The sequence below is a fragment of the Meleagris gallopavo genome, chromosome 1 (genome assembly GCF_905368555.1).
Source record: "Meleagris gallopavo chromosome 1, MGAL_WU_HG_1.1, whole genome shotgun sequence".
NCBI lineage: Eukaryota > Metazoa > Chordata > Aves > Galliformes > Phasianidae > Meleagris > Meleagris gallopavo.
The window spans coordinates 124,226,349-124,514,706 of record NC_139404.1 but is presented as its reverse complement, the minus strand read 5'-3'; the positions used below and the strand labels follow the sequence as shown (position 1 = coordinate 124,514,706).

The 288,358-nt window shown below is 35.6% G+C and overlaps 2 protein-coding genes and 1 long non-coding RNA gene across 6 annotated transcripts; 1 reads left to right on the top strand and 2 right to left on the bottom strand.

The window, feature by feature from the left end:
• Positions 1 to 89,157: 89,157 nt before the first annotated feature.
• Positions 89,158 to 152,973, bottom strand: PUDP (pseudouridine 5'-phosphatase). Of its 2 annotated transcripts, XM_085212739.1 has the most exons (5): positions 152,672 to 152,973; positions 145,425 to 145,524; positions 127,238 to 127,456; positions 118,709 to 118,938; positions 89,158 to 91,142 (listed from the first exon to the last, which is right to left on the bottom strand). In XM_085212739.1, exons 1-5 carry the CDS (start codon positions 152,927 to 152,929, stop codon positions 90,966 to 90,968), a joined length of 984 nt encoding a protein of 327 aa, XP_085068865.1. In that variant the 5' UTR covers positions 152,930 to 152,973; the 3' UTR covers positions 89,158 to 90,965. The 2 variants fall into 2 exon arrangements, with proteins under 2 accessions (XP_085068865.1, XP_085068872.1); XM_085212746.1 differs by lacking the exon at positions 145,425 to 145,524 and having other exon boundaries at positions 152,672 to 152,897.
• Positions 152,974 to 153,005: 32 nt separating this feature from the next.
• STS (steroid sulfatase) lies at positions 153,006 to 264,066 on the top strand. 3 transcript variants are annotated; one of them, XM_085212728.1, is made up of 10 exons: positions 153,006 to 153,711; positions 173,327 to 173,479; positions 174,603 to 174,724; positions 177,032 to 177,154; positions 183,284 to 183,707; positions 190,365 to 190,501; positions 216,877 to 217,014; positions 226,692 to 226,851; positions 229,510 to 229,631; positions 260,013 to 264,066. In XM_085212728.1, the coding sequence occupies exons 1-10, from the start codon at positions 153,617 to 153,619 to the stop codon at positions 260,393 to 260,395; spliced, it is 1,857 nt and encodes a 618-aa protein (XP_085068854.1). In that variant the 5' UTR covers positions 153,006 to 153,616; the 3' UTR covers positions 260,396 to 264,066. The 3 variants fall into 3 exon arrangements, with proteins under 3 accessions (XP_085068854.1, XP_085068836.1, XP_085068846.1); XM_085212710.1 differs by lacking the exons at positions 153,006 to 153,711; positions 173,327 to 173,479 and adding exons at positions 176,433 to 176,490; positions 176,566 to 176,918 and having other exon boundaries at positions 174,596 to 174,724; XM_085212720.1 differs by lacking the exons at positions 153,006 to 153,711; positions 173,327 to 173,479 and adding an exon at positions 176,770 to 176,918 and having other exon boundaries at positions 174,597 to 174,724.
• Positions 166,154 to 172,068, bottom strand: LOC146545607 (uncharacterized). The gene is made up of 3 exons (XR_014880315.1): positions 171,934 to 172,068; positions 171,240 to 171,269; positions 166,154 to 167,928 (listed from the first exon to the last, which is right to left on the bottom strand). It is a non-coding gene; the product is annotated as an uncharacterized LOC146545607 (long non-coding RNA).
• Positions 264,067 to 288,358: the final 24,292 nt, after the last annotated feature.

Genomic DNA, 288,358 nt, shown 5'->3' with positions numbered 1-288,358 from the left:
TGAAAATACAAATTTTATAAGTTCAATTCCCTTTCATGATTGTGTTGAATAATTGTAATCCAATTGAATGGAAACATAGGCTGATAAAGTTTCAAACAGTGAGGTAGTATTTCCCGTGTAATTTTGACTATTCATAAATGCATCAGAAAAATGAACTTCAAATGGATTTTCTTGCCATAATTCAGAGAATAAAAATATGAGGGCTGCTCATGTTATGATGGCCCATAATGTCAGAGGCAGTAAGGACTGAAACTTCCCACCAATATTCAGTTATATGCTGTTGATGTGAGATAAATGGCACCAGAGGGGCAGTCTGACAAAATGACATGACATGGAAGTGCGCATGAAACAAATGTGTGAAATTAAAGTTTTCCATGTGGAAAAATTGGCACCCATTGACATTCATCAATGCTTGCTGAGGTCAGTGATGTGATGGGTGGTGAATTTTAGCTGTGAGCCATTGGGTCACTTCTGCTGGTACAGATTTTTATGAGTGCAGCATGCAGAGTCTTCCTCATTGCTGGAGAAAATGCATAGCTAATGGTGGTGACTATGCTGGAAAGTAATGATTTGTATCAAAGAATTTGTTTCATCAAATAGTGTTATTATATTTTTTGTATTTATTTTAATTTCCATGGAAATAAAGAGGAGACATTACTTTTGGAGTATATGTACAAGTATATGCTAGTCCTCTGTATGTTAATTTGAAAATATTAATGCAGAAGGATCCTTGTCTGCCTTTACTCCACATTTGACTTGGCATTTGCCTCATTTTTTTTCTGGAATATATTCTTAACGTACTTCATTTCCAGCATACCACCCTGCAAGGATATCGCATGCACACAGTATAACAGATGTCCTTAAAGATGCATGATCATTCCAGACCCTTTTCATTAAAATTTTAATAACATATCCTTGTAAACCTTAAATTATCCTTGTATGACGATCATGTAACTAGAGGAGCATATATTGTTATACATTACCCAATTATCAACGTCTATAACCCATTAGACTTAAAAGTGTCTATACATTCACCCCATTAAAATTAGGTTTTACAAAAAGATCAATATATGAATTTTCAAAAAAGCATCAGGAAACATAACGCTAGAGCAACAACAATTCTTTTTTTTTTTTTTTTTTTTTTTTTTTTTTTTTTGTATGTTCTAAGGGTTTTTATAGCAGATTATATAAACTCTGGTAGTAAATTAAAATCAAGATATTTTCCTGTGCATAGTTTTCTCTTGCAATCCAAATCTGATATGTGTCTCTACTACAGATGTCCTTGAGTTGAAAGGGATATTAAAGGTCACCTAATTCCTGCCCACTTGATGGGTTGTTTAGCAAAAGATTGGGTTCCTGGAGCCCCGTCCAGACTGGCCTTGGGCAATCTCTAGGATGGGACATCTACAGTTTCTCTGGGCAACTTGTTTCAGTGCATCACAATTCTCTGAGTAAGGAATTTTATCATAATATTTAAACTAATTCCCCCTTCTTTCAACATAAAACTATTCCCAATTCTCCTATGAAGACAATCTGAGAAAATGGGCCCTATTCCTTTTGAAGAAAAGAAGGCTCTGGCTCATTGTGGCCTTCCCATACTTAAGGCCGCTTATTATCAGCAGGGAGTCAGATTTTTCTTAATGATAGGACAAGGGAGAACAGTTTTAAGCTAACAGAGGGGAGATAAAGATTAGACGTTATAAGGAAATTTTTCACTGAGAAGGTGATGAGGCAGTGAAACAGAGTGTCCAGAGAAGCTGTGGATTTGTGTGGCGTTTGATACTGTTTCCCACAACATCCTTATAACAAAACTGAGGAAGTGTGGGATAGACCAGTAGACAGTGAGGTGGGTTGAGAACTGCCTAACTGGCAGAGCGCAGAGGGTCGTCGTTGGTGGTGCAGAGTCCAGTTGGAGACCTGTAACTAGCAGTGTTCCTCAGGGGTTGGTGCTGGGTCCGGTCTTGTTCAACATCTTCATCAATGATCTTAATGAGGGAATAGTGGCCACCCTCAGCAAGTTTGCCAATGATACGAAGTTGGGAGGATTGGCTGACATGCCTGAAGGCTGTGCTGCCATTCAGCGAGACCTGGACAGACTGGAGAGCTGGGCAGTAAAAAAGCAGATGAAGTTTAATAAAAGCACGTGTAGAGTCTTGCATCTGGGAAGGAATAATTGCATGCACCGGTACAGGTTGGAGGATGAGCTGCTGGAGAGGAGCTCTGCAGAGAGGGACCTGAGTGTCCTGGTGGACGACAGGTTGGCCATGAGCCAGCAGTGTGCCCTCGTGGCCAAAAAGGCCAACGGCATTCTGGGGTGCATTAAAAAGAGTGTGGCCTGTAGGTCGAGGGAGGTGATCCTCCCCCTCTACTCTGCCCTGGTAAGGCCTCATCTGGAGTACTGTGTCCAGTTCTGGGCTCCCCAGTACAAAAAAGACAGGGATCTCTTGGAAAGAGTCCAGCGGAGGGCCACAAGGATGGTGAAGGGCCTGGAGCATCTCCCCTATGAAGAAAGGCTAAGTGAACTGGGTCTGTTTAGCCTTGAGAAAAGAAGACTGAGAGGGGACCTGATCCAGGTCTATAAATATCTAAGGTGTGGGGGGCAGGGTGGTGAGGCCAGACTCTTTTCAGCAGTGTGTGGAGACAGGACAAGGGGAAATGGCCAGAAACTGCAGCATAGGAGGTTCCGCACGAATGTGCGTAAGAACTTCTTTACAGTGAGGGTGATGGAGCACTGGAACAGGCTGCCCAGGGAGGTATTCAAGACCCGCCTGGACACCTACTTGTGTGACCTTGTGTAGGGAATCTGCTTTGGCAGGAGGGTTGGACTCGATGATCTCTGGAGGTCCCTTCCAACCCCTACAATTCTGTGATTCTGTGATTCCATCCCTAGAGGTATTCAAGGTCAAGTTGGATGGGGCCCTGGGCAGCCTGATCAAGAGCCTGATTTAGTAGTCAGCAACTCTGCCGATGGCAGGGGATTGGAACTACGTTATCATTAAGTCCTTTCTAACCCAAGCTATTCTATGATTCTGTGATTCTATGATTCTATGACTGTCAGTTCATGTAAAATATTAGTCCCCATCTTATTTATATATATCTCTTTTGACATTGGAAGTTTGATGAGGTTTTCCTGGAGCCTTCTGTTCTCCAAGCTGAACAAGGCAAGGTCCTTCAGCCTTCTTCACAGGAGAAGTGTTCCAGCTCTCTGGTTCTACTCCAACAGCTCCACATCTTTTTTGTGCCAGGGGACCTCTATCTGCATGCAATACTCCAGGTGTGGCCTCACAAGAGTAGAGTAGAGAGTGAGGCAATCACTTCCCTTTCCCAGCTGGTCATTCCTCTTCTGATACAGTCCAGGATAGAGCTGGTCTTCCACACAGCAAATGCATACTACTGGCTCATGTCCAGCTTTTCATCTACAAGAACCCCCAAAACCAGCTCCACAGGTATGCTCTCAAGGAGTCCCAGTCCGTACACATACCTGGAATTACACTGATCCAAGAGCAACACCTTGCTTTATTTAATGTCGGCACTCAGTCGAATTAGAGAGCTCTCTCAGTTTTTTGTAGCATCAGAATAGTTCTCTATTGTGTTAAACATACATCTTATATGCCATCCACAAGAAGTTCCTGTTTCTTTAACAGTTCCTCTAATCAGTTAATTGGCCCTAACTTCTCCCAGACAACAGTGATAAACAACGAAAAGTTTCTCAATTGTGACAAGATTAACAACGCAAACAGAAGAACCTCCTGTTTATCCTTAGACTCCCTTTGCTCTTTGTCTTACATTCCAGTCCCCAAGGCTTCACAGTGGTAGATTCTATCAAGGAGTCTGATAAACTCTTTGGAGACTCGCTTGTAGTTACTTCCTCCACCACAATTTAACCTCATTAGATTTGTGTGGGCCCACTTTTCAAGCTTGTTCAGGTCCCTTTAGATGGCTTTCCTTCCTTCTATTGCACCAAATGTACCACTTAGCTTGGTGCTGTCTGCAGATTTTGTAAGGGAGAAATCAACCCCACTGTCTAGGTAATAGATAGAAATATTAATGAGAATCAGTCCTACTATGGATGCCTGGAGGATGCCACTCATTGCTAGCTATGTCTCTGACTGTGTCTAGCTAGCCAATTCTTTATCCAGTCAATAATTCATCTTTCAAATCTATATCTCTCCAGTTTAGAGATACAGATGTAAGAATGTGGTGTTGGACTATATCAAAGCCTCTAATAATTCCAGATAGCCAATGTCAGTAGATCTTCCTCTGTCCACTGATGCCATCACTCCGCTGTAGAAGGCCGCCAGATTGGTCAGGTACCATCTGCTCTTAGTCAATCTGCTTGTATCTCCTTGTTAGCAGAAAAGAAGCATCAACTATTGATTGAAACTAAAACCATTTCTGCTTATACAACTTTAACTATTAAGAAGAGATTTAGGGAAATACCAAGGTACTACTTAATGAAGTGAGCTACTGAATGAGATAGAAGTTTAAATGTACAAAGCCTTTTCTACTTCAACTCCCCCCCCACCAAAAATAAATAAAAAAAATAAAAAAAATCATGAACCAGTGCCCCAAAAATTACAAACAGAAGAACCTGAGGGAAGCGAACACAGCAAGTAGTAGAAAGACTAGTCTAATCTTGGCAATGGGTCAATGAAATTTTTGTTGCTGTCTCAGCTGGAAGAAATCCACTTAACATAATCTCATAATTTCTGAGACATCCTGTCCATTTCAGTTATGTTTTTCCTTCTTCCCTAAAAGTCTATGGAACATACATGCTCAGTTTTTTTGGTGCTATTAAATCTCTTTATGAAACATACCTCTTTTTTTTCTCTTCTTTTTTTTTTTTTTTTTTTTTTTTCCTACTAAGAACATGAGAATTACTTCAGCACCATCCACACCATCCACTTGGAGGAACAACTATTGTGGGAACACTTTTTCAGAAATAGCCAGGGATTTGGAAAACTGAGACAGAAGAAGTCCCAGGATCTCGAGCAAAGCTGTACTAACCTAGTGAAGTGGATTTATAGCTGTGATCACCAGGCTATGAAATACCATAAGTAACAGTCTTTCTCCTGAAGCAGATTGATTCATAAGCGAGAAAAGTAATCTATTCTTGTGATTATGAAACTTCAGGGTATACCACAGAGCATGCTTTGGTGAGTAAAACTAAATGTCCAGAGAACTGCTGGACTAAGAGGCCTGGCCTGGATCTAGTATTTGGGTAGTAAGCACGCTTCATGACTACAAATATTCTAAAAAAAAACAATAGATTTTAGAATACACAAATTTGGACAATTGTTGAAATCTCTGCTTAGAGACAGAGTGTAAGGAGAAGACAGCAGTAGGTGGTGAGTGTCAAGTCATGAACTAATTGAAATTTGAAGACCTGACAGTCTGCACCAAAAAAAGTGATGACAAAGCTGGCCAATGTCTTTGTAAGACACTATCTCTGAAAAATTGGAAGATTGGAAGACATCACACATGACTAAAACAAGTTAAATGTTCTAGCTTCAAACGAAGCCTGAAAGGTCAGTCTGGGCAACTTCTGGATAGCTAGTCTTAATTTGTTCCTTAAGAAAATCATGGAGTGATGTCCTGATTTCAGCTGAGAAAAAGTTAGTAGAACACTGATGTTTTCATTGTTGAGCGGTGGGTGAACACCTGGGGCAAGAACATTTGCCATTACAGTGCAGCAGAAGGGGGCAGGGTGGAGCCAGGAGACCTAGAGCAACGACCTATTTAATTGAGGTGACCAGTTGATAATTTCAAGGCTAAGGATGCCTTTCAGATGACCCATAGATACTGGAGGAATGGAGCAGTTCTGAGGAAAAGGCTCTGGAATGGAGGGGAATATCTGTCATGTGCCCTGGAAGATCCCGTACTATATGAACAAGGCATAGCCAATAGAGTAAAGGAATGAATTCTATCTAGAGGTCACAGAAAAATATAACTGGAAAATAGATAGAAAGGCTGTAATTTTCATTACTGAACTGACTTCAAAACATACACTAATGCAACTGCACAATATTTGATACAGAAATGTATTAAATAATTTAATTTGTGCTAAAATCATTACAACTATTACAAATGTCAAATAAATTATGGATGAATAAAGATGTATAGGTGGAAAAAAAATCTGCAAACTTGGGACTCTGATTATCATACTCTTAACTGAGAATTACAGTTTTGAGCACCTGTCACATAGTAGATCACTTGGAAAAAGTACTAAAAATTCCATGCCCAGATTCTTTAGGACTGAGAATATTAGATACTGAAAAATTAAGAATAATTTTTGCTGCTGTGAATATTAAAACACAAAATTCATAAAGTTACTGAGAATTATAGAAATATAATTTATCAGCAAGCTGCAACAATGAAAGAGTCCTTAAGATGTCATCTAGCGTACTCTCCCAAAGAAAAGCGGATTAGTTAAATTTAGAGCATTCCTGACAAATATTTCTCTAAACTTTTCTTAAAATTCTTCTCTTCCATAAGACTCTTTAACTGATTAAGCTGACGCAATATTAAGTTGCTCACTTTTAGTTTAACCTAGGTAATCTTGGCTTCAGTTTAAGACTGCCACTTCAAATCTCAAATCCCACAAGTTGATTTTGAGCTATCAGTGTAGTAAAACTTTTTTTAAAAAATTTCATGCTTTTAGGAAGCATCAGAGAAGACAAAGTGGCAGGCAACACTTCTGTATTCATAACATGTAAAAGTAGAGCTATGACCTTATTTAGAAAGTAATGTATAATTTCTGTTACCTACACTAATTAAACTCAAACCACATTGGAGGAATGCAAAAATGATCATGGTAATCGAAAAAACATGTTTATGAAAAAGGTTAAAGGACTTGACTATAAACTTGTTTATATGACAAGTCATTTAAATTCATTAAGCTAAACATTTAGGGCTTTAGAAAATTGAGAAAAAATAAATAAATTGAAAGACAATACTGTTACAAGGCAAAGAGATACATTAATTACAAATATATTTCCAGGCAGAAAAATGCCTGCAATCATCAAGTAAATTTTCAGATAAGGTTATAAACAAGTTTGTGGGGACAATAAATGTAATTAATCTATTCAAAACTCTAGAACTGTTTTGACCCTAGAATTAAAAACTTGGAATATGCATCTCTTGATATCAAACTTGAATGCATTCCCAAGTAAATTTGAAAGGTAACATTTTTGCCTTAACGATTGTAGAAGTTTCATCACAATCATTTTATGCCACTTTCTTGTTTAAAGGATCTCAAAAACTGCAACAGAAAGCAGAAAAGGGAGACCACACATTCATTTCTGATGTGCCAGTACTCATGCATTAGTGCTCGAAAGTTTCTCCATTTCCTTTCAGTACATTCTGCACATAACTAATCAAATCTCAGTGTGGAGACATGTCAAAAAAAGCCTTCTTTTTCATTGCTATTTAAAAATAACAATAATTAATTTATTATTATTATTTTTATTGTCTCACCAAAAAAAAAAAAAAAAAAAATCATACTAGCAGGATATTAGGATTTATCTAGTAGTATCACATTTTCCAAAGCATTAATGCATATTAATTACTAAAATTCTGTCCTTATACTGACAGAATCTTAAAAAGAGAAAAAGATAAATAACACAACTTTCAAGGTGCCTATAAGAATTATCCAGTCAGTGTATATATACAAGTCAGTGTATATATAACTGTTATATAAGAATATACACTTAATGTAAGAGACACTTATTTCAAAGTAGTAGATAACTCTCACCATGGGTGGCTTGAGGATAGATTACCAGGCATTGTGGAAAATTAATTTTAATCATTAATCTTTCCAACAAGCATGCAACATTTGTGTTTTCTATTCACAGTAAGCAAGCAAAGGTTACATGACTTTGAAGAAAACAAATTCAGAATAGTATAGGAATTAGAACTGGAATTATTAGAATTAGAATTGGAATTAAAATTTAACATTACAATTAGAATAGTTAAATTAAAAGGGATATACAAAAATCATTGAGTTTAAATGCTGAGCCACTTCAGGGTTAAACAATGGTCAAAGCATATTACTGAGGGGATTATCCAAATGCCTCTTGAACATCAACAGGCGTAGGACATCAACAGTGCCTATAGGAAGCCTGTTCCAGAGTCTAACTTTGTTGCTTTGCTGCCTTCCTCTGGCTGCAGTCAGGTATCTTAATATCCTTTTTGTATTTTGGAGTTCTGAACTGCACGCAATGCTCCAGGTGTGGCTAAATACAATGGGATAATTACCTCTTCTCATTGGCTGGCTGATTTGTGTTTAATTCACCCCAGAATACTGCTGTCTTGGCTGGCAGGGCACACTGTTGACTTGTGTTGAGTCTACTGTCAACCAGCACCTTCAGATTCTTCTGCGCAAGGCTGCTCTCCAGCCACTCATCTCCCAGTCTGTACTTTTTCCAGCATTACTTCATCTCAGGCACAGACTCTGACATTTGTCCTTGAAAATTTGAAAGGGATTTCTAAAGGTCACTTGGTTCATCCCTCCCTGCTCAAGCAGGACACATAGAGCAGATGGTCCAGGGCCAGGTCTAGATGCCTTTTGAAGATCTCCAAGATGGGAGACTTCACAGCCCCTCTCAGCCACCTATTCTATTGCTTAGTCACTTTCACAGTAAAAAAATGTTTCTTGACGCTTATACACAAGCTTTTGTGCCTCAGTCTTTGCTCATTACCTCCCATCTTGGCACTGGACATCACTGAAGATAGCCTGACTCCATCCTCCTTGCACCTTCCCTTCAAATGCTTAGTTTGGTGTCTGTTAAGACTCCTAGGTTCTATTCTGCAGAGCGGTTTTCCAGCTAGATAGTCCCAACGTATTTATGCCTGGTGTTGTTCCTTCACAGGCGACATCATGCTAGCCAGTGTCAAATCACACTGAGCTTTGACTTTTCTTGTTTTCTTCCTACCTACAAATATAAACTGTAGCTCTGTAGTTTCCTTTTGAAGCCAAACGTTACTTCCAGAGATTATATCTTATCTGGTTATCTTATTCTGACCAAGTTCCAGTCGTCTGTCCCACTTGCTTGATTTGCAACGAAATGCTTGTCCTATGCTTTCAAAAGTTAGTTCTTAAAATGTAACTGCCTCTAATGCAGTTACAAAAGCAAATTGCTGGGGGACAGCTAACTAGCTCCTTGAATAGGTTAAAATTTTCTCTCTTAAAATTCAAGGTGGCAACTTTGCTGACTTTTTTTTCCATACTCCAAAATCTTTTGAACTTAACTATTTAATGATCGCTGTGTCCAAGACAGACACCTACCATTACATCAGCAGTAAGGCTTTCCCTTTACAGCATTAAGGGCTGTAAATTCTAACCTCTCCCTTATGTACAATCAATATCTACACATTTCCTGCTTTGTCAATCTCTCCTGAATAGCTGATAATCCTCTGTCCCAGCACACCAGCCATGGAATTCATCAAGTTTCACTAACACCAGTGATATAGCCCTGAGTAAGAACTGAAGCTTGCAGTTCATCTTGTTTGTTAATCATACTGTGAATGTTGGTATACAAGCTCTTCTAATGCGCTCTTGAATAAGCAGTGCTCCCTGGAGTGCTCAAATTAGCCTTGCCACCCTCAAACAGTGCTGTACCACCCCTAATAATATATTCTGCCCCTGTTGATCCTAGTTTGAAGCTCTCTCGATCAGTGTTTTCAAGTTTTATGTATGTGACAGAATTTATCTAAGGCAAATAAGTTTAATAGTACCTCTTTTAAATCTCATTTTAAGAGGTATAAAAACCATCAAAAACAAGTCAGATCTCAAAAGCGTGACCTGGGCTTATAGAATTATGACAGTTCTTCTCTCATGAAATCTTACAGGTGTTTCAAGATATGATATGGTGCCAGATGTTAAAACTTATCCTAAATTCTCTGGAGTGAAAAAAGCAATTACACTTTATCCTTCATCTCTCTTGTTCCAGAATCTAATTATCAGTTTACAAAAATGTTTGTGGTGTAAATATTACAGGAACTACTTTTGGAAAGAGTTTTGATTGCAAAAAAAGTTGTGAGTTTGGTTTGTTTTTGTTCTTGTTGTTTTTTTTTTCCAGAAATGTAAGATTTCTTTGATACATACAAATATAGGCATAGATGGTAGAAGGAGTAGAAAACAAAACTACTATTTTACTTATGTTTCTGACTTATTAGCCCCAGAGTTTGCTAGAGTTTTAATGTTCTTCTATTACAAATCTCCCCAAAGCTTTTATTTCACAATTATGTCTGTACCTAACTTCTTTGAATAAATTCTTCCCATTAGCAGGTACCATTGAACAGATTAAATTCTCGCATATTCAGGTTTGAATTAGATTTCTTCAAAACATGGTTATTCTCCCAAAAGTGTAGTACAATCTGCAGGCCAGAAGATAGAATATAATGCATCTTCAGAAGCAATGTGGCTTCTGATTAGCGTTTAAAAAGTGACCTATTTGCATCATGTCTTCTGAGAGGTTAGGAGCTTATGAGTTACAAAATGGAACTTGAGAAAACATAAAACTTAAGAAAATATTATTCTCTTCATAACAAATTAGTATCTTAGAACTATATTTTGTTTCTTCGAGATGTACATTTCTTTCACAGTGTAGATATGAGTTTACAATCACAATTTTATGTGTCAAATGTGTCCAGAGTAACTAGCACTAAAAAATCAATAATACTACATACACATGAAAAATTATTTTCAGTAATAAGAAGTGAAATAATAAGTGACAGATATGAAGGAGAAAAAACAAGTAAACAAAAAAACACAAATGATTTTCCTACTGGTTTCAACATAGCATAATTGATTTTGAATGCACAAACCAGAGCTTTTTATCGACTTTTCATTCTACAAAACACCTATCTGGAAAGTAGCATGCAGAGCACAGTCATTATTGAAGAATATTTTTACTTTTTTAATTCTTATTATAATATCATAATAATTAATATAAATATATAAATATATTATATTAATTATATTATTATAATATTATATTATTATATATTATATTAATTATTATTATATATAATAATATTATATATTATTGTTTCTCTGTCCTTCTGTATATGTTTTCTAACAAACTGTGAGATGCAAATCCATTTTCAAACAGTTAATATAGATACGATGATTTTTTCATTTAAGGAGCAGTCAATTTAAAAAATTTCAGATAAATACACATTTGATGTGCCATTCACTTTGCTCTGAGAGCATTCCTAAGTTCATTTGAGAATAGGTTCCATTTATATGCAGTCTCATAAACTATTGCTAAATATTTAGTTTACAATATTCATTATCAAATTAAGTCTATTCCCATTTCTCACTACTTCTATTTCTACTTGTCTTAAGGATTCTAATTACGAATTTCACTAAATCTTGTCCACACACATCTACTCTAAGTTCCACTTTTCTTTCTTTGTTCATCTTTGCCTTTGGACTCCTTCTCCCCCTGCCAGAGTTTCACATTGGTCTTATTAGTATTTGCTTGATAATAATTTCCTATTAACTACAGTTCATACAGTACATTGCACTATTAGTAAGTTGTATATCTTCTCAGCACTTTTAATTTTCCTTTCACATTTTTTCTACATGACTGCAGATGTAAATTTTTGGTACCACTTGACTATCATATATTAAAATCTACTAAGTACTGGTTAGTTAATTGCAGTGTGTCTCAGGTAACATATCAATCACTGTAACTTTCATGTGGGCTCATTACCACCAATTAGTCCCTAGGGCTTTTTCTACTGCCTGCTAGTTACTGTTCTAGCGCTCTGAATTATGAATCCTATATACGGTCATCCAAACAAGGTTGATCTTGTTCCAGGCTAAACAAGATCAGCTAGCATCTCCACCTGAAGCAAGTGCTCCAGCCCCTAATCACCTTGGTGGCCCTTTGCTATGGAAACTAGTACAGAAAACTAGACATATCTATTTGACATACTGTCAGATAACTGTTTAGTAGAGAAGAATAATCACTCTCCTCAATATCCTTGATACATTTCAATAAAGCACTCCAGGATAATATTAGCCTTCATGTTTGAGAAGACACACTGTTGACTCACATTCATTTTGTAGTCCACTGAACATTCACACACTTTTTAGCATTGCTGCTCCCAAGTCCCCAGCCCAAACACTGCATCCCAAGTGCCAAACTTACCTTTGCTAAAGTTCAAAATTTTCCCCAAAGGTTGGATCATTCCTTCAGCATGATTAGTTACCTCTGAGTGGGAAGCCTGTCTTTAAATGTATCACTTTTGTTTCTCAATGCAGTGTCATCTGAAAACTTGATGAGAATCTGTGTATTTTGAGTCTCATTAGGTCCTTCATAAATATATTGTACAGGATAAGTTTCAAGACTCCCGAGGAACTCCACTCATAAATGACCTTCAAACTGAGTATGAACTGTGAACTCCACTTGGAATACATAAGTTGTTCATCTACCCAATAGTTCACCAATCCAGATTGAAAAATTCCAAACTAGACACAAAGGGACTATTGCAGATCATGGTATACGACTTAAAAACATCGATGCAGGAGATATTTATGGCTCTTCCCTTACACATAATCACCTTTGTTAAATTTTGAGGTTTTTATATCAAAGTGAATCTCAGCCTTCATATTCGTCACACTGTTAACTTGTGTATAAAAGTTTGCCTTTACAGGAAACCCAAAAACCCCCAAACCTGCCAGTTTGAAAGAAAGTCATTCTCATTCTCAACAGTTGTTACTAATGTTACTTTTCCCTTTCAAGACTGACTGCATAATCCACCTACTCATCTATCTGAAATTTCAATCAAACTTCAGAAAAAAAACATATAGACTCAAAAGTAACCTTAATGTAGTAAAAGTTCTTCATAATGTAAATTGTCTAAACCTAGAGATTAAAAACTGAATTTTAAGCAGTGGGCCAAATTAATCTTTAATGTAATTTCACTGATGTCAATATGCATAACATCATCTATTAATTTGACCTAATTCATTAGGAAGACTTTGGGCAGATTCTAAATGTTATTGAGTTTGCATTTTGTATAAAATACATTATGTATGATCATGAAGTTGAGAGATTATTTTGTGGCTGAAGTTATTTGGTAAAAAAAAAACCTGCACATTTAAAATTATTTAACTCATCATGACCTCATAACAGCAGAGTATTTAAACCTGCTTAAATATTTGACTCCAGTGAGGGCAGTGATTGTTTGGAATTTGTATAGTCACTTGATTTGAATCACATGCTGACAGAACAGTTAAGGCTGGAAGTGACCTCTTGGAGGTCATGTGGTCCAGATCCCTCTCCAAGTGGGGACAACAAAGCAAATTGCCAAGGACCATGTCCAGGCAGTTTTTGAAAATCTCCAAGAAAGGGGACTCCACAACCACTCCAAGCAAGACTCCACACCTTCTCTGGGCAAAATCTACCTTCACATTAACAAGAAAAGAAATAATGCTAATCTAAAAAGCTGAAATTCTTCAAAATGCAAAATGTATTCACTTCTCACAAATATATATTCTCTCCATGGATGCTGGCATGGTTTTAGTAACAAAAAAGTTTGAGCTAAATAGATACCAAATATGTTCTGTCATCTCTCCCTTGTTGAAGTGACGTGCACCGTCTTTTGGGATAGAAAAGAGGTGAATCTTCTAGATTTTCTGGAACCTAGAAAAATCATCAGCTCTGATTGCTACATCATGATGTTGACTAAGCTGAAGGTTCAAACATTCAGAGTCAGATCAGAGAAGACAACAATCCTTCTACTGCAACACAATAATGTCAAGCTGGAAAACAGTGGAGCACGTTGCCCATCTCCTACCACCCCCATAGTATATTCTGAATTTGGTGCCTTCTGATTTCCATCTATTTGGGCCGATGAAAGACAGACTATGTGGAAAATATTTTTCTAGCAACAATGTTGTCACAACATCTGTGAAACAGTGGGCCACCTCTGCTGGCATACATTTTTACAAGTGTGGCTTGCATACTCATATTCATTGGAGAAAATGTAAAGCCAATGGTAGTGACTATGTTGAAAATGTGTGTTTTGTATCTGACAATTTGTTCTATCAAATAGTGTTATTGCGCTCTTTTTATATATTTTAGTTTATATGGAAATAAATAGGGGGCATTACTTACCAAGTAATGGTACCGTTAGTCAAAAAAATGCACTGTTATTCTAAAAAATAAATAGGTATTCTTCATGAATCAGTTCTAAGAAGTGTCTTGTCCCTAGTGTACATCTTTACAAAAGCTTTATGCCAATGTAAATGTCACTGAAATACAAAGGTTGGCAGAGTCTGTATTTGCTGTTATTTTTCTTCTTCTTTCTTTCTCTTTTTTTTTTTTTTTTTTATTTTCTTTGCCATAATGAGCTTTTCTGCTAATTTAAAAAATGAGGAAGTCATGCCACATTACATGTTCCATCTCTTATGTTAACAAAATTAAAATTTGAGCCCATAAATTGTACCCAGTTGATACTGTCATGCATGCCACAGGAAAGAAAATGAGAAAATACATACTTTTCTTCTTGACTTGTTTTCTTCCTATAGGGAAATATATTGAAAATATGTGTTTGTTTAAGATCATATATTCTCATTAGAATAGGTAATTTTAACTAAAATACGCCAGTTATTTTAGTAATGATAGTCTAGGTTTGTAAGTACAAGATCTGATATTGGCCAGATTGAACAAGATTAATCCGTAAAACAGTCTGCTAAGCTCAAGATATAGACCTCGTTTTAAAAATATATTAGTCACATGATATTGTGAAAAGCCTATTCATGAGAACACATGCAGAAAATTTAACTTGTGGTAGCACATCTATTAAAGAAGCAGTGGGAAATGACAATTGCTTGAGACTTGAATTCTAAAAGCATGATTGTATGCTTCCTGCTATGGTGACCAAAGACTTGTGAAGTGAGCCGAAAGCATGCTGCAGTCCTTGAACTGAATTAACTCAATCAGTGTGGGAACACCATTTGCTGTAGGCAAAGATTGCCTGTGTTCAGAAGAGACAAGATGCTATATTCAGTGCTTCAGTATTTTGACATAATTAGACAGAAAAATAGATGAGGATAGGGACAGGAGGTTTTTATCTATAAAACTGGAACATAATACAAGATATGCTTACTAAATCAAGAAAGTATTGAAGTAAAATGCTTTTCTCCCCCTTAGCCATCAAGGTAATATGAAGCAAAACCTTTACAAAGGTCATGGTACGTTCTCTGTGACTGGGAATTTTGGTAAGGTCTACGTTAAAATAGGAAACAACATTTTGGCATGTGGTCTGGGTGCAAGTGTGAGCATTACAATCATTTTCCTATTATTCATGTTACTCTTTAAGATGTTTTCAAGGTCATAAAATAACACATTTATGACATGAATGATTGTTAAAAATGGGACTGAGAATTACACTGAATCTGACATTTGTGTAAATATAGAAAAGTGTGTCAGAATTCCACAGTAATGCCAGCAGCAGAAAAAATAGCCATAAATTCAAATGGAAACATTACTGTTAATTTTCAAACACTTTCAAATATTTTCTATTCAATAGAGATATGTAGATTTTCAGTGCTTTAGCAGTTATTAGACAGTCTGTGAGGTGACAAATCAGAAATGACATAATGTTGTCACTGAGAAGCAAGAAATTAGTGGAATATCAGAAAAGAAAGCAGTCTGATATCAAAGGCCTCAGGCAGGATGGAACTGAAATTGAATGCCCTTCTGTGACTCCACCCTAAAAATACGAAGAGATTTTGCTTTAAACTGATGTATTGGTTTCCCAGAAGGAGCAGCGGGTTTTGAAAACAGGACTAGGAACTAGTCTGGACTTGGAGTTCTGACAGTTTATATGTAAGAAAAATTCAAGAACCTGAATCATTATCCTGGCCTGCAGATAACAATGATGTGATGAGTTTACATATCTGTTGCAAGATTCAGTGTTGGTTTTCTATATACATATGCTATTCTTTTACTGCTACTGATTTTAACATAAGACTGAGATAGTCCATCAGAGAGAAAATCTGGGTTAGTATTCAAATATATTTTTTCTTCTTGGAAGAGTTAGTTATTTAGAGTCATGAAACAACAACTCTTATCAGGAACTACAAAATATCATTTTATAAAAAGATCAAGTAATATACTCTGAAGTAGCAACAAAATTAGACAACCTTTCAGGCCATTCAGAAAGTGCCCATTTCAAGACAGTTGAAAGAATAATAAGTATTTCATGAAGAAAATCAGTATGTATTTTCTGCTTTCCATTTGACTAGTGTGGAGATACTTCCCTCTCCAGAGTAACAGAGATAAAAGCATTACATATTGAATCTGCTAGTTCCTTAAAATCGTTTTCATTCTAGTGAAATGAGCTTGTCTAGTCCTACAACCATTGTGAATTTCAGAGTGAATGTGAAAATGTAGGAATTAAGACGTGAAAGGTTTTGGTGACTTAATATTATATCTCTGAAAATCTGATGAAAATACCTACTATTCTATTTATTATTGTTGTTGTTATAAATTTATCGGAAGTAGGAATAATTCATTTGCAAGATTTGAAAGTAACTCCAATCTTTCAACTTCAAAATTCTGTTTATCATCAAGGAAATTAAAAACTGTCATTGAAACATCTTAGCATTATGATTTGCAGTGTGAACCTTATGATATGGGAGGCGATGTGTTGTAATTCTCATCTTCATTAAACTCAGTATATACAGCTGGGACACTAACTGGTGTCTACTGTGAACACAGAACTGCTTGTCTTGTAAATGCTAGCTACTCTGCTTTAAGTTCAGTCTCTGATCTGACTCTGGATGTTTGAGCATTAAGCTTAGTCAGTATCATGCTATAGCAGTCAGAAATGATGGTTTTTCTGAGTTCCAGGAAATCCAGAATGTTCATTCCTTTTCTGTCCCAAAAGATGGTGCACATCACTTTACTCGCTTAGGGCTGCATCTTTAATTTTTTTCTTCAGTGGAGAATTCACATGTCACCACTCTAAGGACTGCTGTTTTGACCCGAGCTCGCAGGGCTGACCTCATGTTTGGTCTCTGGTAAGAATACAAGCCAGGAAAATATCCCCTTCGGCTTCACATTGGTTCAATATGTTCTGACAAATTGGGATGTGGTTTTCTTTCTGTTCCTGTGTGATCATTCATGGGATCCACCTTGCACAAACTCTGCAATATTCTAACATTGCCACTGTCTTTTCCAAAACTCTGAAGTTGAATTTTATCTCTCCATGTAGTTCCCTGCTTGTAATCATTTGATTTGCACAGATGAGCTGACCAAGACGCTCTTTACTTCATGGTATAACAGCTGTGCATGGCCACCCAGAACATGGCTTATCTTTCATGTTGATGTTGCCACTGCTGAAACATACCACCCACCATTTCACTATGCTCATGTCCATTGTTCTGGATTGGTTTACATAAACATTCAGAAAATGCCAACGAATGTCAGTTGGTTACATTTTTTTTACATGGAAGAATTCAATGACACATCTTTGCTTCATCTGTACTTCTGTATCAAATGCCATTTCTGTCAGACTGCCCCTCTGCTGCCATATTGGCAACTAAATGTAACCGAAAATTGGTGGGAAGGTTCCACATCTACTTCCATATCAACATCCACCTCTGACATCATGGGTCAACATAACAAAATGGGAGGCACTACTTTTAGAGTAATCCTTGTATATCTTGAGTCTATAACAAAACAAACTAAAAAAAATCACTATGAGACTCAAAGTCCAAAAACATCTTCAGTATGGAAACTGCTGGTTGCATTTAACCTGACAAGGGATGACTTTTAGAATAACTGTGATGTAATTTTTCTTCTTCTACTTTAAAATGTGTGAATAAAGAAAGCAAATCAATTCATTTCAAACATTTAGTTCTCAATACATACTATTAATATACAACACCATATGCATGAGATTAAATATTATCCCTGAAGCTAAAATTGGCAGCAGTTATGAGTACTTCTGTGCATAATATTCCAGAAAGACACATTTGGCATTGTTTTGAAAGTAGCTTCCCCCCAGAATTGACAGAACAAGCATTATAAAACAATAAACCTGGGTGATATTTATCAGAATCTATATTTCCAATATACTGTATATTTCATTCATTACGTGTTGTACAACATTTTTGAAATCAATTTATACATAATATTGGTTGTTACAGAATTTATTGCATCAGAACACTGCAAAGGACTCTTCAAAAAATCTAATAGTAGTAAAAGAGATTTTATATATTCTATTTTCTTAAATCTCATGTCATATTTTAAAAGTTGAGGATGGCATAGTCAGGAAGTGAAAATAAGATGCTTGTAGTAAATGCTAATAAGAAAAATTTTAAAATGATAAGCTAAGCTCTACAGAGCCCCAGAGCTCCATGACAACTCTCTGATATTACCGAAGTACACTTTGAGAGTTAGTTATTTTAACAGAAGTGGTTAGAAAAGGAAGATTTGTGCCAAAGAATTTAAAAACATTTTTGTATGCCTACATAATGATAAAAAATGTTGCAAATCTGAAAGACAGTTTTGTGTCCACTATCTGGAAAAGATCAGAATTGGAAATGGATCTCCAATGAAATGTTAAACTCATGTATCCAGACCCAGGACTGACCAGAAAATGAACTATTACAATTTCTAAAGTTGGTTCTAAGTCCTTCTCAGGTAAAAACATGTTGACACACATATACATAAGAAATGCTTTATGAAAGTTCCTAAATTAAAAAAACACTTCAATTTTCTATTGAGGATTTCAGACCACAGTAATGTGCCTTAGATATGCCTCTAATAGCAGGTTAAATTGTCTAAAATGAATACTTATGCATCATCTTAAGCTTTTACAGAAATCTTTAACCCTGTTTATATAAAGCTTCTAGTTCCTTGCAATTCTATTAACAAAAAAAAATTATTATTATGTTAGATCTTGATATATTCTCACTCTTAATGTACTGTAGCACGCTTTATTTCACATACCATGATCAAACTGACCTTTTGCATTAGTCTCTAACACTGTCTAATGGCGTTAACAGTGTTCCATTTGCTGGCGTCTGACATCAGAATCACTCTGGAAATCTGATACTATACAATTTCAGACGTATGCCAGACTGGATACTCATTCTTAAATAAAATTTAAAATGTAAACAAATTTTAACATTATATACAAAAAAAGCTCTTAAAAGTCAAGGTAGTTAAAATACTTTAAAATTGTAAGGAAATGCATGTGGAGAAATACAACTGAATGAGTTTCGACTGTCTACTTCTAAGTGAAGCTTTGAGATTTAATATAGCCTCTTGTCAAATAAGTAATTAATGCTTATCTAACACAATCAGTTTGTGATTATTTAACAATAAAATAACTAAACAGAGCTAAATTCAGAAACGTTGTCTGAGGTTCAGCACTGAAACTTTAAATTCTTTCCAAATGTTAAATTTCAAGCCAAAATTTAACTACTTACATTATGGTAGAAATTTGAGTTTCAAAGCGAAACACAGACCTGTGTACACTAGTTTGTAAAAAAGTCAAACACAATAAAATTCTGTGAAGTCATCTTAACTGAAGGATGTTGCTGTCACAAAATGCTAAGAGCTTAAGTCTCATTCTGATGATGAAATATAGATCTTGTGTTATACTTGGATAAACAAGTGAAAATCAGAATGCTCTTGCTTTTCAGAAAATTTCCTGGACTTTAGTGTTCAGACTTTTTTCAGAAAATTAGGAAAATAAAGATTGTAAAAACTCAAACCACTGTGTTTTGGGGGAAAGTTATTAATAGACTTTTTCTGATTGCATCAAGAACTTATCACAACTGCCTGCAGAAGAAATCCAGTCTTCCACAGGATCTCCTTTTTTTCTGAAGTGCATCAGCTATGAAGCAAAGACGAATGAATTGCAACATTAATATTTTCTACATGCTCTATAAATAAATAAATAAATATTAAAAAATGAGGTAATAGCATAAAAGGAGATCACAGGTGTTCTTTCCTCCTCCTTCACTTTTATTAGTGAAGCATTTAAGCATGTCCCTAGCTTTAGTATGTGAACAGTCCCATCAGAGTTAATAATGCTATTGACATGTTTAAAATTAAGCATTTACACAAGTGCTTTGCAGACTTAAAGACTTTAAGAGAAATGTTTTACCAAAAATGAACCTATCTTGGTCTTAAGTGGCACAGAAATAATTTTCCAAGACATCTGTCAGAAGCCAACCTAAGTTGTCACCTTAAAAAAATGCTAATGGCAGGCAGAGTAGTCAGAGGTCATAATGGAAGTCTATTACTATAACCACAGAATGCATTTTTTCTCATTCTCTACAAAACGACTGACAACAAAATTTTTTTTCTCAAGAAAAAGTGCTGAAGAGGAGAGAACATACAGTTTACCTGGTAAAATGGTAGAGAAAAATTGTTGCTTTGTGTAGAACGAGATCCAAAATGCTGTGGTTCAAAAACCAGCCACATAGCAAGAGGGATTCCTGCCTAGTCTGCACCTCACTGACACATTTATAGATTCCTCAGAATCAACATCTATGATAAGAGCTTATTTCTAGGGTAGTTTATTCTATCATTATGGTATTGTTTGTTGGAGCAAATGGAGTAGATATGTGTTAGGAGATTACAGATGATACATGTGTTTCTTATCTGAGTGAACAATAATCTCAATTAAGTGTGGGGGTCTAATGATACTAAAGCCTAATAAGCAAAGATGATGAGAACTGTCAAATTCATAATAGAACAGAAAATTTTCTTCTACTGCGACACATAAAAGATGGTTTTAATTTTGATGTAATCTCAATGCCTACACATTGTACACATCCTTTATAAAATTCCCTTAGATAAAGTAATATTTTTGCAACATAATTATCATCTGAGCAGTATAATATACTTTTACATGAATAAATAAGCATATTATTTTTAAACCAAATATTAAGAAATCCAGTGAAAGACTTCTACCATTGTTTTCACTGTTCCAATATACTGAATGTTCAAGATGGTCTCCTCAAAGAATGACAGACCTATAAACTGTATGTACTTATTCTATAGCACCACTCTAAGTATAAAACCCTTTGGGAAAACAAACAAACAAACAAAAAAGACCCCACAGATTAACTTTGAAGATTTGAACAGCCATTGGATTAGTTAGCTATAATACTATGGAAATGTTGGTCATCACATCTTTAATGGATGATAAATGACATAGTTCTTATGCACGCTGTTGCAGTTCATAGCCTGACCCAACAATATATTGGAAAATTATATAATTTAACACCTCTAGCATTCTGAATATAGAAGCTTAAAAAATTTAATCTGGACTGATTGAAAGTGACAAAAACAAAATTATACATGTGGAAATAAATAATTTGGATCTGACTTTTGTTGATCCAATCACAATATTGCCTAACTGGATTAAAAGAGGTGATATGAGTTACAGAGTCCAACTCATTTCTAAGTTTTTTTTCATGGGAGTTTGCCATATTGCAAATCATAATGCATAATCATTATTTTCTTATGCTTACACTAAACAATTTTAGGTTAAAAAATCCTTCTTTTATTATGTGGAGACATCTTATACAACATGGCTCCAACATCCCTTTCATGGATCTATTTATATATGGAATGGACTCCAGTTTCAATTTTATCATAGAACCTCTAAATCATGGGTTCCAATAAAATGTCTATGTCGGATAAATGATTGGCAGTTATTTAGTTTTTGTGTGTATATTTTATTGATGTTGTTGTTTGTTTTTAAACTGGAGGTATATAAACTTACCCTCTTCACAATATCTCTGAATTAGTGAAATTTCAAACTACAAGGAAAACTAGCAAAGATATTTAAATGAAGTAGATTCACTAAGACTTGAATAAGTCAGAAAAGTCCACTGAGATAACTCTTTGAAACAGCTCAGACACCATATGCTGATATTTGAGATACAATAATTCTGGAGTTGTAAGCTTTGAAAACTATAGTGAATAATTATTGTATTATATATAGTTTATTCAAAGACAAGATAACTTGAGAAAATGATGTTGCTTTTATCATGTTATCAAGAATATATTATGTGTTATTTAATTAGCACTTTACCACTGCAGCCAAGCAATTTTATGTAAGCTTAAATTACTTGGTGTTCCTTTCCAACTCAGTAGGAAAAAGAGAGGAACACGTGATGTTTCTTTTTTCCTTTCTACTACTTTTTGAACTTCAGAGACCAGTAACCAGGAACAACTACTGAAACATGAGCTTTCCTAAACAGCTTGAATAAAAATAATTTCAATTATTCTAAATCTCCAAACTGCCTAAAATTTAACACTCATAAACAATCAAGTATTCAAATTAGAAAAGAAGATATCATTCACATATCTAATTCATCTGCTTTACTTACTGGCATTCCACTATAGTTTTCTTCTTTCTCCTTCTGTTTCTTTATGTTTTTTATACAGGCATACAAAGAGAAAAATATATCCAAGTAACCAATTAGCATTAAGGCAACTAAAAGAAACAGAATATATTTAGGTACTAATTCAGTGGTAACATGTTGCTTCAGAATAATATAAAACTTCAATAACTCTAATAGCACTAGTTTAAAAGACGTTAATTAACCTTCAAACAACAATAAAATTGATAGAAAATAAAATAAGCCGTAACTATTTTGGCAATACATTATTATTCTACCTTTTACCTCTGCAATCTCTTTTGTTTCATCTTCACCTAAAATCATGTCTTAAAAAATTCAGATTACAATAAATGTAAAGTTAAAAAAAAAGTGAAATAAATATATTCTCTGTAGGAAAATATAATACTGTAAGGGAAAAAAAACATTACATTAAATTGATAATCATTCAGACATTGTATTTAATACATGTGAAGAGTAGATCAAGAGAGAAGAAAAAATCTAGTTAGCAATATTTTCTTTTACATGCATTTGAAATTTTGTGATGAGTTCTTTAAAGCTAAAATAGCGTCAGTTTACCAGGTCCCGAAAATGTGCCTGTTGCTATCCTTCAATGAGATGTAATAGTTATTCAAAAGATAGTGGATGAAAGTTATTTTTAAAGTATTTCTCCTTCATTTTAGTTTGAATTTCAACCTGTCCTTTACTCTGGAAATTAAAAGAAATGAAAGCACATTCTCTTAATTTTCATCAAAATATAGGTTCTTTGATCTATGCCTATATTTTATTGTTCTATGTTTTTATTTTTCAGTCCTCTTTAAAGGTGTTGAAATTGATGTTCTCCGCACAGTTGTAATGAGGAAGAATTCAAGCTACCATGAAATACTGAGATTTAAAATTTTCCTTTTGAGTAATACATACTGCCTGAAAATGAAAATACGTAAGTCATAAGTCATAGAATATCCCAAGTTGGAAGGGACCCACAAGGATCATTGGGTCCAACTCCTGACTCCACACAGGACCACCTCAAATTCAAACTCTGTGTCTGAGAGCATTGCCCAAGCACTTCATTTACCACATTTCCCATTTTCAAATATGGCCATGGATGTATAGATGTATATCCACATTTAGGGTGGCAGATTTTGTTTTCTGAGCACAAGCATAAAAGGTGGATTTATTTCAACAATTTGGTTTTTCTTGCAGTATAGTTTATCAGACAATTATAAGTGATATTTACAGTGATGGAAGTAGCCACAATATGTTTCTGAAGAAAATGTATAAAATACCTGTTTTCTTTCTGTAATCAGATTGATAATCCAGTTGTGAACAGGGAAAAAAAGATGTGATTAAAATACTTTGATTTTAGAAAGGGATAATTCAAAGAATATTTTTCATATGCTTTTTAACAATATATGGTCTGACTAAAACTATCATAAATCAGATGTTAAGCTTCTTGAATAGAACATACTCACCACTTTGCTAAGTGGACAAGTAATTAAAATGGACTTTCCAAAGAGACAAATCTATTTAATAATATTATAAATGACACTAATGATGGAGAATTGCACGTAATTACAAAACGAACACACTACAGAACTTGGTTGATAAATCAGAAGTATTTGAAGGCAACAATGTGATTCTATTAAGAAAAAAAAAAAGTTAAATTTCAAGATTTTGGATAAGCCTTGTTAGTTTCTAGTTATCGACAAGAAAAATCTCTGAGAGAAGATGTGAAAGAAACGAGCCCATAAAGTTTCAATATTAGATTAAAGAGTGGAGACATAATAGTTTTCCAGTACCTAAATAGCCTACACAGATAGAACAGTGAACTGTTTCTTCTATGTTTATGACTGGACATGAGGATTTTTTTGTTGTTATTGTTAGAAAATGTCAGAGCACATAAATTTGAAAAATATAATGTTTTCTAGACTGCTGCAGATGTTAATGAAAAACAAAATCCACAAAGCATCAAGATTTATAAAATTATAATTTTGGATTATATTAATGCCTGTCAAAATTGGCCAGTTTTTAACCTCGTACAAGCTGGTTTCAATTTCTTTTAATATTACTCAGTTTTAATTGATGGTGTTTTCAATGCTAAGGATGATGTTTTAGCAGATCAGCTAGAAGAGTTCTGTCTTTACATAAAGATTGGAATATTTCCTCCTCTCTGAAAATATAATCATGTATTCTTCTTTTTTTTTTTTTTTAATTGATGGTTTATATATTAGGGTTTTTTTTACTTGTTATTTTATTTGCTTCTGTTTGTGAAGGCCTACAGGCTCTCTATTTAAAAAAAAAAAGAAAGAAAGAAATCAGATAATGGAGACTGCTACAAATTTTTAGAAGCTACAGTTTGTTAATATTCAATGGTCAGACTAGCTTAGGTCTTGCGTTTATTCTGAGAAGAGAGAGCTCGTTTTCCCTGTACTTTCAGTACATTCCCTTTGTACCTTTTCTTTCTTCTTTGTATGCACACATTGTTTTTCCCTCTTCAGGAATAGCAGCAGAAAAGACAGCATGCTGGAGAAGGCTCCCCATTCCAGTTCTGTCCTCCCCAGTATAACAGACATGGAGCTACTGGAGAAAGTTCAGCAAAGATGACTAAAGGATTGCAGCATCTCAGATATAAAGAAAAGCTGAGAGGACTGGGAACATTAAGGCTGGAGAAGGGAAGAGAGATCTCGTCAGTGTCTATAAATATCCGAAGGGAGGATACAATGAGCTAATGGCTCTTAATGCTCTTTTCAGCAGTGCCCAGTGAAAGGACAAGAGACAATGGGCACAAACTAGAACACAGAAAATTCCCTCTGAATGTCAGGAAACAATTCATTACCATGCAGGTGACCAAACACTGTTAGAAGTTGTCCAGAGAGACTGTGGAGTTTCCCTCCTTAGAGATATTCAAAAGCCATCTGGATATGGTCCCAGGTGTGTGCCTCTATGTTGGCACACTTGAACTTGTTAGACCAGATGACCACCAGTGTTCTTCCAGCATCAACCATTCCGTGAGTCTGTGAAAAAGAGTAAGGCCCAGATGCAGAGAAGAGACTGGGTCCACAAGAAAAGCAAGGAGTCAAGGTCAATATGGCTTAGACAGGTAGATTCAGAGCAATAGATAGCAAGGCAGGGCAAAGGCTGGCCTCGCTAATGAAACTCCTCATTTGAGAGCAAGGGCTGGAGGATGCAGGGTCAGTTTTGGCCAAGACTGAACTCACAAAAGCATGGGTCTCTTTCCTGTCCCTCTACTGGGAGCACTGACAATCTTGTCCTTTAAGAGGAAGTGGGAAATAAGAGGCAAACATACTGCAAATATGACCCTAGTGGATTTCATCTGAATTCAAGTACAACTGTTTTTGTTGTTGTTTTTCTTGTTTCTGTCATCTGTTTAAAGAGAAACTTATATCTTCTTCAAAACCTGCCCTTTCAAGTACCTCAGTATATTCTCTTAGGTTGTAATTGTTTGTAGACATCATGTAAAAATGGAGGATGCATAGTATAGAAAAATAGTACAAATGTACAAACAAAAAGATCTTGAAGGTCTTAATATCTTGTTAAAAAATGTACTTTTATAACAATTCATATGTCTAACCTTATGCCTTGCTCCAATTTATAGGAGGTAGAGGATATATGTATACCGGCGTGAGATTAAAAAACAATGGTTCAAATGTTGGTCTGACCAGTTTATTACAAATCCTAATCAGGGAGACGGGGAAGGGGAGGATGGACACTATTATGTATTAGGGTGATGAGGAAGGGAAGGAGGGTGATAGAAAAGATAGGAAAGAAGCAAGAATTGCATAAGTCGGGGGTAGTCGCCACCAGGATCCAGCAGCAGTCCCATTGCACACCATTCCGAAGATCCGAGGCAAATGCACAGAGGGAGAGCAGCAGCAGCAGCGTGGCTGGCCTTGGGCAGCAAGCAGGGAGCAGGAAGAAGTAGCAGAGCCAGTCCGGGAGGAAGCAGCAGGACTCAGGTAGCAGACCCAGAAGAGTCTGTCAGCATGCAGGAATTTCGTAGTGAGGGATCTGATGTCGGACACGTTTGTTCTTCTTCTTCAGCATGCAGATCTCAGGTCATGAGGAATCTTGTCAGAAACTTTTCAGGGGAGAGTAGCAGCAGCATGGCCAGCCTTAGGCAGCAACAAAGTAGGTCCAGGAGGGAGAGGGGCAAGACATGAGGCTTCTTATGTCTGAAAACCCCCCTTCTTCTTCATGAAGAATCTGTTCCAGAAAACCTAACTTCAGGGTTGTCTGTTCCTCTTTTATCCTCCTTCTCTCCTGCCTATGTGACATCCCTGTGTCCTTGGGTAAGAGTCATGTGCAGCACCTACTGAGATGGCCATCTTCTACAAGATAAGCCCACACAAAAGACTGCTTCCCGGCCATTAATCTGTGGCTTTTCTCTCTCCCGTTGCCCCTGGCCTTGTCCATCTGTGTCCCTCAGACAAAGGATTTTGCAACCCTTGCCCAGATCTTGTTCATCAGTGCTCTCCAGACAAAAGATTTTTTACTCCTTGGCCAGGACCTGCAAGCTTTGAGGCAATGGTATAAAAGAATAATCTCTTACAACTTTATTTCTTCAAAGCTTAAAGAAAAATTTAAAGAAAATGTTTCCTGTATTCTTACTACTTATTTCTGAGGGAACAGAACAAGATGAGGTGAAAATACTCAGAGAGTATGAATCACAGTTCATTTGCAAGGACAAAACATTTATTGGACAATGAAATAATACAGATTCAATACTCATTTCCACAAACTGTAGTAGGAGACATATTTCCATTTATTTTCACTGAATTTTTTCAAGAGGCTGTTCCCACGTACACAACATGCCTTTCGACAGGTCTTTAAGCAAGTGCAGAGTCTTGCACCTGGGAATGAATAGTATCAGTACAGGTTGGGACATGACCTGCTGGAGAGGAGCTCGGCAGAGAAGGACCTGGAGGTCCTGGTGGACAACTGGTTGGCAATGAGCCAGCAGTGTGCCTTGGTGGCCAAGAAGGCCAATGGGATCCTGGGGTGCATTAAAAGGAGCGTGGCCAGCAGGTCAAGGAAGCTGATCCTCCCCCTCTACTCTGCTCTAGTCAGGCCTCACTTTCAGTACTGTATCCAGTTCTGGGCTCCCCAGTACAAGAAAGACAGGGGTCTCCTTCCTGGAGACAGTCCAGAGGAGGGCCACAAAGATGATAAGAGGCCTGGAGCATTTATCCTGAAGAAAGGCTGAGGGACCTGGGTCTGTTTAGCCTTGAGAAAAAAAGACTCAGAAAGGATCTTATTAATGTTTATAAATATCTTAAGTGTGAGAGTCAAAGAGATATGGCCAACCTCTTTTCAGCAGTCTCTGGGGACAGGAAAAGGGGAAACGGCCATAAACTTGAGCATAGGAAGTTCCACACCAATATGCAAAGGAACTTCTTCACAGTGAGGGTGATGGAGCACTGAAACAAGTTGCCCGGGGAGGTTGTGTATTCTCCTTCTCTGAAGATATTCAAGACCTGCCTGGATGCCTACCTGTGCAGCCTTGAGTTGATCTCAGTGACCTCTGGAGATCCTTTCCAATCCCTACAATTCTGTGACTCTGTGATTCATTTCAGATATTGTATTACACTGTTCATTTTCCTTTTCAGAGTATCTCTTTTTAAAATTAAATATATATATATGTTATATATCAAGCAACTTATTGACTTCAAAATGGCAAGTGGTTCAGAACTGAAGAAAAGTGGTGATATCAAAAGCATTGATAACATGAAGCAAACAGGAAAAACTAAAATATTTTACTGTGTTACGGAGTCTCCAAGGAATATGAGTTAACTGTCAAAATCAATACAAAATTGACAGATTTCAGTATTTCAAGAGTTTCTGTGCAGCTAGTACATGAATTTCAGCATTAACCTACATACAATTGTGTGGACTAAATGTATTGACTTGAAAATAACCTTTACTGAAACTAAAATTCTACTTATACCATCCTTGGTCTATTTCTAAATTCAGATAAGTGTCATTCCTTATAAAAAAAAAAATTATTCCCACCCCATTGGGGTGGAGTGAGTGAGTGGCTGTGTGGTGCTCAGATGTCTGATGGGGTTAAACCACAGTAAAAACAGAGATTAATATCTAGTCACATCTAAAGCAGTCAATGCATTCAGAAACTACAAGAAGATATGCCATTCATGCAATTACTCAAATACTTTCTGGAATGAGTGGCCATAAAACCACATTGCTAAAATATTTTGCAAATATTGGAGTGCTGATTTTGTTTGCTTGCTTGTTTTTTTGTTTGTTTGTTTGCTTGTTTTTTGGTTCGTTTTTTTCATAGCTTGGATGGAGCTATAATGTTCCTCTTTCCACCTCACCCCTATTTGGTGCACTTAAAAACTCCATGGTCACACAGCCATGCCCCTTCCCTTAAACAGTTCTCATATTACTGTAAGTTGACACTAAACGACTGAACTTCAACAGAGTCCTTCAGTACAACTATCAGCTGTATTGAGGTCTCTAACATTTGATCTCAGTATTTCAAAATAAGCATATCTTTTTCCAGCCATCATTTATTCTCTGCCAGATACATGGTAGCAGAGAAAATTTTAATGAAAGGCTTTTCCCATACTGACATGGGTTAAAGCTGGAGCCATATGGATCTAAACTCAGATGTTGTGACTAAGGATGGAGGTAACTGATCATAGACATTCAAAAATATCAGCTTCCTCCAGCTGTTCTGCCTCCTGTTCCCTGCATTATTGTTTGAATTACGATCATTTTTTCTTCTGCCAGCAATGTTGTATTTTTAAATTTTAATCACATTTTAGCAGTTTCTTACACACATTCATTCTGAATCACTATCTTAATTTTTTTTGTTTGTTTGTTTTGTTGTTTTATGTTTTTAAGGAATATTTAATAACTCCAGTTTCCAATGTTGATGTTTCTACTATTTCAAAGCTTTTGTTTAGAGATGTTTTTAGGTGCCTACAATTATTATAATGTTTAATGTCTCCTATTCTCTTTTTAAAATATGTTTTTAGAAATGTATAAAGAAAAACTTGATGCTCCTCAAGATGTACATTTTCTCTCAACATAAGGTTATGAATAAATCACTTAAAATGCATAACCATTGAACTGGTTGGAATTTGGGAAAACTCTTGGTTTTAATTATAGTTTTAAACTAAACATGATAGATTGCAGCTTCTGATACTGTCATGTGGACAACCATATTACTATTTTTGGCACCATATCCCATACAGTTTTAGCCTAGACTATTTAGTGCACTTTAAGGAAGTGTTCAGCTATGGACAGCATTTAGACTTGGCTCTGTGGGTCTGGAATATTATCCACAGAGTTTTATGTTTTCTCCCTTCTCAAGGAAGTTGCAGAGGGCTCCATCATGCCAGTGGACTTAGGCATAGTCCACTTAATTGATTGTATAGAGATCACTCATATATTTATGCAATGTCAGAGATAGAGAGATTTACCTGGAGATGGTTGTTTTGAACCATTTTCATTTCCTGGGGCCAAGAATCTACTGAGTGTCCAAAACAAGAAATATTTCAAAACCAATCTTATCATTATCAAAAAGTTAATAAAATATTCTTATCATTAAGATTACTGAAAAGTTTCAGGTCTTATTGCTTTCCAAATCCAAAGACAATAGACATTCATGAACATTTTAATTAGGCCCTGCAAATATTCTGGAAAGAGATATGAAAACATTATTGCAATCTGGGTACATCATTAATCCTTACTAAGATCAACAATGACAGCCTTATAGGATATTTATAGAAATTTAATAATAATTTAGAGGTGGTCCAGCAGGTAAAAGAGTCTGTCTTAACTCTCTTTAAAGTCTGTAAAAAATCATACATAAATCTTAGGATCATAGGACAATTCCCATTAGGCTGACCTCAAGTAGTTATGAAGTCCAACCTTCTTCTAAGAGTAAAGAAAGCTTAAGGTCAAATTAGGTTACTTAGGCAACTTAAATAAATTTTTTTGGACTTTTTTCTCATCTGTGTTCCTCTCCTTTTCTAGAAACATTTCAAAGTCTGTTGAAGCAAGAAATTAATTTTTCATTTGCTGATTTTATTCTATTGATTTTTTAAAAAAAGTACTTCAGAATAGAATAGAATAGAGTTGAATAAAATACAATAGAGTAGAACTGAATAGAATACAATAGAGTAGAACAGAATAACAATATTTTGTGTTGAGAGGGACCTACAAAGGCCATAAAGTCCAATTGTCAGAGGTTCATTCAAAATTCGAAATATATCATAAACAGCATTATCCAAATGTCTCTTAAACACTGACATGCATAGGACATCAATTATGTCTCTAGGAAGCCTGTTTCAGTGCCCATATTTGTTTCTTTGTTGCCATCCTCTAGATGAACACAAGATCTTGATGTCCTTTTTGCACTGTGTAGCCCAGAGCTGTGAACAATCCTCCAGTTGAGGCTGTACCAATGTTAAACCCCTATAGGGGGTTAATCATCCTTTTTGAACAGCTGGCTGTGATGTTTTCAATGCAACCCCAGAATAGTGTTTAGCCTGCTTGGCTGTCAAGGCACACTGCTTGATTCTACTGCCAACTAATACCATAAAGTCCCTCTCTGTAAGGCTGCTCTCCCAGTCTGTGTTTCTGTCTGGTGTTACTTGGCCCCAAGTGCAGAATCCAGGATTTGTTCCCATTAACTTTCATTCCATTCCCGATGGCCCAATGTTCTAATCAATCTAGATTCTTTTGAAAAGTCTCTCATTCCTCCAAATAGTCAACAGCTCTTCCCAGTTGAGTATCACCAGTAAATTTATTAAGGATGAATTTACCTCCTGCATCCAGATCATTGTAAAAATGATAACAGAATTGGCACCAATACTGAGCCCTGGGAGTACCACTAGTCTTTAGCCATTAGCTGGATATAGCCCTATTGACTGGAGCTTAGAGCTCAACCCTTTAGCCAGTTCTTCATGCAGTGTACTGTGGAATGCATTCACCTCACAGTTAGTCAATTTGTCCAGAAGGATTCTGGAGGGACAATATCAAAACCTTTCTAAAATTCAGAAAGATTACATCCTCCTTCTTCCTTTCATCCACTAAGCAAATGGTCTTAACGTAGAAGGATAACAAACTAGTAAGACAGGACTTTTCTTTAATGAACCCATGTTGGCTGGGCCTGATGACTGTATTATCCTTTAACAGTCTTTCTGCGATACACAGGATAATCTCTCATACATGTCAACTGCAGATCCATAACATTTCTTTGTAGCCTGATCTTCTTTAGAGTGATTATCTACTTTCTTTTTTTCCTTGAGATCCTAGAGGAGTTCCCTGTTCAGCCAAGCTGCTCTTCTCTCTTAGTTGACACAGTGGGTTTGCATGTTCCTGTGTTTTTAAAAGCTGATTCTTAGAAGGTAATACTTTAATTTGATACTACTTTTATTTTAACCTAAAGTAAAAGCAAAAATTGTATCTGTAATAGAAAAGCAAATACCACCTGCAAGGTACATTCTCATTCTCATTATGCTGCATTTTCTAAAACCACATTAATTTCACAGAATCATAGAATCATAGAATCTTTTGAATTGGAAGGGACCTTTAAAGGTCAACTAGTCTAAATCCTCTGTAATGAACAGGGACATCTACAGCTAGATCAGGTTGCTCAGAGCCCCATGCAGACTGACTCAAATGTCTTTAGGAATGGAGCATCCACCACCTCTCTGAGCAATCTGTTTCACTGCCTCACTACCATTATCATAAAAAAAACGTTTTCTTTATATCCAATCTAAATCTCCACTCTTTTTGTTTGAAATCATGTTGTCTTATCCTATCATCACAACAGACCCAGGTAAAGAGTCTGCCCCTTTGTTCTTACAGCCCCCCTTTAGGTACTGCAAGGCTGTTATCAAGTTTCCTTAGAGTCTTCTTTTTCCCATGCTGAACAGCCCCATTTCTCTCAGCCTGCCCTGGCAAGGTAGGTGTTCCATCCCTTGGATCATTTTTGTGACCCTTCTCTGAATGTGCTCCAACAGGTCCATATCTCTCCTGTACTCAGGACACCACATCTAGATGCAGTACTCCAGTTGAGGCCTCATCAGTGCAGAACAGAGGGGCAGGATCACTTCCCTTGACCTGCTGGCCATGCTTCTTTTGATGCAGCATAGGATATAGTTGGATTTCTGGCACATGTCCAGCTTGCCATCCACAAGTACTACCAGGTCCTTTTCAGCAGGACTGTATTTTACTTTTACATCCTCCCAGCTTGTATTGGTAGTGGGGGTTGCCACAACTCAGGTGCAAGATGTGGCTCTTGGATTTGTTGAACTCATTAGGTTAATGTGGACCCACTGCAACTTATTGACTTCAAAATGGCAAGTGGTTCAGAACTGAAGAAAAGTGGTGATATCAAAAGCATTGATAACATGAAGCAAACAGGAAAAACTAAAATATTTTACTGTGTTACGGAATCTCCAAGGAATATGAGTTGTGGATTCTCCTTCTCTGGAGATATTGAAGGCCTGGACGCCTACCTGTGCAGCCTGCTATAGGGAGCCTGCTTTGCAGGGAGGTTGATCTCAATGATCTCTGGGGATCCCTTCCAACCCCTACAATTCTGTGATTATGTGATTCTGTGACAAACACAGAGTAGCTGTGCAATCAGCTGTAGAGTATGTTAAATTCACTGTAAAATTTGCAATTGTGCAATTTATTCTCCCACTTTTCCATAGTCAAAGAAAAAAAGATCTGATGAATACCCCAAAATGCAAACTCTGAAAGCAATTGCTTAAACTGAAAGATATGCTTCATCATGTAGAAAATGCAAATAATTTGGGTATGACTAGAACTTTCAAGAGAAATTGCAGATATTTTCTTCGAAGAGGATAAGGCTAAAAGAAAAATACTGAAATAAAATTAATGAGATTAAGTTCCTGAAACAACAGTATTACTTAAAATACTGTTGAAATAATAATTCAGTTATAATCAACACAAGAAAATTGTCACATGCTTCTACAGTTTGGAGCAGATTGTGTCTCATTGAGTGGACTAGAAAATATATCACTTTGCTTTAAAAACTCAGCAGTAATTTCAGGATAGCTGTGTAAATACAGGCTCTTCCTTTTGTCTACTGAACCAAAAACATAGTTAAAAACAATCATACTTCAAGTAGTGCCTATGCATTTCTATCTCATTTACATTCATTAATTGGAGAGACCGAGTGAAAATAAGACAGTAAACCTCTTCTCTTTGGAGAAGGTGATGAAGAATTATTCCATCACAGATCAAAACAATATTCATCAGGAAACTATTTTTCTACCCTCTCTCCCCACAAACAGTGAAATACTGCATCCCTAGGATTACCAGTTCCCTCAAAACTTAAGTTTTATAATAACAGGTATCATCAATCTTAAAGCTAGCAAATGAATTTATGTGTAACATAAGAAACATTACTTATGGATTCTTTTTTTTATTATCATTTTTTAATACACTGAATTATATCACCAATACTGTACTATTTAGACTAATAATATCTTACCAGAAGTAATGATGGCAATGTCTCGGCAGTACTTCTAAATATTTTGAATGCCTATTCTCCATAGCTGAAATGCTGCGAATGTGAAGAAATACAGAGGAAAAACACATATACCTCTTTAATACAAATCAATACTGTTGACAGCTAATTTGGAATTTTTATTAGGTAGTTTCCCCACTAAAGTTCCAGACAGATGCCAGTTCACGTGGGAGAGAAAGAAATAGAAAAGGATTGCAATTGGATTCTCTAGCAAGTTAATTATATAAACTTTGTGAGCTGAAAGCCAAATTTGATGATATAAAACTATCCAGTATGAGCAGCAATTACTAGCTAGTTTCAAAAGTGTCAGTTGTGAAATCAAATTTGCAGCTCCATCTTCCTTCCTTTTTTTTTTTTTCTAATTTTTATTTCCTCCCCCTGATACTAGCACTTTATCTTCTACCTCTAATAAAGGGAACCCTCTTCAAACAAAGCTCAAATTATGACTAAGCCAAGCATTACTGTTTGTGGCAGTTGCTTATCACCAAAATTGGATCCAGAGCCGAAAACACAAAAGGGATGCTTTAAAAACAATGGTATTGCAGCAGAAGGAAATTGCTACATAATTGACTCATCTCTGAGGTCATTGTGAGCTTGTACAGAATGTAGTCCTGTGGTCTAGGCCCTGACAGGCCTGGGTATTGGATGTTGGTGCTGGGCCTAATTCTGCCCTGAGATGATCAAAATGTGTTACAGAATTGTTTTCTACCTTTAATTTCTGTCATGACCTTTTGCCTTACCAATTCTTTGTTAAGCAGGACATAGAGAGATTATTATTGCAGTAAAAGAAAAATATTCAGATAAAAGCAAGTGAGACAGTTGCTGGTTTACAAACTTAGGGTAACTAATAGTTAAGTAAGCAAACAAACAAATAAATAAATAAATTCTATGTGAGGTTAGTATTATCCTCATGTTCTCATATACCAAATTCAAGAGTACTTCTAATGAAAATGAAAGACATGTGATGTTTTCTGTTATTAACATCTCTAGTATGCTTTTAAGTTTATCTGCTTGAGCTTCAGCCACTAGTTTGCTAAAACTGCCTCAACGCTAACAGTAAACTTTTGTAAAATACAACAGAGAGGTTGTTTCAACTCCAAGATCATATGGTTTGCCTAATCATGAGAAATATCTGGTGCTGGCTATATTTGTAAATATGATAGTGTGTTAGACAGCATTCCATTCCTAACAAATTTGGCATGTAGTTCCTTTATATTTCTTTCCTGAAGAGTGACTGGGAATGTTCAGGTAAGAAGCAATCTACTGTAATGATAGTTCTTCATATTATACTTTAACACTGTTGAAAAATAGTGGCATCCTTCTCTAAGTTGATTAAAAATAGCTATTTCTAAGTTTTCATTCAGGTTGGAAAAGAGCACCTTTAGACTTTCTTTTTTTCAGCAAGGAGAAGTCTTATTGTCAGTCAACCTTATACTATATTTGTTAAATCCAAACGTAATCTCTTACTCAAAGGCTATTCCAGAAAGTCATATATCTTACAGTGACATGAAGAAAATCTTATCCACAGTGCTGAAAATTAATGTGAATCACAGAATCAGAGAATTATAGGGACTGGGAGGGACCGCTCCTCATCCCCATATTAAAGCCGGTTTCATACAATAAGTAACACAGAAGAGAGTCCAGGTATGTTTTGAAAATCTCCAGTGGAAGAGACTCCACAACCTCTTTGAGCAGCCTGTTCCAGTGCTCTGACACCCCCAAAGTAAAGAACTTTCTCCTCATGTTTGTACGGAACTTTCTATGTTCCAGTTTGTGCCAATTGCCTCTTGTTCTGTTGCTGAGTACTGCTAGAAAGACCCTGACCCCATCCACTTGACTCCTACTCATTAGAGATATATAAGCATTGAGAAGATCCCCCTTCAGTCTCTTCCACACTGAAATGCCCCAGGTCTTTCAGCCTTTCCATTTAGAGGAAATTCTCCAAGTCTCTAATTATCTTCATGGCCCTTCACTGAACTCTCTTTGGAAGCTCCCTGTCTTTCTTGAACCCAGAACCGGACACAGTACTCCAGATGTGGACTCACCAGGACAGAGCAAAAGGAGATGATCACCTCCTTTGACCTGCTGGCCATGGTCTTTTCAATGCACTCCATGATATCACTGGTCTTCTGGGCTACAAGAGCACACTGCTGACTCATGGGGAACCTGTTTTCTGCCAGAATTCGCAGGTCCTTCTCCATGGAGCTCCTCTCCAGCAGGTCATCCCCAACCCATACTGATGTGTGTGGTTATTCCTCCCCAGGTGCAGGATCTTGCACTTGCCTTTGTTGAACCTCATAATGTTCCTCTCCACTCAACTGTTTGGCCAGGTCTTGCTGAATGGCAGCACAGCTTTCTGGTGTATTAGCCACTCCTCCCAGCTTCATATCAACAAAATGGCTATTTCTACACCATTTTGCTGAAGACTTCTCTACAACCTTAAAATAGGAAGAAGGATTATGTGTGGAAAAAAGCAAGACATTTTAAGGGAAAAGAAAATAAAGACAGCATTTAAATTAAAGACTAAGCATAACAAAAATGTATTCACAGTCAAAATGTCATAAAAAAGAGATGTTAGTGATGTATTTTGAAGAAATTATTTTAATAAGTCAAAAGGGATAGAACTGAAAGATATTGAAAGGAATCTATTTACATAGCAATTTTACATTTTAATTTTATTTGATACACAGTTGATACAAAACTTTCATGAAGTACTACTTTTCAAAAGTTAAATAGAAGTTGAATATTTCTTACTGACTCAGAAGAATCTGTATGTGATACAGTGATGTACATAACGGTTCTCAATGGGAAGCAAAAAGGTATTTGGGGGAAAACTAGATCAGCTCTCAAAGAAGACTAACTTTGTTGACAAAGTACAGGCAAGAGAATTTTGCAGGGATTAATTTGTGCATGCTTGTTTATATAAATGTTTGAAAGGAACACATAATCTAAGAGTGGATATGCCCTACTAAATCCCTTATTAACTCTCCTAGGTAACAGCAACCTCAGTGTTTCACATGAGCGATACCTTTCAGACTCACGCAGAGAAATAAGCCCTCCTGCCTCCCATCATCTATCACAATCCATGTCCATCAGATGATAAATTGCTCACACCAGAAAGGCCTCCATTGTTGATTAAATATGTGATGCGCATATTTCAGCAGTTTGCAGTATTTAAAGGCTGAGCTTCTGTATGATTTCTGCTTTCTTTCTTCAATTTCTTTAGAAATAATGAACTTATTCTTTAAGTGATTTTTTTAGCTTCACTTTGAATCCTCAAATACTGTGCCAATTTCTCTAGCCAGTTACATTATAGTACTAAATTGAGGTTGCTGTCACGATGATGCAGAAGACAGAAATCTGGTAAAGAATAGGAAGATATCTTTCAAAAGTCAGAGGTTCCCATGATTTATGGCAGTCCAAGATATATGCTTACGGAAACTAACTGCTTTTAAAGGTGCCTTTAACTAACTGCTTTTTAGATGCCTTTTCGTTAACAAGACGAGGCTAAAAAGAATAAAGGTGAAACTGAGTTAAAAATGAATTATTTATTCATTTGCCACATTTTACTTTCAAATTTCTAAGTACAATTATCCATCATGTTCCAGAAAAAATAGTGGTAACTAAAAAAAGCAGATAATGGATAAGTACTATACAAGGCCAATTATAGTGAATACTAAAAATTACTTCACAAACTCATTCTCAGTCACTTCAGTTCTTTTGATTTATGTGTCATATGACTTTTTAATCTCTAGATTTTATCTAGTTTCTGAGACCTCACTAAGCAGCTTATATCTAAGGGAAAGCTGAAAATCAAATTGTCTTTCCTTTTGAACAATGCAGACTGTATCTTCCCCGAAGACATTTCTTATGGTAGTTCTTTGCAAAAGATACTGCTTGTGCTATGGATATCTGTAGTGTTCAACCAAAATAGTTGTGATATTGCCCAAAAAGTTTTTCATTAAAAGTAAACACAATCACTTTTGCTTTTTCCTCCAAAGATGATATCAACAACACATCAAAATTGTGGTATTTTTGTGAAATGAAGAGAGAAATAGATGAAGAAAAGATTTTTGGTAGAAAGGTTGAGTAATAGCTCTCAAAACCTGCTAGCACAAAATCACCAGAACCATATCAGGGTATCATCATGTACCAAGATGCCTTTCATTCACCCTCTCTCCTCTCAGCGGAGTGAGAGAAAGAATACGAAAAAAAGTAGAACTCATAGCTTGAGATAAAAATTAGACAGAAATAACAGTAATGACAATCACATATAATATTATATATCTATATATATATATGTATACAAAAAAAAAATGATGTAGAAATCAGCTGCTCACCATGCACTGACTGATGTCTAGCTATCCCCTGAGCAGTGGCTGTCCATCCCCTGCAGCCAACTCCTCTCAGTTTTGTAGTTTTTCACATTATATCGTACAATATGGAATATCTCTTTGGCCAGTTTAGGTTAGCTGTCCTGGTTCTGTCCCCTCCCAGCTCCTTGTGCTCCCAGCCCCCTTGCTGTCAGGACACTATGAGAAACCATAAAAATGAAAATGAAAAACTGAAAAATCCTCAGCTCTGTACAGCACTGCTCAGCAACAAGTAAAACACTGACGTGTTATCATTAGTTTTCTCCTAAAGCCAGAGTACAGCAACATTCTACATACTGTGATTTGTATGTCATCAACTCTATCTTTTCTTACATCTTTATAAGTCAGGTCAGTTCCAGACATACTAATTCATAATCTGAGTATGTGAAAAGACACTTACTTGTTCTATATAATCTGAAATCTGAACTCTCTTTCCAGTCAAATAGGAGTGTTCATTTTAGGACTCAATGCCTTTTTCTGTGAATACCTAAAACACATTTACACAAACTACCATTTTAGAATAATATGCCAACTGCCATTCAGTGCTAGCAGTGAAGGCACCCATGCACTTTCTCTTCTTAAAAGTATAATATAAGAAGGACAAATACTATAAGAAAGTCCTCACATTTAGCACTTTTCACTGCTTTAGATAGAAGAGCAAGGGGAGGGAAAGATTACACATCTTGGAGCTTACAACTCCTAATTTTGAAGTTATCTGTGATAAACAAGTTAGTTAAGAGTAGAGGTTCAACATAAAGGCATCGTTTCTTACATTTGTAAGCAATTCATCCATTGGATAGAGACATTTTCTTAATATTTTCAAAGAGGATTAGAATTTCCAGAAAATCTTCCATCTATCTGAATAATCATATACCAAGGAAAAGAACAAATGCGAGCCTCTGTGGTTTCAAATTTTGTCCCAAGTACATCTCAGAAGTTTTGTCTTCAAATTTAGCTTTATCTTTTGTTGCAATCATTCTTTGTTTTTATTGAAATACATAGATCATTTTGATAACATGAAATTTTTTACAGAATTCTGTAAAACTTATTGTGACTTATTTGTGAACTTATTGTGAACTTATTTATGAAAGGTTATATCGTATTTGTGTCCTGTCATTGAAAGATCAACACTTTAAAACAAACAGATGCTTCCGACACTAAACAACCAAAAAAACCCATAACAGTAAATAAAAGAATTTGTAGGAAAACATTTTCAGTTCAAGCTTTTTCTGGTTTTAACATAATAAATTGATGATTCTTTGAAATAAAGGAGTCTGAATGTATTGCTTCATATGCACAATATTATAAAATATGAGTCTCTTAGTATTTTTTGCATTCCTGATTAGTAGAATCTTCTGCTTTATACTTTTTCCCCAATATTGACTTATGAAGATATCTAAACTAGGTCAGGACAAGAGCATAGAGCTTGGCAGTCTTTAAATCTCTGATGAATTATTTCAGGGAGTACTAATTACAATTGCAGTAGAGAAAGAAGGAGCTGTTCATCACTGCTGAATCGTAAGTCAGCATTTGTATATAGGTTATTCTGACAGCTGTCTATCTGCATTCCAAAGCTTTCTCTTTTCATGTGCTAAAGCCTATCTGATGAGAAATCTCTTAATTTCTTCTCATATTAACTGTTAAATACATGTAGTCCTGTTTTTTTTCACGTAAGTAGTTTGAAAGGTACTCCATACTTATATCATAGCTGTATCCGTATCTAATTCATCAACATTAATGGAAACACAAAACCAGATATTCCTACAGACACCTAGAAATGCTTTACAGCTACAGCATCATTTACTGTATAATTGGTCTTGTTCCATTTTCTATTTCCTTTCTTTCTACATTCCCATTTTTATGTCTCTCACATATCTTGCTGATTCACATTAAAAGACAGAATTCTATATTTTATACACTATTTTGCTCCCATGAACAAAAATAATCCTTTAACTTTTTACATCTATCTGAAAAAGTGGTGTCAAAATTGAATAAGGCTAGTTAAAAAGACTCACAATCACTGAACATTTTACGTTAACAACATGAAAATTGTAATTCCAGAAAAGCTGCGAAGGAAAAGAAAACATGTTAATCTTTAGGCAGTATCATTCAATTACTAAGTGAGATTCATTAAACGGGGAAGTATCCTATAATCTTTAAATGATTAATGATTACACAAACACTGAAGTGTTACGTTAAATCTGAGATGATTTAAGCAATTTTTAATAAGAGGTAAGCCAAATTACTAGAAGGTAAATTGAATGATCTTGGGGAAAATAAATTACTTAATGGTCATTATATAAGGGGTTTCATTAATCTGTTCTTTTCAGAGTTGGCGTTTTTGTGGTTTTGTTGTTGTTGTTGTTGTTTTGTTGTTTTTTTTGTGTTTTTTTTTTTTTTGAATATACATACTACTTTCAAAATCTAATGTTAAATAATGGGTCATCATATCATCTGTATAGTATTATGAAAAGGAAACAGGAATTTAAAATTTATACTACTGTTACTTTTGTTAGCTACTAGACAGATATGAACAGTTTCTGTCATCTTATTGAAAGTCATTGGTCAATACAGATTCAAAGACAAACTTTGTGCATTTCTCCTATATATGTCCCAAGTTACCTGGCAAACATATAGAGTTCTTTATGAGAAGGAATGTCTGCAGAGTTTCGATTGCCATGGTTATTATGTTCTCAGTACAACATTCTCCTGGGAAACGGAAGAAGAGATCCTTGGCTGTTTCTGTCAAACTTCAATATAGGTTTATGGGATGCAACATAACATAATGCATAATACTGAAGAAAAAAATAAATACAAGGGGAAAGGGGAGTTAGGACACACGACAACAGAATGGAAAAGAAGTTTGAAGGTATACATACCTTAAGAGGTAGAAAAGTACTAAGAATAAAATTGAGATTTCAGAAGTTTCTAATTCTGTTTTAGATCTAATTTCAACAAATCCTTCGTTTGTAATCCCAACAGGAATAGAAGTTAACATATACTGAGTACTTAAAATACAGCATGGTGAGTGCCATGGAGAAAACAGTCAGTGGGGAACAAGCATTCTCTGTCTTTTCTTATCAAATACTCAGGAATACTGGGTTAAACCCGTTGATTTCAAGTTTAAAGCAAGAAAAAGTATAATCTCTTCAATATAAAATGAACAGTTACATTACATTTTCAGCACAGGATGTTGAAGGAGCAAAACTCATGGCAAAAAATACATAAGAACTATTACATAAAAAAGTACTTCTGATAGAATTCAAATTAAGAATTGGAGATGATTTGAATTCTCAGTCAGAAATATGATCACCAATATCCTTGTCCATAATATTACAAGATATTTGAAGAATTGGAAAAAAAAAAAAAAAAAAGGAGGGAAGGGAAGGGAAAAGGAAGAGGAAAAGGAAAAGGAAAAGGAAAAGGAAAAGGAAAAGGAAAAGGAAAAGGAAAAGGAAAAGGAAGAAAACAACAAATAATAGGACTTTATTTCAAGATCATCTATTCTGAAACAAACTAGGTTTCCATTGCCCGAAAAAATGAGCTTTCTGCTTATGTGTTAAGGATATATATAATTCAGAAAGTAGTTCTGCTCTAGATGTGTAATAGTGATGTAATTAAAATGGCTAGTGTGCTTGCAATACACATCATGTATTTACTTTGTTTTAATTTTATTATCAAACTATTTATTTGATGCAATTTCAGATGTTACTGAAGTCAACAGTTTCAGCTGGGCAAAATTTTCTGAAATATATATATATTTTAATTTATAACATTTCATCAAAACAATATCAATTATGAAAACCTTCTGTGGGCATGACCCTGAAATCAAGTGGCAAGAACTGATTTTCAACCATGTTTGTTAAAGCTAGTCTTGTGTAAAGCAAATTGTCTATGTTTGTACTACAAAGCACTTTGCCTTGAATTTCCCTTAGGCCCTTTGTGCTCTATCTGAGAAAATTATTTTTCGGTGAAAATGTGGGGCATGAGGCTCTGTGTGTTCTCTGAGATTTCAAAACTGCTGAGAGAGAGAAGGAGGATGGTTCAAAGGAGAAAAAAGCCAAGATTGGTGAAATTTTTTAGGTACAACCTTGTGAGATCTGTGCAAGGTCCATGAGGGCAATATCTGTCTCTGCATCTCTTCCTTTCTCCTCAGTCTCTGTCTGCCTGTGCTCAGACAACTCTGCAGCAGACCAGCTGGGTAAGTTGGGATCACACAGTTGGGCGGTGTTGGAAAAGGAAGTCCTTAGACGTATCACATCAAGATCTACCCCTAGATCTTGGATTGAATGGTACATTTCACTACAGGCTCCTGCTGTTGGTGCTTGCCCAAGCTATGTTGTAGGTATGCTTGGACCTTGCCAATTCCTCTGACTCATCCTTGACACCTTGTTACTATGGGCTTGTCCAGCAATGACTACAAAGTTTTTGAATCTATCTTTTTGCATGAGTATTATAGGAACACTCACTTGTTGCTAGGCCACTGCCGCATCTGCCTTACTGTCACACTCAGATCCCCATTCATTTTGCACTGCAGAACAGCCAGACCTTGCTACTCCTTGTCCATAGATCTTTAGAGTGAAGTCACAGGGGACTGCATCTAGCGAAAACTACTTAGAGCAAGCTAAACCAGAAACACAAAGCAAATTAACAACAGAGCTTTCTGAGTAATGAGTGTACATGTGCTCAAACTTACTGCTTGGGACCCTTTCCCTTATAGCAAACCCACTCAGTTTGTGACTGCTCTGATCCACAGAACAGAACCATTCAAAAGCAGATTCTCAGAAAGCAATGAACCAGGATTTCTCTTTAACATGTGATATGTAAACCTCTCCTCCACAATTGAAACAACCAAAGTAAATTATCTCTCAGAACGTTTCAAACAAAGGGCATATAAAAATTCAGTACAGAGAACTTCTGAGTTGCTGTTCATTCTGGTAATTAAACAGTTTCAAGATCCATTAAATGTTTTTCAGCTTTATGAATTTCTGGTTTCCTCTCCTGTTTTTCTTCCCTCTGGATCTGTAGACAATTTCATGAGTTTTGTATTAAAAATATATTACATTCGTAAGTTTGCTTCCCTTAATCACTTTACAATACAAAATTTTGTACTTTACAAAATATCCTTTACAATGCCGAGATTTTATACCACTGAATACCAAGCCAATATTCACTGAAGATAGCAGTAATGTACTCTGTAAACATCTTTTTACAGATTTTGCTGTTTTCCTGAGAGTGTAACCTTTCATGTAAAAATAAATTCTCACACCCTTTGGCTGTGGAAATAGCTTTCATTTCCTAGATCAATGGATTTCTGTCTTGTTCACGCTGCAGTCAAGATAGACACAACAGTATAACACCTGCAGAGGTGTGAGAGTCTTTCATCTGAATAGAATCATAACTACAAAATCAGTCTTTGACTCTTTAAATGCATATGGCTCAATTTTCTGTTTGTTAGAACTACAGACAGTGACCAAAATCACCATTTAGCTTCCAGTTATTTCTCTTCTAGCAGCAGTAAACCTCATACAGCTTACTTCCCAATGTACTTGCAGGGAACCACAGGTGACTGTGCTGTCCACAATCTCACCACCTCGATAAGCAACCCAGGGAACAGTTTTCTGCACAGCTTGTGCTGTAACTTCAGTAAGACCAATTTGGAAGGGAGACCGTAAGCTCCCTCCACCTCTGTGCTGTGCAGGTCTGTCGAGGGAATTACAGCCTTGCTAGGTACACAAAGTATTTTAACAAATAGGTTCCAGGTGGCCAGACCTGTATTTTTACACACAGCATCTGACACATACACAGGATATTATGCAAGCTCACTCACATACAACAAAATAATAAAATGCATTTTGTTGTTTTACATAGGTGAATGAAAGCCAGATCTAACTGAGCTGCATGCAAATGATTTTTGCCCTTCATTCTTTACTGTTCTTAACCCTAGACATAATTATAAGCGTTTTTACAGTGTCAAGGACTCGCTGACATCTCATGGAAAATATTGACAGACTCTCAATGCTGGGAAACAACCAGGCCCATTATGAATTATAATGACAGAAAAACCTCAAATATACTCTAGTGGAAACACCGATCAAAACAATCTTGCCTGTGTTTCACACTTAGGATAAAAATTATTTATATTGATTTTCCTATAAAAGAAGAAAGACTGTATTGAAAGACATGTGAGTATCTAATATTATTGGAAGATATTTTTTTAAGTATTTTACACTTTTAAGATTTTCAAAGTAAAAATACTTGCTACAAAACTAAGCATAATATTAAAACTGTAAGATCAGTTTCCGAAAAACACCGTGAAATAAAATAAACTTAAGTTTGTCTTTTGGATTCCAAGTGATGAAGACACACATCTGAAATGCAATGCAACACCTCCAAACTTAGTTTATGTTTATGCTGTATGAGTGCTTTGGTCCTATTTACTTCCGTTTTCCAGGACTTTTATCATCTTGTGGGTCTTAAATCCTTCAGACACCATAAATTAATCTAACTTTCCCCAACAAGGGACCCAGGCAAATGCGAGACAGTGATGCCACTGATGTTTGAAGAAAAGCATTTACTGCCATGTTGCTCTGCAGACTGAGTCAGTTATGCTGAAGACTGAGAGAGACATCTAAGAGGTTAGATGTGGTTAGGTATTTCCCATGCAAGGTGTACAAAATCTGAGCACAGTTTTATTCGGCTTGAGAAGTATGTAATCCCAAAGGATCACTGGACTGTGGACTGTCCTTAGCAAAGATGACAAGAGCGACTTTTTGGTCAGGGAAAGCATTTGTTTAACTATGAAATGTGCTATGTGATAATCAACTTTTTCACACTTTACATAGCAAAAACAGTACAAGCAAGGTAACAAAAGCATGAAGTAGTACTACAGCATTGGCTGCACAGGGAGATCTGCTCCATGAGGTGCCTGTGGGCTGCAGGGGGATGGCCTGCTCCTCCACAGGCCTCTCTTGGGCTGCAGGGAACTGCTGCTCCAGCCTGGAGCTGGATATGGCGAATCTTGATGCCTTCTGGAAAATTCCCAGTAAGAAGTGAATAAATTTTACACCACTTCTTTGCACTTTAATGTTCCCAATATTGAGATTGCTGAGATTGTTTTGGGCTTTTTTCTGTTACAATTTGTGAAAAGCAAAAGCAGGTATGCGCTTATCTCCAATGAAAATAACTATAAAATTATGGCTATTAAATGTTATGCATTCTATTCTGTATTCTACAGATGTTTGCAATTATTTCTGAGGTTAAATGTTACCATTTATGGTGTTTATTACTGAAAGATAGGATGCTTTCTTTCTCCTAATTTGAGGTCAAAATTCTTTGTAACACTGACAGACAGAAACAAATGTAAGACATAACCTGCAATTGCAGTAAGCATAAATCTCTTAGTCATTGAGTTCAAATATATATATATATGAATTTTAAATAACAAATTAATGAAAGTAAAAGACATTTAAAGTGGCTAGACAGAAGGATGCCACCTCTGGCTTAATCTACAGATATCATAAACCTGAAAGCACATAATTCCTTTTTTTTTTTTTCTATGAAGAAGAATAATTAATAAATTAGGACTTAACATAGAGTGAAGAGTACATTCTAATTTACTTGTTCTTGTAATACCCAGAACTCTAAAAGTGAGCCATCTTTTTAAGACTTAACTCCAGTAAACAGTGTTTTGCCATCTATGTAATTAATAAAATAAAATTCAGTACAGAATGAGTTAAAACAAACAAAAAAACAAACCTGTTCTCAGGAATGAGGAAAAGGAAAAGCAGAATGTAAGGAATGGACAAGAAGAAACTAATGGAGAAAGAGTTTAAAAATGACGTGAAAAAATTCACTGTTATGTCTCTTCCTATCCCACGTGGTACATTTCAGACAGTGGTTTTTGAGGTGAAGACACACAGGAGTTGACCTTGAAAATCTAAATAAAAGTTATATCGGTTTCCCCTTCGACCTAAGTCAAATAAAAACAGTTCCTAATTGCAGACAAGGTGAGGAATTATCTTGGCTACAGTATTTGCAGCAAGTCTATTATTTGGGAAGAGAGTGTATAATTTGTTCTGTTTCTAGTGCGTCTGGAAGAGTGCACAGAGGAACCATAGTCTATAACTACAGCCATTTTAGTAACAACATGGCTAATTAATAGCAATCCATGGACACTATATAAAATCTAACTTTTCTTTGAGGAGCCAGATGCTCTGTTCAGTAATCACTTAGAGCAAAAAGGATTTTACACTTTTATATCTCAATGTCTAAGTTCTTGATGATCAGCATTGTGTGACTTTAACATCTGTGCACTCCAAGTGGTTTCAAATGCTTTTTTAAAAATGATGTGGGCTTTCTCGGTGGTGGTGATTTTTTTTGTTTTGTTTTGTTTTGTTTTTAAATTGGAATTGTTGAAGCAGTTTAGCAGAAAGCTTATGTTGCTATTTTTACTTCCACTTTCGATTAAAATTAACCTCCTTGTTCATCCAAGCAAACCTACATCACTAGATTGATTATAAATGGATTGGTGACAGTAGCTGCCGTTTTACTGGCAATGATGAAGACCTAACTAGAAAGGCACAAAGGGCAGGATTTACAAAGTGGACTTGGATATGTAGTTGTCTTGCTAGCTGCCACTGACCATTACAAAATCAACTTATCTGCTACTTACAGTCTTAAATTCCTGTCTGTGTGTGAATAACTCTGAAGAGATTTTACATGTAGTTTACAGCTAAATTTGAAAGTGATTTATAAAACAGCTGTTCTTATCATTTCACTTATCTACATACTCTGATTCAGGAGACATGCTCAGAGCTTCTAGAAAAATAATGCCAAAAAACTACTTCTCAGCAATTTATTAGGGACTATATATAAGACATTCAAGATCAGATGAATTTCCTTTTATTTAATTTTTAAATTGCAGTATGAATTTGTTCTTTATTTTCTCACTCTCTCCTTCCTTCTAGGTAAAGGAGCACAGGCAGCAGGTTGTTTCTTCCCATCCTGTTCTGCTTTACAAGTGCTAAAAAACTTGTTTCAACCAGAATATAACAGTGACTCCATGGACAAATGAACAGTACAATCACCAATGCTCTAATTCCTCATTAACATCCTCATCGCTGCAGACAAGTTTAACAAGAGAGATTTTTCCTCACATTAATATACCTCAAAGACATATACAGAAGAACCTCATGCACTAAAGCATGCTCTGTACGGCTGAAATGAGGATTAAAATTAATAGACTATGAGAAACTAAATTTTATTTAGAAGAAATATCCGCTATGACTATCAAGTGTCCAAAGAAGAAATAATATTATGCAGACAGAAAGACTTCTTTCTCAGTAAGATGTCTAGTTACTGGAGTAATCAAACTTTGTTCGTGGTATCTCTTAGTAATTAGCTTAGATTGACTTCCTAGTGAGTCTTTTGCTGGAAGCTGTCTGCTTCCTCTATTAATCATAAAGCATGTAGTTCTTATATATTTGTCCTTATATCATCAAGGCTCTGAGAGTGCTACCAGAACCTAATGTCCCTGTCCAACGTCACCTGGTCACCTCCCCCTGCTCATGGGACCAGGAGCTTTTTCAGACCAGTCCTTGTCTGTTGGTCCCTGCCCCGTCTGTATGGCTGGCATGGTAGTCTTCAGCCCTGTCCCTGCCCCTGGCCTGCCTCCTGGAAGGACTCTGGCTCTACTCTGCAGGTGTCTCATCTCCTGGATGGACCCTTAGGCATTCACCTTCTTTTGCCTCAGGTTAGAGCCTTGTCCTGGCTCTGGCTCTGGTTTACTGCCTTGCCTGGGGCTGTCAAGGATGCCGTCACCTGCTCTGTGCAGGCCTTGGGTGGATGTCCCTTGAAGAGGGCGCAGCCTGCACTGGGGTCACCATCACCCAATTTATATAATCTGTGAGTTTAATTCAGGCTTTTGAATTTCATTAAGTACATGTGCATGATATTGTGGCACTGAGTAATCTCAGACTAAATTCCTGCTGGAACTATAGCTTCAACTGGTTCCTACGCAATATGTCCACCAAAGTTCTGTAGAAAGGGTAAAAGAAACAAAGTTAATTCAGGACTGGGGAAAAGAGTAAATGGAAGTAGGTGTTCAATCTCCAAATGCGGTTCATGGTAGCTTAAGGGAACAATTCACCTATATGGAGTGTGTCAACAAACCCTCACTTGGAGGAAAAATGAGACAGCAAACTTCTTAGTCTCAAGTTGACAGAGAAAATCTTGGTCTCTGAAGGTCTGCATATTTCTCAAACATATCTTTAATTGGCAGAAACTTACTGACTACAATCAGAGTATGTGAAGTGTCTGTTATAGTTCCTCACTTCTAGGTATCCAAGTGTGAAAACAAAAGTTGTAAAGATATCACTGATATAACCCTGAATTTCCTCTTCCTTTTTCAACGAGAAGAACATTTTGGCACTAAAATTGTGCAGTAAGTAATGTTGAGCTCCATTTTGAATGTGCAGTCATGTTCTGGGTTTCATGGATTATGACCCCTGTGCCAATATCAAGAATCACATTAAGGTTCCTCTTCTTTGGATAGCTGATCCTGAAGATTAACAGACAACTCTGAAAAGATCTTGCAACTCTCATATATGACATTACAAGAGTTCTCTTAGCATAATAAATTGGTTTGACCATTTCAGTATGTATTGATCAGCTCAGTATGTATTTCGTGAAAAGTGCAGCCTCTTCAATAAAGGCAGCAGAACTAAGTGTTGAACAAGCAGCTGTTTTCTCTATGAAATATTTAGTTGACCCTGAGTAACTGACTCAACAATCTCACAACCTCTGTAGCAATCTCATTCAAGTCACTGGAAGTGTCAAAAAACAGCAAGTTAGAAAAATATTACCTGTGGCATAAACTTCATACATAGTCGTGTACATGCCCAAACACCAAGTTTCCTACTACAATGCCTATAAACAGTGCCGCTTACTTCTGCTTAATGCCATGTTTCTACTGGCAGACATTTGCAATGTCAGTACTGTTTTCAAAGTCAATAAGCTGCTCAGAAATCATCAACTCAACGTGGAACTTTGACAGCCCTCCAAAGCAATTTTGCTGGAGTGGTCTAAATCAATAGCAGACATTGAATACATTTCAAGATAGAACCATCCTAAAGGTCTGACAAAAATATGAAAGTGTTACCCCAAAGTTGTTAAATAGTAAATACTTTATATACTGTCTTAGGAGGAAACAAAGTCATGTATTTGTAAACACAAGTTGAAATTCCTCCCTAACAGAAGCTAGATGTATAAAAGACCCATTCTCTTCCAGCAGTTTAATATTGTCTTGGCTAAAGCAGGTCCTTTTTTAATCACCTTCTGAAAAGTCTTGATTATGGTATGTACTTTGTGGCAGCAAGACACCTAGGAAATGGGCATGGCAAAGCCAAAATGCCTTTAAAGACCTGGAACAACATTATCTCCCTTAGATTTATTCTTTTCTTTAGATATGCAGTTCAGTGTATTTCTGAATTTTATCCGATGGCAAAGGAGATGTCCATATCCATTGAATTTTTTAACTTTTTATTTTTATACTTTTGATAAAATGTACACCAAAATGTGTTTCTGAAATACATTTGCTGGCTTTCACTTATCATAAATTACACTGCATTTGATAAATGGGATATTCGCTTAATCAAAATATTTTGGAAGTCTCTATCATTCTACTTGGTTTTACAGTTAAGGCATGTCAACAGATATTTCATTCCAAACTACTCTCCAACTATTCAAATATGAATATTTTTAATGTATATTCTGTTAAAACATACTAATGACCATTGCGACACTATTTTGATAAAGAGAATAGAGCAGTCATTTTTCTCATGTGTTTGTTTGAAACTCTCCTGTCAGTTTATAGGCAATGAAGAAAGCAATGAACCTTATTTTCTGACAGATCTGCAGCCTTAGGGGCTTTGCTTGTTTGAGAGAAAGATTTTTTCTTCATAAAAGAAAATATAATTCTTTTCTGCTCTCTGGGTTCCGGTTTCAACATACACATGAAGAATCTGGATGGAGCAGAAACTTACAAGTTGCTGATTTTTTTCATTTAAACCTTTCATTTCAATAGAGCACTACTTAAAAGAAATTCAGGAATTACTGGCCATTCAACAGATACTTCATACCAGGAATCTCTTTAGTAAGCAGAAAAATCACACAGAATCACAGAAACTTAGGGGTTTGAATGGACCTCTGGAGATCATCTAGCCCAAAGTATTGCTAAAGCATATTCCCTACCATAGATTGCACTGGAAATTGTTCACACAAGCTATGAATATCTCCAGAAAAGGTAACTGCACAACTTCTTTGGGCAGCCTGTTCCAGTGTTCTGTCAACCTCAAAGTAAAGAAGTTTTTCCTCGTGTTCAGGTGGAACTCCCGATTTCCAGCTTGTCCCCATTGCCCCTTGCTCTGTCACTGGGCATTGTTGCAAAGAACCTGGTCCCATCCACTTCACTTCCACCCAATAGATATTTATAAAAATTGATTTAGGAAAGTTTTAGGAAATGTTATACACTAGAAAAGTCATGGGATATGTAAGTTTTCTGAAAATATATGGAACAGAAAGAAGCGCTGTTCTCTAAGTCTTAAAATATTTTTAACTAACCAGATGTCCTCCATGAATCCTGGGTATTTAAAACTCCTCTGGGAATCTAGTTTTCTTCAACTGTGAAATAGTAAAATTACAAAATACAAAACTCTTCAGCTGCTATCTGATAACAACCTGATATTTTGTTTGTTGATTCTACACTTTGTATCCCATACTCAGTGTGTGATATGATAAAGAGAATTGTCATTTTAAAAATTATTTGTAATAATGAAAATAACAACTTGAGAAACACTTTGCCTCAAGAGTGAATGAAAATCTACTGTTTTAAAGAGACAGGCAATATCAAAAGACAGTGAATGAGGGACAAATTTGACACAAGGGAGCTTACAAACAGAAGGGAGACACAGTTTAGGTGTTGATTCTGTGTTAAACAGTACTCTCAGCTACTAAATTCTGACAGACAAAGTATCTAACTGTAACTCAATTTTGATCTTTAATTTGAACAAATTTAAATAGGTCAAGGTCTAAGTTCCAAAGTAGATCATTGCTGTTTATTTGGAGCTGGCAGAAAATGGTGTCAATAAATCTTGTATTTCAGTTGACTTAGCATGTTGCCTTCCTTTGTATCAAAAGGAAATGATTTTTTGGTGCTACTTGGCTTAAAAAGTACTTAGATATAAGGGTTGTTTCTGAGCATGTTTAGTTTTCCTTGTTTTGTTTTTGTCACCCCAAAAAAGTTTTGTTTTGTATTTGAGTGTCTCCATATGAATTTAGTCAGGCAGAAAGAACAAATCAGTGACTTTGAAACAGCAGCAGTCTCCTGAAAATGACAGGACCTGGGGACATATAACTCTCTAAAGATACACTGTCATCTTTAAAACTGTACAAAATTCTTCAATAACTGTTCACTGCAGTTATATACTTGATATGATAACTCTAAAGAATGATTGTTTTGAATTGAAGAATAGACTTGTTAAATAGAATGATAATGTCAGAAAATCATAAATTCCAGGCCAGAACACTTAAAATTGGATAGAAAATTATTTGGTATGTTTCCTGGTGCCAGGAAACATATTCATGTAGGATATTAAAGAAATTCTTAGAGGAAGGTTAATTCATAAAGTAGATTAGGAATTTAAAACAAAAGTCACAAAAAAATGTAGTGATGTTGTGAAAATGGTGTAAATTATTTTGATACTGGACCGCCACCAAATCTTCCAAACTCAGGCTGTTATACAGCATTCTGAGATTTTATCTTTTCAATACATTTGGAAAATTACTAGAAAATCACTAATTATCTTCGTGCTTTCACTTGCACATTGATTATACTCTTTAAAACAAAATAGCAAAAATGACAATTTTCTGTGTCAGGGTAACTAAGTCTTCATTACCATCTTTGGTAATTTTAACACTCAGCTGAGAGACTTAAATAAGTATGTACCCGGAGGATATACATTAAAGTGCAATCTCATGCATTTTTTACCCTGGAGGAGCTGTTTGGTTTGTGGGTCACTGATTCAGTGAGTCTGAGATGAAAGCAGGTGACCTGAACACAGACTCTTACTATAGATTCACACTGAGGTTGAAGGGGAGCTAGTTAACCTTTGTAACACAATTATATGCAGACTACTTCAAGAAAATTCTGCTTCCTGGAGTTGTCCCCATTCAACGCCTCTCCCATACCAGGGCATTCTTTTCCTGAAAAGCTAGTTTGTTCTCTAGCAATGGCTCAAAAATATATGTTTTTTTTCTTTCCTGCCAGAAAGTTGGCTAAAAAAGCCAATGAGAGGGAACAACTTCCCATTACTTCCAAGAATACTAGTTGACCGTTTATGGCTGAAGTAAACAGTGGAGCCTTCATGTTCTGGTCATGCTTTCCATAGCTCTCTGCTGTTTATAGGGACAAGAGCAGGGTTTTATTCACATGCATTTCCAAGACTTCTTTGGATTCTACTGAAGATCAAGTTAAAAGCATTTCTTTTTACCCCTTTTACGTTAAACTTCTTTCCACTTGGGACATTGACCTTTCTTCCTTTGTCCATTTATTTCCTCAGGTTTCTGAAAACTTGCTGGTGAAAATACGACTGTAAGCATTCCTATCATTTCCTTATGGTCTCACGTGATTTGTGAGAAAGGCTGTGGATGGTCTTGGGAGATATTCCTTTCTTAATAACTCTGCCTTAGGGGCAGAAAGGCAATAAATAAAATTCTGATCTATCTATAGCTATTTTAGGTTCCTAGAGCCTCTAAATCAAGGCATATAATGGTCTGGGCCATACTTTTTAAAGTCAAATGGAAATTGCCAATTACTCATTATGATCTTCTGTTCAGGGAAATGGCAGAAAAATGAGTAAAACAAAATCTGTGATATTGGCATCACCATACTAGGGATACTAATCTACCTCGTTCATAGTAAAGAAATCATGGTTGAGGTGGCATTTGGTAAGTCCTCATCTCACAACTCTCTGAAGAACCACTGGAGCTAAGAATCATAAGCAGAATCATCAGCTAATTACTGGTTGACAGTGTATATACTGAAAAAGGTCAAACTCTGCTGGTTATGAAGAACTCAAGGAATAATCTTGGATAACTAAAAAAATAAAAGACTAAAAATGGAATACTGAGATAGATTGTTTTTGAACTACAATTTTTATTTATGTGGAAGTGAAATGACTTCGATGAATAGAAGCATTCCTAGAAAATCTAACTAGGAAATCTAGTCTCATCCTCCCCACTCACCTAATTTAAAATAGACTTTTTTTTTTTACCAATTTTTTTTATTGTCTTCCTTTTAATTTTATCCTGTAAACAATTTTATATGAAATATAAAGTTTCAACGTAAGATATGCAAACAGTTCAGTATCCCTTGCAGTCCAGACAGTAATTGCTATAAGAAAGAAGAAAGTTTCAGAAACAAAGACAGAAATTTAGAATTTGTACTGAGTCTCCAATACCCTATAACAGAATCACAGAATCACAGAACTGTAGGGGCTGGAAGGTACCTCTTGAGATCATCTAGTCCAACCCTCCTGCCAAATCTGGCTCCCTAGACCAGGTTATACAGGGTTAGGGATAGGGTTACTGTATCTTAGTAGGGTAATAACTTGGTTGGAAAAGGAAAGGGAAATCAGCTTCTTATTTCTGGAGTAACATGGGATCTACATCATTAAAACTTAACAATGTGGACCTAAACTTTTGCTGTTGCTAGAAGAGCCCGAAGAAAATGCATCGTAAAATATTATTTTTAAAATTAGCTGATGACCAAAAAACAAAATCTGGAGTGAACCTGAATTGCCCTTTTTTTCTCTTTTGTTTTTATTTAGACTTCCTGATTCTTTTTGCCAAAAATGTAAATAATATCAACATAATCATAGTTTTTGTTTCATAGGGAGAAAAAAAGATCCATTACTTTCCTTTAAAAGATTGACTTTTTTTTTTTTTAAATCAGTTTTATTGAATGTTGATATATCTTTGGCTTGTTTTATGATAAGAAAGACTAAAGATGTAGACCTTACATTTGGACTAGAAAGCAATGAAAATATTTGTTAGTTTTTCATTTTCTTCAAGCAGTGATTTTGTTTTTTTATTTTAAGCTCCAAAAATATAGTGACTCGATGCTTTTCTCATGTAGTTTGCTAGTTAAATTCTGAAGGTCAGAGTAACCCACGCCTAGCTCAGTCAGTCTGGAAAACACTAGATGAAACATTACATGTGATTCAGAATGCTTTCTATCAGGAGTCAGTGCCAAGAGCAGAACAGTAGGTGTAGGTACTTACTGTGTTCAGGCTTCAGTAAGCTTCACTGTGATAATTAATTCATGAGACAAGAAAGTTATACATGATTAAGGTCATTTCATCACCAAACAAGTGAGAAGTCTCTTAGTCTCCTGTTGTTTGCGTGTAGGTTGTTATTTGTAAGCCCAGGTTCAGAGGGGTCCTAGAAACCAAAGTCTGTTTTGATGATTTATGCAATTTGTCTTCAAATGAAGCAACGAATATGATGGAAAGCTCCCTAGGGATTTTCTTCTGCCTGCAGGCGTAACTCCTGTCTTACCTGAATTTCATTTCAATTAACTCCTCATCAACTACGTGCTGAACTCAGTCAGGGTCCAGACCAGTCTGCAGTCTTCATAACTTGTGGCTAATAAACAAATTTGAGTAAAATCTAAACAGCATATCAGAGCCCTAGTCTTTCTTTCATATTTGGTTGCTAACCATTGATATCTTGATTCAGCATTACTTTGCATTTTTGCAGTTATTTATGCTCCAGTTCAGTGTCTGAAGAAAGGTACCTTCTCTATTTTGAACATTTTGCTTTTTTTGTTTTGTTTTTGTTTTTGTTTTTTGCCATGGCAGGGAATGGATATCTAGGCAATTGATTATGTTTTGATGGGTTATATTGTTTTACTTTCTGCCTTTCTTTAGGCTTGGTAGGTAACATCTGAAACAGTTTATCCCCAAGATATGTAAATCTTTTATTACCTGTATAGCCAGTAACTACATCTATATTTATTACTGTAAAAACATTTGACACAAGTGACTAATTTAAATGCAGTCATAAAGAAATGTTTATCCAGAACAAAGTACCTCTTGGAGTGTATTTGAAAGCTGCCTAGAGTAGGCCTGGCAAAAAGAACTTTTTAAAATATTACTTCTAACCATAAACTGATATTAAAATACATTTCATTTACTATCCCTTGAAAACCAGCCTCACCTGTACTGTCATAGGTTTGTTTGGTATGTCAAGAGATGTGATAGAAGACATTGCCTAGGTAGAAGCTTGCTGCCAAAATGTACAGCATCTTATTCAAGAACACGATGATGAGACATGTTTTTAAGTCTCATGATGAGACTTAAAAAAACAAACTGATATTATGTTTAGTAGGCTTTTCAGTGCACCTTGATGAACCAGACTTATTACAACTGTTTAATGGAATGGGAATCTAGAAAAGAGTTCATAGTAAAGGAAAGTGTAAAATTTCAGAAAAGAATTCAGAAGCCCTTGCATGTACCAGGGCTGATGATATCTCTAACAATGACATAGACAGTGGGATTGAATGTATCCTCAGCAAGTTTGCTGATGACACCAAGCTGAGTTGTGCAGTTGACACAATAGAAGAAATGGATATCATCTAGAGGGACATGGGCAGGCTTGAATGTGAGCACAAGAGTGCCTAATAAGGTTTAAGAAGGTAAAATGCAAGGTTTTGAACTTAAGTCAAGTCAGTTCCAGATATGAGTATAGACTGGAAGAAGAGCTGATTGGGAATAACCTTGCAGACAAGAACCTGGGGGAAAAAAAGCTGGGCATGAACCAGAAGTGTGAACCAGAAAGCCAGAAGTATCCTGAGCTTCATTGAGCCAACAGGGAGAGGGAGGTGATTGTCCTCTTCTTTTCTACCCTTGTGAGATTCCATCTGGAGAAGTATGTGTAGCTGTTGGAATCACAAAGATGATCAAGGGGCTGGAGCACCTCTCATCTGAGGATAGGTTGAGGGAGTTGGGCTTGTTTAGCTTGGAGAAGAGAAGGTTTTGGAGAGTTCTCATTGTGGCCTCCCAGTTCTTGAGGGGAGCTTACAAACAGAAGGGAGACCAACTTTTTCACAGTCTGATAGTGGCAGGACAAGGGGAATGGTTTTAAATTAAAAGAGGGGAGATATACGTTAGATGTTTTTACTCAGAGGATGGTGAGGCACTGTCATATGTTGCCCAGAGAAGTTGTGGATGCCCCATGCCTGAAGGTGTTCAAGGTCAGGTTGAATGGGATCCTGGGCAGCCTGATCTAGTGCTGGCAACCCTGCCCATGGCAGAAGATTTGGAACTAGATGATCTTTAAGCTCCCTTCTGATCTAAGTCATTATTTGTACTATGGTGATTCTCTGATCTCTCCATCCAGCAGCATGTATTAGTATGTAGTCTAAACTTTTTCTTTCAAAAAAAAAAAAAAAAAAATAATAATAATAATAATAACAATAAAATCCTTTCTCTTTACTCATTGTAGAAGTTATTATCAAGCTAGTAATGTAATAATGCTAAAAAATTTCAAGTGTGTTTGTTATTTCTGGAAAGGAGAACTTTCTCTTTCTTAAGTACTACGGAAGTATTCAAAAGAGTATGGACTGAGTTGGACTGAGTTCTTTATTGGCTTTTGTTTAATGTAGCAGTGAAGATGTAACAAAAGCTTAAGGCAAGCACTGAATGTTATGGATTGTCTTTGAGAATTCATACAGATGAGGTGATACCCCAGATGCCTGGAGAAGTTGCCCTGAGGAGGATCTTCAATGGTACACTATTAAATGATTATTTTCAAAGCAGTCCATAGCAATGTCATGCATTTCTATGAATGGAAGTGCATACATGGAAGGAAAGAAATAGTATGGCTTCAAGCTGTATCTTTTTGTTTGTTTGTTAAAATTATAGTGTTCTCATAAACAAGGGGGAACATGCATGAAATTAACTAAAAACAAGTATAGCATTAATAAAAGTGGCAGAACCTAACTACAGCAGTAGTAGACACAGAGTAAGAAGAAATTATATTTTAGCCTTCCATGATGAAAGGACCAGCACAGGACTCAGGCCTTTCGGAAAACAACATTAGAATGCAAAATTATCTCTTCGGTTTGCCATGATCATCAGTTGTATAGTTCCAACACTAGTGGTAAAACAAAATGGATGATAATACTAGGTAGCCAAGCAAGTGAGAGTGAGATTACACCAAGCGGTAGATAATGAGCACTAGTGGAAAAGGAAAGGCTTCTCCTGAATATAGTACACTGATTTTACAACAACATTTAGGAAAAATTTAGACTAGTTAGAAAGAATCAAAATGAGACCATCAAAATCACTTAAAAAATTATAAAATTCAGAGGTGAGGATGGGCTAAAGAAATTTTGTCTCTGATTAAATTAGACAAGACAGCAATTGAATCTTCCACTATAAAAGGTTACTATTAATAAGAGTGATCAATTTTTTTTTATGTCCCCCGACTGCAGTACATTAAGTATTGAGCTTAATTTCCAGCAAAGGATATCTTGGATAGATCAAAAAACACTCTTCTGACTACAAGGATCATTAAAAGTAAGAACAGTCTGTTTAATAGGCTGCAGAAGCAGTATAACTTCAAGTCTTAAAAGAAATCACACCAGCTCCTTTCAGAGAAAGCCTGGCTGTATTTGAATTGTCCCCAAAAAAGCTGATAAAGGATCTTTGTTTGCTTGTTTGTTTGTTTATTTGTTCATTCATTTTCCCACCATTCACTTCTTCATGTTTAGAAGGTTTGTACTTAGAAGATAAAATCACTTTTGTCTTTAAGGTTGCTTTTCCCGTGGTGATTTTTCAGGATCATATCCAGTTTATCCAGCAACGTGGGAGCTATTTGGTTTATATAAAATTCCCCCTATATTACTCATCTATTGACATTGCAGCATTAATAAAACCAGTGCATTAAACAAGATTTCTGCTACTGGTAATCAATAAAACATAGAAAGTTTCTAAATAAAAATAGTAAAATAAAAAATAAAAATAATAAAAAGAAATAAGTTTCAGAAACTGTGAGAGAAAATACTAGGGAAAACAATAATTGATAAGAGCTACATGTTTAGCTAAAAAGGATGAAATTATTAACTACAATTTTATAACATAAGAAGCATTAAAAGTAGTCTTAATATAAATATGATGTAGGAGTTAGTGAAAAGACTTTAGAAAAATAATTAAAATTCCTGTAAAAGCTGGAGAATAAAAGAAGTCAGTATTTGAAATACTACCTGAGGAGGAGTTATGATGTAGTCAGAACATCATGTAGCTGAAGGCTAGGAATAGAAGCTATAGACCATATCCAAGAAAGAAACAAATAAGCTTTAGAACAGCATGCAATTCTTAATTAAATCATGAGTCATACTGAAGCTAGGAGAGACACAGGAAGAAGACACAGAGTAAGAAGAAATTATATTTTAGTCTTCCATGATGAAAGGACCATAACAGTCCAGAATCAGCAGAGAGGGAAAAAAAAAAGTTTTTAAAAAAGCAGGGGAACAGCAGAAGACAGATGATTTTAAATGATCCATCAAAACTGGAGAGCAGAGCTTCATGGTCACAGAAAAAGACCATGCCATATCCACCTGCAAATCTTGGAAGTAGTTTATCAGTGTCTTACTTAGAGTGAAGTGAATGGGAAGTGAGCAATAAAATTTCACTATATCAGCTTTGTAACATAATAAGAAAACTCTGCTAATCTTGTTAGTACAGGAGAGATGTTATTATTTTGTCCCAGAAATATTGGTGGTGCCTCTTTTTAATTTCCTACCAGTCAAAAAAGGAAAGTGATTTGATTAGCTACTTTACTAATGCTTACAAAGTATTTTTCATTTAGTATTGTGCAATAAATATTCAGGTTGCAGCCAGGAAGTATAGTCAATGTAATGAAAGTAAAGGACAATGTTTAGGTGATATTACTTATTGAAACCCAGGGAAGTCAGTATTTTAAGAATTGCAACTTAAAAGTATGACAAGAAAATACCTTTTCAAACGTGAGAGAATCAGTGGAATACTGATCTTGCTGTATATATCCCTGCTCATTGCAAGGGAATTGGATTGATGACCTTTAGGGTTCCTTACAACTCAAATGACCATATGATTTTATGATTTATGAATATCAAAAGTCCAAGGAAGAATGTGAATGTGTCCCAAGGGTACATAAATTATAATATCTTCCACAAAGTATTCAGACATGAGAAAATAATTTAAAATACTCAGACTGAAAAAACTGAAGTCAGTAGCAATTATCACTTCTCTTCTTACAAAATGACTGTTAAAACCTCATATGGAATATTTTATTCAACTTTAATTTTCTTACATTAAAAATGACAGAGATCTTACAATTCCAGTATTGCAAATGAGTTTAATATTCTGAGATGTTATTTTATAAGAGCTTTCTGCACTAAGCACCCAGGAGAGCCATAGGGTACAATTCTGTGCGACTGAGAATTGACATAAAGGTTATGTAGGTAAAAAATACTTATTTTATTTATGTAAAGAATGGAAAATTATGTATTTGGAAAGAGAACAAATTTGAGAAAAATTCTTATGTTATGTGGAATGCAGTTGAGAACACAAGCATTTAGAGAAGAATGTGAAATATTGAGAAGACATGCATACAAACACACATACACGTATTTTGAGTTAAAGAAAATTCCAAACATAGGAATGTAGTTTGTAGGTATTATTACTGCTAAGATAATTCATAAGACTGCTTTAAATGTTCTACCCTTTCACATTGGCATAATTACAAGGAGATAGACAATCCTGAAATAAAAATAACTTTTGAATAAATAATTTCTTTAAAATCACAAATGGGAATTTGAAATAACAATTTTAAAAAGTTTTTTTCTTTTTTTTACTTTATTTTATCTTTTTTTTTGTACTCATTTTTTTCTCATTTCACAATAAAAACACATGAAAAACACATGAAAAAAAAGAACAAATGGGAAGTGAACTTATTTACTTAACAATATTTTGTTGAAATACACTCTCTGTGGTATTTCCTGCATAGACAGGTAGTTATTTTTAAGTTTCTATATTATCACACACCCCACTTTCCTTTGATCATTGTTACATTTTAAAAAACTGTAGTTAAGTTTTACCATCCATCATTATTTTATTATTTTGGAAAAGAAACTGTAGAAAGAGCTTAAAATTTCAGTTCAGGAGAAGAAAAAGAGTTAGGATAAACTTAATAAAGAAACAAGATCCTCGGAGGCAGCTTCTGCAATCTGCAGAAGAGACGGAAACTAAAAAAAAAATTATACAGCTACTTTTGGGTGCCCAATCTAAGAAAAATGCAGTATATTTCTATATAAGAAAGGTGTCCAGCATTCTCTAGGACATGGAATGCCTTCAGCTGAGCAGCAAAAAAATTCTAATTTCCTCTGAGTTAAAAAGGAAAAATCTGGAAAAAAAACCTTACACTTTTCCAATCACCTTTATAGAAAGTCTACAGTGGCATCTGCAGTGGAGCATAGTATTTCATCTACATAAACTGAGCTCACCTGAGTTTATCCTGATATCCAAAGAGCATCATTAAAGTACACCACAAATATCTGCATTTTTTATTTTATTTAACTTCAAATTCAGATGATTCTGTTTATTATACATAAAAGTCTTGTATTCTTTATACACTCTGCCTTGTACCAGGAATAGATTGCCACGTTTGTTTCCATTACAAGCTATTAACTGGAAATTTATAATAAGGAATCAGTCCCATTGTTGCTGTTTCATATAGGTGTGCCCTATGAATCTGAACTTTAATCTTTTCATATTCTTAATCTTTCAATTTTATCACTAATATTACTGAAATTCAATATGTAAATGAATAATTTTAGCCACAGGAGAAAAGATGAATCCAGCCAATTGTGGACTTGAAGCTTCAGGGAAAGAACAAGAAAGACTGCACTTCATGCACAGGGCTTCACATGTTCAAAGTGCTGTATGAGCATTCATTAGAGGAAAATGTCTCCTTTCATCCTCCCATGCTAATTACTGATAGAAGTAGCAAAACATTAGCAGTATTAGTGCATATACACTGCACAATATAGTACTCTGTCATGTATTAATTAGCAAGAGAGTGAGAGAGAAAACTTTTACTGAAAATTTTCCTACAGAGCAAAAGCAGCAGGAGAAGAGAAAATGTATCAAAGTTCTTGAAGGCAGCAAAATGTAAAGGCCAAATTAGATAAGTAAATCTGAAGAAAACTGCTAGCTGTTTTCTGATTTTGGTTTACTTTTTTTTTTTTTTAATTTTTTTAATTATTATCTTGTCATCATAGTGAAAGAGGAAGTATTTTCAATGACAAGTTTCCATTCAACCTTGTTCAACTTGCCTATATTCAAAGAAAAGAGCAAATGTCTGCTGTCTGAACTTCAAACAAATTATGTTAGTAAAATCTCTTCTGTTATAAACCTGCTCTTTCCCAAAGTGAGCTTGTAAATTGCATAGACTGACCAATATGTCTTTCTCAGATGCTGTGCAAAGTGAAGACACAGAACTCTAAAGCATTTATTAGAATTTCTCTTTTCCTTGAGAAAGTCCCTAACTGGAATTTTAACACAATTTTTCACTGCTTTGTTTTATTTCAGAACTCTGTGACAACATTTTCACTTGAACAAGTTTTTCCACTAATTTTCTTTATCAGTGACAAATGCAAAACTTTTATCATACTTTTAAGAATAGTATCAGTTCATTTATATGGACAAAATCTTATATTCTGTAAGTTTTATTTTTGCTTGCTTGTTTACTTGTGTTTTTCTTTTAAATTAATTAGCTTTGCATTCCACTGGTAAGTTATGAAGGAGGAAAACTGAACTGTATTCTGGTCCAAAGGAGGGGAAAAAGGACTGTTTTTGTCGTGATTGTGGCTTCTTTTCCTGTAGGCATATAAATCTGAAGTTAAATAGTTTTTATTTCCAAACTTTACCAGAAAATCTGTATATAAATACGCACTCTTCCCCTCCACCTAATAAAAAGCCTCCCCAAAGAAATAATGAATGATCAAAGAAAATCTTCTAAATAATACAAAACATTTTGTTTCAAAACAAGTGTATTCATTAAAGAAAAATACCAATTTTTGTACCTCAGTCTTATGTCTTTCAAATCCACATGTAGAAGCAGCAGCTAAATTCCTGAATAAAATGGATACTTTGTCCAATAAGATATGGCCTTCCTCCTACATTCTTTTCTGAAGTTTGAAATCTTTATGATAGGGGTTACTATTAAATATGTAACTCACATCTGGCTTCTGAAATTTTTACTCACATGAGGAAACATGGAATATTCTAGCAAAAGTCAGAACTGATTAAGAGAACAATGCAGAATGTGGAAAATCTTATTATTGCATATGATTAAAAAAAATCAAAGATTTAATAAAATAATGATGAAATGTTTGTATACACACAGATCAAAGGTATGCCTAACATTACCAACTAATTAAGTGAACTAATATACTACAGATATTATTTATGCATATTTGTGCTTACTGATTTGTCAGAAGGCTTTCTTTCTGCCAAATAAACTTGTCTCCTCTCCTCTCCTCTCCTCTCCTCTCCTCTCCTCTCCTCTCCTCTCCTCTCCTCTCCTCTCCTCTCCTCTCCTCTCCTCTCCTCTCCTCTCCTCTCCTCTCCTCTCCTCTCCTCTCCTCTCCTCTCCTCTCTTCCCTTTTTTACCTTCCCTTGACTTTCCTTCACTTTATTTCTTTCCAGAATAAGTCCATTACAAAAGGATTAACTATTGCCAACTGATATAGCACAGCTTTTCTGTAAATACTTCATAAATCTTTCTCTTATCAATATCTATACAAACTACTCAAATATGTGGTATATTTTGGACAACTGAGGAGGTAACACGCACAGTTTGTGAGTAAAGCCCCGATAGACATACATCAATTACATAAACAATTGATAAATGTAGTATCACTACTATATGTAGGTATCACTAATAAATAGCATTAATCAATATCTCTATGCATTTGAAATAACTGAATTTAGGACTCTATATTCTGTAATGAGTCACAAAACTATGGAGATAGCTTTGGTAGTTTTCTAGATGGGATTTTTTTTTTTCCTACTAATTAACAGTCTTTCCCAAGGGAACCCCAAATTCAGGTCTATTGTAGAAAAATATTGGATTATATAGCATAACAATATCGTGAATTTAAAATTTAATTTTCATCTCTCTATCTCACAGTAGCATGCACCTTTTTTTCTTCACTGACTAGAAAAAAAAATCCCAGTAGAGATACTTTTAGACTTGCAACTGACAAATATTGAATTTAATTATATCAGAATGCAGAAGAAAAATCTCAATACCAAGGAAAAGACCTCCCTCCAAAAAACCACCTCTCTATAGTAATCTTTTTTCCCACATTAATACTTGAAATTGTATCATTTTGAACAACTAATTATGCCAATTTCAACCACAACACTATTTTAAGAAGATTCAAGAGATACATTTAAGACCTCATGTTACCATTCATCTTACTGCCTGAAGTATTAAAAACTGAACATTTTTATCTTTTAAGATGGTTTTACTTTCATTGATTCCACACTGATTTTTTGGGGGGCTGCAACTCTTTTTCTCTACAGATTTATCACCAAAATGCTACAGTCAAAACCAAACAAACAAACAAACAAAACCTGGGTAAGCAAAAGAGTTGTCCAAAATCAAAATTACCCATAAGAAGTTGTCTGACAATATACTGTTTTGAAAATAATATCATGAAATTCCACTTAATTTTTATCATCAAGTTTTGAGATCTGACTTATATCATCCTGAGGATCCCAGCATCTGTAAGAAAGGCAGTGAAAAATATAAACAGCCATGGTAATCATTGGTGTATTTTCTATTACTAGAGATATTAGCTAGCAGTAACTTTGCTTCAGTTCTGCGCCACGCATGATGCCAAAGATTTTTTGGTGGCTTACACAATGTTAACTCTGGCAGTACAGTTCAGTTTGCATTTAAAATTCTTTTTTTCTAGTCAGAAAAGCCAAACTGAGAAAGTGAAGGCACTGCTCATCTCTCAGTAGCCTTCCATCAAAAATTACAAGAGGAATGCAATAGGGAAGGGGACTTTTCATCTAACAGACAGTGAATACACCACTGAAACTGGAACTCAGATTCTGTTCATCACGGGTTTTACAATCATCTTTTAAGCTGAGGGTCTGGAAGGTCCAATATCCAAAGGTTTAACTAAGAAGCTGTGGAAAACAGCCTGTGCAAGCTGGGATGAGGGGCATTCAAAAGAACAAGGAGGTCAAGATGATGATAAGAAAACATTTCATATCTTCATATCATATTTCTACATCTTGTCATAACGTGCACAGAGAGCTAAGACATAGCTCAAGATCCACTCTAGCTGTCCGTTTCAAGTAGAAATAGCAGCTTATTTACATTTTTAGAAAATATGTAAATAAAGATTTTTGAATGTCATCTAACCCATTCCCTGTCCCAAAGGCAGGATGGACTCAACAGGTGGATTTGATGTTAGCAATATGGGTCTGCAATCAGGCCAGCATCTCCGCGTCTGCTCTAACATGAAAAACTGACATGTAAAAAGGTCTAATCACAACGATGAAAATATCCTTCCTGTGTTTTCCTTCAGAAGGCCACTTCCTCAGTGTGTTGTTGAAACTTGACTTCATTGCAGCTCACTGCTAGTTTAACCTTTAGTAGTTGTAAGAGATTATTCTTTTTTGTTTCAAAGCTTGCTGGGGACACAGATGAACAAGTCCAAGCAAGTCCCAGGCAAGGGTTGAGAAATCCTTTGCCTGGAGAACACTGATGAACAAATCCTGGGCAAGGGTTGCAAAATCCTTTGTCTGAGGGACACAGATGGACAAGGCCAGGGGCAACGAGAGAGAGAGATAAGCTGCAGATTAATGGCCAGGAAGCAGTCTTTTGTGTAGGCTTATCTCGAGGAAGATGGCCATCTCAGTAGGTGCTGCACATGACTCTTACCCAAGCACACAGGAATGCTACGATGGCAGAAGAAGAAGGATAAAAAGGGGACCTACAATCATGAGGTTGAGGTTTTCTGGCAACAGATTCCTCATGAAGAAGAAGAGGTTTCTGACATGAGAAGCCTCATGACCTGTCTCTCTCCCTCCTGGAGTTGCTCTGCGCTCTACCAGTATGCTGAAGAAGAACAACTACAGAATTCCTGCATGCTGACAGACTCTCCTGGGCCTGCTACCTGAGTCCTGCTGCTTTCTCCTGGATTGGCTCTGCGACTTCTTCCTCCTACCTGCTTGCTGCCCAAGGCCGGCCACGCTGCTGCTGCTCCCTCCCCCTTCCCCCCCCCGCTTTTGCCTCTGGTCTTCGAAGCAGCGTGCAACGGGACTGCTGCTGAATCCTAGTGCTGACTATCCCTGCTTTACGCGATTCTTACTTCTTTCCTATCTCTTCTGTCACCCTCCTTCCCTTACCTTATCCTTCCCTTATGATACGAAGTTGGGAGGATTGGCTGACACGCCTGAAGGCTGTGCTGCCATTCAGCGAGACCTGGACAGGCTGGAGAGCTGGGCAGTAAGAAACCGGATGAGGTTCAACAAAAGCAAGTGTAGGGTCTTACACCTAGGGAGGAAGAATTGCATGCACCAATACAGGCTGGGGGATGAGCTGCTGGAGAGGAGCTCTGCAGAGAGGGACCTGGGCGTCCTGGTTGATGACAGGTTGGCCATGAGCCAGCAGTGTGCCCTCGTGGCCAAAAAGGCCAATGGCATTCTGGGGTGCATTAAGAAGAGCGTGTCCAGCAGGTCGAGGGAGGTGATCCTCCCCCTCTACTCTGCCCTGGTAAGGCCTCATCTGGAGTACTGTGTCCAGCTCTGGGCTCCCCAGTACAAAAAAGACAGGGATCTCTTGGAAAGAGTCCAGCGGAGGGCCACAAAGATGGTGAAGGGCCTGGAGCATCTCCCCTATGAAGAAAGGCTAAGTGAACTGGGTCTGTTTAGCCTTGAGAAAAGAAGACTGAGAGGGGACCTGATCCAGGCTTATAAATATCTGAGGTGTGGCGGCCATAGCGGTGAGGCCAGTCTCTTTTCAGTGGTACATGGAGACAGGACGAGGGGAAACGGACATAAGCTGCAGCATAGGAAGTTTCGCACGAATGTGCGTAAGAACTTCTTCACGGTGAGGGTGACGGAGCACTGGAACAGGCTGCCCAGGGAGGTTGTGGAGTCTCCTTCTCTGGAGATATTCAAGTCTCGCCTGGATGCCTACCTGTGCGACCTGTTGTAGGGAACCTGCTTTGGCAGGGGGGTTGGTCTCGATGATCTCTAGAGGTCCCTTCCAACCCCTACAATTCTGTGATTCTGTGATTCTGTGATTACCCATCTCCCTGATTAGGATTTATAATAAACTGCTTGGACCAACCTTTGAACTGTTGTTTCTTAATCTCGTGCTGGGTATATTAAAAGAACCTTCTCTCCCTCCTATAAATTGGAGTGAGACACTAGTAATTTAAGTCTGGATAAGACACAATCAAAACAAAAACTTATGAACATCCAGTGGTTAGGCTGCTTTCAAGTATGGCTGTGGTTTGTGTCAAATAACCCTCTCTCGAACTCTGTTCAGAAGATAACACAAGCCAGAGACATTTCCTAACAGGCAAACAGCAGTGGTAAGATGCATTTAATTGAACAAATATGAGCTGTATTTTGCCAGGACCAAAGAAGAGGGTGCAGTCAAGTCTTTTGATATTAGCACAGTTTTAGTCTTCGGGAAAAATGAGACACAAATCCAATTTTCCTTCAATTTTGTCATCCTTTGTGGTCTGAGATCAAGCAATTCTTTCGTCTCATATCACCAATACTTACCACTCCAGAAACAGGAGTACACACTTGTCCATCTGCAAACAGATGTTTCCAGCACTGCAGAATTCAGCAATCATGGATTTTGAGTATTCAGACCAGATACGTAGTAAGCCTAGAGCTGGCCCTGGAATTTTTTAAATTCTATCCCAATAACTTCTCTTATAATAGCTTAATACTATGCAGTAAGCATTCACAGATTTACATTGTCTTCATGGCATTTTTTTTTTTTAATGATGTTGCGTCCATATTCTAAATTCTTTAGTGCACTGTGAAATATGTACTATTAGTGACATTTCCACATTCACAGGATTTCACAACCAACGCAAGGCACCTTGGCTTCATGAACTGCATATTAAAAAGGCACATTATAGTCATGTTAAAGTGAATAAAACCATATACTCCCAAGGTTGACTGTACCAAGGAAATACAAGTATAGCAAGGCACTTATTTCTTTTTCATGAGAATATTATGAATTACAATAAAGAGATTGTGATTACATTCAGCTATGCAATAACAAAATTTTGAAACTATTACTATCCATTTATATTTTGTTCCAAGCCACTCTATCTCATGGTTGAAAAATTCCTCTAAATCTGCCAAGGGCCCTCCATACGCTTTGATTTTGACTTCTTCCAACTCAGTAATTATGAGCCATCTTGCCATCAATATATATATGTAACAGTCCTATGACATCTACAGCAACTGTTTACACGGAGAATTAATATTAGGAGGGTGACATATTTTTAGTCAAGTTTTACTACAGTTTTGCTGCTGAAAACGTCAGAGGAATGGTACCACTGTAAAATGATACAGCTACTCTGTGGAACAGCACGTAGAGGATTGCTGTGTTAAGTGGCCACTAAGAGCATAATTAACAATTTTACTTAGTACTACTGTTATAATCTGAGAGCCAAATAAGATTTGTTTTCCAAGATATTACTTCCAAAACCGTATATCAAAATGAAATATTCCTTGGTCATCTTCTAATGAACTGCCAACTGCTAGTTGCTTCTAGAAAGTGGAAATCAACATCCAGGAATGCTTAACAGAGAATAAAACCAAAACAAACAAACAAAAAACTCCATGAGAAATGAAGAAACAAAACAAACAAAAACAAACAAGGATCATCATAGCCTGAAATTTGTGACGATATTTTCTCTACATACCTAAGCTTACCTATACTTCCTACTGTATCAGAGTTACTTGTGAAAATTCTAAAGCACTGCCAAATAACTAGCTTGAATCTAATTCACTACTTTTCAGTGACTTCAAGACATTTGTCCTTACACAAAATCCTGTGAGATCAGATCATCATATTGGTTTCTCTTGGTCCAAATCTGACAATGCTACATCATTTTATACCACTGACATCTTCTGCACTAGATTTTGCAACCTGTAACTGCAAAATTTGGGTATGTATTAGCCCTGATGTTGAATAGGCAAATACATGTTCCGTATAATAAACTGTTGTCTGTCTATATATTGTCTTTCTTAGTAACTAGGCAGATTAGAAACTCAGGCATCTGCTCTATCAGATCAGCTTTAGAATTTGCTACAGTCCCTAGAGGATTTGGCATCTTATAAAATAATCAAGGATTTATGAGACATAAATACCATGTTATGGTTTTAACAAATGATTTTTTTCCCCACCAATGATTCTAGCTAGTCTGGGAACTAAAGAAAGCTGTTGTATAAAAAATAGATAATGTAATAGACTGCGTGAAAGGAGTTATAGCAGAGTTAGAAATGAGGGAAGAACTTTTCCATACATTGTCATAAATTTGTAAGTTATACCTTTGCTTAAATATTATGATTGTGTTTGTTTATTTGTTTTGAATATTGTTTGGATCTCAATGAATACTTGATAACTTTGTTAATTGCACAGAATTTCACGTTGCTCAGAATATCTAAGGAAAAAAAAAGCTTAAATTAATGTAATAAAAAATTGCATGGTTTATGGAAGTTACAGTCATTTATATCAGCTGAGAATTTAACACAAAAATGAGAGTGACTAATAGTTGTGAAGTAGTTCCTTTTGTAATCTGTGGAAAACACAAATGTGATATTTTAGAAGCAATATTTTAAGAAACAACTTATGCATACCTTACATGAATGGCATAAGACATGGAAGTCTGAAGTGCTGAATTTCCTTCCATACAAGTAAATTGTCTTATATTTTACTGATATCTTATATGCTTATCTGTTTTTTCTTTTCTTTTATTTACGTAAGGTGATTTCTCCTTTACATGGCTTGTTTATTCACCTTGATATTTTTAGGGTCTGAACATTTATTCTGGGAATATGCTTTGTTTGTCAGGATGAGTCATGCTCATCCCCTTTCATATAAGTACATAAGCAGAACAGAAATGTCCTTTACGTCTTCAGAGCAAGAAGACATTCTCTGGTCGCATGCAATTTCTTTTGTTTAATAGAGCTCTTATCTGAGGTGAACAAAAACCAGGACCACTTTTCAACACTTGTACAGGTGGGTTTGCTATTGTTTTGTTTTGTTAATTCCTATGGAGACTATCTTTATACATTCACATATCTTTTATGATTTGCAAACTAATGCAAAAGCTGTTGGGTTCCTTACTGCTTAGTAAAATATGCACTTATATATTCTTACATAATTTTCTTGATTCTCAAATCGAGATGTTAATGTTCTGTGCATGACCATACATTGTTTTGTAGCCAAAGTTGTATGTCTTCACCATGAAGTTTACTTTTCAAGATATTTCAAATATTGTATAATTTTTTGTATTATTATGCATCTGTTTTGTATGCAGGTATCATTTAATCTAGTTGTGTCTGTATTTCCCTCAAACTGAAATACATGTATGATTGCTGTCTTAACATAAATCCTTCTTGCACAAAGGACAGTGATACTTGCACTTACTTAAAACAGGTACATACATGCTGTGTATATATGCAGTGAACAGGAAAAAAGTATTTCCTAAATATACTGCCCTATGCCAACATGAAGTTTGACAAAGCCAAGTTCAAGGTCCTGCACCTGGATCAGGGTAACCACAAGCACAGATATAGGTTGGACGGAGAATGGTTTGAGAGCAGTCCTGCGGAAAAGGATTTGGGGGTATTGTTTGATGAATGACTTAACACGAGCTGGCAATGTGCACTTCCAGCCCAGAAGGCCAGCTGTATTGTGGGTTGCATCAAAAGAAGCATGACCAACGGGTCAAAGGAGATGATTCCACCCCTATACTCTGCTCTCATTAGACTCCACCTGGAGTACTGCACTCAGTTCTGGGACTCCCTACACAACAAGTTCATGGAATTGTTGGAGCAGGTCCAGACAAGAGCCACAAAGTTTATCAGAGGGCTGGAGCACCTTCCCTATGAGGAAGGCAGAGAGAGCTGGGAGTTCTTCAGTCTATACAAGAAAAGGTGCCTGGGGGACCTTCTAGCAACTATCCAGAACCCGAAGTGGGCCTAAAGGAAGGCTGGGGAGGGACTTTCTCTAAGGGCTGGTTGTGATGGGATGAGGTGAAATTGCATTAAACTGGAAAAGGGTAAACTTAGACTAGATATCAGGAAAAAATGCCTTACTATGAGGATGGTGAGACGCTGGAACAGGCTGCTCAGAGAGGTTGTGAATGCTCCCTCCTTGGAAGCATTCAAGACCAGGCTGGAATGGGGCTTTGAGCAACCTGGTTTAGTGGGAGGTGTCCCTGCCTATAGCAGGGAGTTGAAACTAGATGATGTTAAAAGTCCCTTCCAACTGAAATTCTTCTGTGATTCTATGATACTCAAAGAATTTCTTGTTTATGTGTAACTGTCTTGATTAGTATTTTTATTGTTTCTTTTATACATAGATCACTCCAAAATAATGCCTCCTATTTATTTCAGTGGAAATTACAACAGATACAAAGAGCACAATAACACTATTTGATAGAGAAAGTTCTCAGCTACAAAACAGTTGCTTTCAACATAGTCACCATTGTTATCTATGCATTTTTGCTAGCAATGAACGAGTGACTGCATGTCATACTCATAAAAATCTGCATGGCTATCCAGAACATGGAATGTCTTTCACATCATTGTCACTACTGTTGAAGCGCATCATCCACCACATCACTGTGCTCAGATTCACTGTTTGGTCTTCATTAACATTAGATACCATTTCTTTCTTCATGCAGCTGTTCAGAGACACATTTTTCTTCCATGTCAGACACCATTTTGTCCCTCTGCTGCCATCTGTTGCAAAACAACAAAATATTAGGGAATATTGGTGAGAAAGTTCAATATCTACTGGCATCTCACCAACATCTGCTTCTGATGTTGTGGGCCAGCATAATAAAATAGGATATATTATTTTCAGAGATTTTTTATTTCAGTCCTGGTCACAATATGTTAGTGCTTAACTCAATTTCTCCTCTTAAATTGGATTAAAATTTCTTCAATGAAAGAAATTAAGTTGATTCCTTAAAAACATCTCTGCAACAAAGTGGAAGAAACCAAGTTCAGGTTTATCCATCCTTTCTTGGATGGATATCCATACTCCAAACATTTTCTGAAGAAAGTGTGCAAAGATGGGGGGATGAGAATGGGAAAGAAAAACATGTCAGAGAAAATACATATACTTCTATTTACATTTTACTTTTTTTTAACTTTGTGGCCATTACACCAAAACTTAATTATTACTTATAATAATTAAAATAATAAAACTTAATAATTAGTTATAATTAATTATTTATATTTTGTGTAAATTACAATCTTCTAGTTTTTAGTCGTAGCGGTTAATCTGCCCTGTTGTTTGTGAAGTAGACTCACAAGGGCATCATCTTCAGCTAGTGTAAGTCACCACAGCCTCATAGTGGAGTTGCAAAATTTGAAAACAATTATATTTTTCAATGTTCACTGTCCTGAGTATATACTTAAATCATAGGCATACTCTGAAATATAGCAGCTTTCTTACCATCTCCTGCTTTTTCCATTGGTTCTGACTGAACATGAGATACTAAGCTCACATAAATAAGATAGGAAGGATCAGAGAGATAAGAAGGAATGCAAATGTGTAATGCATATGCATCAATTCAATGCACAAGAGTGATCAGATGAATACTTTATAAGTTTAATTTATAAGTGCGTCTTGACTGCACTACTTAAGTTCAAAGTTCACACACCCTGCATGCCATGTTCAACTTGGATCAACACTTCAGAAATTTTCTCTCATTCCTAGAAAAGAATGTACATCTCATGAACATTTTTGCAGTATAATATCATCCCAGATGATAAAGTATAAAAAGAAGAACCTTCTACATTCTTCAGGAGTGTGTTCACTCATTTCCTTCAATTCTTCTCCTCTTTGTTTAAAAAAATAAAACTTTTTGCCCACTTTATGTGGGCAATACTAACTGTATTAGTTATGAAATTACTGTTAATCTCTTGTTATAAATGTTGTCGCTGTCATGTACATCAAATAGTCAAGACAGAGCAACTCGGTTATGATTATAGCATCAGTAGATCTATTGCAATATACACCTGCATTGCCTTCTTGAATCATCATTCTCCGTACAGTAGGCAGAAGAAAGGAAATGAGTTAATTTCTCGTAGAAGTGACAATGAGACAGTTTGTATTGCAGAGGAACACCTCCAAATGTGTACCCAAAATGCAGTTCCCTTTGAAACTGTACGTTCTAATCTTAGAGAAATCTATGTTTCCTCATTCACAAGTTTCCCAATAAAAAACATTAAGTGGTGCCTGAAAACAAACAGGAACAAAATCTTAAGCAGGTATGATATTCTTAAGTTAATCATTTACACTAATTTTCAGGTCAAAAAAGAATTAACTGTATGTTGAAAAGGTCTCTCAGCTTCTCAAGCAATAGTTAGCTGATTCATAACCATTGCCTTTGTAAATACAGAAAATAAATAAAGTTAATAGTAGAAAATATCACGAACATCTTTCCTGAGTCTGTAGGTCTGCACATTTACCTTCCGCCTGCCTTTAGCTCCAGACAAATAGTGAAGGCAAGAAGGACCATGGAAACTAAAACTAAAGGCAAGTGTTGTATTTACAAAAGCATGTATCTGTCTCACTGATACATAGACATTCTATCGCCAACAACTGACAACTAAAAAGAATATATTATCCCAGATCTTTTCTAAATCAAATACATTCTTATAATTTGTTTTAGATTTACTTCTTTTTTTTCCTTCTCCAAGCTTGGATATATTGAAAAAGTAATTCAATTTTTCTTTCTAGTGAAATTATTTTCTATAGTATCATGCTTTAGTTAAGATTTTGTTGAAAATTCTGCAAGGAAATTTTTACCTAAAGAAAACTAAATATGGCAGTTTATCTTTTTTATATTATAGAAATAGTTTTGTAGTAGATTTTTTTTTTCCTTGAGGAAATTAAACAAAATTTGGCTGTATAATACCTTTTCTAAGGGGACATTGAAGAATTGAAGTCTTAGCGGACACAAGTTTATAACTCAAGCTCGTGTAGTTACAATTAAGCATATTTAATCATAGATCTAGTAGATCTCTTTTAGCTAAAACATCTAGATAATTATCCAAATAAAACCAACAAGAACACCTCCATAAAAAAAAAAAAAAAATGGAATAAGGATGCTAACTCTTATGAATCATTTAAGTAATATGGACTTATTAGGACAGCTCTACCAGCCGCTCTATCTTGTGAAAAAAGCATAAATCTTTTCTGGCTCTTTACTTATTTTTTAATGTAGGGTACAGAGAATGTTGGATATAAAGAAAATGCTCTTCACCAGAGGGTGATTGGGCACTGAAAAAGGCTGCCCAAGGAAATGCCCTAAGCTGCTGGAGCTAAAGAAGCATCTGGATAACGCTCTCAGACATATGGTATGACTCTTCAGTAATCCTGTGTAAAGCTGGGAATTGGACTCAATTATCCTTATAGATCCCTTCCAATTCAGGGTATTCTATGATTCTATGAATGAAAACGACCCAAGCACTGAGATCCTAAAGCTCAAAAAGCAAAGGCTTGGGTCCTCATAGCAGTACAGAGTGAGTCATGTGATTGTCCACATGCGGCTTTAGATCTTGGTTCTTTGTTTCAGACATGGGAACTGCCCTCAGTAAAGATCTTATAATGGTTCTGAGTTCATGAAAATTAAAAGTAAACTCAAATTCAGGAAAACAGTTGATAAATTACATAAAGCTTAGAAAGAGCAGTCATCACTCAACAAACATTTAAATATTGTTGCATATTAGAGTGTCCCTGACATCAATTCTGATATGATCATGTAATATTTTTTTAATTATATAGACATTAATAGTAATAGAAAGAGAAATAGAATAGAAAAATAATAGAAAAATACTAGACTTAAGATTTTTTAAAACAAATAAAGATAATTCTGCCTTGAATCCTTGTCCCCCACCACTACTTCAGTCATGTTTTTCTATTTTTATTAGTATCCAATTAAAAATAACTTCCAAAGGGTTAATATTTTCATGGAGCTTTTATGTCAGTGTTTGCATGAAATCACTATGGGGGTGACCTTTCCGTTTACCTTATAATTTCTTTTTTTGAACTGAAAAAAACGAGGGCTTATTTTTCTTGAGAAAAAAGAAGTTGATAGCTATATCATGTTTTCAGTATTCTTGCAATCACGCACACTTCTGTAATTTCTGTTTACAGGGACAAGAGTAAAAACAAAAACTATAAAAAGTCTTTGTATATTATATTCTGAAAAAATGCATTTTATATCTTACAGTTTTGTTTCTTAAGAGATTTAATGCTGAACATAATTTGGAATACTGATTTTTTTGTTTTTTCTAATGAAAATTTCACAATAGAGCCACATGTCTTTAATGCTCATAAGGATTGTCCAGGTAGACAGATATACTGTTCTTTAAAAAAAGAAAAAAAAAAAAAAAAAAAGCTGAATTGCTTTTGAGATTAATTGACATAACTGGTATTAAACACATGAAAGAATATGTCTGGCTGGTTTTGTTTTTTGTTGTTGTTGTTGCTGTTGTTGTTACCAACTTCACTTGGTAGACCTGGACATGACTTAAGATTATTTTCATATCAACATTTTAATGGGATGAAAGACAGGATTTTTTTTTTTCCAGCAAGGGCTATACAAACTCTTCTCTTAAACCCGCTTGCACAGATTATAAGGCAAAATAAAAGTGCTGTGATCTTCAGATCTTATCTCCTGCATGACATCAAATGAAATATTTCTCTGAATAAGTAATTTCATGGATTAAAGTTATATTTTAGGGAGGAAAGAAAATCTTTCTCGTTCTGATTTTGGTATTTCAGTAAATAGCTGATTCAAGACACTGATTGACAAATTGTACTAGCAGCAACGAGTTCACACGTGTCCATTTTATAATCCTTATTTTTCTAGCTTCAAGTTTAAGACTACAGTCTTATGAGAATTCTGGTAAACTGACCTTCAGCTTCCTTTCTCATAGCAGTGTCTGTGAAGCCTGCAAGTACTCCTGCTCCTACTTGACATTTCTCTGGGCACATGGACAAAGCTGGCTTCAGTCTTTCTGTTTGCAGTGCCTCTGCCTCTCATGCAAGGCAGCAGCGCATAAAGTTTTCCCCTCAAGCACCAGTGCCTTTCTGGATTCCTATCCCTGAGGAAACCAAATGGAGACCCAAAGTGTGACAAGTGCCTTCCAGCTTAGCGGCCAAGGATAATAAATATGAAAAAAATCTTGCATGAATATGAATATGTTGCTGAGTCCCAGATAAAAGATATTGGGTTGTGTGATAAAAACTTGTTGACATACCCACAAAGATGACCAGAGAGATGATGGTAGGTGGGGAACCTCAGGTCACACCCTTCCTATATATGCCCAGGCTCATCACAGAAGCCATCAGTCTGTCCAAGTTCCACCTCCTGCAGACCATGAGATAACAAGGGTCCAAATGCATGTGGAAACTCAAATTAAGGACTCAGAGGGAGGGACGGTCTGTTTAGCTGTTTGTATGGCTGCCTGAAGAGAATTTCAGCCCTGTTGCCTCAGTATGAGACTCATCTGATTAAATCAGTGCTGGAGTATGTTTCAGGGTGGTATGGAACATATTATGGGGTGTGAGGGAATTTTAGGATTGCACGAGTCTTTTATAAGTTGTATAGAGAAAGAAACAGATCTAGGTGATCTGGGGAGGAAGAAGTGTGTGAAAATAGAGAGGTAAGGTGTTAGAAAGATCTGTCATGTATAACCAGTTGTCTAATTGCTCTCTGACTATATCCTGCTCCTGATCAGCACAGATCATCCTTAGTGCTAAGTTCCACTTACTAATTATTTTCACAGTGTAGATGCGATACTTAGAGACCTGCATTAGTAGGCATAGTGATAGGTTGATGGTGGGCCTAGATGATCTTAGTCAAACCTTTATGATTTTATGATTTTATTTATTTATTTATTTTATTAATGTTTGTTTGTGTATGGGAGTCTGGGTGCCTGCAGCTGGGCTGGTACAACAGGCTAGCCAACAGCTGGAGGGATCTGAGTGTGTCACACTGCATGCCAGTCTTAAAGAGAGATCTTGGGTCTCTGGGATCCATGTGTCTCTGAGTCCAAAAGCCAGAGTGAGTGTAGGTACCCAGGTAAGTGAAGAGTAATTCAAATGAGGTGGCAGCCTTGAGGGCTAGTTTGTACAGGCATCAGCAACTGGGGAGACTGGGTTCCATAAGTAGCTACTGGGCAGAGCAAGTGTTTGAACCAGCTGCTAGACAATCCATGCAGCATGTGTATATTCTCACTAACAAACCTCTACCTTTCTCAGACAAGAATCTCGGGAACAAGGATGAGTCCATTGGTACTGTTCATAATTTGTGTGAGTGCTGTGATTGTGCTGTAGCAGACAATTTATGTACTCTGTGCATGTGTGCCTGTAGGAGACAAGCTCAGTTGCATTGATGGTTGGACCTGAGGGAATGGAGCTGCTGCCTGTCCCCGCTGAGATATTGCAGTTCTTATCAGATATGCCTAGTTCTCCACTGGAAGTTCTTCCCACAGACCCATGCAGTGTGATCCCTGTCATTTCCAGAGACATAGATTACCAGGAAAAAGTTCTCCATCCTGTGGGAATGGTCTGCGTTCACAAATGCTCTGCTGAGGGGCCTAGATAGTAGCCTTTTGAGATTTTTCTGTACCAGTATCCAGTCACCTTCATTCATCTGTTCCCATCTGCCCTTTCCCTCCTTTGGCAATTTGTGTACCACTTGAAAACTGTATCAGTAATTATTTTTTCCCTAAGACATTCATAACTGCATTAAGCAGATTAAATCCAAAACTTGATCCCTGAGAATTAGCATCCATAGCCACTTAAGAAGAAATTCTGCTTGTAATTACTCTGAGACATTATTTTAATAGACTTTACATAGAATGTACATTTTATACTTTTACATTATTTACCAGTATACTGTGCCTTAAAAAGTCAATGACAGAAATCAAAGAATATTACAGTACTTTAATAAATCAAGAGAAGATCTGTTTTGCAGAAACCTATGCTGATTTTCATTACTTAAATTTTAATCTTTTGAAAATTCAGTCTTCTATTGCATGTTTTGTTATTATTCCCAGACTGATTTTAAGATGATAGGCTCACAAATAAATTGTTTATTCTATTTATTGTTTTCTGAATATTTACATTACATTTGTCTTTCTCCCAGATGTTTCCTGAATGTCCTCCATGCTTCAATACAACATTGAGAGTGTAGAGAAATCCTCTGACCGCTTTTGTTGTGTCTTTGATATGGATTACATAGGCTTGCTGATAGTAAATCCGAGCAAGAGGAGGAAGCTTAACATCCTTCAAAATAACTTCTCTAATGGAAATTTTGTTATCATCAACTATGATGGGACTGTATTACCTGGCTGTTTTGCAAAAGAGAACAGAAATGGTGTAACAGGAAAAGTTTCAAATTTGTTACATGATTATTATTGTGAATTCATTATAATTTATTTTATTCTGTGTTCAAACACACACAAAAAAAGCCACAACCCTCACTGATTTGCTGCCCTGGAAGCTTAGAGTCCATGATGTTAAAAAGTGTGCTGTAATATCTTCACCATGATGGGCATGGATGGGAAGATTACCAGAAGGCCTCCTTAAAGTCCACTGTCACTGTAGCCCACTGCCAAGACTTAGCAGAGAAAGGCACTGAAATATAAGTTTCACCAAGTAGCTGAATGGCTGTAATTGCATGCAGCTCAGTTTATTATTTCTTGACTTTCATTGTGCACTGGAACAAAATCAAAAAAGGACATAATCAACTATTTAAACAAAATCCACGCAATGGACACTTTAACTTCTCCAGCCACCTCAAGACTATGTACAACTTGCACCTATCCACAGTGTAGAAAGATAGCTTGACTGCACTGATTCCAATTGCCTGACTGTACATAGGCGAAGTAATATTTTTATTATTCCAAGATGCCAACTTCTAATTCTGTTGATTAGAGAAAGCATACATAGTAATCCCAAGTGATTAAGCTCCATATTTGAAGTGATAAAAAAGGAATAGGGAAAAAGGGGAACAAACAGAATGGGGCAGCTTGGAATTTGTATATTTTATATATAAGAGCCATTTTTTTGTTTGGTAAATGCTCTTGAAATAAGCATTTTATCTGATTATACTACAGAATGCAAGTTTTGATCTGTATTAGATTTTAAACTAATCAGAAGTTTGTCTTTGTAAAATTTACAGCTATAATTAAAAGATGAAATAATTTTGAATGAGGATAAAATACAAGATTTGAGTAAATTTAATATTCTCTGCTCAGTGCTAATTAAATTATACTATATTTCTTAAATAAACTAATTCCAAATTGATTACTAAAAAGATTATATAATAATATTCAAGCAAACTTCGTCTCAGAAATTCAAATAACATTTTATCAGTACTTAAAATCCTTGTTTCCATTCAGATTTGTGAGTTTTTTAGTACACAGAATTATAATTTTTGGGGAGTCTTTTGTGATTAATTTCATCTGCACTGCTTAGGTCTGCTGATCATTTACATCTGTAATCAGTCATGCAATCAGACAACTCGAGGAGTTGAATAAGTCAACCAGTGGTTACTGAAAACTGCAAGTACAAATGGAAAAAAAAGAAAAGAAAAGAAGAATCTCTAATATTAGTGAAGAGTTTGTGGCTGTGCTTTGGACTTGTGAAACAAGTTCAATTCTGTAGCAGTGACAATTTCTACTTCAAGCATTTTGGATGCTCAGACAGTTCTGTTTTTCCAGTTCAAAGAGCTCTGAGCACTGAAGGTGGCTATTGATACCAGAAAGGATTCTGCAGCATCTGAATTGTTATCTGGCCACTATGCTGAAGGAGCAATCATGAATTATACACACATTTTGCCCATTGTTATTGTTACCTTTCCTTTCCCTTAGGAAAGCACAACTAATGTCAGTTGTTTTATGATGTAGAAGTTCTTCTAGGACATGATGTTCTAGTCATTTACCTTGACTGGACATGGTAAGTGGTCCACATATTAGTTTAATCTTCAACATCATAATTGATATGTGTTCCACTAAGGCCAGCTTGTGGTGAGAAAACTGAGGATGAGATTATTTGAAAAAAAGATCTAGATGAGTTTTCCCCAGAGACTCCTTAGTAAGCTGAAAAATGTTATCTTTTGAATAATAAATCTCTGTTTTCTATTTAATTAGCAGAATACATTTTTTCCCTTTTCATACTTGAAATGCCTTTTTTTTTTTTTTTTTTTTCCCTCTGGGTACATTTTACATCAGAATCTTATTTCAAAGGGAGGGTGTCTGTTTAATGCGTGAGCACAAATAAATATGGTTTCTTGGAATTCTTTGAATCTTAAATTTTGAAAAGATTGCTTAAAATTTTGTCAAATATTTATTTGAATATTTTAGTCAGTGAATAAAACTAATAGCAATATATATATATTTTTTGTTTTATATAAGTATAAACCTCAAATACTGGAAAATAATCAGCAAGAATAATTTTTTAAACATGATTATATCTTCTTATTTAGTTTTCTAGGCAAGTAGGATATTTATTCAACATTCACACCTTTGAAGAGAGAATTTATCTTAATATTTTTGATGTAAATCTAAGAGAACTGAAAACTACTGTAGCAGGAAAGATACCTTGGTTGTGGAACCCAGAAGCAAAGATGGCATTTAACCACAAGTATGAGAGTCACATATATATTGAAAACTTCTTATCTTCAAAGAAAAATCCATAAGAGCAATAGTGTTCCATCAAGTCAAAAGTATTGATCTAGTGTTAGGAACTGAGAAAAAAAAATATAAAATTTCTTTATTTAACATCTAGTACATGTTAAAAAGATATGTGTATGTGGCAGAGGGGAGGGAAGAATACAGTAGTGAAAGAGAGGAAGATGAGCTAAAAGGAAATTGCCTGTATATACTCTTTTGATATATGGCCCATTTAGTAGAGGATTTTATGATCTGCAATTACCTGTACATCTCATAAGAGATATTTTCCTTTCATTCTAGCCATCAGACTCAAACAACAAATGTGTATGTCACCCATTTAGTCTTATCACTACCACTGACCCAGGCAGGAAGATGGTATCATGAATTGTCATAAACCATTAAAGTCTGTAATACTCCTTTTATATTTTGTCTAAACTTGTACAATTATATAGTACATGTTACTTTATGTTATTTAAGTATTGATGAAATTTATGTAGCGTCATGACACAAAGTGGACTGGACATTTAACCATAGAATAAAATCACTGCTGGCAGTGTCAGTTTTCCAATATAAACCAACTCTCCTGGAGTCAGAGGCTTGTGAAGTCTCTTATTTTCACTTACTGGGGCTTGAAAACAGCATATCTCAAACAGTATATTTTAGTGGAGCATAGTGTGATTACTTTGTTCTGCAGCCACTTAGCTTTCATTAAAAATAAACAAATAAAAACCACTCATACTCACATAAAAAAAGACAACTTAATAAGAACCAATAAGGCTAACATTAGGGAATTAACTGCAGATGGGTTAATGAAAGGAAGGTTTCTATTTTATTTAACTAAGAATGCAGGCGGTTGTGAAAAAATATACAGACAAATTGGAACAAATAACATAGTCCAACATGAATGGTCCTAATCACCTTTGTGAGTGAATATCTCAGATGCTCAGAATATTAATCATTCACAGATACACTCTGTTTAGCATTTGGTGTGGTCATGATAGCACTTCAAAGCTGATAACATCAACCCCCCTATTATCTACAGAATAACTAGACTGTATACTGACACTGCCATAGAAGTATAGTGATGTAGGTAGCTGTAAAAGTTAATAAAAGTAAGATAAATATTAATGCAGTTATCTTGTCCCGAGAACAAAACTGTTCCATGATACATGTTATTTGTTAAACAATCAGACTCCATAGTCTACCTCTGGCTTTGTACCACTGGAAAATGGAATGCAAACCTCTCAGTGGGGTGTTTATTCTAAACATTCAGTCCGTCAAGTTGCCTCTCTGTTAATAGCAGAATTTATGGTGATAAGGTCTTATTTCCAATTCCTGGAGAAGGTTGGTAATTCAAGTAAATGTCATTCGAGAAACATCATGTATTTTCAAAGCCCAGGGAGTTTCAGCTTGGAAGAAGTACTACCAAATACATCTCTTTCTTCCTCTCTCTTATTTGATCTCTGGATCTGAGTTTTCTGTTTCTTTTTCTTCTTTTTTTTTTTTTTCCTTACATCTTTGTTCCCTATATAAATACAAAACAAAATTAAAGAAAACCTCAAGCAGTGTATTTTCTTTCTGTGGGATCTCAAGGATTCACAGGTGAGGCTGGAACGCCACTATCATTTACCTTCCATTTTGCAAGACTTCTTTCTGTAATAACTAGTATCAGCGCTGCTTTTTAATTGATGGCATAAGCAGGCATAGTTCCTCCCTCACCTCCACATTCCTCATGAGTAAGTACAGTCTTCACAGACTTTGAAATGTTCAGGTAACTAGGGTATCGTCAGCTAAAGGCTTTGTCACATAGTACTTAAAGGTATTTTGTATATGCTATATATACACAGGAGTTACGCAATCAAGCTCACTTTAATGGAGATGAGACACAGTTCTGCACCACTCTCCAGAAAGTTGTATTTAGCAACAGGTAAGGACTGGACATCAGGAAGCTCTTTACTTTGTGGATGGCTGACTCAAAGGTCTGTTTCAACCTAAACCATTCTGTGATTCTGTGAACATGTAGCTGTAGTGACCCAAAGAGGAGTTTCCTTGCATCTTAACTTCACACAAAAACAGATTCCCTCTCCGACAATATATTCCATATTCTGGATGAATTTAGCACAAATCCATTATTTTGAACTGTATTGGTGAAAAGCAGTTATCTTAGATTTTCAATTGATGAAGGCTGTTACTAGAAGAAGTAGGACAAGTGTCGGCATCTCTACTGATACTGCAGATGTATTATTCAGAGAAATTATTGCTTTCTTTCAGATGTTCATAATAGACAAAGGTAGTAATGAAGAGCTTTACGAGACTGGCATATTAATCTAAATATGCATATTAATATTAACCTGCAGTTTCTTATGATTTCAATTAATGGGGTCCTATCAAAGCTGGAGGGAACATAAGGACTTTGCTGTGCCATAAGTACTTTGCTGAAGAAAGCAAGTGCTGTTTGTCTTGCAGAGCTAGTAAATTTGGCTGTTCAGGTTTCTTCAGCAAGATTTCAGACAGCTATGAACATCACTAAAGATAAAGCACTCTTTGCTGAGTTTGCAAGAAGAATTAATTTTCTATCAGGTACAGCAATGGTTTTAAGTGCACAAATGACAGCTGTGCACCAGCAATTTTCAGGAAGATGTAAGAAGGGTCTTCGTAGAAGAGTTTTGCATGCCGTTGCTAATGCAGTTGAGTCTTCACTAGAAAATTGGAGTTGAAAAGATCTATGCCCCATACGCAGTTTCACTAACTATCTCTTCAAACATACTCACTCACTCAAAATATTGAAAATAATTTGACTAGATAGGCATGCAGTGCTTTTAGTAGATTCCAGACAAATAAATTCACTTTCAACTACAAATTTCAGTTAATGTATGCTCAAAAAATGCAGTTAAATCATTATTATGTAGAATATGAGATTATATGATTAATAAATTCCCTCAGAGTACAATTTGATTCAGAGAGGGGAAAAAAATCCACCAAATTTTGCTGTCTCATTTGCATTGAAAAATACAATCGCTTTCCTAATTTTTTGTTCTGATGAAGGTGAATGCCATGGGCTTTACAATGTTTCAGATGCAGCCATCAATAAGAACAATGTTGAGGGCCATAATCAATAAGTTTACAAGACTGCAGTCATAAGCCACCAGGAAATCCATTTTGATTTAATCAGCTTTCCTATTTTTCAAGTAAAAAAAGAGCATTTTTGGATCATATCCAAGCAACAAAGACAGTCATAAAATGTTTCAATATAGTATGCACAGTGATTATAGTTTTAAATTCAAGACAGTATTTTAGCAAAGGTTAACATTATGTTTCCCTCATCTGGTTTATCTAATTCCTTCCCCTTTTCTGTTATGGCAATGTTGGCAATGTTCTGTATGGCAATCCCCATCTCTGTGAATACTCTGTAGAAAGTTAAATGTTTAAAATATGCCTATGCGATAAAAGCACATTTTGCTGAAAATACTCTGCCACAGCAAAGAGACATTTCACAAGATACAACACTTCAACATTTTCTGAAAAGATGAAACATTTTTATTTTTATTTATTTTATTTTTCCACCGTAGCACTGTTTCTTAAGCATATTTACCATGGTCTAGTGTTTGAGATGTTGAGTGTTCAAACTGACTAACTGAGTCAGTTTGAGTATGGGAAGCTGTGGGCAGGCAACCACTGAGAATAAGATTTAGCTTTGTACAGACATGTCACAGAGATGCTTGTTTGTATTTCCAGCAATGCATAATTTTTTTGCAAATGAAGCTAAAATGCATTTCATATATTTTGCTTACCTTTAAAGATATTAGGCAATGCATATATCTTTGTTCTGAGTGTACAAAGATAGAATCTATGTATATGAAATACCAAAGATGTTTGTTATGGCAAACTTACTTTCATTAACATCTGGAAGAATTCTTCCCCTTTTTGTTATGGTCTCAGGCACTTCCTCCTGGAATCAAAAGAGGCTCAAAATGGTTGATCCATGTATATAGCCTTCTTTTTGCTTGTGTGCATTTCTACCATGCCTTTGGAAAAAGTATTTAGAAATAGAAATTTTCTCTGGAACTACCATACTTACGTACTTTCCAAAAGAAATTGCATCTATGTATGAGGAGCACAAGCTGAGTGTATTTTTCTATCAGTCATAGATCTACACTGTCTCCTACTAAACACTTCTTAAAATAATTTCACAGAATGTAGGAAGAATCTCTATTTTAAAGTCACATTGTCCATTCATCAGTTAAGTACATAGCAGCAACTAATTAAATTACTAGCAAGACATCAAGAAGATACTTTTTCAAATCTATAGGTTCTTAATTAAGCCTCTGTACTCCAACTTCTGCCTTTTTCTAAATGAGGAGAAGTTGGTGGCTGTATAGTGTTCCTGTTCTTTGTGAAATAATTTGTGAAATAAGAATTAAATGAAAACTTTTTTTAAAATTAACTACGATATTATAGAAGAATGACAGTTAAAAACTCTTCCAACATTCCTTTCCATGAGAAAATTGCTCTAGTTACAATAGGAATGTTGTTGACTTTGAAGAAATGATGATTTCATTCCGTCAATAAGGGATTAGAGATAAATGTGACAGAGAACAGTGGTATGAAGTAGTTTCCTTCAGATGTCTTCAGGATGATCATAAAACCATAGAATAATAGAATCATAGAAACATTGAATCACAGAATCATAAAATGACTTGGGTTGCAAGGACCCCAGGGATCACCAATTTCTAGCCACCCACAGGCAGGTTGCCAACTGCCAGATCAAGTACTAGATCAGATTGTCCAGGGCCCCATCCAACTTGAACTTAAGCACCCCCAGGGATGGGGCATTCACAGCCTCTCTGGGCAGCCTGTTCCAGCACCTCACCACTCACTCAGTGAAAAACTTCCCCCTGACATTCAATCTAAATTTCCCCTCCTTTAGTTTAAAACCATTCCTCCTTGTTCTATCACTATTTACCCTTGTAAAAAATGTATTTCCCTCATGTTTATAAACTCCCTTTAAAATATGATTAAATACTGTTCCATTTCATAGTTGTTTGACCTGTTCAAAATTTCAAAGTCAAAACTGAAACTATTTTTCACATTCTGTCAGCATCAGAACGAAGGCCTTTAATGATATATTTTTTTTTTTTTAATTTACTTGTGCTCTGATGCTCATCAAAGATTATTTATACATCTTCATTGTTTCTGGATTCAACTGTTCTGCTTTCTTTGTTCGAAGAAACACGTTATAGAAAGTTGCCTCTTATCTCCATAAAGCTCAGTGCTTCATTTAATAGTCTTTGATATGTTTTTACTTCTGTTAATTTTTAGATTTTCCCTCCACAATTAATGCTTTTGATTTTTTGCTAGGGACTAATGAAAGATTCTTGCTTCCTTTTCCTTCTCTTTGTTGGAGTTCTAGATGGTGTACAAAAGGACTTCCCTTTTTGTCTCTAGTTTCTTTCTTTTTTTTCCCCATGAAATAATGGCCTCTCTGCTTTTTTTTTTTTTTTTTTTTTTCTTTGACTCAGCAATGTTCACAGTGATCATCTTAGTATTCTGCTTCATGTTCCAGTTTCACACTGCAGATACTCTGAGGAAAAGACTGCAAAGAGAGAGGTAAGAATTGAAATGCTTTCTTTTTGTTAAGGCTTGTTTTAACCATGCGAGAATGAGATAACAGCTATCATTTTAATATGATGAGCCCATGGCTTGTAAGACTGAAGAACAGAAGAGACTAACAGCTTTTCTCAGAATACTTTGCTACACTCTGCCTTCTGAAGTCAATTTTTTATGGTACTAAATTACGTGGTTAAGACAAAGCCTGCAGCACAATCAGTGAGCTCTACTGCTGAGGCAGGGTCTTGAGTTCTCAGAACTTATGGCATATACTTCAGTTCAAATCCACTTTCTCCTTCTTTTCTTCACTTTAAAGATGATTAAACTCACAATTTGCGAAGCATCGCCAAAGAGAAGGTTAGCATGATCTATTGTTGATGATGAAGTTTCCCTTGGGACAGAATGTACTGCAAGTTACTTTTCCTCCATTCCAGTCTTACTATTTCTTCCCAGTAAATAGGCAAAAATCTGTTCTATTTTCTCAAATGCAAAACACTGGAAGTTCAGTGTAGCTACAGAGGGGAAAATTAAAAACAAGTAAATGATTTTTACTATTATTTTTTTTTTCATATGGCACTTAGAATTGCAGATTTTTTTTAAGTTTCTATATGAGCAACCAATACTTGAAGAAAATCTCAAGTTTCATTCTGTTAAAGATACAGGTACATTTTAACACAGTGGAAAATAATTCCTTCTTAATACAATGCTTCTTGCACATTTTTTTTTCCTTTTTTTTTTTTTTAATTTATCTAGTTTGGCTTTTACTGAAGACAATTTTTTGGAATATATGCAACATTAATTTGATGCTGGGTTGATATTACTGTGTTTTAACTACAGAATTATTTAGAAAGATATCTAATCCAAGTGAGGAATGAACATCTCAGCTTTTTCTAATGTTTATTTGCAGAACGCAAATGCCAACCTTCGCAGAAGTCAGATTGCATTCTGAAATTATTGCTGTTCCAATGGAATGAATATTTACCTAAATATATTCAGTGAAAGTCCTATTTAGGTATATCTTTGCAGTCTAGAAATCTATCAGGATAAATCCCAACAGAGTTCCAGTAGCATGCAAAACTTACTTCAGTTATGATGCAGAAAGGAATTTAAGTTCTAGTATATTTCATAGATCATGGACATTTGCATTTTTTTTTAAATGAAATATTTACTTTCTTGGTTAAACATAGCTCCATCTTGCTGTAGTTATCCAGTGGCAAAATCTTGATCATGAAGTTTTGCCTTTATTTCTTGGAGGGTGGACTTCTCAGGATATGGCTGTAGCACATGTTCAGTATTAAACAAAACAGAAATAAATGTATCCTTAAAATTAAGCTGGGGCCTATTCATTTAATAAAAAATAAATGCTTAATGAAAAAGAAATAAGCATGTAATAAGCATTTGTTGGAACTGAAGTCTGCTTGCTGAGTTAGAGGACAGGTTTTTTTTGGAAGGAGGGGGGAGGGGGGAGGAGTTAGTTTTTAACAGTTTTCTTCATACAAACACAGATGGAGCATTCAAATGTCCTGATTGCTCACATGTCCTCATGATCTGTAGCCAGGATCTGGTACAATTTTTTTTAGCTCAGTCAAAACAGGACTTCATCTGGAAAACAGCAGATGGAAGGAAGGGAAAGGATCCAACTTTTTAATCTTTTTTTTATTATTATTTTTTTTCCTGAACAGATGTTGTTGAGATGATTGAGCTATAGAGCCACAAATCCAACCAAAAATGGATAAAGAAATATATACAAACATATGCTGATATTTGGTATATGGGTCTTCAGGCAGACTACAGTCAGCTAAGGCTGCCATGAATATCTACCTATCATATGATGGCAATGACAATAGTTTTGCTATTGCTAGGCCTGAAAAAAATGAATTTCATGTACATTTTTTATTTTTCTTTTAGTCAGGAGAAAAGCTAATAACAACACAGATGCTTTAATAACAGTCAATGGATTCAGCAGAGGAGTGAGAACTTGGTCAACAGCAAGTAGTAAGATACATGGAATAGAATTTTACTAAAAGGAATGTGTTCAGACATGGCTCAGGTTCACTGAATTCAGTCTGGGGCAATAATCTTAATGAAAACTGCCAGATGGGATATTAAATGCACAACAGAGTAATAGCACAGGACAGGATTTTCTTTCCGTTTAAGAAGTGAAAATTTTTTCACTGAATTCTCAGTAAAAGATGATCTTATTAGAATAGTATTACAGGGTCTGTTGATATCACAGTGATCAAGATTAAATAATTCTGATTTTCTGATATCAATTATAAATCTTAACATCTTTAAAAAAATGCAGGATTTTGATGGCAGTTCATTTACAGAATCACAGAATCACAGAAACACCGAAGTTGGAAAAGACCTTCAAGATCCATCCAGTCCAACCATCCACCTATCAGCAATAGTACTCACTAAACCATGTCCCTCAACACAAAATCTAAACGTTCCTTGAACACCTCCAGGGTCGGTGACTCCACCATCTCCCTGGGCAGCCCATTCCAGTGCCTGACCACTCTTTCAGAAAAGTAGTATTTCCCAATATTCAGACTACATCTCCCCTGGTGCAGCTTGAAGCCATTCCCTCTAGTTCTATCACCAGTTACACGAGAGAAGAGGCTGATTCCCAGGCTGATTCCCAGCTCACTACAACCTCCCTTCAGGTAGTTAATAGAAGAAATAAGGTCCCTGAGCCTCCTCTTCTCCAGACTGAACAATCCCAGCTCCTTCAGCCGCTCCTCATAAGGCCTGTGCTCCAGAATCCTCAACAGCTTTGTTGCCCTTCTTTGAACCCGCTCCAGGGCCTCAATGTCTTTCAAAGTAAACTGTAAATGAAGTGCACTTCAGATTTCTTTTTTTTCTAAATCTCTACAGTTAAATTAAACAAATGCCAAACCATGAAAACTATTAGTGTGCTAATTGCAGCTTATTATTGCTTGTTCTATGTAGTAACTTCCCTGTTGGAATTCAATAATTACGAAAAAAGGGGATCCCAACAGGCACCTATTTTACACTTGAATGCTCAGTATTACTGCACAACATTAACACTTTGTGTTGCACAACAGAAGATAATGAAGGAATTATATAGCTATATTTCTATTATCTTGGCTGAGAAGCCCAGAAATTGAATTTATTTTGAAGAGAATGGTTTATTGTCACTGTGCAAATAACAATGGTCTTAAAGAAATTATGTAGTATGCAAAATAGCAACATCAAAACAATATTTGCCTTAAAAAAATGCTTCCAGATCCTTCCATGAAAAGCATTAAACTGCAAAATATTATACTATATGTTCTAAAGATCTTCTAGTTCCATTCAGATCATATTTTATTGGCTATATGGAATATAAATTTCTTAATTCTTCGAGGCATGAAAAGAATACAACAGCAGAAAACTGTATCAGTCTATGTAGAAGCTGTACGAGTAATTCTGTTTTAATTTAAATATATCTTGAAGGGGAAAAAAAACCAAAAGCATGAGGAAACTCAATTTCAATGCGAAGCTTTGGAGCATCTCTGATTCTTCGTTTTCACCAAAAAACTTTCTACCTAAAGCAGTAACTGAGGAAATGTCTTGAAAAAGAATTGTTAGTAAGAACAGATAAACAGATGATATTAACCAACCAACCAACGAAACCAAACCAAACACAAAGGAGTTCACATCACACTAGTTATTTTTACAGAAACAAGTATTTTACCAGAATTTTGGAGTATATTACGGAAAATCAATTAGATTTTTTTCTTTTTAAATGTTTAAATTTATAAATGTTATAAACCCACCCACTGTAGATTTCTTTAGACAAAGAAAATGCATTGCTTCCACCACAGTATATATGCACTTTGGATTCCATTAAAACTTGTCTGTATGTATAGCATTTTCTAAAGAGATCCTTACTCTTGTCCAAGATATCAGAAACAGATAGAATTAATAAGGATAGATGACAAAATGATCATTTTGTGGAAATTGTTTTCTATAAAATTAAATTTTAATATTTAAATCAAACAAAATGACAATTTCTACAATTTAAAAATGGATATTAAAAATGTCTCCAGAAAGCATGGCAAAAAAAATTAAGAAGAATAAGTTGAGATGGCCTAGAGAAAGCTACTTGTATATGTAGGAGCTAAAGCCATAATTTTATCAAGATTGAAACAAAAAGATAGGATGGATTCCTTTACACAAATGGAAGAGGAGGCTACATGGCAAATGGAAAACAGGAAGAATATAAGGAGGAAGATGAAAAGTGGTTTGGTTAAATAGAAGGATCGTGTAACCTTATATAGCTCTATAGTAGACACGACCCAAAGGTCAGTGACAGAATGAAGGTTGTAAGGGACCTCTGCAAGTCAAACCCCCATGAACAGAAAAAAATCCAAGCAAAAGAAAGAAAGAAAGAAACAGAACAAAACCACACAGAAAGTGTAACAAAAAAATAGAAAATAAAATTATGAGGATGCAAAGGGGAATATACAGGCAAGCAAAGGATGAGGAAATGGTAAACTGGATGTGTTTGTAGTGATAACTGTATCAAAAACAATGTAATGTGATAAAAGCCAATCCAGAACAGATTTCTAGTTAAAGGCTAAACAGTAAGCCATTCAAATGGAAACAGTACAAGAAGTTTCTAATGTAATTACAATAAATTGTCTAAAAAGCTTCATAATATTCCCAGAAAACATTATGATGTACAGAGAACAAAGCTGGATCACTTCAGAAGATTAAACACTGTTTTAACTTCACATATATCATGAGAGCAAATATGTAATATTTCAATCAATTTTCAATGGTTACACCACTGTGGAAGACACAGTGTTAACAGGATTTCTGTGCTCTAGATTTAAGAAAGAGAGACAAAGCAAAGCAATTATAAATTCTTAACAAGATTTCATTTCGGTTTCCTGAACTCCAGTCAAGCTTATGAACATAGACATTAGGCATTAATCATATGCTGGTAAACCAAAAAGCTCTGGTTTAAAGTCCTCCATGGAATTCAGCAGCAGAGTTGCTTCCTTTTTAAGATCAGGACTTAAATTTTCATCTGGAATCATAACCACTTGCATTCCTGCTGCCAGTGCTCCTTTGACTCCAAGTGGTGAATCTTCAAACACAAGACACTGAGAAACAAGGAAGTAAGGAAAAAGAAGCAAAAGAATAATGTTATTATAAACTTTTAATATTCTATTTATAAAGAAAGAATGATACTGAATAAAACAGATTTAAACAATCCCTAATTAGAACATGGCTAAACCTCCAAGTTTGAACATCTGCAAGGTAAGTAACCTTAAATTAATTAATTCCAAAAGCATCAACACACATATTCAAATCCCAACAATTGGTTATCCAGATGTCCCTAAGAAATTTCTTTTATAGCAATAGATTTAAGCAGAGGCTTAATGTAAAGTTAAGCATGTGCTTACATACTTTACAAGCAGGCAATTTAACTAAGACCAACTTTACAACTTTCACTTCCAGATGATGCATTTCTTAGTGTATATGAGAGGTGAAAAGACTAAAGTACTTAGGTCAATATTAGGATTCCGAGTGAGTGGAGAGTTTGGTAAAAATTATTTGTCAAAAGAGTACTGCTGAATTAATGGCCTCATGTTTTATTTCTTTCAAAACAATGGTAACAAGAAAATCAGCAATTATATTGGACTGCTACTTTCAGAGAATACAGTTTAGTCAGGTTAAAGTTACATATCTCAAAACAGTCAAAATCACTGAATAGTGAAATTACTGACAACATGAAATCAAGGTTGTAAAAAATAATTATTATTTGTGTGAAGTTTGAGTTTAACAGTACAATACTGAATAAGAAATACAGTATTTTTCAAAGAGAATGGCTATACTTTTTTTTTTTTTTAAATTGCATTCATTTTCTCTGTTTAGGCATTTAAACTAATCTGGATAACATATTGTAGCTTTTAATTACTGGATTAGAAATTGACTTTTCTGAAAAAAGCAAGCACTTAGTATCGAGTATTTTTAAAGTCCTAACATAAAGGTACTTCACACTATTCGGTTTAATTACTTTAGCAATTGTTAAATTGAAATACTGTAAATTAAACTAACCAAAATAAGAACGACGAAACATCCAACCTCTTTATACAGCATGCATTATCCATATATATATATACCAAACATAGAAAGTCTGGAAAAACTTGGAAGAAAACAACCAAAGGTACGTTCTCAGAGTTTCAAATTACACATATTATTGGAAAAAAAATATTTGTGTGCTTTAAAGTAACAACCATGAGCTCAGTCAAATACACAATAATTAATACTCATTAAAAATAAATATCAGTACCAAATGTACAATCTCACCTTCAGTAATGTTTGGTTTGCCTAAGTAAAATTTAGAAAGCTACTTCAGCATCTGATATAAAATTAGATTTTGATAGATGACACTTCTTCATACTTCCCACCACCACAATATTTTTACTGATCTCAAAGATATTAAGATATAGGAATAACTAAGTGCTGAAAAGTTTGTCCTCTCAATTTTTATGCACGTATCTGAATAACACTGGAGTTTTTGCAATTGGCCAGTGCACCATTTCATAGAACGTTTCATTTTTCCGTATTATATGGGTAGGGTACATTTTAGCAAAACACAAGTATATAAGACATGAAATACAGTACTGAAGAGTTGAACTAGTTGAATTAAATTGAAATATGTTTACATATTTCAGAGTGTGTAATAATGGCAGAGCGAACCCTATTTAAAAAAAAAAAGTCAGTAACCAGTAATACTGAAAATAACGGTTTTCTTTCATCAAAAGCTGAAAAAAAGAAAACAGTAAGCATGCAGTGTAAGTTTTGAGGTTAGTATCAGCTAAGGACCATAACAAAAGGCATGGAATAAGACAAATGACGTTTAGGCACCATTTAAAACACATGTAAAAGAATTTTACAAAGGCACACACAGTTCAACTGGATTGTGAAAAATTCATACAGAGTCAGCTTAATCATCTGGTTCTAACTTTTATATAATAAAACATTATGCTTCTGAAGTTCATTATAGCATGAAATAAAACATCTCTTCCTTACGTCATGCAGTCTTAAGTTTGAATTGTTGGTCATAAACAACCCAAAGTATGGACAATTCAAGTATCCAATATCTGAGACTTATGCTGACCAATGCTTTCTAACAATTCTGTAATTCAGACTGTATTTACTAGCTAAGTTATTAGTAGTGTTACTACTGCTAATATAAAAAATATTGCCACAAGTCATTTCAGTAATTCACTACTAATGCTGGGATAAAAGTACAGTGCTCTCCACAATCTCCAACCACTGAAACTATGGCTCCTTACCAATTTCTCTCTCATGCATTAAACTCTTCTTTATGGTATTTATCAATGTAGCCAATGCTTTCCTACGCTGAATGAGTTTTCTTATCCTTTTGTTCATAATATAATAGATCGTACCAAATAATACTTACTTGGTGAAAGTAATGAATAGATAAACTTAGTTTAACTTTTGTCTGAATTCAGATTTCATGCATTGGGAGAGAACACAAAACAGTATACCACATCTTTTTGCTTTTAGGTTTCTTGAAACAATGTTTGATCAAGAAAGATTGAGGATGTGCAGAGTTTATCTGTTCTGCTCTCAGAGTACCAAGTCATAACCTGTAAAAACTTTATTATGATCAAAGAAAACACTTTTGCAAGACATATTAAATAGATGCACTATGTAGGTGTATCCCATTTGTATGATATGCATCAGAGATCATATCATTTTATTCTATTTAACAGAGGGATTGAACCCTTTCTTTACACTTTTTTTTCCTTTTAAAATATTGACCCTTGCCCATAAATACGTCTTCAAGAACTTGGGGTCAGCCAAGGAAAAGCAAAATGTGTTTTCTACCTTGCATTTTATAAAACAAACTTTAGTAACTTTTGGTGAGCCAATAGAACTAAACCAATCTCTCCTGCGCTGATTTCATTTATACAGTCTCTAAATGCCTTCTTTTCTTATTCCAGTTTGAACAATATGATATTTTCAACTGTTGATCAGTATTTGTACTACACATATGCAAATCTGAAACAGCTGCAATTAGAGCTGAAGCATACTTCTGCCTACAGATTTTACTAAGAACAGATTAGTTTGTTACCCTAAGAACTCTGTGCATCCTGAAACAGTAAATGAAGCCCTGACAGGCTTTCCCTTTTGAAGACAAAACCTAAATGTTGCACAAAAACAGCATTATCAAAGCCTTTCAGAGACTTTTTCTAATCCAGCTCATACAAAGAAATGTACATCACTACTGTCTTAAAAGACTTAATTGACTTCCATGATGTAACTAAACTTAGTGTATGAGAAGAGATGATGATTATGGAAGGAAATATGCATAATAAACAACTTAACTAATTCCCTAGAACTAAAGTAAATTAAAACTCTTAATTACCAAAGAAATCATGCAAATGACCCATAATTATAGTGCTTTTAACATTTTGGGAAACAAATAAGTGTACAAGGTCTTCCTCCATTCTTTTTTCCTACTGACACTTATTGTCAACAGCACAGCAACATCTTTAATATATGATGAAAGGTTTACAGAGGTCACATACAAAATGGATTTATTAAGTTTGCTGCACAGAGATGTTATAAACTGCTCACTGTCCTGGCCCATCCACATACTAAATTTAGAGATATGAAAGCAGCCAAGTTCTTCCCTGTTTTGCATAAATATTGCAACATCAGCATCACTCCAACCAAGAGAGACAGATGAGATTTATACAGACTTCAGCTAAGATTCCTGCTCCTTTTCTGCATTATTTCTGTAACTTGTGTCACTGATAAATACTACTGCTGTAAGATTTCTCAAAAGGACACACTAATGTAGGATAATTTTAACTTTGGAATGAACTAGATGCTTAAAAAAGTAAAATAGTAAAGCACATTAATATATATTTCACTCTGTGGATCTAGCATAAAAGAAAAAATAATCACTTTACCAAATAAAGAAATAATATCACCACAACACATCATTACCTTATCTTCCTACATGAAATTTAAAAACAGAAGGAACAAGCTGCTAGTTAGACCTATGGTATCTACAGCAGACCCTCTCTACCCTGTATACCGTAAATGTCTGGATGGAACAATTATATAAATTACAGAGATAGCCGTATGTGTTAATACCAGAAAGGGATAACCAAAAAGTTTTGAAGGACAGGACATTAATATCAGTTTTTAAATAAAGAATTTTAAAAGCCTGTGTGTATGATATGCATGGGAAGTATTTATTGAACACATAACTTTGATCACATAGGACATTATTTTACCAACAGAACAACAGTTGAGACAAAAAATGGCATAACCTATGTACATAGAATCACAGAATCGTAGAGTGACCTACGATACGTAGGTTGAAAAGGATCACAATGATCACCCAGTTTCAACCCGCCTGCTATGTGCAGGGTTGCCAACCTCCAGACCAGGCTGCCCAGAGCCACATCCAGCCTGGCATTGAATGCCTCCAGAGATGGAAGGCAACTTGTTTGCAAAATAAACACTACCATTTATTGTTTCACAAAGAAAAAAATGAAAATAAATTTTTCAACTTCTTAAAAATTGGTAAATAGAGCACAAGATTATTTCGTATTCTGTTAAAAGAATCTTCTTTTTGCTGGTTCTGGTCTGATTTGAGCCTTCCAACTCACTGAAATCATTTGCAGACACTGGGACTTAGACATATTTTAGTACTTTGTCTTGGAGTCAAGGTTGTACAGGTTGTACAGGTATGAATTACAAACACTGCATTTCCTTTGAAGAAAAAATGAGAAGAGTAGGAACTGTGCGTTAATTTCTCCCCTTTCTTCCCTAAACATTTTCTTTTATTATTATTACGTTGTTTTCCTTATATGCAACACAGAAAACAGCTACTATGGAATTAATAACAAAACATTAGACTTCAGTTTTCATTTTATCTATTATCACTGTTTCACTTACACTGCCTTTTGTTCTGTGGTTAAGTTTTTCACTGGGTAAAATATACTTAAAAACCCTTCTATCCTACTGAGTTTTAGAACAAAATTAACATAACTTTGCCTTCTAAGGAACTACAGATGGAATGACTCTCCAACCATGTAGGAGAAAAAAAAAATCATATTTGGGGAAAAACTGTACTCTGACTAAAAATAAAAACACATTCGGTTTTTATGATCACATGAACACATGAAAGTTTTTAAAATTAAAGATGAATAATCTATTTTATTCTCTCTTCCTGCTAAATCAAAACAAAAAGGGAAAACAGTAGAGTTTTGAGGGATTAGATAGACTTTAAAAGGAGTAGTAAGACCTTTGTGAGGTTATCCCAATGTTCCTTCTTCAGCTTCTGAACAAGATCAGTCTCTTTCTGTGCTTAGTGAGAAGGAATAGTAGAAGATTATTTTATATCCTGTCTCCAAATGACCAGAAACATTTTTATCAGAATGTTATGTATTATGTTTGAATCTTCTTATGGATTATATATATGGCACTTCCATAAATTCACTGCTTATCATCACTGATTTTTATCCTTCATGAACAAACCAATAGGACAAAAGCATAATAAGCTATTTTTAAAATTTGGAAAACCTGGAAAATCTGGAAACATTAATTTATGTACACAAGCACAATGTAGTCTTCCATAAACATTTAAAGCCTAATTAAAATTCTATCATACCATTTTAAAAACAAATGCTCTATTGACCTCAGTAGGTATAAAATCATCTCCAAAACAGGTCTCCAAATGAAACTGACCAAGTACAACTAGCTCACACTGCTTTCAGAAGTTAGTTAATCTTTGCTAACTAAAGGGTGGTCAGGCCTTTCATTTCTACTGAATTCCTCTGAATTCCAAAAGTATTTTTACTTCCTTAATAATAACAATAACAATAATAACAATAATAATAAAACAAAAACTATCAAAAAACAAATAAACAAGCCTAGTTAATACCCTGTGGTTATATTAAAATCTAAATAGCATCTGAGAAATTATTAGTCTGAAAGATAATACTATTGTAACTGTTCTTTGTTTTGTCCAACAAAACAAATTTCAAACTGATTTTCAAAACAGTTCCACCTCTCCTGACCAAATGCTACTAATATGAGTGATCTAGGAATTTTCAAGAACTATAATATAATTTGGAATACAATGTCTACTCATCTACATTCCTTATTAAAAAACGAGAGGAAACACCGACAACTTCACTATTGTGTCACAGCAGAACTGGTAGGCTATTATTCAGGTAACTTGTGATTCCTTTTTTCTTACTCTTTGACATACAAAGAGTATATAGAAACAAGGGAAAAAATGTATTTCTCTGTAACTCATTTACCAGCAGACTTACTTAAACAATATTGAATAAATGCATTTTAAGCAGCAACAGTATTTGCAATTTTGGTCTATGACTTTGTTAACTCAGAACACTTAATAACAAAAACAACAATAAAAATAAATAATCTGATTAATGTTTCATAATTTTTGGACTTAATCTGTTTCTGGAAAACAGTGGGAATTCTCAGTAGAAACAATGAGTTACACTTCATTTTATTTAAAGGATATGTGCCAGGGATAAAAGATTAATATTAAATATACCACTTAAGAAAGTCACACAGCTTATAATTCTTCCCCCCCTCTACCCACCTCCTCTCCTCACCCTGAGATCATTCTATTAAGAAACTACTCAGAAGCAAGCCAAGGTGTTTTTAAATGATATAACAAGTGAACAAAAAAGCTGAAAAGTTATAATCAAATTAAGCATCAGCATATCAAGAATACCAACTACAAACCACCATTCTGTATGATTCATATCAAGAATTGTTCAGAATTTACATGTGCATTGGCTATTTAATTCAGATTTTTATTAACTCACCAGTATTATACTGCGCAAGTCAGTATAAGAATCAAGTTATTTACTAGAAAATTTACAAGTTAAAAAATAAAGTCATTAGCAGAACTTAAATACAACCAACATCACACCAAAGTGTTACAGCTGTACATTATTAGATTACTCTGCATATCCAGCAAAAATGCTAATCCACATTTAAGCACATACTAGCAGCTACTGTCTTACAAACCAGTTCATCGGAAGTTATCTTAAGGTGGGCCAGAAAGATTAAAACAGTTTGAATGGGGAAGAGGAAGAACAAGGATAAATTTCAAATTTCTTGCTTATTTTCAGAACTCAGTGAAGTGAAAGAAAGTGCCTGTGTGAGTAACAGTCAGATCCAGACACAGCGGCTCTGTGAAGCAAGGAGAAGGTGACATTTACATGCGGGGTTATTCTGATAATTCTGGATGGATGGAGCATTCTTTTTATAGAGGATTGTGTGTTTAGAGGACAGCACACTGAGAACTTTGTATGGTAACTTGTGTTACAGGCCACAAGAAATTCCCAGGCATTTCTGAAACAGTATCCAATTATCCCCACAGCAGAATTCTAACTCAATCAACTGTGGCTTGGATTAGCAATAGAAGAGTATTGTTCTTTTATGGAGGACACAAGGCAAATACTTAGTGTGCTCTCTACTGAAGCTATTCTATTCAAACTGCATAACATGCTTTTTTTTTTTTTTTTTTTTTTTTTGTAATGTCACTTATCTCTAGAAGAAGTAGACTGAAAAAGGAATTCTGTGCAATGACCTAGTTAATCCATGCTGCCTTCCCTTCCACACAGAAGCACATTTACTAAAACCGCTGACTTTCTTGACAGGTAACACAGAACACATACATATAGTTGCATCTTGAGTGTAAAGTCAGAATAATTTACACTTGAAGGGATCTCTGGATCTCTGGAGGCGATTTAGTCACAGCTCCTTCTCAAAGCATGTCCAGTTAACATAGGCTGCTCAGGAACATGACTGGTTGAGTTTTCAGTATCTCCACACTTTCAGGCAACTCATTCCTCTATTTCCCCCATCCTACAGTGAAAGTGGTTTTCAGTAGGAGCGAAGTAAAAGTCATAGAATAGGTATTTATTTATCTCAGAATGACCTTTGCTTTAAACTGTACACTACATATTGTCACTAGTCTAGAGTGACTTCATGAGATATATCTGTGTCACATTTTAATTCTTCATAGTCAGTTTTCTGAAAAAAAAAAAAAAAAAGTTTTCTTTCAAACTTCAAAGAGTTCAAGTTTATCTTTTAGAAAATATTTAAGTTTCACAGCATAAAGCTCATAGCATGAAGTCATAAACTAGGAACTTTAAGTAACCTAAACAAAACACTAAAAAAAAATTAATTATAATTATCTACACATTTCAACTTTGGGAAAGAAGTACTTATCTTTAAAATGGCTATTGTCTGTTCTGAATATATATGTATTTTATGACAAAGTTGGACAACAAAGCACAAAAGCAAAAAAAGTCGGAAAAAATACAGAATCTGAATTTGCTGAATTTCAGCAAGCACCTGACCTGAATCTTAAAATCTTGTTTTGGAAAATGGATTTTGTAAATTTCAAAGGAAAAAAAAATCCTTCATAATCTTCATATTTTGAAACATTTCTATAATGGTTTGACCCTGGGTCATTTGGGAGAACATTTGCTAAAACAGAATTACTTAAATGTTTTCTTTTGAACTTACTGCTCTTCAAATTACTGTTTCCACTAAAATATGAACTTGTAATAATATTAATTGTTTATCATAAAAATAGTTTGTTACCTCTGTTCAAAGGAAAGTATGTCCTTCAGTTAAATATATGTCTATCATAAACAATTAAATTCCATATACATATTTAAGACAAAATCAAAGGTGAAAAAATTAGAACATTGTTTCCTAATCAGAATTCTAACTTCTTACAGGAAGGTATTTTCAAAATGTATGCCAAAATAATGGTTTGTTGCCAATTATAGGTAGAGATGTTCCTTCTTTACCTTAATCTCCCACCCATCTGCCTATAAATTGACCTCTCATGAGCAAGGTCCTCAAAATATGCTTCAGTGCAAACCACTTGCTCATCCAACACAATAATGATTTTATATTAAAAATAAGAATTATTAGTTATTTAATGGATCAGCCATTCTGAAATATCTTGCATTTCCTGAAATTCATCAGTTTGAGTGAGCCTTTGGAAAAGACTTGAGAGTTGATTTCTTTCAATCCATTTGACTGTAACTGCTGAAACTGTTAGTCTAAAGCTGGTTGCTGTGTTATTACGCTTCCATGTTATCACAGAATCACAGAATTGCAGGGGTTGGAAGGGATGTCAAGAGATCATGGAGACCAACTCCTCTGCTAAAGCAGATACCCTACAACAGGTTGCAAAGGTAGGTATCCAGATAGATTTTGAATATCTTCATAGAAGGAGACTACACAAGCTCTCTGGGGAACCTATTTTAGTGATCCATCACCCTTACTGGAAAGAATTTGCTATGTTCAAGTTTAAGGCCATTATTCCTTGACGTATCACTACACACCACCAAGAAGAGCCTGGCCTCATCCAGTTGCCTCCCATCTCTCTGTAGATATTTATAAACTATTAACATTTATCAGATCTCCTCTCAGTCTTCTTTTCCCCAGACTGAACAGACCCAGGTTACTCAGCCTTGTTTCATATCAAAGATGCTCCAGTCCCTTAATCATCCTTATGTCCCTCTGCTGGACTCCTTCTAGGAGATCCCTGTCTTTCTTGAACTGAGGAGCCCAGAACTAGGCACCGTAGTCCAAATGTGGTTACACCAGGGTGGAGTAGAGGGGAAGATTCAGTTCCCTTGATCTGCTGGCCACGCTCTACTTAATGCACCCCAGGAGACCATTGGCCTTCTTGGCCACAAGGGCACACTGTTGGCTCATGTGGAACCAGTTGTCTACCAGGACAACCAGATCCTTCTCCGCAGAGGCCCTCTCTAGCAGGTCATACCCTAACCTGTACTGAAGCATGTAGTTATTCCTCCCTAGGTACAAGACTCTGCACTTGTTCTTGTTAAACTTTATCGAGTTTCTCTGTCTGTTATGGATAACAGATGTCCACATACTCTTTGAAATAATAAAAACAAAAACTTGCTTTTCTATCCAAGCTCCTGTGTTCAAGCTGATAAAAGTAGGACTGAAAAACCTTTGAAAATTATGTAGTTTCTTCTAAAGTAATGTCTCTTCTTCATTTACACGGAAAAAAAAACAGATACAAAGAGCATAATAATACAATTTGAGAGAGCAAATTCTCTGCTACAAATAGCTTTCAACATAGTCACCAGCAATGAACAAGAGTCTGTAGGCAGTGCTTGTAAAAATCCAGACCTGCAGAAATGACCCACTGTTACTGTTACTGCTGAAACACACCCCCCCCACTGCCTCACTGTGCTAACTACCACTGTTTAGTCTCAATAAACATTCAGCTAGTGTCGATGAATGTCAATTCATGCCATTTTTTCTGCATGGAAGAATTCGATGACACACCTTTGCTTCCTACGCGCTTCCACATCAGACACCATTTTGTCAGATTGCCCTTCTCTTCCCATCTGTCACAAAGCACAAAATGTAACAGAATATTGGTGGGACTGTTTAACCTTTATTGCCGTGATACCAACATCTGCCTCTGACATCCTGGACTAACGTAATAAAATAAGAAGCAAAACTTTACTTTTACTTTTTTAACTTTTTTAAAAAAGCTTTTTTTTATCAAACCTTCAAACAAAACCAGATGTGTTTAGCCACACCTTCAAGACCCGAAAACTCAGAACATACATCCCAGGACAATCTTTATGTATGGAAGAGAAATTTCCATTCTTGGTCTTCAGACATATTTACTCTCTGATTTTATACATTCAGTGCTGAATCTTACCTATGTCTCACTAGACATAGTTGAAACCAAGATGCAAAGTTTTGAAATATCATAGAGAGAAAATACTACCACTCGTCTTTCACTTCTTCACCTGACAGCTTGTCCTCTTTTTTTTTTTTTTTTTTTTTTGTAGTCACAGCACTTTTTACCTGGTCACCAGAACATATCTTTCAATAGATTGTATGGCAGTGATACTTTGTCACCTTGACATACCTGCTGAAGTCTAGTTTCCCCAGGGAATCTTATATACTGACTGGAAGCAGAAACTTCCAAGTTATCAGCAAAATGCTGCTCATACCACTCAGCTTCCTGTCAATTTAACCAGAAGAATTTGTGGCAATAACTGTGGCAGTGTCTATTTCAGAACTGATCATGTTGCTGTAATAAGAGGTGGCTTCTCTCAGTTCATGTGTAGTGATGGTTAGAACAATGTAAAATCACTGTTTGTAATATGCTATGGTAGTTTTGCTAACATATAAATAGGCATGATTTGTTTTTTAAAAGCAAAGCAGAGGTGGCGAAGGGGAAGAAAGTACTTAGCTTTCTTCCCCCAAAATTTTATAAGTACCTAACCCTAAACTCTCTTGCAGTTGCTTATTTGTATGTAGACTTCAAGCTTTAGTGGAGAAGGCAATTTAATTTTGATTTAACTGTGAAGAAATGCAAAGAGCTTATATTAGTATTACGGTGATTGAGAGAACTTTTCTTTCTCCTCATCATAAGTTCTCTAGTGGTCGCTTAGCAATATGTTTTTACTATGTCTTTTGCACATTTGTCACTCAAACCCTTAAATTTAGAAGTTTCATTACAGTGCCATCTGTCTCTACAACAGTGAGTATGGCTGTACATTTCTGAACAGGAAAGAAGTTGATTCCATCCTCTCAAAAATAAGTAATCATAATAGCTGTTGGACACCAAGCTGACCATGAATAAGTAATGTATTTTCATGGGAAGAAGGCTGCTTAAGGAGGAGTGCTGCTTAAGGATGTTCCTTCCCCTCAGCACTGGTGAGGGCACAGTTGTAGTCCTCTGTCCTATTCTGGGTTCCCAGTATGAGAGAGATAGATATGCTGGAGGAAGACTAACAAAAAGCTACAAAATGACTTAATGAGCTGTATCATTTCTCTCCTATTATCCATAACAGACAGAGAAATCTGATGAGGTTTAACAAGAGCAAGTGCAGAGTCTTGCATCAGGGAAGGAAAAAAAATGCATGCATCAGTACAGTTTAGGGTATGACCTGTTGGAGAGGACCTCTGCGGAGAAGGATCTGGGTGTCCTGATAGACAACTGGTTCCCCATGAGCCAACAGTGTGTCCTTGTGGCCAAGAAGGCCAATGGTCTCCTGGGGTGCATTAAGTAGAGCGTGGCCAGCAGATCAAGGGAGTTGATCTCCCCCCTACTCCACTCTGCTGTAACCACATTTGGACTACAGTGCCTAGTTCTGGGCTCCTCAGTTCAAAAATGACAGGGAACTTCCAGGGAAAGTACAGTGGCCAGCTACAAGGATGATTAGGTGCTTGGAACATCTCCCTTACAAGGAAAGGCTGAGAGAGCTAGACCTGTGGGAATCTTATTGATGTTTACAAATACCTAAAGGGCAGGAGTCAGGTGGGTGTTAATGCTGTGTGTTAATGTGGAGGAGGCACGTATATATGTGTATTGTATAAGTACACATATTTCCATTACTATTAAGAACACACAGTCAGTTTCAATGCTGTTTGGATGTGAGCCTATGGAACTGTGGCAGCCTTGCTTCTATCAGGGTGCAGAATTTAAAACAGTTACTATATGCACTTGCATAAGTAGCATATAGTTTAAAATGTGTATCTGTGTATATGACTACATACAGACATAAAACTGTATGAATTTATACAGCTAACATCAAATGCTGTCAAAATATCAATTGTAATTCAAGAAAGGAAGGGGAGAAAAGGCTTCTACGACAATACTTGGTCATGACTGAAACAAACCCTTAAGATGATATCCAGCAGGACATTATACAATACAGTTTATCAAGGTTTTCCCCAAACTAGGTTATTAGTTTTAAATTCCATGACATCTGATATTCTCAGTATTTGTAAGTTTCCACTGTAATTTATTTTTCAGTCTAATAGAAGCATACACAATTATACTTTGCTTGCTAAATAGTTTCTAATTAAAAAATGTATTCTTTGCTAAGTGTCCCACAGATTTAGCAAAATAAGGAGTAATTCATATTCCACACTGTCACTGTGTGTGACAGTGTTAACAGATATTAAAGTAACATGAATGAATTATGTATCAGATACAGTACAGTGTAACACTGATACTGATAGGCCAGTGCCTGCTGTTTTCTCCAAGTGCTTCCATCTCATTAACTGTTGCTGAATTTGAAAAAGGCATACAGGAATAATTAGACAGATTTTTGTTTTCATTCATGTCAGTCTCCTCCCATGTTCTGTTAAAAATTTGTTTCTGAACAACAATTTTTTAAATTTATTTTTTGTTGTAATCAAACATGACATCAGTAGCCCAGCTGTAAATACTTTTGCAATATTACATTCAAGGCATTTACTCAAAACAGTTCTAGTCATCTTTGTTGGTGCAGCTGCCATAATAAGGTAGATCTGTTTCATGTTTCATTCGTGCCTATGAACGAATGTGAGAAAAGACCAACACAAAGGTAGGTTTCAAAAAGTAGATATAAATTCTCTAATATACATAAGCTTATTGATACTGGCAGAAGCTTATATGTTAACAGATTTGGTACTTCATTGTCTGCACCATGAGAAATGGTGCACAAAAGCACCATAAATTCTTGCAAATTAAGGTGATTTTCATTTGTACAAAATGGAACTCATTAATAGAGGCATCTGCAAACAAAATGTGAGAACCATATTTACTGTCTATGTATTTATAAAGAAATAAAAAAGTAGTTGGTTTTTTTTTGTCAGGCAGCATATGTTTTTAATGTCTCCAACATTCAGACCTTCAACTGAGATTTATTAAACTGTCAAATGAAAGCAATTTTATAATGTATACAATTGTAGTTCATTTCAGATTCTCCATAAGCAATCAGTCTCTTTCCTTCTCTTTGAAGCAAGGAGGAAGAAATGTTAGATAAATTCTGAATGAAACAGAAACAAAGAAAGAAACATTCATGAACCTCTATATGCTGAGATATTCAAAGAGTGTAAACTTTGAAATCGAAAGACTTCCACGGTGACTGCCTCCAAAATTAATGAAAGAAAAAAAAGAAATGGTGTCAATAACTTTTATCAAACAAAACAAATAGAGGTATAGAAATTAAATGCATTTAAAATGAATACCTAAATACCACAATTCTTAGAGGAAGATGACCTTTGCCCATATTATGTAAAGACCCATACATTTAGACAATATTGATGGGTGGATAACAGGAAATAGGGCCTCAGCTCCACATTTACTTAATGTATTTAGCATAGGAGTGCTATGAAACTCCCCCACCGTAAACAAAAGATAAAAGAAGTTTCAGGTTTCTGTATGCTTTCCAAACCTTTAAGCATAGAAAAGAAGAAAGAACTCCAAGGAAATATAAATCATTGTGGAAGGTTATTTGACTCATAATTTAAATTAGTCAGATATTGCTATAAAATGCCATTACAATTTACTATTGAAATCCTCAAATATGCTAGAATTATATTTGAAAAGTTCATCAGTCATTAAAATTAGGGAAAAAAAAAGCAAACAAAAGGATGATTATGCACTTCAGAAAGTCCAGCAGAGAGCTGCCAAGATGGATTGGGAATGTAGCACTCGCCCTGTGAGAAAACGATGAGGGAGAGCTGGGCTTGCTCAGCTCAGAGGAAGAGAGGACCTAATGCAACTGCCCAATCTCTCTGAGGATATTGCCAAGAAGATGAAGATAGGCAATTTATCAGGGTGCATTGTATGGATATAGAAATCATATTCATTCTGTGAGGTCATAAATTGATCATAGGAAAGGTTGTGTCTAGATAAAATGAAAAAAAAAAAGGTCATAGCAAGGATTAAGCATTAGAAAACATTGTCCACCAAAAATGTATCAGCTTCAGCCTTGGAAGTTTTCAAGAACTGACTCTACAACCTGGAGTAACCTGGTCTGAATTCAGTATTGACTTAATAACAGAGGACTGGATTAGTTACTTTGTAAGGTTACTTCAAACTATAATGCTTCTGTAGAAGAGTTAATGTATTAAATATCCTTCAGCATTCCTTTGGTTTAGTTTTCAAACATTCAGAGCATTAAGAATTGTTTCTGGAGTATTATTAGTACAATGGTTTTTCACATCTACTGCATGCTAGAACAATTACTACCTACAGAAAGGCTTGTCTGCTGGGCCAAAGGGAAATGTTTCCTTTTTCGAACACTCAATTCCCTGGCATCTCTGCTATACAAAAGAAATTAATAAGTAATAGAACAACTGAAAGATTTTTCTAGAATAGTACTACTATAAACTCAGATGATTTAATTACAATATAAACTTTAGATATCTTTTAGTCTCTTAGTTTATGTCTTGACTATGAGGATATTCTTCTTGAGGCAAAGGGTGGGGAAGGTAGTGACACTAAGTCCCAGATTGGAACAAATGGAGCAAGAATTGATTCAAAAAGCTACAGTAGAAAATATGGGAGAAGACAGCACAAATCTTTCTACTATACCAAGGAAAGTAGAGTGGAAAAGTTCAAAAGACTGTGACAAATATTTAGAAAGGAGGAGGTTTATTGGAAGTCTGAAAAAGGACTGAAAGACCTATATGGACCAACCTGAAACAGTCTACTTCTATGCAGACTAAAGTAATATTAGGGAACAGACTAATATTGTTCAAGAATAGGGCCTAATCTGACAGAAGGAAGCAGCTGTAGACCCATTTGCCCTGATCCAAGCAGTACTGAGACTGTGCCCAGTAGGCACATACAAACACATATTCAAATACATAATGACTATTCACACAGATCAATAGCTATGCTCACTTCTTTCAGGACCCCAAACAACCACAAATAGCCTCATCTTATTCCCCTCTCTGATAACAGAGCATGAAGTTCTGATGCTAGTGTATTTTCATATACACAGCACAGATCCCTTCAATTGCTGGGCTCAGACAGTAGAAGCTGCTCCTGAATCCATGTCTCCTCAGTTGCCTGTTGCAGTGGTTTTACATAAATAGGTAGCTAAGCTCCAAAAATGTAGTCTTACTTCCTTGTCCTCTACAGAAAAGTGGGTGTCTGTGATGGGTCTGGGAGCTGGCTTGCAGGGTACAATTTAGGATTCTCCACCTTCCTTTGCTTCTCTGTACTCTTTTTCTGTGGTTCTTTAGATGACATTTAATCAGATAACTGAATGACTGCATCCTGTGGTATATCTTCCTTATGCTCCATCCAATTCTATCCAAATTTCTTTAATATATGCTGCTTGATCCCTAACATGCAAGATCAAGAATTCAAGTAGTTTTCCACAGGTCTTTATAACTCAGAGCTTTCATAACATACACTATACTACATATAGCTATCAACAGGAGAAAAAGAAATACCTAAATCAGACATTCTATTTTTCCTTTCTTTTCCATGCTGCTATTATTCCAATATTCAGTTTGATCCTAAAGCAATACAGCACAGCATGCCACAAGCATTATTATGTCTTTATACTGTAGAGTAACTGAAATCCTTTTATTAAAATACAGCATTCTGTGATGGATTTCTTCATCCTTGGAATGACATTGAGCCTGAAGCTCATACTAGTAATCACTTTATACAAAGCCAGATCACATACTCAACTGTAAGTTGAGAAGCTAAAGAATCAATTCACATACTTCTTAAAAATTGCATGAAAGTTGGTAAGACTGAATTGCTCTTGTAAAGAATTGATACATATGAAAATTTGAAAGAAACTATGCTGACTATGCTGAACAGATAGTTTTTTGTTGTTGGTTTTTTGTTTTTTTTTATTTTTATTTTTTTGGAATAGATTTTTGGAACATTTTATTCACCCTTCATTAATATTGTAACCTTAAAACAAAATCAACCCCTAAAAAACATCAAAGAAACAAGAAGATAGTTATTCCACTGAATATTAATCATCATCAGAAAATTTAAGGCTGTCATATACTAATGCTGCAGCTGTAAAGAAGAGCTGTGAATGACATAAAATTAGGATTTCAACAAAGAATCAGTAAAAGTCTTCCATTACCTTACTCAAAATCAACCAATATTTTTCAAGCATACTTGATCTTCAACTGATTGTTAGGATGATATGAAAAACAAAAACAAATAAAAGCAAGTGACAAGAGAAAAGGGTAGTAGTAAATAGTCCAAACGCCTTCGAATTACTAGCTAAGGAAAAGCAGAATAGAAATGAAACTCTGCCATCAGTATTTCTAAGAAAACCTTTCTGCTTTGAGAGACATGCCAAAGTACACATTTGCTGAATCTGAATCTTCTTTCTGATACACATCAGCTGAAGATGAATCTTCTTTCCACTATCTTCATGAGATTTTAAGTTTAGAAGTGTAACATCCTAAATGTTTGAAGAGATTTTGCTGTAATGTTAGCTCTGTCACATCATCTACTAATGCTCCTGAGAAAAAATGCTTTTACTATATCAGCATATACATCAATAACTTATCTACTGTTTCCTGACTCTTCATCTACACTCCCTAAAATTTTTGGGAAATAACATTAAGGACAAATGGGCTACTACACGCTATTAACTCTTCATAATTTACAATGAAGCTATATAGAATATAAATTACTTAATGTAGTAACAAATTTAAGTTTTCATTTTCACCTTCAAGGCCCTACATTATCTTACCAACAATTACTGTATGTCTTGCTTTTATTTCCTTGTACTCCCTAGGCACCTTCTATCCTTTCACTTAATTACGTTCTTTATCTCTTTCTCCTACTTTCAGTTGTGTGTCTTATATCAGGCTGACTTCTTTGACTTGTACAATCTCCATGCATATATTCTTCACGCTTTTTCCAGCAGTATCTTTACAAATACACTTTCAGGAATTATTGGTACATTCTTTTCTCCCTCTCCTTCACTGAGCTATTAACTGAAATGTGTCTTATATCATTTTCCCTCTTTGCTGGACTAGAGAATAAAGCTGAAAGCTAATGCAGAGCTGATTGATTCAGTTCTTAACTCTATAAAAAATGTTAACTAATGAAGCCTGAGGAAAACTGAGGGACAATACTTGTGGGTCCTCTAAAATAGGAACTTGGAAAAATCATTCACTATAAACATCCACAGCAATAAACAAATGCCAAACAAGTGATGTGTAGTGGGGAATGAGCAGCTTCTGCAAGGCTTGACTTCTTATAGTTTTACATGGTTACAAATATAACAGCATTCTGTTACTTATCAAGATTAGACTCCATGCCTATCATCGAATATACATGAATTTGATTTCTTTTTTTCCCCCTTCATAAGTTAATGTGTATTTAAGGATCATTATGATGTAGATGGTGAGGAGCCATGGTACACAAGTATCAGGAAACTTGGAGCATTCCAAGACTATTAATAGTATAGTAGAGTCATACATTATTCCTGAATCCTAGATCACCTGACTGTTGGACTCTCAGCTTTCCAAACACATGTTCCATAAAATATAACTCATGGAAATTATGAGATTGTAATTTATCTGGTTATTATTTAAAGTATAAAACTATCTTCTCAAGGAAATACTTAAAAAATCTGGAAGCACGTTTTGCTGAAGTTTAAGGAAAAAATACATCTTTGCAATGGAAATTTTCTTACTGAAAAACTAAAAATTTGCAATTCAAAGTGATCTTCAAAGAATAAGTCATAGCTAATTTTAAAGCTGCAGGTGCATTCTGTGTAATGTACACTATCATTTGACATCAAATAAAAGGTTCTGTTTGACCTTCACTTTGGAAAACTGCATTATTGAAAGTGGAACACAGTAAGATATGGCATGTACTATTATGATTTTTACCCCTGGTAATTTTTGTTTTTTAATGTGTAAGAGCTCTAAGGCTCAGGATAATAGGTTGAAGTCTCTAATTTTTCTGTTCTTTAGTCTAAAGGCGCAGGATCCAAATACTTTCTAGAGACAGCAACTGAACAGATTGCTACGACTGGACATCTGTTCAGGAGAGAAAGTACAATTTCCTAACAGAGGCAAATATTTTCTATAAAACAACATTTTCAGTAATGGATGAAATCACATCTACTCAGCTAGTTAGAAATACCTCAAGGCTCTGAAGCAACTTTACTATGAAGTGAAGGATATTAATGTTTCTAATATTACCAAATGCTACCATTTTAGAAAGTTACTGTAGATTCATTTTAAAATAATCCTACTACCCAGAGAATTATGGACAAGTATGCCTATGTATTTAATAAAGTCTACCATGACACAAAATTATGAGTCAGCTGGGATGAGAAATATTTGTAAGAAACTTATGCTGAGTAGTCAAATAGCAAATGAAGTAAAATGGTCAAGAAGTTTACGTAATACATATTATATGGAAAATAAATAAGTTACGTGCACATCTTGATACATAAAGTTTAATATTAGACATAACTGTAGACAACTCAATGAAACACCTTAGCTTGACAATAAAAACTGCACATTACTACAAAAGAAGAAAGTAAATAATATGGGTGGTAGTGTACAAGGTCTCTCATTTTATTATACTGGCCCATAAAATCAGAGGCAGATGGTGGTATTGCAGTAGAAACTGAACCTTTCTGTCAATATTCTTTTACATTTTGTTGCTGTTTGACAAATGGCATTAGAGGGGAAGTCTGGCTAAATGATGTCTGACATGGAAGTGCATATAAAGTGAAGGTGTGTAATTGAATTCTCCCATGTAGAAAAAATTGTACCCGTTGACATTCACTGACATTTGCTGAATGTTTAAGGAATTCAAACAGTGGATGTCAGCATGGTGGGTGATGCATTTCAGCAGTGGCAACAGCAATATGAAAGACAAGCCACATTCTGGATGGCCATGCAGATTTTTACATGCACGGCACGCAGGCTCTTGTTCATCACTGGCAAAAATGCATAGCTAATGATGGTGACTGTTGAAAATTAATGCTTTGTAGCTGAGAATCTGCTCTTTCAAATAATTTTATTGTGTGCCTTGTATCTATTGTAGTTTCCATGGAAATAAATAAGAGACATTATTTTCAGAGCAACCTACGTACATATATAATGCTCTTCTCTGGAGCATTCTATGTACTCTGGCACAGACACTACTCTGTGTTGAAAGTCTTTTGATAGGAAGAGTATGAAGAAATGCAATAAATGTATGGGAAAAAAAATTCACACACACAAAACACACAAAAAACCCAATCTATTTGGACGGTAAGAGTCTGAACAGACTAAAAAGTGTTTTACTTGAGGAGCGAGAAATAAGGATGGGTGTTTATAAGTTCTTAAAATACTGATCAACTTCACATCTTTGTAACTCATAATGTAAGAAAGCTGACTTCAAGAAAGTAAGAATGTGAGAAACTCAGAGAAGAAAATGCAAAAGCTTTACAGAATTTATTGTCTCTGGTTGACAGCAATATCAGGAGAATAAACTTAAATGTTTATTTTTTTTCTGTTTTTTTTCTGCTTAAAAACAGTTTTTTTTTTCCAATAACTTAGCATAGGAATAATAGAATGCAGTTAACCTTTTTCAGCTAAAAGGGAATTATTATGCCTATAGTATTAGCTGCCATCACAGATGTTATACTGTAAAATGGACACTGAATCTGAACATGGACAGCAATTCTTATGTTCAGCACTATTTTGACAAGAAATAACTATTCTTGATGGAATAAGAGGAAAGTATTTTCCACCATTACTTGGAATTCTTTTCTACTTCAAGACAAAACTACCTACTCTGACTGAAGGTAAACTTGGACTACTAACGTACTGGCTTTGAATCATGCTATTATTCAAAATAAAGACATGATGGAATGGAAGTGTTAAGCATGTATTTTAGATGATAAACCTGTCACTTCAGATATTCCGAATGTTACAAAAAATAAATCACAATAATAATAATCTATCACAATAATGATTAAAAAATCCCAAATATTCCTTTGTAGAGTATATTTTGAAATAATCTTTTAAGTGCACTTATTTGTTATATAGCAATCAGCCTTAGCAAGTACTTTGTCCTGTTTAAACTATAAATAACTTGCAAGTGTTAACTGATGATCCTGTACGAAGGTTTTCTGTAGACATGCCAAAAAACACAGACTTTGCCACAGAATAGAATATGCAGAATCCTGCCAAAAATATCATCTCTTTGAATTGCACCTTTATAAAGTAACTTAAAAAATAAAAGAAGCAGATAATTAAACCCTTCCCCTGCTTCAGTGCAATAAAACAACAAACACTTAAGACTTTAGTCTTTCAAAGGTTTCCAGAGATCTTCCCATGATAATAATTTTAAAAAGAGTAACCAAAAAATACTGCTAACAATGCAATTCCTTGTTTCAGTCTTCATTCTTTGTTCCAAAAAAGCATTGTTACAATACGCTCTGGGGTGATTACAAAGGTAACCTGGGACACAGAAAGGATTATTGTACTAGATCTTTTTGAAAGATAATTTCTTCATGCTTTCTGTAATGCAGAAGACATTAAAAAACATTTTTTGTGAAAATTCTTGTTAGCTGAAATTTAATTATTCAATGAATTGCTATTTTTTTTTTCCCTTTGGCATCTAAAAAAAATGCTCAGTCTTGAAAGAAAGAAAAGATAACTCAGTGAGGAAAAAAAAAATTTTTTTTAACTACTTACTATGCATACCTACTGTATGATGATATCCATAATTATTTCCCTAACACAATTAGTAATGCATCTTGAATGACCTGCTAATCTGAATATAATGCTTTAAGAATTTGGAGTTATACTAATCTCTTTATGCTTACACACTCAACTCACGTAGAAGCATAAAAGGCTGCAGAACATAATTTATTATTCTGCATCACATTTCATCAAGTCCCTTAGCAGCTGCTTGATACATTATCGAGACAAATGCAAGGAAAAAAAATATATTCCTACCACCCTGCCCCTGAGTAGGGTACCCCAAAGACTAAGAGCCAATTATAATCTCTGTTTCTTCTTCCAATCAGATACATTAAGTGAAAGTAAACCTTGACCAGGTTATTTTCTGTATGGAATTTCAATGACTTTTTTCATCTCCGTAAGACAAATACAGCCATAAATAAACATGCAGCGCAGTAACAAGGGCAATGTCTGGAACACTTAAGAGCTAAATTACTTTCAAGCCATGCAACATCTCATTTCTCTTCCACAAATACATAATAAAGACTGCCAGCATGGGGGAGGGTGTATTTGTATGAGTATATGCATATATGAGCACACATGCCTCAGGAGAAGAGGGAGGAAAAATAAAAATTAACCACATGAACTGAGAGCATGATAATTCAAAGAAAAAAAAACAACAAAAAGCCACCCCCACCCCCCAAAACAAACAAACAAAACCAAACAAACAAAACCACCCAACAACACAGACTACAACAAAAACCCTCACAATTCCAAAACAGTCTCTATTTTATATTCACAATACAATTAAATAAAAGGTCTATTATGAACTAAGGGAAAGGGTGCATGTGCATAGCAGATCTTTAAACGTCCTACATTGTAAGTTGTGGTCAGATATCTAGCATTCTTTATTTAACTACCATTACACCTACAAAGCTGGAAGCTGAAGTTCAGCACAATAGACTTTACCACATAGCTTGGAAGATGCAAATAAGGACTATATGCTTAGACTATTTAGAAGTTAAGGAAGATGCAGGATTCAGCCAATAGATTGTCCACTGCAAGAAAAAGTATATTCCATTACAGTGCTGAGATCTTTGTATTCCAAGTTGTAATACTACTAGAAGCTTAACTATGTGATTTATACTTAAACTGTCTTTCTTCTGACACTATAATTTGTAGACAAGATGAGCATTTTAGCTGAAAACTAAATTTCTGTTGATTAAAAAGCATCAGTTTTAGAATTAATTTCTACCACGCAATATTAGCACAGTTTAATCAAACAAACAAACAAAAAATCTGCATGAAGAATTGGGAGAGAAAAAAAGGTGTTTTTTTTTTTTTTTTTTTTTACAGGACATGCGCTAAGTTTATCTTAGACATCCTACAGAGATGTCATTGCTGCACCTCCCAGTATTGTGTTTCCTTTACCAGTCAATGAGGGATTTGGTAGTTGTCTCTGTGTAGACAATGAAATACATAGATAACAAGATAATAAGCCAATAACACAAAAAAATCTCTGTTTCTTTATTTCAAAGATTGAATTCCTTTAATACTCATTAAAAGTACTAGCTTGCCCTTTTAAAATAATTTTTGGGAGAAAGGAATTTGAATCAGATAAACTAGTTTCATGCCCACTCTAACTTGAAAGATAGAAAGAAAATCTTAACTTGCCTCTTAAAACAGTCTTTGAGACCCCCCAGTTTATTTCTGGAAACATGCAGTTATGATACTAAAATTCTCCTTGTGTGATACTATATGATCAGGCACGAACTAGTTACTACAGCATATTATTTAAAATGAATGGTGACTGTACATTGTAAATAGTGTACTAAAAAAGTTCTATATGCTTGGAGTCATAGTTTGTGAACATAGAAGAAAAAAGAGATGATTTCAGTAGATCTGCCTGAGAATGGGATGATGGCCAGTTTCTGGAAGATTACAGTAAATATAACAAATTACACACCTATCTAGAGCATACAAGAAATAATATAACAAGGAAGGAATAAGTTTTAATGGAGAATCTTTCATTAGTGATTTTATAGTAAGATTCAGTGAATCATGATGAAGTAGTTGCATATATATATAATTTCTATTAATAAAACAAACAAAAATATTAAAGATACACTCTTATTTTGCATTGTTGCATAATCATTAAAATTCAGAGAGCTATGCCAGCAACAATTCTAAATAATAAAATTAAAACTTGCTCAAATGTAGTCTGTAAATAAATCTTCAGACATAGTGCAAAGCAAGAACAATTAAAGCTTTATGCATTCAGAAAAAAAGTTGTGGTAAGAAACATTCTGGAGAAAACAACAGCTGGTATTTCCTATTGTAAGTAGGTCATTCTCTAGGGAAACACAAGAACTGGAAGACTGAATTGTCAATTTAAACAGTGATCTAGAGGCTATTTTTCCGATTTTTTTTTTTTTTTAAGGAAATAAAATTCAGTGTCCAAATTAAGGCAATCTTCTCCTCAGGTTAGCTTTAGAAGAGAAATGATGGTCCCAGATTTCTGCTACAAGTCTATGGAGTCAAGATTTCTTGATGGTTTAGGAGTGACCTGCGATGACTTTTCTGATTATGGTTTGCAAACAAATAACCAGAAGACATATTTAGATCATGAGAAATAGACACAAACTGTGACTACTGCTGGGCAATTTTGGATGCACAGAAAAAATAAAAAAATCTCATTTCTCAAGAAAGTATAGAGCAAGAAAGGGAGTCTCCTAATATGTTTGGGACATCATGTTGGCTAGAAGGCAGACAGGTGGAAACGTCCTGATCTCAAGTCAGCTGATACACTTTTTCAGATTTTATTTACTTTCTGCATGGAACAACCAAAATAATCTGAATATACAAATGCTGTGACATACTTCATTCATCTCCCACTCACTCTTCATAAGCTAACAGTAATACAGTAGCTGTCATACCTAACCTTAATCTGTCAAGGGAACAAACTCTGCTTCTGTTGCAAATCTGAGCATATACATAGCACATACACAGGAAGACTGGTTCCAAAATCTTATACAGAGAGGAGTGGATTCACAGCCCTGAGCCAGTCACTCAGTAGATCTGCCATATCCCAGGAACTGGTGTCCTCACTGCTACCAAGGAAGGGTCTTTTCGATTTCATAAGAAATTTGGCCACTATGCAGCAAGGATAATAGAGACAGTGAGAAACAGCAAAACACAGAACATTCTTTACTGCTTCCAATCTACTGACAGCTTTACCCAAATTCACCAATGACCAGTAGAGAGAAAAAAAAATCTGTCTTCCATCTAAAAAACTACCAGAGTCTAGAAAGAATATTAAACATTTTTCCCTCTTCACTCTGCAAGTGACTCCTGACACAAGATGTATTTGCTTCTCAACACATCTAGAACAATGGTAATATACTACAAATATCATTTACTTATGCCACTGACTGAAGTCTAATGCTTTGAAAGTCAGGTTTACTAAGACCATTATGGTCAGATGTTATTCCACTGGAAAAAGCAAGTATCTAGCAATATGCTAAAAATAATTGGTAAAAACTGAGATTCCAAGAAGACAGGCCAGCAGAACATGGGTATGTCAAAATGACTTACAGCAGACATATACAACATGTGGGACAGCTAGCAATGTGTCCCAAGCCCCGCCAACACGCCAACATATTAGTGGATCTTCCCCCACCAACCAGTCCAGCCAAACAACTGAAACACTGGTCCAAGCCAGCTCCTCTTCATTCAATGCATTCAAAAGGTTGGACACTTACATTATATAGATATTTGAAATAGATATTTGAAAGAGTGTTTTGGCTAAAGAAAAATTGGTACAAAAGGCCTAATTAAAAAAACTAGACTAAAGCAAAGGCTGAAGAGACAGCTATTTATGAATTTTTGAACTACAATGAAAAATATCTATATATTTTTCTTTTAATGCTTTTGTTACTTCTAAAATAAAATGGCTGATTTCTGAATTGCAAACACTCAGAAAAAAGTATGCGTCAATTTATTTACAAAATGGAAAAGAGGCAGACATGATGACTAAAATATATGATTTCAACAGCAGGGATTCTAATTTACAGCTCAGTGCATTGCCTAGAATGACTGTTCATGCCTTTGTAATTTCTCTATCTTATTTAGAGTACTCAATAAATTCAACTTCCAGATATACATAAAAAATAACAAAAATAATACTAATAAAATAACTCCTTATCTGAAAACCACAGTGACTGAAATACATATACTATATGCACACAGTAGGAATGATTCAATAGAGGAAAACAAAGAAGAAAGAAAAAAGGCATAAGAAATAAAACTTGGTTTTTGATATTCTTTTTTTTTACAGAAGTTCATAGTAATGCTGGTCACATTAAGTGATACACCAGCTTTCTAAATCCTCTGCTTTCTTGTGCAATATAGACTAATATTGCACCACAGTCACAATGTCCTGAATTTATCTTACTCTTTCATCATATCTTTTGTAAGATACAGCATCTCCAGAAATTTCACTTTGGGCTTCTCTTTTCTATGATATAAGAAGTCCACTGAGACTCTCAACTTCTAATGCCATTTAATCAGTCTGAAAAATTTTAATGAGCTCTGATGCAGAGAATATTCATAACTGTGAGATCAGTTAATTAATTTGAAATGGAATAAAATGCTAGGAAATACACTTTTAAATTAAGAGAGATTTAAATCATTTGGAATTTTTTTGATAGAACACACTGATTCTTCATGAGAGTTCTGACCCCTTATAGAAACAGAGGTTTTTTCCAGTATTAATGATTCTAATATTGTCTAGTCCAGCTGTTAACTATCCCTACCAGGCCCATTAAACCATGCCCCTCAGTGCCACATTTACCCTTTTCTTGAAAACCTCTAATGATTGTGACTTCATCACCTCCACAGGAAGCCTGTTCCAATGCATTATGATTCTTTCTGAGAAAATTTTTTTCCTAATAGCCAACCTGAACCTCCTCTGGCACAAATTAAGGCCATTACCTCTCTTCTCACCAGTTACATGGGAGAAGCGTCCTATCCCCACCTAACTACAACCTCCATTTAGGTAGTTGAAGAAAGTAATAAGGTCTGCCCTAAGCCACCTCTTCTCCAGACTGAAGAATTCCAGTTCAAATGGTCAAGTACACTGGGGTATGTTTTTGAAAAGAAGTTGATTCACATATTCAGAATGAAAAGAGGAAAAAAAAGTTTAGTTAACACTGTTCATATTATGACACATTCATTGCAAATTATTTCACTTTGCATTCCAAGACAACACAAATACCAGTTGGTCTCTGAGTGAAAACTTAGAACATGAAAGGCTGAAGAATCTTAACTACTCAATCCTTATATCTTTGCATACATATTTTTTTCTCAACAATCCTACAGAGAAATCAGTAATCACAGTCTAAAACACTTAAAGTTAAAAATTAGTATGCAATGCATTTTCTGCTGTAATGAAACTCCAAAACATCAGGATTTATGTTTCACTCAGGATAGACAAGAAGTGAAAAAAATATTTTCAGGAGAACGACAATTTTATTTGAAATAAAAGTGAACACATACTCTCACTACCAATTTATCTTTGAGATATTCTCCCTACAGATTTCTATTTCAGGATCAAGTTTGCAAAGTTATGAAGGAGAAACTAAACATTGCTACAGATTGCTCAAACTTACCAGTCTTAAATCAGAAAACAAGAAATATGATCTCAGAGATTTAGAATGCAAAAGGAAAGAGATGGATTAGAAAAAATATATACCCCTCTTTTTATCAAGAAGTATCTTCAATATTTAGCTAAATCAGCCAGGAAGGTGTGAAAAGTGAGCTGATCCATCTTTAAATAACTCTTCGTAAACTTTGAGTAGTGAAGTTATATTTGAAGATTTATACAGAGAGGAAAATCACTGAACTTTCCTATGCACAGTACCATGCAGTAAATCAGAGTAATTTGCATTACAAATATTATAATACAGTGAAGGGGAATGACACTTTCCACCAACCTTACTTAAACAATATAAGCACCACTGGGTGGGGAGTGGGAGGGTGGGGAAGACATTGCTGATTTTTCAATTTTTTTTTTAAATCCTAATCTAAATGTTTATAATATTAAAAAAAATTATTCGGGTAATTTGTTCCATCGCCTCCTTACCTTCTCTGGAGGTGCAGGAGGGTGAAATCTCTTTGCACAAACTAGAAATGCATCAGGCTGTGGCTTGCCACCCTTCACCTCAGGGTCATCTCCCAGCACAATATGATGAAAAAGATTGAAGAAGTCTTTGTGTCTGGATGTTTTCATCTGAAATGTCACTTCAGCTGAGCTAGTGGCAACAGCTATGGGTATGTTGTGTTTGTGTAAATGTTGGATCAGTTTATTGACCCCTGCAAGACAAATAGATATGTACATTTTATTCTATATTTATATATACATATTTGCAGTTATATGCATTAAAATTTCTGCCTATTTACAACATATTTAGCAATATTTCAAAAATGTTGTCTAACTGAATTTAACAACCTATTCTGTCTGGTTAGTATTAAAGAGATTTCTTGCTCTATCTGGAAATGTTCTTGTTCCATCAAGGAATATTCCTTCAAGTATACAATGATTCCGACACCAAACGATAATTTTCTGAAAATATGCTGAAAATAACTTCAAAGCCTTTGCATCTATATGCCCATAAGAAGCTTACCTGATGCCCTCAACTTTATAAACATTTATTATTTCAAACATATCTAGAGTTATGTTCTTGGAAAAAAAAGAATAAATAAATAAATATCAAAGAAATATGCTCTTCTCATGGACAGGCACAGTCTTTAATTTCTGAAGCAGGTATCTAACTGGTTTAAACTAGCCCCTATGAGTGCTTAGTGTTTTTTATAATTACTAGATAAAGCAATTGGACAGAAAAGTGAAGCTGTCAATCACAGGTGTTAAAACCAGAGCTTTATCTATTGATGATGTGAACCCTGAGTAATGAACACCTTAACCACAAGAGATAGAAATTTTAATCTGCTTCAATCTTCTAGTGAAGGTTAATGCCAAGAATGGTGAAAATACAGCAGTCACTGTAAGAAGGAAATACGCTTTGTTATTCAGTGCAAGTTTTGAATCTCCCATGCAAAGCCTTCAGTGCTTTTTCATAGCAGCATTCTGAACACGATACCTCTCTTTAGACTGCTAATTGTCTTCAGCCCTGCTGCATCAAAGCTTCAGCTTATCCGTCAGTGCATGTTTACTCTACATTTCTACTGGAGGTAGACAGCCACAGGAAAAGTGCTGTTGCTGAAAGGTTATTTACACAGGGTTCTCTCTTATATGCTCTCAGCACAGGTCATGATTTCAGTGCATAAATGCATGTGTATTTACCTTCATTTTTTGACTTTCCTACCTATAAGATAGCTGTACCTAACACTGTCAGAGAACAAAGATTTACATTACTCAGAAAATATACTTCAATAAAAATATATTCAAGTAATCATTTTAAAATTATATGTGCAAAAACAGCAAAATGGATTAGGAAAAAAAAAAAACAGAGTGCACTCCTTTGCACTCACTTCCTAGTAGCAAACATAGAGTATCAACATCTATCTACCACACAGAGACCGATCTGTTAAGCTTCTTGGCACCATCCTCTATTCCTCCTACTGGATCAAAAGAAAAACGGTTCTCTATTTTTTTCAGTATTAGTTATGGAAGACTTTCCTGATGTGGTACACATACAATTAAAAACCCAGGCCATACAGCATAATTTCTTCCTGTAACAAGATCAGGAAGAAACTTCTTACATTGTTATGATTTATTTTCAAACATACTCTTTTCATTTTAAATAACAAAAAAAAAGAGATAAATAATGTTATTTCTTCTATCCCTCTAAATATTAAGTTTTAGAAGAGACACAGATACTTACTATATTTCTGGTGTAATAGTTACACAACGATGACTATTGGAAATAAAATTAGGTGAAAAGAACTGTACACTAAATTCAGATATGTAAGTTGAAAAGAAGAAGGATCAACTTTAAACATCAGCATGTTTAAAAACAGATAAATCATAAATGTCAATGAAATTAGAAACTTTTGGGAAAAAATAAATCAAACAAAACCTAAACCAATAAGAAGAAGTTACTATTCCTGAGACTACAGATATATTTTCAAGAAATATTCTGAACAACAAAATCCTTTGGCTAATTATCACACTTTCCTTTTCAGTGACCAATACAAACATGTAGTGCAAAAGTTCAGGAACTCAGATTCCCTTCCTTCTGTTCTCCAGACACAGCCCTAGCTCTCAGCCTCTACTCAAAGGAAGTGGTCCAGCTCCTTGATTGCCTTGGTGGTCCTGAAGTAGACGTTCCAGTATGTCCATGTCTTGCTTTGTACTAGGGGCCTCATAACTTGACACAACAGCATCACCAATGCTGAGCAGAGGGGAAGAATCATTTTTCTGGACATACTGGGCATATTTTGTCTGTAGGGATGCCATTCAGAGGGACCTCAACAGGCTTGAAAGGTGGGCCCGGGTGAACTTAATGAGGTTCAGTACAGCAAAGTGCAAGGTTTTCCACTTGGGCCAGAAGAATCCCAGGCATCCATACAGACTGGAAGGAGCAGTCCTTGTGAGCAGCCCTGCAGAGAAGGACCTAGGGGTCTTGACAGATGAAAAGCTTAACATGAGCCAGCAGTGTGCCCTTGCAGCTTGGAAAGCAAATGGTATCCTGGGCTCCATCAGAAGAGGGGAGGCCAGCAGGGACAGGGAGGTGATTGTTCCCCCCTATTCTGCTCTTGTGAGGCCCCATCTAGAGTACTGTGTCCAGGTCTAGAACCCCCAGCACAAGAAAGACAGAGAGCTGTTGGAGAGGGTCCAGAGGAGAGCCATGAAGATGATCAGGGGACTGGAGCATTTCCCCTGTGAAGACAGGCTGAGGGAGCTGGAGAAAAGAAGGCTGCAGGATGACCTCATTGCAACCTTTCAGTACCTAAAGGGAGCCTACGAACAGGGAAATCAACTCTTTGAAAGGGTTGACAGCTGCAGGACAAGGGGAAATGTTTTTAAGTTGAGGGAGGGAAGATTTAGGTTGGATGTCAGGGGGAAGTTCTTTACAGAGAGAGTGGCGAGGTACTGAAACAGGCTGCCCAGAGAGGTTGTGGATGCCCCATTCCTGGAGGTGTTCAAAGCCAGGCTGGATGGGGCCCTGGGCAGCCTGGTCTAGTATTAAATGTGGAGGCTGGTGGCCCTGCATGTGGCAGGGGGGTTGGAGCTTGATGATCCTTGATGTCCTTCCAACTGGGGCCATTCTGTGATTCTATGCAGACAAGAATACCAGTCGTCCCAGGTTTGTGTCATCTGCAAATTTACTGAAGGTGCACTCCATCCCAACATGCAGATCACTAATGCAGGACTGGACCCACTATTCACCCCTGAGATACTTTGCTCACTACTGGCCTCCAACTAGTCTTCATATCACTGACCATTATCCTCTGATACACCTCACTGTCTGTTCATCCAACCCATGCTTCAGTAGTATCTCTATGAGGGTCTTAGACCTTATTGAAGCCCCCTGCTCACCTCTTTAATAGTTACCACATTTTACACTGAAATGGCATTATTCATTATGATGTGAAAATTAATAATACACTTGTAACACCCAAAACCTAATTAAATTAAATTAGGTCTCGAATAAACAGTGGCATTGTTAGTGACCAATTCTTTCATGAACATAACCATGTACTCTATCTCTCATTCATCTCTGTTTATCATCCGTATACTAATGACATCCAATTAACAGTTTAACTGTTATGCAGTCCCCTGTAATTCCAGAGTTTATCTACGCTATGTAGCCAATGCTAATATAACTGTGCTTGAAAAGTCTTGTAGCTGAGAGGTAGCATACTCTGTGGAAGAAACAACATGGCTACAGACTTTTTTTTAGAGAACAATCTTGATCAACAGATTTTTGCCCCGTGCACTGAAATTTTTGTTGGAAGAGATATACAGGTCACCATGTACTTCCTTCACATAACTTGTCAGCAAATTATGAGCACAAATACAACTTCACTCTCTTCTTGCTGACTTTCAGCACTCCAAGAAGTTCTTCAAATACATCACACAGTGTTGCTCCTCATTCACTGTGCCAGAGACAGTTTTCTACTCACACTAACAGCATTCGTGCAGAGGACACCTGACCTCTGGGTCACAAAAAACAAGGTACTTTAGACATCCACACTCAAATCTACAAGTGATTACACAGAAGTAGTCATCTGTGAGGCTTCAGTGGACATTAGAAAGAAAATATTCACTTCTGAGAAGATGTCTAGAGAAGAAGTACTTCACGTGTTTAAATTAACTATGTACATGCATTATGCTTGTCTTGTATGATTTACGGCCAGTTGTGAACAAATAGATATCTTAAAAATAAATATAGTTTATGTCTAGAAAGACTGCTCTTCCTTTTAAAAATCATTTACAGTTACTGTGTTAAATATAACATCAGATCCAAATCGAAGCTTTTCAAGATTTCATTGCTCTTTTTAATCAAAGAAAAGCTAACATTGCCACTCAGGGCTTTGTCAAGTTGATTGGATTTTTAGCCAATTCAATAATAATCCTTTAAGATCTTAAAAGCAATTTAAAGTAAAAATCTCAACTGCAACAAAGCATAAAAAGTACTTAAAGAGAAAATAAATCTTACTGAGAACAATAAGAAGCCGACTGTTCACTATGCCACAAACTGATTTTAAAATATTTTTATGTACTGAAAGAGTTCCAAGCCCATCAGAACAGTGCTATTCATTACCTGCACATTCTTTATTCTCAGGTGAATTCAGTATTGCTGCTATGATGGTGATAGAGTGATGGAGGTGGGACTATCCAACACTTGGTGTAATTGCCATGAATCTCGCGAGACTGTGGAAATATATCTTTCATATCTACCTGTTTCTTTTTTGTTCCGAGATATCATTTTTTTTAAAAAAGCTATTTTTTTTATTTAATGGTACATTATCTTCTCACTGAGTTTCAGAAGTATAGATGGAAACTAATAACCTACTCCTCACCTGAAAAAATAATTGGTTATAATGAAGAATTCTATCTTCTCATCTTACTTCTCTCTGAAGAGCACCAAAGATTCTTCTAGAGGCATAGGGTCTCCTTGTTTATCAAGCCAATAATTTTGTCATAGTATAGACATTCTGATACAGGTAAGCCCAGAGGAAAAAAAAAAAACAAAAAAAACTGCTGAATTTTACATAATTTGAAATCTCTCTCAACTGTTTTTATGACTTCTTGGTAAAAGCATTCTGGGGTTGCAGCTCTTCAGGACTTACTGCAAAGGCCAAATGTTTGAAATCAGCCAAACAGACATGATCACTCCCAATGTGCAGCAGTTAATTGATAGATCTTTTGGAGTTACAGGTTCACTGAATCCAGCATGGACTCACCAAAAAAAAACAATATTAAAACAATAATAGTAAGGAAAAGAAAATATGGTAGGAAGTGGTAGGAAGTCTATTTAATTGTAAAAGGCACAGATGCTAATTGAGGAAATAATAGCTAAGCAAACTAAACTAGAATGCTGGTTGACTAGAACTGTTAACATTTAAATAGAAAAAAAGAAGACATACAGCTCTAGAATAAGTTCTTATTGAAACTTGTACTAAATTCTCTTCTTGTATTTTCTAATTCACTTTATTCAGTATAAAAACTAAGCTTTGAAAATCTCTTCTCCAGTCTACACGAGATAGTCTGAACAGGAAGATGGTTTCCACTTCACATTCTGCAATGGCTGAAAAGGAACTGCAAAGGAAGAAAACCCAGTTCTCACAATGACCCAGGAGGGGAAAATTTCTGAAAAAAGCACACCACCACAGAATCCTCAAGCATCTGTGCTTTGTAATGATGAAAGAATGGCATTAATTTCTTAACTTCGACATGGCAATAGTACCTACTGACAACTGTGTAACTTGGAGGTAGAATTGGAGGTAGATTTTTCTGGCTGTGCATATATTCCAGGTTTATGTTAACAGTACACCCATAGATTCTCTTCTCATCATAGATTAAAACTCTATTTGACTAGAGTTTGATACATTGAGGCTTGCTGGTCAGCCTAGCTATATCGAAATCTTGCAATGTGCACCTTCAGATACTAGTATCTCTGAAAGCTTTTATGCAGAACACACTGTCAGGCAAAACTTTCATACCATCCTTAATCAGCAATAACAAAACTGTCAATTATTTGATTGGGAACTCACAGACTTATCACAGCTGGAAAAAATGCATAGCATTAATAAATATGATATTAATAAATAAATATGATGCATAAATAGTGCATCATTCAGCACTGTTCTTTATCAATCAAAATTCAAATCTTATTTCCCAGAAAAAATTGTCAAAATAGATTGAAACTAGAATGCCACTTGCCTAATAGCTGTCAAAAGTTGACCACTTAGAGGCTCATCATGTCAGAATCACCTTACTTCTTCCAATATCATGACAATTAACTTTTACTTTCCTGTATTTACCTATTACAATCTGAAACACCAGATTAGTTATAGAACACTGTAAACCTAAAATATCACCACTGCCTTACATCTTAGACAATACCTGCATGATGTTCATTCTTAATTAAAGAATATTAAAAAGCAGCAGAATAAATCCAGAAGGCTTATATTAAATAATGTTCTCAGAAGATGTAAAAGTACATGAGAAAGGTATCAATTAAAAAACTCTGGCTATCAGAATGAAGCATAGGTTAGTCCTTAAATAAAATTAAACAAAATACTAAGTAGCTAGTGCAATTTTTTCCAAGATTAATACCTAACATCAACTTGGTTTTCTTAAAATTCATGGCATTCAGCTTCTATCTCATATATTGGTACAAAGTACAAATTCCATTACTTCAGTGACCAAAGCTGCATTTGATCCTCACAATGGCATAAAGAATCAAGTATTTACATTAACATTAATTCTGCTTTAGAGAATTGTCTGAAGAAAATTATCCCATGTATACAGTTGAACTGAAAGAGTAACCAGTTGAGCAATTCTGGCAATGATAAAAATGTCTACCTCAGTAAGAATTTTTCTTGATTCATCTATAATAGACAAGCAAGCCCAGAACTCATGTTTTGAAGTAAGAAACAGTGCAAAGCTTAATGTTTCCTTTGGCTAATTTATTCCATCACCTCTCTGCATCTGTACTCAAGCTACTTTACTGACATTAACATTATCCCCAGCAAATGGAAACTATTCACTCAGTGGCATCTACTACATGTGCTGCTCCATTAAAGTGACTCTCCTCTGTGATTTCTAACACTTCCACCACCGATCTATCTATCCGACATTTTTTAAACCCAGACTAAGGTTTTCTTTGTCTTGCATGACACATATCTGCAGAAGTTTGACATAAAAAAAATGAAAAATAAATCCCTCCATCATTTTTGTTTTCCTAGTGAGTTTAACTAGGCTTACAGTCTTAGTTGGATCTACATGCGAGAAAGGCACAGTTTCAAAAATGCTGCATATAAAAAGGATCAGAGAGACATGCAGATAAGTTGGCTGTGAAGGAAATTCAAGTTTTTAGTTACCTAAGCAAATTACATCTTTTCTTTTTGCTTCTTTTTATTTGGTCTTAACACATCACATTTTTAACAATTAACCTCTTAATGCTTTATGAGAATAGGTATAAAAAAAGGATCTAAAAATTAGAACAATATAATTACTGTGTTGCAGCAATTGCCAGAAAACAAACAAACAAACAAAATAACAAGCAACAAGAAAACAAACAAAAAAACAAGCACATATTGAAAGAGAAAAAAATCTCTTTGGAATTGTTTTAGTGACACGTAGTGACCTCATTTAAATATACATATATTTTTGTTTGTTTTTTCATTTCTCCCACACTTCCTTTTTCTTCCCCCATAAATTATTGATATTTGCTCCAGGACTTTTTCTTTGTACAAAAAATTAACAGCAGTTCTAGCTTTAAATATTGCTGTTGTATGTTTTTATGGATGAGGATTCTTCTCAAAGCATTCCACAAGTAAATGTAATGGAATATAACGTTTGAGTTTATATCATAAATGAGATTCATGAGATTCATTCTCTTGTACATATCAAGGCAGCTGGTTTATGCTTCACAGAGGGGTTACACTTTTCTGACTTAGAATAACCTGAGAAACCCTCATTTTTCATTGTTACACATCTGGCTCAGATGTCATGCTTAAGTTTAAATGTTCAAATTAGGAAAGATGAATCCAAACTTAAAAAAAAAAAAAAAAAAACACCATGGGCAAATACATTTGCCTGTACATCAAAAAGAATATTTGTGCTTAAAGTTGGACCAGAGAAAAATGACTTACTGTGTTACATAGTTGCCAGCAACCATTCTAAAGAATTCCTGGTTTATGAAACTGAATTTGGGCATATTTACATTGCTTTTTATTCTGTTTTTTAAAACACATAAAAAGCAGCTGTTCAAATAAATAAGAAAAAAAAATTAGTACTTTTAACAGACAAAATATCTTTCATGTGTAAGTAACAGATTTGAATAAAACTTGCTAAAGCAAGAGAGATGAAACCAAGTCTCTAAGACGAACTTTTACTGACATCAGATTAAAAAATTCTACTTTCGCTAGCATTTAGCTAATTCCATAAGCAGTTTATAAATACTCAAGAGAAGCATACCTGGCATCAATTCAGCTGTATGGAATATCTTCTCCTGCTTCATTTTACTTTCATGTAATAACTCCTCTTTGGTTATTGGAAGATCTAGAATATCTCGAATAATCTGTGCCCCTTCTAGTGCTTTTTTACCCATGACTAATGATTTTATGTCCCAAGTATAGGTCTTTCCAAAACGCCCACATATCTCTTCAAACACCAATGTATAGAGACGTTCAGTATCTGCCAAAAAACAAAGAAACAAAAAAAAGAAACAAGAATAGATTACAAATACATGCAGCCAGTTGACCAGCCAGTCTTAACAAACAGGATAGCGTAAATGATCATATAGCAGTCTTCCAGAAATAAGAAAATATATTGTCTCACCGAGAGAAAGTCAGCCTTCTATGATCACTTCAGAGATATGCAGGTCCTTCAAGATGTCACTTCTGTATTCAGAAAAGGTTACTGAGGTTTACAACAAAGAACTATCTGGACCTATTCTTCCATCAACTTTCTTTTCCACTGGCACTTTACGTTACAGGTTAGCAACCACTGACTTAATTAAAATGCTGTACTTATTCCTTGAATGGGAAAGAAAAGAAAGGAAGGAAATCTGGTTCTCAGGGATGTCATTACATATTCCATGTAAATTGGGAAAAAAAATTAATTATTTAAGAGGATCTTTGAACGGAAGCTTCAGAGTGCTTTCAAAAGACACTACAGTCATTATTATAGTGCTGCTGGCACATCTGCATTTATATGTGATTACTCAAGCAGAACACACCTACTTGGTTTCTTGGATTTCCAAGGGGGTTCTGACAAGAGTAAACTTCAGGCTCAGTTTTGCCAGTGAAAGGTGTTTCAAAACTTTTTTTATTTTTATTTTTTTTATTATTATTATTTTTTTTTAATATCAGCATACAATCCTTCCTGTCTTCTCCATTTGATAAATCATTGCAGGAGGTCAATAATGTTAATGTTTAATTTGACAGCACATAGAGGAAGAAAACTCCTTTTAGCTCTTTGTTTCATTTTTGCAAAGATCCTGAACAGTGGTATTTCTACTAGTCTGTTTATCTTTTTGAGTTGTCTCATTTGAAACAAAACTACTGTTGTTATCCATCCTTTAATTTCCTTCTCATGCATTTTTTTGCCTTTTGTACCTCTAATGGCCTGCTTATTATTATCATGTTAGCAGTGAAAGACAAAAGTAATGAAAGAAAGTAGTTGCATTTATGAAATTTGTTTAGAGAGATCAGGGACTTCTCTTGTCACCATATCTTTTGCTATGCAAAAATATTTTTATAGGTAAAATAAAATACTGAAATTATTCATGAGCACCTTGCCTTACTTCCTGAATATTTAGGATGTAAGCAACAGCATTTAAATTGTAAGACTTAAAATAGGTACTATAAAAAAAGACAGACTGAAGAAAGAAAAGCAGAGCCTATGGCTACAGTATACCCAGTGACCTTCCTCTGGAGTCTGACAAATGCTTACTGCTTAACCTAGTAATCTGCTTGTCCTGAGATCAGCAGATGGTTCTGATCTGAAATCAAATGAGAAACATTACTGCACCTATGTCATTGTGTGACCACATAACAGTGCAGAAGACACGCATTGTTGCCTGCCAGAACAATCCCTTTCATCTTTCCCTTCAATAATCAGAAAAGATGCTGAACCAAAAGAAAAGCTAGAGAACCAGTGCACCTGTCTGCACTGTTTAACAGAGTAGCAAACCATTTATAAAAAGTTCTTTGCACAAATATGAGAGAAAAATAATAACAGCTGATGCACAAATGCTTCTCAACCAATCATACCTAATGGGAAAATGTTAGGAGTAACCTAGAAAGTCATAAAACACACACCAAATGCATCACATCACACACGCATCTGAATCAGAAGAAACACAACTGGCTTAGCATTAAAAAGCGATAAGCTGGCTAGCACCAGGAAGAAAAAAAACAAACCTTGTTTGCTTTACACTGCCAGGTAATACACTGCCAGCAAGCTGAAAAGGTGAGTTAAGAACAAAATGCTTCAATTTTCACAGTTCTTTCCTTCTATTTCTCAGATTATTGATTTTTCTTTTCCGTCATTTAGGGTCAACTGTTGACCCTAAATTGAAAATTGAAACTGAAAATTAATCCTCATCTTATTAAGCAACACACAGCAAACTATGCAGAAATAAAACAAAACAAGGAATTAAAAATCTAGTTGCAGAGCATGATTTTTTTTTTCTTATCTGTACAATCATTTCATTAATCTGTTTGAAAGTGAATGACTCATATTGAGTATAGCTACTCAATCTAATAGCCTCCCGCATTTAAATATCACATGCTATACTTGAGAACAAAATCTTGTCTTCTTAAATAAATGCTTAATAATGTCTAGATTACAGACTAAAAAACATTAGATAATGCTGAAGTTTGCAGACCAAAGAGCACTTATAAACAACCTTGCGTCAAACCTATTAAAATAATTAAATATTATGCTATTTGCATTAGAAATTAGTACTCTTGAGGCCAAGAAAAATAGTAACTAAAAAAAAAGGACAAACTCTGCTCAATATACAAATGATCACTAAATATATTTAAATGTGAGTTAGTCTCACTTGTGCTTAAACCAACAAAATACTTAAATAAGCACATTATCAGAAAGCCGCCTTTCCTTCCCATTCTGTATTTTACTTGCTCAAGCAGACATGAGCCACTACATAGCACAGAAACAAAATATGAAATCTGGGAAAAAGAAGTTACACCCTAACCGCACACACACACTGCATCCAATCCGAATCTGAGAAGACTACTACTGGAAAAGACACAGTTTTTGGATGCGTAACAGCTAAGGACATACAATCCTTTTGACTGAACAAAGAAAAATCTGTACACTCCTCTTATAAGCACACAACTAAATACCAATACAAATTCAAGTCTCCAAGTCTGGGAGATCTGAAAAAACTAATCAATTGTGATCTGACGATACGGAGGACCAGCAGGTTCTTTAGGGATTCTTCTCACACTGAGGGCTGTGGTTATAATTAGAGATTTATCATTGCATAAAATAATTAACAATCAGTGTAGGTTATTGTATATATTTGTAGCTTTCAGTGTTGCTTATATTTCCACAGATTTTCTAAAATTTCGTGTTACATGGACCTTTCAGTCACCTGAATTCTTTTCAGATCCAGTCAAATTCCTATCAATCAGCATGCATTATAATCATAACCTAAAGTCAGACTTTACATAGAAGATCATGAGTCATTCAGTTCTTGGAGTAAGATGTTGGTGGAGGTATCCTCAGCCACGGGACAGCATAGGCTTTGCTCTCTAGGAGCAATTCCAGCCTAAGTCCCACTTAGGGCTTGGAGCTGCCTGACTTTAAAACACCAGGCAGTGCTTCGCGTATTTTCATGTTTCCCTGTTCAAAGACAGGGGTCACCACATCCTAGTGACACAGCAGCTGGGAACTACTAATGCTGATGGGCTTAATCAGACAGTGATTGGAGTCCCCTACATTTGAGTCTTGGTATCGCTATTGCCATTATCATCCTGACAGTGGGTGACCCCACAGTTCTGTGGCCAGAGAGGAGAGGGTGAAGGGCAGAGTTGTAAATTAACAGTCCGCTTACACAGTACAGACATTTGCCCTACTACTTGCTAATCATACCACCGTATATCAGGAACAGGAGAGACCAGTCACACATACAAGCTAAGCTAGATTTTCACCCAACTGTAACAAGAAATAATCCACAACAGCTGATTTACCAATGTTTAAGTACAGTCAGAAACCATAATTTCAAACTATTGTAAATCTTCAATAAGAAATCTAATGCACACAACAAAATAAAAACATCAACAAAATAAAATGACTATAAAGAAATTGAAGTTCAATTCAAGCACATAAATATAGGCATCTAGTGGTATCTTAATACGTCCAGACATCCATAGAGCCAATGAGGCCCACACCAGTCTGCAAGAGCAGCTGGAGATTTAGCCAGGTGCTATACAGCATCCCAAATGGTGATAAACATATATGTTTATGAAAGTGAATTTGACCCCAGCTGCTAGCTCACATTAGGAACATTTATCAAGAACACAGCAGGACACATGTGGCTGTGGTCTGTTCCAACAGGAGAAAAAAAAGCAAGATCTCTTAGCCCCTGAACTTGGCAGCAAATGCATTAACTTCAGCTTTACTGTCCCCTGCTCTTCAAAATATTCTTAATATCTCCAGTTCTCCTCCCTTGGTGCATCTTTTACACAGACATCATCAGCATGATGTACTGTTCATCCACTAACCACAGTTCACTGCGAATGAGTGACATGCATTCCCCAGCCACATATCATCTTGCAGTCATTTTTATATCAATTGTTCTACACAAAAAGCATAGGTATCCCCACTGATGCTGTTCACAATGTGTAAAAGCCAATCACAACAAATACAAATAAAGTGACAAGAATGACATAGGTGCTGGATTGCTCAGCTTGTGATTGAACAAAAAAATTATGTTGGCATACATACAGAAAGGTCTGTAGGTCACTTGGCGTCAGACACAGTGGAAAACATGGGGGTATGAGCTGTTCAAATCACTGCAGTCAAAATTAGAAGTGCAGGTCTACCTAGGTTAAGGGTATAGCAGTCACCAATTCTGTATCTAAACCTCAGTTTTCACCATTGCTTACTCATACAAGATGGCTTAAGACAGAAAATTATGACTGTGAATGAATTAGGAACTTCTTTTTTTTTTATGACTTCTGAATTTGTGCAAGTAATTTTATAACACATCTAAAATAATCTCTAGTTTATCAAGGAAATAAGGTTAATATAAGTATACACAACTTTATCTTAGCTATTTGTTTTGAGTTTGAATAAGCCATCCAATCTTTGTAACAAGTTTCCTTGATGCAATATACCTATGATTAATATTTAAGCTAGAAGTCTAAACAGAATTTCAATTCTATGAATTTAATACTTTCTGGTAAGTCAAAATCAGATCCAGACTAAAATTGCCAAGATTTTTATTTTGTCAGAGGAGAGAAGTTTGTTAGGTAAAGATGAAATTTTAATTCCAGCAAAATGTTTATTATGTCCATTTCCATGAAGCAGGTTTTTCTCTGTGTGCGGAAGAGAATCATCTTTAGTATTCAGTTAAGACAAATTCAAACTTGAATGGTCATTCTTATCACAATTTTGGCCCACATATGAGAAAACCTCCTGAGATTTTGTCATCATCAACACAAAATGAATTTACACATATTACTATGATTTTGCTTTCCTATTAGTATTTCACAATGTTCCTTCCAACCCCAGAGGATATGCAACGACGTACGAACCCATACAAGTGTTCATTTATGGCACAAAATATAATTATAAACCATAATACAATTATAGATGTGGAAATATTTACTGTGCTTTTTGCAACTTTGTGACAATTAGCACAGTATCAAGTGCTAACTTGCAAACACATCTGTGCAGCTGCTGAAATGATAGGGGAAACGAGCATTCAAAAAGTATGTAAGATTGTTCATATAGAAATAATAAAGGCATACTTATATTTTCTGTTTCTGAATATTAGGTAGCACAGGCCTTGTTGTGTTTGGTTTTTTTTTCCTCCCATTATATCAATGGAAGTGGGAAAGAACACTGGATATAAATGTTGTACTGGCAAAATCAAAACAGTGACAGATTTCCCAAAAGAAAGACTAACTTTGTCAAGTCTTGTCAATTATCACATGCAAAACTCAATCAATAGTCCTCCAAGCTTCACACTCACCTACACTGACATGCAAAGTCATGAAATCACAGTCCTTTTCCCTCCCCAGTCTATTAAAGGTAGAGCTCATCAGCTCACTAATAGTTGAATTGTGCCAAGTCTATGAGACTCAGCAGCACAATTGCTGCAGCACTGCATAAAAGCCAGGCAACAAATGTCTCTTAGTAAGGCTCTGTCTTCTAAAGAGATTCATCATCAAGCGCACTGCTCTGCAGTCTCTCTCCCCATAAGCAGTACATGTGCTTTGCTTGTTTGACCACAAAGTTGGACCAGTACTTGAAAAGTCCATATAACCGTGGATGTGAATATGAAACAGAAACAAACATTGCCAAATAGTACATGGACTATCACAGAGTTTATGAAATGTCACTGCTGAGATAAAATTTATGTAAGTATCCACAAACCTTGCAAGATCCTATTGGTGCTTTTCATAAGCAGAAAAAAAAGAATACAAAACCAACAGCCTGTGAACAACAAACTTAGAATAAGACATTCTCTAAAACCAGAAAGTAATGGAAGATACTATCCACAAAAAGTTTATCAATTACAGTTCCATCTCAAAAAAATAAATAAATAATAATAATAAAAAATTACTACAATGGAAAATACTAATATATAAAAAAATTCAACAGCATTATAGCAACCAGTCACTGAAGTAGCAATAGTCTATTCCACTGAATAAACACGGTGTATAATTCACTCTCCATTCTTTTTCTATTACCATTTCATCCAGATGTAAACTGAACCTTTCCCCTTTAGGTTTCAGCACTTAAACAAGACAGACAAAAACAGCATAAACAATGCAAAAATCATTAAGCGACTATACAACTGACACTGGAACAAATCTAAAATTGCAAAACTGAGCTCAAACCATCCAGAACCATTGAAGAATTAGAGATGAAAGTTCCTAAGATAGCAAAACAACCATTAAAAGGGGAAAGAAGAATTAAGATTTTTGATACTAAATAATCTTTAGTAGACAACAGTCTTGTAATATGTCTTATATTCCCTCCCAACACCTTTCCATTCATCCTTGCATCACTGAGAGAGCTAGCTTAAAAATGCAAGACTACAGCTATTTGTGATGGCTAAAAGCTGAAGAAAACAGCAATGTAACAGCTGACCCCAGAATCACTTACAGCAGCTTAGCAAGAGGGTGGATGAGAAACGCAAGGAACAGAAATTGCTTTCTGCACAATAGCCTAGCAGTTACAGCACTAGTCCAGAAAATGAGATTCAACCTTTCAATCTATCCTTAGGATCTAAGCCTACTCCTCTAACATCTCAAGAGATTTTTGTTATATATGATGTGTGTATACAATACATACACAAACTGATGTGGGTGAAGGAGAGGATTTTAAAGGCATCAGCTGCCTTTTAAACAATAAAACTTAGATGAGCGATAGCCAGTGAATCCAAATCAATCTGGAGTCTGTTGAATTAAGGGCACAAAGGGTTGTGGGTTGAAACACCTTAGCAATGAGGGTCTCCTGAGGATTGAAGGAACAAGAATGTTCTATTCTTTGCTATATCATTTCCCCCTGTTGCTTCCAAATGAACTTGCTTATGAAAAAAATGAAACCTAAATTTGTCACCATACAGAGGCAATCATTTCAGTCACTGTCACAGAAAGAAATAAACACCACTTCTGTGTGTGCTCAATCAAACAATTTGAGCCATGCCTCAATTTCAAGGCATGGGGTGTTGATATCCACAGTCAAGGACGCTGAATCCAAACGCAACCTGCTCATGGAAACAGTCAAATGAAACTCTACTACTATATCCAAGCTTTATAACTTTGGATTGATCTACTTCCATAAGTACTAATAAGTTTATCCAATTGTAACTTAAAGCTTCAGGTTGGTAAAACGTATAGTCAGATAACCAGGAAGCACTAAGTAATAGCTGCTTCAAAATCATAAGGAGCAGCTTATTCTGTAAACCACTTTACATAACTGATAAACTGTAATTTCTGAAAGATAAAGAAAATGTAATGACTATAATTGCTGAAAATTAAAATTAAAATTGCTCCGATTTGAGCAATGATTTGCAAATCGTTATATTTTTGATTAGCACTTAGAACAAAATCATTAAAATGATCCATTATTCATTTTAGTAGAGAGCAGGAAGTCTGTTTTGGAGCTTTAATTTTTGCAAATCTATTTCTTATGTTGTACTGAAATATTAATAGAAGTACACTTCAAGATATACCATTATGCTGCACAGTGCTTACTTCACTAAGTCCAAGGAAACACACTGCCACTGGCTAACTCAGTTAAAGCACTGCCGGTCTGCTTGTCCTTCTCTGATACGATGCATCTTAAAACAAATTCAACTTATTGTTAACAGGTGTAAAATTAAAGTAAGCTTAGTATCCACAAAATAATAGCTGCATAGAACTGTGCCCAAAGAAGCATCACATATTTGCCACTCTGGGATTATACTAGGAGAATTCTTCTACGGAGCTGAAGAGGAAGTCAATTTCTCATTTTGTATGCAATGAAACGTTTTATTTCTTTGGGGATTGGGGTGGGGAAAAAGCTTTTGGGGAATAGGGTGGGGAAGAAGCTTCTGAATAAATTCAAAAGGCTCTTAATTTGCATTAATAAAGCAGATGTCTTAATGCAATCTTGTATTCACATATGCACCTTACCCTCTTTTTTTTTTTTTTTTTTTTTTTAATGCCATAGCGAACTGAAAAAAAAACTGGAGAATAAGCCATTCAAATAGTTTCCCGGCATGGTGCTGTAAAAAACATATTCCATCACCAGTACAGCAGAGCACATGAGAAACTAAAGATAAATCTGTATTTCAGTTCAAGTAAACAAGGGAACCGCATTTGATATGGCAGACAATATATATGACATAATTAAAAACATTTTAAAGTTACACTTATTAAGCATCAATTATGTGACAACACCTAATTAGTTTAAAAGTAGAAAAGCCATTGATGCATAGAAACTATCTGATATGCTCTTAGGCATTCATGAAGGCCCTTAAGTGTTTAAAAAAAAAAAAAAAAAGACAACCATGAAAAAGCTTTTGACATGGTGCCAACATCTGCTTGTTAGGGCTAAACCAACAGCTAACAGAGGCATGGATTTTTAAGATGTATGTGACAAGTCACAGTTATACACTTATTAGCATATGAACAACTACAGCATGGCAACAGTATTATACAAGGACTACTCTCACTCAGAAGAGCAATCACTAGCTCCTGGAAGAACAGCTTATACCACGCTTACAGTGAACTCAGCCTTTCACCAAGGGAGTTTATCTTCTTGATTCACTGCTGACAACACATGGCTACAGTATTGTCTTTAGGAATGCAAAACAGGATTTTAAATGTTACTTTGAAGTGAGATGCTCCAAAGCACCTGGATAAAACTACCATGCAAGGTAGATGAAAGAAAAAGGGTTGCTATGTTACTGACGTAAGTGGAAGAAAAAAAAAAAACAAAAAAAACTTCTTAATTAAGATGTACTTTCTCTCTAGGAAAAGCTATAACATAACCTTCCCTGAACAAATATGCCAGAAATGTTTTGTTTAACTTATAATCTGAAGCAGAAAACAATGGAAAAAGGAATCTGAAGGAGAGAGGAAAAGAGTCAGAAAATTTTATTCCCTCCTACAAGAAAAAAAAAATATTAAAAAGGCACGAAAATTATCTTCAGCACACTACATTTTCTCCAAATACCAATTTCCTTATTATCAGGAAGGTTTTCCTTGCCCAGGACAAGTACATATACACAGATTATACACAGATATACAAAGATTCAGGCGAGTTGGGAACTCAACATGTTTGACTTCCAGTTACATATTTCTAAATCACTCACTGGAATACTGCCCCAAAAGCCAATTTCCTAAATAGTGGAAACACTTCAAAAGACAGAGTGACTTTAATAGAAAAGAAAAATACTTTTCCAGTGTAGCCTTGAACAATGTTCTAAACTTAATTGCAGCAATGTGTCAAAAATATACTGCCACAAGGGATGTGTAAAGGACTACAGATTAATAAAGCTAATTTCTTCCTTCCACTCAAAGGCATCTAAAAAACCTGAAGTAAACCAGCTGATAAAGTAACTTCTCTGTGGTCATAATATTTAAGAAGAGAAAACCAAACATTATCAATGTGCTTGATTTTCCAAGGGAGGGCGTTTGATCTTGGCTGGCCATCTACAGTCTAAGAGAAAGTTTGAGAAATACTGCACGACCTGTCCACATTATCTCTCTAAAAGCAGTCTGCTAAGAACTCCTAACCTTAGCCAAAAGCAGTAATAAAAAAAGATGTGCATATATGCAAATGCGGTAAGTGTGACAGAGGAAACCGAAAATTACATTTCATGAGCTGAAATAACTGTTTGTCTGAAAATCATAGATGAACTCTCAGAATTATTCTACAGGTACCAGTTTAGGGTACTTCTAACACCATATAAATGTGGAATTTTATCCAGACAAGCCAGAGGGCTCTCTGAAATTGTATGACTACAACTACTGTCTCCTACACGAGGATTGGAGTTCAGGCCATTACCACACAGCCATCTTACATGGTGACAGCAAGCCTTTTCCCCCTTTCTTTTCTCCAGACTCATGGTAAAAAAGAGGCACGTCTTAACAGGCTACAAGGACATCAAGCAGCCTACAGCAGGAACATGCAAAGTTAAACAGTGGAGTGTCATGTCTGCTGTTTTATCAGCTTTTTTTGTTGTTGTTTCCTAATACCCCAGAACTACCAAAGACTTCAATTTGTTTTAGACTATAATCAAATGCTTTATTATTGACACAAAGTAAAAACTTACACTTGGCCAAAAAGGCTTTTTACAACTAAGTCTCCCCAAATCCACTGATACACAGATGCCTAAGGGCTTTCGTGTTTCTGAGCTTTCCCAGCTGAAACACTACCTGCACTCCAGCCTATGCTGTGTGCTGAGCATACCTCGCTTTACAAGAGGAACTTCTCCTACATGCAGGAAATGAAGACCTGCTACTCAACTGCAGTTGTACTGCATCAGTATTCTTTTGTAGGAATATCCTCCGGTAGACTGCCACCTGTAGAATTCAGTGTGTAATAACAATCATTTATTAAAATTTATTTTTATCTTCTTCATGAATATTCGCACAATAATTCTCAAGACATCCCACAGCCTGCTACTAAAGTATATAGTTTTCTTTCCAATACATATTAAAAATTGTGCTGAAAGTCTTAGACTCTCTGCATATATGATGAAGTCTGCCTAGTGATACTAGTAAAAACTGACAATAACAATAGTGAATACAGTACTCCTTTTTAACTGGAAAAACTTGTTTTGAGCTAGGCTTCAGTTGTGAAAATTGTGCACTAGGTTATATTGTCTGTCCACGAACACTGCCTCCCATCATACGTAGTCACTACTTAATACAGAAGATGCAGACTGACTTGGAAGACTGAACAACAAATGTGAGGCACGCATTAGCTCCTGTAAGATATGGATGAGACATTTCAAAATTAAATATCTAATGCAAATTACTTGTGAAATGGATTTAAACCAGCACAGTCTGAAGCCATTTCAGTGACCTCCATCTGCTGGGGAGGAAAGTCATTAATATACCTCTATTGCACACAAAAATACTTATATTTCAGTAGAAGTGCCCTTAGAGAGACTGCAAATTTGGCACGCATCAGGTACCAGAATGTACTGGATATACTGGACCAGTCTTTACTTGCACATAAAATATTTTAGATTTTAAACTTTTTCTAGAGCGGCATTTCCTAGTAGAGAGGACATGAGAGAACCAATTCTCCTCTGATGTCCAGGTTTTGCATAAAACTGAGCCAGTATTATGACATTTTAAGGCACATTATAACTCTAAACTAGCATAAGATCTTCAAACATTAAAATTTATTTATTTAACCTAACTTCTTCCAGCTTGTTTAAAACATGGAAAAAATAACAATGCCATGGATGTCTTATAAGAAAAAAAAAAAAAAAAAAAAAAAAAAAAATCATGCACACTGCAATCTTGAAAGAATACAATGATTACAAAAGGTTGCAGACAAGAACCTCGCTAGCACCTTCGTGAACCCAATTCATATGAGGGCTTTAGGAAAAATACAAAGCTGGTAGAAGATGCTCTCACGGCAGCTATTAAGGTTATATTTTCAGCTATCTCAGAGGGGAGAGGTTGAATCTTATTTTAGTAGACAATGGTTCTGGGCATAATGGAAATGTTATGTTATGACTGTGTTTTGAATGTGACAGCTTAGAGTTACAAAAAACACAGCTGTGTATCCTACTAAATGAAATAAAAAATACGTGTTCAGAGACTCAGAGAATGCAAGAAACTGTAGTCCATCCTTTCATTGTTCCATGCAATTAATGTGCTAAAATAAAAGCAGATATTCTTGACTGGACTAGCTGTCATTCCTTTTTCACTCAATCTCTCTTTTCTTCTACCTCACTTCTGTGAGCAAAGGTCAGAGTTTTTTTGTCTTAATTAACAAGCAGCTTCACTCATCTATGGTTTATCTTTAATAAGCCTAATTCAGGAGTTACATCACTGGGGTGTGCTTAGTCCTACTGCAACAACACTTGCAGAACACAGGCTGGCAAAGCATAAGCTCAATAAGTACATGAACAGCATTTCTGCTTTACTTCCAAAACTAGCCCCATTTTCCTTCCTTCTATCCAAAGACTAAAGGAAAAAAAACAACAACAACAAAAAAAAAAACAAAACCCAAAACAAAATAGGAAAATATCCAGAAGTCTTTCACTCATTACTCAAAATTAACAAGAAATCTCCTGAATCAATTAAGGTACAATGTACAAGCAAGAAACAATAAAAGTCATTGTTTCTAAATATAAATACCTCAAATAAGGCAGGCATTTCCAATTCCATAGTAACTAACCTGAAATTAGATTTACAAAAAAAGAATTCTTTGCTCCATAGCAACAATTTGCTATCACTCTGCTTGTAAATGAGCAAATTATGCCTGAAGTGCAGTGCAAGGAACTTCACACTTAGGAAGTAGTGAGAAGTTTAAAGAAATGTGGAAAAAATTTGACCTCTCTGATGAGCACCTGAAAAGGTATGGGAAAAAATAACAGCTAGTAATCATTAATATAAGACTGACCTATAAAACTTTATTCCATTCTGTTCTTAAGAGCTGACTTTTTTTTATCTTTCAGTTCTAACGGTAACAAATTTCTGTAGTTTTCTATTACAAGAAATCTCTGATGTTCCACAATTTTTATTCTATTAGCCTTCTCTGTCTTACTTGGAAGCAGTTTTCAAACAATACTGTCATAAAACAGTTTTCCAGTCACATTATATTTTCTTATTAGAATACAAAACAGTTCCAATAAAGATCTCATGTCTACTATTCCAAGACTGACTCCTTCAGACATGTAAGATATGATTAAACAGAAGTAAATTATCAGGCCAGGATATAGATTTACTATCAATCAGCTATTCAGCTATTCATAGCACAAGACGACTGCTTTGATGAAATAGGAGGAAAGGAAAGGAAATGTAGGATCCAGTCCAGAAAGTGTACTGGAAGTATATATATAAATATATATATATATATATATTTAAATACAATTCTTCTGAGATATACTTTAAAATAAGGTTAAAACATTCACTAAATATAATTTCTTGAACATACATATTTAATATAAAGCAGACGCTAACAATTCCAATATGCAAGATAGTGTAAGAATTGCAAGTGAAAGGTAAACAACCTCTGCTGAAGAGTACACGGAGGAAAAAAAAAATGCATTCTGACGATCTCTACATATAAATACAGAAACAGCTGGGTCAAAAAGGAACATTTGTTTTAGCCCCACGAAAGCTACAAAAAGAAAGAAAAAGAAAATGCCAATCTATTTCATGTAATGACTACAATATTAGAAATGGACATGGATTAATACTGGAATAAATTCCATGGTTTTGCTGTAATGGATATTCCTTTTCCCTGTTAGTAGAAATTGATTAGATCACATAGATTTTACTCAATTAACTAGGGTAATGAGAAGAGGGAAGAAGAAACACCTATGCTCAATTTAAGCATTTTTCACAACTGCTGGGTGTTGGCAAGCTGGGGCAAGGGGAAGGTGCTATATACAAAGCAAATGCAAAGAGGTACCAGGTACACAGATTCTGAAATGTAAACTCTTGGAGCAGTGACTAAGGAAAACCAAAGTGTATAATGTAGAATTACAGAATTCAATTTTATTATTAATTTTCATTTATAGAAAGATTTCTTCAGGAAAGTTTTCACGTACTGTTAGGGCGTTTCTCTTTGCTGTTTCAGAGTTACTGAGAAGTCACTCATTCATTACCTTAATACATTTTTTGAATAAAACATATACTCCCTTTCACATTCATAAAACATGTGCTTCAGTTTTCCGTTTTTCTTCTACAGCGTTTCCAAATGCACACACTAATAACCTGCTCTCTGTAACAGGTTCCAAAAAATGGACAGGGAAAAAGTTCAATTCCATTCTGAAAACAGGCAAAGTCATGATAAAGGGAAAATTATACAAAGTCAGTGGTGAATCAGATATTTGTTCAAACTAAATGTTACAATAACGTACAATTTGCAATCAACTGCCAGATAAAAATTTGAGAGTTCTAGAACACACAGAAGACACATACCAAAATAAAAATGCTACCTCTTGCTCTTTATTCTTCATTCACAAAAACATAAGGTTAAACTAAAAATAATACCAATTCATTAGGCATTGAAGTAAAAACTGGATATGTTGCAATACCTTAGTGAATCAAGTATTTTCATTTCCCTGAGATATATTTCCTATGAAATACTGGTTTTAATTTTTTTAAAATAAAAATTTATTGCACTGCTACACGCTCTTTGCAGCTCCATCTCCACAAAGCCAAAATGCAAACTACTTTTTATTAGTCCAATATAATGCTATAGGGAGGTTTAACTCTTACCATGAAGATCCATCATTTCATGTGGTGTAATTTTTTTTTGCAGCAATGCTCTTGTAGCACTTTACAGTCATCCAAGGACCTACCCTCCCATCCTGAAGAGAAAGGGAGGCAAAGGAAGCTTTCTGTGTGTAAATCACAAAAACATCCTTACTTATCAAAAAATAAAAGCAAACCTCTCAACCAAACAGCAATTTATTAAAATGAAATAGTATCTCCTGATTCACATTAAATCCATTGATTTCCACTATTTCAGCCCTTCTGGTACACTATAACGTAATCCCATTTTTTTTTTTTTTTTTTTTTTTTCATGAAACACACATTATCTTTCATTCATTCTTCTCTGAATATTAGTGCAATGCATTATTCTTTTCCCTAGAGACATTTCTGAATGATAATGACCAATGTCTAATTCACAAGATTTCATAAACTAATACACTTTCTCTGATGACTGGTCTCTAATCAAACAGGGGCCTATAGTTTGAATATGTGACAGTTTACACCCACATGGATTGATAAAACAAAACACAGTTTCAAAAACAGTGTCCAAAAAGATGCCCTGACATGAGTGGGCAATTGGCAGTGTGCAGTCATGCTGTGAAAGAGAACCTGAATTAACTAATATTTATGCAGAGCAGATGATCACTGTTCAGGAGCAAACATTAATTGCTTGGCAGCAAACCCAATCAGTTCAGCACCCACAAGCAAAGGACCAGCAAGTACCTTCAGAGAGCAAAGGCTGCACAAGGGCTACTGGAACTATTACATCAGGTCAGAGAACGAGTATTAATGAGCTGGAAGAACTAGACACTGTATCACACCGTACATATTTCACAGTGACAAAGGTCACGAATAAATTCCTGTGGATGGTAGATAGAAAGACTAAGCCGGCAAATAATAAAATGGGCTTTCTTTTCCATTTTCTTGTGTTATCCACACAAGAAGAACCACTCACAAGCACAACAGACAGGGAAACCAACAACAGAAATAAAAGATAATATATGCAGTATTAAAGAGAGACTTCAAGGACTTATTCGATGACTTAAAAAAAATAAAAATACTTCCTATGCCTTAAAAGGGAAGGAGGAATAAGATTAAAACAAAACGTTACCCATAAAAACAGCAAAACCATACTTGGGAAAGAACAATATCTACTTAAACAAAAGTTTCTCCCAAATTACAGAATCAGATTTATTCCCAAACTACTATGGAAAACAGTGATGTAAGAGGAATTAGCAATAATGGTAAGCTGCAGAACAATGGAAGCATACACAAAGGCAGCAATTATCGACACTGTCAACAAGTGTACAACGTTTCAAGAACGTTTCAAGAACTAAAATACAATAAAAAAAATTGTTAGCCATAAAAATAAGCCACTTGAAACTGACAAACACCTTTTATCAGTTACTGAAGTAAGTAAAAAATGACATAAATAGATGGGAGATAATCAACCTATTTTAAGTGCCAAAAATATCCTAATAAAGGTCAGCAGTGATCTAAGAGTAGGAATGTTATTATTATAATCATCATCATTATGGTAGAGGGAAAGGAAAAAAAAATCAAGGTCAGGAATTTCAAGATACAGAAATGTTTTTGATTAAATGCATCTCAGTAGAATTGTGAAAAAAAATTACAATCAATACAGAGAGACACAGAACAGAAGCAGCATCAAGTACTAGAGGTTTCTATATTACTCCCTCCCCCCAAAAAAAAGTTTTCCGCAATGAAAGCAACATATACCAAGCTTGAAAAGAGGTGTCATTTAACCTAATTGATTTTGCATTGTTAGTTAATATAGTTCCCTGCTGTTAAAAGAATGATCATCTTGTGAGAATTAACATCACCATTAACAATCTATTATCATTTATTATATAAAAAAAAAAAGAAATAGTTGAGAATAAACATCTCAAAAGAACTCTGTAAGTACAAAAGCAGGATTCCAGATTAGGATTGCCTCCTGGGAAAAACATACCAACAGAACTGAAGAGCAGAATTTGGCTGGTAAATTGCTCTACACAAATTAAGATGTCGCTAAAAATTAGACTCTTGAGAGTTCAATTAGTCAACTTAGAGAAAGACCACACAAATGAATTGCAAGTAATCAGAACAAGATCTGCAGAGCTGGGCCCAAGATGGCATCCTGGGTAACTACTGTTGTCACTACGCAGAATAACAAATCCAAGTTTGTTGACATCATTTTTTTCCCCTTAACTAAAAAGGAAATTGGAGTGTAGCAGCTGGAAACAGTGTTACTAAAGGGAAAATTCTGTGCACCTTTTCTTTGTGCAAAATTATATTCCATTTATAGCACCTTATTATTTACTTTCAAAGCAAAATAATTTAAACTTTATATACAAAACAGTGTATGTAGTTAACAAATATAAAACCTTATCACCTACAAACAGACTCCAAAATCTGCACTAAGGCACAGAAAGAGAATAACTTTCATAAATGGTCAAACTGCTAAGTGCACTTTTTAAAATCACTAACCAGAACATTCAGATTCTCAGCACCTCCACTTGATAAAGGCTCTCTGAAATAACTGGATGCGTGTCACATTATTAACACAAGAAATATGAAAACTCTTGGGATTTAAATATTTAATATGTTGGGTTTTTTTTTTCCTTTTAAAATCAAATGCTTTGAGTCTGACACAACAAAAATAAATAAGCACCAGAACAGCATTGAATTCGTGTGTAATTTATGTGTAATATTCAAATCAAGTCACGAGTCTTTCAGCTTGGGAGCACTGCACTCAATTCCTCAGGGAGAAAAAGAAGATCATTACTAATGCTGCTCAGTGCATTTTGATATGCAGTAACCATTATAGAAATGAAAAAAGCCCTATTCAACAGATGCTGGACTGAGCTCCAATTCTGGATAATTCCAGCCACAAACAACAGACAAAGGTGAATGGACAATCTGCAAATCAATCATGGAAATAATAAAAGTTAGAGACTGGGATAGCACACTTGTTATGTCTTTGCCAAAATTCTTGTGGCAGTTAAATGAAAATGTTAGCTTTCAGATAAATGACCAACCTTTTCTGTTCTATTTATGGTTAGTTAAGCCTCAATGAAGAGCTATTTTATGCATCTTCATAATTTGCTCATGAACCACACAGGAATTAACCTAACAATATCCTTAATTACATTGTTTTTGCAACAAGATACAAGTACAGAACATAGGGGCAAGAGAGCATTTTTGTTTCATTCTTTGTTTCCCAAACTCAGATGAAAATTGAGAATGGCAAGAAAGTAAGTTTCCACTACCTGGAAGCAGGAAATTGGCTTCCAAGATTGCCAGTGTATAGCCCAAGAAGATTAATTTCTGCACTTAAGCCATAATAGTGGACAATCTAGAGAGGACTGATGTTTAGCTGAATTGGTGCTATTTGCTCTGATGCAGAAGAAATAGGAAGCTGTTTTAACCTTCCATTTACACTTTAAAATAACAGACAGCATGCACATAAGCAAACTCCAGCACGAAGCTCTTACCAGTTTTCTTGTAATTGAGATCTCCTAGGCAACTTGTGCAATGAAATGAAAGTGAGAGTAAACTTATGACTTCCAACCTTGTCACAATGGGCAGGTAACACTAAAAAGAAAGATAAAAAATGCCAGAACTCTTGTGGATCTCACAACACTATGATGAATTCAGCTGCAAGTTATTTTCAACTATCCTACAGATCAGATTCCCTGTATGACTAGCAATGCATGAATTGCTAAAAAAGTGGCACATGAGAATCCAAACACCTCCATGCTAATGAGACGGTGGCTGAAAAAGGAGAAAACTTCTGATTCCAGTTGCTAAAATAGTCCCTGCCCTTCTGCAAATGGTCAGAACATCATGTGTAAGACATCATGATTTAAAGTTACAGAAATGGTATCTTATAAAACTAAGTTGTTTAAGAAACAGTCTCTTACATCTACTGGCATACACTGTTTCACTGGCAAGGTTATCTTCACGGTGAGGGTGACGGAGCACTGGAACAGGCTGCCCAGGGAGGTTGTGGAGTCTCCTTCTCTGGAAATATTCAAGTCTCGCCTGGACGCCTACCTGTGCGACCTGGTGTAGGGAACCTGCTTTGGCAGGGGGGTTGGTCTCGATGATCTCTAGAGGTCCCTTCCAACCCCTACAGTTCTGTGATTCTGTAATTCTGTTAATAATTTACGGAAGGTTGTGAACTGCTCCCAGCAAAAAAAATTAACAAAAATAAATATATGATAAATTTTGTATACTAAAGTATTAGGTTGTGTGCACGTTAGTTTAATTTTAGTTCAGCTTTAAGTACAAAACTAAGAAATAGTTCTACAACAGTTTTCCTAATTATCAGTCAGGATAGGTTAATATTATACATACAGTTTGTACAGAACTTAATTTCCAGGTTAAAATATTTTAAGCTCTCGAGAAATCTAGGTCCAGATCAAATGCAACCTTTAATCCTATTTGTGTTCTGGTTTACCAAAATTTCAACCCAGTTCAATTCTAGACCTGCTGGAAAGTTCTGCTAACTGTCGTATATGCCTGAATTTCTTTTCAGTGAAACTGGAGAGTCAAAGCCTGGTGTGACAAGTTTCTCTCCAACAGATTTCACAGCACAGTTTATGCTTGCAGTTGGGTCTCCCAATTTAGATAAGCCAAAGAGTTTTAAGACCTAAAGGATGGAAAAAGTTGATTTGCATTGGACTGTCAGTATCCACCCACATTCTGAGAAGGAAAAAAAGAACCACGTGCAAAAAAATCCAACAAGGTGTAAGTCTAAAAATTTCTCTCCCCTACTTAGGTATGTTCAAACAATACTGAAGTAAGCATTAACATGAAATGCTAATGAACAACCCAAATCTTTCTCCTGATCCTTAGCATCTAATTTGTGTCTTTTACTATCTTTCCTCTGAGCAAATGCTCCCTTTTCATGATTTAAAGGGTTACAGCACTTGCTCACTGGCAAGAACCAAGCTAAGCTTTATAACTCTAAAGCATCCACCTCTGTATTTCCCTCCCAGTACCTATAATCCAGGTGAGCACCTCATCATTGCTGAAAACTTACCAGGAATTCAAGGTTCAGAAGTTCTAATCATGACACAGTGTTTCCTCTCATACATACCTACCCTATGCACCATTCATCAGTCTACTAGCTCTTATCTTTCAATTCTGTATTTCTGTGTTTTTGGATTTTTTTTTAAGCCCCACAAAACAAAACAATGACAACAAAAACATAGGATCAAAATATATTTGCAGGGTTCTACTAAAAAAACAGGTCCTTAACGACTTGTCTTAACATTTAGGTCTGTAGTGAACCTGTATCATTCACATTTAACCACAAAAACATTGTGAAGTGTCACATCATACCACAAAAAAGTTTGCTACATGAATTTCTGCCTGCATAAGAATTCAAATTTTTGTCAACAAAATTTGTGATCTCATAAGAAAAACAGGTAGTTAGACAAGAGTTAGTATCTACAGCACCTTGTTATTTAGATTTAATTACATCAACTCCCTTTAACTTTTTCTATCTCAGCTCCTTGATCAACTGCTGTATCACAATAGACTAATCATCTCATTCTCTATCCTGTAGTTAACAGCATTTCTGTGCCTGCATAGATTTATATGCATACATAACTATATTCATTTATTTTAGAAGAAAATAAATGATTTGTTTATATTTTGCAGTCTGCTGAAGCATGCCAAGTGTGTGTTTGTCACCAGATATTAACAGCTCAGTGATGCCTATTTTCAGTTCTTTTAAAGCACACTACTTGGTCCTAAGTATGTTACACTGCCTTACTTTTAGTTATTTATCGTTCTTCTAAAGGACAACTGCAATATATCTTCATGATTCAATAAGAGTTACCTCATTTGTTTTTTCAAAAACAAAGGAAATGGCATATTCTTTTTGAATTGTCTCGTTAAATATACCATCCTACTATTACAATGTTGTAGAAGCAAAATAACATAATTCCTGAATATGAAGCATGTTTTTTTCTTTTATCCTCATGCCTTCTTACTTTCAGTAGTAGCTTCTGCATCAGATACAACCATATAGCTTTAGCTATTCCAATCATAAATCATTCTGCAATGTTTTGACAACTCTAACTAAATTACGCTTAAATGACCATTTTGATTCTTATGTACTATTGGATCTCACAGCATTTACCTATTGACAACCATCTTGTGTCTCGCTTATTTTTCCCTCACTAACCACCCTTCTCTTTCCTCAACACTGGTTTTGCATATTTTTACAATATGCTAAAATGCCAGTATCGGATAGTATACAGTGCAACTATATCAAGTGCTCAATTAGGTATCAAAGATATCCAACTAATGTTTTCTGTTCCGTTGTGATTTTTATTTTAGCCAGCCAACTCTGTACAGCATGCACAGAAGTTTAATAATTTTGAATATACTTTGTATTAGCTGTTAGATCATTAATCTTTTGTAGTAAAGGCATAAAGCAAGAAAAAAAAACCCTACTATGCAAATTCTGAGCACTTACTGTCTGTATTCAAACCTCATTGTTATAGGAAAGTAAGCAGCAATTTTAATCTACAAAAGTGATGACTTAAAAAAAAAATAAAAATGTTCAGTAGAATATATATATAAATAAAATGTAGTTATTCCTGTTCCTCTGGGGTTATATTATACAGTAAAGCAAGCACCACTTCTGAACTATGTATGTAAATGTTGCTACATATCTACAATCATGAAGGATATAACACTACTATACTAGTACATACACTACCTACCCTGTAACAGCTTATGCACTGCTGGAGTTTCCTACAAAAAAAAAAAATCCTTTGATTAATTTTACCTACTTAGTAACAAGCTGTCTACTGGCACTGTTCACATATTTTATTTACTAAGTGACAGCACTGTTTTCCAGTGTTTTAATTTCCTGGCAACAGCAGCTGGAATGATGAACAAAAAAACGATTTCATCCAACAGCTCCAGGCGAAAGAGAAGGTAATCCGAAAAGAAAACTGCAGACAAAGGGATCACATTGCTTATAAGTGCTGATAAAAGGGTATAAAGTAATGCTTCAAAGAATGATACAGGACTCCAAAATAGCCAGAGACAGTTCAGGAACCATAATTTAAGGTAAGCTGATGTATAAAGGTGGGACTCAAGGACAACTTAATCAGAGTCAATTATGATAAAACAATGGGGGAGTTAAAGTCACAGAAGATTAGACTCAGCAACACTAGGCCTAGCTTTAGCTACATAAAGCATATAGATGCAGGTTCTACAGTAGAATACTGGGATCATTTCCAAAATCAAAGCAAGACAAGTGAGAGCTTCAGACTTCATTTAACACTCACAGTTATGCAAATTTGTAAATACTTTGCAAACCTTCCTATGTTATACTTCAACCAGAAGCACGTGTCAGCTATAGAAAGCAAGAATATTAGATCACTTCAGTGTTCAATTTGTCATTGTATATAGATCAATTAATATTTGTTTTATACAATCAGAGAAATTTAGATTAAAACTTCCAAAAACAGACATATATTTTCACATACTACCTTGGAGTGGAAATAATTGCAATATTTAAAGCTTCAGATTCTGAAAAGAATAGCTCATTACGAAAGCACTTGAAAAAGTTACAAAAAAAGTTTTAGACTTCCGTTACTGAAAACATAGTTTCTCTATTTCAAAATAATTCATGCAGATATCAATAGCTTGTGGGGTCTCTTCTGCAGACATTCACAACCCACCGGGACAAGTTCCAATGTGACTTGATCTGGTGTTCCTGCTCTGGCAGGGGAACTGGACTAGGTGCTCTTTTGAGGTCCCTTCCAATCCTCGACATTCTGTGATTCTGTGGCTTCCAGAAATACATAATTTATTGTAACATCTTCAATAATTACTATGTAACACATAAAAAAGTAGGAAAATTAAGAATTGGTATTTTATTTCTCACATACTTTACATCAGCACATTCACTTGTCTCATTAAGAACATTCACAGTAGACAGGATAGGGGGAAAATATCTAAAAAAATATCATGTGTATTCCTTATTTCATTCCCCCAAATTATTAAAGCACAAAGAATCTTATAGGATCATAGAATCACAGTACAGCTCAGATTGGAAAAGACCTTAAAGATCATCAAGTTCAACTCCAACCACAATCTAACCATAACAACCAACCTAACTCTAACAACCCTCTGCTAAATCATGTCCCTGAGCAAGACAACCAAACGGTTTTTGAACACATCCAGGGATGGTGACTCAACCACCTCCCTGGGGAGCCTATTCCAGTGCTTAACAACCCTTTCTGTAAAGAAGATTTACCTGATATCCACTCTAAACCTCCCCTGGCACAACTTGAGGCCATTTCCCCTTGTCCTGTTATCTGTCATCAGTGGGAAAAGACCAACCCCACTCTCGCTGCAATCATCTTTCAGGTATTTGAAGAGAGCCATAAGGTCTCCCCTCGGACTCCTCTTGGGGGAAGTCAGTAAGACCTCCCCATGCTGGGGAAGTCAAAGCTGTCTGCTGACTGCCTTCTGCCTTGTATGGATCATTATATAACAAACATATTCATTGAAAAATATCTTACAGTTGTGATAGAACTTAATCACATACAAGTCTAAACATGGTGAAAAGTATTTAGAGGCTAAAATATATGTTTTCCAAAAGGAGGTTAATGTTGTGAAAATCATCAGGATGGCGTTCCTTTTATGTCTCTGTACTGGAAGACACTGAAGAGTATTTTCAGTTTGACTTTACACACAATTACGGCTTTCATCGTAGCTGAAAGATTACCAGAATAAAACACTTTCTTCCTATGTAACTTTGTAAATGAAAGAAATTACATTCACAATGGAGTGAAGAGTAACTAGGGGAGCAAAACCATGAAACAATAAATACTTCAGCAGTGCATGATGTCCCATTTTTACAGGTAAAAATACATTTTATCAACATGCATAAGCTCTTCCATCCAGAAAATGACTAAGTATTTATCTGGTGCTGTACTTTAAACAGGCAGATTTAATAACAGCAAGGAGCGGGTTTAAACCTTGAGTGCCTCAATCTTGGCAAACTTAGGTTGAAAACTATGAATTCTTTGTAATTTACTTTCCCAGCTTGAGGCATAGTTCACAATTTAGAACATTTTAATGCTTCTTAAATGTATAAATCCTAGAACTCTGGAGCACTCAACACGATTCAGAATCTTCCTCCCCTCCCTGTCTGATATGCTACAGAAATGTAATTTCTAAATACAGACAGGATAGTATCTGTGAAGGAAAAAAAAAATGTCTTTAGATCCCAGAATATCATCCAATGCTAACCTGTCTGTCCTTTAAATATACACAATAAGTTCACTTAAAACTGATCTACAATTCTTACACATTCATATCACCAAAGCCTGAATATTCACACTGCTTACGTAGACAGTCCTGCTCTACTGAGTTCTGCGCAAAATTACACTAATAAATAAATAAATAAGTTTCCTGAAGCTTCTAGATAAGAATTAAATTAAAATAATTGCTTCTAGATAAAACAACACACCCTCTGGCTATTTGAGATTCCAGTAGTTACCTAGAAAATGAAACTGAAACAACTCATCTTAATCAGTGATTTGCACACTGCATTGAGACTGCAAATGGCACAAACTGAAAGAAACCAAAGATTGCTTGTAACTACTCCTGGTAACAGGAGCAAACCTATTTTTGTTTTAAACAATGATATACTAATGACATTGACCATATTATAATAAGGTGAAGGATAGATAAAGTATAATTTGTTGGAAACAAGGTAATTCTGTTAGTCCTTTGCACATGAGAAGAAAGGAAAAAAAGCAGACATTTCTTGGAAACAGAAGAACTCACTGGACTTCACCGCAGTCCTTCTAGAAAGTGCAACAATCTGAGTTGTAATTTACTTTCCCAGTACATACTGGAGGCATATGCATCAACGTAACACTTTTTAAGAATTAACCCACATCTAAAGGTGCTTCTTCTACTGTAATACATAGCAACTACTCTCAAACCATTCCATGATTCTACAGGAAGCATGCTGTACGAGGCCCCCATTCAGCAAGAAGCTAAAATAAACACAAAGACTATGCTGACTACCCAACCTCCCCAAGACCCAATCCAGATGCAGCACAGAGCTGACATTCAGGTTCCTTCAGGATCCCTCGGATCCTGATAAAGTCCTTCTAATAGAAAATTTGGGAGGGGTTTCCAGACTTTTGGAGGAAACAGAAACTACTTTAAATAACTAGGGCCCAAAGTATGCTCTCATGGACCTTGTAGCACTCCCCAGATAGAGAAGTCTCATAGCCCGTGGCTTCCTCCAATAGCTACAAACGTGCTCTCTGCACTCAATGCAGAACCTTAACCCCAGGCTACTCTCTCAACCACTCTCCCAAACAGCCACGCTGAATTTAAGGGCAAGCACCCCTTGCTCTTCAAAGCTTTAAAACCAGGCAGAATGTAGCCACAAAAAGCAGAGGATGGTGGGAAGGAGAAGGAAAACACCGTTGCCTGTTGCTTTAATCCCTTCAATCAGGCTGCCTGGAGTGTGCTGGCCGCCTGCCCGCCGAAGAGGAGGCCGGTAATGAGGACAGCCCGGCCGCTCGGCCCTGCTTCCCACAGCCCGGGAGGCGCCTGGGCTGAGGGGCGGCGCGTTCGGGGCTGCCCACCACCGCCTTCAGCCCTTCGCAGAGCCGTATAGCGTGGCCCCGGGAAGCTGCAGGGGAGGGAGGGGGGGGAGGGAGGGACGAAGGCTACACACCCAGCAGCAGGCCGTCCATGTCAAAGATGAGGTGAGTGACCGGCCGCAGCGCGGCCGTGGAGGAGCAGGAGGAAGCAGACATGGCGAGCCGAGCCCCTTGTGGCGGCGGCGCAAGCGCGGCAGCCGGAGCTGATGGGGAGCAGCGAGCGGTACTGCCGCGGGGGCAGGCGGGCGGAGCGGGGCAAGGCGGGGGTGCTGGGACGTTGCGTGCGGTGTTGCCCTGCCCCGCTCTAACAGCCACCGGGCGCCCGCGGGCATAGCCGCTGGGTGGAGCGCGGTGAGCTGGAGGCACGGGGCAGGCGCCGCAGGGCGGCCCGCGGGCAGCGGCACCGAGGGACCGCTTAAAGAAACTTTTTTTTTTTTTCCTTTTTTCTTTTTTTTTAAAAAAAAAAAAAACAACAAGGAAAGTTCTATTTTCTGCTTGTCTTTTTCTTGTTTAGAAGTTTTGTTTGTTTGTTGATCCTGTTGAATGCTGCTCTCTGGGAGGACTGGGGAGTTCCTGTTTTGTTAGTGCAGACAGCATTTTTCTCAAAGTTTTGCTGTGCCCATGTAGAGATTCACAGGGGTACAACTACTGCTGGATTGTAACTAGAGCTGTAAATCGAGAACCTCAAATCTGTGTAAAGCTGTGGGGAGAGAAGAAAGCAGTGTATAAACATCAGTTACGTTCTTAAGGGCTGTTGAGTGTGACTCTAGTTCCTTTTTATTTTTTCTTTTCATTCTGAACGTCAAGAAACAAGACAGTTTGCCTGAAGATAAGGAAGTCCTTCCAACATATACCACCAACTGGTTGTCTCTGAGTAGTTGTGAGTAGAGTTGCAACTTTCCTTCACCAGCATTTCCACCTTCATTTTTTCCACACAGATAACTCTGTTTGGGTCATCAGGGTCACTGGTTACAGGTCAAAATCCCATCGGCAGAAGCAGACACAATGGTGGCAATCTCATGCAGCTAAGGTGCCACGTTGACGTGAAGATTAATGCTGCTTTTTGGTTCTCTGCTAAAGCGATGTTGGAGGGAAGTGCTCTCTCATTCTGTAGGTAGGCCTCACAGCACTTTGGTTGTCCCTGACAGTTCTTTCATTTGGATAGGCGGTATTTCAGCATTTTACTAAGCTGGTGTTGTTTTTTAAGCTGTAATTGTAGATGTCATGTGATTGTATTTGAATTTTAGTTCAGAATTCTTCTGTGTCTTACCTATTTACTTAAGTTGTGGATGCCCCATCCCTGGATGGGTTCAGAGCCAGGCTGGATGTGGCTCTGGGCAGCCTAGTCTAGTGGTTGGCAACCCTGCATAAAGCAGGGGGGGTGAAACTAGATGATCCTTTTCAACCCAGGCCATTCTGTGATTCTATGATACCTACCCCAACATCTCTCCCTTAAACAAATCCTTACCCAACGTTTGTGAGAAACATCCTAGACACAGACTCATACCACTTTTCTTGGAAGTGAGAGAAGAGATAAAATATCTATGGCCTTTTATTATTAAAAAGATAAAAATAAATTTATCTTCGAAAGTTGTTTTTTTGTCATTTTCATTTTGTTGTTGTTTGTTTTTAATGTCTCATTTTCTAATATTTATATTACTGCTTAGCTTGCCTATGTAATCTAAGAAAAAGGCTATGCCCTCTAAGCGTATTTTAAAAAATTCCTTGTGTAGTCATGATGTACATCTATTAGTTCTTGTGTTGTGGTAAGAAAATTGATCCTGTACTTTCAGATAGAATTTTCATTTGTACTCCTACAATGTAGTTAAGAACAATGCCTGCAACTATTTTGCTTCTCCAATAAATAATGTGCAACAACTCAATGTTCAAACACTTTTTCAGGTTGCAGTTGTCTTTGCTCACAGTTAAATGAACTTCTGAATAAACTAGCACAACTGCTCTTTTTATGTTCAAAAAAAGTCAATCTGTTAGAAGAAAGTCATTATAATCATTTCAATAGTTGTAATCCTAGTATTCTCTTAGAAGGAGTGGGTTTCTGCTGTAGGAGTGTAAGCTATTGTGGCAAAAGTTTCTAGACGGTGAGTAATGAGATTGTACAGCAGTTGTACCTGAGATGGATTCATTTGGTTTCTAACTGTAAAATGTAAAAAATAAAATGAGTTCTTCCTTATTTGTATTTGTTGGCATAGTAGCATCTGTACTTTTTGACAAGGAAAAAGCCACATCAGTCACACATTTTGTAACTGTTTTAGAGAGAAGCATAATTGTTTTGATCACAACTTCAACTCTCCCTCAAAAAAAGGGAAAATATTTACTGTTTTTAGCTTACTAAAACTCCAGTTCATGTCTTTTGACTGTTTAAAGTGCAAATGAATCTGAAAGACATTCTGTTTGAGAGAATGTATGCTACTCAAGAAGAGCCCTTATAGAATTAAGCGGTCTATGCTTAAAATGTCTATTGTTGACATTTTAAGACAGTCAAGTTCGCTGACATACTGATGACCTCAATTTGCTTTGTTATTCTGGTTCATCAGTGGTAATCAAAATAGTGTTAGCTTACTGTTTAAATTTATTCAGCATGACATAGTCTTTTCAGTAACAGAATGAAATGAGAAGAAAGTCCAAGCACAACTTCTAGTTCATAGTGGATCATAATTTTCTAGATAAACAAATAAATAAAGAAAGAAGTTTATCTAAGTTTTGTTTCAGCTATCTTAAATATTCTTCTCAAACACCTTAGTAGTAGTATTTTGTGATAGTAGCACAAATGCTACTTAGCACTAGTATTTTGTTGGTATTGGTTTTTGAAGCTGTCAAAAATTGAGAATTATGCAGTTGATTATTATTTGCTATTTTTTTGTTTTAGGCATTTTTCATGTGAAAGGAAAAATAAAAGTAGCTTTTGAGCCGTGGAAAGCATAGTGTGGTGGCAGCATAATAGCAATGAAAACTAATAATTATATGCATGTTAACCTTATTATTAAGTGTGAACTTGTGTTATTCAGAAATAATCGTGCAAGTAGGCTTGAATCCTGTAGACTGAAGAACATAGTTTTTTGTGAGTTTTTAATGCATTTAACCTTCTATTTAGGCACATACAACACATGCCAAAGCAGATGACTGAGTTTTTGTCGAGGTTTACATTTTATGGTATTATAGTGTACAAATACATGTCCAGTTTTTTAAAAGACTAAAATTAGATACACAATATCTATATCTTACAGATATTATATTATATATCTTATATCTATATCAGATATAGATATAAAAGACTACAATTAGTAATCTTTCTTACCTGAAACACGTGTTTTCTTTGAATTTGTTTTTATGATAAAATTACTTTGGTTTTATTGTTCTTTATGTGAGATAAGGTGAAAATATCCAGTTGCCTGTCCATACAGTTCTTAAGTATACAGTATGTTCTTATACACAGTCCATGCATGTCCATATCACTGATTTTGTTTTTGTTGTCCTCTTTTTTTCTGTGGTGTTTAAAAAGATGTTTTGTTACCTATAAACTTTTACTATATTACGTATTTTATGTGTGGCCCAAGACAATTCTTCTTCACTCAGTGTGGACCAGGCAAGCCAAATGATTGGACATGTACATTGTACACAGGCCACATAATGGTTTTTAGTCTTTTTGTGTTTGGTTTTGAAGCTAAAAAGTTTTCCCAATCATGGAAACTTATTTATGAAGTTCTTTTCCTGGAGAATAAAAGTTTCAGAATATGCTTAAGTGTTTTCTTGGGTAATAGACTTGAATCAAAATTGCAGTTTCCTATTTCATTACTTTATACTGTTCTTAAAATATGGATTCACTTACAGTAAATGTATAACATTGATAAGAGCATCATACACTATGTGTTTCATGTTGAAAAGGCTGACTTTTTTTTCTTCTGCAGATGCTATTGCAAAGAGGATAAACAGATTATAATCCATTTTGGTTTGAATATTAAAAAAAAAGATTCTAAAGACTTATAAATCCCTTGAATAAAATGAATGAATTACTTGAGTAATTTAAAAGCTTCATGATGATTTACGTGAACAGCTTTTAAACCTCCTAATAGTAAGAAATTACTTGGAATGACACAGAGTTAAATGTAATTTAACTCAGGTGTCAACTGAGATTCACAACAGTTGCTGTAGTTAAGCCTATAAGCCTTCGGAAAATGAAACTCCTCCCCGTGTTGAATGTCATCAAAGAAAAAATTTTTGCCTTAATGTGAATTATATTGTGTGGTTTCTGCTCATGTTTTTATGGTTGAAAAAAGGAAATCGAGCATATAGCTTAAGGCAATGAAACAGTGCTGTATTTCTGCTGTTCTACAGTATTTTTTATTGATTATAAATATATGTATATAAATATAAAAAGTCAAATGCAAGTATATCCTCCTTAACTATTAGTATGGGTATTCTTATTTCTTATGCAAAGAATATAGAGGTGTAAGAGCCCTCTATTTTCTGGATTTTAATATCTTTCACCAATTACAAGTGAGTTAGTTACAAAGGCTAGAAAGATGACGTATCATGCTTACAGGAGAAAAAAAGTGAAGATATACATCGGAAATCTATAAATTTAGATGAGGTACTATAGTAAGGTTCTTAAGCAGCAATGAAGAGTGAAACTCCAGAAGAACCTACCAAGCACAAGATGGGACAAGGGATCAAACATGTTTTTAGATGACAGTTTTTATATTTGTTGATGAGAATTGGCAATGGAATGAATAGGTTCAGAAGCTGGGAAATTAGAGTTTAATGTCATGCTTCAGGGTCATTTGTTGTTTCCATTAAAGCCAGAGAGAATAATTCTCACTCTTCTACATTACATGGCTCGTGAATTAGCCTTTTAATGTAATTTTTGGTCTTCCAGTAAAATATTGGCTGCACACAGCCAAAATGTGCAAGTGATTAACAGCATCATCACTGAAATCTTAAATGCTTAATGGATGGGTCCTACTTATCCTTAAACTATAAGAAGGATTTAGGCAGAAGGAAATGCATACCAAGATAAAATTTGAAGTGTTTTATATTGTTCTGCTTTTCCTATGACTTTCTCTTTTGGATCTCTGGTTAATCTTATTTATCTAATTTACATTATCAAAAGATCCAAAAATACTGGTTATACTTATTGGTTTCTTTGTTGACATCCGAGTTTTATGGCTATATTTTTTTTCATTTTACTACAGTTTGTTATGAATTATAGGGGGAAGAGGGGGGAAAGGTAGTGCCACAAGGAACATGTATTTCATTAACTCTTCTAACAAGACATTCCTCACTTAGTTGCCTACAATAAAGGTATAACTAAATGCAGACACCCTTCCAGTGATCACTTTTAAGTCCTGTATTCCTAAGCTGGACACTGTCCAAGAATGCAATAATTACATCATCAGATAGTAAAGAAAGAGAACAATTTGTGTTTTCTGGATAACAAGTATTGTGAGGCACTGATTTGTCATGTTTTAAAGTTTTGTGTGCGTGTAGCCCAGTCAGCATGCAAAACTGGAGAGCTGAATCTTCACAGCTCAATTCTGAATTCTGTGCTTGTCCTTAAAATGTTGTTTCTTCTCAGAAAGCAGGCCAGAGAGAAATGAGCTAGCTGACCCTCAGCTCAGAATATCTACATGCTCAGAAGTGAACACACAGTCAGTACCTAAGTAGCAAGGAGTCAGTTGGAAACCAGCTATGTCCCTTTATCTGGATTATTCTGGTCTGGGTTTCTGGATCTATCTAAAGAGAGAAGCTGTAACACCATGCCATAGCACCTCTGATCAGGGAGGAGAAATGGTGGGAAGGAAGGGGGCAGTGCTGAGCAGAGTTAGCCAGCTTCTTGAGTTGGTATTGAAGCTGAGCTGTATCAGGTATACTGACTAGGGGAGCAAAGATTTTTTCTTAGTTACAAGAATTAACGTATCTCCCAGACAAGTCAGAATTCTCTGTTGGGAATGCCTCTTTCCCTTTCTGAAGTTATTGCCCTACTTCCTCACTACACATGCAGACACATACTTGTAACATACTTCGGAACGTGCTTTTGTGGACAGCCAATGACAGAAACATTTTGTGAGCATGAACATGAAGGCTGCTAGTTATGGTGTGTGGAAATAATTCTTTATAGGTCGTATACCTATTTTAAGTTAAGCATATCATTACATGTCTTGAGAAATTAAGTTCAGAGTGTAGATAGAAAAAAAAATACAGTGTAATATTATTTCCTATTTTATAGTTGGAATTTAGCAGTGATCAATGAAGGATGTTTTCAAAAATGTTTGTAAGATGGGAAACAACACTTGTAGATACAACTAGATATTAAAGGTACGTTGAAAGAAGCTTAAAATCTCAATGCTGTCAAGTAAGTGAGAGCTTGAATTTAGTTTTTTAGCCAGTTCACTTCACCTACTAAGTGCACCTCAAACATTTTGTTTTGGGTTCTGTAAGGTGAATGCTTGCTCACAGCAGCACTACAGGACTGAAAAGTTCCTAGTTTTTAATTCAAGATCTAGCTGAATTCTTTTCATTGAGTCAGAACTGAATATGTGTAATATTTGTCCAGGATAGACATTTGTCTAAAATTTTTTGAAGTTTACAGTGAGTGATTTTCTAGAATCATAGAAAATTCTGAATTGGAAGGGACCCAAAAAGATCAAATCCAACTCTTGGCTCCATATGGGGCCACTCAAAATTCAAATCCTGGGTCTGAGAGCATAATGCAAACACTTGTTGAACTCTGGCAGTTTGGGACCATGTTCACTTCCCTGGAGAGCCTGTTCCAGGGCCCAAACACCCTCTGGTAAAGAAACTTTTCCTAACACCCAACCTGACCCTCCCCTTATGAGCTAAATGCAGTTCCTTTGGGTCCTGTCATTGTTACCAGAGAGCAGAGCTCAGCACTGTCTCTCCACGATCCTCATGAGGAAGCTGTAGGCCACCATCAAGCCTTCCCTTAGTTTGCTCTTCTCTAGGCTGAACAGAGGAACTTCAGACACTTCTCATACCTATTGCCTTCTAGATCCTTCACCAGCTTTGTTACCCTACTTAGATAGCGCCTGTTGTTCCTCTGATTTTTATTTATTTATTTATTTATTTATTTAGAATTAACATGTTTCTATAATCTTTAGAAGTCCAACACTGGATACATCAAGTTTTACAACCTTGGGTTTTACGAGTAGCAAATAGTAAGGTCACCGTCTACTAATAGGCTGCCTTCATTGCCACCAATAACAATATTCCTTTGAATTACCGTGAGTACTGAATTACTATTTTTTTTTTTCCAACAAACACAATTTTTTTTTTCCAGTAATGAATTATTTGTAGTTCTTGGGAATATTTGTTGCTACATCTGCGTAGTCAGATTGTTCTCCATATTTTAGGTCAATCAACTGTTTCAGCAAATTGTTATATAAGTTGAATATTACAGCCTATGTAGCCTATAAATAATAATCTTTTATCATGACCAAGTTTACATGTGTTTTAGAAAAGTGTGAGAGAGAGATCATTGATGGATGTTCATGATCAAACTATTGGTACCATTATGACTAGTGGAAGAAATGGATTCTAAAACCTGCTATGTCCAGGTTTGTCTTAGTGCAATTATATTTCAGAATTAAAGCATATTTCTGTCATTAGTATTTACTTGGACTTTTTATTTCCCTTTGTTTCTTTCAGTGTTTGCTGTTTCCTTTCAAAAGCTGAAAAGTTTTGTTTCTGCTTACTTGATTTAAAATCTTCTTTATGAATTTCTTCTAGCTATATCCTTATTACTTAAATATATTTGGTATTATACTCCACTAAGAGAGATCAGTGGCAACATATCTAGCCTATTAGGTGTTTTGTATGTCTTCGTGCAGTTTGAAAGATTTTTCTGCATTTTTTAAACATAAAAAAAATATAATCTTGCCAGCCTGATGAAGCAGCTATCTGAACGGAACTGTATTACAGAATGAAAACTTGTATCACTGTTTCAGTAATGTTTTGTCATTTAGTCCAGTTACTACTACCAGCAATGAGTAATGACCACATTTGACAACCTCACTCTATAATCGTATTTTTATAGTTTTTGTCCCAACAACTATGCTCCCATCTGGAAAAAGTAGGCTAATACAAATTTTGAAAAGCTATTAACAAGACAAGTTGAGTGTGTACCCAGTTAAGTAGGATGCACCACCAGAGACTCATCACCTTGAGTTGTGGTTGTGAAATGAGAAAGTATTAGGCTGCATTGTTGCATTGCAGAACTCTGAGGAAAGCCTGTATGCTTCAGAAAGAACTTCATTCAGTAGATGGCACGCTTGTCACTGATTCTCTACCAGCATTTTCTGGGATGATATCTGAACTAAAGCATCTTATACTAGGTGGAAATAAAATAAATGTTCGGTCTCTTAAAGTTTTCAACTGTTCCAGTAAGGTATCTGTTTGCTTCTGCTTGAACAACCTGGCAAAGGGTGAGAACCTGCACATACATCTGCTTTTTTTAAATTAACATATCCAGGAGAAATAACTAAATTCATTATCTAGTAGATCCAATGAAATATATCTTTTCTGTCTTGTCAGACCTTTATTTCTTTAAAGAACTTGTTTTACACATAACCTGAGGTAAATTAGGTAAATGTTATCTGATAGTAAGAATCTCTGTCTATAGTGAATGGAAAACCTGGATCATAGAATCAGAGGTTGGAAGGGACTTCTAAAGATCATCTGTTCCTGCCAGGAGCAGGAACATATACCGAGAGGGATGCTCTGAAAGTAATGCCTCCTATTTTATTATGTTGGCACAGTGTCACACATGCTCATGCGGCAACAGTAAGAACACTGTATGCAAGTTTGTCAGGACCTACTAAACATATATGAGGCTGAAGGTGACAGTTTGCTAGATCACATCATTCAGTGATGAGATGCAGTGTCACCACTACAAGCTGGAATCAAAAGGGCAGTCCATAGAGTGAAGATACGTGATTTCCCATCAAATAAAAAGTTCAAGATGCATCCCTCAGCAGGTAAAGTGATGTGCATTGTCTTTGGGGATAAGAAAGGGATGATCTTTCTGGATCCTCTCGGAACCTGGACAAACCATCTACTCTTTCTGCTGTATGGTGATGCTGACTAAGCTGAAGGCTCAAACTTTCAGAGTCAAGACAGAGAAGACAACCTTTCTCTTGCAGCATGATAATACCAGGCTCTGTGCCTGTTTGAAGACTGTGGAGCATATTGCCAATCTTGGCTGAATTGTTCTACCGCACCCACTATGTATTCTGAATTTGGCATCTTCTGACTTCCAACTGTTTGGGCCAATGAAAGAAAAAACATTTTGATGTACTCTGAACTGCACAGTCATCTGCAGTCAATAAGTTTCACAAATTCTTATCATATAGTGATTTTCCTACAGTCCTCCAGAGTAGCTAAGTGGTTAAAAAAATTTCAACTGTGAAATTTATTTCTGGTGTTCTCAGACTAAGCCAAAGAGTGAATGGATCAAAGTGTTTCCATTGTTTTTCACTGAAGATTTGCTGCAGAAGAAATACCATTAAAACCAATAATCCGATTTACATATACAAAGATCATAGGGACAACAGAACAATATCTTTTCATTCTGGATGTCTGTAACTTTCAGAATTATTTTATCAAATTAGCTACATTCTTTGGATTTTACCATGAAAAAAAAAAAATAATGGAGAGATTTTAGTTTTGTTATGTAGTTGGGATTAATAGATTTATGTACAAGTGGAACGATTTAGATGTGCTCTATCATTCTACCAGTTGACAATGGGAGTGATCTTTATTATGTTTTCTTTTCACAAGGATGCATGCAGTTCCCTGGTAGATGAACACTTAGTTCTGTTTGAGACCAAATTTTAAAGTTAGCAGAGGTGTTTTGATGAACTTAGTCTAAAGGTCTGGCTCACTGCAGCTCTGTCCTACGAGCTTCCAATAAATCCAGTCAGGGATTTTTGAACCTACCTTTCCTTCCAAACACATTTTCAAAAATATTTTTCTTTACGCATTCTGAGAATTTAACTCTATTATGCATATGGATGTTCATATGTAGGTGAGCAGATATTGTTTCAGACTTTGTGTCTAAAGACGCAAGTAGCTTTCAGCTACTGCAGGACAGTTTTTTTCAAGTTGTAATGTAGAACTAACATTTATTATTTGTATTTGAGATAAAGTAGAGAAAAATTAGAATGCTTTTAGTGTTCTTATTTTACAATACTATTTTAGAGTACAGGGAAAAACACAGGAGAAAAGCTCTGAACAAGCTGTGCTGATTTCTTGAAGCAAAGAAAAATGTAACAAACGTTGCATGTAGGTAGCTATTCAGAAATATTGTTTCAGTTTGATTTGTCCCAGTCATTCATTTAGCTTCAGTATTTTGCCTGAAAGGAAAATGAAGTTCTGTATTTAGAATGTGAGAGTTGTGTCACTGGTAGCAGTTGTTGCATTTCTTTAGATGTAGCTTCCTGATCAAGTTTTGTTGTTAAAAATAAATATATTGTGGTAGATGGAGGAATATAATACACAAACTAAAAGCTTAATGACTGAGTTTTAGTATTAGAACTTCCTGGGAGTAGTCATTTTCTGTGCTCATGTCAGTTCTAAAAGAACAGGTAGTAATCAAAACAAGATTAGCTCTGGTGTACACTATTTATGTAGAAAGAATTTCTTAATTGCACCTAAATAAGACATCAGGTGGAAGAGTCCAAAAAACAATGATCTGAAATAATGCTTCTGAAGGTGTTTTAATACAGTTTTTTAAACATTGCTATGTAGGTATTCTGCAGTAATGTTTACAATGTGTACTGAAGGCAGAAATATACCTGCAGTTCTTGCACTACCCTAGTTTTCCAAGAATACGTGACAATGTCAATAGCATTTGAAAACCCTGATAGAAGATCTTCAGTGGCAAACTAAGATGAGTTCTTGCTAAGTTTTGTATGTATTTGCATTTTGAAAACATGTTGAAATCGTTCCTACCAGTGAATTAGTTTCTTATCAAAAAGCAATGTAGGCGTTGTATAACAACACATTCTGTTTTTTTTTCACTGTTGTCCTTCTCTTTTCCCCTCCACCCTTCTGCTTCAGCTCACATGACTGGACTTTGCACTCATTTACTGATAACACAGGCACAGCCATCTTGTTTGAAAACTAGAGGCAGAAACAGAAACAATTCCATGCTGCAAGGTAAAATGCCCCTCCTATACCCAGATATATTTTTTTATATATAGTTTCATTGTAAACTTTGAGTTCATCCATTGTTGGTGTTCATATTCTTTCACAGCTCAAAGCAAATTCTTCATGACTGGAAGTTAGTAATTATGGGAAGTAATAACATGCAATGCTGTCTTTTTCTTATTAGGTTAATGTATTTTACGTAAGAAAGAAAAAAGCCATACTAATACTATGTTTTTTGCAATAAAATACATTTTATTAAGTACTGCAGTGGAATAGAACATTCCCTGCCTACAGTGGGCTAAAAAGAGCATAAGCTTTACTTGAATTTTGAAAGCATTCTGAATGAAAAATAAAGCAGATTGCTTATGTAGTAGAACATTTTCCAGCTGTAACTTTTTTTTCTTACCACTTAAGCTCTGGCTGTTTAAAAAGTAATGTTAGAAGTGTATATAATTTTGATAAAAGACTCTTTCAAGATCCAGTGGAAATAAATTGTTAAACAGTTTAGGAGATGACTAGGTTTCAAAATAAGCCTGGAGTTTTGAAGTGACCCTGGTTTATTAGCAATGTAATCTAAACAAATCTCTGATTCAAAGGTGGAAAAGTGTGAGACTTAACTATGACTTTTTAAGTGATATTAAATAAAGCTAATCTCTTCCTTTGTATTCTCATACACATCCAAACTGTTAACTGAGTGTAAACATGGTTACTGAGGAAACAATATCCATAAGGGGAACTACTGAGAGAGGATGGCAAGAAATAAGAGAGGAAGAGAGCAGGTACAGAAGATGTCATAGCTTCTAAATAGGTTCTATGTGCCAGGTTTCTACAGAACTCTATTTGGGCAAGCACCTGAGACAAAAAGAAAAGAAGATGAAAATAGAAGTCCATTTAACAAAAAAAATATATGTTCAAAAGAATGCATGAATCTGACCACATGTATTGCTATGCAGTTTTGTAATGACTCATTAATAATATGGATTCCATACGCCTTGTTTTCTCACAAACACATTTTCTGCCTTAGGGTACTCTTCATGTGGATTTTAAGTGGTACAAACCTGTATTTGGGTGTTCAGTCCCTGTCAGACTAGCAGCTGAGGCTCTTCTAATACCTGGAGAACCACAGTAGCCAGCGGGGGAAGCACTGCATATTGTTGCCTGGTGGAAACCTTACTTAGTGGGGATTGAAGTCAAGTAGGGAGGAACAGCAGCAGCAGGAGTAGTGATGGAGCATTAATGGAAACAGCAGCACCTGGGCATGCAGAACTGGACGAAACAAGCAGCTGCATCCAAGAGGTATTCAGTCTGAATCTGTATTGACATGACAATAGTATGGGATTCATAAAGAAGAAATAAGAACATGGTTGAGAAAGATTAGGATTGTAGAAGAGTTTGTACGGTGATTTCTTGATTTTATAAGAGAAAGTTTGGGGATGAGGAGGTATGAAAGAAAATCAGTTTAGAGTGAGAAGAAGGATTAAAGGTAGTCTGGACATTTCAGATGAGTTGCCAAGAAATGTTTAACAAGAATCATGACTGTACCACTCCAGGCTGTGAAAATGCACATTTTAACTGCTTCAGGCTCAAAATTGCACTGATACTGGATTTTTTGTGTCCTGGACAAATATTTGAAATTAAAAGGCCAAGGTGTAAAGATAGTCTGTTCTTTTTGTTCTTTTTTTTCACTTCCCTTCCCTCCCCCCGCCATGCTGAAAAATCAGAATCAATTGAACAGTCATATTACAAAGATATCTTAGGAAACAGAGCTCAGACAGACTGTTTCTCCTCTGACATTGTCTTAAACTAGACAGACTGGTATGCAAACTTGTTTTCTTCTAGAATCCCTACCATTAAAAGCTGATGACATGGATTACTCATTTACAGATGTTACTCTTACCTACGTAAGAAGAGTTACATCTTCCATTTATATCAGTTACTAAAACTGACAACTGAATATGTTGTCTATTATGGCAGTTGTTAATAGTAGCAGTAAATTATTAGTTCTGAGAAATGCACATCAGACAAAAAATATGTTCTTTTTTCCACTGATAGGCAGAATCTAACCTTAAGAACATAACTATGTGTCATATCTAAGGGCATTGAACGAAGGAAAAAAATTACTTGCAGATGTTCTGATATGATTTAAAAAACACATTACTCATTTCAAACATACTTGTAGCATGTTCCACTCCAGGCCAGAAGATAATTAGATTCCTAGAGCTATTACTGAGGAACTCTTCAAATGTTAAAGGAAAGTTAATACTGATGTGCCACAAGAAATGGAAAAAAAAATAAATAAATCTTGATATACTTTTTATATTTCTTTATGATCTTGAAATGTAATAAAAAATAAGATGAAAATGAAATGAGCAAATATAGTGTTGAGCAAATGATAATTTTCATTCATTCTGTTGTGTTGGGATTTTGACTTTTTTAATATGTGTTCTGTTTTAATGGGAAGTATGTATAAGTTGTGTAGAGTCCCTATGAAAGAGAAAGGGAAAACCAGATAAAAGAAGGAGAGAGGGAATGGAAAGGGGAAGGCGAAGTGCAAAAGTTTATTCAAAGGGATCTTTTTAACTTTCCCTTTTTCATGTATTTCTGTAGTGCACTACATGTATTTCTCTGCTGTTTCTTCTAGATGTTTTTTTTTTTGTCAAACATCCAGGACCTATTTAAGCTGCTTCTTGTCTTATAAGTGGATATTTTTAGTTGGATAATTATTTACTGTTTCAGATATCCTTTTTAAGACATTAATTCTAACTGTTGCCTAATCCTATTCTATTTAAATAATTTCTCTCAAATATTTTGCTAAGCTAAGTATATTCACAAGGTTGATTTTTTTGTGTTTTTTTTTTTATTATTTTTTCTTCATAGGAGTGTGAGTCAACTATTCATTTGTCCTCTAAAATTAGTACATGATTAAAGCTTTAAGATTCAGATAAAAAGTTTGCTAATGTATATGCATTATTTTGTTAATGTGTTTGTCACTTGGCTTGTATATTTTTTATGAGAAGATTCTGATCTGTATAGCTTGTAATCAGGCAACTGTGTAATAACTTTGCAGCTCATAATCCTTTTTCTAATTACAAAGTTTTTTGATTTTTTTTTGGTAAGATTTCTTTTGTTTCCAACAGCAGTATTGGTTTTTAAAACTGTTTATTGTTTAAAATGAATAATTCTGGTGAATTACCTTTATATTAGAACTAGTAAGAAAATGGCTTATCATCTTACTATGTGTATATATGTATTATGTTTCTGAAGCTTTTTTGTCACCATATAAGAGGACAGAATAAAAATTATGAATAATTCCATTTATTCTAATTTCCATTGAGTCTTAAAAAAAAAATGTGACTTTGATCAAATTTTTTAGATCTGTTCAAAGTAACAGCAAAAATAAGGGGACATGACAAGGGGAAATGGTTTTAAGTTGAGGGAGGGAAGATTTAGGTTGGATGTCAGGGGGAAGTTCTTTACAGGGAGAGTGGTGAGGTGCTGGAACAGCTGTCCATAGAAGTTGTGAATGCCCCATCCCTGGAGGTGTTCAAGGCCAGGTTGGATGGGGCCCTGGACAGCCTGGTCTAGTATTAAATGTGGAGGTTGTTGACCCTGCCTGCGGTGAGGGGGGAGATTCATGATCCTTGAGGTCCCTTCCAACCTGAGCCATTCTGTGATTCGGTGATAGGTGCACTGCTACTCTCTTTTCTCCTACTCTTTACTTGTGAGGACAAGCATGTGACCAGAATGGGTATATTGCCATGTGTGATGAGAGATAGGGAGACCTGGTATTTGGGCCTTTGGGAAGGTGCATGACCTTTTCATGAGTCTCCAGACAGTACCCAGACACAATCACAGACCAGTTCTTGCCATGTCAGAACCTTTAAGTGCTTTATTTTTCTGTGGGAAGGTAATAGGTTCTACCCTGAAAGAAGGTAATAGGCTCTAGCAATGGCTGGCTGGTCACCTGCTGCTTTGGTTTCCCAGTGTCTTTGTAGCCTTTAGGGAAGAAGGCAGCGTGGAAGAAGCTGTGAACCACAATCAAACTGCACTCACAATCAGTCAGTTGGTCGCCTCTGACAACATTTCTCTTGAAATATCATCTGGTTCAGGTAGCAGCAGGGAATGCAATTTCTGTTCTGTCAAAAGTCTGTCAGAGATAAAGTTTATTTGTCTGATTACACTTGTGAATGTAACCTAAATACAGGGTTGGCTGTAGCTGACTTTATTCATAGACTGAATTACCAATACTCCTATAAAACACTCTTTGCTGTTGGATGTAAGCATTTGTACCTTTTTTTTTTTTTTTTTTCCTAATTAAGAATAATGAAACACTAGGGTACTTAGGACAGAATATTCATCAGATTGCCATACAGTCTGGAAAGGAAAAAGTGCTATGTGCATCTCTTGAAAAATTTTGCAGCTAAAACTCATTAAGAATTGTCCCCAGTTCACAGGTACCAGTGGTATTGCACAAAGCGATACGCTGTTATACTAGTACCACTGGTAGAACACATCATACTAATGAAAAAGTACATTGGTTGTGTACTACATAACACGGATTTTTTTCCTCCTATTGTATGCTGAGCACACACAGACAATCCATAAACAAGTTGGGATACATTTCATGCATCTTTATTCCTTTTATATACACACTGCCTAAATTAGGTGTTTAGGCTCTCTTTCTTTGGGAAAAGTCATGAACATTACTTTCAGCATTTCATCGTATCAGTCTTAAGAAGCGTTGAATCATCCTCTTAACATGTTTGTCTCTTCCTACTAATTAGAGAGGATGCCTAGATAATTAACTCAGGCTAAATACATAACTTTAAGATGAATAAAATTCAGACGGATTGGTTTGCCATGACTGCTTAGTTGATAAAAGCCATATAGGCTTCTAGCTCCTCTGTGTGTAGAATTACACTGTGTGAATGAAACCTTTTTTTCAGTTATTGACTCTGACACAGTAAGTTATATTGAGAGTCCTTGAGTGCTGTCATAATGAAGGCATAAATAACAATAGAACTGTTTTAAAAATAATAATCTCACATTCTGAGAACAAATTTATGCAAATACAATTTCTGTTTTCTTTAAGTGGAACATCCTTTTGGAAATAGCATAACATACTGGATCATTTTATTTATGTTACTTGTTAGCCTTACATAGCAAAGAAAAATTTACTGGCTGTTTCACAGCAATCTCTGTAGTAAACCATTTTGACTAGAAAAGTTGTTTTAGGTAGTGGGAAAAGCAATAATATTATGTTATGCAATCCAAAGCTTTGATCCTGACATACTCCAGAGGATACCATTGAGTAACTCAGGAGAGACAGTTTTTGTCATACAATTTCTTCCTCTCTTCCATTTGGAACTCTTGAAACATCCACTTCACACATTATCTAGCTCCAGTATATAACAAAAACCTGACTCAACGGCTTTCAAAATATTAATTAAGCTAGATATCAAGAATGAATTTAAGCGAAGCCCTCAAATATGTAAGGAAGTGTCATATTACATTGTTTAATGTAGCACTGTAAAGATCTTATTTTTAAAGGGCATACACATAAAAAGCAAATGTTAATACTTGCATATGTCAACATTTCATCATTATATAATATTTTCTGAAGTGAGCTGCTATAAATTTCAGAGAGGAAACTTTCTCATCTCTCTTACCTTTCCTTTTCATCAAAATCTAATTGTATTGCACTATATCTTTAAGCTAAACACAAAACACATGCTGACATAAAACACTGACCTAAAATTCTTCTAACTGTAAACACTGAGCAGAGATGCATTCTTCATATATGCATATATGTATATACATCTTAATAATGTGCAACTACAGAATCTGAAAGATTTCTTTTAGCACATTAGACCACCTCTCTGGGAAATTACATGATATTATTAGTACTAATTATACTGTTATTATTATTAACAGTTAATCATGATTTACTTTTTTTTTTTTTTAAATCTCTCAGGCCTTTGACAGATAGGATGACTACCTGTGGTACTCCTTTATTTCACTGCTGACCAGTCCACATTCAGAATTAAATTTCTAACGAGTATTTGTCTGGCAGAAGGACTGTTGTTGAACATTAATTGTGGAACTAATATACATATCTAATCATACAGTTTGAAGTTTTTTTGTTTTGTTTTCTTTTAAATAAAACTAATGAAAAACTATATTAAAAAACAAAATCTTATCTTCCATTCATGATATGATTTACTACAAGAAAAAAAAAGGTTTATTATTTAACAATACTGCTGTTAAGTTCTGTAATTTTGTTGAGATTAAACTAGTAAATTTTTGAGAGATCATTTTAAAAGGATACTTAAATTGAACTCATGTCTGACAGAGGCTTTGTGGCTTTGTCTAAATTTGATTCAGACCCAGCAGATAATCATGGCAGAACAAGAAATTTGTTTTTTCTTGTGTTTTCTAAGCTTATTTTATGTGAAATTTCTGTCTTACAATAAGAAACTTTTAATAATTTAAATACAGATTTTCATTTATGTAAATAATGTTCAAAAAAATGAATCTTATTGCTGAGACTAAATTACTAGTTAGGATGTTATAATTGAATTTTTGCATGATTTTAGTCTGTTGCAAATGCAAAGTACATTTTGTTTATCTAAGTGAAATACCATTAGGATCAGGTCAAAAGAGTATTGTTTTATTTATCTTTTGGAGGTATTATGAAATAAAGGATGCAACAGATAGAACTGGTTTCTGTGAGAGAAATTGGGACTTTTGAGTGAATCTTCATCTAGCAACATAAATTTATCAGTCAAGCAAGGCTTTTTTTTTTTTCTTTGCATATCACTTTATGGTAGCACAACAATTTTTTAATGAGATGAAAATATTTAAATGTTGCTTATTTCATCAGAAAGCATACCTTCAAGAATGAAGTATAAGCATTGTCTCCATTATATTAGAAAAGTAGTTTAGAGATAAGTTGTTTATTCAGTTGGGAAGGAGAGGATTCCAAAGAGTTTCATATGATCACTCTAGTAAGAAATGCACAAGTATGTAGTAATCAAGATAAGGTTATAACAATGAAGCATATAGCCAATTATCCTTTGGGGTGGGGAGGTGGGAGGAAAGACAAGTCTTTGGCTTTTGTATGATTTGCCAACATTTTTTATGCAGAAAGTTAGAAGGAGTGTTTAATAAGTCCATCTGAAATAAAAACAAATAGTGGATAATAGCTATGATTTGTTTTCTTCAATTGTTTCTTACACTTTTTTTTAATCTTTTTAAGATATATTTTAAATATGTATTAGAAATCCAAAAATGTAATTTGCAGATGTGTTGAAAAAGTTGCATAGGTGTGTATATGGATGCATCTGTCTACATATGCATGTAATTTCACATGCAGTAATTAAATAAGTTGTTATAGATTGAAACAGCATGTATGAAATCCGTACCCTTATATGACTTTCATTATACGAAATTAAGTACCTTCTTAAATCTTCCCAATTTAGCATTCACCTAAGGAAGAGAGGAAGTATTATTAGTATTATTAGTCCTATTATATCATAGGGAAAATGAAACAGGAATTCAAAATTGCATTAATGTATGCTCACCAGTGCTGAGTATAGAGGGTCCTGTACTCCCCTTTTCTGCTGCCAACACTATTTCTGAGACAAGCCAGAATGCCATTGGCCTTCTTGGCCACTTGGGCACACTGCTGGCTCATGTTTAGCTGAGCACTGACCAACACCCTCAAGTCCTTTTCCCCTGCACAGTCTTCCAGCCGCTCTGCCCCAAATCGGTAGTGCTGCCTGGGATTGTTGTAGCCAAAATGCAGTATTTGGCAGTTGGTCTTATTGAACTTCATCCCACTGGCTTTAGCCCAGCTACCCAGCCTGTCCAGACCCCTCCAGGCCCCCTGTAGGGCCATTCTACCTCCAAGCAGATCAACACATCCTCCCACCTTATTGTCATCTGCAAAGTTACTGAGGGTGGATTCGATTCCCTTGTCCAGGTTGTCAGTAAAAATACTAAACAGGACAGGCCCCAGTTCTGACCCCTGGGAAACACCATTTGTAACCAATCAAGTCTTATCTGTGGAGGCTCTTCTTTCCATTTCCCTTCACCTTCCCCAGTCATAGCTCCTCAGCTCTTTTATCCCACATAGTCCCAGTTCTCTCACCTTTTTTCCTCAATTTATCTATCTGTCCACCATCATACTGTCTCTTCCTGTTTCTTAAACTCTCTACTATTTCTCCCCATTTCAACCCACAACTCTTATTTCATCTGGGTCTCTAATTTCCTTCCTTGATTTTTATTCAAGTCAGAACAAGTTCTACCAGTTGTGACTACTGCATGCTTATGGATGCTTTTGCCCACCACACCTCAGTGATTTATGAATTGTTCTCCCTTGATGTTTAGTCCCTTTGTACAAGCTCTCTTTCGCAGTTCTGGCTTACATTCTTTCCAGTTGCTTTTATTTATCATAACTCACTGATTTACAACCTTTTCTTTCTTGATCTTCTGTCCACATTCTCTCTGGAAATTTTTGTTCCTGGTTCTTTTTCCTACTCTTTTGCTTTCAAAATTTCTACCTCATTGTCCTCCATTTTCCTTTTTGTCCCAGTGTAAGCAAGTGTGCAGGTGGGACTCATACCTCATCTGTGTTTGAAAAAAGGTTGCCAGAATCCAGAAAAGACGGAAGTATCACTAGGGGTAAAAGAGAAAAAAACCTGTGTTCTCTTTTGCTGAATGTACTTGGCACTGTCCATCAAAGCCTAGTGTTGCTCAAATTCAGCCAGAGCATAGTCAGTTTAAACAGAGTTGCAAATCCCTATGTAGGTAAGATAGCATTCATAGCATTCAGTATAGCAATGTGTACATTACGTTACTCTTCCTGTTTGAAGTTAGATAAAGCATGAGCTATTTTTATAGAACATTATTATTTGTAAAAAAATGTTTACACAGTTTTGTTATAGGCCAGATTTTTGTGATTTTTTTTTCATAAATATGCCTTTCAATAATTTTGCAGTGCATATTTTTATCTCCTTTGCCATGTTATTTTATCCTGTCTGCAAATAGAATTTTCCTTTGCTGAAGAATTATTCACGCACTTATTTCAGTAGCAGAACTGCTTTTTCTGCAATGTACATTTGAAATTTTGATTCTAAATTATTTCAATTTCTACGTTCCTAAAATCACATTTATACTTCAAGAAAATAATACTACTTTTTAATGTAATGGTTTATTTCTCTGTAGTACATCTATGTACACAAAAGTACTATCATAGAGGTTCTAACTGGTTGTTTGTTTTTATTTAAAAACCTCAGTAAACACTTGGAAAGAATGACTAATTGTTTAACAAAAGATGCATTTTTAATTTAAAAAAAATATAGGTGAGAAAACGCAAAAAAATCTCTTAAGAAGCAAAAGAAAAATTGAGAATCCAACTCTTATCTTCTGCTATTCTGCTATAGAATCTAAGGCAATAATATTAGAATAAATTAACTTATTTATTTATTTATTTATTTTTAAGTCTTTATCTCTTACCATTTTCTCTTGTTCTTGTACACCAGGAAGAAGATGGGACTCCTTTTATTTTTAATGATTTTCCAGTGTGCCATAAATAGTGTCAATACCTACAGTGTTTCAAACCCCAATGTTGTTTTACTGATAGCTGATGATCTTGGTATTGGAGACCTGGGATGTTATGGAAACAGAACTTTAAGGTATAATTATATGTTTGGGGGTGTCAGAGCTTTATGTTGAGGCTTTTCTATGGATTTATCAATTTAAAACAAAACAACAACAAAAAAACAGATTGTATACAATTCTTTCTGTAGAATAGAATATTCAACCTTATATTCATTACATCATTAGCTGATGTATATACCCAGACAAAAAGTTGAAACATAAACAGAACTGAGCAACCAACTGTGATGGACTATTCTCCACTGCACTGCTCATGGGCAGAGATAAGGAGAGGGAGATCATTCACCAAATACCCTCACAGGCTAAAACAGACTCAGTGCAAAATAAATTAATCTTTTTGTTCCCAACTATTAACAGACTAGAAAATGTCATCCTTCCCAAACTGATCTCGTATGGGCTTCCCACAGGCTGCAGCTCTCCCAGCACTGCCCCAGCATGACTCTGTACTGAGGAGCCCACCCTTCAGGCACTGCCCTTCACAGGCCCCATGGGCAGCAGCTCCTCCAGCCCTCCTGCCCCACCACTGCTCCTCTTCTGGGCTCCAGGGAGCTGCTGCTCCATCCTGGAGCACCTCCTGCCCTCCTGCTGCACCTTAGTGTGTGTTGGGCCATTCCTGTCATATTTCTCACTCCTGAGAGCCAGAACAGCTCAAATAAGTATACTCTGTGTAGCGACAGTTCAGAATTTCATCTCTGGAGTATGAAAAAATTTCTTGTTATCATAGATGATATCATATACGATGTTGCAGATAGTAAAAAGTCTATTGGAAAATTAATATTTCTGACTAAATTTGAACTTTTATGTGAAAGGACTACTGTTTCTTGAGGTTATAGTCATTAATCTTGTAGGTTAGTGACGTACCAGAACACGCAGTAGCTCTTGGTCAGTTTTCATTTCTAGTATTCTCTCTGTAGAACTAAAGGCACAGGATTTACTCCTACAGTAGCCAACTTTTGTCTGCATGATGACAAGGTTCTCAAGCAGATATGGAAGCTTGGATGTGCTACTGTAGCTAATATTAGAGTCATAAACTGTGAACATTAATAACTTGGAGTCTAATATACAAATCTTTATCTCATCATGCCTACTTTTAAATAATCCTTTTTTTTTTTTTTTTTTTTTTTTTTTTTTTTTTTTTAGAACAACCAATATTGACAGGCTAGCAAAAGAAGGAGTGACACTTACTCAGCATTTAGCAGCATCACCACTGTGTACTCCAAGCAGGGCAGCTTTCTTGACAGGGAGTTACCCTATCAGATCAGGTAAAATACAAATATGTTTATTTTATATATAAATAAACTATATATATCTTATTTTATTTGCAGTGAACTACATTTTTGCTCTGCCTTTTTCTTATGTGTTTACCAGGTTAGGTACTCATTTCAGTGTCTAATCAAGCTATGGAGAGTTGGGCAACATTTGAAACCTTCTGTACATGGTAGATTTTCTCACTGCCCAAGAGTTCACACATAAATAAAGCTTTCTATCGAGTTAGATATTTTTAAAAACACTGAGAAAGAATTGAACTATGGTTTTTTAATGGCAGTAACAGCCAAACTCCATTGATTTCCTCCACTGTCCAGGACTGTGAGGTGTTCACCTCTTCAGTTGTTTCATATCTTTTCTTTCATATCTTTTGTTTCATAACTTGCCATACAGTGTTAAGTATCCTATGAATGCATATAACTTCTCTTATTTCAAATCGAAAGCCAATATGAGACAGTATAGAACCTGTTTATTTTAGTGTGCTGAGACTGATCTCCTCTATGCTTAGGCATGCAATTTTAACATTCTCCCAACATAATTTTTTAGCAGGAATCATTATACATTAATCAGATCACTTGTTCATTAGTGATAAAACATCCTGTCCTTGCTTCTGGGAATGAAAGCAAAGCAAGACTCTGGAGCCTACTTGATACATTCATGTTCATTCAAATCATGTAACAAGCTTCTGCAAAAGTGCCAGCTAACATAACTTGCTAAATTTCCATTACATTCAGCTGCAAAGGAAAATTTTATATACTTATTACAGTTATATTTCTATTAATATTTACTGTAGGTAAAACCAGAGGTCAGTTTCTATTATAGACCTTGTTCTTCAGAAAAATTAGCATTTGAACTGATTTTTGTTCTTAAATGGTCTGTTCTCAGTTATACCTAATAATTTCCATGTGCATGCAAAAATTGAACTCTGCCTTAACTAAATTATGAAATTGTTAAATATAGACTACTCTGAAATATCAGTGAAGAATTAGTAGAAAATTGTTACAGAAAAAGCTAGAATCACAGTTTGTTTGTTTTAAAAAAAAGTAATATTTTTCTGCATCTCTAGGAGTTTTATATTTCAAAATATAGTATTTGATTAGACACAAACTCAGGGAAAGATACTGATAAAAAAAATCATAGTTTTATGATTTGTTTCTGATAACTTAAAGGAATTATATGGATTTCAGTTAAGAGAGATCAAAGTACACCTTGAAATGAAATATGGATATGTATAGACAACTAAAACTGCCTAAACCATTGATTACTAAAACTGATGTTGCTGTGCAAGGTGAAAATCTGAAGTCAGCATTTGAAAGACAGAGAGATCTCTTTAATAAACTGATCTAACAAGTCTTTTTCTCTTCTAACCACAATGGATACCTGAGGGAAGATTCTGGTTGTCTAGATCAGTCATGTAATTTTGGCACTGCAGTCATTCAAGTTGCATAATTCAAACTTCCTGAAGATACGTCTGCACAGATTTGCATGGATATCCTGTGTTCTGTCTGTCTGCACTCTGAGCCAACTCTCATCTAGAATCCTAGTAATCTAATTTTAATGAACCTGAACTCTCTAGTTCATCATCCTGAGAGCAGCTTATAAGCTCAAGTTAGTGTTTTCAGACTCTCAGTGCATAGAAATTACTGTGCCTTATTTAGATGTTGTCTTACTAGCTGATGACTGATTTTGCTTTGATACTCTCAGGCTGGAAGTCAGTCATGTATGTTCAGGCTATTGGAGCACTGATTTTCTCCCACCAAAGGTGAGTGCCCTAGACACTGTTTCTAAAGTCACGCTCTCTTGCTCTTTTTTGACCTCATGATATTTATGTACCTAGCTGAAAGACTGCCTTGCATCCACTGCCTTCTTTCAAATTACCTTGAAGTCATGAAGAAAACCATGTATGAGGAAAGTGGAAGTTTTGGGAGAAGAACCTGGAAAGTGTCCTCAAATCCATTCCTTCTCCATGTCCAAGAAAAATAAATTATGCAAGCTCAATTTCAAGTTATGTTATATCTTAGAATGCTTACTGGTCTTGCAGCTCTTTGTGTGATGGCTGAACCCACATTCACAGCAACAGAATTTCCATTTTCTCCACTTTCCATTTTCTGGTAAAAATACAGGAAAAAAAATCAGCTGAACAGCTGAAAACAGATGACAGTATCTGACACTTGTGTTTCATGACTGCAGGTAATATGTCATTTATATGATACTACTTCAAGAAAAAAACATGAGTTCAGGAATAATGACTGAAAACTGTTTCACTGTGTTATCTAAGTCTCATTCATTCTCACTGTATTCAGGAATGGCTGCTTTTTCACGAGTTGGTGTCTTCTTATTTTCTGCTTCTTCTGGTGGACTTCCTTCTGAAGAAATAACATTTTCCAAAGTCCTGAAGCAAAGAGGTTATGCAACAGCTCTTATAGGTAAGATTGCATAAATATGTAGCATTTTTTTCATTCTTTTGAATAAAAGAACCTTAGTTTTCTATGTAGAGCATTAGGGGTCTGTATTAAGGGTCTCCACAGCATAATAATGATTTTTTTCCACCACAAAGCTGAGCATGTTCCCATGAATATATGAAACACAAATCATGTAAGTATGTCTAATTCTCTTGTGCAATTGCAGTTTCATTTGCAAGATACAAAATTAACATGGTGAACAAACTGAAAATGAATCAGTCTTGAAAAGTTTTCAGTATACATAAACTATATTTCAGTATAAGTAGAGACGATGAAGGATTCCAGAGTACAGGTCATCACAGAGGTGTGTTCCGTTTCATTTCACCAGTTTTTGGATATTCATAAAATAGTGTTCTACTTGGGCTGTCTGAATTTTCTTCTTACTCATTTATAGGAAATCCCAAGATATGGTAGATGTTTAGTGAAAAAACAATGTTTCTCTTGTATTTCACAGAATGTTCAAACAACTAAATGAAGCATAATATCCAGCGATAAATGTATATTAATGGGTAAAAGGAATCCTACTAAATTCCCATTAAACAGAATTGGAATTAATATCACAGAAGTTCACTTTTAAATAATGTGAAATGTTTTTATTTTTTTCTAGTTTTACCATTGATTTTTTCTACATTGATTACAGTTTAGCTTATTTCTATGAAGTAGTACTAATGCTACACACTGCACTTTTCTTCACTAGAATTTCAAGGAAATGGTTGTTTGGAGAACAAAATGCAGCAGTGTTACTACATTCTTTTGGAAGATGAATGCATCCAATTTCATTTTAAAATGTAACAGAAGCTTGTAATTTGGGAATTATTTCTTGTTTAAAAATCTGACTTTAGCAAGGCTAGCAATTCATACAACTTTTTTAGAAATATCTGTATTACGAATATCATTCGGTACTGATGTTCCTAACTTGAAAAGTCCCCCTTATCTGTACTTCATTCTTAGAAAGTATGAAATACCTTCATGTTTTGTGAGACCAAAAACAGAATAACAAGAAATCCTAACATAAATATATTTAGAGCAGGTATATTTGAACCATGGTGGAAAAATCCAGTAATAGTTTGTCATGTTCATCTTGGAGTTAACTCCATATTCAATTAAAGAATACTGCAAAAAAAAAATGATTTTTATGTTTGTGACAAGCACTGTAACGCAAAGCTTTTTTTTTTTTTTGGAGTTGACCTAGTTAATGTTCTTTTTTTAACTATTTTCACTGCAACATGACAGCTTGCCACTTAGATTTTCAGAAGTTATCTCCATGAAGCTTAATGAACAATTCTTCCAAGCAGCCTGAATGATAGCTATGCAACTATAAGATGTATATTACCATATCCTTAGCGTATAATGAAGGCTTCAAAAAAAAAAAAAAAAAATCAAGAAGAGACTTAAAATTAAGGATATGTAAATGACAGAAAGAAAAGTTATGTAGATTTGAAGACTAGATAGACAGACAGACACTAACTATTTTCTGTCTCTGCTGGTATTCTTACCACATCATACTATTTTAGGCCAGGGAATCTTTGTTTGGTTCAATCTAACTCAGCAATTCCCAAACAATGGCCAAATTCTGCTCTTGGGATGGATTGGCATAATGATAGCTTGAAGCTCTTCTGTTCCTCAGGCATGTACCAACATTTTCTTTTCCACCAGGTTTCTCTCCCTTTACTCTCTAAGGCCATTTGCTCCATAAATGCATTCTTCTATCTCTTTATATATATGTGTGTGTGTGTGTGTGTGTGTGTGTTCTGAATACCTGCTTCCTCTTGCTTGATACATCCTTAAATATATTTTAGCTGTAAATCTTTTTTATGCATACACTTTTTTACCTTATTTCTTTTCCCCTGGGGCACAAAGAAGGTGACATCCTACAGAAATGGCAAGTGGAAACTAATTCAGAAGATCTGCAATAAAAAAAAAGTTTTTCTCAAAAAATTTAGATACATTGATCTCTAATATTTCACCAGTTAAAGATTGTAGGTAGCAGCAAGAAATGTTGATATTTTGTGGGAAATAGCTACTCATAATCTAAAAAATCCACTTCAGGTAGATCAGTATTGTTTTAGCTACTGCTATAAATACACTGATACTGTTTTTCCTACAGCTCTACTCAATTACACTTTACTAAAGATCAGCTTTCCCTTATGGCTATTATTCAGTGCTATATAATCAGTGAATATACAGATGTTATAATTATGAAATAAACAAGAGTGTTTGGCTAAGCAGGTTTTTATACCAAAAAGAAAATAGGTAGCGTGCTTACCCTTATCCTGGGCTCACTGTAAAACTCCAAAGGAGGGACCTCCAGAAAGAGATCCTTCCCCCCAGATCGTCACCTCTTAAAAGGATGAATTGCCTTCACCTGTGCTCTCAGAGCTGACTCATTGCTTGCCTCAGGTGGTCAGTCAGAGGTTCAGGCCGTGATTCAGCAGTTCCCATACAAGTGCATTGTCTAGCATTCTAGGAAGTTTAAAATACACTTATGTAGATTATCACCAAAGTTAAAAATACTAATTTATAAAGAGGAATTTGTACATTTAGTCCAGAATGATATATTTGAACACATCATCACATTAGTAAGAAATAAAAGACTATCTGCGTCTATGCAGTAGAATTAATGGAGCAGTTTTTAACAGAAGGGTTTCTAACTATTTTTTGGGAAGAGGAAGTTCAGGGGAGATCTTGTGGCACTCTGTAACTTCCTGAAGGGAAGTTGTGATTAAGAGGGTTTTGGCTTCTTCTCCCACGCAACAAATAGGACCTGAGAAAATGGCCACAAGTTGCGCCAGGGGAGATTTAGATTAGACATAAGGAAAAGCTTCTTTTCTCAAAGAATGGTCAGGCACTGGAACGGCCTGCTCAGGGAGGTGATGGAGTCAATGTCCCTGGCAGTATTCAAAAGGCTTCTGGATGAGGAGCTATGATATGTGGTTTAGGAGCTTAGCGGATAGTAATGGTGCTAGGAGGATGGTTGGGCTAGATGATCTTGTAGGTCCTTTCCAACCTTGTGATTCTATGATTTGTGATTCAATGAAAATGTTACAGTATTGATAACATATGCACAAATATTTTGTATTATCATAACTACTATGTATTTCATATAAATACATTTCTTTGAGCATATAAAACATTTTTATTTGCTTCTTGGTCTATATTTTGTATCTTACCTTTTATCTGTGGATCAGAAAATGATACAAAGGAAATGCATCAACATACATAATTGAAGCTTCAGATTGCTCTCTTTTCAGCTGTCTGAGGGAAAAGTAAAGGAAAACATGTATTGCTACAACCTACCCCGCATTCCAAGTTCTGAAATCTGAGTTCAGAATGAATTTTTTTAGCTGTATTGGACTTCCTTCTGAAATCCACTTGTCTTTCATTGCACTGCTTTTGCTCTGCAAAAATTTTAGTTGTGGTGGAAGGATAATGAAAAAAACTAGGTTTCAAACGCCCAAGGAACTCATCATGAAGAATTAACAGCATAAGTTTCACTCAGAAGCTTGATAGAAGCTGCTGAAATTCGTATGATGCTTGGCTGGTCCAAATTATGAAGCTTTACTTTTGCAAAAAAAAAAAAGCATAATCACAAGGAATGATAGATAAGCTATAGAAGAAAAAAAAAATTAATAAATTATGTACATAACCATCACTTACTTTTTGAGAGTAGTGCAAGCCCTATCAAAATACTCTGTTTCATCAGCCAATTAAAAATGGCAATTTTTTCTTTCAGTCACAGTTGCTGGTATAATTAGAACCTCTGCGGTTCCTTTGCCTCACTAGCTTGCTCTCTGCTATGTATGGTTTCAGTTGCTTCAAACAAATATTTTCTAAAGCCCAAGTTCATCTTGGTTGTAGAAAAATTTGTTGAGCTTGCTAGAAAACTGTTGGTAAGTTTTACACTGTCCTTAATGTTTTATTGCAAGATTCTTCTCTTCTGGCTTGCAGTGTCTAGTTTTACTGCCACAGTTTAAACAATTGTATTTATTTATCGTAATAAATCACCTTGAAAATATATATGATTTGAGTTTCTTATATATTTTTTAATTTGTTTATAGGTGCTTTCAGTTTAACAAATAAAAGGAGGAAATTAAAAATTTTAAACTTTAAGATTATTGTATATTCATGATTATAAGCCCATATATTTATTTCAGTTATCTGACTTTATGAGGATAGTTTGATGAATTTGCTACATATTGGGCTTTAAAATTATTTAAAATTATATATACATATATATAATATAATTATAATATAAATATATAATATATATATATTTAAAATTATTTCTCAGAGAGAAAAAATTGAAACATTTATTTTCAAAAGTCTATGCCTTTGGTCTCTGGCAATGAAACTTAGACTTGTAATCTTTGATAATCCTTTATTGTACCATTTCTACTGTCTGAAAATTCAGTAAAACTTTTCTGATTTTGGTCACAATGTTTGCTGGGTCAAGTGAAAGGAGACACTACAGCCATTCTGTCCATGAAAGCAGTGCACATCTACTGCTTAAGGAGTCTATCATGATAAAAAGTGGTAAAAATCTTGATATGATGCAAGAAAGCTATAAAAGGCTTCCATTTCACTGCCACGTTAAGCATACCTGAAAATGCATTTCTAACTGCATCTCTAATACACAGAAGTATTTCTAATCAAAGACCATCTAGGTATGTAGGAGATTTAGAACATTCAATTAGACTAAAGATTACTATGGCATTTTCCTTCACTTCTGCTGATGTGTGAACTTCAATGAATGTCATTCCAATTTTATGCCATAGTTTAGCTGTTTATGAAGGAGAAGTAATGATGCTAAACCTGCTTGCTGTGTATTGTTTCAAAATATCAGAACTGATCCTCATCTTCGTGCTCTTTCATACTGCATTCCCTTCATTCATTACTGCCAAAGATGGGAGATGCTCTGCCTGCAATCAAGGATTCTTTCTTGGAAATATGTAATGGCTTTTGCTGAGGTGGTAAGAGAAAGGGGAGATTTCTATGTATGCTTTATTCCTTTCATGTGTTTTCTACTAAGCAAACCAGGAAATGCTTGCAACAAAATATTTCAAATTTCTTTGAGCTCAGTTTGGCCCAACAATATAAATTGCCATTTATTTTATCAAAGGTGACGCTGAAAGTTTTGTCAAATATTCAACATTTTGTTGGTGATACCAAAGAGCATTGCTCTAATGTTAATTTATGGTTAGAGGCTTAATTAAGTTTTCTTCGTTTTGCATTAGAATTTAAATAAAAGCTACCAAACAGTTGGATCCATTGTGCTAAGCAATGCAAAAGAATATGATAACAGGTTATCCTCGAGTCATAGAAAGAATTAACTAAATACTTACTTTAATCTGCACAAATATAGATTATATCACTATAATGCAAATCAAATTCACTGTTTCCACTATTTTTTTGTGTCTGTGTCCAACATTACTGCAGAATTAGAATAATCTCCTACTCAAACTGATGTGAGCTGTAGTATTTTGTAGCAATTTGCTAATTATGAGTTACTTTTCATATATCCATATAAAATATACATATATAAATACATATATACAGTGAGGAACAATGCAATTTAAGAGAATTGGTATTTATTTAAATAATAAATGCTTTAGTAATTTCATTATTGTTTTTATTTCCTGCTACTGTCTTTTTCTATTTTCTTTAAGTAGTCAAATATGAGTGATTTGCCAGATAAGGTATTTCATAACTCTGCATTCTTTCTTCCTCAGAAAGCAGCAGCCACTACAAACCAGTGTTATTTTTATTCTATTACTTAACTACACATGCACAAAGGCTTCATTTTCAAAGCTGAATATGTGTTAGAGCTCTTCTGCTCTTCAGTGACCTGCTGGCCCACTCAGAATTTAATGGTCTCCATCAAGAGCGGTACCAAACTAATTCCAGCTAAAAAGAGGAACAGATATGAAACAAATTATTTGATGAATGTGTAAAGAGAGTTATATAGAAAATAGGAATCCACACAATAAATGCTGGGGCAGTATTAGGTAGTGACAGTTTCATATTTGGAATAGCTCACAGTGCAAGTTTGATTATTTAACTACAAAAGTACTTACTGTTCTCCTCTCTTTGTAGGAAAGTGGCATCTTGGGATGAACTGTGAAAGCAGTAATGACTTCTGTCACCACCCTCTCAGTCATGGATTTGATTACTTTTATGGGCTTACTGTGACCAACCTTAGAGACTGCAAGCCTGGCCAAGGCAGCGTGTTTTTAAAAGGGGTTCAGAGGTACCTTGTCATCCTAATCCAAATCCTTGGAGTCACCGTGGTCTCATTGGCAGTAGTGTATTGTACTGGCTTCTTCAAAGTACCTTTCCAAGCACTGGGCATCTGTCTGTTAATAACCTGTATTTCACTTGCGGTTTTGATTTTTTTCTTTTATCATTTCCGACACCTGAACTGCTTTTTAATGAGGGACCATCAGATAATCCAGCAGCCATTATCCTATGAGAATCTTACTCAGAGGCTGACAACAGAAGCTGTACGGTTTATAGAAAGGTAGGTTTCTAGCTGTGGTTTGAGTTAATGATGGCAATTTACAATGACATTGCTTCCTAAAAAGTAGATTACCACTTTTTTCTTTAAAGCATGACTAAAATTAATCACTGTCAAGTGACAGTTTTACAACAAAGAGTATTTATGTGTTGAGGAAAGCCATCACTTTCTACTTTGTCTTAATCTCTATTTTTTTTTTTTCCAACAGTATGTCATTAATTCCTCTATAAAAATTACAAACTTTTTACGTTTATTTATTTCAGAATAAAAATGTTAAAAAATACATATATTAAATTTCTAACACTTTTTAGGACTTTCATTATTCGGAATTTCAGGTAACTAAAAATATGAAAAGTATTTTGTAATGTGACTTAGTTGTATGAAAGCAAAATGTGGAGTTGTAATTTATACATTTTCTGGAATGAGAAACTGCTCTTCATCATTGTTTTGGTGCATCCATTAAATGATGAAAACTGCACCAAGTAGGAACTGTGAATACATTCACATGATATCATTGCTGAATGCAAACTTAAACCAAAGAATCAAGGGCTAATTTTTATGAACTTAAGGATGGGATGTGGTAGTCAGCAATATTATTAGCAAAAAACAATGCCTGTTAAAGTCTTGATCTACTGCAATTTTTCTGTCATTTCATTCATTATAAATATTTGATTTGGCTAGCTCTACTCAGAATGCCAAAAAGAAAATGTCTTTTAAATCAGATTTCTTTAACTCTCATGAGTAAATAAAATTAAACTAAAGCATCATTATTTCCTCTTGTTAACAGTGATAGATAAATATACTTTCTCATTTGGATTCTAATTAGTTTAACAATGTAATACTTGTTTATTGTAAATGCACACAAGAACACATGTACACACCTGTGGAAGTTTTTGAGAGCTAGTGACCAAGCTTTTGGTGGTTTAAAATGTCTCTTTTTATATGTATGTACAGGGAGATTCTGCCTTTTTGCATAAGTGTATTAATTTGCTGTAGTAATTCACAGTGTTTTGGAGATCTCTGAATTATACATTTCTTTCAACACATTCTCAGTAAAATGATAGCTCCAAAACATGGGAATTCAAGATTGAGAATGAACACTAAAAAAGTGGTAACGCTATTTATTCATTCTCATAATGCACACAAAACATAACTTAGTCAACGTATAAAGCCAGCTAAACAAAATATAGTCTGTGTCAGCACAGCTCTGTTGACTCAGCTGGAGGTTGAGGCTTTACATCAGCTAGCACTTGGCCTCCGTTCTCAGAGTCATTTCTGGACAACTGGACAACAGTTATTTAAAATTGAAGTGAAAGTTAATAGCATATATTAGTAATTTACAATAAACTTCATTACAGGAATTCTGCAATTGTATTGAGAATTATAACCCAGACAGTTTAGAGTCAAAGCTAAATTAAAAAAATATATCCAAACATATTAGGGTGTTGAGAAGCTGTTAGAGCACCCAAGCAATCTTAATTGTGCCCTGTAGTGATTTCGTATGTAAGTATATGGTCATAAAACTTGCTCCTGGGGAAAAGTATGATTAGATTAATATATGCTGAACTGATCTGCCCCATATAATATTGTGAGCAACAAAATCAATATTTGCTTTGACACACTAGTTCTGACATTATGTCAGTGTATCCATAGACCATTGCTTTTGTGACTTATCTACTGACTTTGACCATTTGTAGGGCAATGGCAATCAAGAAACAAAAGGGTTTTAACAGCAGATATGTACGCATGCAGTTTTATATGTGTATATATATATGTAGTTATGTGCATTAAAAAGACAACACACAACATAAAATAGATATTTTATCTATGTAAGTTTATTATACCTATTACCTGTCTTTGTAAGTTCAGGCAATGGATTTTCTTGAAATTATTCTATTTTCTAATTATTTCTATCATACTGTCAACTTTATGACTTCTTTATATCTATCTATCTATCTATCTATCTATTTATATCTAGTCATCAGTTTTGATATTTTTCAATCCTTAGAATTTGCTCACAGAATAGCTATGCTTTGTTTTGCTTACTCTTCTTCACTCTGTTTTTTGGAAAGGTGACATAGTATTTTTTCTTTCTCGGTCTACTATATGTTTATTACTCTTTTTATTTGCTCATAGGTAGAGAGAAAGTAAATACAATATTGAACATTTGGAAATGACACTGCAGAAGAATATATACAATTGCATGTGAAAGATCTGATGTATGCAAACAAATACAAATTTAATTGCTCACTCTAATTGTAAGTGGGCAGGTCAGCTCACTGGTATGTTAATTCTAATTTTACTTTTCCCCATAAGCAAGTGCATGTACATATTTTAAACATACCAGAACAGTCTCCAGACATTACAGTATATCTGAAAGTCAAATGGATGCTAATTATTTCATTCTAAGTTCAGTGTGGTTGTCACTCATGTCTTTTCAGCATATCCTTTAATAGATTACCAGCGGCACAGACAATCCAAATTAGAAAATGCCAGACCTTTTTTTTTTTTTAACATCTTAGAAACCAGTAAGACAGAAGTATTACTCTATGTTATAGAATCTCTCTCTTAACAAATTCAGATAGCTGATGACAATTAATAACGTTTTGTTTTTAAAGTGAAGGTGGTATTTTGTTTTAATAGTAAAGATGATATTGAGAAATTTTCATGCAGATTTTTTTTCCAGTCATAGATTACATAGCCATAATGTTCAAAATTTGTGTAGTTATTATTTTTTTTTAACTACTTATCTATTCTATTTCAGTGCTTGAAAGACTGTCATGTATCTAGATTTATTTTCATCTACTCTAGCAGACTTGTTTGGAATTTTTCCATGTGTCACTAGGTGTTAATATCAGGCAGTTGGCATGTTGTACTGAAATCAACCACATTTTAATAAAGCATAGTGTTTGTCTAGCTCAGTATGCATGAAGCACAAGAAAGACATGGAACCATTGAAGTGTTTCCTGAAGAGTGCAAAGAAGATTATCAGAGATCTGGAGAACTTCTCCTTTGATGGAGGGCTGAGGGAGCTGAGCTTGTTCAGCCTGGAGATCAGAAAGCTCCGGGGAAACCTCATTGTGACCTTCCAGTTCTTAAAGGGAGCTTATAAACAAGGTGGAAAGTGACATTTTATATGGTCTGATAGTGATAGTACAAAGGAGAATGGTTTTAAACAGAAAGAGATTAAATTTAGATTAGCTGTTCAGAGGAAAGTTTTTACTCAGAGGGTGGTGAGGCACAGACACTAGCTGCCCAAAGAAACTATGAATGCCCCATCCCTAGAAGTGTTCAAGGCCAGGTTAGATGGGGCACTGAGCTGCCAGATCTAGGTAGCAACCCTGCCGTAGCAGGGGGCGTGAAATTGGATGAACTTTAAGGTCTCTTCCAACCCAAAGCGTTCATCTTATGATTTTCAGGCAAAGCTAGGTATATCTACTTTCATAGCTGCTGTGAATACTTTCATCACTATAGGATCTGTAGCTTAAAAATTCATGTATTTTGGGATGGAATTTCACATTACCAGAAATTTTTTTGTTCAGAAAGATAGTACCTGTTCATCTTATTAAAGATTAATACAGAGTTCATCGTGGGCAAGTAAAACTAAGCCCTGTCATGTCATGTTCCCACTTAGTGTCCAGAATTAAATCATGCAGAAAATGTCCCTCTGATTTGACAGCCACAAGCCTACAAATACCAAACCTTGCCTATTGCTCTGCCACAGTGGTTTTGGATGAACATCAGTGCTTGGGAAGACAAACAGAAGTATCCAGGGAGCTTTTAGTTCAGCAAATACTTGAAACGAAATAACAACAACAAAAGAGCTAAGGACCTGTTAGGTGAAGGGTGATCTCATATTAAAGCTGTTTTTTTTTTTTTTTTTAATAGTTCAAGCCTGAATTAAATATTTGGATAACGCAAAGATTCCTCACAGTAAATAAGCAGAATTTATATAGTGCAGTGGTGTTACCAGCAATGTGATGCATTTAGGTGTTTTCAGTGTCAGGTAGGTATACTCTAAGGAATGTCATGTGTTGGATCCATGTAATTTATCTTGCTATTCAGTAGATTGAAAAGAATGTGATTTGTGTTTGGATAAAAATTGCTTGCTAGATTTGGGTAAGTGAACCTCAGATCTTTAGAAGCTGAAGTTCCCTGCGTCTGAAGTGTGTAAAAGATAGTGATGACACATCTTTGAAGGAGCTGTTTACTGAAGTGATTCAGGAGAATGAAGTTGTTATTGTCAAATATCTCTCCTACCTACTAGCTAATATTATCATTCCATTTCAAGGTCATATTAAAAGTAGTCTTTTATAATTCTCCTCAAGGAGTTTTGGCAGGAGATAAATAGCTGCCTGTGATCTTTTATAGGATATTAAGAGGTGAGACACTTCTCCAGCTGACAGTGAGTTGTCAATCAGAACCTGTCAATTTGGATTGCAAAGGAGAAAATGATTTAGTGCCCCTCTATTTTAGTCATTGATTGGATGCCTTTTATGGAAGTTTGATCTTTATATCAGTTCTGTTAAAGAAAAGAATTGCTGTGTCTTGAAAATAAGTACTTTAGCAATACAGATATACATTTACGAGTATACACTATCTGTGAAATCAGAACAAGACAGTTTGCATGAAAAGTAAATCATGCCTGCACTGTTACAAGTAAAAAGTATACTTTTTTGTGGTATTCCACCCTAAAATTTATGTATTGCACTCAATTCAATGAACTGTGATTTAGGAAAAAGCTGAAGATAAAGATGCAGTAAAAGAATACAGATTGTAAAAAACAGCAGAAACAGCTGCCTTGGAGAAATGTTCTTTAATGAAGGGTCAGTGTTAGATTAAGATACATAATAAACATTAAATTTATAAGTATACATCTTTTTTATTTGAAATGCTGACATTTTCAGTCTTTTTAATTGACTCAGAAGCCTCCTATATTATTTTTGCTACTGTAATGAAAGTTTCTCACACATATGACCTACCAAATAACAATAAATACAAACCTCATGGTAAATATAAATTTTATGAGAAATATTATATTTTTATTTTTGGGAATCTCTACTTTATAATAAGTTTATCAGTACTGAGATCATAAAGGATATATGAAAAGTTATCTGAAGGGAACTCAAATATTCCTTTTCAATTTCCAACATGATAAATACTCTATTTATTCTGTGATTACTTGACCACTTTTTAAAAAAGGAGATATATCTATTGAGAAAACTTCCCAGTCAGAAACACTGTTATCCAATGAATAATCTAGATAAAATTTTGCCTTTTTATGTTTATTCATTGCTGCCTGTGTCAATAAGAAAGTTTTAACCATGTAACTTCAGTCAGAACAGATCCAATCCATGAGAGTAGACAAATAGATCAAAATATACTATATTTATTATTTTTCCTTGTTAGTAGAATATTGATGTCATATGAATCTCTTTTATGAAAATACTTTGTTGATAGATCAGAATACGTATTTTTTAAATGAATAATTTGCATGTGCATATCTGGATTGTTCCTCCATCCCTTTCAAGATGGATGAATTAACTGCGAGAGGAAATATCTAGTTTTCCTTTGATGTTGGCATGTATCATATATATTATCTACCACAGAAATGACAAGGGAAAATACAGTAAAAACCCCCAAAATGCTTAATAATTAGCTGAGTGTCTTAAGGTGAGATCCAGGCAAGTTCTCTGGGTAGTGCTCTTGTGATTCAACTGAAATTTATGGCATGTGTAATGTATTACAAATGTTGTTAGAGCATATAGTAGTAAATTCAGCTAGTACTGCACACTTTAAAGTAAAGTTCTATAAATAATGCATAAAGAAATATTCTTATTTGAGCTTTTCTTTCACAGCCTGCTGGAACTGATCGTAAATATCATGTTGACGTATCACATGAACAGCAAAATTTACGGAGTCTGTTTATTGCACTCTTTCATCTCAGTTCAAGAAGTAGAATTAAAACAATGGAGACTTTATTACAGTGAGAGGAGAACTATTCCTTTGTATTAATATGCATTTTAAAATTATTTATGCCTTGATGCAGCTTATAAAAATGCAGTGTATTTCTACTGTTACATGCTAATCATATGCATAAAAATACCTCATTAAATAACAGGAGAAGATTTTGTCATAAACCTTAGTCTGGATAAAGGAGAAAGTGCTAGTATATTTGGTTTGATACAGTCTGATATTATGGTATTGGCCCAGGTTCTTACAATAGTCTAGTTAGTTTATTACCTTCCATACGTATATTGTCCTAAATGGGTATGTTCCTGAACAGAAGTTGCATTAGGGCTCTTAAACATATACTTCTAAAACTAATAGATTCTTGTAGCCAGAATCTGCTAGATTCCTGGCTTTAAATAAAATCTCTTTCTACAGAGATAGTAAACAGTAATTGATTAATTTTATTTATTTATTTATTTATTTATTTATTTTAATGCATTCAATTCAGTGTGCACTTAATTGAAATTTTTACTGGCTGTGTGTTCAGGATTTACCCTGTAATCAGATACTTCATCCTACTTTGTATTCATTTTGGGGTTTTTTGAGCTCCACTGCCAAAAGAATTCTGCTTCAAATTTTTTTTATAAAATAGACTAAATCTAGTTTTTTATTGTTGTAGTTATTTGTTTTGTTTTTCTTTTTCCACAGGAACTATAATGCACCATTTCTTCTTGTCCTGTCTTATCTTCATGTCCATACTGCTCTATACGCTTCAAAAATGTTCAGAGGAAAAAGCAGGCATGGATTATATGGAGATGCTGTGGAGGAAATGGATTGGAGTGTAGGTATGTTGATCTTAGTTTAGTATCAGTGAAGGTAATTCATGCATGTCCATCAAACATAGAATTCTGGAATTTAGATATCTGTAGTATGTTGCACATAATTGACTCTAATAGTTAGGGGGAAAAAAACAGGTAAGATATAGTAACTACTTTGTGATGAAATTTGTTATGTCTTAGAAAACTCTCTTTGACTATAACAGTAAATCAGTGTGGACTTTCTTCACGAAAATGGTGTTTCCTTGTTCATGAATTCAGCTTTGGTGCATACGGATGTAGAGTGCTCTGAAAGTAATGCCTCCTATTTATTTCCATGGAAACTACAACAGATACAAAGAATAAAATAACTCTACTTGATAGAACAAATTCACATCTACAAGCCACCATTAACTATGCACTTTTGCCAGTGACGAACAAGAGCATGCATGCCATGCTTATAAAAATCTGCATGGCCATCTGGAACTTGGCTAATCTTTCATATAGCTGTAACCACTTCTGAAATGCACCACCCTCCTTCTCATTGTGCTCACATTCACTGTTTGGTGTTCATAAATGCTCAGCAAGTGTTGAATAATATCAGTGGATGCCATTTTTTCTGCATGGAGGAATTAAATTCCACCCTTTGCTTTACATGCACTTCCATGTCAGATGCCATTTTGTCAGACTGTCCCTCTGCTGCCATCTGTCACACAGAAACAAAATGTAGTAGAAGATTGGTGGGAAGGTTTAACCTTTACTGCCATGCCACCATCTGCCTCTGATGTAGGCCAACATAATAAATTAAGAGGCACTGATTTTAGAGTAGCCCTCATATTTTTAAACTATGCAAGCATGTGTGTGGATAAACCTTGTGTATATTCCTCTGCATCTTTTGCATCAAGAATTCTAGTCGCAGCAGTGAGAGGACCAAAGACAAAGTACGTTTAATGACTTGTAGTTTATTTAGTACAATACTTGCAGAAATAAACAATTTGGGAAAAACCTTATGAGAAACTGTATGCATTTGGAAGGAATGGCTTTCAGTTTGTGGGGTAAATGAATTAAGTAGAAAAAAAAAAAGCTCTTTTCTGTGTCTGATTTTGTAAAGAGAAAGAGGATTTAATTCAATGTGTATTACATACTTTATCACTTCCGTCAGTGCCAACCTGAATTTAGTAAATCAGGTGCTTGCACTTCATAAGGATATTCATGAGTCCTGTCATCTTGGTTTGCCTTGTCTCTGTGGTAAGCTTGTTTCACTGCCTGGGTTTGATTTTTCTATTTCTTTTTCTATTCCATATTAACAAGGATGTTCTAGCCCAATTGATCATTTTCTGTCTTTGGGTTTTGCTGCCCCCTTCAGGAGAGTGGCTCTGGAGTTTAAACACACTGGAAACGTAGGCAGCTGCCATCTCCTGTTTCAGACTATCTAATGGTGCAGAGATGATAGCAGATTGAAAGCCAGAGTAACCACAGGCTTGTAGGAGATGTGTCACACAAACTGTTTCAAACTGCAGGACACCAAAATATGACTTTGAATGATTGAGATAAATCAGATATAAAAATCTGGTAGTGATAGCATAGAAATTTTGGAAAAAGTCAAGAGAAGAGAAACATAAGTTTCTTCTAGCATTGTCCTTTATTATAGAAGCATCAGAGCTAGCAGGGCTAGACCATTAGAAAACAGATTCTTGGCTAATTTAAACTAGTGTACAAACGCCAAATTTTGTCTCAGCCGAGGATCTGGCTATTTGGTGTTGGTATATGTCTTATAAGACTCCTCTTTGGACAGATTGCATATTGGCTCTGGGAGGCAGCAAATGTATTTAGTTTCTCTGCTATTTTTTCCTCTATTATTAATATGATGAAAGAAGGTTATGTCTGACATTCTAATAGAGACTGAAGGAATAACATAGACTTTTTTTTTTTTTTTAAATTGATGAGAGCACTATTTCCATTAGCTTCCACTAATTCCAGTCTTAATGAATCAACTATATCAGACAAAGTACATTTATTCGCTGTACTATTGATGCCGGTAACCGTGATTTCCTGGAGTACTTCTTAAGACATTAGTAGAAGAATTAAACAAAACTGTTGGAAAAGCTGAAAAAGATGAAAACGATTAGCTTTCTACAAAGGGTTGTATTATTATTTGTTAAATAGAAATTAGTATTTATGCACAGAAGAATGTAATTTGCAAAATAAATAAGAATACACTAGGCCACATATAGCAATATGCTACACAATCCTTTAATTAAAGATAGTATAAACATAATAAATAAATAATGAATGTATGGAAAACATGATTATAGTATATCATCAAAAATGTTTGACTTTCCAAGAAACCAATCACCAACTACAATTCATTTCTAATAGAAATTCTCAGTGTACAATTTGTTGAGTGTTGAGAAATATCAATCCTTTATGGATGACTAAAAAGAGAAGAAAAAAAAAAAAAAGAACAAAAACCTGGAGGAGAACAACAGAAACAATGTTATGGTTCTCAAGTGAGAGTAACGGAAAATTTATATCAAATTGGGCCATGAAATACAAATTAAATATTGTCCCTGATTTGAGAGACCAATTAGTATCAGAAAGAAAGCTCTAGCTGTCATACGCAAGAAGGAGAATAATGTCTTTTCTAAAATTAAGACAGAGAAGTCCACTCAGACTAGGAATCCTAAATGAAAGATAATTCACCCTTTTTATTTGTTTATTTATTTAAATTAAATTACCTAATTGGGCAATAATTCAATTAAAAGACAATCTCCATGCTAGGAGGTGAAAAACAAATATAAAGCATAAATAAAATACTCTATTGAATGTTTCACATTTGTGACTTGTTAAACCAACATTGAAGAGTATGATTACAGTCCATGTCAAAAATAGTAAATACAAAGTATTTGAATAAGCTTTAGGTCTGTGTATTTTTAGTATTTTTACATGCTGATATGTGTTTAACAGAATTCAGTGTTTAAACCATTCACAGTCATAATGTCACTGTATGCGACATGCCTTACAGAGTTATTCTCTGGATAATAACATTAAATTTGTTTCAATGTAGGCTAAGCACCTTATTAATGCTATTAATTATAATTCAACTGAGAGTAGATAAAATAATCTTATAGTCTAAAATGTAAAAAATAAATGATGAGTGAATGAACAGTGTTATCCTTCTTTTCCTTTCTCTCTTCTTGCATTCCTTCATTTCTAATTCAGTATAGGAAAGTAAATGGATATTTTCAGATATTTTTTTTTTTTTTACACTAAATTGCATAACACTAATTTCATTAGTGTTAGCACTGTGAAGAGTTCTGAAGCCCACTATGGACTTGTATGTAAGCTGCATGAAGACAGACTAATTCAACACCACTTTTGGAAATGACTGTTTATTGTTCTGTTTACAGTAGTAAGCCTGCTAACCAGTTTTTAATCCTTTGTGGAACAATCAGTGGTGAATGTCTAAAGTGTAAAAATGTCTCAGAAATTGTAGTCTGGCACAAGCTAGGTTCCTGTAAGGGAACTATGCTGGATGTTTTTATTATGAGAATGCCCTGCAAGCTGGAAAAAAACTTAACTGCTTCTCTGCCATATTCTTTTATTGTGTATTAGGATCAAGTTATGCCAAGATGCAAAAGTTTTGCCATCTGATTTACTTAATTAGAATAAGAGGAGTGGGATCTTAATGTGTCTTACTCTTACTTCAAGCTTGTCGTTGAGATATCTTAAAAGGTTCAGTAAAATTCTATATTGTGAGAGTAGCTCCATATCTCCCCAGTACAAAAGAGATACTAGAGCTACTGAAGAAAGTCTGGCAGAGGTCTGCAAAGGTGATTTACAGGACTGGAGCATCTCTCCTGTGAGGAAAAGCTGAGAACACTGGACTATTCAACATAGGGAATAGAAGGCACAGGGGGATTTCATCAATATCTACAAATACCTGAAGGAGTGGGCAAGAAAGACGAAAGGCTCTTTCTGTGCCTGCTGACAGAAAAAATGGGCACAAACTGTAGCACAGAAGGTTCCATCAGAAAATCAGAAAGCACTTATTTACTATGGAGCACTGGCACAGGTAGCTTCGGGAGGATGTAAAGTCTCCTTGGAGATATTCGGATGCTGTCTGGACATTGGCTGGGCAACCAGTCTGAGTGAAGTGATGGACCAGAGGTCTGTTCCAATCTTTAACTATTCTGTGATTCTCTGAGATGTTCAAGAAAAGGGGAAAGAAACTATTCGCTAAAATCGATTTATATTTTGAAAACAAATCAGGCAATAACTTCTAAGAGATAGTCTGGAGGAACTATTCACTGAAGAAAACAGAAGCAAAATGCATCATGTTACAACAGTGATTACAGATATTGAGGATGCTGATTATATCTTAAATAAGAATTCCTTACTAAATTGTGCACTGTTTTCTTGCTATATCTAATGATGGACAAACAAAAATTAAGATGTGAAATCTAGAACGGAACTTGTAAACCCTAGCTTTTTTAAATGAAATCTCACTATATTTCAATAGCTAGAATTATTCAAAATCAAATTTATGCTAGTATAATTCATAGAAAAATCAGTAATCAGAAACTTTCCTTACTGTAGAGTTTATGTAAGACGAACACTAGCATGTTAATAATCTCCAATTGAATGAGTTTAAGTAAAGACACCAGGAAACAGTAAAAAAACGAAGAGATTTCACTTCCTATTTATTTATCAGGGAGAAATAGAGATTGAAGAATAATCTCACATTTGGATTATAATACTGATCCATTTTAGAGCTGAACAAAGTAAATATTTGTGTCTACATGCAAAGAAAGGACTTTAGAAATAAACAAAGAAATAAACCACAGAGGAGGAAACAATCATCTAAGGACTGATCTTTTTCTTAAGAGTATTCTTTTGTGGGTTTTTTTGTTTGTTTGTTTGTTTTGTTTTGTGTGTGTGTGTATGTGTGTGTGTGTGTGTGTTTTTGGCAGAAATTCATAAAATAGAATTGAATCATTTTTTTTTTTTCTCTTCTGGCCCTAATTTTATGGTGTTGTATATAATCTGAGTTCCTATTTACCTTATTAATTAATTTCCTTTCCAATGAAGCACCAAATTTTGATGACTATTTGTTTTTTAAATCACTATTAGAAAATTGTAAAGATAAATATAGGGTAATGTAAGGAAAATGGTTCAGAAGGGATAACTATCACTACAGAATTCAGTAACCTTTCCTGTGTAGTTAATGTAGAATACTTAATCTTGACACCTGGATCATTGTTCTGGATCAGTCTTTCACTGAGAGCACTGTCCCTAATTTTTAAACCAATAGTGTTAATGTAATTGAAACCTTGGGTACTAATGCAGGATTAATGTATATATATACAAATAATGTATGTGTGTGTGTGTGTGTGTATATATACACACACATACATATATGTATATATGTTTATATGTATATATTTTAACAGATAATATACAATTTCTGTGATCATTAATGTTGATCATTTTCTCCATTTTTGACTTGTGTTAAACTCTCAAGTGAAGTAAATCAGAGTTCTAAGTGGGGACTATTCCAATGTAGTACAATTGACTATTGTGTTTTTTCTCAGACCCCACTGTTTTAGTAATAGATTGGTAATAGTAGAACATTTCCAAAAATAATGTGAAAGCTATTTCTGGAAAACCATAAAATATTTATGGAAATCTGTAATATGCTCACAACCAATTTAGTAAAATTCTTGCTCTAGGGTAGGTATCATAGTCTAAAGCACTCACAAAACAAAACATAGGGTCTAAATTTTACAGCCAAAGAATTCTTAATTTTTGTATTCTTTTATAGTAGCATGTCATGTGTCTTCTATTTCTTAGTAAAAGTATTTTCCTTCTCATTTTAAAAGTTATTTTACACTTATGAGCCTATTGGCTCTTAACCTTGACCTATTTTTCTAATTACAAAGTAATTAAGAACATTTTAGTAGTTATTTCAATTTTTTTTTTTTTTGCACTGATATTGTATTCTTAGATTTTTTAATATGCTTTTATTTTTTTTTTCCTTTAATATGCTAGGAAAGAGTACTATCTTTTATTCTTCTGAGAAACAGACATAGCATCAGTAAGTTTCAACTGAAACCAATGCCTTTTCATTAATATATAATTGTTAATGTCTGTTATTGTGAATTACCACAGCTTTATTTTAATAGACAGTAAAGTGTTTGTGTGCTTTCAAACCCTATTTGGAATCCCACTCTCTTAGTATCAGTCTAGAAATATATTGTAAATCTTTTGATAAGTCTGAATTGTGATAAAAAATCAAAGTAAACAATATAATGAAAGAAAAAAAGCAGTCATCACTTTCTGTAAAGCAATGAATTAGCTATTCTTTTTTTTTTTTTCCAGAAAAAAAATCTTGTACCTTAGATCTTTGCAAGATGAGCCTAATTTGTCATTATTTTTCACCTGATGTAGTCATTTGTAACAGTGCAAAGTCAATTTAAAAGATAATCAAAGCAGAACGATACCACCATATTATAGATGGTAGATAATCAGACTTAAATTGTTTTATCCAGCTATGATGAATGTGACATAATCTTAGCTGAGCCTGAAAAGATGAAACTGAAGTTCTGGAGAGTGATACCTGGCATGTTTCTTGACCTTGCTTTTCCGAATTGATACTGGTATATGCGAGAAGTCTAGGTTTATTTTTAAGTTGCTTGTGTTATTATTAAAGATGTTCAGCTAGTAACTCTAGGAATAAGGTATGAAGCCAGTTAAGTACTTTATGAATTGTATTTTCCCACTCTCATCTTCCATCCTGCACTTACTCTAACATAAGAGACTGGTTTTGTTTTGTTTTGTTTTGTTTTTTTCAGCTAAGATAGTTAAGCTCTTGAAGCACATTAAGTCTTCAGGTCAGATCTGGGAAAATTGTCAATAAGAATGCAGATTAAAGAAATTTGTAGTTCTGCTGTTTATGATGTGGATGCTTTCCAGTTGTGATCTGGGCTAAAACTCAAACACATTTTATATGTCACTAAACAATAATGACTTTCAGTCACTACTGAACAGGATTGAATTTAAAAGGTAAGTGATAAAAGACTCCTGTTTACTCTCTGATAAGCCTCCTGAGCTATCTAATCCTCCTTAAGTACAATTTCCTTTTTCTATAGTACATCTTTGTACACAGCAAATCTCCTTGTAACATTATTTACAAGATTTTAAAGCAGATTTTAAGCAGCCATTCCTATATCATTTTTTAATCAGCCAGATTTAAGTAATGTCTTGATAATGCATATTCCATGATAGAAAACTTCAGTGTAATGTAGCTTGTTGTAGTAGCAGTACTGTGTTGTTCGAAATTTGTTGCTATCTACTGAACAGATTTCATTTGCATCTGATATGACATGAGTTAAATTATCAGCACAAAATATGCTAGTGTATTATTCACTTTACAAAAAAGTAATACTACCACTTTCAAAATTTTAAAGTTTTTCTGTTAGTAATGAACTTCTGAAAATTGATCCTAATAATAAAAAAAAAAAAAGTGATCAAAATGCTCTAATCAGTGAAGAAAAAGAAATACTTGCTTGAGATAGGCAAATATCTACTGGTAGGAGAAAGCTCACAACTTGCTTCAGACAACCTTGAGATAACAGAATCTCAGAGATTCTCCGGACTATAAGGATATGAAAGTCTGCAATGGAATGGGCAACCAACATTTTGTTTGATCTACCACATAAATGATATGTTTTTTTTTCTCCATGCTTGAGGTGGGTGGGGAGTCATCATCATTGGGATTGAGAACACAGTAAAGGTTTAAGCAAAAACTAATATGGAACGTAGTGACTTCTCTGTATACTTGGATGAGAGTGATACGTAAACAGAGTGCTGAAATGAAATAAGAAACAAGAAACACTGAATGGGGCTCATGTTACAGAATTGAGGCTAACATCCTAAAGGTAGAGAATCTCAAAAATACAGACTGAGAACACAGTTTAATGGAAGCTAGTAAAGGTTTTGTTGATAATTTGACTCTGTATAACATTTTTAACTGTGAAGCTGCTAAGTGGAATTATGTTTCCTCTATCTCAAAGAAATACCAGAAGTGAATAACAGTCATAGAGAGAATTGGATCAGGATGAAAGACAGGGATGTGATTTACAGCTCCCTTTTCTATCTTTGGAGATTGTGTCCCTATTTTGAACCTGAAACCTTCAACACTGACTTATGAACATGATTTTACCATCCTTTTTTTCTTCTATGCTTCGAACACAGAAAGCAATATCTGTCAAGTTATTTATAGAGCATGCAATCATGGTTTTCATAAAGAATGCAGTTGAGCTAGTAGGTGAAGTATGCTACTGTTATAGCTTACATATCAATGAAAGAAGCTGAACATAAAATAAAGAGGCAGAGAAACTAAAAGCAAGAAATTTTGGGAGGTTGTTTAAACCTCCTCACCCACACTCTTTTCTTGTACCTTCAGACAGTTTTTTAATGGATTATCCAGTACCTCAATACAACGGATAGAGCGCATGAATAATTGTACACTTGTACAGCTACACAAAAGGCACAAAATAACTTTGTATGTTATAATATCCAGTTTTACAAAGTGGGAAATATAAATTTTTCTATGCTTGTGTCTTCTAATACAATTTTTAACCATACAGTTATATGTCATTTGTTTACCCACTGGCACTTTGTCTTCTCATAACAGATCCCCTTCTTAATGAGCAGCTATTCAACAGTAGATGTATCCTAGTTGTTAAATATGAATTTTCATGTTCTATTTAACAAAAACAGTATTGTAGTTCTGTTTTGATAACAGTAGAAAGGCACTACAGAGGGACCTGGATAGACTGGATCGACCTGGCCAAGGTTAATTGTATAAAATTAAATACGGCCAAATGTTGAGTCCTGCATTTTGGTCACAACAACCCCAGACAACTCTACAGGCTTGGGGAGGAGTGGCTGGAAAGCTGCCTGACAGCAAGGGACCTTGGTGTACTGATGGACAATATGAGCCTTCCAAGAAGGCCACTGGCATCCTGGCTTGTATCAGGAATGGTGTGATGAGCAGGACTATGGAAATAATCTTCCTGCTGTACTTGGACTTGGTGGGGCCTCACCTTGAGTCCTGCTTTCAGTTTTGGGCACATCAGTACAGAAAGGACATGGAGGTGCTGGAGCAGGTCCAGAGAAGGGCAACAAGGTTTGTGAAGGGCTTGGAGAATATGCCTTACGAGGAGAGACTGAAGGAACTGGGACGGTTCAATCTGGGGAAAAGGAGTCTGATGGAAGACCTTATTGCTCTCTTCCAATATCTGAAAGATGCTTACAGCGAGAGCGGAGTTGATCTCTTCTCACTTGTGACAGATGACAGAACGAGGGGAAATGGCCTCAAGTTGCACCAGGGTAAGCTTGGGTTGGATATCAGGAAAAACTTCTTTACAGAAAGGGTTGTTAAGCACTGGAATAGGCTCCCCAGGGCAGTGGTTGAGTCACCATCCCTGGATGTGTTTAAAAACGGTCTGGATATGATGCTCAGGGACATGATTTAGCAGAGGGTCTTTAGGGTAGTATGGTTAGGTTGTGGTTGGACTTGATGATCTTTAAGGTCTTTTCCTGCCTGAGTAGTTCTATGATTCTATTTCATGATTCTATTCTGTGACATTTCTCATCTGTTCTATGACATTATGTTGCTAGAGTTTATAACAAATTCACAAACAGGCTTTTTAAGAAAGTTTTTGTAATACAGGGAGATCTAATTAATCTGTTCTAATGAAAAACTGGAACAGATAGGTGATGTTAAGATTTACTAACTAGAATAGACAGCCAGACACCACTAATCCAGTTCTGGATCCATAGTAAAGCATTAGGACTTCTACTCAGGAGACATAGAAGTGGCAGAGTGGAGAAAGCAAGATGTTTCTCTCTTCCAGAGTTGACCCATGTTGAAGTTGGGAAATGATTAGAATGTATTTCTGGACTCAGGAACCCAATATTTCTTCTGGTCTGGAGAATTAAGTTGTATTTTTTAAAGGTAACCAAATTCCTTCATCAAAATATGAACACAATTCTTTGGGCAGTATCTATCTATGAGAATTCAGGAAATGTCTTCTAGCCTTTTATACTTTATTTATGGCTGGCTACATCTCATTTAAGTTTAGAAAATAAATAAATAAATAAACCTGGCAATCTGCATTTCAGTTTCAGTGGAGATGCAGAGATGCCTACAACTTTTAAAATCATCGCCTCTGTTTTTTGGAGAGATATATGAGATTTTTCTTACTTCTTTTGAAATGTATCTTAGTAATTTTGAGACCATACTATTTAAAACAAACAAACAAACAAAAAAACTAGTTATTTGTGTGAAAACAATAACCATAGATCAATATCAATTCTGTATTGTGATTATGAGTTCAGAAAAGGTCCATGAGAATGATCAGAGGGCTGAAGTACCTCTTCTATGAAGAAAGGTTGAGGGAGTTGTGTACATTCAGTCTGGGGAAGAGAAAGCTCTGGATAGACCTCTCTGTGACCTGCTAGTAACTAAAAGGGGCCTGCAGCAATGTTGGAGAGAGAGTCAGGTTGTGTCGTGATAAGAGGTAAAGGCTTTAAACTAAAAGAGGGTAAATTTAGATAAGACACTGGGAAGAAGTTCTTTGCTATGAGGGTAATGAGGTTGTCCATAGAGGCTGTGTATGCCCCATCCCAAAAGGTATTCAAGGCCAGGTTGGGGCTATGAGCAACTTTGTCTGTTGAGAGATGTTCCTACCTTTGCGGAGGTGTTGGAACTAAGTGATCCTTAAGATCCCTTCTAATTCAAACCATTCTATAGTGATTCTGTAATTCTGTGAATATTGTTAATTGGCAAGATGATTTGTATTAGTAAATTGACATGAAATTGAAATTTCTTTTCAAACTGCTGAATTACAAGGCTCAGATTCCTGGTGGTAATAAGTTCTTGTTGATGGAGTTGGTAGAACTCCCTTTTTGTTGACTGTGGTTTTTTGCTTCTTTTTTGGTAATAATTTTGATTGCTAAAACAACAATACTAAGTAAGCATGCTAATAATACAAGATCATTCTTCTTCTAGTAAGTATTGTACATTTTGCATTACAAAGAGCTTGTAGGGATTTTCTATTTGGTTGGTTGTTTTTTGTTGCTTTAAAAAATAATAATAAAAAAAATTGTACCAGCAGATACGTAATTGACTTTTTAAAGTTTGGGAAAGTACAAGTGTAATGACTCTTGATGTCATTTACATGGACTTGTGCAAGGCCTTTGACTTGGTCCTGCACCACATCCTTATCTCTAAATTGGAAAGAAATGAATTTCAAGTCTGAACTATTTGGTGGATGTCATAATTGGTTGGATGTTCATAGCCACAGGGTTATTGTCAGAAGCTGTATGTCCAGATGGAGGTTGGTGAGGAGTGATGGTGTCCTCCAGGGGTCCATTTTGGGAGCAGTGCTCTTCAACATCTTTTTCAATGACATAGGCAAGTGGGATTGAGTGCACCCTCAGCAAGTTTGCTGATGACACTAAGCTGAGAGGTGCACTTGACATGATAGAAGGAAGGGTTACCATACAGATGGACATGGCAGGCTCAAAAAGTGGGCACAGGAGAACCTAATGAGGTTAAACAAGACAAAGTGCAAGGTGTTGTACTTCGGTTGAGGCAATCCCAGGTGTGAGCACAGATGGGGAGAAGAACTCATTGAGAGTGGCCCCGTGGAGAAGGACTTGGAGATACTGATGAATGAAAAGCTGGAGATGAGCCAGCAAGTTGTGCTAGTAGCTTGGAGAGCCAGCAGTATCCTGCTGCACTGAAATAGGGGTGGCTACCAGGGAGAGGGAGGGGATTGTCCCCTTATACTCTGCCTTTGTTAGGCCACACCTGGAGAACTGTGTCCAAGCAGGAGGTCTCCAGTACAGGAAGTATGGTTAGCTGTTGGAGCACATCTGAAGAAGGGCCACCAAGATGATCAAGGTGTTGGAGCATCTCTCCTATGAAGATAGGTTGAAGGAATTGGGCTTGTTTAGCTTGTAGAAGGAAGAACTCCTGGGGGGTCTCACTGCGGCCTTCCAATGCTTGATGGGAGCTTACAAGCAGGAGTGGGTCTAACTTTTTGAGCAGTCTGACAGAGACAGACAAGGGGGAATGGCATTAAACTAAAAGAGAGGAGATTTAGCTTAGATGTTAGAAAGAAATTTTTTTACTGAGAGGATGGTGAGGCAGTGGAACAGATTGCCCAGAAAGGTTGTGGATATTGAATCCCTGATGGTGCTCAAAGCCAGGTTGGATGGGGCCCTGGGTACCTTGCTCTAGTTACTGACAAGCCTGGCCATGGGAGAGGGATTGGAACTTGATGATCTTTAAAATCTCCTCTACTCAAAGCCAGTCTATGATTCTATGGATTAGTTAAGGGCAGGATGGCAGACTGACAACTTTGATGTTATCCAGCTTTTCCCCCCACTGATTGTAAAATAAGTCATTTATGTTTTGTTTCATGATACTGCTTAGGAAAAAGTAATGTTGAATCTTTACTACATTTTCTTAGTTGTTTCTTTTTTTTTCTTTTTAATGCTGTTGTTTTGGTTTGTTGTTCTTTTTTTTTTTTTTTCCCACGCATTTCATTTAGTATACTCAAGATATTTTTTACTATTTTGAAAAGCTTTCTTTTTGTTTTCTTTTAATTTTTTGCTTACTTCCTGTATTTTGTATACATGTTACTCTTTTTAAATTATTTCCATTCCCTATCCAGCAATGAAAAACTTTTTATAACATATTGTCATGAAAGTCATGGTGTAGTAACCCTGAGAATACTCAGCTGATGTTACATTAGTAAGCACAATATACAAAGGAACATCTGAAGTGCTGAATTGTTTTCTTGAGCTGATAGAAGAGAAACTCCAGGATAAACAAATCTCTTTCTTAGAGTAGCGTGAAGTTGTATTCTAAAGCTTCAGTGGATCTTGCAGCTTGCTGCTATCGAAAATTGAGACAGAAGGGAGATACCTCTTTTACCTCCTTTTCCCTAGCAAGCTTCCAAGGAAAGCATGGTAGGACTGAACAAAACAGAAAGAGGGAAAGCATCTTCCTCTTGTATCATGTGTCCTTTTAGCAACCTACTGGGTGGATATCATGCTGCAGCATCACATTTAGTTTACTTGAAATTATTTGTAGTTAACTTGGCCTATAGGTGCTTCAGTTTTCATGCTTTTAAAATTAATCTATCATTTCTGTACTATGAGGATAAAAGATTTAGCCTCTTAGATTTTAGCTAGTGGTAGTGGTATTTGCGTGTTAGATATTGATTTTAATTCCGTTTCTAAATCAGACTGAAGTTTAAAAACAAAGCGGGCAAACAAGGAATAATAGAAATGCACATGTTCTTTGATCTTTACAACAGAGTGTTGTACAACAACCCAGAAAAGCAACATGATTTTTTTCTCTCTGCAAACCCAAATTTAGCTTAATTCTAAATATTTGAAATAAAAGTATAGCTTAATGTGTCAATATTTCAAGCAAGGTTGTGGAAGGAACTATTTTTGGTGGTGTGAAAAATATGGATGCATTTGGTCTATGTGGAAGATAGCAAAATGCTTCTTTCTAATTTCAGAATAGAGTTGATTGAACAGACACAGTAAATAAATAATGAGTATGTTTTTTTTCTTTATTTGCAATAAAACTAATGTAATTTGTCTTGTAAAATCATTGCATCATACCGGAACTATTGCAATCAATTTAAATAGTGTGGAACATTAGAAAGTGTAAAGAGCCTTTGTCATTACATGTTTTTCAGGTGCTCATTTTGAAAGGTTTTAGGACTCCATAGCTCTGAAGTTTATAAATCTGAATAGTTTCTTTCTACAGTGAAGAAAATTTATTTTTCCATTTCTTCCTAACAAGTTTTGTCAATGAGAAGCTTTTAATGAATTATCTCAAAAACTTTCTATCAGAGTTAAATGGTAAATACTACTGTAGTTAGAATAGAATGAAGGGATAGCAAATGAAATACTGTACCAGAGGGTGTCAGAGGCTTTGAGACATGATGTTTGAAAATAGAACTTTTTAAAATAAAATTATTCACATACAAACAGAGGTAGATTGGGGTAGTCAGAAAAAAAAGATTTTAACAAAATGCCTGTGGAAGGTCTGTTAGTATCTCTGAAAATAGAACTTTATTCCTTTTTTGGTAGATTCTTTTATTTCCCTAATTGTCAAAAATGATCAAGACCCACACAGTAGTATACATACAGGAATATTGTTATGGTATTCTGGTCCCAAAATAGAGTTTTAAGACCAGGTTCCTCTCTCCCATGTTGATATGAAATGTCCCATTGATGTAAGTAGTTGGGTTAACTTTAACGTATTTCCATATCTGCAATAATGGTTTTATCTTCCATTACAGAAATTTCTGCCTTCCTGATGTGAGAGAGGTACACTTTCATCTAAGGGTAGAGTTTGACCTTCTTTTATTCAGCTCCTCATATAGTAAGAGCAGATAATTTATTCTTTTCTTTCCTTTGTAGTCTTTGTCGTCTTTGCTAGTTCTCCCAGTGAATTGTCACAGGAAATCACATTGTATTTTTTCCCTTCCTTTTGCTGCATTTCATTACTTGGCATATCCTACAATGATCAGTCTCTGCTGATAATAGCTTGTCAGAACACTGTTGTTTAGGTAGTTTTGGAAAGACTGAGCTTTAAAAAAGAGGAAAAAAAAAAACTGTAATGCAATTGAGATTCAAAGGGAGATATCAATTTGACAGACTTTAGTACTACATCTTCTTTACGATGAGCTAACAGATTTTTTTTAATTTAAACTAACCCTTCCTTTTATATGTAAATATTACCAAGTTCCATACAACTCGTGCATTAGCTATTCTTCCCTGAGATTTGAAGAAATTATCTTGTTAATTGAAAGCGAATGAGATTACATTAAGATCGAGATCCTTATGTAACACAAATATGTGTTTCTAAGTGTCAGATATCCTGGTCCTTTATACTGGTTAGTTGTTTTACTTTGTTTTATTTTGTTTGTTTTGTTGGTTGTTGTTTAATTTTATTTTGTTTAAATACAGTTTTTTCAGGGACTTGTTTGAAAAAAATTAAAGTGTGCACACAGAAAAGCAAGAGACCTGTCCTGATTTGCATCTTTTCCTTTTTAGCCATTCTGGGTTAGGTCTTCTGCTCATGTAAAATGATGTAACTACTCTGGAGTCAGTGGAACTGGGCTGAATTGAAATCAACAACCATGATATGGAAAGGTTTTGATGGTTGAAAACAATGCCATCACAGTCTTTCAAACAAACTGTATTTATTAGAGATTTGGCTATATTAAATAAACAATAATAATAATTAAAAAAAAAAAAGTTAAGTTTGCAATAGAAGTAAATTTTGTATCATAGTTTAACCACACAGTCAGAAATGTAGCAGATAGCATTCCTTTCTAATATGTGTAAGAAAATGTACTTTACTAGCAAAGCTGGCAAGGAAAAAGAGGAAAGCTAAGGTGGCTGCCAGCGACTCACAGGCAGGGAGCAGTAGCATACAAATGTCAAATGCCCATTAGCAGAAAATTAGAGAAAAAAAACAAAGCCAAAGGTAAGGATGATGTCTGTGCAGTTGAAAGTGGGATGAAATGTCCCATCTGTCTCTTGAAGTCCTGACTAGGGCTAAAATGTTAGGAGTTAAAATAATACAAGTTCCTTTGAATTTACCACACCACATCCCACAGGACAAACTTTGAACAACCTCAGCATGGTGTTAAGGGCAAAGTGCTGCTAGAATTGCTTTTTAAAACCAGTATAATTTTAATAAGGCACAAAATTGGCAGGTGTCCCTATAATCCTGTAACACTTCTATGGGATTTTATCCTGAGTGTTCTCGCCAATTTAGAACTGAGATAGTCAAGCCCCATATCCTAGATTTCTCAGTAATTTTCAACTTTTGTGCAGTTCCACTGTAGTTCATCAGCTGGCTGCTGCAAGTACCTCCACATACTTTTCATAAAAAGTGAATGACTGGTTTTAGCAGATAAAGAGAACTTTGAGGTCTGCCTCAATAGAAAATGTTGGAGAATAATATCACAGCTCTTTTGCAGAACATAAGTTGATTGGCTGATGTGACATTTAATTACTTCCTTTGTTCTTTATGAACATTAGGAATACACAGAATGAGAATAGAAAATAATTGTTTTGACCAGGAGACAATGGTATAATGAATACACTCTCCAGAAACATGTATACAAATGCTCTATCCTACTTTTGTGATACTTAATTGTTGAATCTTGATAAGGATAATTAGTTACTGAGTATAGCTAGCCATGTTTTTTTGCTTTCTTTGAGTGCAGAAATATATTTGCTTTTGATAAATTCTCATTGCCTCCAGTAGTGAAACACCAGTCTGTTACGGAAGCATTCATATGAAATGTTGAGATTTTAAACATCTTCTGTTCAAGTATATCTATATTCCATAGACTTGATGCTAAGGGTTCAGAAAGAGCTAGTCTTCTGAAAATATATGCAGTAATTGAGATGTACTAACCCTCTCTAATCCTCTGTAACTGCCTCTCACTTACAGAATAGCACCCTTCCCATAATTATGAAATATTCTCTTTGGGACTTTCTAGTCATTGCTTGCTATCTGTACCTTGAAGAGTTTAGCTTAGCTATAACATTCCCTTCCTCAGATTTGCAGTTAGATTGCTTTGTTTCTTGTATCTATATTAGTATTTCAACTGATCTGTAGTGTTACTTAGGTGAATAATCTTTCCCCTTTCAAATTTAACTTTCAGATTTATCCTTAAAAAATAATCTTAGTGGGATTCTGGTATGCAAAGCAGAGCCTTTCCAGAAATGGTTTGCATTCTTCTCACAATTCACACTGGAAAGTCTCCCAACTTCCTTTTCTGTAACTTCACAAACCAAATGACAACTAACATTTGTATTGTATCTGAACATTAGTAAACTCAAGTTAGTAGCTATGTTAGTAATTCTGCATCACATTTTGCTTTATTCATGAGTAAAACTTAGGTAGAGAAAAGGCAAAGAAACAGACTGATGATCTCAATACCCTCATTCCATCATTTTTGGGGGGGCATCAAATACATCTTAACCTAAGCTGAGACCTCAAGTTGTTCCAACCTAATCTGAGATTGACATATTTATCCTTCCTAGAATTCTGAACAGAAAAAGACAGCTTATATTCTTTTCCTGTAGACATCTGTTTTAACAATGAATACTGTTGTGAAACTTAAGGATTTAAAGTCTCATTTTATAAGATAGTTTATCAGTCTTTTCAGATAAACATCAATAATCAATGATGAAGACAAGAAAAAAAGTTACTTGTTTTCCCTTCTGATAGTATCCTAAGTACCTTAAAGCTGTATAAATACGGCCATATTGAATATGCACACATTAAAAAAAAAAAGAATTATTTGGAAAGTAAAATAAATTATAATAAACATGCATAAATATTTGTGGCCTGAAATTTTCTAGATTATTTTCACCTCCTGAAGTTTAGAATGTCATCTTGAGTTTACATTGGAGTTTATATTCTATGGTGGAAAGTTCCTCTGAGAACAATTTTCACAGTCAGACATTCTTTCTTACTGGTATTAAAAGTATCTGTACAGTGATTCATTCACTGCTAGTGTGATTTGGAGGCAGTGATTGCACAGTAGACATCAAGTGTCTTAGGGCACAAAAGGCACTGAGTTGCCCAAAAGCATTTAGAGAAGTAGGTTACCTGACTAGCCTGCATAATGATAGGGAAAAATGGAGATATCATGTCAGGAGGGCAAAAAAACAAGAGTCTTCCATTCTGTAGATGAACTAATGAACAGCTACCTTCATATAAGATTGGATTTTGACAATAATTAAAATCAGAAAGCTGTAAAATGAAAATAATAAAGATGTAATGACGAATGCTAATCAGATCCTGCTAAAAATACTTTTTGCTTATAGCATACAATGTCTAAACTCAGTTTCAAATTCAGCAAAGATGAAAAAGTTTGTCTAGTGAAACATGAAAGGTCAAACAATTTTATGGCAGTTTCAGTTTTGTTTGATAAAAGTTATAAAAATGAAACAAGACACTGACATATAATTTTTTTTTTTTTTTTTCCAAAAAAGTGCAGAGGATTAAAATATAGTATTACATTTGCTTACCTGTTTAAAATTATTCATACTTTAATCTGAAAAATTTTTGGCATTATGCATTTGGGTCTAAGAATATATACATACTCAATTTAAATCTGACTCTAATAAATGTTTAAACCTTTGAAGATATAAAGAAGTGTTTCTTTTATCACTCTTCAGTTATCAGTTACCATAAACTTTTATTGAAGTGATCAAACAGTTGAAGCCTTAATTTCATCTGACAGTCTAATTAAAAAATGAATAGTATCCTTTGATTGCCATTACAGTTTACCTAGACCTTTTCCAGAATTTGGAGGAAAACACAGGAGAAGTAGGCAGTATACTTTGCACTACGCATCTTAGTTGTACAGATAAAATGGCATCTTATTCTCAGAATTAAGATGCAGATTTACCCAAAAAGTTATCACATCTGTCATGAAAGATGCAAATGCGATGGACCCTCTAAAATCTCATGACCATCACTCATATTTTAGCATTTTAATCAGGGTAAGAATGATTATTTTCATAAGCCTTGTGTAGAAAAGATAGATGTAAGGTCTAAAAGTGAGCTTTATGCAATGCACTTACTAGTGCTTTATTATCTAAATATTAATAGGAAGATGGCCACCAAAATAGTTACACTTTTGACCTCTAATAATCCCCAAAACTATATCATTAGTGTTTTACTATCAATGTGAATATGATGTTATCAATGTAGCAACTGTACTTACAGCTCTTCACAACCACAGTAAGCACAACTTAACTCTCAGCTGTATTATCCATGTATATTTCTATAAGCATAAAGTATTGTTTCAACTTTCACACTTACAAAATAAGTTGAATTCCATATGAATAGGAAAATAAGAGATACAGTACTCATTTCTAGGAAAAAAAAAAAACTATCTTATGCATAATGACTCAAAATGTGATTGATTTGTTCATAGTTGCTAAGCAATGTGTGCATAATCTGTTGTGCTATGCTGAAAATTCATCCTGAGGTTCTGAAAGAAACATTATAAGACTATATACACAGTCACAAGGCAATTCAAGCTTACAATTGCAGGGCAAAATCATACTGATATCTTAGCTAACCCTACACCATTTACTTTGTTATATTTTTTAGAAGTTGGTCCTTCTGTGAGCCCTTACACTGACTATACTTGTCTGATATTCTACATATAATCTTGACCTATCTTCTTACTGATTTGGAAGGTAATTTACCTTGCAGTTTAGATAATTGAATCTGAGCCTCACCTTCCTCTTCTGTGAGAAGAATTCAGAATTTCTGGGGCCAAATCATTCATCTTAAGAGAGCTACATATAAAAACATTGATTTTTCTTCATTGACTTTAAAAGGTGATGTAGTAACTATCTCTCACGTAGATGTGGATACTGATTGTAAATTACACCCACTATGCATCCATGTGAAGCTTCCTTGTGCACCAGCAGGTTTTCAGTGTAGGATTCATCAGTCCTACCTTTTTTGAGCTTCCAGGAATGACAGATCTGAACTATATTTCATTCTGGAGAGGTACTGTGGAGAAAAAAAAATCAAGGCAACCTACCTTGATATCAAAATCATTTTACAGTTGGTCTAGATGACATTGTAGGTTCTTTTCCAACCTTGTGATTTGATGATACTATGATCGAGCAGATAGATAAAGAATTTATTTAGATTATCAGTGTATAATATGAGAAAAAAAAAATTACCATTGGAGCAGATATCTAATTAATTATACATAGAGTACTAATACTGTAGAATGTGTTTATAACTGTCTCATATCCAAGGAGAGTATCAAATTATTTTGTCATTTATAAATGCTGTTTCTTATGAATGTTTGATAAGTAATACATGATGCATATGTTATGATACATCACTCATGTAGGATTCATGTAATTTACACATTACTTAATTCTTCACGTGCTCAGAGATCCCTGGAATATGTACATCCTGAGGTAGAATAACTCTTACTCAGTTGTCTTTGCAGTCTTCATCTGTTTGTTCTTGTTCCTGTTGATGTAGTTTCCAGCTGTTGCATAGGCCATCTGAGTCTCATCTTGAGAAGAGGGAGAGAGCATACACTTGAGAAGGCCCTACTGAAATAAACCCCTAAGTACGACCCCACTTATCTATTCTTGAGTGCTTAAGAAGTCGTATTTTTTCCCACTTAGAAAAGGCCACTAAATTATCATACAAACTGCCTCGATGGCATCAATTCTGCTGCAGTTACTCCATCTATGTTTGACTCCATAATTGACTTTTTCTCATTCTGCCACCACATGATCTTGTTCCCAAGTAGGAATAAACCAGTTCTTCCAAACTATGACTTTTTTTTTTGTTATATATATTGTTATATATATAATATAGTGTGTGTGTGTATACATATATATATATATATTATTATGTATTTTGTGATATATATTGTTATATATATTGTTATATATATTATCTACATAATCTTGTTCCAAGATTAGCAACTAGTCTAGAACGGCAGAAAGGAACTTTAGATATGGGGTCAGTGTCTACAGACTATCAGGATATCAGCAGAGAAAAAAATTGACTTCAGACCAACTCTGCTGTTGTCCCATAGACTGAGTGTTTCCTTACTAGTGCCAGTATTTTAAGTGCATTCCCAGATTCTACCCTTGAGTTTAGTTAATTGGAAAGGAATCCAGGTCAGAAAATCCAAGAAATCTTTGTTATGCCAGCAGAAATATATAAAGAGGTGATGACTGGATTTATCACAAATGTACGCTCCTGCTTGACATGGTATTATGATTTTTGGTTATCAGTATTCCACATCATAACATCATGAAGTGCACTGAGAGTTAGAGAGTTAATGCTCTAGTCATGGAACCAGGCCAAACCAGCCTGTAAGCCATTGACACTGCTCCTAATTAAAACACTGACAAAGATGTACTTTTTCAAAACTAGATGCTACTTATTTAGCAGAATGTCCTTTTGACATTGAAATTCCCACTAAACTATAGTAGTAGAAAGTTGGCACATTTTAAATCTCAGCTTTATACTTTGATGAAGACTGTGCTGTACAGATTGTATCCATAATGTAACTTTATAAATAATGTTAGCACAGTGAGACTGATTCAGGACTTTCCACTGAATCTAAACTTTGCTTTCTTCCTACAGGAATTATTACATATTTTAAAATTACTTATGTATTTATTTTCTCTTCTAATCAGTTTATTAGCTGCTACTTTCTCTCACCGTTGAGGTTCATATGCTAATGCTCCCTCTATACAGAATCATGTCTTTTTAGGTGAGTGCATTCAATTAATGGACTACTTAATGTTCCATACTATCAATCTATTACTTTGTCCCAGAATTTCCACTTCCTAGTGGTTGTATTATAGCTCTGAATGTTAAACAAGTTTCATGCAGAGTTTATGTACTGCTCACCATATGTGCAGCAACTTCTTATTTTGCTGTCAGTGGTTTTATTATTTTCCGTCCTTACCTCTAGTGTTGTGCTCAGTGAGTGGGTCTGAAAGTGATAATTACTTCCCCACTGCAGAGACAAACTGATTTACATATTTATCAAGGGGAAACTGTACAGCTTTAAGCATATCACAAAACATTTGCATATTTATAACCTGAAATGTGCAAAAGCTAAAATTAAGATATGGATGTGTTGATCTCAGTTACTAAGCTGATTTTTATACAAAGGTTTTAGTCAGTGTACTTTGTAATCAGATCAGTACATTAAAGAATGAAATCTCTTTTTTATTACACAAAATCAGTATAGAGATTAAAATGTTTGTTAACTTGTTAAAGTTAGTGGGCAGAAGTTGCACCATTAAGTCTTTATAATGTGAAAATATTAGCCTTTGAGCCTGGAAGAGATGGTGGGGTTACCTTAATTTAATTCCTGTAGCAGGAGGAAGATCCCAAGAAATTTAATATGTAGTGGATATTTAGCTGAATGACATCATTATCTTTTATGGGAGCAGTATAGGCTTCCAGATATTTATACATGCAGGAGTTATGTGTAGGAAGTTATGCATGTATTCAATACACTCTTAGCTTGTCACTCTCAGATGTAAGCCCCTTCAGCTTTAAAACATGTTTCTTGTCATTCTAATTAATTATGCTATTCAAAAGCAAACATTAATATCAGCAGAGAATTCTGAAACATAAACTAAATGGAAGTCTCGAGGCAGAGATGTGATGGCTGATCTTCCCAGATCAATCTTTGTCCAATAATTATCTCAAGCTTACTATAAACTTCTGGGTTTGACAGAGTCATGTGAAAGTCTGCTGAGTGGGATAAAAAGTTCTATTAAAAGAAATTTCCTTTGTCATGAACTGTCTTGTCCTGAGTCATCTTTAAACCTCCTTCTGAATCTTACTGTTTCTTTGAATCAGGCAAACTGTTTTAAAGCTTTCCTAATGAGTTGAGAGATCTTTTTCCTAATGCCTGCACTTCACAGATGTATTCTAGAGCTTGCTTTTCCCCATAATTTCATCAAGAGTCTAATAGAGAGTCATAATTTCATCAAGAGATTTCCGAATTGTTAATATATTTGTAACACTTTTTTGTTCAGTGTTTGTGCCATGTTTTCAAATGAATAGTCATTTTTTATAAATCCTGTAACGTAATATGCGTGAGTATAGAGAGAATCTTACATGGTTAAAAACTTCAAAAATTAATTTCAGCATTATACAGGTAGGTTCAGCTTCCATTTATGCTGGTGTTAGTCAAGTTGAATAACGGCATAGTACTCTCTGTTTCCTCCTAAAGAGTAGAGTCAATTGCTCTCATCATTTTTACATGAGTATCACTCCACTGAAGTCAGCATTTTCACTTTCACAATGAAACAATCCTATAATTTCACATAGCTTGAAATGAGAGTGGAGAACAGAATGTAGAGAGCTCAGCAGCTCATACAGCAGCATTTCAGAAGCTTTGCTTAAATTTTGAAACATCATCTTAATTAAAACAAGCAACATCTTAATGCTATTCTGAATTATTTTATCTATTTATTTATTTTTGTATACATGAAAGAATGTTGTCTAATGATCAAATGTCTTTGACTCAGTGTTAGCCACTGAATTGGAATATACATTTCTAGAATGGCAACAGGAGGAGAAGGTTGACTTAAGTTGCTCAGTAAGTTCAGAATTTGTGCAGTTCTTTCAGTGTTAGATTTATTTTGTTGTTTGGAATGCTGTCTTTCAAAATCTGTTCTGTTCAAACCAGAAATATGTAAGCAGTGGCATTCACAGAAATCAGTATGGATCTTAATTTTTTAGAACAAGACTTTCAATTCAGTCTTTTTGATAAAGAATCTTTCTATTTTTATTAGTAGTTTCCTACATTGGGAATTTCAAGCCATCACTGTTTAAACTGAGCTACAGTTTTCCAAGTGTTTTGACTTATTTATCCCACAGTTTCATATTCTGGGTAAATTTTTTACTTCTACAAACTTTCTACATTTGCATTTTGTTCAGTAACCAGGAATGGGATTCAAACAGGTCAGCTAGGCATGCAAAAGCCCCATTCTTTTAATCAAACATCATATATGATGACATACGATACATATCCAGTCATATTTTATGTGAAGCAATAGTGTTACCATCTTACTCTGTTCACATTTAGCTGTCCACAACACTCATGAAAATTTAACTCATGTAGTAAATTTCTTGCATTTCAGATAGATTTCATTTTACTTTTTTTGGTATCTAATATTTACTTTTACTAATATTTACTTTTCAATTAATTGCCTGTTTTCTCTTTTTAGTCAATAGATTTTTAAAAAGGCCTTTTTGCAGTAGTGATTCACCTTTTAAAAAGTTTGTCTGCTAAAACAGCCTAGGTGAAAATTCTCCTTGTTCATTAACTAAGATTATCTGAGTATGTTTATACATCAGTCTTAGCTTAATTCTACAGTATCTTTGTAATCTAAATAAATAATAAAATTAGAAGAGTAAAAATATATATAGATTGTTATTAGAAAATAATAAAAGATATATTTTGCTTATTTTATATTCTTTGCTTTCAAAATTGATATAATATATGGCAGTATGTCAAAGATATCTGCTTACAGTACATGCATTGCATTTTTATTGTTTTGGTTACCATTTAGAAATGCTAATAAGTAGATGTATGGCATGTGTTAACAGAAATTGTATCATTCAGATGTACTGTAATGGGTCTTATTTTACACACTTTATCGCTTATTTATACAGTGTTTGTTATAGAAGGTGTAGCTGTTCAAGATAAAAATAGAAACCGAAGTTTTGGTTCATTTCTGTGAGTGCATTGAGAATACGATTCTATGATAATAGTGTGCTATTTGAATTAATTAATTCTGAGAGGACAATTGAGCAAGTCAGAATTAACATTCAAATTGGTGCGTGCCTGAATGTATAAATAAAAAAGATAAAGAGAAAATCACAGAATCACAGAATTGAAGGAGTTGCTAAAGCAGGTACTCTATAATAGGTCACACAGGTAGGCCTCCAGATGGGTCTTGAATGTCTCCATAGAAGGAGTCTCCACACCCTCTCTGGATAACCTAACCTGTTCCAGTGTTCTGTCACCCTAATCAGAAAGTTCTTCCTTATGTTAGTACAGAGCTTCCTATGTTCAAGTTTTAGGCCGTTACTCCTTGTTCTAGCATTCCGCACCACTGAGAAGAGCCTGGCCTCATCCACTTGCCTCCCACCTCCCTTCAAATAGTTATGAACATTAATCAGATCCCCCCTCAGTCTTCTTTTTCCCTGACTGAACAAACCCAGGTTACTCAGCCTCTCCTCATATGGGAGATGCTCCAGGCCCTTTGTTGACCTCTGCTGGACTCCTTCTAGAAGATCACTGGCTTTTTTGATCTGCAGAGCTCAGAACTGGACACGATATACTAAATGTGGCCTCACCAGTGCAGATTAGAGGGGGGTGATCATCTCCCTCAACCTGCTGGCCACGCACTTTAATGCACCTGAGGATATCATTGGTCTTCTTGGCCACAAGGGCGCATTGCTGGCTTATAGCCAACCTCTTGTCAACTAGGCCTCACAAGTCCTTCTCTGCAGAACTCCTCTCCAGCAGATAGACCCTCAGTATGTACTGATGCATGCCGTTATTCTGCCTCAGGTACAAGAGTGTATGTACACTTGTTCTTGTTAAACCTCATCAGGTTCCTCCCAGCCCAACTCTCCAGTCTCTATGGGTCTTGTTGAATGGTAGTGCAGCCTTCCAATGTGTCAGCCACTTCTCCTAGCTTTTTGTCATCAGCAAATTTGCTGAGTTTGGACTCTATCCTTTCATCCACAACATTGATAAAGATGTTGAACAATACCAGAACCAGCACTGCCCTCTGGGTGACACCACTAGTTACAGGCCTCAAAAATTATCTGTATATGCTTTGGGATCCCTGAAGAAGGCTAATGTGTGCTATATTCTTATTCTTTGGTTAGTTTCCAAGGCCAATAATTTTAGATTCCTAATCAGTATTAAATTCACTGGAGCAAGTTACAAAGAGTTACAAAGAGTGGCTTCACACTCATTAGTACAGAAGCCCTCTTTAAAGAAGTCAGTCTAAATAAATGTAGATGTATGTGCAGTGCAAGACTCCTCTGCTGTGCCAAGGGAAAGAAGTCTTTTGTGTAAATGAAATGTAAGGACCAACTCTGTGTTGGAATTTCAGAATATAACCATGTGGATTTTTCTTTTAATTATGTGCACACGTGTGCTTGTTACCATGCATATTAAAAGTTTAATAGATGTCTATTCTTGTATGACAACAAATTAGTGACTAATTAGTATTAGATCATGAAACCATGTTGCCTCCGAAACCATTCCATACCTTAACTTGCCTTTTTTTTTTTTTTTTTTTTGGTGAGAATTTCTTATTCGAGCATTCACACAAATTTTTGCCATGTTGCCTCCATGGGTTGCTAGGCAGCACAGCTTTACCCCCAAACTCTTAACTGTATTCTGTATACTGAGACTCTTTCAGAAACCTCAACGGTTTCTTGCTGTGGGGTTTTTGTCGTTGAGAGCAACTGCTTCCAGAGATCACTGACTCTCTGTAGATTAGCTCATTTTTCAGTTGTACACAAATCTTCTCATTTTATACTTCAAGAAAGCCTGCTGCAATGGAACCACAGTTTTGACTGCAACAGCTGTGTGAAATTGTCCCCTACTGCCTACTGTATGTTGCCAATTACTATGTGTATTTGTACATGCCAAGGTTAATTAAAACAAGCCACCCAAAGGTACTATGTGTTTTTTTTTTTTATTATTTGTTTTTAGGACAGATTCTGGATGCGCTGGAGAATTATAATCTGAGCAGTAGATCTCTTGTATACTTTTCATCTGACCAAGGGGCTCATATTGAAGAAATCTCTAGCTCTGGAGAAGTCCATGGAGGTTGCAACGGTATATATAAAGGTGAACGTTCTCTGATTTTTTTTTTTTTTTTTTGATTGTGTCAGAAAATATTGTCTTGTTTTTCTTCCAACTCAAAAATTTCAAAATTCAATTTCTTAATAGTAAACTGCTCATGACCTTCACACTAAATCCAAGCATAGGCCATAAATATAGTGAGTTGACTCATTAAATACAGCAACTCAACCAGAATTTGTGCTCAGTGAGAACTCTGTGGAGTTGTATTACTATCAAATAGACTCTTGAATTGGCTAGATACCTAGATGTTAGAAAGATGTTAGTTCATAGTACTTTACTATCATGGATGTATAGCAAAACAAAAGGGGAAAAATATTATTTGTGAGCCATGAGAAATCATAAATAGGAGTTTAATACAATGGAGTGAGTGGGAATCACACAAAGAGATGACAAAGAGAAGATGAGAGGACTGGTATTGTGTTCACTGCAGAAAATGTGAAAATAGAGAGTTATGTTAAAAACTAAAATGAGGAATTGGATTTAGTTTGGGATAGGCAAGTTCTACAACATCCAGAGAATGACAAGATTTCAGAAAAAAAGAATTGAAGAAGATTGTTTTGAAACTAATGCCTACCTATTGAGTTAGAGACTGATTTGGAAATGAAAAGACTTTAATTAGGGGAGTTTTATTTCTTCAGTACAGATCTTAAGAAAATCTATACTCCAAATCTGTTTGTTTCATGAAGGACTAGAATGTGTTTAATGTCTACCTTATTGCTATATACTTTCTCCTTGTGATATCACCCAATAATACTGAAGGATACTGTTTACTGCAATATGGTGATCATTTAGAAAGAAAAACTCTTGCTTAGCAAACAGCCTTTCTTGTTTTGTCAATTCTGATATCTCTGGTTAATATGATCCCTTCAGTCAGCAAGAATGTAATGCATGTCTGAATACTGGAGCACCCTTACCATAAAAATACTTTTGCTTGTGTTTTAAAGTAATTTCTTATGTTTCAGTTTGTGTCCGCTATCTCTTATCCTGTCCCTGGGCATAACTAAGAAGAGCCTTATTTCATCTTCTTCATTTGAGTAATTCCATATAAAATACATGCATAAGATCCATCCCCCACTCAGCTTTCTCTTCTCCAGGCTGAACAGTCCCAGCTATCAGCTTCTCCTCACATGTTGGAGGATTACATGTAAGCCATCCAATGCCCCATCCCTGGAGACTTTCAAGACAAGGCTGCATCAGGCCTTGAGTAACCTTGTCTACCTGTGGATGTCCGTTTTCATTGTAGGGGAGCTGAACTAGATGACCTTTAGAGGTCCCTTGCAACTCTAAGATTCCATGATTCTGTTGACCTGGTATAGAGCAAACGAAGGCAATGACAGAGCCTTTACTTGAGAAATAGGTGCTATAGGAAAAATCCAAGAGAAATTAACTGACCCCTCCCAGTAACAGTTTGGAGAAAAGGATGAGCTAAAGAATGTGACCCTCCCCCGTTCGTACCGTCACGCTAAAGAAGAGAAGGGTAGGGGGAAAAAGGGCAGGTCAGATGGCAGACGAGAGGTATCATGGAGACAGAAGGAGTGGCTCTAAAACCCCCCCTGCCCATTCCAGGCACTCACGTACTCACGTAGCTCACCCATTGGTTCAGGCTGTGACCTTGGAATTCCACTACACCTGGATAGACTGGATTGACCTGGATAGACTGGATCAATGGGCCAAGGTTAATTGTATGAAATTAAACATGGCCAAATGTTGGGTCCTGCATTTTGGTCACAACAACCCCAGACAACTCTACAGGCTTGGGGGGGAGTGGCTGGAAAGCTGTCTGACATCAAGGGACCTTGGTGTACTGATGGACAGTCAGCTGAACCTGAGCCAGCAATGTACTCAGGTGGCCAAGAAGGCCACTGGCATCCTGGCTTGTATCAGGAATGGTGTGATGAGCAAGACTATGGAAGTAATCTTCCTGCTGTACTCGGACTTGGTGGGGCCTCACCTTGAGTCCTGCTTTCAGTTTTGGGCACCTCAGTACAGAAAGGACATGGAGGTGCTGGAGCAGGTCCAGAGAAGGGCAACAAAGCTTGTGAAGGGCTTGGAGGGCCCTACGAGGAGAGACTGAAGGAACTGGGACTGTTCAATCTGGGGAAAAGGAGTCTGATGGAAGACCTTATTGCTCTCTTCCAATATCTGAAAGATGCTTACAGCGAGAGCGGAGTTGATCCCTTCTCACTGGTGACAGATGACAGGACGAGGGGAAATGGCCTCAAGTTACACCAGGGTAAGCTTGGGTTGGATATCAGGAAAAACTTATTTACAGAAAGGGTTGTTAAGCACTGGAATAGGCTCCCCAGGGCGGTGGTTGAGTCACCATCCCTGGATGTGTTTAAAAACGGTCTGGATGTGATGCTCAGGGACATGATTTAGCAGAGGGTCGTTAGGGTAGTATGGTTAGGTTTTGGTTGGACTTGATGATCTTTAAGGTCTTTTCCTACCTGAGCAATTCTGTGATTAAACTACATTATCTTTTTCATGGCTCACCTTTGAACTCACTCCGTGTCCATATCTCTTCTGTACTGGTGATCACAGCACTGATATCAACATTTCAGGCATGTCTCATCAGGTCTGAAAAGAGTGAAAAAATCACAGGTCTTGACCTTCTATCAACATTCTTCCTACTGCAGCCACAGATATTGTTAGCCTTCATTGCCCCAATTCTACACTGCTACCTCATATTCAGTTTGTCATGTACAAGGATCTGCAGATATTTATCTGCAAAGATGTTTGGTCCCTAGCCTTTCCTGGTGCAAGAGCACAGCAGATTTCTCCACAGAGGCAGTTTTGGCACATCCCTTTGCAGAACTTCATGAGTTTCCAGTTAGCCAATTACTCCATCCCATCATGGTTCCTCTGGATGGCAGCATGATCCTCTGGTGAATCTGTCTTTTAACATCTGCAAAACTGCACAAAGGAAGAAAGATATATAGAGTAAGCAATAACAGCACAGTGAAGTTTTCAAGTGAAAGGACTCCACTCTTTTTAGTCAGCAGGCATCTTCCTGAAAAATTACTCTTGGATTTTAAGAGAGGTACAAAAGAATTGCTATACAAGCAAAACAAGTAATGCCGAAGTCATGAGGTTACAGAGTATCATGTGGATTCCCTTGGGTTAACACCACAGTAAAATCTATCTTAAACATTAGCACATAAGCCTTACATGGTGCTTTAAGTAATTAAGGAACCATATGGTTACATATTTGTAGCTGAAGGCACAGCCTGAGGTGTTTTAGAAGCTCTAAAAATTATTTCCCTTCTAGGATGCCAGACATAAGACAGAGGATAAATGATGATGAGAAAGAAAGACAAATACACTGGGGAATATGCCTTCCTGAGGAATAGTCTGATTGAATGGAGTATTTTCTATTAAGCTTTGCAGAATTTTGTATTCATACTTACAGAACAGAGAGCAATTTGAAATAGATCTTATCTGAATTAATAAAAATCTGATTGATAGGGTTATCTTGGGAATAGTATGCCTTTTATTTTCAAAATGAATTATAACAAGGCTTGCAGTTGCCCCTTATGCTATACTGGAAGTACTGCAATGTACTACGAAAAAAAAATAATTGCTATGTAAGAAACAATAGTTGTATGAGAGAGATTCTTAACAAAATAAAAAGAAATTAAGACCTATGCAATCAGCTGAGTATATATTTTCAGTTTTAAAATACAGTTCACTGTTTCCATCTCTGTATCAATTCTCAATTTAACAAGTATATTAAGAATAATTTGGAGAAGACCTGAAGTGGATACTATCAATTGATTGAGTAATAAGCAATTTTCATACATAAAGATTTATTCATATTTGCCATCAGGTGTTAAGGCTTTATACATCTCTGATAGAATTAGAGAAAAACAGACCTGTGAAGTATGTAAGTCTCAGGCACTGTTGTAACAGTGTGACTGAAAAAATAAAAAGAACAATCCCTATTTGCTTGTGGTTATGTGTGCATGCACTAGGAGCTTTATTCATTTGCAAAACTGGGAGACATTTGTGCCTTTTCTCCCTGCATTTGCTAGATAATCTTAGTTACTTACCTTTTTGTATATGAGTTCTACCTGAATGTGAGTATGAATCAAGACACTTAACCCTCTTGTCAAAGCTGGTATACTATATTCAGCAATAATTGTACTGCCCTAAATCAAAAGATCTCAACAGATCCCCACAACTTGTACTCACTAATTTGTCTTGATATCCAGCCAAATCAGCACCAATAATAAAATTTAAGAGGGGTTTGGAGAATTAGGCTTTCACTGCAAGACTGAATGCCAAAAAATATTATTTGAGGTTATTATTAGTCTAGATCCTGATTGTGGAAAGATCACTGTAAATTTGGATATCTCTTGAAATTAGAAACCAGAAGTAACATGGTGTTTAACTAGTTTATACCTAGTGTGATTTTCCAGTATCTTTTTTTTTTAGAAGATATTATGAGGTAATATGGAAGTGATTGATTAAAACAGTGGGCCCTCTTTCCAGTTGCCTTTTTCTGACAGATGTCAAAACCAGAAGCCTCAGAGGAAGATGCAGGAGCTGTGCTTCTCTTCTTCAGAGAAGACTTCCAGTATGACCTTGGTTTTAGACACAAATCTTGACAATTACGATTGTAGAAAGGCTTTTAGCATTAACTATTACAATTTTTCATCATATAAGTATGAAGATCCACTTTGAGTTTAAATTCTTTAGCAATGAAATCCATATTGAAGAAGACAGTTACTGTTTTGAAGTGGGACAATTTCAGATTCCATTAAACATCTCCTTGAAGTGTAATATTTCTTGTTTGATAAAGAAGTAATAAGCTATTATATCTTCCTTACCTTACCTCTCTTTTCTATATTTTTATTGTGCCTCTTTCCCCTTAATGCTTCATTTGGAAAAGTATTGTCTGTTAGTGTCTGCTCTGTTTTGATTGATGTGTTGTCCCTTGCCCCTAATTTCTTATTGTTGTTTTTTTTTTTTTTCTCTTCTGTGAAATATTTTTAATTGTACAATACATTCTCTTGAAATAGCCTTTTCATGTTTTCCATGAATATTATATTATTACATGAATATTCATTTATCTATTTAAAATTTTCTATTAGCAACTTCATTTTGTATCCCACCTGCTATCTTTTTATTATATTGATTACAAGTGTGCTCTAAACATTAGACTTAGCATAGGTCCATTTTATTGTATGTACAGCTAAGCTTATTGTATGAATAATTGAGCATAGACTCTAGCTCAATTATTTTTTCTATAATTTCAATTGTGCTGCAAATATTCATATAGAATTTGAACTTGCATCTTTTTTCTTCTTCATTCCACTTGGCAAGAAGTCCATTATCTTTTCTCCTGAATTTCACAAATCGGTGATACACTGTGTCACATGTAGATTTTGTTCAGTTTTACAACTCTCTCCAGTTCCGATATTGAAGTAAATGTATTAAAATAATAGAGGACATAGTAAAGAGTAGCATTTTTCATAAGCTGTTCTACATTTTTTTTTTCCCCAACTGTTAGTCAGATTTTGATTCATGACAACTTTTGGTCCCCTAGCCCATATTTAATATTCTTGAAACTTTTCTTGAAGGTCCTTGTCATGGATCTTTAGAAGATTTAAATGTAGATACAGCTTCTGTAGCAAAAATTGAATGACTATTTTAGTAAGATCTTCTGCCCAGCATGATTGAATGATTCTTCTGAATGATTGTTAGGTGCACACTTGATTATATACTTTTTCCTAGCTTATCTTCCTACTTTCTCTTAGAAATGTGTCAATTCCACATGAACCTCTTTGACCAATAAGTCCTTTGCATCCTTTAGGCCCATCAGTTCCTTTGGAATCCTCCAGAAAACCCCGTATTTTCAAATGACATCTATTATAGGTCTGTGAGTGCTAAACACAGAACAGTGAAAAGAATTAGCTGATATTTTTACTGATATTGATGCATTTTCACTATTCTGCAGTAACCAGTTCATTCAGCAGTGTTTATGCTATTAGTAAACCTTTTCCTTTCTGTAATTCACAGAGAAATCAAATTGACCCTTATTTTGGCTGCAGAAACAGTGCTAATAAATATTTAGTAATATTAGTTGAAGTTTCTCTTTTGACTTTAATAAGTGCAGGCATTGAATTTGTTTCCAATGTGCTGTATTCTTCCATTCTCTGAAGTGGTCCAATTATTATTTTTTTTAATAATCCAGCCATCTTGTAATTTTGACTGAAACAGAAAATATCTTGAGGGAGAATTTTACTTATTTAGAAGAAAGATGAAGATGATAATACGTCCATATAATCTGTATCTTATTGGTTTCACTTCTAAAGGAACAATTCAAGTTGAAAATTAACAAAAGAAGTACAAAAAAAAAAAAAGGATTAAAAATCAGTGTAATAATGAGTATGCATGCAAGTGAAAACAAATAGTTATTTGATACTTTTGTAAAATAAACAATAATAACCAGATCTGATTATCAATATTTGTAGTGGAAAGTCTACAACAAGCAGGCAGGCAAACAATTAATTTCCTTGTATTTTCATTCACAAGAAAAATATGTTTTGAAGGGTTTATTTTTATATAAATTCAAGAAGGAATGTAAGGGTAGCATAGTTATAATCCAAATGATCTAAAAAAAATTCTTTTAAATACTTTTCATCATGCATCATTCAAAATATTAGTAGCGATATACCACAGAGTTCTCTTTTGTATATCAACTTTCATACAAGCTCTAGTCCCAGAGTTAGATAATAGCAGTCAATTTAAACCAGAGGGAGGGGAAAAAGAGGTATTTTTATGGCTAAGATTTGAGATGTGGTTAAAATGGAAATTTGAGATCATGTTGTGGATGACTGCAGAGAGTTATGTCCATTGCTTGTCTGCTCCTGCAGTTCTCAGAAAAAGGTAAATGTAGGCTGTTGTTCAATAAAACACTAAAGGACACAGCTATTCAGAGAGCTTAGATAGCTAAGCATGAAAATACAGCCTGGAGTGTTTTATGCTGTTTTAAAAACATTTTTAGAATAATTTAAAAGAAGAAAAATAAAATATTGCTACTTTGTCTAGAGTTTGCCAGGCATACAGACTGCTAAGTTGCTGTCTTTTCTCTGTTTCAGTGTTGCTGACTCCAAGCAAAATAGAAAACTAATGAGCTAGATTTTGGAATAGCAAGAAATTTTATTTTTACATAATGACCTTTTTTGGAATTTTTATTTTTCTTTTAATATTTCAGCTGTTTGAATGTTTGCTTCATGTTTCAAGCATCAATGTGAAACCTTGATATAAAAGCAGATAGCTTGAACAACATGTAACAGCTACAATTTTAAAGACAACATGTATCAAAATTTTCATACTTCATTTCAAATAAATCTAGTGATCTCACTAAACAAAGTTTAGGTAATAGAATACAGTCTTTCTTATTAACCCTGTCATTCCTGCACTAATTCCTTGCTATTTTTCTATATCCTCTAGAGTTATAAAAAAAATTATGCTCCAGTTAGTCTTTTCAAAGGAAAACAGTCTCTTCTTCATAGAAGTACACAAGGAGATAGTCCTACTGTGGAGTCCATTTTTGCTTTTTGTATCTCACAGTAGGCAGGCAGTTTGCTGAGCACTCTGTTTGTGCTGGGGTTATTTTTAAGTTTTTTATCTCCAAAATGATTCAGGAAAATTGTGCTGTGAATTTAGTAGCTCTAAAAGTTATCCAGTATCTTGGGTTTAGAAGTTACAGTGTGTGTGGGAATGGGTTTCAACTCTTACCTTGAAATTACTTCAGATTACACAAGACAAAGATCAAAACAACAATAAACATAGAATTTGTTTAAACAGTCCAATCTACAAAACACTGTTACTAGGTTCAGACAAATATGCAGAAGTAGGAGGAGCATAGCAATTAAAATTACCTTTAGAAGGTAGGTACTGTCTCAGGATTTTCTCCATATTGTACAGCCAACAAGCTCTTGTTATATTTACACTGAACTAGGATCCGTTTCATCTCGGTACATCACCTCCCTAGGATAAATTTTCACAGAAAAAAATATCTTAATTTGCAAACATCTATAATTTAATATCCTTTTCCTGGATTCATGTTCAGACTTAAGTACTCCTGCTCAGTAGGATTTACTGTGATTCATAAGTCAGTTGAGATATTAACCTTGACACTTTCCTGCTGAGTAACATAAAATGTCCAACTTACTTTTAAAGTACAAATAACTGTTGTACATGGAGAGGTAGAGATATCTTTTGTACAAAGTTGAACAAAGTTTCTTGACATCTATCTGGTTTTTGAACTAACAGTATTAAATATATGGCATACTTCCTTCTGCTAAATGGTAGGGATTTAAAGCCAAATAACCAAATAACATCTTTATAAATTTAAATCTACATTTTCTTTGGATAGTTATTTTAGAAGTCCCTTTTCCTTTAACAATAATTTAAACAGAAATAATCTTTACATCTAATTTCTAACATTTAGAATAGATACCCGTATACTTTGTGGTGAGAAATTACATTTGATTCAATGACAGAAGATGATATTTAAGACTGGTCTTAAAAGAATAGCCTTGTTGAAATCATAACACGCTCTGATTTCCAAGAACAGCTTACACTAAGATTTTTGCTTGTTGTAGTGTTGTATATTAAAAAGTTTATTTTTTTAATGTCAGAACAATAATTAATTATGTTTTCCTGGACATTTTATACTATATAATATATTCAGCAATACATGTTTTCACGAAACCTATGAAGAAAATACACAGTAGCGTATTATAACAAAAAAATCACAAGCTAAAAGATTTCAGCCACAAAACTCTCTCTACATAAACAGCTATGAAGTTGACATCTTATTATTAAGCAATGAAAAAATTGTAGGAAAAGAAATATCCATTCTGAATCATCCAGTGCAGAAATGGAAAAAATCACGGAGAAGTCAAGACAGTATGTATGGCCTGGTCTTGACAATGAAGATCTGAAAATCCTGGTGCATTGAAGTTCTAAGCCACTGAGGAAACAGAACTATTCAAACACTTCATTATGATATTTTGTTTTATTAATCAATTTATTTTTACTTGAAAAGGGAGAAACAAGAAATATAGACGTGTAATATTTGAACCATGAGTTACTGTTGGCTTCACACAGCGATGTAATTTCAACACACGTATTCCATTTCTTTCAGTTATTTCTATTGTTGTTATCATTGTAGCAAATTTCTTACTAGTTCATTTATGTAGAGAGTTCTGTAACATATTTAAATTATTATTCTAACTGAAAACTTTTGACACCATTTTAATAAAATATATATATTTTCTGAAGTATGACTGAGTCATACTTCAATTTATTTTGGTTCCTGTTTTTTTAGTTAGCATATATCTGTAATATTCATTTACTAGATCAAATTTTCTATGAGGATTTCTGCAAGCTGCCTTTTTATTTTCCACGACCATTATTTGTTTATTTATTATAACTAAATACAGTTTATAAGCTCTGTCTAATATATAATAATAGATTTACTATAGGAAAGTTTCTGATCATAGGTGGGAAATCTAGTTCACTATACCGAGCAAGTTAAAATGCATTTAATGAAAAACTACATAGATAGCTATAAATGGTATCTTGTGGAGTTGTGTGCTATTTTTCTAAGAAGAAATTGGTGTCTTATCAAACACTTTCTTTTTTAGGTGGAAAATCAACTAACTGGGAAGGAGGTATTCGTGTGCCAGGGCTTCTCCGTTGGCCTGGAGTGATTCAGGCTGGCACTTATATTGATGATCCAACGAGTAACATGGATATTTTTCCTACCATTGTCAAACTTGCAGGGGCACAGTTACCCTATGACAGGTATGTGTACTCGGTAGTTATAAACAGCTAGAACTCAGTATCGAGCACTAATATTTCCCTTACTTTTTTTTGTAACTGTTTTGGGTGGGGGTTTTTTTGTTGTTGATTTTTGGTTTTTGGTTTTGTTTTCTTTTGTTGATATCACTTGTAAAGATCAGCTCTGTGGCTAGTTCAGAGCATTACAATACAGTTATGTCATCCAGTGTGGTAAGCTTGCAGGAGAGGAAAGAAGTACTGAACAACTACAGGGTGAGAGAATACCAAGAGCAATTATTTACCAAAAAGCAAAAACAAATGTATCAGAAAAAGTTTTGCTCTATATGACTGAAGATGATAGAAAAGGGACATACAAGTTTAAATTATTTTAACTTTATGAGTTAAACTTCACCTACTTAGAATAGCAAGTCACTTCAAAATGCTACCTATGCTTTTCATTCAATTTATTGTTCTCTACCAAATGAATAAAAATAATCTCTTCAGAGTGTCCGGTAGTCTGATGAGAAACTCCATAAGACTTTCAAACTTCCTAAGATGTTTTACAGACACTCCCACATCCCCATGTTTTATTTTCTTCAGGAGATATCCATTCTCATCAGAAAGGTGCACCCACCTAAATTCTGCTGCCATCCAACTCCAATATGTAGGTAGATGCTGCTACACTTATGCTTTGAATACATCTGCCACACACAAACAACTTTTGAGCACAAAGCATCCAGAATCCACATGAGGTAGATCAGCCAGGAGCCACTCTGCTAATGATGATTCATGGAGTGTGTGCAGGAAATGGCAGGGCAGGACATATGTAGAACATGAAAAATTAGTCAGACTTGCACTGAGACATCCCTTACAAACAGGAACTCTGTTAAACCTAAGCAGTTCAGACGATTCTAAATGAGGGCAGATCTTATGCATTTCATTTTAATATTTCTTGAGTAAAGTCTCAGGCTTATATATTTTCATAAAACTAGCAAATGTGGGCTATACTTTATACAAGACTACTAGAGATATATTACTGGAAACTTTTTCTCCTTCAAGAATCTGTAGAACAAGGTGTATGCACTAGACATGAATCTGTCCTGCTCTCAGCTTTACACTGGCCAGGCTTGCAGGGGCAAAACCAGAGTGAATAACTCAGAGAAGAAAACATCACAAATTGAAAATGTATCCCCTTGCTGCCAAGAATTTCACAGTTAAATCTAGATCAAGGCTTAAGAAAGTGGAATTTGTGCCCATCTTGTAGTAGTTATGAAACAGATCTTATATAGTCATGAAAATTGACAGGTATTTAGATATTTAAGAGTTTATAAAATCTTTTTACAAAATATTGATCAAAATGTTTAAAAAAATACTTACCTGCTGATCTGTATACCTGCACAAATGAACTTCATGTGAAACTTCTTGTAAAATTTGTAATTCACACAAAGTATTAAATGCAGATTGTTATTTCTCTCTCATCAGCTGATTCCTGCAATTCATTAGCTTAGTTTATGGAAACATTTGACTGACTTGATTGTTATATAACTGCATTTCAATGCAAATTGACATACTTTTTCAAAATATCATCAATGTTGTCCAGCAGCGGAAAGATAATTTATACATGTATTGCTCAAAAAGTAATGCCTCCTATTTATTTTCATATTTCATATTGCAAAAGATACAAAGACCACAATAACACTATTTGAGCAAATTTTAAGCTACAAAACACTATTTTTAAACATAGTTATAACCACTAGCAATGGTCAAAAGCCTGCATGCTGCTTGAATAAAAATCTGTACCAACAGAGGTGACTCACAGTTGCTATTGCCACTGCTGAATCATGCTACCCACCACCTCATTCTGCTCACATCTACTGTTTGGTCTCTATAAACATTCAGCAAGTGTTGATAAATGTCAGTAGGAGCTATTTTTTCTGCATGGAGGAATTAAATTACACACATTTGCTTCATATGCACTTCCATGTCAGATACCATTTTGTCAGACTACCCCCCTGCTGTTGCAGAGCAACAAAATGTAATAGAATATTGGCAGGAAGGTACTGCCATACTACCAACATTTGCTTCTGGCATTGTGGCCCAATATAATAAATTAGGAGACATTATCTTTGGAACAGCCCTTGTATTTGTGTGTGCATGTGTACTTGTGTGTGTGTTTATATGTTGTTGATAAACACTTATACATAGTTAATTTTCAACTTTGAAATCACTAGTTCTGCGTTAAACTCTGGTATTCGTAATTTACTGAACACAGTTATTACCACTGCTTCAGGGAATGCAAGCACAGTGTAGCAGAGATTTGTCTGGTCTTAGCTGTTACTTCAACCAGACTAATTCCAAGCAACTTGAGCAGCTATATATTTACATGCAGAGGGCTATGTTTTAGCAGTTTACACACGTATGTCTGATCTCATTCTCAGCAAGAAAAAAGTGGGAGGAAGAAGCAATCATTCCTAGTGGCAAAATATAAAAATAATGTTTCTTTAAATAATGTAGAAATCAAAGAGGAAGTGCACTTGAAGGTTTTCCAAAAGGATCAATTGGAAGTAACCATTCAAATCATGAGAGGTAAATTTCGAGACATGAAAATGCACAGTTATAATATCTTCACAAAAAGGGGAAGTTTGGATTATTCTTCTGAATTTGAAATGCTTTATTATTCAGAATTATTGATGGACATGATCTGATGCCTTTACTTCAAGGGAAAGTTATCCGGTCGAAGCATGAATTTCTCTTCCATTACTGTAATGCATATTTAAATGCAGTGCGCTGGCATCCAGGAAACAGTAAGTAACCTCACCTATTCAAACTTTAAATATTTAATATAATTATTATTGCATCTCAAAAAGAATAATGAAAAAGCCTGCGACTATAGTAACAAATAAATTGCTTAAAATATTTAACCATTCTTCATTATTTTTTTCACTTTTCATTTGCTAAAATACACCTATTTACAGAGCCATTTCACTGTCTTACATTTACTTACTGCTGTGCATTAATATTACATTCGAAGACAATATAGCAATCTATTTTTTAAATTTGCCTGAAAGATAGTCTGTTTTTCAGAACAAAGTAGTCAAGGTTAACTGTTACATCTGTCTAAAAATATACAGATAATAGGATGTCTTGCTGAGTAACAGCTTGAGTATGATGCCAGCCTGGCCATTTTTACTACTGAAATAATGAAGTATGGAAGTATCATTGAGTCATAGTCATTATTCAGTAATTTAATTCAGGATTATACATAACCTTTTCATGCTTTTTATGAACTAAATAAAGCCTTGCCTACTTATCCTCTCCTTCTTAACCGAAAGCTCACTATTTCTGATAACATTGTCCAAAATAATTAGAGCATGTTTCCCTTCCCATAAAAATCTCAGGACTGAATGAAATTAACTGTGTGTTTTTCACATATCAGTAAACATTCAAAGTTACTTATATTACTGCTTAAAAATTGAAGATTTGAAACAACTCTTTGATGTAGCATTTTTGGTTAAGATAACTGTTATACGTAATATTTTCCCTTTTTCTAGTTTCAAGACTAAGGTAGAGTGTAAGCCTGCAGATGACCAATAAGACCAATTTTCCAACTCATTTTAATTCTACAAATTAAGTTATTTTCCAAAGCACTTAAAGTAAAAAAAAAAAAAAAGCTACATCAGTGTTTTGTATTTATTACAACTTTGCCTATACATCTTGCATTTGATGAGTAATCATAAGGAAGAACAAAACAATAGGAAAATGTGTTTATCTAGGGTCATTTTTTTTATCTGTGGTTGGATGTAACTATTCTGCTTCAGAGAGACATAGGCAGAGCTCCAGGCAGGCAGAAGTTTTTTCTCACTAGTACGCATTTGTGAGACGAAGTAACCCCTTATCTGAGCAAAGGATCAACTTTGTTAATCACTGAAGGGGAGTTTAATGAGAAATGAAGGGGAGCGATGATGAGGGACTAGTCTATTTTGTTTACTGAGGGAAAACAGTTTAGAGTGTGATTTTCCTTATATCCTTCCTCCAAAGCAAGTGAATCATAAAGCCTATTCAGAATCTGGCAATAACATTGTCATAAGACTGGCATATTTCAGAATGGAATCACATTTTGTCAGCCTATTATATAGTTTGAGAATAAACAATAGTTCAATATTTATTTCTGCTTTCTTTTGTATCTGACCCATAGAATTGTTCTCCTTCAGTTTTACTTGTTCAACCTCAGATCTTCAGAAATATCTTTTCAATGTAGACAATACAATCATATTTTTAAATGTATTTATTGCAGTAAGCTAAAGTTTTGTGCCTATTTATCTCTCTCTCGTGTGTTATTGTTGTATAGAGACAAATATACTTGCATTACAGCTGCATGCACCCTGATACTATCAGCATTGTGAGTACTCGTGGAAAAATGAGTATGATTGTTTTTTTCTTCTGATATCTCAGCAACATGAAGTAATTGAAAAGCTCAAAGTGTAATATGTTACTAGTTAGTGTATTAGTTGTTCTGTAGTCTTTCTCCACAGCTCTTTTTTTTTTTCCACACCTGATCACAGAGTTCATTGACAGGCACAATTTCTGCAAATACCAAGTGACATTATATTTTCGTGTATGAAAAATGAAAACAGCTTTTTTTTTTTTTTTTTTTTTTTGAGAAGCCATTATTTCAGTCATTTAATTCAAACTTTGGAAGAGTTTTTTCCAAGCAACAAAGACTTAAACTAGAAGTATCCTGTAGCAACAGCTCATTCAATATACTTAGGAACACATCCAAGAAAGCAGATGAATCTACTTTCATTAAGAATAGGCTGGATAATTAAGCAGTTTTCATTTAACCTCAGCTAAAGTATGATCAATTTCAAGTATATAAGGCTTCAGTATTAAGGTAGATCTGCTCATCCTTCCTATGTCTAGATATATCCATGTCTTACATATCTTGTGGCCTAATAAGTTCCACATTCTTCTATGAGCACACACATTTTCCAGTATCCAGAAATGGCTGCAACATCTCACATCCGATAGTTGTGTCTTTCCAATGACTGTGATCAAATAAACAGAACTCAATTCACAAAGGACTAGCAGAAGCAGATACTTAATATTCTTAAGAATAGTCTTGAAAATTATACCTTATGTAAGAATAAAACAGCAAATTATTGAGAAAAACATCGGGAACTATTATTGTCTCTTTCTGTTTACTGTAAGAAGTCTTTTAGACCATGGAAGACTTGTGTTTTTCTAGGGCTGTATTTCCTAGATAGTTAACTACACTGATTTCAACTACTTTGAAACTGTATAAAAACATGCAGCCTATTGATTATGCCTGTACATATGGGCCAAACGCTGACCAACTCTGCCTCTCACTAGGACTGAAGCCTCTCACAAAGTTTAGTGGAAGACATTGTGACTATGTGGAATGAATAATCCCAGCTAGGGATTGTTAGGACCCCTAATAAGGATGTACCACTGGACTATCTTCTGCACTGGTCTAGACCATTATTAGAAGAACCCAATTGACTGACTACATTACAGATTGATGGTCCCTTCTTCATCACATATGTAATTTCTCTTAATAAGTGTATTTTTTTTAATCACAAAACAGCAATGCAGAAAAGAGAACTTAAGAATTTATGATCAAAAGAAGTGTGACCAGCAGGCTAAGGGAGATGATCCTGCCCGTCTACTCTGCAGTGGTCTGGTCTCACCTGAAGTACTGCATGCAGATTTATGTCCTCAATACAAGACAGGCATAGAGCTGTTGGGGAGCATTCAGAGGAGGGCCAGAAAAATGATCCAGTGGATGGATTGCGTCTCTTACAAGGACAAGCTGAAAGAGCTGGGGCTGTTCAGCATAGAGAAGAGAAGGCTCCAAGGCGACCTGATAGCAACCTTTCAATATCTAAAGGGGAGCTTTTGGAAAGAAGGAACAAACTGTTAGCAGTGTCTGTGGTGACAGGACAAGGAGAAACGGTTTCAGATTTAAAAGGGGAGACTTAGGTTGGATGTGAGGAAAAAGTCTTTTATGGTGAGCACTGGAACAGGTTGCCCAGAGACGTAGTGGATGCCCCATTCCAGGAGACTTTCCAGGTCAGGCTGGACCAGGCGCTGAGCACCCTGTTCTAGCTATGGCTGTCCCCATTCATTTCAGGGGATTTGGACTAGATGACCTTTAAAGATCCTTCCCAAAGCTAAGGATTCTGCAATTCTATGATTGTAACTGCTAAGGAATATGTTATTTTTTATTAATTAAAGTGCAACTTATTCTAAACATATAGAAAAAGAACATATATTTCCCATAAACATTTATTACTGCTTATATTCTCATTATTTCTTAATTTTTCTTTTTTTTTCTTCAGGAAAGTCTTCGTTTGTATGTCAGCCTCAGCTTGTATATTTCTTTTTTTTTTTCCCCTAGATAGTAAAGCATAGGTTTAGCTTTGATCCTAAGGAAAAATTGAAAACTGGTCTGCATACACCAGGGAGTGAGAGGGGAACAAGAGTTCTGCTTAGTCAATCAGTCTTCTGTTGCCTGCATCACTCCACAATTAGCTTAATAACTCTATATTTGATGTTGTTAGATTTCTGCTGTCCTTCAGTAAAAAAATGAAAAATTCTTTTGGCTTTATTTTTGAATCCTTTTGGCTATATAATATGAGACAGAGAAATTTGGTGTAGGTAAAATTTATAGTATTTGCATACCTTTCCCTGCTTGCATGTTTCTAAAGTCTGACTTCAGCAGGTGTGCTTCTCACACAGAATGGCCTGGGTTGAAAAGGACTACAATGATCATCCACTTTCCGGGTAATTATAGGCCTGTCAGCCTCACCTCCGTCCCTGGAAAGGTGATGGAACAGCTTGTGCTGGATACCATCTCCAGACAACTGGGAGAAAAGGAGGTTATCAGGAGTAGTCAGCATGGGTTCACCAAGGGCAGGTCGTGCTCGACCAACTTGGTGGCCTTCTATGATGCTGTCACATGCTGGGTGGATGGGGGAAGAGCGGTAGATGTAGTCTACCTTGATTTTAGAAAGGCGTTTGATACTGTCTCCCACGACATCCTTAACAAAGCTGAGGAAGTGTGGGATAGACGAGTGGACATGAGGTGGGTTGAGAATTGGCTGACTGGCAGAGCGCAGAGGGTCGTCGTTGGTGGTGCAGAGTCTGGCTGGAGACCTGTGACCAGTGGTGTCCCCCAGGGGTCTGTGCTGGGTCCGGTCTTGTTCAACATCTTCATCAATGACCTTGATGAGGGGATAGTGGCCACCCTCAGCAAGTTTGCTGATGATACGAAGTTGGGAGGATTGGCTGACACGCCTGAAGGCTGTGCTGCCATTCAGCGAGACCTGGACAGGCTGGAGAGCTGGGCAGTAAGAAACAGGATGAGGTTCAACACAAGCAAGTGTAGGGTCTTACACCTAGGGAGGAATAATTGCATGCACCAATACAGGCTGGGGGATGAGCTGCTGGAGAGGAGCTCTGCAGAGAGGGACCTGGGCGTCATGGTGGATGATAGGTTGGCCATGAGCCAAAAAGGCCAATGGCATTCTGGGGTGCATTAAGAAGAGCGTGTCCAGCAGGTCGAGAGAGGTGATCCTCCCCCTCTACTCTGCCCTGGTAAGGCCTCATCTGGAGTACTGTGTCCAGTTCTGGGCTCCCCAGTACAAAAAAGACAGGGATCTCTTGGAAAGAGTCCAGCGGAGGGCCACAAAGATGGTGAAGGGCCTGGAGCATCTCCCCTATGAAGAAAGGCTAAGTGACCTGGGTCTGTTTAGCCTTGAGAAAAGAAGACTGAGAGGGGACCTGATCCAGGTTTATAAATATCTGAGGTGTGGCAGCCATAGTGGTGAGGCCAGTCTCTTTTCAGTGGTACGTGGAGACAGGACGAGGGGAAACGGACATAAGCTGCAGCACAGGAAGTTTCGCACAAATATGCATAAGAACTTCTTCACGGTGAGGGTGACGGAGCACTGGAACAGGCTGCCCAGGGAGGTTGTGGAGTCTCCTTCTCTGGAGATATTCAAGTCTCGCCTGGACGCCTACCTGTGCGACCTGTTGTAGGGAACCTGCTTTGGCAGGGGGGTTGGTCTTGATGATCTCTAGAGGTCCCTTCCAACCCCTACAATTCTGTGATTCTGTAATTTCAACCCTCCTGCTATGTCCAGGGTCACCAACCAGTAGACCAGACTGCCCAGAGCCACATCCAGCCTGACCTTGAATGTCTTCAGGGATGGGGCATCCACAGCCTGCTTGGGCAATCTGTTCCAGTGCGTCACCACCCTCTGTGTGAAAAACTTCCTCCTAATATCTCACCTAAACCTCCCCTGTCTGTTTAAAACCATTCCCCCTTGTCCTATCACTATCCACCCTCATAAACAGCCATTTCCCCTCCTGTTTATTTGCTTCCTTCAATCATTGAAATGTCACAGTGAGGTCTTCCCGGAGCCTTCTCTTCTCCAAGCTAAGCAATCCCAGTTCCCTTAACCTTTCCTCATAGGAGAGATGCTCCAGCCCTCTGATCATCTTAGTGCCCCTCCTTTGGACCCACTCCAAGAGCTCCACGTCCTTGCTGTACCGGGGGCCCCAGTCCTGGATGCAGTACTCCAGATGGGACCTCACAAGAGCCAAGTAGAGGGGGACAATCACCTCCCTCTCCCTGCTGGCCACCCCTTTTTTAACACAATTGACCTTCTGGGCTGCAAGTACACACTTCTTGTTCATGTACAGCTTCTCGTCTACCAGGACCCCCAAGTCCTTCTCCAAGGGCTGCTCTCAAGGAGATCTTCCCCCAGCTTTTATAAATACTTGAGATTGCCCTGACCCAAGTGCACCCAGCACTTGATTTTATTTAACCTCATAGGTTTTCATGGGCCCATTTCTCCAGCCTATCCAGGTCCCTCTGGATGGCTTCCCTTCCTTCCATTGTATCAACTGCAGCACTCAGCTTGGTGTTATCTACAAACTTGCTGAGGATGCACTCAATACCATCATCTATGTTGTTAATAAAGATGTTGAAGAGCACCGGTCCCAAGACCCCTGAGGGACACCGCTTGTGATCAGCCTCCATCCTGATACAGAGCCATTGAGCACAACCCTTTGGCTGCATCCAGCCAGCCAGTTCCTAATCCATCAAACAGTCCATCCTTCAAATCCACACCTCTCCAATTTAGAGAGAAGGATTTGATGAGGGACCATATCAAAGGCTTTGCAGAAGCCTCATAGACACATGAACCCTAACACTTGTGATAAGGCCTTGAAAACAATAAACACATACAGTCCAAATTATTGGAAGATGACTTCCTGTTACTCTGAAACCTGACATATATCTGTAATTGCTTATGTACATATTGGAAGATCTTAAAGCAGTGTCAGCAAAGTACTGTGATTTTCCATTTTCAGTGCATATTCTCCACAATTTCCTGGTGCACCATGTAAGTACCAAAATACAAAAGCAGCAGATGTGAAGAAAAAAAATTAGCTTTTCATTCTGCTTAGTCTGGTGTAATTACTTAGGGTTTTTAGTCATCAACATTCAAATTTAAAACAAATCAGGTATAAGTTCTGCCTTGAATTTCTTAAGCTGAGATGTCCAGAGTTTCGTATAGAGCTCTGTTAGTTGTGTGTATCAGATAATGCTTTGGCATAATTTAACTCTTATCACACATTCTTCTGCTAGTGCAGATAGACTGATACTTGTGTACTTGCTAAAGCTATAATTTAGCCTAACTGAATGCTAAAAAATATCAAGAGCTCTGTCTCTAGCATATTAGTGGCCTATGAATCAGTACTATTAAAAATGCATTGCTATGACAACTTAATTATAAGGAGAAAATTCATCAGATACAGTGCAAATCTTCAGCTGAAGGGAACTATTGCATCTTTCAGGTTATTCTGACTGTGGGCAAAATTTGAATTTGATAAGGAGGGAATATATTGTAACCCTGTTTAATAAACATTGAAAAATCTGATGCAGTACAGCTTGTATTATAAAGAAGTAATAACATTCACAATATTTTGTTACTTATAATACAAATACTATAATATTTCTGATAAATGCTACAGTGACTGTGCTGGTAACGCTTTACATTTTCTACTTCAAAATGGATTTCATTATTCAGTAGAAGCTATTTTTATTCCAAGAAAAGGGAGGAATATAAACATGTAATACGTTTGCATTATTATGAAAATATTTAGTGACTTGTGTGCTAGATTTCTGTGCTAGTAAATGACTATAAAATTGGCATTTTAGAATTATTTGCTTCCATATGCTGAAATTGTCATTCAGTAAAAACAAAAAAAGGAACAAGAGATGTGCTATAGCAAGTTCAACTGAGGCACAGTAGACTATAGAATCAAACTGGGACATCGTATATATATAATGATTTTTAAAGGCTGTAGAATTTCACTGAAAATCTTTACTTCAGTATACATGAAAAAAATCTTTGTTTCAGCAAGTGAGGATAGGATGGACATTATTATTATGTAATTATATTATTATTATTATTATATAAATACAGTATTAAAAATGATCTTATCTATCTATGCACACTTGTCTTCTACAAAGGACAGAATAATCAGTTTACAAATGTCGAGATCTAATGTACCAGGGATCACCAGGAAGACTGTAAAGCTATTAAATGATAAGTCCTTATAATATTTTTGAAAGTCTGATAAGTCTAAATGGTGATATGCTCTGTTATCTGATATTTTAGCCAAAGATTTTTGCTGAAATAGCATGTTTAATACAAGGTAATGCTAGGTAAAGACTTTCCTCTGAACGCTGAAGCTTATATTACTCCTTGAAAGTGCATTAACTGCAATCCAAGGTATATCTTCAGTCCATTCAGTTTGAGAAATGTGTCATTCAAAACCATTGCCCAGGTGGTGAGAATGTGTCAGAATATTACCTCTGAAAGGAAGTTTTCATAAAACTGAGCTCTATCTAGCCTATGAGCATATGAGCATAGCTCTCATGAAAATTTTCAATTAGCTTCACTTAAAAAATAGGATGCTTTCAATTATTGCTTATTCTGAGTTTCTTGTGTCTTGGGATCAATTACAATTGCTGACAATAGCGCAATCAAATTCAGCGCAATCAAATTCACCATTCAGGGATTCTTTCGATGTTATTATAGAATTCATAGCTATTGTGATTACCAGATATTGCCGTGCCGTCCAACATCCAGTTTTCCACAGTATTCCATGACAGATATTTTGTTCTTCATATAGGGATGAGGACATCTTTCTAGTCATGTATTTAATGTTTTCTGCAGCATCAGTTGTTACACAATTAAAACAATAAAAACAATGAGGAATATTTTCTATTTTGCAAGTTTTATTCCAGTAAGTGGGAAAATATACAGAATCCGTTTTTTTAGAGAGGTTCATCTACAGAACAAAAGAAGTTAAGTTCATAATAAAGAGAAGACAAAGCAGGAAAGATCTGCTTAGAAGTACCATTTTAAAATGACTTGTAATAGGTATTGCCTTTTATGTGAGATGGAATTAAAATAATATTCACTTCTGAAGAAGTGAGAGTAAGAAAAGGAATGCTTTGCATTTTTCCTTACCCTTGAAAGGAGTATGTTATTCATACTGTAAAGTGTAGTAACGCTTGCATTGTTATTAAAGAGGAATCACATTATTTACAGAATCATTCTTACTTTCATTTTTATTAATATCATATTGAGTCTCAATAACTAAAAATTGTGGAATGAATTTGTATGCTTAAAGAATGCCCATTTGTGAACACAATGTTGACGTTTGGGGGGTTGGACTCAATGAGCTCTAGAGGTCCCTTCCAGCCTTTACAGTTCTATGATTTTGTGATTCTTTGATTAGAGAGTATTCAGCGGACAGAGTCTGGGTGGATGCTGAAAACTGAGAAACACTATGATGTTCTATATAACAAATCTGAAAATCTTATTTCAGCTATCAAATTCCCAGTGAAAGAGTAGATAGTTGAAGCTAGTTTTTGTCTGCAGCAAGTGGAAATGCATTAGTTCGTAATTGAAAGCTTTTGGATTAAAAATGGTGGCAATATGACTTCTGTTTAAAAAATCTGTCCCTTTCTTGTTTGGCCCTTTTTGAGCATTTAAGAAAGAAAACCTTTCACAGGTTATCCACACAGTTCTCTCTGGTGAACAGTGATAAGACCCAAGGGAAGAATGGGATGGATCTGCATGAGGAAAAGTTCAGGTTGGGGATTAGGAAAAGGTTCTTCACCAGAGAGTGGTCAGACACTGAAAAAAAGCTCCCAAGAGCAGTGGTCACGGCACCAAGTCTGCTGGAATTCAAGAAGCATTTGGACAATGCTCTCAGACACAGGGTTTGAATTTTGAATGGTCCTGTGTGGGGACACGGCTTGGATACAGTGATCTTCACTGTTACCTTCCAACTTGTTATAGTCTATGATTCTACTATTCTATCTCCAAATATTTATTATTTGAAATATATTACTCATTGTTCTACCCTCTAACATAATAAAGAATGTTCAGTGTATACATTTTCTGAAGCCTCGTAAGTAGGTTTTCTACCTCTAACTCATTAATTTCAAAGTAATAAGAAAGTAGTTGTTCTTTGTGTTCGTTGATGTACCGTGAATGAATGTTACACAGGTTCATAAGTAAACAGTCAGGTGTGGTTGTCATACCCATTTGCGGAACCTATACCCTTGCGTAGGTGTTTCCTGTTCTTTTGCTTGCTTGCTTTGTGGTGAACCAAGGACGCTGGTGCAGATTAGTAAGTATTCACATCGTCTGCAAGAATGCCAACAGTTATCGTTTCTTGCTTTTATTGCTGAACAATACAAAAGAAGATAAACTTAATAGAAAATTGATCTAGGAAGTGACCATCTTCTTTTGCAGAGCACCGTTAGAAGGAGAGATAATAGTACCATGTGACCATCACTGTCATCAAAGAAACATTTTGTTGTCTTACAATGAAATACCTTTTTTAAATCAAATCTTATCACAACAATTTCCTACTTATTCTCAGAAAATAAATGCTTTGAAAGGATGAGAAATAAGGGATTTGAGAAGAAAGATTTTCCTATTGTCACAAAGATTTTTGCTTTCTATTTAGGATAGACTTCTTCAGTTATAGTAAAATTGATGCAAGAACAGTTTTTGTCTGAGAGAGCCATTCCACCAGCAAAAGACCATGTTAAATGTCCTTTGACTCAGACATTATACACACAGACCTTCTTTCAGTGATCATATAATACTGCTTTCATCATATAAAAATAGCAACCATAACATACTTGGCTATCGATTCCAAGATATTCTGACCTAAATTAGTAATGTTCTTAGTGAACAGAGAAAGGTTGACAGGTTTCAGTGATCATAAAAAGGCAAAAGCATTTAAAGTAGCTAATTCAGTATTATTTAAACTTCAGCATGAATGGCTTCCTGTCAGATACTGTGTCATGCACTTATGACAGTAAAAAGGAAAAAAAAAAAAAGGATTTCAGATTTTTTTTTTTTCTGTATACTTTACAGCTAACACTTCAGTAAGAAAAAAGGTCTGAGTTAGAATACTAGTCTGGTTGTTGTTGGTTTTTTTTTTTTTTTTTCCTATTCAGATGGTTAATGAGAGTAAAAACAAACACATATAATAACAAGTTCATAAGAGCAGCTAAAAATGTGCTGTAAATTTCAAAAATGAATTTCATCTTACCAAATAAGATAAAATGTGCTCCTTAAACAATTTCTAGAGCATTTCACTCCTAAAAATATCTTCCATTCATTGTTGCATTTGAGTCTGCAGCATTCTGTTTGTCACGTTCAGAACATAGCTCAGATTCATCCTAATCTAAAAATCAGATTCAAATGGCATTTGTCATCTTAAGCAATGATTTTCAGGGGTAGTAGTTTTTGCATGAACAATCCACCTGAAATATCCTGCATGCCTCAGCCTCTGCCATGCTATTACACCTAGAAAAGTAAGCAAAGAATTGGCTTACTGGAGAAATTCCCTGGAAGCCTGACTGTCAAGAGTTGGATCAATTCTCAGTAAGTTAGAAAAGACCATGCTATGAAGCACTGAAAAAATATTTACAGATAAAAACAGTGCAGAATACTCAGAGAGTAGGTTCATGTGGACAATATTATGCTGGTCGTCATGTGTGCCTGTGAACAATATGCACTCTTTAAGTGTAGGAGCTTTCTGTATGTAAGTCCTCATTAGTACTTCAGAAGGCCAAAAGAATAAGGAATCTCTATAAATGTCATCAGCTTGTGAAAGGCTCATGTCTCAGTACAATGATATTCCTGTTGATTTTAGAAATTTGTATTTGACCTCAAAGAATTAGGGGATATATAATACATTAAATGCATTAATAGGTTTATTTTAGCACAAGAATAATTCCTGAACACAAATGTCCAAGTTTAGTTTCATGGTTAGTGGCAGTGTAATCTGTCAGTGGATAGAACAGAAACTGAACCGCAAAAATACAGGTTGTTTGTTCATCTGCTTCTGTTCATTCAGGCATGCCTCAGCAGAACTGCTAGGTCATTTAGAAGTTCTGGTATGTCGAGAATACCAAGTAGCTCAAAACATCAAGACTATATAGAAGCAACAAAAAGCTGACATAGAACACCATGCAGATGTTTACAAGGAGTCTGAAATGATCAAGAAAAAGTACTGAAAAATGCTTTGACTAGATTTTGGAATTTGATACTAAACAGATTTTACAGTACCTCTAGTTCCTGAGCATTATCAAAAGCCTTTTACCCTCCTCCCTCATATTCACATACTAAAGTATTTCAGGCCTCTAGATAGGAAGTGTTTTAAGTTCTGCCTGTGCTTTTAAATAGTTTTATAGAATACCGATATTTGGGAAAAAAAAAGAAAGGGGAAAAACAAAAACAACAACAAAAGAAGCAGGACTAAATTCTGAAAAATATATTTGAACATTTGTAAATGGCAGGTAAAAGAAATTCTGTTACTCGTATTTCACAAAGTATTTTTGAATATGTGCTTTCAAAGAAGTTAATCCAGTTATAAGTGTACACATTTGAAGACAGGAAATTTGCAAAAGCAACATATTTCTGTGTCTCCTTAGCATAGGTTAAACTTGAAAAAAGTTAATAAATTATGTCATAGTGAAGTGAGAAAAGTAATTATTTGAATTCAGGAAAGGATTATTGCATTGGTAAGTATTCCTTGAATTTAGGATCTGGGAAATGCTTAGAACTAACAAGAGCAATATGTACATGCACAACTGCCTGAGTATTCTTCACCACGTAATTCTTCATATTGTAAAGCATATTGTAAATCTGTGTACAAGTCAGTATTCCATTCATAGAGCAGGTTTATGGCCATTGCAAGAAAGAGCTAACGACAGTCAACATAGTCATTGTCTAGACATACAAGAAAAATTGCGCACAACAATTGTGCTTTGTCTTTCCTAACAGATTTCAAGAATTTTGTTCAGTTTGTAGCTTCATTGACCTCAGATATATACTCACTCTTTGGTTAAATTTTGTATTTCTGTTGCTATGTATTCTGACGAGATGTATGAGAGCACACTATGTCTGCTCTCAGGTAGAGAGAGAAGCACATTTAGGAGGGCTTAAAGCATCTGTGTTCTTTGCTGATCCAAAGGTCTACATGGCTGTGTAACATGTCTGTACAGGGCATCTTACTCCTCCTCTGATAAAATTTGATATACACCTTGGAAAACAGTTGTAGAAGCCAACATTCTATTTTACATTTAGTTTTAGATTCTTTTTATGATAGATAGACAGAAACAATGTAGTGGTCCAAAATTCAGAAGTTAAAATCAGACAAACTTATGAGAATCAGCAAGACAGAGAAAGTTTTCAAAGTGAAGGTGAGGATTTGAGTGATAGGAAAATCGTTTACCAAATCTATCTGCCTGGCCTGATTTCCTTTTGAATGTAGTTTGATTGATCTAATCCTAAGTGAAATGCAGACTCCTTTCTATGTCTCCATGCCCTAAGTGCCAAGATCTTGGGTTAGAATACTAAGTATTGGCAAAGAAATAGAGATTAAGCTTGGGCCTGTGACCTAGATAATCTTAGAGGCTTTTTCCAACTTTGGTGATTCTATGATTCTCTGTTTAGCATGATTGCCAGCCCATTAGAAACATCTGGAAATATAAGAAAAATTTCTACAACTATGTAAACATATTGCCTGAATTTCTGTATTTTAGTTAGTCGCTTTACTGAGGTTGTTGTCACTATCTGTCTGTTCTCTTTTGGAGATTAGCATAGAAGAAGGAGACATTATAGAGAACACTATAATGTTAATAGAAAACACTATATTGAATAGAAAAATATATTATCCTTACTATTGTCACAGATCTTTAGAGAAATCAGCTAAATTGAGAGATGCAGACTGATTTTGCAGAGCTATGGATAAAAATTGTTTGTAAGTCTCAAAATCCAAAAAATAACTACCAGTACGTAGATGTTTGTATTTCACAATATCCTTTGAGTGCTGTCATCACTCTTAACTACAGTGGGAAGGGAGGGCATATATAAAATTTATGTCTTGTCAGATAACGCCAAAAGCATTTTCAGTTGTCTGGAGGAAGTACATCATGTAACTGAATGACTTTAGACAGCAAGCTGTTATTCTATTTATTTATATTCCTAAATCAAGGGGTTAAGCCCATTAACCTAAGCCATACTCTATAGGAGTATATTCTATGAGTAAAAAGAAGATAAAAAGGATTTCACACTCAAGTATGTGGCTGTCTTTGTCTAACTCAACTTTGTAACTGTCTTTTACTTATACCCAGACTTCATAGTGTTGCTATAACTAATTATAAATGTTGGATTAAATTTGTGACATAAGTGCACTCTTCAAAGATACTCTGAGCTAAACTAGAATTATTACATTGAATAACGGTTAGTTAAAAATAGAAGAGCAACACAAAGAGAAGAAACACTACTGGCGGCAGTGGTCCACCTAATCCTCCTACAACTGAGAATTTTAGATATTGGAAGAAAAAGTAAAAGAATTCATTTGCCATGGCAAAAAAAAAAAATAAATCCTTTGTGACCCTTGAAAGTGATAGGCTAAAAGTTTTAAGCTAGTAGTCATTTTTAGGATGAAAATCAGACACTACTTGAAATCTTAGCAGTTTTGTCTTCTTACACATAAAATTTAGGGAGATATATGGTATGAAAGATAATGGCTGGAGCTTCTCAGGTCTCTTACTGCTTATTTTCTGGTTTGAGATTAAATCACTCCAGAGTTGATTACATCTCAGCTGAGCACTCTGGTTATGTGTAGGAGTGTTCTATGCTGCTGAATCTCACCAGTGGGCCCAAGAAAGGCTTTGTTCAGATATAGATTCATGAACCAGATAGTCTGAAAGACACCTGGAGTTACCAGGACATGCTGGGTAGTATATTATGTAAAAAATAAATAAATAAAATTTAAAAGGAGTTTAAGAACATTTACAGATCCGTTCTTAAACAATTAGCTGATCACCCAAGTAGTTTCTGTCACAATTACATTGTGCTCTGCTTAATTTAAGTATGGGATTCATATTTGAGTTCTTAAACTAAAATACTATTACTTTGTTGAACTGAAGGCAAATGAGGTAAAATCATCCTTTCAGTAAATTCATGGGAATTTTGGTATTCACTTCAGGAGACCAGTTCTATGGCATTGGAACTGACAATGCAATGAATGACAATCTAAATGAACAAAGACTTGCACCAAAATCTTTGTTTAAATTCTAGTAAAAGTTTGTGAAAAATACGTGTTTGCAAAAGTTGCCAGATAAAACACTGAGTGAAAGGAGTGTGCCAATAAAATGTCTTTGGCTTCAGCATTTAATAGAAATGAATTATAGTAGCACAAAAGTTACAACAGAAGAAACCATCTAAAAAATACATTGTAGTGAACAATCATGAAGTGGCAGTTGAATGAATAAGATGACAGAAAGAAGATTCATTTGAAATATCTGAAATGAGCTTTTGTTCTTATTTGGTACAACTGGAACAGAGAAAATGCATATATTAGTGTAAGATAGATATGAACATCACATAAGCAGTCAATTCAGATGTACTTCAGCTACTGACTATTTAGAGGTCATTCAGTGATTCTTATGGATGAGTAAGACATTAAACAAAAACAAATTATGTTTATAAAGAAAAAAGTTTTGTGGGTATTTTTGTTTGTTTTAAAGAAAAAAAAGTCTGCAAACTTCCATCTGTATTTTCTGGCTACCTCAGTTAAATATAGGGACTTTAAATATACTTGAGAGGAGGAGATTCACAATCCATGAATACTTTTGGGTCTTTCATAAACAGCAGCACCTTGTAAATAGATATTGGCTGCCAAGTCAAATTGAACATGGGCTAGAGAACTCTGGAGAGATAGAAAGTTTGATTCTCTAGCTTGTGGTGGTGTTTTACTCTGAAAATGACTACAGTAGAAAGAAAAGTTACACAAATGGTTTTCACAGGAACCTCTGACATTTATGAAAGCAAATCCATTCAGTATCTTTGATTTCTGTCTGGTTATTTTTGCATAACAAAAAAGTAGTTATGGAGCAAAGGCCTAGTTTTGTATTCAAGTCAAAGAGCACTAGGCAATAGCTATATAAAGAATTGGAAAAAAAAAAAAAAAGAAAATTAACCATCTCTTTTTAAAAGCATCATTAGTTATGATAAGGGAAGCAAAGTACTTTGCAAGAAAGTTGTTCATTGAAGAATGATGACTTAGAGGTAATTGTATTGTGGATGACCACTGAGCAAGGTTGGTCATTTCTTATCAAGAAGCAATTGGAGCTTCATAAAGTCAGGAACTACAAGTGACCCTAGCCGTGGAAGTAGCCTCACTGGCAGCACCCAAGCAGAATGAGCAGAGCTGAGTGCTGATAACAGGGTCCTTCAGTAAATCCTAACTAGGTGAACTAGTGATTCAGATTTAAGGTCTACTCATAGAGCCCAGTCAGAAGCAGGAAGAGAATAAGAATGGAGACATAGGTGGAAGAAAGGCTACAACATCAGGCGGTCCAGAGATGGGGCTAAGGAGTGGCACTCCTACAGCGATATCGATGACCTCGGGCTAAGATGAAATGGGGATCTTGGCCCATGGACAGAGTGTGTGGATGGGGTTCCAACATACGGTTGGTCAGGACCGGTAAGGCATACTAGAGTTCTCAGGGTTCCAGCATCTCAGGTTTTTAGCAGAGTACGAGGGTGGTGCTAACAACAGGCAGGTGTAAGCTTTTACATCTGAGCTAATCTGATCTGTTATATTTAAAAGAGTAATAAGCAGAATTATTCTCACCCTAACATAGAATTCTAACAAAGATAAATGATCAGTGAACAGTGGCATCTAGCTTTCATAAAAACAAACACATTTCAGAAATATAGAATTAGGTGAGAATACCAGATGGTCAAATTGCATAATAAATAGCAGTAGAGTACTGAGCAATAAATCCTACTGAGTGCCTTAAATGTAAAAAAGTGTCTCGACACCTTTTTTACAATGTGAAAGAAATGAATGTTTTTCTAAATGTCAAGAAAAGACACTGTATGTCTTTTAAAGTTAACTGGGAATTTTAAGATCATGTAATGTAATTAGTGTCATTTTTCTTTTAAATCAGCAGAGGTTCAGATAAGAGCCTGCCTACAAATATGCAATAAATAAGGTAGATAGTTTAGACTGTGTAGCAAAATGCAAGGGGTGAATTGGTTTTGTATAACTGAATATCATTTTATCCATGTATCAGTGTCCTGAAAGATCTGACAAGAATAATCAGAGAATAAAACCATGGATTAGATACAGATCCTGGTTTGAGTTACATTGGCATAAAGCTCTTTGAAGTCCAATTAAAAAAGTACCACTTACATCTCATGTTCAATTTTCCTTCTAACACAGAACTTAAAGTAGTCATTTACTTCAGTTATTAGCATCAACTCTCATAAATAAATGGTTTAGAAGTTGGTGCAAACACAGGAATTTTGGATTTTTTGACCACAGGGTAATTTACTCGGCACCTGACATGATGGCTGCAGATGGAAGTAGCCTGTATCTGAGGGATAAGAGGATCTTAGCCGAGGAAATGGTGGGACTCATTGAAAGGTCTTTAAACTACGTATGAAGGGGGAAGGGGACAAAACGAGGGCCGCTGGGGTTGAGCAGGTCATTCAAGGGCTCGTACCAAACTTGATGGGCGAAGACGGTAGAGTACAAAAGGATGGACTGGGGCAGGGGGATGCTGGGGATGCTGCTGTTCTGGGGGAACCTAGATCTTCTATAAAAGCGGTGAGACAGAAAGCCCAGCTGGAGTGCCTTTACACCAATGCACATAGCCTGGGAAATAAGCAGGACAAGTTGGAAACCGTGATGCACTTGGAAAGTTATGACCTTATTGCTATCACGGAAACATGGTGGGATGAATCCCATAACTGGAATACCACCACTGAGGGGTATCAGCTCTTTAGAAGGGATTGGCGAGATTGGAAGGGTGGGGGAGTTGCCCTCTATGTCAAAGACTGTGAGGAGCTTCCTCTGAGAAACAGTCAGGAATAGGTTGAGATTCTGTGGGTTAGAATTAGGGATGGGACTAACAAAGGCCAGCTAGTGATAGGCATATACTACAGGCTACTTGATCAAGGGGAGACTGTTGGAGAGGCTGGCTTGCTTCAGATGTGGGAAGTGTCATGCTCATGGGCTCTCACCCTGATGGGGGATTTCAACCATCCAGATATCTGTAGGAAAGACCACATGGCAAGCTGCAAGAGGTCCAGGCTACTGAAATGCACTGATGATAACTTTCTGGTCCAGGTATTGGACAGACTAACCAGAGGTGAAGCGTTGCTGGACCTGCAGCTCACCAATGCAGAGATCATTAAAGGCAGTAAGGTTGGAGGCAGCCTGGGCTGCAGTGACCATGCCCTGGTTGAGTTCTTGATCTCGAGGGATGTGGGCCTAGCAAAGAGTGGTGTCAGGACCCTGAACTTTGGAAGAAGCAAACTTTAAGCTGTTCAATGGACTGTTAGCCAAGATCCCCTGGGATGCTGTCTTTAAAAACAAAGATGTTGAGGAGATCTGGCTACTCTTCAAGGATGCCTTCCTGAGAGCACAAGAGCTTTCCGTCCCTTTGAATAAGAAAGCGGGCAGAGGAGGTAGGAAACTGGCGTGGCTCGGCAAGAACATGCTAGGCATGCTGAGGGCAAAGAAAGGTACATACAAGCTCTGGAAACAAGGGCGTGTCACCTGGGAAGAATACAGGGATGCCATCTGGACTTGCAGACGTAGGATCAGGAAAGCTGAGGCGCAGGCAGAACTGAATGTGGTAAGGGATGTGAAAAACAATAGGAAGACTTTCTACAGCTACATTGGCCAGAAAAGAAAGGTCAAAGCGAGTGTACCTCCTTTGGTAAGTGTAAAAGGAGAACTGGCTTCAACAGATGGAGAGAAGGCTGAGGTACTGAGTGAGTTCTTTGCCTTGGTCTTCACTGGCATCCAGGATTCCAGTACTTCTCACGTCCCTGAGCCCTGCATCTCTAAACCTCTAGGTGGGCACCAGGGCAGTAAATCCCCCACCCCCCACAGTAAGGGCAGAGACTGCATCATGAGACTGAATGCATACAAGTCTATGGGGCCGGATGGCATGCATCCCAGGGTTCTGAAGGAGCTGGCTGAGATGGTTGCCAAGCTGCTATCCATCATATATGAAAAGTCGTGGCTGTCAGGTGAGGTCCAGATGACTGGAAGAAGGGTCACATCACTCCCATTTACAAGAAAGGGAACAAGGAAGACCCTGGGAACTACAGGCCGGTGAGTCTCACCTCTGTGCCTGGGAAGATCATGGAACAGATCATCCTGGATAACATGCTTGATCACATGAGGAATGAGCGTGTGATCCGAGACAGCCAGCACTGCTTCATCAGGGGAAGGTCATGCTTGACCAATCTGGTGGCCTTCTATGATAGAGTGATGGCATTGGTGGACAAGGGGAAGGCAACCGATGTCATTTACCTGGACTTGAGCAAGGCCTTTGGCTTGTTCCCCCAGCACATCCTTATCTCCAAATTGGAGGGACGTGGATTTGATGGGAGGACTACTTGATGGATAAGAAATTGGTTAAAAGGCTGCAGAAAGAGGGTTGTCATCAATGGTTCTATGTCCAGGTGGAGGCCGGTAACGAGCGGTGTTCCCCAGGTGTCTGTCTTGGGACCAGTGCTCTTTAACATCTTTATCAATGACATTGATGACCGAATCGAGTACATCCTCAGCAAGTTTGTTGATGACACGAAGCTGAGTGGTGTGGTTGACACAGTGGAAGGTAGGGATGCCATTCAGAGGGACCTCGAGAGGCTAGAAAGATGGGCCTGGGTGAACCTAATGAGGTTCAACACAGCAAAGTGCAAGGTTTTGTACTTAGGCTAGAGGAATCCCAGGCATCTATACGGACTGGAAGGAGCAGTCCTCGTGAGCAGCCCTGCGGAGAAGGACCCGGGGGTCTTGATAGATGAAAAACTTAACATGAGCCAGCAGTGTGCCCTTGCAGCTCGAAAAGCAAATGGTATCCTGGGCTCCATCAGAAGAGGGGTGGCCAGCAGGGACAGGGAGGTGATTGTCCCCCTCTACTCTGCTCTTGTGAGGCCCCATCTGGAGTACTGTGTCCAGATCTGGAGCCCCCAGTACAAGAAAGATAGGGAGCTGTTGGAGAGGGTCCAGAGGAGAGCCACGAGGATGATCAGGGGACTGGAGCAGCTCCCCTACAAAGACAGGCTGAGGGACCTGGGCTTGTTCAGCCTGGAGAAGAGAAGGCTGTGGGATGATCTCATTGCAGCCTTTCAGTACTTAAAGGAAGCCTACAAACAGGAGGGGAATCAACTCTTTGAAAGGGTTGACAGCTGCAAGATGAGGGGAAATGGTTTTAAGTTGAGGGAGGGAAGATTTAGGTTGGATGTCGGGGGAAGTTCTTTACAGAGAGAGTAGTGAGGTGCTGGAACAGGCTGCCCAGAGAGGTTGTGGATGCCTCATTCCTGGAGGTGTTCAAGGCCAGGTTGGATGGGGCCCTTGGCAGCCTGGTCTAGTATTAAATGTGGAGGTTGGTGGCCCTGCATGTGGCAGCTCTTACTGTAGAGGCATAAGGGTCCTTCCCCACTATCACTTTATAAGCCTCAGTAGGACTCATTAAACCTCATTCTTTGTCATTAGCTTTTATCTTAATGACAAAATGCGGTAGCAATGTAATCTATTAAAAAATCATGTAGAAACTTGTAGCAGTAGGTAAGAAATTTCCATAGATACATGGACATATTTTTTGCTGATGCTTATACAGTCATGTACTACAGCAAAGTATTTGCTTGAGATTTCCTCAACAGAAAGCAAGTACTGCAGACCACTTTTCTGTTTTTGAGGGTCACCATCCATGAAAAACATTGAAGAGTCAGTATAATATGGATCTACTCCAGTTTCTGACTGGTTTATCTACACAAGCCCATGAAGGATTTCAAAAGCATCAAGTACCTACTTTGAAATAGTGAAGCTGTGGGAGAAATACACTTTCTGTTTAGGGATAACACATGAATCTTCAGCTCACTTAAACCACATTTTTGTTGGACCAAGTGTAACCTTTTTCTTCTCTCTGAACTATGTCCTTTTACTCTGTATTCATCCTTTTCCCATCACTTTATTTCTCTTTCCCTCCCTATTTCTGTGCTTCTAGCCTCACTTGGAGTGAATCTATTTTTTATTCTCTTAACAGATGCTTGTCTGTATCTTTTGTTTCTGAAGTTGTAGAAATTATAATAAACTCTGACCTTCATGAGAATTTTCCTGTCATTTGCCTTTTCTGTCTTTTAGTTTTGCAAGTCCATTCATTTCCACTGTTCCGTCTAGAGAAATCTTTCTTTTCTTACAAGGTGTTATTTTTTTTTTTTTAATTCAGTTTGTGTGTGTGGTATTTTTGTTTGTTTTCTTTTGCTTAAATTAACTTTTCGTTTTCTTTTTGACTTCTTTCTTTGTTCCTGATTTTTTGTTGATATACTTTTTTTTTTTTTTTTAAATTTATATTGATCTCGAACATCTGAATCATTTACTGTTTCTTAATGAAGGTCATCCTGGTCTTTTCTCAGTGATTATTGAAGTTACTTTTTTTCACTCTATTTCCAAAGTTGCTTTGTAAGCATCATCTTTATTCCTCATTTGTTGTTTTGTTTTTGTTATCTTCTCCACATGATCTTGCCTGTTTCATGGAGCACCAAAATCAAGGAAAACCTCTAAAAGTCCCACCTTTAGTCCACTAAAAGTGCTCTCCCAAATCCCTAATTTCTTTTCAGTGCATCAACCACAACATCTGGAAGAAGCAGAACAGGCATCAAGTGTCATTTACCTAAACTACCTGATTAACTATTCTAATTTGCTGTCTTGAAGCTTATATCATAACAGGTGCAACTGAATTGGGGTGACACAGTATGGGCATAATGCTTGGTAAATGTGAAATAATACCTGAAAGAAAAAAGAGCATTTCTGGCTTGAACAGAAAACACAAAGCTGTTTATATCAAGCTTAAGAAAATTGACCTAATCGTAAGATACACATTTCTGCTACCAATATTTTAGGTAGGAAAATGTTTTCCTTGACAAACATGACAAAGCCTTTACACTATTTTCTTGTCTCAGTTTGCTCTGTGATGGTAGAACTAGATGGTTTTAGTGATCTTTTCCAACAGTAATGTTTCAGTGTTTATGTATGGCAGCAGAATTACTGCTACAGAGACCTTCCCTACTTAGAAAGGTGTGCTTTTTGAACCAGGTCTTCAGCTAGTATTTAATCAGAATTACTTTTGGACCTGCTTGTGTTGTTTTTCTGTTGTTGTTTTTGCATCAAGTTTATGAAGTTTCTAATGTTTTAAAACACTGCAGTTTCTTCACAGCAGGTGCTTGAAGTGTGAAAACTTGAATTGAGAGTTGACTAAAGTCACAAAACAAAGGAATTAAGGAATGTTGGGGAAATACAGTATATGAAACAAAATATTTCAAATTGTGTTGGAAGTAGCGTTAGATTGATGTGAACAGAACTGTTTCAAAAGGATTAACTAAAGCAGGAATAAAACTAAAAATGAGCTATTCTTTTTTTCTCTCTCTTTTTTTTTTTTTTTCATAAGGGAAAAATACCTCACTTGGTTTGCAAACTAAGGGGCAGGAATAGCTTCAGAATGGAAAGCGTAAGCCAAACTTTCTGGACACTAAATCAGTGAACCACTCCTTATGAAAAAAATAACCTTAAAATTACAAACTTCGATTATTTGCATTACTTCACACATGACTGAACAGAGTTCACTCTCCAGAATGATTTTACATTAATTGAATGATAGAGATGAAGTAACCTGTCTTCAAAATAATTCTGAGCTCTCTTCACTTAAGTTCTATATACAGTGCAATTAAAATGAATTCGTTCCATTTACAGCCCCAGGAGACTCTTCTCTGATCTTGTTTTTGGTGAGAAGGATATTTTAGCACATCATAGCACCTCAGAAGGGTGAAGCTTGTTTTTCATTATGCCTGCCTTCCTTAATCTGGAAATAGGAAAGTGTCAAGGTTGTTTCCCTTTTCCATCACTTACTGTCAGTTGGAGTGTAGCTTAAGCTCTCTGTGTCCATATTCCATACCACTAAGGACGAGAAAATATTCCCATTGCTTTCCTAAAACTAGTGTTCTATTCAAACTCAAGTATTCATGCTGGCTGAAGAACTGCGAAATGAGGTTTGATTTTTGCATAAAAGTTTGTACTGGCAGACTGCTAAATTTCTCTGTAAAAATCTTAACCTTGAATATATCCATGTGAAAATAGATACTAGACAACTTCTAATAATTTTCTTAGGAATAAATGTATATGAGAGTTCTTGCTGGTTGTCTTTAAAATGACACTCTATGATATATCTTTTAGTGTTTATGTTTAATTCAGTATTTTGGGGAGGAAGGGAGGATGGGAGGACCCCATCAGGTCCCATGGACTTGTGGACCTTAGTACTGCCTAGGCGCTCACGCACGTCCTCTTTCCTGACTAAAGGAAAGTCTCCCATTCCCCAGACCCTCTCCCTAACCTCCAGGGTGTGGGAAACCTGCGGGAGAGCCTTTTCACTGAAGACGGAAGTAAAGAAGGCATTCAGTATCTCTGCCTTCTCAGCATCCCCCGTTACGAGAACCCCCCCCTCACTTAGTAAGGGGCCCACATTCTCCCTAGTTTTCCTTTCACTGTTAACATACTTGAAGAAGCCTGTTTTATTATCCTTTATCACTTTAGCTAGATTCAATTCCAGACGGGCTTTAGCCTTCCTCGTTGCCTCCCTGCAGGCCCTGACTACATTCCTATATTCTTCCCAAGTGGTCAGACCCTTTTTCCACATTTCATGGACCTTCTTCTTTCCTTTGTGCTTGCACATGAGCAAAATCAAAATCACCTCCCTTGCCTTGCTGGCCATGTTCTTTTTAATGCACCCAGGATACCATTGGCCTTCGTGGGCACATGGACACAACTGCTGGCATGTGGTCACCATGTTGTCCACCAGGAAACTTTGGTCCTTCTCTGCAGACAAGTTTAAACTTGTCTGAAATTATTTGCAGTAGTTGCTTTGAGTTGTCTTTGCATCTTTGTCTTGTATGTTTGCCGCAATGTCTGGAAAATAACTATATGAATCTTGCATACCTTTCACATCACTCAGGGTGATTGAATCCACTTTATGTCAGATAGGAATTATTGTCCTCAATTTTAAAAGGACAGAAAGGACAGAAGACAAAATATAATTCTAAATAAATTTCTCTTTCGTTTTTGTCATCCTTAGCTAATGGGCTATGCATTGCTACATTCTTGAGTATGTTGCTCTCCTGTTTATTAGCTGTATCTCTTTCTAATTCCAGAGGAAAACTGGTACATGAAAAGGGCAAAAAATAGGTAGGAAATTACTAATAATTTTGTTTGTGCCAACATTATCTCCTGTCTTCATAATGATAATGACTGCTCTTTAAATGAACTGAAAATCACGTGGGCAATTCAACAAGTGAATACACTTTTCAGCCAAATCTTTAGCAATTGTCTGGGTTACATGCATCAGATTACTCAAAGTGTTTTTTTTTTCCCCTGGGCAAAATATGTTCTTTCATGTTCCTGTTAGCTGTAACTTCCAACTAGGAGGCATAAGGTTGCATTGGCACTTCTGATTTTGGAAACATAGTTTCTATACCCATTTGTGTGTATATGTATAAAGGAGTGGTCATTCTTTTTGGTAATGAAGAATTCAGGAAGATAATTCTTTGTCAGCTCCTACCACTTAGCAGATTATCTTGACTCATTAATAAATTTCAGTGGAACCTTTTCATTCCACTACAGTTGCTCATCAGCTCACTGTTGTTTTCCGTTTCATGTTTTTTAGCTCAGCTACTCTGTATTCTGCACAGTTCTTCATGCAAGGCTCTTCTAGCAACTATCTATTCTCGTAAATTAACATTATGTCTAGCATCCTAAGATGCCAGATAAATGTGTCTAAAGAATACAAATTTTGACTGAAAGAGTAAAGTTAAAAACTTTTGAACTCAACATATTTTTATTAGCTGTTCAAGGAATGTACATATTCATAAAAATAATATGTATGCTTTGTTTGTAGTAACCATATAGTATTCTCCATATGACATATATAGTTCTACAAAAGCTCAACAACCAAAACCTTTTTTAAATTGTTAAATTTTTGAAGAGTAGAATACATACATACGTGTGATATCTACTTTTATATAAGATTAGTAGAGAACCTACAACTTCTAAATTACTCCAGTGATATAGGAAGCAAAAAAAAGGACTAAATCCAGCAATAACGACAGTTATCTGAAGAATATTTTCAAGTAAATTTGAACTTTAATCTGCTACTCTGTAGAAAAATTGAAGAGCTGGCTTTAGTTAGAATGTGAGAGCATACCTTGGCTACGGAGCTCACTTGAAATACAGGAAAAGACTGTGTGCAATTTGCATTTCTATGTACTGCTATGCCCAAAGGGTTATGAGCAAGTAAGTCTTAACTCAAGGAGAGACCAGCTCATCAATTTGCAATGAAGAACAGACTTGTTTAACTTGTTCTTCTACCAAAAGAAGAAACAAAATAATATGAACAAAGGAAAGCCCAGATCTACCTATCGTGGATGAAAAAAAAAAAAAAAAACAGTAAAAATAAAGTCCAGGCAATAACACAGAAATAGCTCTTGTTCATTTCAAGTCCTTATCAGAGAATAGGATATAGCCATCAATAGTTACACACAGAGCTAGTATTACAGAAATGACATCCATATCCATTGTGTCATGTCATCTTGGAAATATTAATATATTTTACTGAGACACTTTTATTTACCCTTCTGGCCTTTACACGTATAATGACGTTTTGGTTGTCTGTGTGATTATGAGAGAATAAATAGATGAAGGATAATTAAACTGAAGAGGAGTCTGTTAAGGAGATCAAATTCTTAGCAGTTATGTTCATAGCAGATTTGTGCAAACTAATTGCAACCTATTTTAACTTGAGACTATTTCTATGTACAACTTCTGTGACTTTTGCTTTTTTATGTGTGCAAAGGAAAGTGGTATTCTGAGGACTGAGCAAGTGAAACCCTTGTTCAATTAACTCAGCAGAAAAATGGACACTGAATAAAGAAGCTGTGATGCTCTGGGAAAGGATCTCAAAGGATGCTACAGACATCTAGCTTGACTTCTGTGTTTTGGAAGGACTGTTATACTGACTGTGTGGGAACCCTGACAATTTTACAGCTAGGCTCAGTGAAGAACAGAGATATAGTTGTCTTTAAATAATAAGAGAATCCAGATGGTTTGAAGAACAAAAGTATTGTTAATTATTGAGAGATTAATTTGATCCCTGCAGCTAGCTCTCTGACAAAATGAGATCAGCTGAGAGAAAGTGAGAGAGAACTCTCCATTGTTAAGATCCTTATACAGCTCATCAGCTTTACAGATTAGAAATCCAACAGCTCTTTATGTCTCCTATATTACACTGGCTTCTCTACACACACAGACACTGACAGGTGTGCGTTAGCTTTTATAATGCTTAGGCAGTGGGTAGTTAAACTCTGTGCTGGTGTTTTTCCAGCACCTCATGAAGTTCCAGGTCCTTTGAAACACTGCAGTACAATAGGTGATCATTGTTCTATTGTACAGTTGTACTTGCTCTGCCAAGGCTGTGTTTTGCACAATATAAGCATGGTGTTACATAGCAGCATGGCTGACAACCATCAGCTCTTCAAAAAACTAGCAATGTAATTCAGACATGATCTGGTGTCACATGTGTCTGTCTCCAATCACACACGTTTTGCAACATGACAGATGCTCTAAGTATAGGCAAGCCTGAAGAATATTTATTCTGTAAGGGAAAAAAAAATAGTACAACTTGCATGTTTCTGTTTTTTTTTCCCATGTCTTTGAACTTACTTATATGAACCTATTGCTATGTCTTAAAATAATTCACGAATTCTTAAATTTATGTTGCTGTATGTAAGCCCTTGAAATGGCCTGATGATACAATGTCCAACAACATAAGTGTTGATGGAAAATTCATTTTCGAAGTAATTTAGTAGAAGTGTTCTATCAAAGATACGGGTATGGTAAGACAGCCTGACCACAGAGCTCTTGTGTGCATTTTTTCTGCCCTTCTGTCAAGATGTTACAGTGCTCTGAATTGAATTCTCAAATGGAGTAAATATTGCTTGGTCTATAAAAGCTCATTAATAGCGATTTTGGCCTTTTCTGTTCTTCATTGTCCATCCTGACAGTCAAACACTTCTAAAGAGCCAGAAGAAATGCTTAGTACAGAATCACATAGCTTCCCAGAATATATATTTTAAATCTCAATAAATGAGAGGCATATTTCTGCTCTGGGCAATGTTCTGTGCATAAGTTCAAAGATGTCTGAGGGGGACTGTTACATTGTTGACCTCGACAGACTGGAGACTTAAGCAGTGAGGAACCTGATGAGCTTTAACAAGAGCAAGGATAGAGTCTTGCATCTGGGGAGGAACAATGGCATGCATCAGTTCAGGATAGGGAATGACCTGCTGTAGATCATAGAGTCATAGAATCATAGAATTACTCAGGTTGGAAAAGACCTTAAAGATCATTGAGTGCAACCACAACCTAACCATACTACCCTAACTCTAAAAACCCTCCACAAAATCATGTCCCTGAGTAAGAGATTAGCTCTGGACAACAGGTTCCCCATGAGCAGTGTGCCCTTGTGGCCAAGAAAGCCAATGATATCCTGCAATGCATTAAAAAAAGTGTGACCCAGCAGGTCAAGGGAGGTGATTCTCCCCCTTACTCTGCCCCAGTAAGGCCACGTTTAGAATACTGTGTCCAGTTCTGCACTCCCCACATTAAAAAAGACAAGAATCTCCTAGAAGCAGTCCATCAAAGGGCCACAAAAACAGGCCTGGAGCATCTCGCATATGGAGAAGAAAGGAAAGACTGAGTAACCTGGGTCTGTCCAGTCTGAGGAAAACAAAACTGAAGGGGGATCTGATTAATGTTTATATATATCTAAGGGAAGGTGAGAGGCAAATGAATGAGGCCAGGCTCTTCTCAGTGGTGCAGAGTGATAGGACAAGGAATAATGACCTAAAACTTGAACGTAGGAAGTTTTTGTACTAATATGTAGAACTTCCTTATGGTAAGGATGATAGAGCACTGGAACAGTGCAAGAACAGGTTATCCGGAGAGGTTGTGGAGACTCCTTCTATGGTGATACTCAGACCCACCTGGAGCCCTACCTGTGTGACCTGTTGCAGGGTACCTTCTTTAGCAAGAGGGTTGGACTCAGTGATCTCCTGAGGTCCCTTCCAACCCCTGCAATTTTGTGATTCTGTGATTATTATTAATTTTAATTGTGAGGAAACAACAAAGAGTTCAAATGCTAAATCAATCTTTCAGAATATTATTGGAAAAGGAGACAGAGAAATGCTCCCATCCTGTCCAGTCATGTCCTGTCCCTGCCTCCTAGTATGATTGAGCCATTGCTGCTGTTATAGTCAGAGCCTTCAGTACCTATTAAAGCCTGCCACACCTTATTGTCTGTGCCAGCAAGGTGCTCTTTGCTTTTAGAGCTGCTTCCCTTGTACTGATTCTCAAGCGGCATTCAGAGGATACTCCTAGACTAATGCAAATAATGACCATCACCCTCTGACCCTGATTTAAGTGCAGACTAAAAGAACTGGAAATCTCCATGTTCTATCATTGGATTGGTTCCTTAAGGTAAATTCTCTTACAATGCAAAAAATGCTGCAGGATAGAAGAAGCTGTAAAGAATCTTAAGGTCACTTATTTTCTTTTAAATTCATGCTATGAACTGGAACTGCAGTCTGTGGCTCTCTAATCCACTGAAACATTTATGCCTTTAAACCTTTCTTTAAACATTCAGTGTGATGTAGTTACTGCATGTGATGTACCAGTTCATTTCTGCCCTTCACATACCTTCAAATGTTTTCTATTCTAGTGAACAAGTGACTTGATTAATGAATATTAACCACCATTGCACATATAAATATTTAACAAGTTACAAAAGTAACAAAATTTCTGTGGACTTAAAAAATTCAGCAAAATACCACAGAGCTTTTCCCCCGGTATTTAAAATAAAGGAAGTGATACAAACACGTCTCTTATGAAGAAAAACTTGAGAGATCTGATGCTGTCCAACATGGAGAAGAGCAGACTGAGACAATTATAAATCTCTAATGGGCAGGAGTCAAGAGGATGGGGCCAGGCTCTGTTCAGTGGTGTGTAGCAGCAGAACAAGGGTCAGTGGGTACAATCTGGAAGAGTTCCATCTGAACATGAGAACAAAATTCTTTTTACTTTGAGGAGGATAGAGCACAGGAACAGGTTGCCCAGACATTGTGGTTTCTTCTTCTCTGGACATAATCAAAACCCTCCTGGATGTTTTCCTGTGTAGGGAATCTATTTTAGGAGGGGGTTGGACTCAGTTATTCCCAGAGATCCCTTCCAGTCCACAACATTCTGTGGTTCTGAGTGGTTCTTTGAAAAAAGTTTCAGCAATAGGGCATCAAGGAAAGTAACTAATGACTGTGTATTTCTGGTGGCTGTATATGCTCTGATGGATAGGCAGTCAGGCATCATACGTCTAAGCTGTTTACTATCCTACTTTTATTAAGAATGAAAAGCAGATTTTGACTCTAATTATTTCCTGGTCTTTTTCTGGCACATTCTTCCCCAACTGGAGAGGACTGTGCATTTCCTTTAAAATGCCTGTCTGTTCCCGTCTGCCTGATCTATTCTGTGATGCTTGAGGAGAGTAATAGCCATTGCTTGTTTATTCCTTCCCTGTTAAATATTTTTAGGTTCTCCAGTCTTCTATTCAAGATTGTTTCTTGAAGGAAATGACTAATATTTGCTTGTTCTTAGTACAGGAATTAATTCTTATCTTAATCAGTGAAAACACTGAATGAAGTTATTCTACTGCAGGCAGTTCAGTGTCTGTACACAGTGTATTAAGCAAAGTCAAAATTACCTATGTGAAAGATGTTTGGTTCCCAGTTTACAAAGCAATGTCTCACCTAAAACTTGAACTACTGTAATAGTTATATATTTTTGAAAAAGCATCTTGAAGCCTGAGACAGGATCTGTTATAGCAGTTCCTGTCATCACATTTAATAAAATGAGAATGTCTGTCTCAACATGTTTGCAAAGCAAGCAAGCATGTGGCAGTGTGATGGGTTAGTACCACAAGGAGATTAAAGGAGAAAAAGATAAAAAATGATTTTTTTTTTATTAGTGAAATGAGAATCATTCATAGCTCAATGGTGTCTGGATATGGTCAAATGGCAAAAGTACATTTTAATATATCTTGAAGAAGACGGTGTAGTATCTTTGAAAATATGTAGCATTTCTTAGCATTGTTTACTTAAAAACTTGAAGTTCTTTTAAGTCGTCTGTAATTTAGTTAACTTCTTCTAAGGGACTGAAGTGATCATCGTTGTTTCATAAATTTGTGTAGCAAGAAAATCACCATGTTTTGCTTGATTTTGTTTTTCTCTTTCAGTATGTTGCAGTTCTTCTTTGTCAAAGATTGTATAGAGAGATTGATTTATTGTGGTGTAAATTAGAGTTTCATAAGTTGAAAGGATTTTCAGTTGGTCTTTTATCATTGATTGTTTTGTATTTGGAAACTGCAGGTGAATCTGTTTGGAAGGTCTTTTTCTTCACTCCAAAGTTCACTCCTGAGGATTCCAGTGGTTGCTATGACTCTCATGTTTGCTTTTGCTATGGAGGTTTCATCACACGCCATGATCCTCCACTGCTCTTCGATCTCTCCAGAGACCCTGAAGAGAAAGTCCCACTGACTCCAGAAACAGAGAGCCGGTTCTATGAAATTCTCAGTGTCATACAGCTAGCAGTAGATAACCACACCAGATCGCTTCAAATTGTCTCTGACCAGCTGTCCTGGAACAACCTTGTCTGGAAGCCATGGCTACAGCTGTGTTGCTCATCCTTCTTTCAGTTTTGCTACTGTGACTATGATTCAGAAAACAGCCTGCCAGAGGTGCATTCTGGTTAAACTTCTTTGTTTTCCTTCTCAGAACAAGAAGAATGTCTAGGTAGCTTTAGAAGAACTTGTTATATAGGATATACTATCTTTAGTACAATATTTCAGTAGAATTTCAGAAAATATGCCATGAGAAGAAGCTTAAAAAACATCTTCTCTGACTTAATAATACAATAAATGGTATAAAACAGGTTTTGCTGCCCTTATGTACCAAAGCATGCCTTTTCTAGAGATCATTTTTCACATCTTCAGCTTCAAAATTGTTCTTACACACTGAGGAATTTACTTATTGCTTTTGTCAACTACAGCCACTAAATGCACACTCAACAGTCCTTTTCAGTATTATCCACTGCGATTGGGACATTCTACCAAAAATTAATGAATAGAGATATAATGGTGAAAAGGTTCATGTAACTATAATTTGATAACTGATAAACAAGTAAAAGACAGATTCAACAAGTATCAGTGACATAAAATAGAATTATAGAATTGCTAAGGTTGGAAGAGACCTTAATGATCATCGAGTCCAACCAAAACCTAACCAAACTACCCTAACCCTATCAGCCCTCCACTAAATCATGTCCCTGAGCACCACATCCAAACAATTTTTAAACACATCCAGGGATGGTGACTCAACCACCTCCCTGGGGAGCCTATTCCAGTGCTTAACAACCCTTTCTGTAAAGAAGTGTTTCCTGATATCCAACCTAAACTTACCCTGGTGCAACTTAAGGCCATTTCCCCTCATCCTGTCACCTGTCACCAGTGAGAAGAGACCAACACCAAATAAGAAACAGACTGCCAAGAATCTAATGTTGTATGTGCCATAAAAATATAGAGAGCTATGTAGTGGGAGACCTTAGTCCACAATAAAATCATGCTCCCTCACTAGCATCATGTTTCATGGCATCATGATATGCACGCATGCATGTGTGCTTAAACATGTACCATAACTCTTCTGGAAAACATGCAAGCCAAATTCAGACTGTCTCACTTAACCCACAATCAAAACCAGATAAATCAATAAATAAATGTTTAATCCCTGAGGTAGACAAACCCTGACATTCATGACCCAATTGCTAAAATGAAATATTTGGTTCATGCTTAATATTGGTGTTCCAAATTTATATTATAACAAAAAATATACTATCTATTTACCGTACTTGTTCTTTCACTGATAAGTGAAGTGCGGCTCACAATTAATAATATTTGGTCTTGCTTTAAATACCTTTGCTGTTATTTAAGCTCCTTGAATGGGATCTACATTTTCTGAGAATAAACTTGGACTTGAACATTTACATTTTCTCAAAGCCAAATGTAACTGTCTCTGAGTTCTCAGTAAGGCCTTGGGAAATCTACAATACTTCAGGGCTAATTTCTGTATCCATTTTTATCTTCATCTTATTCAGTCACATTTTCTGTTCGCTCTATAGCTAGGCAAACTATTTTCTTTGGCAGATTGTACCAGAGCAGAACATATCAGCAAAATACTAAAATGATTTGATGCTTGATAATAGAAGGTGTCTTGCTTCTTATCAGAAAACACTAGTTAATTCCAACATTATGATATATTACAATCTGTTTGGTGGTATTAGCGCAACACTAATGCAAAAGGGATCTCAGTTGATAATAATGCAATAGCTTCAGCCAGCAGACATTGAGGTTGTGACCCATTTTTTGGGAGCTGCTGAAGCCTGTCATATAAAAATATATTGTGATATATGGTATATTTCTCTCTCTGTAAAATCTATTTTATTTGATTTTTCTCCTGCAATTTCCTGTCTTGGGAAATGTTGTACTCTTTCCTTGAAGTCCAATTTTTGATATTTCACCTTGTGTTTATGACTGGTTATCTTAAGTATGTGCTCTGTGATCTGTCTGCAGCAAAATCGTATGTGTTCTGATGTAGTTCAGATATTTCCCCAATAGCCTCTCAAGACTGTTTATATTGTATCTGGAAGGCTCTCAGGTGGCCATTCATGCAGCATAATTCCCTCCTTGCTTTATTTAAACACTGAATGTACAAGATAAATTTAGTAAGAAAGTTAAAATACAAATACTCCTCTGTAGTGTTCCCGACAGAAACTATGTATCCCAAATTCCTGGTCCCCATCTTCTAGTCAAACTGCTCATTAATGCTGCTCCCTCCATGCCTGCCCTTGTCAATGGTTTATGGGCTGCTTCGGCCTGGTTCAGTGACTGGTGGTGTGGAGGGATTTGCGAATCCGCACGTCCGGAAAGGGGAAACAGAGGACCTCAAATAATTAAGAACAGCAGCAATGATCTGAGGAGAAACAAACTAATTTACTAAATATGGTATCAAAATGCAAGATAACACACTATAATACAATATAATTAGAATTGAAGCTAATAAATCAAATATAATGAGAGAGTATCTGAAAAAATGTAGGCCTTACACTAGTGCTGAGGCGATGCATGTGGTCGGGACGAGCAGCAGGGAGGAGAGCTGAAGGAAAAAGGGGAGGTCTTGTGACCTTGCCAAGGGTTATATCTCCTCTCTGAACACAAAGTGTTCTGGGGTACGTAGTTCTTCTTCTCTTCCAGACAGGTGCCTGGACCTAGAGCATTAACTCTTTAAATCCCAGAGCACTAAATGATGTTGTCATGTGGAATGCTGATAACCAAAAATCATAAAACCATGACAGTCCTGCAGTGGAGGGAAGTCCAACTGCAGCCAGGATAGAGGATGCACTCTTCAGTTACTACAGCTCTCCTGCAGCTTTTGCAGTTTTTGCAAGCAAATATTCCTGATGAACCATAGGGGCAAATATATATGTTAGGTATGTAGCTGAAACTCAGGCAAAGCCTCACTGAATCTCTTTTGTTGCCACAGTTTCTAGGCTGTGACCTTTACAAAGACCTCAGTTTATATTGTTAAGGACATCCACACCTATTTTTCATCAGGAATATATTACGTTACTATTATATCTTTACTTTCTGCAGGCTCAAGAATTGTTTTTCCTCTCAGCATAGAAGCTGACCTGTGTTCCCTGACTGAGATACCAAAAATGATTATTTTTCTTCTGCTCTGATTTTCTTCTTGAATGAGTAGAGACTTTCTTTTATACCCTCTTTGGGTTTTGGTGCCATCTCTCTGATATCCTTTCTTAAAATCTTCAACCTCTCAAACACTTTTCCACTTATTTCTTTGCCACCAACTCCTCTTTTGCTTGTCATGTTGACCACAGCAGATATTTTGCCCAGATCTATCAGTAAGAAAAAGTGGTCTCTGTGAAAATAACTGATTTTTAGAGCACCTTGACTCAGCAAACCTTCTACTTATTTAACTTGCAGAAGAATTAACTTTGAAGTATAAAATCTAAGAAATTAAAGCACACCCTGAAAATAAAAGTTATTTCTTGTTTGTGCCACAAGCTTCATATTTACCAAAATTTAATTTAATATAGCTTTTAATATTTTGACAGAAGCAGTAAAATCTGAACTCCATTTTTACAATTGTTCCTTCAAGAAAGATTCTTTTAAAAATAAGACAGTATTTTTCATTGCAATGCTATTTCATTTAATGCCTAAAATAAACCTTCCCTGTGTTGAAAATGTGTTATATCTTCCAGTATTGTACCTTCTGTTCTAGAGATAGCATGTCAGATCATGGTAATTAAAATACTCTTGTTTATCTGCAAAATAAAATGAGAAGCATGGTATACCATTTTTATTATTTCATTGCCTGGTCTAGTATGGAAAGTTTTGTTTTTCATAGCAAGTTACTGATGGGATATATGTGAATCACAATGTATTAGCAAGGAAGACATAAGGAGAATATGCAACTGTTTTATTTAAGACTGGCTTTCAATCTATCATTTAACTATCATCTATATTGTAACATGGTGCCTGACAGTGGAATACATTAGTTTAAACTGGGAGTTCAGTTTCAGAGGAAAGTATATTCCTCTAGAGGGTTATTTAACAGTATCACATTGTAGTTTATCACAGAGTCCCTGTATGGCCCAGAGCAAGTCATTTAACTCTGTTTCTCAGCTCCTCATCTTTTCCTAAAGGATAACAGCTTTTCTGTAACTGCTAGGAATACTGAAAGAATAAGAAGTACTTAAAGTAGTAAGTTGGTAAAGGTGCACTTTCTGGTCACCTTCTCTATAAAGCGTATAATTTAAGAAATGGAAAACTAGGCTGTATAAAGGTATCCTTAAACTTCAGATGTGCATGTAGGCTCTGTGCTGACTATTTAACACATGTGGGGTTGGGGCCTGGAGCAGAGAGAGCAGATGGCTAAAAACGATGCACACGGAGAAAGATGTCAATCACTTATTTCTAATTACGTTTATTCTCAGTCTTTCAGCAGATATAGTACACCACATGGAATTACTTTAATATTTCTCCCTTGTGGACTGGATGTCACAGGTTCCCGGCTCTTTAAAAACTTGGATGTTCTGACTTGCCTTAAATTACTGTGAAAAAGAAAAAAAGAAAAAAGAAAAAATACAGTCTTCCGGAAAGAGAGTCTTTTCAGTTCAATGAAATCCAACTGAAAGTTCAAAGAGATTGAAGTGAATATGGTCCATATCCTCCACAGCTCAGTGAGAATCATCACTTGTCAGCAATAGCTTATCTAGCTTATCTCACATTGTAGTAATGTGAGATCTGGGTGTTCAAATGTGTGGACAATATAGAAGAATTTAACATAAGATATCATCCAATATAGGAAAACAATTGAGAAAGAAATAAAAAGAGAGCAAGCATAGCTGCACAAATGCAATGTTCTAATGCCATGTATGCTAGCACATCTCACACTGCCTTTTTTACTTCCTTATACTGATCAAATGGGAGAGTGCAATTGCTAAAGTATTTAATATATTGGTTACACTTTGTACAGCTGCTGCCATTAGGGGACATGTGTTGAAACTTTCTTTTATTAACTCTAATTAGGACATGCTAATTCTGTACATAAGACAGACATTTGCATTTTTTTGTTGTTGTTGTTGTTTGTTTCTCTTTCCTTTGGCCTTACCTGTACACTGACAGAAATGTGCTTCGAGGAGCTCACTTTCAAGTGTACTCATCTTGGATAAGTACAATGCAGGCAGAGAGGCTGTCTGTGTGCATGAGGAATCTGGCATAACAGAACTCCGTGCTGGGAGTCACTGGGGAGCAAATGTTGTTCTGAGGATTTCTCCAATCTGAAGACAGAGTTCTACTAGTTGCAAGTGAATTTAAGTCCATCAGGAACTGCGAGCAAGCAAAAAGAACAAAGGTGCGTTTGCGGCCAGCTGGTCCCTGTTGTGCCAGCCTGCCAAATGAAAACTTGCTGGAGGCCCATGGGTATGCACGATCCCATGCTCCTCCTTAGCCATCATTCAGGAGGTGATATCTTAATCTGAAGCTTCAGGGGGTGAGGGAGCAGCAATCATACTTTCTGTTCCTGGGAAGGGTAGGAGACCAGAGCCGGACTCCGGGGCCTTCCAGCCTCACTAACTGCTACAGCTGCAGATAACTCAAGGAGTGCTAAGAACACCAATAGAGCACATGGCTTTTCCAAATCATTTTGATGTTCTCGGTAGTTTTTATTTGCATTGAAAGCAACAAGAATCTTCCTAGATCTTCATCTACACAGCAAATAAGAGATGTTACAAGTTGTTCTTGAGACTATCCACAGCAGCTATAGTCTGCCAGCTCAGCACTCAGAGTAATGAGCGTGCACCAACAAAAGCTTCAGTCACTGAAATTTTTCTGTGCTCATGGAAAGAACTGAATTCCAGCCTTCCACTGAAGCTTGCACTACACTAGCTTGTTCAATTATCTTATGGTCATATCTAATTTTAGTTAAAGTTATCACACAGTGCAGACCTTGAGTGATCTATATTGTAGTGCTTATACAGCATCCTCTGAACACTTGGAAAGCATTTATTTAATATTAATCATGCTAGCTTCCCTGGGTAGAAAAATATGAGTCTTATCTATAAAAGAGTTGTGCCATAGGTATTTCCCTTTAAAAGGAAAACTGCATTTGAAATGCTTATATGCCCAACTCAGTTACAAAAATAACCCATTCAACAATATTTTTTCTACAGTTGTCAACTAATAAAGCTTTTTTATATGGATAATATTTTATTGTACTTGATTTATGTGAAAAAGCTTGTGAAGTACTTGAAATTATAAGGCAGAGCTCTTTATTTTGACACTTAAGAGAATTTCATATGAATTTGCTCTGTGTAGCACTGTTTACCACAAAAGATTAGAGACGAAGCATCTCAAAAGCCTTACAAACTCAGGTTGGGCATAAGAATATCTTCAGTTCACTATGGTCATTGTTGCTCTCAAGAGAAACCAAGTTCTGAAGGAAAACAAAAAACAACTTTTAAAAATGACTTGCCTGTCATACTGATAAAAAAGATTACAAGATGCTTGTACCATGTGTGAAAAAAATAAACAATTTATCTTTTGCACAATGCCATCTCTTATCAAATGAATAAAGTAATTTGATTTAGAAAAGTGTTCTGATTGATTTGCAGTTGCCAATCTTATGTGATCATATGCAATACATTGGGAAGCAGCTGAGTAATGCTACCATTAAGATAACTGTTTAATCTCCAGAGATATTGTTCGAATAGGAATTTTAGATCCTAATACAGTGTCTGATATATATATAAGAAACACATTCATCCGGAGACATCTCTCACCAGGCTTTTTAAAAACAGATTATGCAGCAAAAGAATTTGCTTGGGGCCGCATCCTTCTCTCCTATGATACTTAATAAAAATAAAGGGAAATCCTGCTTGATAACAAGTTTTATGCCATTGAATGACAAGTGTCTTTGATGGTCTTTCAGCAAAATTTGGTAGTGAGAGGCCATCCCTAGCAGCTAGATGGTATTCTGCCCTTTCTGGAAATTAATGATAATGAAGTGTTTAGCTAGAATTCAAGCAGTGACATTAATGAGCACTATGTGAAAGCTGCAGATTAACAGTTGTGGTTATCAGTTTCTAAGCACTCAGTACCAGGCTACATAAATGGATGCCATATTCACACATTAAGCCTGGGCTCAGTTTTAAATCTTTCTTGGGTTTCTCCATTTTGTCCAGACCAGTACTGGGGAACACAGTTCAATTGCTTGGCAAGATTCATAGAGGTAAACGTTTTCTTTGTTTGAAGGGAGGTTGTTACACAGTTTGATGTGACTGTTCATTAAAATCTAGATAATGGCCTTAACCTGTGAAGGCCAAAGTCTAGATCATAATAGATAAACATTTTGATTTTACATTGTAACAACCTCCTTTCATGGAAAGAAGAGGTTTTCATCCATGAAACTGTCTGAGGTAAAGCTGCAGATGGGTAGAAATGCTGTAAGAGACTTCTGAGGAACTGTGCTTGACTATTGCCACAGTTCCTCATAGGTGCTAAAAACAATGCAAACTTGAATAGAATTTTGCTAATCGTTGAAATCTTGCCACAGGTAACCCTTTGTCAGTTATTGTAGAGAGGCATTTGCCCTCTACCATAAGCCATGGCTCCTTTTATACAACTGATTCTCAGGGTACAAACCTTTAGATTTTCCAAAAGGAACTTTTGTAGTAGTTGCACTAGCCTGAGAAAGCTGGAAGAACAGATAATTTGGAAAGAGGTAAACAAGAGGATGTGGAGTATATTCATAAAATGAGGTCTCTGACACAAAACATGGGCCCCAGACAATTTCGTTCCAGCATGTCTAGCCTCACAGTGATGCAGGAGAAAGTACGGAATCAATAGCTAAAAATGGACCACCAATGATGACATGCCTAATTTAAAAATAAACATAATAATAATAATAATAATAAAATAAAAAAAAAAAAGACTGTGGATTTCATCAGAGAATGCATCGGCAAGCCAGATTAGAGGAGGCACACAAATTATCAGGAGAATAGGAGAACAAGGGATGAACTCAAGAGTGGTGAAGGTATACAGATTGGGAATGAAGAATATCACCCATCTTTCTGTTAATACTGTGCCAATGGGTAGCAAACAATCATAAATGCAGAGAATCGAGAAGAGGATGATACTCTCTAGAGGTAAGGACACTCGATTAGGTGGTGTTGACAGCCTTGCTACAAAACTTCAAGACTGATTAAATACTTTTAATCACATGAAGTACACAGATCACCTCTAGTGCAGAAAGAGACATACCTTAGGGCTATGAAGTCACTTTATCTTACTTGTTCCCTGATCTGATGAATCTAGGATCCTCTCCTACAGAGTGGCAAAGCTTTTATAGGAAAGGATGAAGTTATTGTGAATCTCCTTTCCCACCCTCTTTTCACACCCAGACAGCTGCTTTGTTTATATTTCACATCCCATCTAGGAAAGAGTCCAGGAAGGAAGGCTCGGAGGAATGATCTCTTTTACTTGATGTCAGAATTTGCAGGAAATCTGTGCTTGTGCAGGAAAAAATCTCATCTTTGCATTATCAAGTATGCTTTGAAAGTAGGATCAGAGTCCGCAGATACTGTGGGAAAATGTATTTCCATAAAGATTCAGAAGTCAGTATAGGTAGAAATATAGTTCCAGGTCTCAGGTTTATCTTACTTAGTTTTGTATGCTCACAGTGAATATAGCTAGAGCTGAGCTAGCTTCCATTTTACCCAGGAGAGAGGAAAACAAGATATGTCTAATGTAACTTATGACTACTCTCTGAAGAGATCAGTTATGCCTAAGAATTATTCTTTATTGCTTTTCCATTTATTAAAAAAAAAAAAAAAGAAAAAAGAAGAAGCATGAGATAACCAGCACAACCTGCATAAACCTCAATACATTTATGTTTAGGCAGCTGAATCTCACTTTGGTCTCCTGGACTCTTTAAAATCTTATTACAAAGTAAGAATGATTTCAAGGTTGTTCAAAGGAAGTTTTTCACAATCAGAATTCTGCAACTAAATGCCAAAAGCTTCTTTTATCCCTTGCTTACTTGTTTGTTGGTTTGCTCCTTCTTGTTTGTTCATTTGTTTTTTCATCTGATCCTCAGTTCTTTTAGTCTCCACCATGCTCTGCAAATCAGTGAAGAAAGATCCTAATGAAATTATTTAAAAGAAGTGTCATCATTATACAGGTCAAGCAATTTGTTTTTAAGGTCATATTAATCATTTTGTATGCCAGCATTTTAATTATTGTACAAGGATGAGATATTTTTAATTACAATAGAGTTTTGCCAACAGTAAGTTAAGATCTTTTCCAATTTACATTTTCTTACAATTTCTGTTAACATCAATTATAATTTTGTTGAATGAGCTGGACTTGAACAATACTGCTCAAGTTCTGGAAAAAGTCATGACATTTAATATGCAGCAGTCAATCTCTAATATAGTGTGTGCATATCTGTGGTGTTAAAAGAGCTCACACTTTTACCTTATGCCTTCCATCTTCTAGTATCTCCAGAAATATTTATTTGCCAAGCAAATAAATAAAGTGCTTGAGTTATGCATGTAAAATTATTTTAGGTCTCCATCTGCTAGGTATTTTTTCCAATTTGTTTCTAAAGTTACAAATGTTTAGCCTGAATTATATTGGGTATAAAACTAGTTACAATGCCTTAATGGATAAAATTTCTTAATAATCTGTATTATCACAAGACTGAGTACATATCCAGTGTGATTATGAGTAGAAAGTTTTTAGTTGAGCAAGATATTTGAAGATGTGCTTTACCATTCCACTGTACTCAGGAGCTTTGCTGAGTGAGATTCTTCACCAACAGAAGATGCACAGACTGATCTGTGCATAACTTTTCATTCCTGACTGTCTTGATATCTTCAATTTACTTCAGAATTCACAAGCTGTATATGGTTTAAGTGGTAGGTGTTTCCAGCCTTTCCCTTTCCATAGTTTCAGGTTTTGTCTGCATGGTATTTAAATCTACCTTCCAGCCTTTCTCTTTGTTGGAAATATAATAAAAGCTAATATTTTTTTACTGAGTTCAACAGCCAATTCCTTCTGTTACTAGGATACTATTTACCATAACGATCATGATGTAGAATGTACTGGCTAAAAATAAAAAATAACAGAACAATGAAAGGCTTTCATAAAGGATAAATCCAATGGCACAAAGGTCAAATACTATCCAGCTATAAAATATACTTTTTTGCATGGGTCACAAGAAGTACCACTGAATCTGTTAAATTCCACTGTCAAAAACCGAGGAAAACAAATATTTAAATGAGAGCTGAAAAGCGTTTTTCATGCAGAGTTTGAAACTACTTTGAAAGAGCATTAGCTACTTTCACATTGACTTATGGCTCCATAGAAATAAAATACTGCTGGCAGGACAGGAAATAAGCTAAATGATAGAGAAACTGATGCAGAAATCAGGTACATAAATTAAATAAATAATCAGAAAGAGACAAAATAAAATAAAATAAAATAAAACATATGCCAGTTCTTCCAACCTTCATAAGCAGAACAATAAGAAAAACATGAAATTAAAAATTCTAAAGCAGAATAAGAAAATGTTTACAATTATTGCTGTGTGTTGTGCATTAGAAAAAAATATTTCTCTTTGAAATGAATAGAGAAAGACAGGTGCCTATAGTCTTAAACTTGTACGGAAATTATCTGTAAAATTTAGAGATCTATGAGATATCTATAAACGACTACTTTTCATGTATATCTTTAGTTCAGAAATGTAAATTAAAAAATTCTTTTTGCAGGCTGCTAGTGGAAGGTCATTCCTGTGTTAATTGTAAGCAACAAGATTGACCAAATAGATTCCCCCACTCTCAGATGTGCTGAAACAGAAGGTCTCAAGGGTAGTTTCAGAAAAATTCACAATCAGTTTTGAGGTCCCACTGGATTTGGGACAAAGGATAACTTCCTGGATCATCAAGAGCTTGTATAGTCTTTGACTATTCCTTAAATGAAAGAAATGCTTAAATTTGATTTCATCAAGCTATAGTGGTCAGTATTATAATAGGCTAATAGTGTTATAATTGACAAACAAAATACATTCGGGTGCAGATACGCCTTCATTTAATAGAGTTGATGATTGAGATGAAAAAAGTACTCATTACTTCACCTACATGAAAAATATTTTATGTTTGGATAAGTGGCTATTTGAATTTTCTTCTATATTTATCTGAATGGAAGACATTAACAGTAACAGATTCAGATTTTATGAACTCACTGCTCTGATCTAGGACTGAAAATAAATTATATGCATCTTTTTGTAATTTTGTTTAAAAAAACATCTGTGCTTAGGGACACGGACTTTTGTCTTGATATGAATAACTAAGTCAGTAAGCCCATTTTCTAATTTATCCCTCCCTCTTTAACCTTGTTCTTTGTTTACTTTCATTCCAATGCAACATCACAACCCTAAGCACCTTTGAAAAATGTAATTTTGTAAGATTCTGAAGACTACTAAAAAAGAACTTCTGAAGAGAATAGTAAATAACTTTGCTTAGCAACATAAATTAACCCTTGTTTGGTTCTGTGCTATAAAAGTTGAATTGCAAAACAGTAGTCAGGTTAGCTTACTAAAAAAGCTAATTCTGTTATTCCTCAATTATGCTGAAATCTAAGTACAGCTCTAACAAAAAATGAGGTACATTAACAAAATATCTGACATACCTGTAGCACACAAGATTTTTTCTCATGAATGCTGTAAGCATACACTTTGCTCTGTATTTTTATGAATTACTGTCACTGTAGCTTCTATAGAGCACAGACAAGTAAGGAGACAAAATTTATCAAAGAAGCAATAGATCCAAAGGAAGATACACATTTTCTTTGACAGAAACAAAACATAACTGTCTAACTTAATGTTTGTTCCAGCATCTAACAGTTCTTAATTCAAAGGATATATATAAATAAAAAAGGGATATTCCATAAGGCAAGAATGAATGTAGGTATTTCTAAACCTTTATTGTGGGAATCTTTTTTGGAATGTAAAATAGTGGAAAAAGTTCAGAGTTTAAGCCACATACTCTCCATTCTTATGCATTATTAACTGTTTTAACAAAAGTAGCATGTACATGTCAACATCTATTAGAACAATTGAAGCATGTTAATCTGTTTAAGGACTGTCATATCATGAAGCCTACCCAAAGCAAATGATTGTTTAGAAGAGATAATTTGCAATTTTTAGTGGGCTGTTTACAAGTTCCACTAATCATCTTAGATGAAAATCATGCCTAATGATTACATCCCCCAACAATGGTTATTTTGTCCATGTTTCAATATTAATTTGCTTTTTATTATTCCTAATAGAAATTAATTGGAATAAATGTGTTTCAAACAGTTTAGAAGTCAATAACCTGATTTTTGCCAAACAATTAATTTCAATTTCACAGAAATGTCTCTCCATATTTTTCACCTGGTTTTGCCCTGTGGTCTCATTTTGCAATGTATGAAAATCATTATCCGCTCATAAACTCTGGTTGTAAAAAGCTAGAGTATAGCAAAAATAATTTATTCAAATTTTATGTAAAAATAAAGAAACAAAAAAAATAAAAAGTCATAAACACGATAGTTGTTAAGATGTAAATGATTCATAACTCACCGATTAACAGTCACATACCACTGACTATGCTGAGCACACTGTGTGTGGTAAGAAGATATGGTGATTCGAAAAGTAGTTATAACGCTTACAGAAAATACATTGTCAGTTAACCACATAGCCCATAGGACTTAGTCTAGCATTAGATATAGGACTCCTAAGTCCTTATCAGCAGGGCTGCTAGCAAAGATTACTTCTCCCAGCCTGTACACATATTTGGGATTACCCCAATCTAAGTGCAACACCTTGCACTTTGCTTTGTTGAACCTCATTAGGTTCACAAGAGCCCACCTTTCTAGTTTATTAAGATCCCTCTGGGTGGCATCCCTTCCTTCTGCTGTATTAACTGTACTGCTCAGCTTGGTGTCATGAGCAAACTTGCTGTGCATGCACTCCACTCAATCCCATCATCTACGTCATTGATAAAGATGATAAAGAGTATCAGTCCCAAGATGGACCCCTAGGGGACACCACCTGTTACCGACCTCCACCTCTACACAGAGCCACTGACCCCAACACTTTGGCTGCAACTTTCCAGCTAATTCCTTATCCACCAAATAGTTCACCCTTCAAATCCATATATCTCCAATTGAGAGATAAGAATATTGTGAGGGACTATGTAAAAGACCTTCTAGAAATTCAGGTAGATGACATAACTTACCTCCCTTTGTCCACTGATGCCATCTCTCCATATAGAAGAACACCAGATTGGTCAGGCATGACCTTTCTTTGGTGAAACCATGCTGGCTGTCTCAGATCACTCACTTGTCCCTCATAAGACATGTCTTAACATGTCTTCCAGGAGGATCTATTCCATGATCTTCCCAGGCACGGAGGTGAGAATCATTGACCTATAGTTCCCCAGATCCTCCTTCCTCCATTTATTGTGAGTGATGTTTCCCTTTTTCCAGTCCCCAGGGACTTTGCCCAATAGCCATGATTTTTCAAGTATGATGGGGAGCATCTTGGCCACCACATCAGAAAGCTCCCTTAGGACCTTGGGATGCGTATCACCTGACCTTGTGGACTTTTACACATTCAGCCTCGTGAGACAATCTCAGACTTGTTCTGCCCTTACAGTGAAGGGAAGTTTGCTTCCTCTGTTCCCATCTGAGGTTCAGGTTCAGGGATGTAAGGTTCATGGATGTGAGAATCCTGGCTGCCAGTGAAGTCTGAGGCAAAGAACTCATTGAATACCTCAGACTTCTGCTGTAGCCAGTTATCCTTTCCCATTTAGCGGAGGAGTAACATTCTCTTTGGCCTATCTCTTCTAATCTTTGTACCTGTGGAAACCCATCTTGTTGTTTTTAACATCCCTCACTGAGCACACAAGTTCTGTGCCTTGGCATTCCTAATCCCATCTCTGCAAGTCTGGACAGCATCACTGCATTCTTCCCAGGTGACACACCCTTGCTTCCGCTGTCTGTACTTGCCCTTCTTTTCCCTCATTTTGACCAACAGGCCTTGCCAAACCATGCCTGTTTCCTGCCTTCCCTGCCTGCTTTCTTATTCTGAGACATGGAGAGCTCTTGCACTCTCAGAAAGGCATCCTTAAAGAGGAGCCAGCTTTGTTCCACTCCTTTGTCTCTAAGGACATCTTCACAGAAGATTCATTCAATAATTCCTTAAGCAACATAAAGTTTGCCCTTACTGCATTTATAACGATATGAGTAACACCAGTGGTGAAGCATGCACAGACTATTGCAAAGGAATGTGCTGGACAGGGATTATAGTTCTTCTTATCCATTTCCTTCTTCCTGCAGCACAGCAGTCATCTCACTAAAAGTTACTGCAGCAGCTGGCAGAAACATTTAGTCACATGATGGTGTTCTCAAAATATTTGGCCGGATCTGCAAACCTGATCATTCAAATGCAGTAATTATTTGAGTATGATAAAGGTAGATGTACTTTTTTTTTTTTTTTTTTTTTTTCCTTCAAAGAATCTTAACGTTTTTCTAAGGACTAATACAGAACCAGTTTTCAGTTTGCATCTCCCATTTTCAGACTCTTATCCAGCCATGAACAATGCAGATAATTGATGCATCTTGAGGTGAAGAGCTTTTCTGTCATTGTCACTTTGATTGAACAAACAAGATTCCTAAGTGCAGTATAAGAAAAGACTCTCAGCTTTCAAAGAAAAGTGCAAGGAGGGGGTGAGAATGGTGTGACAGAAAAGTTTTTTTTCCTTTAAAAAAAAAATTCAGTGCATTTTTCTTTTCCTTTTATGCTATAGCAATTTTCTTCATTTTCATTATCAACAAGAAGCAGCGTTTTCTAAGGAAGAGATCAAAACCATTACCAACTTTAAGAATTGATTAACAGGAGATATTCAGGTGGAAAGTTAGGGAAGGATATGAATGAGTTTCAGGAGGAAAATTTAATCACTGCTTCAGAAGATACACCTGTGCAATTAAATGAACCAGTAGCTAATCCCTCCTAGCTGGTAGATTTCCCTTACAAAACACCCTGAAAGTAGCATTTCTTTCTTTTCCTGTATGCTGTGATTAGATGAAGCATTGCTAAAGTCGCAGTTATATAGCAATATTGATTGATTTAAAATTTGTTGTTACATTGATGTCACTTAAAAAATATGCCTCAGATCTGAGAGCAGGAAGGTAAGAAAGCAAATGTGGAAGATACAAAGGATTTGTGCAGGAGTAGAGCTGGATAGACATTGCTAGAGAGGCAGCAAACAAATTGAGTGAGAAGAGCTGCTAACAAAAATGTTGAAGATGAGAGGGAAGAAAGACCTGAATATATAATGAAAACATCAGAATAAAACAGAAAATACAGCAGAGAAACAAAGTCATAATATTAGCAGGCAGATTTTTTCCACTGGAATAGAAGGCAGTCATATTTCAGTCCTAAAAAAGTGGAATGAATATTTCTGTCAGTCCTTTGAATTCAATTTATTTATAAATAAACTTGGACTACATGGTTTCCCTAGCTGCATTAGCTTTTCATCATTCAAGGCTATATATAATGAAAATACTCAAGTTCATAATGAATGCATTCAAGGAGAGCCAGCCACCAAGTAGCAAATACTAAGAAGTTTGGAGAAAATGCTTCAGAGCTTTCCATACAGTTGAGTTTGTCTAATGAAAAAATAATCTGAGAAACTGTTGTCATGAATTTAAGCTAACCTACAGCTAAGAGTCCTTTAAAACCAGGTTACAGAAACCGTTGTGCATTGCTGCCTATTCAACCACATTGTCTGTTCTCATCTTTTCCTCTGTGTCCTTGTATCAGCAAGATTAAATAACAATGACAGTTAAAAAGCCTTGGTTTAACTTGCATAGATATATCTGGAGATCCATGCCAGATTTGAGTTCATTTAAGATGTTGCTTGACAACCTGATCCTTTGAACTCAATCTGTACTTGGTCTTGCACCTTTACGTTGCCATGGCTCCCAGATAAAATAATGTAGCTATTTTACCCTAAAGACACACTAACAACTAACATATTCCAAAGAGGTCTCCTCTTAAATGTACCTTCTGGTATACTAATGCACTTTTCCTTTCATGTGCAAGCATGTACATAATTAAGTTTCCTTTATATGCCTTCAGAATATCCTTTGGAAAAAAAAAAAATTATATATATATATATAACTTGAATCTCTAAAGTCCATTAAAATTATTGTTATGATCTCTACCCTATTAACCTTTATGATCTCATTTTCCACTGTTGCTGTTAAATTGCTTCCTTTAAGCTGCCAAAACAGGTAACATTGGCAATCTGTTCTTTGTTTTATCTGCAGCATCCATGGGTAAAAATGATTCTAACAAGTCTTCATCAGTAATTATGATCACCTAAGAAAATACTACACTCATCCTTCTGTAAGATGCAGGAGTGGTAAAGTGCATATCACTGTCATACAGAATGGAACGCTCTTTGGAATATCATAAAAACTATAACAAAAAGTAAATATACATGTCATATACTAGGAATCTAGGAGCATAAATGGATTTTTATTGTAAGCAGTTTGTCTTCAAAGGAAGAGAATTTAAAATGTATCAGAAAATGATTTCTTTATGAAAGATTTGAGATGCAGGAGGTATTTGAAAGCTTTGCAATGTCATGTGGTTAAGAGAAAGTCATGATTACTTCTTATAGAGTAAGCATTTAAAATTATTTTGAAAATGTTTACTACAAATTCAAACTGTGATATGTGGCCATGGCGGCAAGCATTTCTCAGCAAGCATCAAGTTTTCAAAGAACTATCTATAGTAAAGCAAAGTGTTCATACGAATGTGGGCAGTTTATGACTATGGCACAAGGGAGTCAAGCTGACTTGGTGAATTTTGTTTTCATTATGAGACCTTTTGTTGTATAATTACAGGGGAGAAGAGAATTAAATCAGTGTTGTTGGATTTGTTTTTAATTTTAAATTAAATGTGTTGCTTGTTTCTTTTTTTTTCTTGGACTATTCCTCTACCTCTTTGACATTTCCCTTTTTGACATAAATATGAGTACATTTTAATGAAAGTATTTTTTTCCCCCACTTCTTCCACTAATAAAAATGCAACAACAATTTTTCTGGTAAGTAACTCACTGTTGTCTTTCCTCTGTTTTTTGAGAGAAGCTGTTATGGTGTATGTCCTGAACGCATTAGTGCAAGTAAAGAGGAAAGAGGTATGTCAGGTGCCTACAATTAGGAGTATAAATCAATATATCAGCTTATAAGTAGAGGGAGATCATTTTTCAGATACTAAAGTACTCCCAGCTATTGGTGATTTGATTCTGAGAGCTAGATACCATATGTTTTGCTATCAGATAATACATTTTGCTTAAAAAGGTATTTCTTATCCAGTTTAGGTTTTTATTCTCCAAGAAATACAAAGCTTTGTCTCAGCTCTAGTATAAAGGGTATTTTGGTTGTTTTTATTACTGCTCATGAGTGTTACCTGCCCTCTACACCTTATTTTTAGAATCATACTGTGAATCCTACCCTCCTTTAAGGTCTTTCAAGAATACATTCATTTAGTGTTCAAGATGCATTATCGTTTCTGTTAAAGTATCAGTAAGGCACTCTATCTCTGTAACACAGATAGGTCCAATTCAGTTCAGTGTTAGATAACAGATTCTTGAAAAAGATTACAGAAACAGAGCAAAGCCATAGAGCTAAGAAAGTAATCTCTATCATATTAAATATTTTTACCACATATGTATCTCTGAATTTATAGATGGGGTCAGTGGCCTCTCACATAAAAGATACAAGATAGTAAACAACCATATACTTCATTCTGGAGGATTCATCAGATACAATACTGATTCCTGATGACAAGAAAGAAGGGAATGTGGGGTGAGTTTTTTTTGGTTTTCTAACTATCTTTTTTCCTCTGTAGGAAGCCATAATCTTTTGCTTAGAATACTGAAACAGATCAATTTTCTAATTGAATTGTAACTATTCTGCACTATTATGATATATAATAAACTTCTAAAATCCAATTTTTATCAGTCTGTGTGATTTCTTACCACGCATTTCCTTCTCATTTTCAGTTTTGGCTTTTAACATTACTTAAAACAGTTTATTATATGTGATCTTCTACTGCTCACATCAATACTGATATATTTAGCATTAGTCTTCCACATTGTGTTGCAAGAGCTCATTTGCCATCAGTCAAGACATCATGACATACCATTTATACTTTTCCAGTAATTCAGATGTGATGAACAGGTTAGGAACAGGTTCTTTTTCTTATAAAGCTGCAGTACATACTCTGGAACTGTCACCCCCAGTGCAGGGGTTTCCAAAATGAGATATCCTTTTTCAACCCATAAATATATATTAAAAAACAAACAAACCAAAACAAAAAACAAAAACAAAAACCACCAACAATAAATATCTCTAGGTTTAGCATTTTCACATGAGGTGTTTTGCTGTTCTCCTGCCAGTCCAATACCAGAACTTGCAGCTCCAGGGATTTCCAACTCAACTTCCTTACCAAATTTTTGTCTTTAGCTGTATACTCCCTCATCAGTTCCAAGTCCCATTTGAAGAAGAAAAGAGGAAGGGGGCTTTAAAAGTGCTGGCATTTTTAATGTTTTGTCCTATCAAATGGCTTTTAAAAGTATCTGTTTATGCTTCTCTCTTGCCTTTCTATCTGTGAACTTCTCATTGGAATAGGTCTTTCACTGGTTATGCATTGTCTACAGACTTGAGGGAAACCAAAATTCTCCCTGGCTTGTCATAAAAGTTCTGGAGATTGGAGTTCTCTCAACACAAACAACAAATCAACAGAATAAAGCCAAATGGCATTGTTTCTTGGAATCATATCCCAAGAGTTGGTAACTCTTGTGTTCTTATACCAAGCAGCCCTAGTATACCTTCTAGGGCATATTTGTTCTTATGGAACTTTGAACCTATGTTTAAAGTGAGACTGACCAAGTTACTCAAAGAATGAAAGAAATCAGAAAATAAGGACACAGAAGGTAGGAAGTAAAAGAGGCAGGAGAATTCTTCCAAAATCATAAGGACTCTAAAATTCCAGCTGTTTTTCACCAAAGCAACAGAATAAATTCAGATAGCAAGAGAGGCAATTCCAGGCTTGTTCCTACACTGGAGCCCCACATAAGAACTAGAAGCTGTACTTAACAGCTTTTTCTTCAGAAGGACACTGTAGAATGAGATTTCTGAGAAAGAGAATTTTAATTACTAATTATTTCTTAGTTCAGTGAGATACACACTATCCCTTTGCATAGGAGTGACTGCATTGTGAGGAAAGCACAATCATAATTGCACTGGTAGTAATCTTAACTTGTAGGGAAAGCGAAAATGAATTTTCTGATAAATGATACCAGAAAGAGAATAATAATTTTCTACATGTCTAGGGGGAGACCGGTACCTTTAAAAGCAAATTAAAATGTAAATTTTATCTCAATGGGAACAATCTGAAAGAGCTGGAGCTGTTCAGCCTGAAGAAGAGAAGGCTCCGAGGTGACCTGATAGTGGCTTTTCAATATCTAAAGGGGAGCTACAGGAAAGACCAGGATAGACTCTTTAGCAGAGTCTGTGGTAATAGAGCAAGGAGAAATGTCTTCAAGCTCAAAGTGGGTGGATTTAGGTTGGATATAAAGAAAAAGTCTTTTTACTGTGAGGATGATAAAGCACTGGAACAATTTGCCTAGAGATATGGTTGATGCCCTGTCGCTGGAGACTTTCAAGGCGAGGCTGGGTAAGGCCCTGGGCAACCTGATCTAGCTGTGGATGCTGTCCCCATTCATTGCAGGGAAGCTGGACTAGATGACCTTTAAAGATCCCTTCCAACTCTAAGGATTCTTTGATTCTATTGTACTTGCATAACAAACTGAGGAAGAAACAAGCAAAGAGGATTTGAAAATACAGAATACTAAGACATATTGTTTCAAATAAATGGATGCATGAAACTTGATCATTCCATTGCATGATTTGTCTTTGCAATTGCACAAAGTAAATAAAAATAACTACTAGGGATTTGTGTGCCCAAGTTATGCTAGTTTGCATATAAAATCAGAGCAAATTGAGAAGTGTTTAAAAATATATATTCTTGAATGGTAGTCTAGAAATGGGTGAGAGATTACAGATGGGAGTGTATGCTGAAACAAACTGTCTGGATATGCTAGTGCTTTCAATATTTTTGTGCTGAACATTAGGAGATGCCTGTGATTTTGTAGCTAAATATTTTATTTCCAGTAAATATAAAAACTAGTGAAGTAGTTTAGTGAGTAGTGAATGTAGTGAATAGTGTAAGGCGGTTAAAGCATGATTATATTCAAAGAATAATTAACTGTATTTATTCACATTTGTGCTTCTAAGACAATACTTTCATTCACCAAGCAAACCAACTGTTAGTCAGGAATCTCAGCACACTACAACCTGTAGTTCACTGCAGGGAAATGATTTTTCTGCATTGACACATTTTCTTTTCATTGTAAAATCAGCTGGGTTTTTTTGTTTTTTGGTTTTTGTTTTTTTTTTTTTGTTTTGTTTGTTTTTAACTAAAAGCTCATAAAAATTTCCAAAATAGTGGAAATCTTTTTAATAGCATAGTTTGACTAGGGAAAAAAAAAAAAAAAAGAGAGAGAGAGAGGAAAAGAAAAAGGAAAAAGGAAAAGAAAAAGAAAAAGAAAAAGAAAAAGAAAAAGGAAAAAGAAAAAGAAAAAGAAAAAGAAAAAGAAAAAAAGAGAAAAAAAAAAAAGAAAAAGAAAAAGAAAAAGAAAAGAAAAAGAAAAAGAAAAAGAAAAAGAAAAAGAAAAAGAAAAAGAAAAAGAAAAAAAGAAAAAGAAAAAGAAAAAGAAAAAGAAAAAGAAAAAGAAAAAGAAAAAGAAAAAGAAAAAGAAAAAGAAAAAGAAAAAGAAAAAGAAAAAGAAAAAGAAAAAGAAAAAGAAAAAGAAAGGAGTTAGTGTCATCTAGTCCCTGCCTTACATCCAGCTGGGAAGGAGATTGTCTGGCACCAGGAGTCAGTCAGTAACTGCTACAAAGAACATTTACATTAATGTGGTGTCTCTATACCTTTCTACTGCTCTAGTATTTGGAAATAGTAGGAAAAAACGGGTTTAATATTGCTTGAAATGAAACAATATATTTTGATTTCTCTCTAGCAGATAGTCTTTTCTGTATGCAAAATGTGAAGTTTCTGTTTTTCATCATGTTGTTTTGTTATTGTTATTTTTTTGTTTGTTTGTTAAAGGAAACACCCATCTACAATGAATATGATCTTTGGTTCTATGCATGAACTTAATATGCAAGCTTAAGTTTTGATCTGTACACCTGCTAGCTTTTCTATAGTACCCAAAGATCTCTTATAGAATCATGGAATATTTTAAGTAGAATGAGACATAAAGATCATATAGTTCTAACCTCTTGTGATATGGACAAGGTCATATTCCTGTAGAACAGGATGCCCAAAGCCAACTTGGCCTTGAACATTTTCAGTTACTGGGCATCTTCTCTTGACAACCTGTTCCATGGTCTCATCACTCTCATAGTAATGAATTTCCTTTGCTTATCTCATATGGAAATTAACACAGATTTTTTTAATAGACACTTGTAACTCAAATTAATTATGTCAGATATATCCAAACTAGTAGTAGGAAGCAGTATGTTAACTTACAATAACTAAACATTCTTCTGATTAGTTAACACAGACTGGAAATGTAAGGAGAATAATTTTTAAAATGTTCATGAAATCTTTCATTATTAATCTATATTAATATTAGTCTGCATTATTATGCTATTTTGACCATGACAATGCAATAGTATTTACAAGACTAAAAAAATAAAAAATAAAATTGTTCCAGAATCTTCTGGCCTTTTGAAAACAGATGTAGTCAAAGTTTTTTCTTCGTAGCATTCAAAGACAGTTAAAATGGTGTTGCTTCATTTGATGCAAATAATTAATACAGAACTGTATTTACACTGGATCTATTTCATTAATTTAGAATTATTATTTATGTAACACATGCTTACCTTCAGAATAGGTAGTTAGAAGAGAATTCCTTTCTATAATCTGTTTTCATTTTGGTAGCCTTATAGATTACAGTCAGTTATACAGCTCAAGAAAGAACTGCTGTATCAAGGCAACTATATATCATTGGTTTTTCCTGTTTGGCTTTTCATTCTGTTTAAATAGCTTGGAGTGATTTAGGCACTGAAAAGTTAGTTAATTTCAAATTAATCTTAATTTCATCAGTTACTGCCCAAGGAACTTTAGCATCTGAACACCTATGTAGATTAGACACTCAACATATTTAATATCTGTGTTCAGCCTCACAGCTTAGCACTTGTAAAATGATCGTGGGATAAACTTGATCAACTAACTGCAAAGGAGTAATAATCTTCCTCTGGAAGTTGCCTAACTTAATTAAGCAGAAAACTTCATTAGGTTATAAAGAAACTTTTTTTTCATCATATATGATTTAATGATACTAGCTGCAGATATGCATAAATTCTTACACATATATACCCACAATTATTATTCTTAAATATATATCTTGTATTGCCTGTCTTGTTTGGCATATCTCTATAATTGATGCAATTGTCTTAACTGGATACTTTAGAAATGTTGTGATGGCAAGTACAAATATCATGTACAATGTAAACCAATTCTCATTTTACATTTTTTTGATTCATGTTTTCCATTCTCCCTAATTTTTCTCAGTATAATATTCATTTAGTATATATATTCATTTTTCCTAAAGTTCAGTTTGCTTTAATAGCTATCAGCTGAAGTGGTGCATCTCCTTTACTCTAGGACCTCTGGCTCCTGGGTTAGAACAAACAATTCAAGCTGATTGTAGCTCCAATATTCCTTGGGAAAATAGTGAAATTGCTGTCAGGTACCTCTGAACTGCATATAAATTCTTTCTCTTACCAAGACTGCAGAATTTTCTTTGCCACTAGATAAAATCTCTATTTTTTTTCTTTCTTACACATGTAACTATAACAGTTTAATTCCTGATAGGAAATAACTACAGTTAATTTTTCTCTGTTTTGCCATGGCTGAATCTCTATAACTGTTTGTACCTCTGTTTATCACAATGGTTCTTCTGTTTGTGTTGTATTTTATGGAACAAATTGATGTATAAAACTTTCACACTTTAAGTTCCATACATTGTCAATTTATATCTATTCATGAGCATTACTTATCCCAGGATTGATTTATATATTTCACTTTATGATTTGAAGATGTTTATTGCAAATTTTCCCTTCAGATTTCTCTTTTACTTTTCATTGGTCATGCATTTGGAAGAACTACAGCACATAGTGAATAATAACAGCTGCAATGGCAACAGCAGCAACAACAGCAATGTGATTTTACTAGCCATGCCTATAATAATATATAAGATTGACACAGATGTGCCACTTACAAAGTGCCAGCTGTTGGCACTTATTTTCCTATTGACTATAAGCAAACAACAACAAAAATCCTACAACAACAAATTATTTCTCTGACACACCACTTACTTCACAGACATTTCAACAAACATAAGGAGATATTTTGTTACTGAATATATTTTACCCTTGGATTCTTTCAATTTGTATTTATTTTAAAATTTACTCCGTTAATTAGAAAAGGTTATAAGATTAATGAGCAGTCATTGCTAATATATGCAATGGACTGTAAGCTTCAGTTGATGATGTTCTTTTTTTTCCAAAGAGGCATTAGAGATTAGTTCATATAAATCATATTGAGCAATATATCCTATCTTTCAAAACTGGTCTTTATCTCTATGTTGCCTTATAATCTCTGAATCATTTCTAAAATCCCTGACAGAAAAAGACAACAAAATTCTAGCAAAACCTACCCTACCAACATAAAATGATACAGTGCAATTTCAAACACTCATATAGAAGAATTGATTTTCAAGAAATCTGTTGTAGCTGTAAGAAGAGAGAGCTTAGAAATACAGAGAATACTTCAGCTTTTGGAAAGATCCTTATTTGTTAAGAAAATGTTAAAGTGTAAAATGTAAAAAGTGTTAAGTACGTGACATCTGCAGGCAGTCTATTTTTCTGTTCTCTACGATGTTAGGCTGAACCTTGACATGTGCTCCAAACCCAGCCTACAGTGTTTCTGAGATTCATCACTGTGGTCTGGAAGGACAAGGTCCACTCTGCATCTGTGCAAGATCACTGTGCTCAAATTCTGACTGATGAGAAAGGCGGTCAGACAGTGTTCTCTTCTTTGTTCTCATCCAGAGCAGAGCTTTGCTGCACTGAGGTGTCATGATGGCCTCTAGATCTGTGGCTAGTGAAAAACTTCCTGATTTGGAAAGATATCCTGACTAGATCACTCAAATATGATAAGAGGTTACTAAGATCAAGCACTTCTTTATGAGGGATGGTGAAGCATCCACTACATTCTATATCCTGAATTATTTTTATACTATTATATTGAACTAATCATCTTCCCTCTGCACTGAACTTCTCCTTTCTGACCTTCCTCCTACAAAAAGTTGGAGGAAAATACTTCAAGGATAGGTTAAGTACCTATAGGCTATTAACATGCAGTCAGCATCCAAGGGCACTATTATGTACATAGCTGCTCTCCCAGTATCTTACTCATCACCTCATGTCCCTCTTGCCATGGTCAAGGCAAAGAAGGGACAGGTCAGAATTAGGTTTGCCAAGACTACTGGTTCTAGCTAAGAGCAGTGACATGGGGAGCCTCTCACAGGTGGCTTATGTTGCCTTATAATCTCTGAATCATTTCTAAAATCCCTGACAGGAAAAAGCCAACAAATTCAGATTAAAGTTCTGATGATGAGCCCAGAGAGCTTGGTGCTCAATATATTCTTGCTCCTCCTGATCAGTTGCATCCCATGTGATGTCAACATACTTAATTTCTCAAAGATGAGAATCCAAGATTATGATATCCAAAACCCTGACCATGACAGTATCCAAGCAACCATTCATTCAGCTGGTCCTTCTGCCCAGGTCCCAGCTCCAAGCAGAAGGACTGAGGAGAACATTACCTGCGCATATATCCATATGCTAACACTTAACTAGAGGTCTCATAGATAACAAGGCGTATCCCAAGACTCGGGTGAGATGTTTCAGAAAATAAAGAACATAGAGATATGTCTACATATATGTGTCTTCATCATAGCTTTGGTACATTTTTTACCCTCGAGAAAAGTGTCGAAAGAGCACCACAAGGACTTTTAGTACTACAAGATTCAGGATTAAAGTTATAAAAACTACAAATTTAGTTGAAGAAAATGCACAAAATACACAAGCTTTCTATTTCAAAACCATATTTGAAGGAAAAGCCTGCAAGAATCTAAAGAAAATATTTATACGGTATAATTATTTTCTACATAACTTAGTTCACATATGTTCCTTTAAATTTTTTTATATAATGGAGTTAAGTGAGTTAGGGAAATTAAAATTACTGACAACAAAGTAAAATAAATATTTAGGTAGTAAATGATGTTTGTGTACAGTTTTATGGGAACTGCTGAATCACAGCCTGAACCTCTGATTGAACACCTGAGGCGAGCAATGAGTCAGCCAGGGGAGCACAGGTGAAGGCAATTCACCTGTGCTGCCGGAAGGGGTGGAACCTGGCTCCACTTCTCCTAGACCCATTTAAGAGCTGACTACCAGTGGAGGAGGATCTCTTCTGGAGGACTGCTCTGCTGGAGTTTCACTAAGCATTATAAAAGAGTATAAAAGATTATAGAAGGGTAGTATTAGAAATTAAATATTAATAAACAATGTACTTTTGAAATCCAGGCCTCTATGTGCAGTTTATATTTCACCTTTAGTTCTTAATTGAAAACACTTAGTAACTTTTACAATAAATCTGATTAGCTGCTACACATTTTTTGTCTATGACTAAAGTGTATCTTCATTAAACCATGCTGACACAAAATGGCAAATTTTAGAATAAAGTTTTGAAGTATCCAAAATCATGATAATATGCTTTATACCTCTGCAGCTTTATACCACTAGGAATATTTAATGAACAAGGACAGCTGGTTTTTTAATTGTAGCCTAACATTCCAGATTTCAATAGGAGCTTGTAAAAATTATCATTTAGAAGAGGTTTTATGCAGTGTTTAGAGGTTTATTTGTACATTTGAATACAATGGTCATTTCAATAAAACATTTCAGTTTTGTATTGTAACGCATCTTAAATCAGCTAACTAGAATATCAACCTCTAAACTAACACTTGAGACACATGAGATTATTAAATCAATCTTTCATAGTCATGAGTGATAAACAAATTATGCTCCTAACATTGATTAATTATTATTTTTCAGTATGCGTATATATTAAGCTACTGCAGGGGCACCTAGGCTGGTAAAGGGCCTGGAACACACATCTTATAAGGAGCAACTGAGGGAACTAGGATTGTCTGGTCTGGAGAAAAGCAGGCTCAGGGGAGACCTTATTGCTTTCTATGGCTACCTGAAAGGAGGTTGTGGTGAGGTGGGAGTTGGCCTCTTCTCACAGGTAAGTAGAGACAGGATGAGAGATAATGGCCTTAAATTGTGCCCGGGGAGGTTCAAGTTGGATATTAGGAAAAATGTATTCTAAGAAAGAGAGGTGATGGAACAGGTTGCCCAGGGAGGTGGTAGATCCACTGTCCTTGAAAGCGTTCAAGAAGTGTGTAAATGTGGCACTGAGGGACATAGTTAGTAGTCATAGTGCTAGTTGAAATTTGGACTAGGTGCTCTTAGTTGTCTTTTTCAGTTTTAATGATTCTGTGACTTCCTCTTGTTTGCTGCTGCATTGCCTTGTCTATGGCAACTGTATCTTCACCTCTTTCTTTCTGCCCATGGCTAAATTGGCAAGGGAGCTGTAAACACAAACATAATTTCGGAAAAAACAAAATGTCTATTTATAAAGCACAAAATGGAGAGTGGAGAGGGGAGGGAAGAGGAAGGGGAAAGCTGAAGAAGGGGGAAAAGGGAAGAGAATGGGATGGAATGGGAAAGTCTTGGTTTCAGAGAATTTTTTTCTGCTTTTCAGACAGGACTGGAAAGGAAGTTTGCTGAGACTACTGGTCCTAGCTAAGAGCAGTGGCATGAGGAGCCTCTGACAGAAATGACACTGGCAGGTTCGGTCAGTTTATGGTTAGAATTGTGACAGTTGATACAGTTAGAATGCTGACACAAAAAACAGTGCCATTTTTAGAAGATGACTCTAAGGGTATTAGGGAAGCTTCTGGCTTGCTAGAAATTTATGAATATTTCCTAAGGATGGAGTCCAGTGGGTAACATTTTTTCAGTGTATCATTTATTATGTGAATAGCCCTATTTCAGTCTTTCTCTATTCAGAGTTTTATTTTTGTTCCCAATACCTTGCCTGTAAATGTGCATAAAAATTGTAAGTTGTTTTGTTTCTGAGTATTCCATATTGTCTCATGAATGCTCTAAAGTAAGTTAGAACAGGTCTATATAGTCAGTATCTATCTGGCATTTTCTAAATGTTTTCCACTCTCTCTCTTACAGTGGGTACAAGATAAACCTAATACTGTCCAATTTACTACTTCTCTATATCTAAAACATTTTTGTTTCCAAAACTGTGTTTGGGAAATAAGACACTAGCACCATTGAATCCTCATGCAGATTTTAGGAGTAGCTTAGAGAATCACAGAATCACAGAATGAATATCTACCTGCTTTTAAGCAGTGTCAATATCTGCTTGGGTGAATGTTATTTTTTACAATGATAGACCCACTTAATTGTCTTTCACAAATAAGCTATGAAGAAAAACATTATCAGGTGTCAAATTTTTTTTCCAGATGTTGTTGGTTAGTATCACCACAAGCCATGCAGTTACAGAGGGTTCAACTCTCCTCACAGATTTTGTCAAATATCAGCAAGCACACAACAGCTTACTGAGTAGACATGCTTGAAAATAAGCACCTTTTAAAAAGCTGCAATGGATAGAAGTACCCAATGTGATCCCCCTTTCTGAAGACTGCATACATGTAGTGTAATCTGAAGAAATCACCTTTTTCTCTGACT

What these genes read in the sequence shown, in the direction of transcription:
- PUDP (XM_085212739.1), bottom strand. Translation starts at nt 152,929, where the DNA reads ATGCCCGCGGGCGCCCGGTGGCTGTTAGAGCGGGGCAGGGCAACACCG. An exon ending in TCTCAATTACAAGAAAACTG is followed by an intron (nt 127,457 to 145,424) that starts GTAAGAGCTTCG and finishes GTTTTTTGGCAG; the next exon opens with ATACTGAACGTCTCTATACA. An exon ending in CTCCTGCACCTCCAGAGAAG is followed by an intron (nt 91,143 to 118,708) that starts GTAAGGAGGCGA and finishes CTTGTTTCTCAG; the next exon opens with TGTCTTGTGTTTGAAGATTC.
- STS (XM_085212728.1), top strand. Translation starts at nt 153,617, where the DNA reads ATGCAGCTAAGGTGCCACGTTGACGTGAAGATTAATGCTGCTTTTTGG. An exon ending in GGAAATGGATTGGAGTGTAG is followed by an intron (nt 190,502 to 216,876) that starts GTATGTTGATCT and finishes ATTTGTTTTTAG; the next exon opens with GACAGATTCTGGATGCGCTG. An exon ending in GCACAGTTACCCTATGACAG is followed by an intron (nt 226,852 to 229,509) that starts GTATGTGTACTC and finishes TTTATTATTCAG; the next exon opens with AATTATTGATGGACATGATC.